General features: G+C 39.7%; 2 protein-coding genes, 1 long non-coding RNA gene and 1 pseudogene across 5 annotated transcripts; 1 reads left to right on the forward strand and 3 right to left on the reverse strand.

The window, feature by feature from the left end:
• Positions 1-19400: 19400 nt before the first annotated feature.
• Positions 19401-132939, reverse strand: ADRA1A (adrenoceptor alpha 1A). 3 transcript variants are annotated; one of them, XM_063709145.1, is made up of 4 exons: positions 132599-132915; positions 129766-131317; positions 35880-36265; positions 21980-22365 (listed from the first exon to the last, which is right to left on the reverse strand). In XM_063709145.1, the coding sequence occupies exons 2-4, from the start codon at positions 130646-130648 to the stop codon at positions 22111-22113; spliced, it is 1524 nt and encodes a 507-aa protein (XP_063565215.1). In that variant the 5' UTR covers positions 130649-131317; positions 132599-132915; the 3' UTR covers positions 21980-22110. The 3 variants fall into 3 exon arrangements, with proteins under 3 accessions (XP_063565214.1, XP_055204251.1, XP_063565215.1); XM_063709144.1 differs by having other exon boundaries at positions 19401-36265; positions 132599-132939; XM_055348276.2 differs by lacking the exon at positions 132599-132915 and having other exon boundaries at positions 19401-36265; positions 129766-131331.
• Positions 101608-102134, reverse strand: LOC129524259 (cytochrome c oxidase subunit 6B1-like; annotated as a pseudogene).
• Positions 120488-237677, forward strand: LOC129524049 (uncharacterized). The gene is made up of 4 exons (XR_008667695.2): positions 120488-120648; positions 124034-124115; positions 232019-232088; positions 235228-237677. It is a non-coding gene; the product is annotated as an uncharacterized lncRNA (long non-coding RNA).
• Positions 237678-277396: 39719 nt separating this feature from the next.
• Positions 277397-278860, reverse strand: LOC115935612 (putative UPF0607 protein ENSP00000382826). Its single transcript, XM_031014021.3, has 2 exons — positions 278848-278860; positions 277397-278736 (listed from the first exon to the last, which is right to left on the reverse strand). The coding sequence occupies exon 2, from the start codon at positions 278553-278555 to the stop codon at positions 277530-277532; it is 1026 nt and encodes a 341-aa protein (XP_030869881.2). The 5' UTR covers positions 278556-278736; positions 278848-278860; the 3' UTR covers positions 277397-277529.
• Positions 278861-288358: the final 9498 nt, after the last annotated feature.

Here is a 288358-nt window from a genome sequence, read left to right on the forward strand (position 1 = left end):
CCTTCCACAGCCCTTTAGTTTTGCAGAGGCAAAGATAGCCTCTGGTGATCTGCATGGAGAGGATTTAATTGCTTCCATTTTTCTTTTAAGAGCAAAGAGCTTTCTAGGAAAAATAGCAGTATTTCAAAGGTCAAGGCTGATGGCTTGTGGGAAGAGCAGGAGAGATTGATTTATGGGGACTGGAACAGAAAACATGGTGTCCGGATGGCAATGAGACAAATAAAATACCAGGGCTTGGCTGACTGTATTCAAAGTCTTGTCTGTGTGAGCTCTGGCTAGGGAGGGCTCCAAATAATGTTCAAGTCATTTCGTTGGAGACTGAGACTGGCATTTGCAAGAAGGATAGAAAAATTTAAAGCTAGAGTGGACAGGAAATAAAGGATACTTTGGTTAGGATTAAAACTGGGACTCTACTTAATTTATTCATGCAGTCAACAGATCTTTTTGAGCCCTTGCTACGTGCCAGGCATTGTACTGGACACAGGAGAAACAATAGGAATTCCAACTTATGTGGTCCTAGCCAGGCTGCACGGAGCTCACAGCCAAGTCAGGGAGACAGATGTTGGCCAAATAAACACAAATTAGTTATTTAATTACAATTTAGTAAGTGCTGCAAAGAAGTACAGGATGCTATAGGAATGCATATGAAGAGGCTGTGACCCAGTCTTGGGGTCAGGGAAGGGGTTGGTGATGCTTAGGCTGCTGTCTGAAGGATGTGTAAAAAAGGCTCAGCGTGTGTGCAGAGGGGGAGCTTTCCAGACAGAGAGGAAGGAGCAGCTAGGTTCAAGGAGTTGGAAGGCAGAGAGGGGTGGAGAGCAAAGAGGAGGGGATGAGAAGCTGGATCAACACGGGTCTTGTATGGATTTTGGATTGTATCCTGAGAGCAATGAGAAGTCATTGGGGGGTTTTAAGCAGGGACATGATTGATCTGGCAGGAGGCCAGGGAGGGATTTAGGCCAAATGCTCATTGGTAATGATGAGCTGTCACTTGCCAGGCCTTGGACTTTTTGCCTAAAATGGCTTGGATGCCAACAGGGATAGCTGTGGACAAAGTAGGATGTGGGGTTTCTGGGTCCTGCCCACCTGCTCAACAGAATTGTAACCAACCCTACCTTGTGGGTAGCAGAAGTATCTGCCCCGGGGCCTGGAGTTTGTGCAGCAGAGCTTCTCTAGTTCCTGCCAGGGAGTGATCTGGATATTCTGTCTGTGGCAAGTTCCCATTGGAAGAGACAGGCACTTGTAGTAGAAGTTCTCAGAGGAAGGTCTGGGATTGCTGGAGATGAGTGGCCAATTCTAGGGCCAGGGCAGAATTGGTCTGAGCAAATCACCTACCTGTAGGCAATTTTCCCAGTGAAGCAGGCAAGGGCTGGTCTTGAGTTGAACAGAGGTTTCCTTCAAAGGCCACAGTGGACTCAGCTCAAATAGACAGCCCTTCAGTGCACAGGCTACAGGGTGAGAGATGTTGTTTCATTTCCTTTTGTCCTGTTCCTTAACCCAGCTGGCAGATTGCCGTGGTGCTCCATAAGAAATAGATTTAGGGCCAGGCGCAGTGGCTCACACCTGTAATCCCAGCACTTTGGGAGGCTGAGGTGGGCAGATCACTAGGTCAAGAGATTGAGACCATCCTGGCTAACATGATGAAACTCCGTCTCTACTAAAAATACAAAAATTAGCTGGGCATGGTGGCACACGCCTGTAGTCCCAGCTACTCGGGAGGCTGAGGCAGGAGAATTGCTTGAACCCGGGAGGGGGAGGTTGCAGTGAGCTGAGATCGCACCACTGTACTCCAGCCTGGTAACAGAGTGAGACTCTGTCTCAAAAAAAAAAAAAAAAGAAAAAAAAGAAATAGATTATAGATTTAGATAGATTTAGGTGGAAACTACTGTAATAGGGAACAAAATGCTCATGTTTCTAATAAGCTTGTGATGTTTACCCAAGGACTTGAATCTAGACAGTGGCATGGCTTTCTGAGGAGGCATAATACAGACTACAGATGCTCGAGGCACAGGCTTGGTGGTACCTAGAGCAGCAGAGACACATAGTTTAGACAGATTTAGGGTTTGTTTTCTACTTAGAGACATAAGGGGAAAAACACTAACATGCATACAGTGCTTCTTATGTGTGTAAGCCCTTCTCACGTGTGGTCTCATTCACTCTTTCTTTTTCTTTTTTTTTTAAAGTCTGGGTTTCACTCTGTTACCCAGGCTGATGGCATGATCACAGCTCATGGCAGCCTCGACCTCCCGGGCTCAAGCGATTCTCCTGCCTCAGCCTCCTGAGAAGCTGGGACAACAGGCATGCACCACCATGCCTGGCTAATTTTTTATTTTTTGTAGAGATGGGTTTTCACTATATTGCCCAGGCTGGTCTCAAACTCCTGAGCTGAAGCAATCCTCCTGGCTTAGCCTCCCAAAGTGCTGGGATTACAGACATGAGCCATTGCACCTGGCCGTGTCATCTCCTTTAATCTCTACAACTACCCCGTAAGGTAGATGCTACCGTAGCATCCTCATTGTACAGATGAGGAAACCACAACAAAGAGTGGATACTTTACTGTGAGTGTCAGAACTGGGATCTGAACCCAGGGGTCTGATGCCAAAGGCCATGAGGTCACCACTCTCTAGAATAAAGAACAGGGCACTGGGCTTGGGGCCACCCATTCTGGAGAGTGCATCGTATAAATGGCAGAGGGACACTGTCGTTAGCCAGAGCACACACCCCGGCTTTGAGGTACCAGGGATTCAGGGATCAAGAGGAAGATGGAGATTGAAAATGTAATTTTAAAGCCTTTGTTATATTTAGAAGACACAGAATAAGAGATCCTCAGAAATGGCCCATGAACTAGAAGGGTCACTAAAAATTTTAAGTAATCACAATTATTTCAAATGCCCCTTTATAAGACAGGAGTTAATTGATAGAGCTTCTGCCACACGCACACAAAACCCAAGCTGGGTACAAATTAACCCTTTATTGTGTGGTATCTCTCAGATAAATTTTAGTTCACAACAGCAACCCTTTTAGATTTGCTGATAGCCTGGAAAGAGGGAAACCATGAATTATTTTCTTTTTTCTTCTCTCCATTTTCTGTCTACTTCCTTCTCTGAGAATCACCAATGGCCAGCTATGCTCTACACCCAAGACTAGATGTGTGCAGCCTGGGCCCCACTTATCTGTGGGATCTCCAGCCAAATAAGGGAGGGAGTGCTTGTTTTGGAAGCTGCTGCAGAGGTCACATCTGGTTCTGAAATTGCTTCTGTTTTCCAAATTCTGAGACTGGAAGGAAATGTGGAGCTTTGGAAATGCGTGACTCACGGGCTGCTAGGGCTGACTGGCCCCAGTTTTGGAGGTGCTGAGGGAGCTTCACTGGATCCAGGGCCCACCTCTCAAGACCCAGGCACCAGGCATCTTCCACTGGGGCCGAGCAGCTGCAGCAGCAGGACACGGGACTGGGAGCTGTTCTGATCCACGCTGTGCAACTTACATGACAAGGATAGAGGGAGATTCATTTTGTAAAGCCTTGATTTCTCTATGAATATAAGGCACTGAATTGATAGAGGAGTGAGTTTAAAATTTTATATGGTGATGAGCTATTTTATATCTGGAGTACATTGAATTAGTTTATCTGCTGCGTCTAGTGAAATGAGACAACTGTGTATAATTGGAAGTGAAAAATAAGTGAAGTGGCTTTTTGATTCAGTATTCATTGTGACATTGGGATAAATTTAATTAAAAGATTTCTGGGGACAACAGACAAGACATCTGTAAAAGTTCTAAAGACTGAACTCCTCCCTCATTCATTCCATGTGGATTTATAGAAGCAGTGGCAAGGATTGAAAGTCAGCCACCTGGATTTGCTGGAATAATTAGATATTAAAGAAATTTAGAACTCTAATCTTACATCTTCACCAAACTAAATTTCAGATTGAAGAAAAGCATTAAATATAACTCGTACACTTACAAGGATGAGACAAAAACACAAGTAAAAATCACATAACAACCCAGGACTCTAAACATAACCCAAATCAGAAATCAGAGAGGAAATATTCACAGATTTGATTTCCAAAGAATTCAAAATAAAGCAAAGCAAAACAAAAGCACATTATGTCAAAAGACAATATAAACAAAATTCAAGGATAAACAAAACCCTTGGAAAATATTTGCAGCCTATGCAATAAAGGGTTGAATTCTTTAATATATAAAAAGCTCTTACAATATGACAAGGAAAGGCAAACACACAGTGGAAAGAGAGACAAAGGGTGTAAAAAGAGCTGAAGATGTACCTATTGTCAATAAGTTTATGAAGTGACGGTCCATTTTGCTAGTAATCAAATATGCTTAAATGGCAAGGTGCCTGTTTAGTCTATCAGAAGACAAAGAAGAAAATAGAATGATAGTATGCAATGATATAAGGATATGGGGACATCTGTACTAATTTCAAACATTGTTATTGGAAAGTTAAATTGACATAGGTTCTTGGGGATGGGGAGAGATTTGTTAAAGGATACAAAATTACAGCTAAATAGAAAGGGTCTAGTGTTCTATAGCACTCTAGGATGACTATAGTTAACAATAATATTTATCTAGTTCAAGTAGCTAGAAGGAAGATATTGAATGTTCCCAACACAAAGATATGATAAATGTTTGCGATGATGGGTATGCTAATTACCCTGATCTGATCACTAAGCATTGTATGTTTGGAAACATCGCTATGTACCCCATAAGTATGTACAATTATTACATGTCAACAAAAAAATATTTATAGTAAAAAAAAAACCTAACGTGTATTCTTCTGGAGAGCAATGTGGCCATCTGTATCAAAGCTTACAATATGCGCATGCTAAGTTTTACTTTCATTTATTAATCTTAAGGAAGTAGGAGTGGATATGTGCGAAGATTTAGCCATGAAGTTATTTATGGAAGTGTTTTATAATAGGCAAACGTTGGAAATAACCTAAATAAGCAACGATGGGCATTGGTTAAGGAACTCATGGTATGAACATATAATAGAAAATTCTATAGCTATTAAGAATTATTTCTGTGTCGTTTTTGTTGATTTTACAATATGTGGATAATGATTAGGCATATAAGCTCTGAGGTCAGCCACCTGGTACTGAGCCTAGGCTCCAATTCTTGCTGGCTGTGTGCCCTTGAGCAAGTTAGTTAACCTGTCTGTGACTTGGTTTCTTCATCTGTAAATTAGAGGCATGTAGTAGTACCTACATCCTAGGTTGGTTATAAATATCAATTTAACTAAAGCACCTAGAATAATATTAAGCCTATAACATTAGCCTGAGGAACATTAGCTATTTTTAGACTATTGCTAAGTGAATAAAATAAGCTACATTTTTGTTAAATATACTTTGTGTATGCAGAAGAAATTATTTATTCAGGAGTCTAATTGTTAGAAGAATTTTAAAAATTGCATTGCTCTAAAAGATTTTTTTACATGTTTAACTATGTAATGGAACCATATAAAGTTACAGAGCTTGGGGAAAGAGTGATCCCATGGGCTGCAGATGACAATGGGATGCTGAAGAAATAGCTGTGCTGCAAGAAAAATGTGTGTGTGTGTTCTTAGAGATTACACACACGCACGCACACACAGACATACACACACTAAACATGGGCCAAAATATTCATCAAAATCACTGTATCTCTGTATTATTTTGGTATTTTGGAAATAAGATATCTAAACTCCAAAAAAACATAAATTTGGAACAATTGGGGTTTGGGTAAGTGCCATTCTTCTCTAATATGTCTATATCTACATCTATATCAAATGACAAAAATACAGAGTTCATATATCCGAAGATTAACAGTGATTATCTCTGCATGGTGCTTTTAGTTTGTGTTTTTCTACGTTTTCTATTTTAGCATTTGGTTTTGCAAAGAAAAGCTATCTGATATGGTTAGGCTTTGTGTGCCCACCCAAATCTCATCTTGAATTATAATCCCCAGGTGTTTAGGGAGCGACCTGGTGGGAAGTGATTGGATTGTGGGGGCAGTTTCCCCCATGCTGTTCTTGTGATAGTGAGTGGGCTGTCATGAGATCTGATGGTTTTACAAGCGTCTGGCATTTCCCCCGCTTGCACTCTTTTCTCTCTTGCTGCCTTGTGCGAAGGCCAAATCTTGCTTCCCCTTTGCCTTCCACCATGATTGTAAGTTTCCCGAGGCTTCCCCACCCATGCAGAACTGTGAGTCAATTAAACCTCTTTCCTTTAAAAATTACCCAGTCATATGGTTTGGCTGTGTCCCCACCCAAATCTCATCTTGTAGTTTCCATAATCACTGCGTGTCGTGGGAAGGACCAGGTGGAGATAATTAAATCATGGGGGTGGTTTCCCCATCATGTTCTCATGATAGTGAGCTAGTTCTCACAAGATCTGATGGTTTTATAAAAGGCTTCCTCTTTCATTAGTCACTCATTTTCTCCCGTGCCACCCTTTGAAGAGGTGTCTTCTACCGTGATTGTAAGTTTCCTGAGGCGTCCCCAGCCATGCAGAATTGTGAGTGAATTAAACTTTTTTCCTTTATAAATTACCCAGTCTCAGTTATTCCTTCATAGCAGCATAAGAATGAACTAATATGCCCAGTCTCGGGCGTTTCTTTATAGCAGTGTGAAAACGGACTAATACACTATCTTTGATAAAAGGGGAGTAACTTTGCAAAAGGTTCAGGTGGGTCTTTAGTGCACCTGTTGACATCTTCCCTCAGTGAAAACCACAGCTTCTATCCCTGTTCAATTGGTTGTTTACGGGGCTAGGAGATCCTATTCATGCCTCTCTAACCTTTTACCCCACTCATTCTCTCTCACTCCATCCCCAGCAGGGGAGGCTGTAGTTTGTTCCTAGACCATGTGCCACTGGGTTGGGGGTGGTGGCTCCTCTGGGAGGGGTGGAGGGACTGTGAGCAGAGCTGGGCTGGATGCACAGCTGTTCTGGCTCTGGGCTCTTGGCCCTGCCTGGGTTGCTCTGTGTGGCTTTTCTCTCCCTTCATGAGGCTGGGGTGGTTAAGCATTTGGAAGGATGTCCACTCCACAGATCCCCACTGAAAAAGATGTTCTACAAAGCCTGTGCAGTTCACTTCAGCCTGCCTCCGGTCCTGAGTAAAGAAGAGCTCATTGTTCATGATGCACAGGCTGGGTTACACGGAAGGAGGTGAGGTAGGAATAGGGACTGAGTCTTTTCTGTCCCTCAGAGCCCAGCAGAGACACCTGTGCCATGGCAGAGGGTGTCCTAAAGCATTCTATAGTCCTGGGTCTTTGTCAGAGACAGATCAAGGTAAGTGTGATGTTAAGGGGACTGGAATTTGGGAGATGGTTCTCTCCCAAATTCCTAAGTAACTGACTGCCTTCAGGAGTACTGTACTGAGCAGCACTAGCACCTAGGCAGTCACTGAGCAGACAGTACCATCCGCCTGCCTTTCAGGGTGTCTCATCACCCACTCATTCCAGAAGCTGGCAGGATGTAGCTCAGGTATCCACTGTGATGGACTTGGTGACCTTCTGGTCTTCTGGCCCCATGAACTTCCCTCCAGTTAAATCTTCCCTATCTCTCACCACTCTCTCACCTTCTGACACAGGGACCTAGGTCTTCTTTCTGACCCTCAAGACCTTGGTCAGAGCAGGTGTGGGCAACTAGAGTGACTTAAGAATGCTTGACTCTTGATGACACCATGGCCAGTTCTGGGATCTGCTGTCCTGGAAAGAGGTATGAATGGTGCTGTGAAGTCCACTCAGACTCCCAGACCACTTTGTCATGGAGTGAGGGAGAGGGTGGTGTCGATGCTGGCTCCAGGCCACATGCAGGTATGTAGTGTCCTCCCTGCAATGGCCCCTCGTCACCTGCATTCGTTGCCTGCATTCCTCTCCTCCTCTGGACTCTGACCCCTTTGACAGCTTGGACCTACTCTCTATTCCCATCCTTATATTCGGATTCAGATTTGTTTCTATAACCTCTTTGTCTTGATGTCTGAAGCTTTCCTTGCGGGCAGTGGTGGTAGATGTCCCTTGTATGGGGACCCACACATGGATGTGCCTCCTGTTCTTGAAACAGCCCCTCCACAACCTTGCCCAGCCCTGGCTCCACCCCCAGCCTTGTCCCCTTGCCCAGGAGGAGAGGCCCAGAGCACAGATACAAATTCCTCTAAATTAATGTATGAATCTGGCCAGGCATGGTGGCTCACACCTGTAATCCCAGCACTTTGGGAGGCTGAGGTGGATAGATCACCTGAGGTCAGGAGTTCGAGACCAGCGTGGCCAACATGGCAAAACCCTGCCTCTACTAAAAACATTAAAAATTAGTTGGCCAGGTGATGGGTGCCTGTAATCTCAGCTACTTGGGAGGCTGAGGCAGGAGAATCACTTGAACACGGGAGGTAGAAGTTGCAGTGAGCTAAGATTGTGCCCCTGCACTCCAGCCTGGGTGACAGAGCAAGGCTCTGTCTCAAAAAAAAAAAAAAAAAATTTATGAATCTAATGCAATTTGAATCAACATCCTAGTTATTTTTTTTTCTGGGAATATGGCAAGCTAATTCTAACTTACTAAAATTGATCTAGTAGATGAAGTGATTAAGACTAGTCAAAAGTTTTTCAAGACAAAAAAAGTAATATGAGAACTTGTACTGCAAAGTCAAAATATCCTAGGAAGCCATGGTTTCTTGCTCATAAAATGGAGAAAAAAATGCTTCCCTGCAGGATTTTTTGAAAAGATAATAAGGCATAGTGTGTAAAGTTCATGGGAACTGATAAATGACGGTGGAGATTATTTTATTCTTGATGTAGCTTAGATAAATGTGTGGGGTTGGGGGCACAGTGAAAACAGCACCTGCCTTCTCATGTCTGCTGGTGAACTAGGAAGGACTTCTGGATGGGAAAGGGGAAGCGGTTGGTGTGGGACGCAGATGAGAAAGAAAAAACTCTAAGCACCCTCAGCTGACTTAATGGACTCCCTCTTGGCCAAGAGGACCCCAGATAAACCTTGGAAATTACATTCCCAGCCATGACATTATGGGAGGTTGAACACATCTCGTTGTCCCCCATCCCTCGCTAACCACCATTAGGCTTTCTTCCCCAAGGGCTAAACAGAAACCAGCCCTTTCAAAAGACTGCACCACTGAGTTCAACCAACCACCTGGTGCTGCTCCTCCCTTTTGCAGTTTTGACAAAACAACCCCACATTCCCTCCTGATGAGAGACCACAGAAAACGGCGTGGTTCTGTCCAGTCTAGGGAGGAGTGCGGTGAGAGCTTTCGTGTCCTCTGCTTCACCTTTGACATCAGAGGTCCTAAAACTCGCATGACCCTTGCATCATGCTAAGGCTGCATTTTTTTTTGAACATAGTCTCACAGGGAAGCATGAAGCTGACTTGCACATGAGCATGCTTCTCCTCTCATAAATATTCATGACTCCTTCTGTAGCTTATTGAATATGTATATCTGGCCATCTAATTTAGCATGAATCCCTGTCTTATGCGTGTTTGTGGGGTTACGGGGGTTGGTACAGTAAAACACCCTTGAAGTTCCTGTTTCTGGCTTTTGGTTGTAAGCTATGGTTCTCAGCCTGCATGTTGCAATGTTTTATGAGAATCAAAGCTTTCCTTCCCAAATTTATGAATCTCATCATTCTTCCACTGACACAGAGCATGTCAAAGGTCTAGAATAGCAGCTGGAATTGTACTGCTGATCAAGGACACGTGTGGTTGAGGGCCTAAATCAGACAGGAACTCACTGATAGGTGTTGTATTACAGGGTGGATTCCCTAGCGGTTTGACCCTGAGCAAATCACTTAACCTCTTTAGACCTCTCTTCTCTAATATGGAAAATGTGAATTAATAACTACCACCTATAATATTGCTGCAAACAGCAAATGGTAGTGCATGGAAAGCATTTAGCATTCTGCTTTGGTTTGTTGTTGTTGGTCTTCCAATACTACCAAATTCTCCAAGTCTCTGGACACCATCTGGGTGCCCTATAATTTAACTCAATTCTGATGCTACCAGGAGTTAGTGTGGACCCCACAAGACTGCCCCCCATTTCAGATGCCAGTTGCAAGTGGTGGGTCCCCAGGTCACCTACAACTTCTGTCTGACTTGGCAACAAATTGGGAGTTTCCATAACCTCCTTCTTAGATTTGATAATTTGCTATAATGGCTCGTAGAACTCAGGGAAACATTTGCCTTATGTTTACCCGTTTGTTATAAAGGATACACCTCAGGAACAGCTGAACAGAAGGAATGCACAGGGAAGGTGTAGGCCAATGTACATAGAGCTTCCACAATCTCTCAGGTTACAGCACGCCCCTAGCACCTGGATGTGTTCACACATCCTATCTTGTTGTTTAAGAGTTTTCAACAGAGCTTAGTCTCCAGCACTCTCTCCTTTTTGGAGGTTGACTGGTGAGGCTGAATGTTTCCATCCTCTACCACTTAGTCTTCCTGGCAACCAGCCACATCCTGAGGCTCTCTAGGTGTCCCACCTTAAGTCACCTCGTTAACATGAACTCAGGTGTGACCGAAGACACTCCTCTCACTCTAGAAATTACAAAGGTTTTAGGGGCTCTGTGCTAGGAACCAGGAACAAATACCAAATATATTTCTTATTATCTCACAGAGTATTGCCTGGTACGTAGGGAGTACTCCACGAGTGGCAGCAATGGTTATTTTTGAGGCAGATCATTGGTTTTGCTGTGCTTTGCAGGGAAAGGGTGACTGAACCAGGAAACTGAGGGCTCTTGTGGTCCAGGTCTAAAGCAAGAGCTCCAGGCTGGGTGAGGAAAGAGGTAAGAACAAGATGGGAGATTCAGAACACACAGGCACCCAGGGAGATAGGGATGATTTTCTTAATATTTCCAAGTGTGCTAGTAGTCACCTACATGGCCTTCAGTCTATTCTGGAGGCAATCTCAGAACCATCTGGGCAGGAAATTTTGGGCCTAGAATACCTGGGACATGATCTTTAAGGGCAGCTGGGGTGGTTCTCTGGCCTCGTGAATTCCTTGCCATATCCAAGGTGAGGTTCCTGAATGTCAAGGTACCATGCAGGGCCTTTACTTGCCTGGGCTGAGGACTCTACTGCCTGTCTAGACAGCTTCTAACTGTACCAAACTAGAAAAGGATGCTTGTCCGTCAGAGTTGTTTTTCTTCATTTTCTGTAGAGTCTTTCTCATGTGATTGCAGTCCAAAGCAGTGCCTGGGCACCTCGTGCCTGAGGCATGAAGGTCTTGTCTTTCTGGCTTTGTCCTCATGTCCTCTTTAGGTTTACAGTGGCAGGCACACTGTGACGATGTGAGGATGTCTCTTCTAAAAATGGATGCGAATTCTTCTCAAACCTCAAAGTTCCCCACGGTCTGCACGGGACTGAGCTTGGAGAGGAGAGCCCCTTTCTTCCCTTAGGAAATCCTTATCATAGAGTGGCAGGATCCCCCCTGCCCTTCATGTGGATGGCAAGCAGCGATTAAATCAGCATCTCTCCAGTCACTGGCTAACAGGGAGCAAGGGGATTCACTGGTGCTCATTTTGCAGGTAATTAAAAAATGTGTTACCATGATGAACTCTGGGAAGAAATTTTCTGGAAGCAATATTTACTATTTGGAGAATTTCAACTCTTGAGTCCTAAAAGAGCCTTCCAAGCAGCAAGGCTGGAAGTAGCTGCAAAAGGAATAATAACTTTCAACACTGGTGTCCATGTTTTACTGGGGCTGGGTCTCTCATTGGCTTCCTCATCAGAAAGCAAAAACATCAGATTGTCTCAGCTGTCTTACGGTGTCACAGAATTAGGGGATACTTAATGTCGCTGAGCATAGGAGACTGACAGTGCTTGTTTTGGGAACTGGAGGCTGGTGTAGTGGCCAAAACTCTATGTTCAGGGATGCCCTTAGTCTAGACATTCTGTCATGTTTCTAAAACCGTGTACTTCGATTTCAGGATGTTAGAATATTATCAAAGGTGGGTAGTGAATGTGCTTTTGGAGAAAAATCATGTTAAACATTTTAGTAGGTGCTTTGTTATACAGGATGGAGAATTTGAAAAGCCATGCTCTAATTTAAGGCAGCATTTGAATGTTTCACATCGTAGCAAGTTTCTATTCTTTGCAAGAAGTGAGTTTGCTATATGGAGAGAAGAAATATGATGCTGGTCCTGGACAGCTGGAAACTGAGCAGGTGCTTAATTGTGCTATGCCTCAGTTTCCTCATCTGTAAAAGGAACATACTTTGGGCTGTAAAATCTGACTGTGAAGAATAGATCAGACATTGTGTGTAAAGTGCCTATCCTAAGGAGTAGTTTGAAGCCACCTAATGCATGCCCTGGTTGCTGACCCTTTACTCAGCTCTTGGGTCCACCTTTCATAGCTTCTTGAATCTCAGGATATCTGCTGGTTTAGACCATTTGCAGGGATCTAGTCTCTCCAGTTTGCTTTATTGCTGGCTCTTTGTCCTGTCCTGAATTTTGCTTCCTACCCAACTTTGGGTCACACCATTGCCCTGACCTTTCCTATCTCCCTTTGTGCTCCTTGTTAGGGTGAGTGTGTCCCGCCCACTCCTCAACTTTTCTTCCATCCATCTCATGATGAAGGAGTAGCTTAATTTGATTGGTGAATCTGGAATAAATAAACTGGCAGGCTCAGCTCTAAGACCCCTTTTGTCCTTTTGGGATGAGCTGCTTCCAGGGAGCAGTAGTTTCTTTTAGCTTTCCCAGGCTGTGTCACCTTTGGGCAGACTCCTCCACACCGCGCCTGGTATGGGTACCCTGGTTTTGCACTGCTTATAGGGCAGCCCCTCACAGAGCTCATTTGCCCACAGTTATCAGCTGTGTCCTTCAACTTGACTCTTTACTGGGAATAAAACTGAGAGTCTAGTGTTTAGGGAGGCATATTGGTTAAGAAATTGGTCTCTGGAGTTAAAGTACCTTGGTTCAAATCCAAGCTCTGCCACTCACTTGGAGTGAACATTTTTTTGTGTGTGTGAAAATTTTGCAAACCCCTAAACCCCACTGACCCTCAGTTTTCCTTCTGTAAGAGGAGGGAAACAATAGAAACTACTTCATAGTTCTGTTGGGAGCATTGTACGAGTTAGTATATGTACAATATTTGGAACAATGCCTGCCCCTGGTAACTATAACTGAGTGTTGGCTAACTGTACGTATCAGTGTATTCAGGGCTTGCCCAGGGAAGGTGGAGAAGAGCACCACTTAGGCACTTCAGAGACCCATTCCCAGGTCCTGTTCCTCTACTGGTACCCTCAAGGGTGGCTTCAGAGCCAAGGCCCTCCTGACCACACCCCAGCACCTGCCTTTGTCATGCTTCCCATGTAAGTCCACTTAATCCATGTGGGTTACTTCCCTAGGTTTCAAATCGATTATCTCTGCTGGAGGAGTAGGGAGCACAATGAAAATGGAGCATTTGTCTCCTCCTCTGTCATCAGTTACTATCACCCCATTCCCCTAGACCATGGGCTACCTCCTACTCATTCATGTTGTGAATTCAAAGAGTGCTAGGATGCCCCATCTGTTTTTTACCCCAGCCTTCAAAAACTTCTGTCTGCTCTGGATTTTAACCTTTAGGAAATCGTTCTTGCAGATACGAACCACTGTTTGGTAATGATCTTTGGTAGATCAAGACCAATGGGTCTTCCATTGCTCTTTAGTTGGTTCCTTTAAATGCTGAGCTCTTTTGAGAACCCCTCACCTTCTACCCTTTCAACAGCGATTTACTACTTGATCCACTTTCTCATTTGGAAAACCTTTATTAACCAATGGCTATGGGCTGGGTGTCTATGGGAAGGTAAGATAACTGCCACAGAAGAATGTGTAGTCCAGTGGTGCTTAAACCGTGCTCCATGGTGTACTATGTACCCTCTAGAGGCCCCTCACCAGTCACCGTGGAGAGAATGTGTGTGTGTGTTGGGGTGATGGTTCTGAGTGGTTGGGGTCTTACCCCACTCCCAACATCCATCCAGCCCTGCTGTTTTTCTTTCTTTTGCATATTGAGCTTCTGAGCAAGATTTCATCCACAGAAAGGATTGCACTGTTAAAAAAGATAAAAAAAAAAAGTTGGGCCGGGCACGGTGGCTCACGCCTGTAATCCCAGCACTTTGGGAGGCTGAGGCAGGCAGATCATGAGGTCAAGAGATTGAGATCATCCTGGCCAACATGGTGAAACCCCGTCTCTACTAAAAATACAAAAATTAGCTGGGCCTGGTGGCGTTGGCCTGGTGGCACGTCCCTGTAGTCCCAGCTGCTTGGGAGGCTGAGGCAGGAGAATCTCTTGAACCCGGGAGGCGGAGGTTGCAGTGAGCCAAGATAGTGCCACTGCACTCCAGCCTGGTGACAGAGCGAGACTCCGTCTAAAAAAAAAAAAAAAAAGTTGAAAAACCATTGACCTAATTTTTTCCACTGAATTTATTTAGTATGGCTTTTTATAGTGGTTTCACCCTCCCAGCTTGCATTTGGCCAACAGGATGACCTGGCCAATGTCTTGGCACCAGTCACCTATGGACTCAACCAGAGAGGACCTCTGAAGCTGTTCCCTCAGCAGGTGACGGTCACCTTTTGTATTGGAGAAAGATGTTTTGTGGTCAAGGTTAGTACTATTTGCAATAATAAGTAAATAAGGAATTTGTTAGGGGAGGTACCACACATAAATTGACTCTGAAGGCAGTCTCAAAGCAGTTTCAAAAATGTTTTAGGCAGTGACAACACTATTGAAATACACTCATGGCCCCTAAAAATACTAGAAGCTCTAAAATAAGCTCTCAAAGTTGTTTTGTAGGACTCATAATATCAAACTATAACTTTCTAAAGGACAGGAGACTGGACTTTTCTTTAACTTTGTGGTGTGTTTGTTATGGCAACAACCCAGGGATCTAAGATAATCAGGGGCTGATGGCTCAATCACTGATCTATAGAGATGCATCTAATATAACCAATCAATATCTGGCTCATTCTGTTTTTATAAAGATATTTATGCAATCCACATATTTGCATGTTCATAGAGCATTTCTGGAAGATGTTCTAGCATGTTAGCTTCACAGAGTAAGCCTTATGTTTTTCTGTTTTGTTCACTAGTGTGGTCAAAGATGATGCCTGGCATGTAATAAATTTTTAATAGCTATGCATTGAATGAGTAAACTCACAACGAAATGGTAAGGGTGGTTACCTTTAGGGATTAGGACTAGAGATTGGTGAAACTATTACTTTTCAATTTATATCCACATATGGCATTTATATGAAGAGGGCAGGAAGACTGTCTGCTTTTCTCTTTGTATTTGCTCCTTTACCCACAGAGAGGAAGAAATTTCTGCCTTTGCTTTCACTGCTATCTTTTGGCCTTAAGACTCCTCCATGGCCAGCCCAAACCAAAAAGGAATGCACAATCTGGCTGGTTGTTCTTGGACCATGTATTCTTAGTGGGCAAGATTCCACTCTTCCTCACTCATTTCCTATCTCCATTGCTTTATGATTGGGCCCCCCCTTCCAGAAGAAGGCCTGGTCATGATTCTACTCTCAATTTCAGCTTTTCCATTAGTGTTTGGTTCATGGGGCTAGAGGCACATGAGCATTGAAATTTGTCCTTGTCTTAGTTCATTTGGGCTGCTGTAACAAAATAACATAAATAGGTGGCTTATACACAACAGAAATTTATTTCTCTCAGCTCTGGAGGCTGGGAAGTTCAAAAGCAAGGCATTGGCAGATTTGGTATCTGGTAAAGGTCTGTTTTCTGGTTCATAGGTGGCCGTCTCCTCACTGGAACCTCAGATAGCAGAAGGGACAAGGAAGCTGTCTGGGCTGGGGTCTCTTCTTTTTCTTTTTTTTGAGACAGAATCTTGTTCTGTTGCCCAGGCTGGAGTGCAGTGGCATGATCTCTGCTCACTGCAGCCTCTGCTTCCTGGGTTCAAGCAATTCCCCTGCCTCAGTCTCCCAAGTAGCTGGGACTACAGACATGCGCCACCATGCCCAACTAATTTTTGTATTTTTAGTAGAGACAGGGTTTCACCATGTTGCCCAGGCTGGTCTCGAACTCCTGAGCTCAAGTGATCCACTGGCCTTGGCCTCCGAACGTGCTGGGATTACAGGCATGAGCCACCACACCCAACTGGGTCTCTTCCTGTAAGGACAAAAATCTCATTCATGAAGGCTTTGTCCTCACGACCTAATTACTTCCCAAAGGCCCCACCTCCAGATAGTTTTACAATGGAAAGATGTTTTAACATATGGATTTTGGAGGGACACAAACATTCCTTCTGTGGCATTCCTCAAACCTGGATATTTTAGATACAAGCAAGTTGGGTATAGGAAACCCTGAGTGAGACAGAGCAGCTCAGCAGAGATGCTTTAATTTTGGGAACACAGATCTCCTGGTGATTCATAAAAATTCTAAGTTGTAGGCTGGGTGCAGTGGCTCACGCCTGTAGCCCCAGCACTTTGGGAGGCCAAGGCGGGCAGATCACCTGAGGTCGGGAGTTCGAGACCAGCCTGACCAACATGGAGAAACCCCGTCTCTACTGAAAATACAAAATTAGCCAGGTGCGGTGGTGCATGCCTGTAGTCCCAGCTACTCAGGAGGATGAGGCAGGAGAATCACTTGAACCCAGGAGGCGGAGGTTGTGGAGAGCCGAGATTGAGCTATTGCACTTCAGCCTGGGCAACAAGAGCAAAACTCTGTCTCAAAAAAAAAAAAATTGTAAATTGTTTCCCATTTGGCTCTTGTCCTTCTAGGTACAGTTTCTGCAAATGAGGCCTGCAGTGTGGTATGTGATAGGATTCAGAAACCCAGAGCCCATCCCAACCTCATGATACTGCAGTGCTTTTACTTGTTTAGTTTACCATGTGCAGATGTAATTCTGAAATGAGTATATGGATCAGAACATAATAACATGTGAGGAGTGAGTATGAACAAAGTATTTTTTCCTCCACCTACACAACAGAATAAAAGAGTTGTTTTTCATAAATTCTGTTGAAGGCAATTTGTATTTATAAACAGGAGAATTAATAATAATAATAGGCTGGCAGGATGATTTGGCATTAAGAGGCCTTTTGTCTAAGAAAACTAGTTCATAGAATCATTAAATACTTTGGTTAAAATTGAAAAGTAAAGGAACAGAGTTAACCCCAAAGCTTTGGTGTCTGAAGCAGAGACTTAACAAATTCAGTATGGGTGAGTGTAAGGAGTAAGTGCTACGTAATGACCAAAAAAAGGATTGTAATACTGCCACACATATCTCAGAAAAGTTGATCTACTAGGGAATGTGTGTGGATGGACACTTTTGCTGTTCTGAGATGTCTGTGATCTGTGCCAATAGGCATAAGTATTGTGTTAACAATAACAGCAATTGCAACAACACCTAAGACTCATTGAATGTTTATTATGAACTACACAGACATTCTTTACATGTATCGGTCCAATGAGGAAGCTTCTATTATTATCTCGTTTTACAGATAAGGAAATGAACACTCAGGTTGGCTTAGGTCACATGCTGCTAAGGGGCATGGGTGGGATCAGTGGAGTGTTGAAGTTGGCTTGTACAGGCTCTTGAGAGCTGACTGTGCACACCTCTTCCCAACAGTGTGTTCAACAACATCATGTCGCTACCTTGAATTTGGCCATTGTGGGATAATTTACACCACAAAAATTGACAAAATGCCACACATCATATGTCAATTTTGTTTTTTTTTTCCAGAGAGCTCATTGGCAAACATTCTAACAAATCACTAGATAGGATTCAAACCCAGGCGGTTTGACTGGAGAGCATTTTGGTAAAGATGCATGTTTTCAGGCCAAAGTATTGATAATAGTATTAACAATTTTCTTATTGTGTGAGCCGCTTTTATTGGTTGGTTTTATAGATGAGCTTGAGGAGGTGGTGTCTCATTTACATGGGGCATAGTGGATTGGTTGGACCAGGTGTGCTATTTACATAGTACCAGAGGAGGCTGGCCATCCCACCCTAATCTTTTATTATGCAAATGAGGTCTTTACCTGGCCTGTGCCATGTTAGCTGCACATGTGGCAACAAAGAAAAGGGAAGGGGAAACCTCCATTTTGAATATAACTGGCTTCCAGGTATCCCTTTTTTATTGGTACAGCTGCCAGCATTTACCTAGGCAAACTTCAAGCTTGCTTATCTATGCCTGCAGCTTGATTTTTCAGGCTGCTTTTTGTTAGAAAAGAAATTATTTTGGGGCTGCTTTTTATTAAAAGGAAATTCCACTGAGAGCTCTTTTGCCCTAACTGCCTAAATAATTTCTTTTTAGCTCATGTATTACTATCAGTTGACTTAGATGCCAAGGACTTTGGGTGGAAAATAATGATCCCTCTTCACCAGGAAGCAGATGCTCACCTTTGTGGATAGTCAAAATGACAGCCACAAAAACCCCCTAGCAAGATCACTGAGAAAAAGAACAACCTGTAATTGCTGAGTGCTAACTATACGTCAGGCATTTCCTTAAATCTTTACCTTCATAGTTTTATTTCATTAGCCCAGAAGCCCTTTAATGATGTGCAGTAGTCATTGTTCTCATTTTTGAGAAGAGGAAATGAGGATTTGGAGATGTTGAAACATTGGCTTGAGATCTTCTAAGTGGCGAGTGGTTGAGGGAATTTGGAGCCTGTAACAGCTGCCAGACAATCTGACTCCAGAGTTCATGTCCCCAAGGAGGAAACCACATTGCTGAGGAGTCCCACTGAGGGAGTGGGGCCGAAAGGGTAGCCCTGAGGCTTCCAGGTTCTGAGCCCATGGCTAGAGAAGAACCTCCATCAAAGAACTCCATCAAAACACAGCTGTGTTGTCTGTGATCTTCTCTGACCTCGGCCCTCATAACCTATTGCCTTGGCTGTGGGTAACTTAATATGTCCTGTCTTGAACACATACAACATTACCATGTGCCTGACTTCTAATACCACCTTCCCCTGCTACCTGCCTCTAAACCTGATGATCCAGGTGTATTCTGGTCCTCGCCCGTATCTTGAATGCGGCCCCTGTACACCCTATGTCCAATCTACCCTATTTATTGTTGTTTTGCAGTATACTTTCTATTTTTTTAAGTGAGGATATAAAAATGAGATTCTTGAAGAAAATAATAAAGTGTTATCTTTGGAAGGTAAACTTAAAGGCACCTTATATTTTGCTCTTCCTATACTTATTTACTTATTTCCTACATTTTCTATAATGAATGAGTTATTTCTATCACAAAAAAAATGCTACTTACAAACGGATAAATGAAGACAGTCTTAAAATAAATCTTAATACCTATTCATCCAAAAAGCAAAAGACACTTTGCAAACTATTACAATCTACCTCATTTAGCCTGCTGAAGACACCAATTTTCTTTGCACTACCCACTCCATTTCTCAAGAGACATTAACAACACACCATGACTGAAAAACTAGGGTGTTATGTGTTTAAAGAAAGAGGTTTAAAATATTTTATTAGAGAACACATATCAATATTGAACAACACTTAAATAGATGGCATTCATATTAATAAGGACAATATAAATTCTTATAATTTGAACAGTCAGTTTGTTCAACAAATAAAATAAATTCATTTTTATCAGTGGGCATGATCCATGAAGTATATTTTTTCAATAATTTATTCATCTGCTTAGTACTATATACATTCATTTTCTTTGAAAAGAAACATAAAATCAACGTGATTGTTTATCACATCACATCATAAACAGATGGACCTGTAAAAATGGCGTGTAGAAAGTTCAGAAACACTTCAACAGCACATTCCAAGGATACTGAGTCCATTTAAGAGAAATTAAACTCTTTGAAGCCATTGTAGTCAGCCTGGGTGTCATATATATTCATTGATACAAGATGTTGCCACAAATTCAAGTATAATGATTCACACACATAAGTATATTATTCTGACATAGAAGAGAATGCTCCCTTGAATAGTATAGCGTGCATACCAAACTCTCAGCACGATTCAGATTAACTTTTTTTTTTTTTAAATGGAAGGAAAGGTAATGACATCGTCAACTTAGTCGACCAAATACCAAACCTGGAGAAGGTGGATGTGGTTCACAAACACTGCACAGTTAGAAATTGCACCTTACGTGGAATCTTATTTGTCACAACAATTGTTAAAGGTTACAGAAAAACCATAGCAGCTAAAACCAGCCAGTCAGCCCACATTTGCTTCTCTGGCAACGTGGAAATGCTGTGTTTGTATTTTAAACAAATGTAACAAGGAGACAAGCAGAAAAGCTGCAGCAAGCCAGGAAATGTCACCGGGTTCACGGTTAAATGGCGTCAGCTTTATTTACTAAAGTATAATTTTAATTTCACAGGCAAAATGAACCTCCAGATTTGTTTTCCTTAGCCCCAGCAAGTCAAGTCCTTCCTGTTAGTTGATTGCAAAAGTGCAGCTTCAAGTCTGTCCCTTTTGCTTTCATTTCCCCCCTGCCCCACCTCTGCTCCATCAGGTTTGTAACACAAGCAGACACTCTTTCATACGCTTCAATGTAGCGTGAGCTGTGACCCTTGGATGGTGTGAAAGCCAGCCTTTGTGGATATTATAGTGATTCAGTTATTTTCTGTTTTTTCTTTTTGTTGTTGTTGTTGTTGGAAAAACTTGTTTTTTAAAAACATGCTGCATAACATCTTCTTGCTAAAAACAATTTCTCAATTAGTAGGAACACTGAATTGCTTTGTATATGATTTGCTTGTTAAGACGTCCAAAGCATTTGGTTATTCTTAAGAATTAAGCACTTCCATTCTTGAGCAAATATTTATTTGTATGAAGAGAAAGAAATAGACCTCCTTTTTTTTTTTTTTTTTTTTTTTCTGTTTAGCCATCCCACTGTAATGCTGCACTAAGCCTTGAGAACAAAGAGAATCACACAACTGGGAAACCAAGGCTTTGTGATTTTCAGCCAAGCCAAACATGGTCACTCTGTCAGGAAAGCCTTGGACTCATCCCTGACTGGCTGTTTCAGTGAGTTCTTTCTTGGCTAAAAAAAAGAGTGAGAAGAAGAGCAGTTGTGTGGTTTGCCTGTGGGGACTTGGGCAATGGGGGTTTGTAGAGCCAAGTGGCCACCATGATAAGCGAGACTGACTTCCCTGTGCCCTGACATTTGGGAGGAGGCAGCACCCCCAGCACACGCCTGAGGTTCACCAGCCCCTGGGCCTTGGCACAGATTCCTCCCTTCTTTGCCTGGAACAACTGTTTCTGTTCCCCACCCCATTGTGTCCTCCAGGATTCACCGTAGAGATCACCACTTTTGATAAGCCTAACTCTGCAGCCGGCTGAGGCCCTTCACCAAGCTCCCATGGCACTGTATTACCATCACAGGTGCTTGGAGGGCAAGGACTATGTGTCTGCCCTTGTTATTCTCCACCCCCTGGACTTGGCGCTGGAGCACAGTAAGCCCACACTGAATATTATAGAGTGAATAAAGAAATGAGAGAGCAGAGACTGCAACAGCAGCTCTCTTTGAACGAAGGGGATTTTGTTTTGCAGCGTGATTTTCTTGTCTATGAATGTTCTAGAATTTGAGGGACACTAACTTTTACAAGTTAAATGTGCCTAACTTTTTTTTCTTTTAAAATATTTTATTCTGAAAAATTTCAAACATGCACAAACATGGAAGAACGGCATGTGGCCTTGCCTGCCATTCTTATTTCATCTGTCACACTTGCTTCCCCACTTTTGGCAATAAAACTTTAAAGCAAATTGCAAACATACTTCGATATGCACTTACCAGTTAAGGACAATGCCATTATCACATCCAACAAAATTTAAAGTAACGATCTAATTATCTAACATCTAATAGGACACAGCCTATGCTTAATTTTCTCCAATTACATGTCTTTTTACACTTTGTTTCAATAAAGATCTAAATGAACAAGGCTTGTACAGTATACTTGATGAGTACATCTCTTAAGAATATTTTAACCCATAAAAGTTCCCCTTTTTAAAATGCCATTTACTTATTGAAGAAACTGGGGTGCCTTATGGAATTCCTCACACCCTACACGTGGCTGATTCTCAATTAACTTTTAAGAATGAAATGGGGGAGGGAGGTTGTATGAAACTGATTTACAAAAAATCCAGCTATTTGCCCCTGAAGGCTCTTTTCCTCTTTCCCTTTGCATTCATGATCATTCCTTAAGTTACTGTTTTTCCTGTATCAGTAACAGTAACATGTTGGATTTTTGCCTTAGTCAGATGGATGCTTGATAAAGAAGTAAATCGAAGTGTCAGGCAAGGCTCCTGGGCTCCTGAGGTGGATTCCAAAGACAGTGGGTCGCAGGACCAGTGGTGGGTTTCATGCTCCCCTTCCTTGGGCAGTAAGGACAACAGTTGTGGACGGGAAGCTGGCTTCATGTCATGGGTGTGTGTCCCTTTAAAACACAAGGTAGACTAACATTTAATTAATCATGCATTTTTAATATCCTAGGCATCATGCATCAATGTGATCACAATTTTATCCTTTTGTAGAGTAAGAATTCTTACTCCAAACCCAATGTGTCCATTTTTCCAAGTTCAGACTTCAGTAGAGCGGGTTCTCAAGTTGAGGATCCCTCTGATTTCCTCATTAGCCAGGCTGGTCACATTCTGCTCCCTGTGAGATGATGCTTTTGGTCTTCTTTCTCCAAACACTGAAAGAACTGAACACTCTTCTTTTTAATTTGGGCCAACACCAATCCGTTCATCCTTGCAGCTGCTTCTCAAAATCCAGAAGACTGAAATAGCCATAGACTGTGTTTATATAAAGCAGAGTTGGGCCAAGAACCTCATCCCCGAAAGTGACTTTTTTCCTCTCTTTAAAACAAGTTTGAGATTCTGAGTCATGAGAGACCATTTGGCAGGGAGATGGCAGCAAGTCCCTGCCAAATTCAGCCTCCGAGCATGGCTGACTACCCCGTCAGCCTGAGTCGTGGTGAGCTGAGCTTGCAGTGTGGACTTCCCTGTGAAGCCACCTGCCTAGAAGGCTGCTGGAGACCACTTAAAGGGTGCCCCAGAAATGTCTAGACTCGACTGGCAGAACCTGAAATTAGAACTAAGATTGTGACCTGGAGCTTCCATGAGAGTCTGGAAGTACAGCTTCAAGTCTGTCCCTTTTGCTTCCATTTCCCCTACCCCCCACCTCTGCTCCATCAGGTTTGTAACACAAGCAGACACTCTTTCATATGCTTCAGTGTAGCATGAGATGTGACCTTTGGATGATGTGAAAGCCAGCCTTTGGGGGTATTATAGTGATCTTCAATTTGCAGTGAAGTCAAAACGACCTCTGTTCATGATTGGGAATTTGTGGTTTTGGCTTGTAAACATTTACTTCCAGTAGTTGCCCAAGCCAAGAGGTGTTCATCCCATATTTCCTTAGATGACGTTACATCTTAGTTTTGCTTCAAATGCTGTACTGTCTTCCAGTGGTCAAAACTACTTCTCTTTCCCATAACATCATTTATATAAGCAATGCACGCACACACACACAGGCAGACACTCACACCTTTTCTATAATGACTGCATTTTATGTAGCATCTTTCACAGGACAACTATGATAACTTAATATACTTTCTATTGCTAAGTAAGTAGCCAATGTGAGGAAGATGACAAATGCCAGCCTTGGATACTCTTGTTCTGGGCTGTCTGCAATTCAGAGAGCTTGGTGGAAATCTTCAAAGTAGTGTAGTTTGCCTGATTTTTAAAAGCTAAGACAAATTTTCCAGGTGGGGATATTTCCAACCCAAAGAAAATAGTGTGGTGTGGGGAATAACTGAGAGTTGGGATTTGGTGCCTAGCACCTTGAATGTAGGAATGACAGGACCCGAGCCGTGGTGCAGCAGGTGGTTTGTGACCTGCTTTCTAATTACAGAGAAATGAATGTCTTCAGGTGGGGATGACCAGCTCCTGGAAATGTAAACCTGAAGTGAGATAAAGAGCAAAGGAAAGTGAAGGACTTATTTTCTCTCTTCCTGCACATGGCACTTTCAGTGCTTGAAGATACTTTAAAGGTGATCTAATTTTTAGTTGTGTCTTATTTAGATGGCATTTGAGAGGGGAAATGAAGATGGGAATAGAGTGCTAGCATTTATAGGGGACCTATTATGATTTTATAGCTTTATCAGCTCGTAAGGCATTTCATGTACACAATTGTATCTGCTAATCCCATTTCACAGGTGAGGAAAATGGCTCAAGAGAGGTCACGTGATTTGTTCAGGGCCACTTAAATAGGTACAGAGATGGGAACTGCAATGAAGCCCAGGCCCGTGGCTCCCAGTCCATCATCGGTCTTCTCTCAACACCATTTTCCAAGTCCTTCCAGTGCCCTTCCTAGCATGGGCCTTGGGGTGGAGTTGGGAACGTCACGTTTAGCAAGCTAAGAGGTGAGCACAGGAGAACACCAGGAGAACACACAAGACAGCGCAGCTCTTTCCAGTACTTCTCTTTTTCAAAACTCCCTGCAGACTTGACTTACTTTCCTCTTCTCATACCCATAACGTTGTATTTATTCTCTGGGAAAATTTTTTTTTGTAATGTGACTATGAAATCTCATACCTTACCATGTCATGTGCAAAAAGCTTGGCATGTAGTGGATACTCTGAAAATACAATTTTTACTATTTAAACTTTATCTTTGTAAATCATCATGGATGCATTATAGGCAGCAAAATGATTTCGTTGTCAGGAATATTGGGTTAAGTTTCTGTGTTAATACTGGAGAGTGAATTGCTTGTGACTTGTTATACCCAGAGATAAAAATAGTTTGTTTTCCCTCACATCTGATGAAGAAAGCATGTGTTTTTGATTCAGCTTTAAATACTGAGGCAGAATTTCTGTTGCACAAATGTCAGCTCTCAGTTGTTGAAGTTTAGGTATCAGGGTTGCATATGGTATTCAGAAGAGGAAGATGGGGCCAGACAAGCTGCTGGGAATGGAGATGAAAGCAAGCAAGGGACCTCAGTTTTTATTCAATTACTTCCCAATAAAAGTATGACTCTTTTTTTTTAAAGTATGTAGAAAACTAGCAATGGATTGTTATTTAAATATTTGTAATGCTTGCTTTGATCTTCAAAATACTTCACAGAAGTACTTTTTAATAGCCTTCCTACTTGTCGGATTGAATTTGGGCATCCTTATTTGTAGATTCAAGCTGTCATTCAGCACCGCATTCATCAAGGTCTCCTCCTTCTCTGCTCTTTACAACCACTGTCACCTCTGTTATGACTCCAGGACTGACTCGGGGAGGCACTGTGGGGCACGAAGTACTCTGCCCGATGCTCAGCTTTTGATTAATGGGCCACAGCCCTCCCATCCCTTGAGACTTCAGTTAGCCAAACTCTTTTCCTTAAGAAAGATAAGGCTGCATTTAGCAACGGGGATGAAGACAAGGGAGGAGAAGAAACGCAATTTTTAAAGACAAATCAATAAGCCATTGCTACACTTATTCGAACTTGGTTTTGGATGGCTTTTGGGCTTGAAAAGACAGAATACTTTTGTAGGCTTTGCCTTTTGATGTGATTTTCCCCCTGTCATTTCTAGATTGGACTGAAGCTGGTGCATCACGTGACTCTAGATAGCAAGGGTGTTCTGATGTGATTGATATTGTGGAACCAGATATACTTGCAACCTGAGAGTCCCCAGGGAGGAAGGAGGTGGATAGGAGGCCACAGCGGCATGGTGTCTTGCCCAGAAAACACAACAGTAGGTGCTATGCAGTTAGAACAGTCCTGATTCTTCCAAATGAGGATAAATGCTCCTCGCTTCTCAGCAGGAACCAGGACAGAAGAGAATATATCACTCTGTGTCTGTCAGGGAACACTGTGAGGCAATACAAGGGTCTTGGGTTGGGTGATTAAGTGGAAATGGCATGGGATTTTTCAAGAGGCACAAGGTGTGCAGGCCAGGATGCCCTGAGACCAGGCAGAGTGGGTGGCAGGGCAGCAGGACCGTCTCATTGCGCTCATGAAGGCTTAGGCTTTAAGAGTGGGAGGTGGTCTTCAGAAGGTCAAAATTAAGAGAGCTTTTAGCAGGGCCTGGCTGTCTACATCCTCATATCAAATCCAAACAGTGCAGCTTCCTTTCCTCTTTTCTGTCTTTCTTAGACTATGAGAAGAGTAGAGGAAACCTACATGAGGCTCCTTGGCACCCACTTTTCAAGCCAGTCATGATACAGGGCAGACAGCACTGACATACCCTTAACCCACCTATCACTGGCACGGGCGCCCCAGGGTGATCACAGGGCTCTCATGTGGTCCTCAATGCCCCAGTTCCCAAGATTGGGCTCTGCTGTTGGTTCTTATCCCATCTTGTTCTGCCTCACCCTCCTCTCGGAGTCTAGGGTCTGTCCTATTTAATGATGGGGCTCTGCTTCCTCAGGTGCAAATGTCTCTGGGTAAGCATATGCCCACCTGACTCGAGATGGCTGTGATTCCCCACTGCTGACCTGGGGTTCCCCACTGCTGTGCTCTGCACCCCTAACTGGGATCTTACTGTCCCTTAGAATCTTTAGGGTCATCAACTTGAGCCTTTCTGGGTGGATCTTCTGATGTTTCCAGGTCCCTGGGGACTGGCCTCCCAACTGCTATCTGTAACTAGTGGTTGGATCTTATTACTTGTTCTGCTGTGCACCCCTCTCTCCATGCCTGCTTAGGGGCTGGAGTACTGTCATGGGCATGCTAAGTGACAGACCATTGCTGCCATCCAGGAGTTCTCCTCTAGTTGAGAAGACAGAACTTATATAAGTACAGTATATACAAGGTACCCTTTAAAATACTTTAAATAGATACTTTAAATAGATACAGACTTTTAAAAACAACAGAAAAATTACAACAGAGTACAGAATTAGTTGCCAAATACATTCTACAGACAATTGCTGTAAGAACTTGGAGAGAAATTGGGATGATCAGAAAGGGCCGAATTTAAACTTCTAATCTGGGAAAAGAATTATGGATAACGTTTTGTATGGGCAGAAATGAGAGAGTGAGGAGGGAGTCCTTGTGGGCTTAAATGAGTCTCCCACAGATTCCTATGTTGAAGTCCCCAGGACCCCAGAATGTGACTGTATTCGGCGATAGTGCCTTTTAAGGCATGGTGTGGTTAAATAAGGTGATGAGGGTGGACCCAAATCCAATAAAACAGGTGTCCTTATAAGAAGAAGAAATTGGGACAGAGAAATGCAGAGGAAAGACCATGTGAAGACACAGGGAGAAGATATCTATCTACAAGTCAAGGAGAGATGCCTCACAGGAAACAACCAGCCAACGCCTTAATCTTGGATTTTCCAACCTCCAGAATGGTGAGGCAATGCATTTCTGTTTTTGAAGCCACCCCATTTGTTATGATTGGCTAGGACACTAATATGGCAGGGCTACAAATGCATGGAGCTGTGCTGTATCTGCAAATGCAGGAGCATACTCGTTGGGAGAAGATCCTTTACTTAAAGCAGAAAAGTTCCTGGAACAAGAATATGATAAGTTGGCAGAAGGACTCTGTGAACAAGTTCCAGTAGCAGGTGGGCTGCTGGGGACAGGGATGAAGAGCACAGCGCCAGAAGAGAAAGAACACCCTTTGCCTGGTTGACAGTTTTGCTTAGGGTATACATTCCGATGGGTTAAGCATTGCTCAATGCTAACAAAAAACCAGGTTTACTTTATGGGATTAATCAAGGCCTTGAAGGCCCTCAGGCACTCCTAACGGGGAAAGTCAAAAAGAAAGGAACAATAAAGGAAAGAGACAGAAGATGCAGAAGAAGAGAAAGAGAAGGTTACTTTGCTGGGCTCAGTAGAGACTTTTGAACCATCAGAGAGTGGTAAGAGGTGCACACCAGGGAGGCTCATAGAAATCCTCAGCCACCCACTCTGACCACCAGCTATTTTCTAAAATGTGGCTGCACATTGTTTGTACCTTTCACTTGGAAGTAATTGTGTAAGAACAGGAAGGCAGCACTGCAAGCAGAGGGTAAAAGTCATTGGGGGCCTTCAGAATGTCCTCATCCTCCTGGCACTGTCTCCTGCCCTGGGCTCTCTGGAAGCTGTGGGCCTGGAGCTCACAGAATCAGGCTGACCTGGGAAGAGGATGGAGTTGCTGAGAGCAGCCCCATCTCGTCACTCAGAGCTATGCATGGAGCATGGATTCCATGGGAAATGGCACCCTCTGGAGCAAGGGCACCCACCCCAGCTTCTTTCACTGTTTGTAAGTTTAGCAAGAAGGGGAGAGTGGAATAATGGAGAGGATGGGATCAAGAAAGGAGATGGGAAAGATGAAAGGGCACAGGACCAAGACCAAACAGGGGACGAAGAAGGGAAGGGAGGGAAAGCTGCCACGAAGCATCAGCCGAAGGTCTCAGATTACTTAATGGCCTCAGTATTTCCAGGTTCTTCCATATCAGTTCTGCACCCACCACCATCCATGCCCCATCTCAGAGCTCTGCTGTGGAGCCTCCTCTCTCAGCACTGTGAACACCGTGCCCTCGGCTGCAGGAACTGCACCTTATTTCTGATCGGGAGAGTCTTTCTCTTCCTCGTTGCCCATCAGGACTGGAGAGAGGAAGGAACAAGAGGTCCCTCCAACAAGTATGTCAGCTCAGGGAAACATGAATCTGGTATTCCCAGGGAAGGGCTAAATATGCTTCCCCACAGTAATATCATTTCTATTCCAGTTAGTCAAAGGAAAAGGAAAAATAAGAAAAGTAGGAAGAAGTAGAGAAGGAGGAGGAGGAGGAAGAGAAAAAGGAGGAGAGAAATTCTGCATCCTATCTGTCATTTGGAAATGCCCCTCATACCCAGCATGCTTTCAGAACCCCATGGCTCTTCTTGGTGAGCTCCAGGCAGGCCCTCAAATGCCCTGGTGTGGGGTGCCATGTCCAGGAGGCCTTCCCAAGGAGCCAAGTGTGGCCCTGAAATTCTCTTGGGGTCCTCTGGGGACTTCCACTTGGGCAGGTCCCAAGGGTCTGGGAGAAATTTCAGGTTGGCCTTGGTCAGGAGGGGTGTATTTATTGTTGCTACTCTTAGGGTCAGCCAGATTGTGCTGTGGGGGTTTCCCTGATGAGGTGAGGAGCTGAATGATGTTGAGGCTACCTGGGCCCCAGTGGACCTTTCTGCTCTACAGACGACAGCAGTGGGGGTGGCGGACGCTCACCTCTTATCCTGATACCTGCTTGGAAGGTCACAACAATTCATGGAGTGGTGCCACTTTGAATATGGACTTGCCACTTTATCCAATGACTCATGCAGGTTGAGAACATGAATTTAGCCAAGTGGAGTTGTGTCAATGGCATATGAAAAAAAATTTGTATGTGGAACACCGAAACCCATTGTTTAGCATCATCTGTACTACACTGTTAGCTAGTAACGGCATAGATAATGACGGCATATTACGGCCCATGAGCTCACTCCGGCCTGCAGCCTCTTTTTTTGTTTGTTTTGTTTTGTTTGAGAGAAGAAGGGTTTTTACATTTTAGAGGGTTGTCCCCCTCCCTGAAAAAGTCAAAACAAATAAGAATGTGTGATAGAGACTGTATGACCCCACAATGCCTAAAATATTTACTATCTAGTCACATACAGAAAAGGTTTGCAAACTCCTAATATACATTAAATAGATTTTTATTTTTTGGTTAATCTGGGAACATCCTCCCCCTCCCCCATTTATAACAATGTCTCTTGGAAAAATGCATTCTTGACTTTGAAACAGATGAACTTGAACTCCATCCAGCTTGTAAGCTGGGGACTCTCTGTGCCTCTCTGTGTTTTTCATGCGAAGTGCAGGGCGGGGTGCAGGAGAGGTTGTTTGCTGCTGCTGATGACCAGTGGGTATTCAATGACCCACAGGCTGACCGGGAAAAGAATTATTTCCCAAACTCCCTTTGGGACTTCTACGTTCCTGAGGACATTAAGGTGGCAATCACTGCCTTACATGTCACCCTGTGGAGCAAACCAAGAGCCTGCTGCCCTGCCTATTTCCTTGACTCTGCTGCTGCCATCTAGGGAGAAAGAACAGAATCACATGTGCTTGTCTGTCAGTCAGTGACAGAAGCATAGACAAATATGCCCTCGGCCCCTAGAACAGTGGCATGCTGCCCAGCCATGGCAGAGATAAGGCGGGAGAGAAAGTGTCAATAGAGCTGGAATTATAGGTCAGGGACAAATGAGTGAGATATGAACGTCAAGAGTGTCGAGAAACACAGTGGACCTGGGAAACATTGAGGTGTCGTGGAAAAAGGAGTGAGAGGCTGGATTTGGGGATATTCAAAGAAACCCTTAAATCTCCCACCTCCTCTTTTCTTTATATGCTAAAGTGTAGGTAATAATCTCTTCCTTCTCCTTCTACTGCACAGGGATGACTTAAGATAGGCACAATTACTTTGACAAACATAAAGTGCTATATAAACGGACAGAAATATTAAACTCAAGTTGGGATTTTCTGTCTTAGCTTTCTCTCTACTGCATTTGAATGCACCTACAGGATCCGGCTTTTGAAGAAGCCAGTGCCGTCATTTTTTTCTCAAAATACAGTGTACGTTTGCTCTTAGATTTTCTGCCTAATTAAGTCTGTAGTTTTTATAGTTTAGTAATAATCATTTCCAGTTTATAACGTGGATCCACTGAATATGATACAGAGAAAGAGTAAAGTAATAACTCCTGAGCCACACGAAAAGGAAAGGCAATTATTTTGTCTTTTGAAATGAATAAGCCACAATCTTTAGGGCAGTTCCTGGCTTATCAGTTGCAGCAAGCCATGACTCAACCATCCTGCTTTGAGCGATGTCTATGGTAAATCTTCCTGCTCCTAAACCCCTCTAACCCCAAACCCCACAACCTTCCTTTTAGGTGGGAGAACCAGTAATCCATGTTGCAGCAGCAAAGCAGAAATGACAATTTCCTGCATAGAGCAGATAAGGCCCATTCTCAACCCCTCCTCCACATTTGGGTCTGGGGAGCGTGAATGAGCTAATGCTGATGGGAGCAGGGCTGGTGTCCTCCACTGAAATCCTAACTTGCTTTTGTCAGCCCAGCCCCACAATGATCATCTCCACTCATTCTGCTCCCAGGGGTTCTGGAGGGCCAGGAGGCCACAGCTGCCATTGCTTTCTGAAGATGGTTGGCACCACAGCAGCCTGGCTCATCCCAGCTCCCCAGCACAGTCTGCAGATACGGGGCAGGTGCAAACAGTGTTCCAACTGGGCTCCACTGGAGCTGTGCGCAGGTGGTTTCATAGTTAAAAGTCCTAGTAGTGTAAAAAAAATCAGAGTAACTGGTAAGCATACCTCTGATGTCTCCATATTTGCCTCCTCTGCTTTCTTTTCACTTGGTTTTTCCTTGGAGAGTTTACCTCCCATCTGCTTCAGTGCCCTTTGCTAATGAGCAGAGCTCTTTCTTTAATTAAGTCAACAAGTATTCATACACAGAAGCAGCATCTTTTTTGGCCAAAGGACCTGAGCAGACCAGCCCCAGAAGCAATTGAGAAAGTTTGTCAAGCTCTCATTAAGTAGCTGTGATCAGAGTGAAAAATTACCTGCCCAAGCAAATAGTTCCTAAAATTTTCTCACTCCCAGGTCTTAACCATGAAACCTACTGGGCCAGAAGGTTGGGATATCCAGTTTTCACTTGTGAAAAGAAATTAGGAACAAGCGATGTCACATAATACATAGCCATAGCTTCCAGCTGACTCCTCATTTGCAGACTGCCTAGGTCTCCAGCTACCTGGAGATCAGCATTCTGAACCCTTTCTCCACGGTGGCATCATAAAATTCACATGCTTGATATGCTCTCTGCAATTCTTGGTGAAATATCTACAATCCATTCCCCTCTGTCCAAACAAAAAAAAAGTTGGAATACAGGTGAGTGAGAGTGAGTTATGTTGTATTTGCTTTCATTTATTTTTAAAACGGATGTAGTTCCCAAAAGTGTTTCTATGAACTGTGGTTGGTCATCAATAACTTTCATACAACACCCGATATGTGTCCGTCAGCAACTGCATTTTACTGTTCTTGGCCAATGTGGCCCCTTCTGCATTCTCTTCTATGCCCATCTTCCCCCAGCGTGCCATAGTAAGTCCTCCTTGCAAGGCCTGAATCACATTCCAGGCCATTAACTCCTAAAAGTGTGATGCAGTCTGATAGAAGTGCAGACACCAAATTCTTCCACAGATGCCCTGCTCTTGGGTTTGACTAGGCTGGAGATTTGGCAGCATGTTTGCCATGGTTAATTTGGAGGCAAATCTCAAGGAAACAGAACATTAAAAAGTTTGGATATGGCTTGGCATCCTCAGCACACCCAATCCAAATGGGAAAACGTTTACCCCCATTCTCTTGAGGAGGGGGGCTATGGAAAATATGCAGGTTGAGAATAGGGAGACCCAGGTTTAAATCATGGTTCCCCCTTGGCCTTGGGCAAGTCCTTAACCTCTTACAATGATCAGATTTTTATCTGTAAAATAGGGGTAGCAGAGTTTCCAAGGAGTTTAGAGGCAATGGGTGCAAAATTCCCTGCAGATGCCTGGCACAGTGTAGGACCTAACAAAAATCTTAAGAGAATATTTATTTACCCAAACACTACTGTCTACCATGGAATATTTATTTTTGAATATTTTGGAGAGTGTTAGATATGCTATGTGACTACAAGCAGAAGCCCTCTTGGATAAGACATGGGAGAGGCAAAGGAAAGAAAACTGACGAGTAAAATGCTTTTCTGAAATCCTTGACATAGTCTGGGGAAATTTTTGAATAATGAGATTCAGGGTCTCTCTTAATGCATGCAGTTTGAGTTGCAGAATAAACTCAAATTTTCCCTATCCCATAATGTCAGAATAAACTCAAATTTTCCCTATCCCATAATGTCACGTTGATTTTTGTGATGTTTAGACAATCCCAAAGCAACTACTTTTTATAACACATTAGAGAAGACATCGTTACTCTGGGTAAATTCCTCAAACTCCAAATAGAAGCAGTAAACATGTGAGTATAAATATGACAATCATTTGCTAAACTGCAACAATTTTAGATATTTTTTGGCATGCTTAAAGGTACAGAGATTTAGGGGGAATGAGCGAAAAGTAATTCAACTCATATATTCTTTACCCCACTTTGACTAAGTTTTGGGTGACGTTATCAATTTCTTGTAAATTTGGTGTATCATGCTATGGGAAAGGAAAAAAATGTTAAAAGTTTACCTCCCTGGAGAGAGGGGGCTGGAGAAGAGTGTAGCAGAAAATTATTTACGGATAGTTTTACATGGATACAATTGTCATGGTTTTAATCTGTTGACCGAAAGATTCTCTAGTTGTTTATTTTGATTAGATGTGGCATTAGTGCCAGATTTCCTGTATTTCTAAGCTTTCCCGTATCTAAAATTTAATGTGTCTGTGAAGGTGTTTAAAGGATCGTCTCAAACATGGAACCATAATTTGTTGAAGAAAATGATAATCATTCTTCCTGTTGGGACACTCTTCCTGTAAGGGGGAGTGGGGCAAGTGATTTTCTTATTCAGATCCTGGACCAAGCTCTTGTCAACAATGCAACTGATCTTTCCTATCAAGGCCAAAGAGAAGCGAGGGTTTGCATATTCAAGTCCTTCCTAGATGCCTGCCTCTATAATAGGACATCCACATCTGGCAGAACTCTTATGGGACACAGAGAGAGAACAGAAGAGTGTAAAAATCCGGCCAACATCTCAGTGCCAGAATCCAAGTTCTGAACACAAGGCTGAATATGTATCTGGCCAGTAAGAAGACACTCTTCAGAAAAAGGCTGAAAAAACAGTCACACTCCAGGTCTAAATACAACCTATAACAAAACCCAAATCCACATGCAAACATACCCTCCATTGCAATGTGGAAAGAGATTTGGTTTTAAGAAGAATTTAAGGAAATTATCATTTTGCTGCAAGAGAAGAAGAAAAAGATGTTGAGGCCACTACTCTTGCTGTGAAGGTTACAGCTGCTTTGAATTTGTTAGAGGAAATTACCCTAATAGAGGAAAGAGGCCAGGCAAATGGTCTTTAGTTTTAGACCACTGATTGTTGTCGAGAATTATTCCAAAAACTTAAATTCTATTTTAAATCCTTATTGTGAAAAGACAGCCATATTTTAATTTTTACATATAGTTACCATCTTCATCCTCAGTAATCTATAGCTTGAGCAGCCCTAATCCGAAAATCTGAAATCCGAAATGCTCTAAGATCCGAGATTGTTTGAGCACCGACATGACGCCACAGGTGGGGAATTCCATACCTGACCTCATGTCTATGGGTTGTAGTCAAAAACGGTCAATTAAAAATATTGTATAAAATTACCCTCAGGCTATGCATATGAGGTGTATATGAAACATAAATGAATTTTGTGTTTAGACTTGGGTCCCATCCCAGAGATATTTGATTATGTATATGCAAGTATTTCAAAATTTGAAAAAATCTGTAATCTGAAACACTTCTGGTTCCAGGCATTTCAGAAAAGAGATACGCAAGTTCTGTACTGAGTTATTATGGTTTACCAAAATTTGGTATACATAAAGCAAAATATAGCATGTTCCCCAAGCTCTTGCAGAAAAGTAGGAATAGATGAAGTTGAGTTGACTACTGGATCTTTTTCCAGAACAAATGGGCTTCTATCAAAAAATGTTTGCGAACTCCTGCGTTAGACAGTTCTTTGGTGATCCATCAGTATTGTCTGAAACTAAGCATTAGTATTTTTCAAAGTTCGGAATAATGTACTTGGATCATAAGGCTCATTCCAACATGCCACAGGTGAAGCTCATTCATTATGCAATAGTGAAGCAGATAAGAAGTAATGGGAGACAATCTTTTGCCTTTCAAAATATTATAAGCTCTGGATTTTCATAACAGAGTTCTGGAACAGGTAAGTGATTTGTCAAGAAAGGCTTTTGTAAGCCATGTTGAAATGGCTGTTCAGTAAGTGAACAGCCTCTATCTTTGCAAGAAATTAACAGCCACACCAACCTCTTGATCTTTAAAGATATTAGAGAGAAAGCCTATCATCATCTGATCTTGGAACTGTTTAATGGATTTTCTCTCTAGTAGTTAAATTGAAAGAATGATGCTCAAGTCTACTGTCTTCTCTTGGGAAAAGCCATACCACCCTGGTTGGTTCTTTCAACCCTCTCCTGACCCAAGGATAGAGAACACTACATTCCAAGACATCATGAGTGCCCCTCACTCTCATCTTTGGGAAATGAGGAGCAGCATCCATTCAAAGTGCAGTCAAAGGTAAACCTCACTGCCAAGTTTCCCTCAAGCTGAGAAATTGGATGTATCAGAAAGGGTGGAGTTTCAGAACTTGCTCTAAAAATAATGTATCTGGATCTCAGCCACCATCTTAATGCTCTTCCTCTCTAGGACCTCTCCCCATAAATGTCAAATGTGGCTGTCAGTAGGTTGAGCCTGAAAATAAAATACCCTCACTTCCATCAAGAAATAGCTCCAAACTTAGAGTGTGTGCTCAAAATATTCATGATGAAATCATAATCCTATATTTATAGTCTTTTGGATGGTGCATGAAATTCTGTTTCCCATGGTGGTTTTCATTGAAGCAGGCACAGAGTGACCAAGAAAGCATTAGCTGCAGGGAAATGCTGTTCCGTATCGTTCTGAACTGGTTGGTTGTGAGACACCCTCCCTCTTCCCTGTGCCCTACCCGCTGCCTGATGAGTTGGGTCTACCCCCCACCCCATTCCCAGCAGGTCCCCTCTTTGATTGGCCCTGTCTTGTCCTCCAAGAAGAGCTGGCCTTCCGAGAAGGAAGTGGGGTGGGTACCTAAGATTATTCCCCTTTCCTCTGCATCTTTCCTGTCCTAGACTTCCTCCCCGTTCTCACTGAGGGAGATGGTGTGGACCTTAATGGTTGGAATTTGATGGTTCTTGTCAAGGCTGGGGGTTGAGGGCCCTACACAACAGCAGACCTGCAAAAAGCTTTTACTTCTCACCCGGGCTGTGGTACAGGAGGATTGGTCTTTGGACACTGTAATCCTGGCAGATCCACGGGGCATGGAAGAGAAAAATTTCCATTCACAAACGCCATCCGTCTTGGAGATCCTGTAGAAGGTCTCTCTTGATCCCACGGGGATGCGCACCATGTCCTTGTGCTGCCCTTCCACGGCCTGGCTGGGCGGGTGCAGGGTGTAGCCCAGGGCATGTTTGGAAGACTGCTTTCTGCGGAGACACTGGATTCTCAAGACATTCTGAAAGGCCTTTTTGAACTCTTGGCTGGAGCATGGGTATATGATGGGGTTGATGCAGCTGTTTAGATATCCGAGCCAAAATACTATTTTAAAAACTGTTTCAGAGGGCTTGAAATCAGGGAAGAAAGACCCTGGAAGAAAACACACAGATATATACATATTATTTGAAAGCCAGCAAGCCAATTGGCTAGGAAAACAATCAAACAAACATCTTTCTGTATTTTTAAAACGGTTAAAATGATCCCAAACACATATGAGTTTCTCACATTTGACTGACTAGCTCCTATGACTGTCACCCTTTTGCAATATCTTCAAAGACCGTTCCTACTTGGTCCGCGTGTGTCATTAATTACAGGAGCAGGCACAGTGGATAGGGTTGCACTGGCTCTCAGTGACCAACAGCTGCTGTGAAGTTTTACCAAACGAAAATGTGAAACTCAGACTGAGTCCACATATGTAAATTGTTTTGCCTAAATTGAAAAGTAAGTTGGAATCCATGCAAGTAATCCATATTAAAATTCGGTTATCTGAACATGTCCTTTATTCTATGATGCAGTGTTATGCAACAGACACAGCCTCAGTGTTTGTGAATTCCTCCCCTCCTGAATGTTAGAATTATGGATTTTGATGAGAATCTCAACTTTACACAATATTGGCCTTGCCAACGTTGGGCCAGTGATTCTCAATCACTTTTCCTAGATGATGTCTTTTGATGTCACCGTGAGCTCCCTTTGTCAATATCCCTCGATGTCTCCCAAATGTGTGTCTTTGCTTCACATTTGGAGTCCTCCACAGCCTCTGGTCTAACCAGCTTTCTAATATGACTAGTTGCTATTTTTTCTCTAGCCAGACTCACTACACTTTTTCTCCAGGTCATTGATCATTTTTTTTGTCCTCTCAAGTTGGGCCACTGTGTCCTTGATGCCCTTTTCCACCTTCTCTACCTACCCAAACCCTACCCGTTGATGTGCACGGCAGGAACCAGGCCTCAGGACCCGTCACATCCTGCGCAGAGACTGCCACAGGGCATTTGGCAGCAGAAGAACAAAACTGTGAAGTCTTAAAACGGAACAACCTTAAGGATTATCTCCTCCAATTACTCAATTTACAAATTTAAAAAATGCTTATTTAGCCTTTTCCCAGCTGCCGCCAAGATGCTCTGCCCTTCTGAGCTGAGGCTGCATTGGGGTCAGGCCCTCACTGCATCCAGCACTAGCACTACTCCGGGCAGCCCAGCCTTGCACTTGTCCACACCACGGACTCCATCTCAGAGCTCGCCTGCACCGACTCAGCCCTCATTCTGCATAACGCTGAGGGGATCATCACATAGGATAAGGTCAATGTCGTTTCTAAAGCAGCTGGGGTAAATGATGACGGCTTTTGGCCTGGCTTGTCTGCCAAGGCCCTGGCCATTGTCAACTTCGGGAGCCTCCTCTGCAGTGGAGGGGCGGGGTGGGAAGACCTGCTCAGCAGCTGGTGGTGTACCTGCGGGAGGTCCTGCCCCTCTGTCACTGTGGCCCAGGCCGAGAAGAAGAAGGTGGAAGCAAAGAAAGAAGAATCTGGAGTCTGATGATAATATGGGCTTTTTTTTTTTTTTGAGTAAACCTATTTTATAACATGTTCAATAAAAAGCTGAACTCTTAAAAATGCTTATTAAAGAGATTGTCACAAACCTCATAGCTACGATACTGATAAGAGTGATGGGTAAAGGGTATGCGACTCCCAGTCCAATGTTCTTTATTCTCTGATTCTCAGACTTCCAAGGGCTTTTACTAAAGGAGCTTTATGAATTATGAAATCCCAAACGTCCCTCTTCGCTCCTTTCAGAGAAATTGCAAAATAACATCTTGACTTTCCTTCCACCTCCTTTCTTTTCTTTCTTCGCTCCCAAGCTCCTTTTCCTTCTCCATGGGCTTTTAGTCACAGCTTCGTGTACAGTTGGTAGAATGGCTTTGGGAAACTCCTATGATGCCTTTGGGCCTCCAGTTTTCTTATCTGAAAAAGGAGTATGTTGAATGGATGATTCCTAATGGCCCTGAACAATTTTTTTGTTGCTGTTGTTTCAAACCTAAGGTCTTGATTTTATGTCTTTCTTTTCCTCTCTGCTCTGTGGACCTATCAGAGCTGTGACAAATTGCTGGTGCTCTTAAAATCCACTCTGGCAAACAGTGCTCTGAAATTAAGTCAAAAAGCTCATCAATATAAACAAAGAGTGAACTTAAATACTGAAGAACCCAAAGAAGACACAATAGTGTGGTTGTTGATGGGAGCATTTATTACCTCTGAAGCACACTCCCTGCTAAGTTCCATGTGTCTCAAATTCACACACACACACACACACGATGGGTGTTTATTTGGAAAACATGTAAAGTGAGAAAGTTTTATTCTTTAGCTCTAAAGCTTTTCATGTTGTCCTATAATTATAATAAAGTTTACAGTCTTTGAATGCCTGATTTGAAACAGGCAAGGCGCTGTGCTGAACACTTTCCATATGATTTAATCATCATTAGTAACATGAAGAGTTATGTGACTCTTCCCTATTTTACAAATGAAGAAACTGTGGCTTAATGAGTTTGAGTAGCTCAACCGAGGTCACTCACATAGTTACTGGTAGGTTTGAAATTATGCAGTGTGATTTCAGGGCCCATGCTCGTTTGTGGAATCTCCAAATATATTGCAATAATACATCTCTTAGGAGGATGGCTGATGGGGAGTGATAAAGTGTGCAGCTGGGGGAAGCTGAATTGGAAAAATGCTTTTTCGAACCTCATCTGTGATGGAAAAAATGGCTAATGCCAACATGACTGATGGTTTTGTGCAAATGCGGTCAGTTCCAGAAAAAAATTTGTCTTACGTTATGATACCTATATATTGTCCAATATTTCCTCCTAATAGTGACAGTGATGTGATTAAGGAAACCCATTTCACAAAGATCTGCCTGGGCCTGTGCTTAATGACTACAAGAATGTCTGAGCTGAGCACACTGAAACCCACCTTGTCTGGGAATGTCACTACTCTGTAAATCAGCGAGGGAGGGGAGGGTCGTTTCCTTATTTGAAGAATTTCAATTTTTAAAAAAGAAAAAAAAATATGCACTATGAATGTGAATGCTAATAAATATGGTTTGAAAGTCTTGGAACTTCCCATAATTCCTTCAATTACACTCATTCTGCTTACAGAGCCCAGTTTTGCACTCGTAAATCTCATTTCCTTTTAGTCACTTCCTTTCCATCCCTTCTTTCCTTGCGTGGCCCTGCTCTTAATTCCAGGTATGGCTGACCCAGAGCCAAGCTCTTGGGCCCTCTCTCTAGTCTCTTGCTGTGTTCCAGTCTTCACAGGTGAATCCTGGCCTCCCCATCTCTGTACCCCACTCAAAACACTCATTTCTTCAACATGGCTCAGGTATAGATACAGGGTGAGAAAGAGAGTTGATTAAAACTAATTTACACTAAGATCTGAATGTCAGATAATCTCTAGCCCTAACCCCAGGAATATTTTCTTTTTAATCCAAGCAAATCTCTAGGTTTTGGCTTATGCTTCCAGGCCAGAGACCTTCCTGTAAATGACAATGTTTGGTTTATCCTATTAAGTGTGTGACAGCAGCCAGATGTGTGTAAGCCTAGCACGGATTTGCATGCTCCCAAACTGATAGTTCCACCAGGGGTAGGTTGTAGGATCCATTCTCATGCTTGGAGTATTCTTCCCTTGTGATGGGGAACAGGTGCTGGGAGCCATGTGATTTTCTTTGAGCAGCTGCTGACTGGCTGGGGTTAGATGAGAGACTCATAGCTGTGCTTCCTTCAAGAACTTTCCAAAGAGTGAGAAAAGACAGCAAAAGGGCTAGGCATCGTGGCTCACGCCTGTAATCCCTGCACTTTGGGAGGCCAAGGTGGGCAGATCACTTGAGACCAGGAGTTTGAGACCAGCCTGGGCAACATGGTGAAACCCCATCTCTACTAAAAATACAAAAATCAGCTGGGTGTGGTGGCATGTGCCTGTAGTTCCAGTTACTCAGGAGGCTGAGGCAGGAGGATTGCTTGAGCCCGGGAGGTAGAAGTTGTAGTGAGCTAATGCACATCACTGCAGTCCAGCCTGGGCAACGGGAGTGAACCCCTGTCTAAAAAAAAAAAAAGGACAGCAAAAGAACTGCTCCTCTCCTTATTGACATTATTCCCATCCACGTATTTCTTCCTTCATTTTTCCTCTCCTAGAAAGGAGAGATGGGGCTGGAATTGGGCTTGGAAAGCAGCTGCATGGCCCCAAACCCTCCTCCTGCTCTCTCCTTCTCTGCCCAAACCTTCCCCGTCTGGTGCTATTTTCTCTGAACTCTGCATTAGTTCTATCCCCAGCCTCCATTCTTCCCAAATCTCTTTCTTCCTGAGGACTGGCAATGTTTTTAGGGTGGGAAGACAGCTGGAGAATGCTTGTTCCTGGCCTCCAGCCATCAGGACCTAGAGGGTCAGAGCGGAACCAGCCTGGGTCAGGGGTGGGTGCCTCTGACCCAGTCACTGTGTGGGGAAGTCCATTCGAGCAGCCATCCGGCCAACTTTGCTCACTCACGGAGCTCCAGAATCCAGTATAATGCTGGAGTCTTGAAGGCATTCTCCGAGTTTTTGCTGCATGAATGGCCGACCTTCTGACAGACGGATGGACTGACTGAATGAATGAATGAATGGCTGTGTCTCTGTGTTCTTGCCATGGTTCTTCTTCACAGTGTGGCTTGGTTTTCTTCTCTGCTTGATGGCTGTAGCCTCATATTATCTCCCAACCCTGCCTTCTTTCTGCTGTCTCATTCTTCTTTTTTTTGCCCACCATTTCAGTTCAGTCATTTGGTTTTTTTGTAATGTTATTTTACTACCATTTTTTCCTTGCTCTATCATCTGGCATCAGACCCTCTAGTTTTTCTCATCATGCTTCATAGGAAGAGCCAGACTTCCAAATCACCCACATGAGAATAGGGGCTCCTATTTCTTTGGTCACCGTAGCTATGGTTTTCTCCTCAACAATCTCTGCTTCAAGAAGAGCCAACAGCTCCTGACTTAATCCCCTGAACACCTTGCCCTGCAGCTCAAGCCATCCTTTGCATGTGAATTTGCCTGGTTTAATTCTTGGGCTTTGGAAAATCCCCACACCCTAAGGATTCTTCCTGTCACTGAGTTTCTTTCCACCATTTGGTCTGCTGCAGAATTTCTGCCTCTTTCCTGACCCTCCGGACACCCTGACCAACTTACGCCGGTCAGACTGAGGTGGATAGAACAGGAGTTTATGGCCAAACACCATCAACATTCTCATTCATGGAGATGCAGAATCCTCACTTCCACTGTAAAGGCCTCTAGATGCCAAGAAGAAATTGAAACGAATAATTTAAAATGTTGCCTCTATGTCTTTTCACTGAATGCTATATCCATTGGGAACATCTGACTTCATTTTTGAACTGGGGCTCATCTAATAGGCTTATGAGGGGGCACTAGGAGGCATCCCAGTAAAGGCTTGGCCACTAGAGTCACCTTTTACAGTTATAAAATTACAGCAACATTTGCCTCAATGGCTCCAGTACAAGATAAAACCATTTTTTCCTGCCCATTCTGGTCTCCTCCATGAATTTGATACACCGGTGAGTGCTATAGTTAGCTTCAAAAGTCGGTGAGAGTAGGAACTGAGTTCTCGAATTCCCATCCAGCACTGGTCATTAGGGTGTTCCTCCTTAGTTCAACTGTTTCTCTCAGAATGAGGGTGACTTGATATGGAAGCTGAAAGCTGTGAGTCAGTCTTCTTGGTTCCAGCCTCCAGCTTCTGTGCTTCATTTTACCTCCTGGAAAACTTGACATCTTAATGACAACTTTGAGAGACACTGGGCTATGGTAAACCCTACTTAGCTGGAGTTGCATAAGGCTAAAATGTGAAGACTGGCAGGCACTTAGAGATCAGCGCTGTCAACCTGTCCTTTATATGTGCAGACAGCAGGGCTGAAGACGGGAGTAGTTCCCCCAAATCACACAGCTGGACCCAAACTCGGCTCCACCTCACCCATTTCCACTCCTGATCTTTGTTTGCCATTTAGCAACCCTACAATGACATGGAAGTGTTAATGGCAGTATGTCCAGCTTTCACTGAATGACAACAGGTTTTGCAGAGATAAGGAGAAAGAAGAGAGGGGAGTAGTATCCTCAATAATTGCATTATTTTAAAAGTCAGAGTGTGCTGTTCAGAAGGGTTTGTCAGCAGGGCCTTACATTCTGAGAAATGGAGTTTGAATGATCTCAATTTAAAAAAATGTGGACTCCAAAGAAGAAGCTAATGTTACATGACCATGGGAGAAAATAACCTTTAATTGTTTCTCCTTGTTCAGTGAGTGGTCTCTCCGATGTGCCTGGTACATATCCAATGAGCAGAGGAGAGAGACAGGCTGCCACACCAACAGGCCAAGGAGCTCCAGTGCCAGTAACATTCAGGCCAGACCCAATGGCGCCTTCTTACCAGGAAGAAAACTGCCCCATCAAATTAAACCCCAGAGACAAGCTGTAGAGTCAAAGTTTAAGAGCAGACCAGAGTCTACCAGATGACTTTGTGCTGAACTACTTTGGCCTGAACCCTCCTGGGGTTTATGTGGGGCCACTTGGGCAGCTCTCAGTCAGCAAGAAGTTTTTAGATTATCTACCTTAGATGGTGACCAGGGCTCTCTAAGAAGGTGGTCAGAATAACCATGGACTGTAACCTTAGGCTTGCAACCTCAGGTTCACAGACAGACTTCCCATGACTTACATTAAATGTGTATGTCCAGAGATACATTTTCCTGGGAAGAGCCCTTAGCTTGTATTAGCTTCTCGCAGTGGTCTCTGGTGATGGTAAAGATGGTTCAGCCTGGATCCCAGGTAGAGAGGACAAGCTGTACCCTGGCTGGGGAACCTCACTTAGCCCGTATGTCCTAATGATAGAATCAAGCTTACCAACAGAGCAAGCAGATGAGATTTCGGTGCCTCTTTGGAAGGACTTCACTAGTCTTTTTTCCCCTATTTAACTGGGGCCTGAAATTGTACAGCTCTCCATTCATGTATCTGAGTAAAGTCATGTGTATGCTCACTTGAGAGTGTTGGCATGTGGAGTCTTTTCTGAACTTTCTGGCAGAAAGCTTGAGTGGTTGGTAAAGTGAGGAAGGTGGCACTGAGCAGGAATGGAATTAGCTCTCCTCCTGCATGGGGCAAAGCATGGGAGCACAGCATGGGAGGGTGCAGTGAGTAAGGGGAACCGGGCACACTGTGCTGGGCACACAGCCCCGAAGGAGACAGGCTTGGGGCACCCTGGGGGCCTGCCCAGTGTGGGATGGAAGTGCTGCCCACTTTTCCAGGGACTGAGGCACGTTGGTCTATGGTTACTGTGAAAAACCATTGCTCCTTCCAATCCAGGCAAGGAAAGAGGTCACTTGGGGAGATGTCTTCTCATCCCTCAAACTTCTGCAAGTGGCAGCTAAAGCTCTCTTGACAGGATCTGTCTGGCTGGCCAAGGAGAGCTCTGAGGAATCAGGAATTTCATCCTGGATGAGTCTGAGCTGCTGGAATTAAAACTTGTCAAATGGTTCGTCTCACCAGTTAACAAAGCCTAAGAAGCATTTCTCCTTTTAGGAAAAAGGAGCAGGTCCACCCACATGCATGATTTGGACCCCAGTGCCCCTAAGAACGCTGGAAAGAGTAATAGGGGACCCACATGTGAACATTTCTCCCTAGAAGACCTCCTTGTGTCGAATAAATAATTTGATTTAAAACACTCTCAGAAGATAGCAAGATTCTCTACCCCACTCCCTTTACTTAAAAGATTATTTGTTCAGGAAAAAGCTAGCAATAAGGAAGTCATCATGTGCTTTTATGGGCTGCTTCCTTAAAAGCAGATCTCCTTTCATAAGCCAGTGTATTTTCCAAGCCTTGTCAATTTTACTAAGGTCACCATTGTTTCATGAGTCTTCCATTTAAAACATTTTTATAATATAATAACCAAACCAAATGTCCAACAATGATAGACTGGATTGAGAAAATGTGGCACATATGCACCGTGGAATACTATGCAGCCATAAAAAAGGATGAGTTCATGTCCTTTGTAGGGACATGGATGAAGCTGGAAACCATCATTCTCAGCAAACTATCGCAAGGACAAAAAACCAAACACCGCATGTTCTCACTCATAAGTGGGAATTGAACAATGAGTGCACTTGGACACAGGAAGGGGAACATCACACACCAGGGCCTGTTGTGAGGTGGGGGGAGGGGGGAGGGATAGCATTAGGAGATATACCTAATGTAAATGACGAGTTAATGGGTGCAGCACACCAACATGGCACATGTATACATATGTAACAAACCTGCACATTCTGCACATGTACCCTAGAACTTAAAGTATAATAAAAATATATATATATATAAATTTTTTAAATTGTCTCTGCACAAAATCTCTCCCTGAGACCACCCAGCCTAAAGAAGAGTAATCTTCAAACTCACACCTGCTGATGGCTTATTTATTTCACGGTACATATCACGGTTTTTAAGTTTTCTTATTTACATGTTTTCTTTGATTGTCTCATCCTCCAGAGCACAGATGATATGCTTTCCAATGGTAGGAGACCAGGTTATCTCTCTCACTGTAGTGCAAGGTGGGGGCAGGAACCCAATTAACAGTTCCTGCCAGAAGAATATGTATCTAGTTCCTTCTCCCCTTTTTCTTGCCTCTTACATTCCAACTGGTCACCAAACCCCACAGGTGTCTTTCCTTGAAACACCTTCCAAATTTTCCTTCTCCATCACCTCCAACCCCAGCACTGCTGCAGGGTGAACTGGTTGTTTAAAGCTGGGTGAATCACTTTTCCCTCTTGGGCCTCAGTTTCCTCATCTGTAAAGTTAAAGACTTAGAACAGTAATTGATACTACCCCTTCCTATCTGTAAGAGCAGATGCTTCTAGGTAAATGGAAATAGTCAAAAGGGGAAAACAGGCCCATGACAAGCAGGATGATGAAGGAACGTGGTGGAGAGATGGCCAGAAGGGAAGAGGGCAGGCTTTGGAAGGAAGAGGGGAAACTGAGGTTTTGGGGAAGGCTTTGGGAGGACACCCTGATGTCTATCCTAGAGGTTTACTTTGCGATCACGGAAAGGAGGGGTGGGAGGAGAATTCAAAGGCTGCTGTCATGCAGTGCATCTGCATAGGGGCCCAGGCAACTCTGATTGCACAAAGCGGGAATGGAATTAGCTCTATTCCTGCTTGGAGCACAGCATGGTTTGGGCTGCTGGTCGGGTCAGAACTTGTGTGCTCCTTAATACGCGGGCCACACACCTCCACATCTGAGGCCTGGGAGGCTAAGGCTGTGCTCATCTGGTCCTTTCCAAGGAGATAGGATGGAAAGGGAAGAAACCATGGGGGAAAATTCCCAGAAATAACTAAAGGGAGGGGAGGCTTACCAAGGGGCTCAGTATTGTAGCTAAGGGAACCTCATAATGGGGTATCTGCCAAGACATGTGTTATGCATTATCTTTTTGTTGCTGATAAGATCAAGTTCAAGCTCCTCACTCTGTCATTCAAGGCCCTTTATTATTTGGTTCCACCAGCCCTACACAACCTTCTTCATTCCTCATTCACTTAACACATAATTTACTTAGCACCTGCTCAGGCCATGCACTTCCATAGATACTGGAGGTAGAATGGTCGGGAACATGCAAAGGTGTTTACCTTCTATGAGTGTCTCCAACAAATGCCTATGTTGGAGGCATTTGTTGTTCCAACAAATGAATTATGAGTTTCCAACACCAAGGCTTTCTTCCTGCCGCAGTAGACTTTTCACTCTAACTTTGTCAGTTCGCGAGGTGACCTCAGCTCCTGTGGCTGTTCTCTGCTGCACTCTTCTGCTCTTCACTCAGTGATCTATCTCTCTCCCCTGTATCTACTCAAACTTGAATTTGTCCAATTCTCTCTGTCTTCAAGGCTGTTTTCAAAATCCCACTCATCCACGAGCCCTTCTTTGTTACAGTATAGCTTGCTTTCTTGCCATTTCCCCTGTGGATTTAGCACCAGTTTCTTTTCTTTATAGCAGGGAAACCCCTGGGCCACAGACCAGTACCAGTCTGTGGCCTGTTAGAAACCAGGCTGTATGGCAGGAGGTGTGTGGTGGGCCAGCGAAGCTTCATCTGTATTTACAATTTACAGCCTCTCTCCATTGCTCACGTTACCTGTCAGATCAGCAGTGGCATTAGATTCTAATAGAAGCACCAACCCTATTGTGAACTGCACATGCCAGGGATCTGGGTTCTGTGCTCCTTATGAGAATCTAATGCCTGATGATCTGTTGCTGTCTCCATTACCCCCAGATGGGACTGCCTAGTTGCAGGAAAACAAGCTCAGGGCTCCCACTGATTCTACATTATGGTGAGTTGTATAATTATTTCATTATATATTACAATGTAATAAGAATGGAAATAAAGTGCACAATAAATGTAATGCGCTTGAATCATCCTGAAACCATCCTCCCATCTCCAGGCCCATGAAAAATTTGTCTGCCATGAAACCAGTCCCTTGTGCCAAAAAGATTGGAGACCACTGCTCTATAGCCCTTATCACCATTTTCTGTGCTTTACTTATTTCTATTTTTGGTTGCTTTTCTTGACTATAAACTCCCTTGAAGGAAGAGCTTCCTGTCTTTTTAATTTACTGCTGTATCCTCAACACCCATAACGGCGTACAGCATTTAGTAGGCTCCCAACAATATTGCTGAATGAATGACACATTCAATCCTCGTGGTTTCAGTCTCCTTAAAGATACACCCTCCTTCTTATCCTTCATTCGTGTCTCTCTAAGTGATCAACATGATTCTCAATGAATGCTTTTGAGCCAATAGATGACATTGGTTGATGGAAGAAAACAACATTTTGAACACAGCTCCTGCTTCAATTACTCACAGCTGGAGATAGATTCTCAAATGCAGAAACAGAGCCTGTCTTAACTCACATTCCAAGGAGATCTTTCAGATCTTCAAGACACTCACATTTACGTGAAAACAAGACCATTCTCCAAGTAATTTTATACAGCTAAGTTGCAGGCACTTCATAAAATGATTACTTCCAGTACTTATAAAAACATTTTATAGGGTCCTGGAAGAAGGGTTGAAGCCTATAATTCAGATGCGATAGTCATCATCTCCTCTCATATTTGTGGGATTCAAGTCCAAGGCCAAACACCATACATCTGAAGCAGTGACACAAGCAACCAAAACTGATCTCCCAAGGAGGATGTGTCAGGCTTTTTCAGGACTGTGTCCCTTCATGTTCAGCTTAAAGGCTAAAGCAGGTTTAGGTCCTGATCCTTGCCAGAAAGGACACAGGTGAGTTGGCTGATGCTTGAATCGTCACAGGTGAACAGGGGAGCAGGAAAATGGGTTTTTGCTTCCGGACTGCTGCAAAGATGCTTAATCTGAGTGCTCTGGACAGTTCTGGGTCCTCTCCCAGGCCACTGGCTCACCCAGAGGCATGGCCCTTGCGTCTTCCAACAGCATCTTCTAGCTTTGTGCAAAGCAGGAATATGAATAAATCCTTGCTCTTCACTCCCAGCTCCTGTGCAGCTCCCTCCCCTGCCTGGATTAAGCTAGGGATGAAGATTGGCTATAGGTCTCTGCTCTTTCTCCCCAGCCACTTGGGTAAACAGTCCTAGGCTCCATCTGGACTAGAACACCTGACCAGGGCCTGACCTCTATCAGTCATGGGTCCTATATTCAAATGGACATAATACATACATATAGGAATTTTAATAGCTCATTTAAAACCTGCAAGATGTCTTTTTGGAAGCTATAATATGGCTTCTAAGTATAGCTGGGCAGACCAATTTTAACACGCAGAAAGGGATTGGGGTAATTTCCTCCTTAATTTTAAAAGGCAATAGAGTATGGTACTGTTTTGATTATAGACATTTTTGAAAATAGGAATTGGCCATGCCTTCCTCTTTCATATAAATGTCACATTTAGAAAGCTCAGCTTTGCTTGCAAGAGACATCCTTGCTCTTTTCAAACTTAATGAAGCCTTCTGTATTCTCATCTGAGAACTGGCTGGTACTTTCAGGGGGAAGATCAAGGTCAGGGTAGCTCATTCATTTCATACCTTTAGTTTCTTTCTTTTCCCTATGACTTGTAAATCTCTATGCCTAGACCATCTCTGCCACCTGAGCTCCATCCTGCACACACAACTATTACCAGACATCCCTCCTGATGTTTCCAAACTATCTCATCCTTAACATCATCAAACTGAATTCACCATCTCTCACAAAACCGACTCTTGCTCCTCTGCTTCACTTTGGTCAGCCTTCCTCTCACTTGTCCAAGTCAGAAACCCACTGTCATCCTCAACCTTCCACTCTCCAACCTCTTCCACAACATCCAATCACCCAGCCCTGACTACGAAGCCTGTATTCACTTGTTATTGTCCATTCCAGTTCTGGCCACCACCACGTCTAGCTAGAACCTCATATCAGTTTTCTAACTGGGCTTCCTGCTTCTGGTCTTATCTGCTTCCAGCCCATTTCTCACACTCTTGCCAGAGAGATTCTGAGAAAGCAAACATGACACTATCCCTCCCTTGAGTAAGTCATTTCAATGGTTCTTTACTGAATTAAAGATGAAGTATGAGTTCTATATGAAAACTTACTAGACCCGGGAGACTGAAAATTCACTTGGCTGGATAAGTAGGTAGTAGAGCGTGGTAATCCAAGTGCCCACCCAGAGACTCTAGTCAGTGTCATAGAAGAGCAGAGAATTACATCTGCCAGGATGTGATCATTTGCATGACTGTTAACTCAGCTGAGCGATGTGGCATCTTTTGTTCACTAGGATGTAGGTTAGGGTTATAGTGGTTGAGATATCAGAATTTAATTTTAAGAAATAAATATACATCTCCTATAAGGCAGTGTGTCCACTAAAAAACTCTTCCGAAGGCCAAAGAATATTCAGAATGAATTTCCAACTGTTCCAGAGATAGTGGTGACAATGATTCAGAAAGTTTTGTAAAACCTGGAAGACCCAAGACAGGCATAAAAATACCTGAAGGATCAACATGGGAAGTGGTAAAAATACCATTTGACATAGCAATCCCATTACTGGGTATATATCCAAAGGAATATAAATCATTCTATTTCAAAGATACATGCATGTGTATGTTCACTGCAGCACTACTCACAATGTCAAAGACATGGAATCAACCCAAATGCCTATCAATGATAGACTGGATAAAGAAAATGTGGTACATATATACCATGGAATACTATGCAGCCATAAAAAGGAATGAGATCATGTCCTTTGCAGGGACATGGATGGAGTTGGAACCTGTTATCATCAGCAAACTAACGCAGGAACAGAAAACCAGACACATGTTCTCACCTATAAGTGGGAGCTGAATGAACACATGGACACATGGACACATGGAGGGAACAACATACACTGGGGCCTGTTTGGGGGGTGTGGTGAATGAGAGCATCAAGAAGAATAGCTAATGGATGCTGGGCTCAATACTTAAGTGATGGGTTGATCTGTGCAGCAAACCACCATGGCACAAGTTTACCTATGTAACAAATCTGCACATCCTGCAACATGTACCCCGGAACTTAAAATAAAAGTTGAAGAAAAATAGTCAAACAAAGAAACAAGTGCATTTGAGGCTGTCTCAGAAGGACTAATTCCTGGTACCCGTTGTGATTTTCTGTGACCTCACACCAGCCATGTTTCTAAGAAAAAGTCGTTTCCCGCTGTCGGATTCCCCTCTGAAATGCTCACCCAATATCTGCTCCAATTAGGTGATTAATTCAGAACATATCAGATCACCACCAATAATAGTTTCTGGATGTGCTGTTAGGGAACAATAGTGTTGGTCAGCAATCTCAGCACAGATGTACTAATTCCCCAGGTGGGTGTGGAAGCAGTAAAACTTTTACTCAACTGTAGTTATCAATTTCTCTCTCTCTCACTCACAGAAAAATGTTCATGAGAAGAAAAGAAAGCTGGCACAGTTCGTCAAAATGAAAATAATGAGACTCACTATTGTTGTTTATTCAGATTTGATTTTGGAGAGTTAGAAGAGTTTCTATTTCAAGATAGGAATTGGTGTTAGCAAGTGACTGCCTTCAGAATGTGTTAGAACCTGGGGATCTGGCATGACTCTATTTTCCTAAGTTTTTCATAAGGCTTATACTATCTAAGAATAACTAAAGAAGAAGGCTGCTAGGGAGACCAACCAGGAGGCTAGCATATTGGTTTGGGGTCAGAGCTCTAACCGATGGCTGAAAGCTATAGGAAGACTGATTTGGGCTGCCCTGGAACTTGGCTTTACCATCAATGATACATGAAAAGTATCTCAGAATAGGCGGGATACCCACTCACTGAGGCCAGAGACTGGGGAGTTAAGTACCACACAGCATCCTATTAAAATACTCTTTAGGGGACATTTAAATCCTGAAATTTTGGAACTTACTGAGAAAGCAAAAATTATTGGTGGAGAGAAAGTTGATTGTTTTTTGAATGTTGAATGAATGAATGTTGAATGAATGAAAAAATTGAATGTCTTGCTTCCCTTTTAATATTGCAATAAGGTGTACATTAGAAGCATTTTAAGGGGCATATATATATATAAGAATATGGATATATTATTGGACATGACAACTTATTTGGCATGATTTATCTGTTTCTGAGAATGAGACTAGTCTATATGTATTTCAATAATTCCTAAATTTTCTCCATTTAGCATTCATTACACACATTTTGATCTAATTTGTTGTTGAAGTCATTTATAATCACCTCATATAAACACTTAAGGCAACAAGAGCTGAGCTGATGTCTGGACTACAAATAGGCAAGGATGTCAACATTCAGAAAAGATCAGGAACTTGCTCAGGGTTACACAGCCAGTGAGCAAAACGACTAGGTTAAAAACTCTGTTCTTCAGATTTCCAGTTTAGAAATCTTTCTTTTAATTGATACATTGATTTTTTTTTTCAATTGCAAGAGTAGAAATATCCTCCAATTATTTGGGGGCTCTCAGAAACCCTACTCTAAAAAAACATGAATACATTCAAGCTGAGTATCTGCAGCTAGCATTCAGCCATCAAGCGAGTGACTTCAGTCCTTGCTTATTTCAGCTCATGATTCATACATGCCTCTTCATGTAAATGTCTCACAGAAACCTCAGGGTTAATGTGTTCAAAATGACATATGCTAGTCCGCTTGATTCTAGCATTTCCCATCTTTATAAATTATATTTGGTATTCACTCACTGTTAAGAAAAAGTGACAATCAGTCCTGATGTCTTCTTGACGTCTTCAGTAGATCAGAACTCCTAGTATTGCCCCAGTCTTTCCACGTCTCTCCATCTCCATTGTCAGGCCCTACTCAGCCACAACACCTGTCGCCTGTAAGCACCTTCTTGTTGATCTCCTGCATGCCTGGGTCACCTTCCCTTTTCCCTAGGATGACCTTTATGGAATACAACTCTAATTCGGTGACATTTCCACTTAAAGGCCTCAAACACTTTCCAGTACTCTTAGATGAAGCCCAACGTCCATAGCATGGGCCATAGGGCCATATGATCTGCTCTTGCCTTCCGCTCCTGGCCTGCCTTTCACTCTCTTCCCTATCCCCTGCTCTGGCCACCCCGATCTCTTTTTTATTTTTATTTTTTAATTTTTTTTTTGAGATAAGGTCTCACTTTCTCACCCAGACTGGAGTGTAGTGGCGCAATCTTGGCTCACTGCAACTTCTGCCTCCCAGGCTCAAGTGTTTCTCCTGCCTCAGCCTCCCGAGTAGCTGGGATTACAGGTGCACGCTACTATAGCCCAGTTAATTTTTGTATTTTTAGTAGAGACAGGGTTTCACCATGTTGAATAATGAGACTCACTATTGCAAGAGATGTACTCCATTGAGTACATCTCCTGACCTCAAATGATGCAGCTGCCTCAGCCTCAGCCTCCCAAAGTGCTGGGATTACACAACCTGATCTCTTGATCTATGGAATACTTCCCTGCACCAGGCCCTTCACTTCTGCTCTTCTCCTTGCATGGAGTGTCCTCTCAACCTCTGTCCCCTCCACTCACCATTTATATCTTAGCTTAAATCACCCTTCCTCAGGGGAAAGATCTTTGATCCTCTTCCACCCATCCATATACCTCAGACTCCATGCTGGGTTCTTGGGGTTCTCTCATTAAATGTTATCAAAGCATCCTAAACTTTTTCTTCATAGCTCAAGCAATTGTTCTTATTTGATTATGTGGGTGATGATTTGTTCAACGTATCTCCCTATGTAAATTTCATAAAGATAGGATTTGTGCCTGGTACATTGTAGTTGTTAAATAAGTATTTGTTCATGGATAAAATATTTATAGAGCACTCATTATGTGCCAGACATCATGCAAAATATTACACAAACATTATCCCATTTAATTCTCCCAAGAACATGATGTGACTGTATTACCAACCTCATCTTACAGATGAGGAAACTGAGGCTTAAGGAGTTTAATTTGCAACTAAGGAAAATAGCTGAGCTCAGATTCAAATTCAGGCTTCATGCCCAAACTCATGTTTTAAATTTCTAGATGATGCTATCTGTGAATCTGTCACTGCTTTGCTGGCTTTATAGTGAAAATAGTGCACAGAGTCATAGTACCTGAAGTTCAAAACAAAGACAATCATCAGAATAGCCAAGAAAATTAATCACACATTCCATGTCCTATTTTTTCAGAAAGCAGAGACATGTGTAATTCAAATTATTAATACAAAAATAAAATTCTCGAATGTTAATAATTAGGTTTGTTCAGAATAGACATGTTTGGACATGGAAAAAAAAACCCACACATACTATATTCTGTCCGAAAAGACTTTGACAAAATGCAACTAATAAAGTACGCCTAAAAAACAATCAGGTAAGATTGGTCAGAAAGTATGATCTGTTATGTATGACAAAATCTGGGTGAAAGTGTAGGAATAAAAGGAGAACTGTCATCTGTAGTTCTTGTATATGGAGAGAAGGGAAAAGTGAAGGAGAGATGATAACAGAAATAGTTATCATCTCGTGTGCTGCATAAAAATATCAATGCCTGACACAGACTTCTTAGGTCTTAGTACTTGTTCCCCAGGGAGGAAATCCCGACAGCTCACTTGGTAGTTCAGGGATGAGGGCAAGATTGTTCCCTTTTCTGTGCCTCAGTTTCCTGGCACACGTAAGTGCAGTGTCTGGCTGTAAGCATTTGCTCATTTGCTATCCCAGAGCTATGATCAGTTTCCTTCCTCTGCATGTAGCAGCTCTGCATCTACTTTCAGAGTATCTTCTCAGTCATTAGTGCTATCTTGTCTATTTTTTTTAACATTTGGGGATAATTTCCAAGGTCAGAAACCAGACATTGAGTACATCTTCCTGCAGAGATGCCCCTGGATGTGTGGTTCTGGTTTACACAATGGTTACCCAGATGCCACACCTGTCAGCTGCTCTGAGAATCCCCAAGTATTTCAAGAGAATATCTCTTATTCAGAGTGTTGGGGAAAAGACATATTCACAGAGAAATGTGCTCACATTTCTTGCATAGCCTGTTGTCCAATATTACCTAATTGTGGCTACAGAAAGATAAGGTATAATTTTATTTATTTGGGATTTTTTTCAAGATTAAGTTGAATCGAATCAGGTAAATAATAGGTGTGTTTCTACAAGTTGTGCTAAGTCTACTCTAGAGCTAAGGCCATATGTTTATTACATAGGATTTCTTGCTGGAATTTCTTCCATGGATACCTGGGCTTTCTATCACATCTGGCACTTTGTTTCTTCTTTTTGTCACTTTTAGAGAAAAAGCCTCTCAGAAATTAGACATAATTTTTGAAAAAGAGTTAGAAAAGTTTTAAAGTTTCATGATCTCATAACCCATGTGGAGAGTTCTTCCTAGCACCATGAGGGTGATGATGGTGGCACTAGTAATAGTAATTATAACAGTAGATGTAATTTATTAGTAATTTCAACTGTCCAGCAATGTGCTAAGTACTTTTCATGCACCACCTCATCTCCTCATATCAACCATGTAAGGTAGGCATTGTTTATCCCCATTTTACAAATGAGGAAAATGAGACTCGGGGAGTTTAATAATTTGCCAAAAAACAATCAGCCAATAAGAGTGAAGCTGGGTTCAAACCCATGCTTGCCTGGCTCCAGACCCTGTCCTGTACCTGCTAACACCGAATGCGCTACAACCCACTGCCTGGTTTCTCTACTGCTGTATAGTGCTGTGTGCTTATTGCCAAATTTTCACTGGCAAAATCAGATCCTGATTTAGACAACAAAACAAATAAATTTGAATCAATTATTAAGAATTTTTTTTGATGGTTAAAATATATATTTTTAAAATTTTACTTTAAGTTCTGGGATACATGTGCGGAACGTGCACATTTGTTACACAGACATACATGTGCCATGGTGGCCTGCTGCATGCACCAACACGTCATCCAGGTTCCAAGCCCCACATGCATTAGACCTATGTCTTAATGCCCCCCTTCCCCTTTTCCCCCACCCCTGACAGGCCCCCAGGTGTGATGTTCCCCTAAATTGTTTTTAAAAAGGGTAAAATTCATATGGAACCACAAAAGACCCCAAATAGCCAAAGCAATCCTGAGCAAAAAGAACAAAACTAGAGGCAACACACTACATGCCTTTGAAATATGTTGTGAAGCTACAGTAATCAAAACAGCATGGTACTGATGTAAAAATAGACACATAGACCAATGGAATAGAATAGAGAATCCAGAAATCAATCCATGCATTTGCAGCTAACTGATTTTCAACAAAGCTGCCAAGAACATACAGTGGGGCAAGGATAGTATTTTTGATAAATGGTGCTGGGAAAATTGGATATCCATATGCAGAAGACTGAAACTTCTAAACTCCTATCTCTCACCTTATATAAAAATTCACCAAAACAGTTTCAAAACTTAAACGTAAGACCAAAAACTGTAAATATACTAGAAGAAAATATAGGGGAAATGCTTCAGGACATTGGTCTGGGAAAAATTTAATAAACAAGACCTCAAAAGCACAGGCAACAAAAGCAAAAATAGACAAATGGGATTATATCAAACTAAAAACCTTCTGCACAGCAAAGGAAACAAGCTATGCATCTGACAAGAGATTAATATCCAGAATATAAATGGAACTTAAACTATTAAACAGTGAAGAATGTGATAATCCAATTAAAAAGGGAAAATAATCTGAACAGATATTTCTCAAAAGAAGACATACAAATGGCTAACAAATATATAAAAATATCACGAATCATCAGGTATATGCAAATCCAAACCACAATGAGATATCTTCTTACCCCAGTAAAAATGTCTGTCATCAAAAAGAAAAAACATAACAAATGCTGGTGAGGATGTGAAGAAAAGGGAACTATTGTTTGGTGGGAATGTAAACTAGTACAGCCATTATAAAGAACATTATGGTGCTTCCTCAAAAAACCAAATACAAGTAGAACTACCATGATCCAGCAATCCAGCTACTGGGTATATAGCCAAAGGAAAGGAAATCAGTATCTTTAAGGGATCTCTGCACTTCTGTGTTTATTGCAATGCTATTCACAATAGCCAATATATGGAATCAACCTAAGTATTTATCAAAAGATGAATGGATAACAGAAATGTGATATATATACACAATAGAATACTACTTAGCCCTAAAAAAAGAATGAAATTCTGTCATTTGTGGCAACATGGATGAGCCTGGAGGACACTGTGTTAGGTGAAATAAGCCAGGAACAGAAAGATAAATACCACATGTTCTCACTCATATGCAGAAGCTAAAAAAGTTGGTCTCGTAGAAGCAGAGATTAGAATAGTGGTTACTGAAGGCTGGGAAGAATCGTGGGGAGGGGGATAGCAAGAGATTGGGTAAAGGATACAAAATTACAGCTAGATAGGAGGAATAAGTTTTAGTGTTCTATAGCACTATAAGATGACTATAGTTAAAAAGTTGTTATATATTGTTGGATGGCTAGAAGAGTTTGAATGTTTCCAACACAAAGAAATGATCTTATAAATGTTTGAAGTGATGGATATGTTAATCACTCTAATTTGACCACTATACATTATATATATGAAAACATCACTATGTGCCCCATAAATATAATATGTATGGTTATTTTGTGTCAATTAAAGAAATAAAATAAAAATAAATTGTTAAAAACCTCCTAACATAGAAATTATAGTGACTTTCTCTTTGGAATAAGTTTGATCTATATTCAAGCACCAAAACAGTTTGAAGAAGGTCATAGCAACCATGTTTAAAAATTATTGTGTCTTTTAAGATACAAAATTAATATATGCTAAATTTTTACAATCTGTGGTATCCACAATTGGTATGCCTCCCATGCACATATAGGTGCATGTGTACACACACATACACACACTCACACACACACACACACAATACAAAAATCAACCATGATGCTACAATCTAGAAATAAGAACAGATTTTAAACAACTATGATTGTATTTAGAGCACATGCTTTTGACCAGCCTTTATGTAATATGTCATGAACATTTTGCTATTTTATTTTTATTATAGAACACAATTTTTCATGGCATCTTAGTATTTCATTGCATGAATATAACAAAATTTATCTACTTCTGCTAATTTGAATATTTTGGTTATTTCCAGTTTCCTCTATTATAAATAACTATGAAATGAATATTTGTGTGGATAGATTTGGAGTATTTTCTTAAGTTACATTTCTAGAGAAAGAATTCTGGGTCATATAATATAAATTTCATAAGGTTTTTGATCCGTATTGCCAAATTGCTCTCTGGAGAGGATATACCTACTTATACTTATCCAGCAGTGAAAAGTAATGACAGTATGGTGATGATGATGGCAGTAAATTATGAGTGCCCACTGGGTGCTAAACTCCTAGAGCTTCACATGCAGCAGCTGATCTAATTTTCCCATGTGTTCAGTGAGGTTGGGTGCCACGAAGCCTGTTTTATATACGCAGGTTTTATCTGCATAGGAACTAAGAAAGACATTCTTGCCAAAGACTACAAGGGTCTGCCTGACCTGGCCTCTGCCATTTGGTAAGAAAACATTTAACAGCCATGCCAAAGTGCTTTTTACTTCTTAAACTGCCCAGATTTTCCTAACAAAGCTTTTGTATTCATTTATGTTCCCTCTTCTTGAGATGTTCTTCCCTTGGGTTTGCAGGTCTAGACCTTTCTCTTTTATGCCTCAGCTCAGATGCTGTTCAGTGAGGCTGGGTGCCACAAAGATGCATTTTCTAAACATGTAATCTAAAGGATACTTCTGTCCCTACTTCCCAATATCCCTAACACCAGCCTCTCTATCATATCAGCCCACTGTATTTCTTTAATGGCTCTTGTCCTTTTCTGAAACATTTAAAAATTGTCTGTTTCACTTATGAAATGTAATTTCCCTAAGGACAAGGAGCACTAGAATGGAGGCTGGTAAACAGTAGGAATACAATACATGCTTGCTGGCTGATGAATAAATGGCCATATGAAAGGACAGCTACAAAGCAGCCATCAGGATTGGAACCCAAGTGCGCTTTTGAATCTTGCTTTAATCATTGCAATCTACAGAAGATGTCTCCTATCCCACCCTCAGCAGCAGTATGTATTTATTTGCTGTTTGCCAATTTGATAGGTAAAATATGATATATTTTAATATTTTATTAGTTATTTGTATTTCTGCTTTTGTTAATTACCTCTGCCCGTTTTTTCCATTGGTTAGTCATCTTTTCTCATTTTTTGTATTTATCAATATTTGTATTAGACCTCTAAATATATCCTTGCCAGGTAAGAAAACAGGTAGAAAAGAAGAATACATTATTAATTTGATAGATGTAGAAAGACATTAAGTAGAATTCATCACCAATTCTGGATAAAATCATTTTAATGCATATAGACTGGAAGGACATTCTCTTAGTAGCACAAAGAAGACCTGTAAGTTCCATCACAATATTTCACAAAGAACTACTAAAAACATAGACATTTAACTCAGTACTTTCTCACTCATGCTTTGCCTTAGGTTCTTTATGTAGTAAATGTTTACTTTGTAAGCATCAAATGAATTAATGTAGACAGGAATATATAGATCAGTGTTTGGCACATAGTAAGGTCATATATGTTGGTGATTATTGTTATTACCACTATATAACATAAACAAGTAAAATAATGAGTTTGTAACCATTCAATAATTATTGCTTATATTTTTAGTACATCCATGCTCACCCTTTCATGAGTAAAATTAAGTATGAACATGTTCAAATATGTGAATTACAAAAATAAATGTAAATGGATTAAAGTGCTGTGTTAAAAAATAAAGCCTCTCACACTGAATTAAGAAAAAAATTGAATATATACTGTTTATGAAAGACACAAAAGACATGGTTACAAAAATAATATGGTTTGGAAATATATACTAAGCCTAGGTAAAAAAAATAAACTGAGACGGTAATATTAGTATTAAACAAAGCAGACTCCATGACATAAAGCATTTCATGGAATAGACAGGATTATTTTAGGTTGATAAAAGTCATGCTTACCAATAAAGCCATATTTATTAAATTTTATGTACCAAGAGATAGCAAATACGTAGGTATATGTATGTATATTTTTAAAATGCTTAAAAATTGATAAAATTTTACTTGAAGTAGATGACTAAGATACAGACAACAAAATATGTATCAAGTTTTCAGTTCAAGAGTAAATCAACGACAACTTAGAAAATACTGAAAATGAGAGCTTCATGCAAGAAGCCAAAGTTATTCTCCTCTGTGAAGTCTTAGATGGTTATATTTAAACAAGAAAGACACAAATAGCTTAATTTGGGCATTAGAGTAAATAGGTTGGAAAAGAACTACAAATTAAAACAAAGGAAGCAAAAATTAATGAATTAAAAAGCAGAAAATCATTAGAATTAATTAGTACATTTAAGCTGATTCATTGAAAAGACTTTAAACTGGACATGCCTCTGACAAGCCTGACTAGAAAGTAAGACGAAGAGTGTAATTGTCCATCAGTAATGAGAAATAATATATTTTCAGATGCTGAAAAAAGTGAAAGCAATTTCAGGTAAAAAACTGTATGCAGATAACATGAAGAATTTTGATAAATTTGAAGATATTTGTCAAATTTTATTCAAGGAGAAATAATATATGAAAACTATAATGATTATAGAAGACACAAAAATTGACAAAATTTATCCTTAGAAACTGTTGGATCCAAATAATTTATATTCATGCTATATAAGTATTTTCAGAGTCTTTAAGTATGTAAAAATGCTTCCTAATTCACTTTCAAAGCTAGCATAATCTTGATCTCAAAACTGAGAAATAGAGCCAAATCAAAAGAAAACAAATAAAAAATAAATATGAACAACCCACTGTCACCACAAAACAAACAATCCCACGGACTTGTATCATTTACAAATGAAGTTGAAATACAATGAAAGTTGTCGATTATATCTACCAGTCTATTAAGTAAAAACAAACCATGATCAAGTAGGGCAGGAACTGGCAAACTTTTGAAGTTTTATTATTAAAAACATTAGGGAATAATGGAATAATTAACAGGAAGGGAACACTTTCATTTCAAGGATTGAAGTTGTTACCTGAGGTGGCTCTTTTTGTATTCAGTGATACACCATTAGATTCTGCATCATTTTCATGCAACTTTATCTGTCTCTTCATTGTTGTCAGAATAAATTAAGAGAAAAAGTGAAATTTAGGAGGAAAGAAGCCTGCTGTCTCTGGTAATAGATACTCTGTGTGGTTCTTCAGGCCTCAGAATTGTGGTTCATGAATCTTGCACGAATTTTGGGATACAGGGCCAGATAGTAAATATTTTAGGCTTTGCTAGCTGTATGGTCTCTGTTTCTATTACTCAGCTCTGCCATTGTAGCTTGAATGCAACCATAGTCATTAGGTAAATGAATGTGTGTGACTGTGTTTTAACAAAACTTTATTTGTGAACACTAAAATTTGAATTTCATATCATTTTCCTGTGTCACAAAATAAATTCTTTGTTTGATTGTTAAAAATTATTTAAAAATGAAAAAATTGTATTTAATTCATGTGGCCATACCAAAAAAAAGGAGGCAGGTTGGATTTGACCTATGAGCTCTAGTTAGGTAACATCTAAGGTAGGATTTATCCCTCACTTTAAAGGGAATTAAGAACAAAAGTGTTTCTTCTGTCCTTTGATTATTAAGAATATTATTATGAACAAGAAACAGATGTCTAAAATTACAATTAATGAACAATGTTCTAGAAGATTAAGTCAATTTAATGAGAGAAGAAAACAAAGCAGATATAAATAATGGAAAAGGCAACTTACTAAGACTTGTATCCTGTGTACTATAATAATTTGTTACCTGGAAAACAAACGGTGTATTTTTAAAAAAACCTTTTTTCCTAACTTTGAATTCTAAAAAAACTAAGAAGCAATGATCAGTGCAGTTGCAATGAATATTCCATTAGATTGTGTCCTTCAAACACCATCTCCTACTAAAAAGGACCAAGACTTCCTGGAGAAATGGCTGATTCCACATCTGGGCAGGAAACATACAAGAACAGACATATTGCTACTGGTCAGATGGCCACAAGAGACTGCAGTATCGTGTCAAAAGAACTCAGGAACTAACTTAAATGAACAACCATCGGCCAATGATGAGACAATGTGAGACTCGATAAGCATTCACAAAGGATTAAAAATCGCTGCAAGGATTAATAATGAGTTTCAATTAGTAAGATCTCAATGATGCTGGGGGAAAATAAACCTTCATTTATTACCTTTGAAGGAAACTAATAACTGCCTTATTATTTTGAAAATTGATAAGTAAAGAACCAGGCGTTTATCCCACCTTTCTTGTAAAATCTACACCTCAGTTAATCAAATGGTTGGTGAGCGGAAGTTGCTCCATCTATGTGTTTTCAAACTAATAAATGAAGGTGGAATGATAGAATATCGCCACTTTGCAACCCTAATAAATAAAATAAATTAATAAATTTAGGCAATTACTATAATTAGCAATATTTTGAAAAAACAATAAAACATTTTTTACCTCCCGATGGAAGTATATATACCATCTAAGCATTAGTTTTACCACAAACAAACAGACAAAGTGATACATCCTTCTAAGTCTAATAGCCAACTTGCAGGAACCATAAGGAGGAGAATATATTAAATGACACTACTGTGATGAAGTCAGCAAAATTCAGGCTATGGAAAATTGTTTATTCAAAGGAGAATTAAATAGAAATTCCAAGAAAAAGAAAGCATAAGGGAGAACTTGTACAGGAAACAAACTTAGACTTATAAACCATTCATAGTATATGGACCTGATTTGGATCTCAATTCAAATAAAAAAGTTCTAAAAGTGTCCTAAGAAAATTGAAGATATTTGATAATATAAAATTATCGTCAGCTTTTGTTTAGATATAATAGTATTATTGTTATACATTTCAAAAAAAGAGTAATGTTTAGAAGTAAACAGTAAAATATTTACAGATGAAATGACATGCTCTCTAGAATTTGCTTCCAAAGAACCTGAGTGGAGTGAGAAATCTGAATAAAATAAAACTGCCTACGAATTAGCTTACAATTATTAAAATTGGGTGATAGGTACATCAGCTTCATTACATGATTGTCTCTACTTTTGTATGCATTTGATAATATCCATAATAAATACTTAAAATATTAAAAAAGAATAAAAGCACATAACTAAAAAATAACTCACTGATTACCTACAACATTTCGTTACCTTCATCTGCATTTCCAAGTTTTTTTAAATAGCTTTCTTAAATAAGTTTGCTTTTTAATTCATCCTGCTTGAAAGCCAAATGCATTCAGGGCTGTGAAGGACACAAAGAGGTGGGATTTTGTTCCCGGCCTCCTGGATTCATTATGAATGAACAAAGACTGGTAGAAATCCTATGGGAATTCACAGCCTACAGTACCGTGAAGACACGGAGGAAAGATTCGAGGACAAATGTATCCTACACGTGGCCACAGAGAACAGACACCATGGGGACATATGAGACAGTGGAGTGGAGGGTATTTTAAATGAAGGGGAATGATGCTAAAGGATGGTCAGTGTAAAAGTGGATAGAGAGAAGATTAGTTTCGAAACGGGGGTACAAGATTTGGGACACCCCTGAAATCGGGCACAGGCACATAGATTTGATACCATGATTATCAGGCACCCTCTGTAATGTGTGACCACAGGAAGCTTTTGCATATGGCTTTGTTTTAAAGGCAGATATGTTCAGGACATATTGGAGAGGTTTATTCCCTCACTGAGCAAATTTTTATAGAGATGAGACTAGAATCGAGAGTGAAATGAAGGGAGTCGTATTAGAGCATGAGTTCTCTCAATGTTCTCCTCCAAAGGGTCTGCAAGGTGAACAATATGTTCACAACGATACTAAGGCAGTATTTGCCTTTGCCACTATCATTCTGTTGTGAGAGTGGAGTGAAATGTTTCAGAGATGAAATGATGTGTGTTATTGTAACAGATTAAATGAAGAGCAGATATGAGGATTTAGCTATCATTTATAGCCAGACATCAAAGACACTTGCAAAAATGTAGAACAATATCACCCCCTCACTGTTTTAAATTTGGAAAATACAGTTTGTTTTAACAAAAGTATGTTATTTATGTTAATATGTAATGGGTTTATTATTTTTATTTTATTTTATTTTATTTATATTTGAAACAGGATCTCACTCTGTCGCCCAGGCTGGACTGCAGTGGTGCGATCACAGTTCACGGCAGCCTTCAACTCCTGGGCTCAAGCAATACTCCTGACTTAGCCTCCTGAATAGCTGGGACTATAGGCATGAGCCACCATGCCTGGCTAATTTTTTGATTTTTTTGTGAAGATGGGGTCTCATTATGTTGCCTAGGCTGGGCACAAACTCCTGAACTCAAGTGATCCTCCAGCGTTGGCATCCCAAAGTGCTAAGATTACAGGTGTGAGCCATCATGCCTGACCTATTATCGTTATTTTAAAGAAATTAATAAATATTTTTTAAATTTCTCAGTTTTAATTTTGAATATTGTAAATATCAACAGAGTCTACATACACAAAAACTCTTTAATGTCCTACATAATTTTACGAGTGTAGAGGGGTCCTAAGACCAACAGGTCTGGGAATTCCTACATTTGAGTGTTTATTGAGGCTATGGAGAAGGGGGATTCAAGAGGAATTTCAAAGGAAAAGCGATCATGACATGGTGTTTACGTCAGTACATAATCGTTAAGCGCTCATAAAGTCCAAGGTCTTAAACATGAAGTAGAAGGACACAAGGTGTCTTCAGGTGGTCAAGGTGGAGGTCTGTTTGATTCAGATACAAATTGTTATCTGCATTGACAAGTAAGTTAGTCTTTTTTTTTTTTTTGAGATGGAATCTCACTTGTCACCCAGGCTGGAGTTCAGTGGCACCATCTCTGCTCACTGCAACCTCCGCCTCCCAGGCTCAAGTGATTCTCCTGCCTCAGCCTCCTGAGTAGCTGGGATTACAGGTGCTTGCCACCACACCTATCTACTTTTTGTATTTTTAGTAGAGACAGGGTTTTGCCATGTTGGCAAGGCTGGTCTTGAACTCCTGACCTCAAGTGATCCTCCCACCTCAGCCTGCCAAAGTGCTGGGATTACAAGTGTGAGCCACTGTACCTGGCTAGTCTTGAATAACTTCTAGTGATGTTCCAAGTGATTTGCTCTTTCAGAGAATTAGATGGGCGAGGTTCTAAATCTCACTCAGAAAAGCATGGTTTTTTTAACCCACAAAGAAAAAAGGCTTTCTCAAAAGGACTCAATATGTTAGGCAGATCCGAATATACTTATCCCTTTGCTTACACAAGTCATAAACTCTGTCAGCTCTCACCTACCTCCTGGTTATTCTCATTTGCTTTTGTTCAAAGGACATTTTTTTATTCCCAAATTATTTCCTCAGACAGAGATGATAATTCAGTATCTTGATGTTCATTTAATGCATGTGCATGGGAAGCCAAGTCATTTGACTATCAGGAGTCTAATGAAAAATAGAACTAGAATGGTATCTGCCTGTGAAAAAGACACAAAGTTTAGAGAATATACTAAAGTTTACAAAAAGAGGATTTTGGGGGTTATGTAGGTTACCATTATTAAATACCCAAATAAGATTATTTCTATAAGAAACAGTTTAAAACACCACTCACCTACGACCCCCATGCCAAAATTAAACACTCTCCTTGTGCTCCCACAAGTACTACAATTTTCCTCCTATAGTATTACCAACATCTCTGATGTATGACAGTTTGTTACATTTCTTTCTTTTTTCTCTCTCTGCCCAGGGATATCTTGCAGAGCAGGTATTTTGCTTTATTCCCATTTGATTTCCAACAATCCCTTACATGGTAAATTCTATCTAGCAAGTTTCAATAATGGATGTTGAATTTAATGAGCTAAAAAAGCCCCGGATATTGTCAAGATTGCATTTGTTTATTTAATGTATACAGTTGTTCAAAAGTTCATTAGTGGGGTCCAGTTATGACACAGTAATGGGTATGACATACTCTTCTGCTGTAAAAAAAGAGATGTAATAGATTACAATATATGAAGTCCTTGTTTTTAAGCATTTAGGATTTTGATCCTCTGGAGAAGTAAACACATGAGATGAGCTCAATGTTACTCTTTCCCCTTCAGGGCATTTTCTAAATTGTGGCACAGAGAAGTTGTGCCCTAATGAAACTGATCTCTGGGTGGAGAAAACAGAGGTTGTCACCCAGGGAAACTGAGATGGGTGAAATTTGCAAGGCAAGGTGCCACAGAGGAGAGAGCTGTGCAGTGACTTCCAGTGAATCTATATGCTGGTTCTCAGTTAAACTACAGCCAAATATTTGAATCTGTGGTCAAATATACCCAGTGCAAGCACAGGCTGCAAGAATACCAGTAGGTGGGTTCGTTTGATTCTTTGAGGCATGGCCTTAAGCTTTGCCATTACTTTTAAGGCTAGAGCAATGCTGATCTAAGATATACTTTTCTGGGGTCTCAGCTGGTCCCAGATTATGGAACAAGCTCTCTACTGTAGCTTGTTTCACCTTCAATGTGTCATGTATGACATCTGGAGTCTCTGTTGAGTTTGCAGCTCTCTGGGACAATAAGTGAATATTTTAGACTGTATGCCAGTAAATTAAACAAACTAAATGAATTGAACAAATTTCTTGAGGTACACCAATTTTCAAAAGTGATTTAAGAAGAAAGAACATTTGAATAAATCAATTTACATGGAAATGCATGTAATCTAGAATTGCCAATTCAATGTGGAAAAAAATAAAGTTGGAGGAGTTATGTTACTTGACTTCATGATGTATTAAAAAGATTATCATCTGCTGGGCATGGTAGCTCATGCCTGTAATCCCAGCACTGTGGGAGGCTGAGGAATGTGGATCACTTGAGGTCAGGAGTTCGAGACCAGCCTGGTCATCATGGTGAAACCCTGTCTCTACTAAAAATACAAAAATTAGCCGGGCATGGTGGCGCATGCCTGTAATTCCAGCTACTTGGGAGGCTGAGGCAAGAGAATTGCTTGAACCTAGGAGACAGAGGTTGCAGTGAGCTGAGATCATGCCACTGCACCCTAGCCTGGGTTACAGAGTGAGACTCGGTCTCAAAAAAAAAAAGAGAAAAAATGATCATCATCAAAACAATATTACATTCGCGTTAAGGACAGACTAATAGATGAACAGAAGAGAACAGAAACTCTAGGAACAGGCCAAGACGTGAAAAATGATTTTTCAAAAACAGTATAAAAGTAATTCAATGGAGGAAAGTAGCTCAATGGGGGAAAGTCTTTTCAACAAATGGTGTAAGAGTAATTGAATACCTATATGCCAAAATGACCATCCTTGAACCTAGAAGAAATGGACATATTCCCAGACACATACAACCTACCAAGACTGAATCAATAAGCAATCAAAAATCTGAATAGACCAATAACAAGTAATAATATTAAAGCCATAATAAAAAGTTTCCTAGCAAAGAAAATCCTGGAACCCAATCAATGGTTTTATTGCTGAATTCTACCAAATATTCAAAGAAGAACTAATACCAATCCTACTCAAACTATTTCAAAAAATAGAAGAAGAGGGAATGTTTCCAAATACTCATTATATGGGGCCAGTATTACCTTGCTACCAAAACACATGAAAAATCATCAAAAAGAGACATAAAAAACCCCAAAACAAAATACAGGATAATATCTCTGATGACCATTGATGCAAAAACCCTCAGCAAAACACTTGTAAACCAAATTCAACAACATATTAAAAAGATTATTCATCATGACCAACTGAGATTCATTCTAGGGATGCAAGGATGGTTCAACATATTCATATCAACCAGTATGATACAGCATATCAATAGAATGAAGGACAAAAACTGTATGATTATTTCAATTGTTGCTGAAAAAGCATTTGATAAAATTCAACATCCCCTCATGATAAAAAGCCTCAAAAAATTGGGTATAGAAAGAACATATTCCAACACAATAAAAGCCATATATGACAGACCCACAGCTAGTATTATACTGAATTGGAAGAAGTGAAAGCCTTTCCTCTAAGTTCTAGAACAAGACAAAGATGTTCACTTTCACTGCCATTATTTAACATGGTACTGGGAGTCCTAACTAGATCAATCAGACAAGAGAAAGAAAGTAAAGGCATCCAAATTGGAAGGGAAGAAGTCAAGTTATCCTTGTTTGCAGATGATATAATCTTATGTTTGAAAAAATCTAAAGACCACACTGAAAAGCTATTAGTACTGATTTAAAAATTCAGTAAAATTGCAGGATACAAAAATCAGCAGCATTTCTATACGCCAACAGCAAACAGTTTGAAAAAGATATTTAAAAAGTAATTCTATTTACAATAGCTACAAATAAAATAAAACACCTAGGAATAAACTTAACCAAAAAAGTGAAAGATTTCTACAATGAAAACTGTAGAACACTGATGAAAGAAATTGAAGAAGACACACAAAAAGTGGAGATATTCTATGTTCATGGATTGGAAGAATCAATACTATTAAAATGTTCATACAATACAAAGCAATCTACAGATTCAGTGCAATCCCTATCGAAATACCAATGAAATAAAATAAATAATCTTAAAATTTATATGGAACCACAAAAAAACCAGAATAGCCAAAGGTATCCAGAGCAAAAAGATCAAAACTGGAGGAATCACACTACCTGACTTCAAATTATACTACAGAGCTATGGTAACCATAACAACATGGTACTGGCATAAAAACAGACATACAGACAAACAAAACTGAACAAAGAACCCAGAAATAAATTCATACATCTACAGTGAACTCATTTTTGACAAAGGTGCCATGAATATACACTGGGGAACGAACACTCTCGTCAATGAATGGTGCTGGGGAAACCAGATATCCATATGCAGAAGAATCAAACCAGACCCTTATCACTTGCAATATACAAAAATCAAATCAAAGTTGGTTAAAGACTTAAATCTAAGACCTGAAACTATGAAACTACTAAAACAAAACATCAGAGAAACTCTTCAGGACGTTGGGCTGGCATACATTTATTGAGTAATATCCCAAAGCACAGGCAACCAAAGCAAAAACGGACAAATGGGATCACCTCAAGTTAACAAGCTTTTGCACAGTGAAGGAAACAATCTACAAAGTGAAGACACAATCCACAGAATGTGAGAAAATCTTTGCAAACTATCCATCTAAAAAGAAACTAATCACCAAAATTTATAAGGAGCTCAAACAACTCAATAAGAAAACATAAAATAATCTGATTAAAAATGGGTGAAAGATATGAATAGACATTTCTCAAAAGAAGACATACAAATGGCAAAGTGGCATATGAAAATGTGCTCAACATTATTTATCATCAGAGAAATGCAAATCAAAACTACAATGAGTTATCTCACCCCAATAAAAATGGCTTTTATTCAAAAGACAGGCGATGACAAATGCTGGTGAGGATGTGGAGAAAAGAGAACCCTCATACACTGTTGGTGGTAGTGTGAATTACTACAGCCACTATGGAGAACAGAATGGGGGCTCCTCAATAAACTAAAAATAGAGCTACCATATGATCCAGCAATCCTACTGCTAGGTATATACCTAAAAGAAAGGAAATCAATATATTGAGGAGACATCTGCGTTCCCATGTTTTTGGCAACACTATTCACAATAGCCAAGATTTGAAAGCAACCTAAGTATCCATCAACAGCTCAATGAATAATACAAATGTGGTACATATACACAATGGAATACTATTCAGCCATAAGAAAGAATGAGGTTCTGTCATTTGCAACAACATGGATGGAACTGGAGGACATTTTGCTAAGTGAAATAAGCCAGGCAAGGAAAGACAAACTTCTCAGGTTGTCATCTATTTTGGGGAGCTCAAAATTAAAACAATCTGACTCATGGAGACAGAGAGTAGAATGATGGTTACCAGTGACTGGGAAGGGTAGTGGGAGGGCGAAGGTGGGAAATGGGGATGGTTAATCTAAAAATATAGTTAGATATGAAGAATAATATCTAGTATTTGATAGCATAACAGAGTGACTACAGTCAGCAATAATTTGTTGTATATTGTAGAATAAATGAGGGAGTATGATTGGAATGTTTGTAAAACAAGAAATGATGAATGCTTGAGGTGATGAAAACCTCATTTATTCTGATATGATTATTACACAGTATATGACTGTATCAAAATATGTCATGTACTCCATAAATGTATCCTACTATGTATCCATAAAAATTAAAAATGAAAAAAGATGACTCTCAAACTATACTTATACTGTGCACAAAAATTAATTTGTATGGAGTCTGAACATAAACATAAAAGCTAAACCTATAAAGCTTTAAGAAGAAAACATCGAAAAATACCTTTGTGATCCTAGAGTAGTGAAATATTTCCTGGATAAGACTTGGAAAGTGATAATGTAAAAGTAGATAAATAAGCTTGATCAAAATGCAAACTTCTGATCATCAAAAGATGGCATTAACAAAATAGACAAAACACAGCCTACGAGACAATACAGACAATATAAATTTCGAACAAAGTACTTGTATCCAGAATATATGCAGAAATGCTACAACTCAATAATTTTAAAAGTCCAGTTAAAAACAGATGAAAGACTAGAATAGACACTTGACATAGGAAGATACACGAATAGCTGATGAGTACAGGAAAAGATGCTCAGCATCGCCAGTCATCAGGGACATGCAAATTAAAAGCATAAGGAGATACTACCACATACCTACTACAATCACTCTGCAAAAGAATATTTTAGAAGTTTCCTTTTTTTTTTTTTTGAGATGATTTCACTTTGTTGCTTAGGCTGGAGTGCAGTGGCAAGATCATAGCTCACTGCAACCTTGAATTCCTGGGCTCAAGAGATCCTTCCACCACAGCATCCCAAGTAGCTGAGGCTACAGGTGTGTACCACCACACTTGGTTAATTTTTAAATTTTTTGTAGAGTCGGGGTCTTGCTATGTTGTCCAGGCTGGTCTCAAACTCAAGGGTCAAGTGATCCTCCTGCCTTGGCCTCCCAAAGTGCTGGGGTTATGGGAATAAGCCATGAATTTCTTGAGAAGTTAAATGTGTATCTGTCTTAGGACCCATTACTCTCCTTAATGCTCACCCAGGAGACATGAAAACACATCCACATGCAGGCTTGTCTATGAGTGTTCAAAGAGGCTTTATTTGGAATAGCCCCAAAGTGGAAACAGTCCAAATTTCATCGATACGTGAAAGTATAAAAAATTATACCTATTACTCTACAATAAAAAAAATAGACTATTGATACATGTGACATGCATCTCAAAATCATTATCATGAATGAAAGAAAAGAGGCCCAAAAGATTTATACTGCATGATTTTCTTCATGTAGGAGTCTAGAAATTGCAAGGTAATCTACAGTGATGGTAAACAGATCAGTATTTGCCTGGGGACAGAATCCGTAACTCCATGGATTCCATGGGTGTCAGAGTTGTGCTCTGACTTATCTGACATATATCACTATTTGATGAACAAAGGATCATATAAAGTGAAAAATCAACCTCTAAACTAAGAGTTTGGGATCTAACTCCAGAATAACACCAGTAACCTCTGTGTGTCTCCTTGGGAGAACATATGATGCTTCGAGGGTGGTTATGTCAGAAAGCAAATGAGAAGGTGTGTGAAAAATAATAGTAATTATAAGATCTGATAGAAATTTAATTTATTCTTATTGTTTGTTATTAATAGCTAGAGGTAAGCCTGAAATTATAATTTCATAGCTCATCAGTGAGGGCAACGAAGGATTTGCATCAAAATAAGCTTCGGAGTCAGTCTCTCTCTCTCTCACATGCATACACACATACACACATGCTCATATGCATGCACACACACAAACATACACCACTCAGGTTTCATAGACATTATTTCTGGAGATAAAGAGTATGGCTCTGAATTTTGTTTCTAATGCTGTTGGTTGTTTGCATGCTAATTCTAGGCTAGGAATCAAATCCTAAAATGTCAGTTATATTGTGTCCCACTGTGACCACCAAAAATGGGGCTCTTACCTCTGCCTACCTGGCTCTTCACTCGAAGTCGCCTTCCTCATTTGTCCGCTCTCAATTTACACCTATTGCCTCAGTATGGTTATTAATTGTGCTTTCTTACATATTGAGTATTATGAGCTAGACAGTAAATTAACATTGAATTAATATTTCTGGTTTGGATCTACAAGGTGGGAATTATTCCCACTTTAAAGATGAAGCAAATCGCTTGTCTACTACGCTACAACATTGTCTTAGAGAAGGGAGACCAAGACTCTGGGTAATACAAGACTGAATACTTACTGCGTGTCCACTCTATGCCCAGTACTTTTGAAACACTTTCCATATATTAGCTCATTTAATTTTCCAAAAATGCTAGGAGGATACCAAGACATTAGTGTTATTACAGATTACGAAACAGGCATGAAAGGCTAAGTAACTTGCCCAAGGTCATGGAACAAGTGAGAGATGGAACTGGATTTGAACTCTGGTACCCCAGCTCCAGAGCTGGTGGGTAATAATTACTTGCTATGAAAAGTATTACAAGGCTTTCTTTTTTGTGTTGCTTCTACCTGGTACAAGAATCTTGATGAGCCAAGAGTTACTGGAACTTCAGTAAGCTCATTACTTGAACACATTTATTTTTAACCATTTCCCCCCCACACATAGATTTGGCATTATTAACAAAGCCAAAGCCAAGTGACGTTGGCCCTTGATAAAGACACAGCTTATCAGAGCCTGTGCCCCCTTCCCCCTAGGCATCTTCTATCACTGTTGCAGGTGCAGGCCCCCTCCACACCCACTCTGGAAAGCTGAGGGTTGTGGCTGGTTCTCCTTTTCTAGGACATTCCCTGAGGCCACTTCTGGCAGCCGCCAATGTGCTTGCTCTTCCTATTTTATCCTTCCAGGCATGTGGCAGCTTTACCTAATGACCGAACTCCCGAATGTTCCCGTTCTGTCCTGCCTCTCTTTTCCCCTTACTCCAAGAATGACCCATTATGGGGAATTAGCACTGCCCTGTTTTTAACTGGGTTGCAATTCATGCAGCCTCCTAACTGCAAAATCACTTCCCTACAGCCTTCCTTCAGACAAGGTGGAACTGGCCCCAGAAGCTGGGTGTTTACACCAAAGATTTTTTTTTTTTTTTTTTTTGAAAGCTGCCTTCTGTTTTGCTCTTCTCTTACTGTATAACAGATAGCAGGGTGCAAAAAGCCCTTTATCCTGTTAATAGTGGCCTTAGGTAAGAAAAAAAAAAGAGCATGATTCAAGTTTTCTGTGGCCTCTGGCTCAGTTGAAATGGAATGTAAGTGCAATGCCAGAGCCTGGTAAAAATAGAAACTCCAGTGTCCAGACTCCTCTCCAGATGGTGTGGGAATCCGGATAGCAACTCATCACTAAGGAGGGCCACCATTAATTAGTGGGAAGATGTCATGCCTCACACTGGGGAGTAAATGAAATGGCCTATAGCTTAGAATGGAACCTCTCATATCGCCAGAGAGTCCGAGGTTTCTCCCTAAGTCTCTTTACTCTGGCTTAACCAAGAGTTCGGTCATTACATAAAGCTGCCACATGCCTGGAAGGAGGAAATAGGAAGAGCAAGTGCAGTGGCTGCTGCTAGAAGTGGCCTCATGGAACATCCTAGAAAAGGAGAACCAGCCACACCCTCAGCTTCCCAGAGTGGGTGGGGAGGGGGCCGGCATCTGTGATAATGAGAGAAGATGCCTAGAGGGAGCTGGACCCAAACTCTGATAAGCTGTGTCTTTACCAACGGCCAAAGTAGCTTGGCTTTGGCTCTGTTAATAATGTCAAACTTATGTCGGGGGTAAAGTGCTATAAAAATAAACGTGTTCACTGAATGAGCTTACTAAAATTCCAGTAACTCTTGGCTTATCAAGTTTCTTGTATCAGGTAAAACGACACAAAAAGAAGCCTTGTAATACCTTTCACAGCAAGTAACTATTACCCTTCATAAGAATCACAAATCTAACCCCTTTCCATTAAGCATAGCCTCCTAAAAGGAATTAGCTTTTGGCCCTGGGCAAGCCACTGAGCTCTGCTAGTCTCCCCTTCTTTATCAATGTCATGAGGGTGATCATACTGATTTTCAGATTTTCACAGGGCTGCTTCTTTTGATAATTAAATAATAAGAAGGTACAAGAATCAAGAAGGGTGACAAGCACATGGGTGGCTAAAAATAGTAACTGAAGAAATCAAAGCAATACAAATGTTTGGCACCACTAAGTTAGAAAGAGTGTATGAGAACTGGAGGGAACCCCTCCGCTGGTCAATTTTTATTATTTGGAGTAAATGTCATCTCTCAGAGAAGCTGTTCTCAAAGATCATGTTGCATTGTTAATTTTGGTATCTGTCTCTCTTAATAGACAGTGAACCTTCAAAGTGGGGAGGACCATGGCATGTTCAGGTCTCATTATAGCATGTAGTGCATAAAGGTGCTTGGATGTTTATTGAATAAAAGAATGAGTGAAGATTTTGAATAATGGAAAACATTGGGAAGGGTGTTTCTTTTGGTGGGAATGTAGCATGATGCAAACTAGGAAGTTACTTAGAATATCCAGGAAAAGACAGGAGAGGGCGGCGTGGGTGGAAAACAGGAATTGAGGAGTACTGAGCAAGAGACACACCAAAGAGGCCAGGACCCATCCACCTTATCTCCTCACCTATAAATTCTGCTCCCCTCCTCCTTTGCAAGGTCCAAGCCTCACAATATGGCTCCCTCTCTCCACCATCACCTCCTGCTCCTCTTTGGAAAAGGAACCACAGTTCCCAAGCCTTTATACTAGACACAGGGCTATGCATTCTGCACTTATTTTTTCTAAGTTCATACTTTGAATAAGTAATACATTTACGTGGCTCAAAAATTAGAACACTATAACAAATTATACTCTAAGGTGTTATATCCTTGACTTTATTTCCCCTATCCCGCTTCAATCCCTAGACATAATCCTTTTAATTAGTTTCTTTTTTATTCTTCCAGTGTTTTATGCAAATATAAGAAGTATGTCTATATATTATTTACTTATGTTTCCTACACAAAAGATTGCATACTACATATACTTCTACATATTGCTTTTTCCACTTAATACAAACTGGTCCTCTTTTTCCTGTCAATGTGTAAAGATCTTCATCCTTTTTTATAGCTGTGTAGTATTCCATTGTATGTATTTAGCATAGTTTATTCAACTAATCTTCTAGTGCTGGATTTTTTTCATTATATACACTGTGGAAATGAATAACTAATAATTTTGAACAGTTTTTTGAACTTAGCCTTTTACCTGATTGTTGATGCCTTTTCTTCTTTGGTGATCTTGGCAATTCTTAGGACTCTATAGATCACTTCTATGCTGATGACAAAGCCCCATTGCGGTGTGCATCCCCTTTCCTGCTTCTAGCTGCCTTCCTGATCTATTACAATGTGTTATGTCACAAGCATCTCAACAGCAACTCTAAACTTGACCTCATTTTCTCCTCCCACCCTCCTTTGCTTAGGAGGTTTTCCTAATGAAAAGTATACACTGAGATGTCACATTCTCTCTCCTACTCACCAAGATAAGAAACTTCAGTTGCCTGTGATTTCTTCTTTGCCTTGAACTCTACATCCATTGGGTGTAACAAACACATTGTTTTCTTGCACAACATTTTGGACATATGTCCTTTCTTTTTATTCTTATTGTCATAAATAACTGATTTTTCCACTTTTCTCTTACATGTCCTCTGCAATAACCTAGACAGTTTTGGTAGGAAACATCTCACAACTTGGGTGGGATCATTTTTCTGCCATTAGAGGTATCCCAAGGCCTAATGAAGAAAGTGTACATTGCTGTTTGTAATGAGAACCTTGCTTTCTCTTTATTGATGAGTGAGCTCTTTAGGAGTAGACACCTGCCTTATTTACTACAATACCCTTGCCACCTGCCATGATGCTGGGCATAAGGTATGTGTTCAGTAAATAATTGTTGAATTTATCTCTGCAATACAATTTCAACGGGCATTTCCAATCTTATCTCCCGTTATTCCCCTAAACGAACTTTACTGCCAAAGCTAATTTGAACTATTGTCCAGATATACTATTTATCTTTCATGACTTGGATTATGCCATTCTCTCTGCCTAGAATATTCTTCCCTCTGTCTCTATGTGCTACTCTGTTCAGGTACTGAAAAGCCAACAGTTTCCAAGACCCAGCACCTCTGAGAAGTTTTATCTGATTACCCTGAAAACACCGAGGCCCAAAAGAAAGCAACTTCCTCAGTAGAGGAAATGGAACCAGAACCCTGATTTCTCAGCTCTCATGAGCCTAGAAAGAGTAGAGACTCTAAGATCCAGGACTGCACATTCTATTTCCCAGTAAGCCATGACATCCTGCCTTGGAGGCTAGAATGATACTTGTCTTACAACTTTATTGGATAATAAGGAGGATCCCATGGAATGATGGAATTAGTAATCATTTATAAAAGCAAAAAATCTTATAAACTGTAGTGAAGTATGTAGTGCATTTCTATTCAATTAAATAAACATGTATTAAACTCCTCCCTCTACTATACACTGAGCAATGTGCTACAAATGGAATGGTTTCTTTCCACAAAGCGCTGAGTAAGAGAAAGCTGTGGCATTATTGAATCTATTGATTTAGCCTCAATAAATGCAGAAGGATGTCATCTACTCACACGAAGATAAAAGGGTTACAATCATGGACATGGCTTACCTCTCTAAATAGCTCGCTATATAATTTTGGCAAAGTTCCTTGAACAATTTGGTCCTTAGACTTCGTAGGTTGTTCATGGAACTTTCTTCTTAGATTATTATACCCTGTTCTGTGTCTCAGTTTGCAATTTTTATCCCAGCAGAGGAACTCTAGTTCTAAGAGGGAGATCTGCCCTTGAAAGCTGGCTGCCCTTATTACTTCCTGCCTTTCTTTTAACTGAGCTCCACTGGCTCAGACACATAATTTTTGTTAACCATGAATGCTTTAATAAACTCAGAGGTCGAATCAATAAAGCCAAGATTTTTGACCAATTGTGGTCAACACAAGCACAAAAGTAAATTTTTACAAAAGGGTCACCATTCAGTCTCTAGTAATTCAGGGCAAATTCCACGTTGGGTTAATTTCATGCTGCATTTCTGAATTCCCAAAGCAGTTTCTACAGAATGTTATCATGACTATGCGTTTTTCCCCTTGATCCGTCCTAAGACTTGGTGACAGACAACAAGCCTAAAACAGCCATTCTGTTTCACTGGGGAGAGAGATTGCATGTGTACCTGGAATGAAACCATCTGCTAGAATCTTGCAGCAGTGTGATAATGGAGAATAAAATGGAGAATTGTTCAAGGATCTTAGTTGAAGGTAACAGTATTTACGGGATGACCTAAAACAATTCAAATAAGAAAGCCAGCTTTAAGTAACAATATCCCACTGCTATGTCACACTAGTGAGGCAGCTCTGGCATGGCCCAGCTTAAAATATGGCTAGTGATTTGATTGTAAAATATTAGCTAGTTCACTGGAGAGCTGGCACAGGACTTTAGAGGAGACCTGGACTCATTTTTTCAGGTCTCACTCTTCAACCTCAGCATGCCCGCTCCCATAGAATCATATATGACCAACACATTTTTGTTCCTTGGATGGCACGTTTGCAGTTATTCTTAATGAGCATGCTTCCTACTCAACTGACCCGAAATAGTTTGTAAGTAAAATAAAGAGAATTGCCCTAATTTCAACTATGATTAATCAATTAGTTGAAAAATCAATTACCTGAAAAAAAAAATCCAAGATTCACTTCGCATGACTTTTTAGTCTTTCATCATTTCCCACATTTGTGCTCCTGTGTTCAACCAGCTTTGGAAGTAAATTAATAGAAAAAGATGAAGGAACTGCTTTGAATCCATACAAGATATCGTTTATCAAACAGTTCACTAGCAAACATAGACGAACTTTGGGTGCATTTCTTCATCATCATTTTTGTGTGAGGCCCTAGGGTGAGAAATAGAAATGAAGGCTGGATTCTGTCCATTTGGGTCTCACCGTCTAGCTTTCTTTTTTTTTTTTTTTTTTTTTTTTGAGACGGAGTCTCGCTCTGTCGCACAGGCTGGAGTGCAGTGGCGCGATCTCGGCTGGCTGCAAGCTCCGCCTTCCAGGCTCACGCCATTCTCCTGCCTCAGCCTCCTGAGTAGTTGGGACTACAGGCGCCTGCCACAATCCTCGGAGAATTTTTTGTATTTTTAGTGGAGACCGGGTTTCACCGTCTTAGCCAGGATGGTCTCGGTCTTCTGACCTTGTGATCCACCCACCTCGGCCTCCCAAAGTGCTGGGATTACAGGCGTGAGCCACCGCGTCCGGCCCTCACTGTCTAGCTTTCTAAAGACAAACTGGTATTTACACCAATCTCTCCTTGTCACTGCCACTAAACTCCAGTCCACTAGAGCCCACTCAGAAAACCTTTCTCAACTGATGGGAGCATAAAGTTTGAGATTTTGCGATCACTCTTAAATTTCTTCTCCGTTTTAGATGGATATAACTTAAGATTTGTAAAGTTCCAAATCTTCAGATATAGAACATTTCCAGCACTTCAGAAGCTCCCTCATGCTCCCTCCCTATAAAGGTAACAACTATTCCAATCTCTAACACTACAGCTTAGTTCGATCTGCTTTTGAACTTGACGTAAATGAGGTCACGTGGAACGTACTATTTGTGCCTGACTTTGTTTACTCAACGTTACCTCTGCGTGATTCATTCATATTGTTATATGCATCAGTGTTTTGTTCCTTTTTATTTACAGTAGGAATATAACACAATTTATTTACCTATTCCACAGGTGATGGGCACTGGAATAGGTAAATATTACAAATAAAGCAGCCAAAAACATTCTTACAAATATCTTTGGGCTGATATGTCTTTTCTAAAGAAATCAAAATTTCTAATTTAATAAATTATATGTTTTCTAGCTAGGAAGACGAAGACAATGAGATCTAATGAAATGAGAGGCTGAGAAAACTGGACCTGATTAGATGCATCCAGACGTAACCTGTGCAAAAACCATGTTTTTTCCATCTTCGACATTCTCATGCCTGCTTCTTCCTCCTCCTCTGCTCCCACTCTTAGCAGTGGCAACTCCTGCTGACCCATTTTTCTTCTGAGGCTTTTCTCATACTATCTCCATATTCTGTCAACTCATAACCACTCAGAAAATTTAATATCGAATAACTGATACTTAGGTTAAAATAATGGTTACACCACTCTCCTGAATGATCAAATAACTAATAGGTTTAAATAATAATGACACTACTTTCTTAAGGATATATGCTTATTTACAGGAAACAGGGATCTATCTCTGTGGAGAAATTTTAGAAGTCAGTAAAGTTCAGGAGATAGTTTTTGAGTGGGTAAAACTGATTTTCAGTACCAGAAAATCGTAAAATGAACATCTTTTTTGTGAAGCCAGTTCTTAATACATCCAAAAAAGGGAGTTGCCTTTTTATTTTTATTTATTTATTTATTTTCTTTATTATTATTATTTTTTTGAGACGGGGTCTCACTCTGTCACCCAGGCTGGAGTGCAGTGGCGCGGTCTCGGCTCACTGCAAGCTCCGCCTCCCAGGTTCACGCCATTCTCCTGCCTCAGCCTCCCGAGTAGCTGGGATTACAGGCGCCCGCCACCACGCCAGGCTAATTTTTCTGTATTTTTAGTAGAGACGGGAGTTTCACCGTGTTAGCCAGGATGGTCTCGATCTCCTGACCTTGTGATCCGCCCACCTCGGCCTCCCAAAATGCTGGGATTACAGGCTTGAGCTACCGCGCCCGGCCTGCCTTTTTATAATACATTTAATTTTTTAAAAATGCTGATAAAGACCTCTAGTTTGATATATAATTCTCAGAGTTGCGCTATCGTCTAACTACAATTTTCCACTGTGAATTTTAGTCATACCCTTCCTGTCAATTGAAAGCTAAGGGACAGGTAATAAAAGACTACAGTTGCATTAATAGTAAAACATACTAGGGAAAAGTTTTTCAGTTACAGTTTCAGAAAGTTCTTCAGTTACTATGTGGAAACTAAATATTTGCTTCCTTCTATTACAAACACAGCAGGCCAACCTAACCTAAGTCACCAAAGGAGCAGTTAAAATTATTTTCAGTGACATCGTGGGGCTAGGCTTTTTAAAGCAGGATTGAGAAGAAGGCAAAACAACTATAAGGTATCCTTTTGTTTTTTCTTTCTTAACCCACTCATCTAACTTTCTGCCTCATTGAGCTTCCTTCTTACAAATAAGTGAATTAATTAAGCCCCTACTTGCAAGAAAACCTGTGGTTAAAAGGGATCTTAATTCCTCTTGCATCTATCCATCCATCCATCCATTCATCCATCCATCCATCCATCCACCTATTAATCCAGTCAACCATCCCTCAGATGCTTGGCTTGGATCCCAGGCTGGTGGGTTACACTGCGGACATCCATCCTATGCTTGAGTGTTTCCAGTGATATGGAATTCATACAAGCCAAGCAGCCAGCTCAGTTCTGACAAGGTAACAAAGTTGCCTAATTAGAAGGTAATCAATAGCTAATTTTGATAAGGTGGGATTTTTTCTCATTATTTTATTTCCCATTTTTTTAAACTTTTTTTTCCAAACACTGGGAAAATAGGATATTAAAAACAAAAAGCAATTTCATATGTAAATGTCTTTTTAGACTAGGCTCAAAAACCTGGACACAGTGAAGGATGATGTTGACAGCTAACATTTTTCTATCTGACTTGGAGCAGGTGAAAGATTTCTCTACAAGTGACATGGACCTGCCAAGCCAAACCAGTGATCCTCAGGTCAGGCCAAGCTTTGTAACTTGGGGCCCACAGATGTGGTTTGTATAGCTAGCACAATATTTTTAAAATAATGAGTTAGTTGCCAAGTTTTAAAATTAGACTGTTTCACATAAAATTTGAGTCTGGCTGATCCTAACAAAAAGAGGGTGCTTATTTATTTTTATAAAGTTTTTTTCTTAGCTTTAAAGGAGTGGTTTTAGTGATTACTATCTCCTATGGTGAAAAAAAAACACACGTCCTAGAATTAAATGATTCATTTTTAAAATTTTTTATTTATTTATGCTTCTAGAGACAGGGTCTTGCTCTGTCGCCCAGGCTGGAGTGCAGTGATATGATCATAGATTACTCCAGCTTGAAACTCCTAGGTTTAAGCAATCTTCCCACCTCAGCCTCCTGAGTAGTTGGGACTGCAGAATAGCTGAGACTTCAGGTGTGAGCCACCACACCTGCCTAATTTTAAAAATTATTTGTAGAGATGGGGTCTTGCTGTGTTGCCCAGGCTGGTCTTAAACTCCTGGCCTCAAGGAATCCTATCACCTTGGCCTCCCAAAGGCCAAGGATTACAGCTATGTGCCACTGTGCTTGGCCAAGTGATTCCTTTCATTTAGCTTTAATTTTACTTCTGTTAAATAATTTAAATTTAACACTTCTTTAAAATAAAGAAATATATATCATCTGTTTTATAATTTTCTTTCTCTCCATCTATTTACTCATCCATCTACCCTTCCATCTAGAGAGATGTCTAGATTTGTGTTGGCCAAATGATAATGGTGGTTACTTTAGGATGGTGGAATTTTAGATGACCTTTAACTTTCTATTTTGTATTTTGCTGTGCTGAATTTTTAGTACTTAACATATTTCATTTTTATATAACATTAGTCCTTGTCATTTAAGAAGTCCTTTAAAATTAAAATATGTCTCTCTTCTTTTATCTCTTGAACTGAACCTTTAATGGATGTGATTAAGTGAGATCTAAATTAATGGTGAATGCCCTTTTACAGGTAACAAGAAAAATGTGAAAATTTGAGCTTCCTTATTAGACAGGCTTCTCCCCTGATATCAATCCTTATGTATTTAACTCACTGTAGTAATTTAGAAAAACATGTTTTATTTCTTTTATTGGTCAATATAATTTAGATGCATGGGCCAAAGTATCAAAAATTTCCACTACCAAATCCTCACCAAGACTTACTGGGTTAAATCTTGTGGTAAAATATAATAGGATAATAGTCTTAAATAGATACTTGAAATCGCATGCAGATTTCCTTTTCTGGAAATAGGGCATTCTAGAATACTGAAAAATATTTTGCCAGAGAACACCTAGACAGAGTGGAAAAATTTGATAAGCTTTCTTTTACATGCATGGTTAGGTTTGCAAGATAGTAAAATTTTTCCAAGGGAGCAAAAAATTATCCAAAGCACTAAAACAAGAGGTAGCGAAAACCTAAGTATTAATGTAACATTGATTTCAAGCTACCTTATGGGATTTGTTGGTCTTGACAATCAAGTGATGTGGGTTGCATAAACCACATCAGGACAGAAGACGAGGCCTTGGGCTTACATAAAATTGGAAGGAATATAAACAGAGATCCCTACATGCAAGCTTGAACTCTCACAGAGCTAGGCCTTTAGTGAAAGGTAGATGACTAGGAACCTGATCAGTCTCAGCCTGGATACTGTTTGTGGGGAGAAAGGTCTCTCCCACAACGGAACAAGGTTCCGTTGAGTACTGAACAAGAATAAAAATAAAGCATACCAAAACTTGTAGAATGCAGCCAAAGCAATAATTGGAAATGTGCAGCCTCAAATATTTCTATCAGAGAAGAAGAAGGCTGAAAATTAATGAGCAAAGTAGCTGTCTGTGTTCCCTATAAAACCAAGAGTAAGGCAGTGAGTGATTAAGTGCTAATGCTTCACTGGAGAGGTTCCAGGGCAGAAGGAATGAGAGAAAAGGGAAATGAGACAGGGCAGGATGAGAAGTGAGGGAGGGGGCGTGTCCAGGTGCTGCTGGTTGCTTTATCATGAGCCTTGAAAAGTCGCTGGTTCCATGGCAGCTGTACCCATTTGGTCACTCTTTGGGATCTCCAGAAAGGCAAGACACAGAAACAGTGCCTCACAGCAGCATCCCGAGGAGGTGTCCCTCTTAGTGCAGGCCTGAGGGGGTGGGGAGGAGCAGCCCTACAGGATAGATGTAAAATCCCACCTGGATCTGTCTTTCCTATATTTCCTTTGGAACAAAAGCCTTAAATTGGTGTGGGAAGGACACAAAACCTGTCACCTTCAAGGAATTGGAGAAAATCCACTGAAACTGGGGAAGGGCATGAGAAAAACCGTATTCCATGAAGGTGGGATAAACTTGCTGGGTTCAGACCTCTTGATTGGGATCAAGGCAAATCACTGAGGGACTCCTCTCCTGAGACCCAAGGATGCAGTGCCTGCCAAGGACAGAGACTTAACCAGAGCATCAGAGCACACCCATGTGCTGCCTCCGGAACCAGTGTAGCATACATTGAGTAACAAGTAACAGTGGTCTACGGCTGGGAGAAGGGCAAAAACAACAAGAGAGGTGCTCATGGTGTATGTGTGTGTGTGTGTGTGTGTGTGTGCATCCACATTGTGTGCACACGCTCATGTGCACACGCCTAACACACTGAGGCAGCCTGCATGGCACCCAGACCAGAGCACCTGTGCAGTCACACAAACACTCGAGTGGACACTGGCTCACTCACGCCTCCATGTGGCACCTCAGCGCCCACCAGCTGCTCAGTACCTTGTCCACACGCACTTCTTGTAGCACAATGGGAAGACCTAAAGCGGAAGATGGAGAAGACCCTATGAAAGCCCCTGGCGTGCCAGCCCCCATCCTGCAGGAGTTTGAACCTCCCTCTCACTCTTTGCAACAAACTAACTCAAACATGTCATAGACTCAAATGTAAAACTCCAAACTGTAAAACATCTAGAAGAAAATGTAGTAGAAAAATCTTTGTCATCTGGAGTTAGTCAAGGATTCTGGGGTTAAAGATTTCTTAAGTATGACTCCAAAAGCATGACCCATAAAAGAAAGAAGATAAATTGGGCTTCATCAAAATGAAAAACTGTTATTTAAGAAGTCTGTGCTGAGAGAATGAAAGGCAAGCCATATACTAGGATAAAAATATTTACAAATCATATATCTGATAAATGACTTGTATTCAGAATATACAAAACCATCAAACGAAGTAATAAGAAAACAGACAATTCAATAAAAATAGAATTGAAATATTGGGACACATACTTCACCAAAAAAGATAAGCAAATGTCAAATAAGCAAATGAAAACATGTTCAACATCATTAGTCTTTAGGAAAATGAAAACTAAAGCAACAATGAGATACCATTTTACATGTATTAGGATGGCTAAAACCAAAATGAAAACAAGAACATCCGGACAATTTTGTGTACTGGATTGTTCATATATTGCTTAAAAGAATGCAAAATGACACGACCACTTTGGAAAACAGCTTGATGATTTCCTATAAAGTTAAACATACGAGCCGGGCACGGTGGCCCATACCTGTAATCCCAGCACTTTGGGAGGCCAAGGCAGGTGGATCCTTTGAGTTCAGGAGTTTGAGACCAGCCTGGGAAACATGCAAAATGCTGCCTCTACAAAAAATACAAAAATTAGCTGGGCATGGTGGCCGATGCCTGTAGACCCAACCACTAGGGAGGCTGACATTGGAGGATTGATTGAGCCTGGGAGGTTGAGGCTGCAGTGAGCTGTGATTTTGTCCTTGTACTCCAGCCTGGGTGACAGAGCGAGACCTTATCTCAGGTAAACAAAAACAAAATAGGCTTATCCTACCACGCAGAAATTCATTTGTTGATGTTAACCCAAGTTAAATAAAAACTTGTTCATTTAAAATCTGTATGTGAATGTTTACAGTGGCTTTAGTTACAACAGCCAAAATCTGGAATCAACACAGACATACATCCTTCAGCTGGGGATTGATGAATACACTGTGGTGTATACACATAGTGGAATGTTACTCAGCAACAGGAAGGAACATCCCAACACATGGATGAATCTCAAACACATTACGCTGAGTAAAAGATGCCTGACTCCAAAGGCTACAAACTGTATGACTCCATTTATATGACATTTTTACAAAGACAGCACTATAGAGAAAGAAAACTCATTGGTTGCCAAGGATGGGGATGGACAGACAGTTTGACTATAAACAGACATGAGAAAATTTCTGTGGGTAATAGAACTTTTCTGTCTTTTTTATGGTCATGGCATGTGACTGCAGAAATTTGACTCACAGAACTGGACACTACAAAGATAAATTTTAGTCTATATAAATGAAATCTTAATGTTAAAAATGAAATAATATTAAGTCAAAAAGAATTCCATGGTATCTCACTATCCAAAGACAACCTTATTAACATTTTTTTGTTTGTAAAATTTTCTGAAATCATTTTTAAAAAACTGCACTTGCTGCTTCCTACACATGAACAATAGATCCAGAAAACTTTACAGATGAGTTTTACCAAACATTCAAGGAATTGATGGCTTAACTATCTCAAAGTATAATACATAGGAAAAGGGGCAAAATTTTTCTAGTTCATTTTATATGACTATAAATAAAAAGAACCAAAGAGAAATTCTGGAGCTGAATAATACATTAAAAAAGAACCAAAGAGAGATTCTGGAGCTGGATAATACATTAATACCTCTGGAAATGAGGTAAAGAGCGTCAACAGCAGACTTGATCAAGGAGAAGAAAGAATCTGTGAATAAAAAGGCCAGTAATTTGAAGTTATCCAGAGAAGAAAAAGTAAAAAAATTAAAATAAAAAAAGTGAAGAAAGACTCCAGGATTTATGAAAAGTTATCAGGTAAAATAATACATGCATAATGAAGAATTTAAGAGGAAAAGAGAGAGAGAGAGAAAGGGGCAGAAAGCTTGTTTCAAGAAAGAATGGTTGAAAACTTTCCAAAACTTAGAAAGGATGTGGACATCCAGACTTTAATGTTCAGACTTCCACCAAAAGATCAACTCAAAGATGATTACACAGAGACACATTATAATCAAATTATTAAAAGTCAAAGACAAAGAGGATTCCAAAAGCAGCAAGAGAAAAGCAGGAAAATTCCATGAGGCTATCAGTGGATTTCACAGGAGAAACCTTGCTGGCCAGGAGGGGAGTGATATATTAAAAATGCTGAAAGAAAAAGACTGCCAACAAAGCTGTCCTCCAGAATTGAAGGAGACAGAAAGACTTTCCCAGAGAAACAAAAGCTGTGGGAATTCTTCACCATGAAACTGACTTATAAGAAATGATAAAGGGAGTTATTCAAGTTAAAATAAAGGGATACTAATAAGTAATTTAAAATCATATGAAAATATAAAACTCACTTTTACTCTAGTATAAAAGTTAAAATACAAAAGTATTAAAATATAGCTACGATAATTTATTAATAAATAAACAATATAAAAAGATGTAAATTGCGATATCAATAAATCAAACGTGTGTTGGGGGAGAGAAATTAGAGGGTAAGTTTTTGCATGTAGTTGAATTTAAATTGCTATTAGCTTAAAATAGATTGTTACAAATATAAGATGTTTGATGTAAGCTTCATGGTAATCACAAAGCAAAAACCTTTAGTAGATACACAGAAGATAAAGAAAGGAATCAAAGCACACCACTACAAAATATCATAAAGAAAGTTTGTAATATAGGAAAAAAGGAACTACAAAACAGTCATAAAAATTAATAAATTGGCAACAGTAAGTAGCTATCTATCAATAATTACTTTAAATATAAATGGATTAAATTCTTCAATAAAAAGACACAGAGCACCTGAATGGGTTTAAAAAACAAGATCCAAAAACATGCTGCCTAGAAAAGACTAACTTTAGATTTAAAGACACATCTGAAAGGGAAGTGATGGAAAAAAGATATTGCATGTAAGTGGTAACCAAAAGAGAGCAGGGGTAGCTATACTAACACCAGACAAAATGGACTTGAAGTAAAAATCTGTCACAACAGACAAAAAAGGTCATTATATAATGATAAAGGGGTCAATTAACCATGAAGATATAACTGTAAGTGCACCCAACACTAGAGCACCCAAATATATGAAGCAAATATTACCAAAACTGAAAAGAGAAATAGACAGCAATACAATAATAGTAGTGAACTTCAGTACCCGACTGTCAAGAATGGATAGATCATACAGATGAAAAATCAATAAAGAAATACCAGATTTGAATTATACTACATACCAAATGCTAACAGACGTACAGAATATTTCATCCAACAGCAGCATAATACATGTTTTTCTCAATTGTAGGTGAATCATTCTCCAGGATAGATCATATACTGGACCACAAACAAGTCTTAACAAATTTAAGAAAATTGAAATCATATCAAGTCATTTTTTGACCACAATTATTGTCAATTATTACCTCAATAGTGCTGGAAAAAAAGTGTACATCTATATCTCAGCCCCAGGGATACTTTCTTGACTAAACATCATTGATCACCACAGGTTTACTTTGTCTCTCTTTGGCTGGATAGTACAGCCATTCTCTTCTCAGTGTAGACTTTTCATCACCTTCCCCATGACATAGACTGAGCATTTTCTGGCTCTTTGCACCTTACACTTTCTCACCTTACAAATCCATGCGTTTGTGGGCACATGCACCATATGCCCATATGCCTATGCCAATATGCGAGCATTGTTAGACAGAATCGGCTTGATGACACTGAGATTCTGGGAAAATGCAGCTTCCATAGGTAATGAGCATGTATATCTAGTCACACTAAAAAAATAGAATTTATTTTGAGTTAATTGTAGATTCATATATGGTTGTAAGAAATAATACAGACAGATTTAGTGTAACTTTTACCAGATGCATTAGGCCATTTTGTTGTTGTTGCTGTTGTTGAGACAGAGTCTCACTCTGTCGCCCAGGCTGGAGTGCAGTGGTGCCATCTTAGCTCACTGCAACTTCCACCTCCTGGGTTCAAGCGATTCTCCTGCCTCAGCCTCCTAGAGTAGCTAGGATTACAGGCAGGTGCCACCACGCCTGGCTAATTTTTGTATTTTTAGTAGAGATGGGGTTTTGCCATGTTAGCCAGGTGGTCTCAAACTCCTGACCTCAGGTGATCCACCCACCTTGGCCTCACAAAGTGCTGGGATTACAGGCATGAGCCACCACGCCTGGCCACATTAGGCCATTTTAGTGTTGCTATGAAGAAATACCCGAGGCTGGATGAGTTATAAAGAAAGAGGTTTAATTGGCTTGTGTTGCTGCAGGCTGTACAAACATGGCTCTAGCATTTGCTTCTGGTGAGGGCCTCAGGAAGCATACAGTCATGGTGGAAGGCTAAGGGAGAGCAGGCAATATCACATGGTGAGAGTGGGAGCAAGACAGAGCAAGGGAGTGGGGAGGCCTCAGACTTTTAAACAAGCAGACCTCGAGTGAACTGAGAACTCACTTTTCACCACGGAGATGGTGTTAAGCCATTCATGAGGAAGCCAACCCCCTGATCCAATCACCTCCCACCAGGCCCCACCTCCAACATTGGGAATCACATTTCAACCCGAGATTTGGAGGGGGCAAACATTCAAACCACATTACCAGGTTTCATCCAATGGCAACATCTTGCAAAACTACAGTACAATATCACAACCAGGATATTGACAACGATACAGTCAAAATACAAAATAGTTCCATCCTGGCAAGGAGCTCTCAAATAGTCCTTTTATAGCCATACCCACTTCCCTTCTGCCCCACCCCGATCTTCACTCCTGGAAATCACTAATCTGTTCTCTATTTCTATAATTTTGTCATTTCAAGAATGTTATGTAAATAGAGTCATACAGTATGCAATCATTTTGGGATTGGCTTTTTCCACTTAGCATTATTCTCTGGTACTTCATCTAGAGAATGTTGCATGTATCAATAGCTCGCTCTTTTTTATTGCTAAGTAGGGGTGTATTACCATTTGCTTAACCCTTCATTCACTGATGAATATCTGGATTGTTTCCAGTCTGGGGCTATTACAAATAAAACTGCTGTAAAAACTCCCGTACAAGTTTTTTGTGTGACCATAACTTTTCATCTCTCTAGAATATGTGGCCAGAAGAACAACTACTGGGTTGAATGGTAATTGCATGTTCATATTTTTAAGAATTTGTGAAAGTCTTTCCAAAGTATGGTATCGTGGTTGAGAGAGAAAACTGTGCAGCCGAACCAAGAGATATCCACCACTTTTGAGTTGTATGTGTCTTGATATGAGAGCAAATCTCTCCAAGACTCAGCTTCTTTGTCTATAAAGCTACGCCTACTTCATAAAATGTTTTGTTAAATTGTCTGAGGGCTAAAAGGGATTATACAAACAAGTTCTTAGCATGCAACTACTCAGAACTTGAAATGTGGCCAGGATCATTGAGGAAGTGAAGCTTTTCATTTACTCAATTTTAAATCACTTAAATTAAAATAGCCATACATGGCTAGTGGCTACTATATCAGACAGCACAGATTTACATTGTTATAAAATGAAGATTACAATAATCCTCACAAGGTTGATGCAGAATGAAGAAAAATGCAAAAGAAAACTGCATGAAAGACATTGTAGTATACAACCTAAGGTGCTATTTATAGACAATAACTAACTCAAGGATGGTTTAGATACAGGCTGTATTAGTCTGTTCTCACATTGCTACAAAGGAATGCCTGAGACGGGGTAATTTATAAAGAAAAGAAGTTTAATTGGCTCATGGTTCTGCAGGCCATGCAGGAAGCATGGTGACTTCTGCTTCTGGGGAGATCTCAGGAAACTTACAATCATGGTGGAAGGTGAAGGGGAAGGAGGCACATAGCTGGAGCAGAAGCAAGAAAGTGGTGGGAGGAGGTGCCACACACTTTTAATAAACAAATCTCATGACAACTCACTATCATGATGACAGCACCAAGGGAAGATGGTGTTAAACTATGAGAAACCACCCTTTGAGTCAGTCACCTCCCACCAGGCCCCACTTCCAGCATTAGGGATTACAATTTGACATGAGATTTGGGTGGGGACACAGATCCAAACCATATCACAGGCCAAGAAAGTTTTTCTCTCCTTTCCAACTGTGAACTGTAATTTTTTGTTATACGCATTAACAGAAGAACAAACACCAGCAAGAAATGAACAAAAAATGGGGGAGGGCAGTGTCATGAAGCAAAATATGTGGCTAGCCTTTCTGCAAAGTGTGGTCTTGTCTGTGACACATGCTCCTTTGGCCACATGGTATAGTGTCTGCCTTCCACAGTCTGTCACATGCTGGGGGCTGGGCATGGGCGGTTACTTCCATCTGCTTCCTCATGGAGCACAGCCTCACAGAATTCATCATCAAGATAGGTCATGAATGGGAATGCACACCAGTGTAATATCTTTGTCCCTGGTGAGCCGTATCTCTGATACCTTCTAAAACGTTAGCTAGAGAAAGCGGAGGTGTTTCATTGACACGTAATTATTGTTCTCTCATAAAAACTGAATTCTATGAAGAACAAAACCTTTCCTCCATCTTGGAAGTTGGGACAGCTACACTGGTTCGGGGATCGCTGGGCTAGGGATCAGGCTGCTTGGGCTATCAACATATTTGTGTCACCACCTATCTAAGTGGCACCAGGAAGCCCACCTCCCTTTTTCCTATAAGACAGAGGATCAGGACTAGTTGGCCTAGGACCCCTACCAGGACCATCATTTCATCACTCATACTTGACACCTCATATTTTTGCAACTTCAAGGGCACAACCACTCTCTGATGTGTGTTATAATTATAGTTGTCAAGGTGAAGAACCCGAGGTACCCTAAGACTATGGCTTGGTCAAAACCCCACAATATAGTAAGACAGCGGCAGAATTGGAAATGAAATCTTCATACTCCAAGCCTTTCTTTGGGTCTTTGTTCCATGCTATGTTACTCTGGGCTCATTTAGAAGAAAGTATTGCCCTGGGCTGGAAAATGGAGTGCCCAATGAATGGAGCTGCTTCTTTCTCCTCCCCCTGCCTCTTCTTGCTCAGCCCCCACACCTGCTATACTGGCCATTGTCTGGATGTAGTAGGAGAGAGAAGAAAAGCAGAACAAAATAGGTAGGGGGCAAGGAAAGAGAAAGGTATTAGAAAGGTAATAGAAAGGATGTATAATATTTTTCCATCTGTTCAGAAAGAAAGGCACTTAGAGCTTCAGAAGAGCCAGCATTTTTACAGAATCACGAACGGTTTAAGCAAGCAAGGACAGAGAGGTGAAGTGACTCATCCTGGGTAACAGGGGTCTATTTAGTAAGTAAAAACTAATAAAGGATGGCAAAGCATAGGAATTAAGGCCAACTAGAGTCTCCATGTCAGCCCTGTTGCATGCCCGCCGGGAAGCCACGGTCAAGGCAGCCTCCTTCAAACTTCGTTTTTCTCATCTCTGAAAGGAGGCCATGATACCAACATTGTAAGGTTATTGTGAGGATCAAACAAGGTAATGCCTGTAACACAGCTGACCAACATTTAAGAGCTTAATAGAAGAGAAAATTGATGAGTTTGGGCTAGAACCCAGATATTCCTGTTCAATCGAGTGCTCTTCCCAGTAGAACACGCTGCCCCTCCCCCTTCCTCCCTTTTTGCTCAATGCCAGCATGCTCCCTTAAGCTCTCTAATTAGCTAAATAAAGAGTGCAGACAGGGCCTATGTTAAAAAATGCTTTCTGAGCCAAGTGAAATCCCTAGGGAAGTGAAAAGAAAAGAAAAAACACACACATGGCCAATTACCATAGCATCATTTCATTTCCTCAGAGTGACTAATACCCAGAGACAGTCACTTAAACACTAATTGCAGGAGAACAGGTAGAAATCATGTTAAATGAGCCCATCTTTATTCCTGGAGGAAAAGACAGCAAGGCTCTCCAATGCATGAGTATGTCTGCCTCTTAAAAAACTGCAGAGAGAGAAGGCAGCTTCCTTCTCTGATTGAACATTGGATTTTGATGGCATCGTAGTTCTTCTTGAACTAGCCGGCAGATCTGCAGTGTGGAATTGAGTTACCAGTGGAGCAACATGCCAGCTTCCTTCTGACAGCGTTTGGTTGTTCAGAATTCAAGCATGGCATAAAACAATGCCTGCATGCTCCAGAGAGACCCCCCAGCCCCCACATGTCCCACCCTGAGCTTGCCAGGCCTTCCAGGGCCTCGGTGCCCACATCTGTGTTGGGAGAGAGGAGACAGTTCCTTCTTTAGGGAATGGGGGTCATAGAGATATCTTCACTCTCTAGCTTGTTTTCTTCTTTCTGACTGTAGCTCAGCTCCTTTTCTTTTCTTCTGTCTTCTTCCTGCCTTTAACCATTCTTCCATGAAACACTCAAGTGGGAGAGTTTGGTTGTTTGACAAAAAATGGGGAGGGTGGGTAGGGAGGAAGATGGAGTTTCTTTGTTTTCTAATTCCGCCCTACTTCATTTCCTATAAGGGGACCATGAACACTTTTCACTGGTCATCCTGGGGCTTCTCATCCCCTAGAGGCCATATTACCCCAACTCCCAGTTGTCAGCTACCCTTGTCAAAATTTCCTAATTTTGATACTTATATCCCACTTATTCACTAATCCCAGGTCAAGCTTCACTTCCTCCAAAAAGTCTTTTTTAACTATGTCAGCCTTCACAGAGCAACTGTCATTCTTTAGGAAAAGTCAAAATTTAGCTTGTAATGATATATAAATTGCACATGCACACTAATTTATACTCTCCCTCCTGATTTAACAATCCTCAAGGAACAGTCTCTCTTGTATCCTGCGGGCATTCTGGTTCGATACTAGGCACAGGGTTGATTGCCTGTTTGATACCTGCTTAAAACAGAAAATCCACTTCCAAGTTCTGTGCACTGGTGTTTGCATGAGGACATGAGCCCCATTCCTTGAATTCCTACAACGTCCCTAGTGCTGAGCTGGGCACTGGCCATGCCAAAAACACATTCTGTCCAGAGAGTGCTTACCTCTTCTTCCTGAGAAGATGGCCAGCTCACTTACACACTGAGTTCATTTTCGTCATGGAGATCATGAACAGAGGGTGCATTCCAGCTGAGCTAGTACTTCCTGCCCCTCAAAGCTCAGCTCAAAGTGAGTTTCCTTCTGTGGCCTTCCTCAGGCCATGGAATCTTAAGTTTCTTCATTTTTTCCCTAAGACAATGAAAGGAAGAATGCTACAGTAATTAATGAAAGTCTCATGAGTGATCTCTTGCATCTATTTCCAGTGGATAGTTGGGTGTTTCTGACTGGCAAGCAGTTCTCCTGCAGAACAAATTCAGGGACCCAGGCTCCTTCCACTTGTGGCTCTGCCACCCGCAAAGGCCTTGGAGTGACCTGCATCCAGAGGGCAATGGCAGGGTCACATTATGACTTTTATGGCTCCAGTGACTCTTGCCTTCATGGGCTCCTTCTTCCATGCAAAAAATTAAAATTATATTTTATAACTCTATTGGTATAAAGATGACTATATTGTATATAAATATATTTTTTTGGCCAAAAAGTCTATTTTGTTATCTTGATTTTAAAGAAATAGAAACGTTTCCATGAGGCCTTAAAAGTCTTGCGGACCTGTGCTCATCTTTGTCTGTGCTTACCTCCCAGTCTGACCCCTGCGGTGCTCATTGATCCTATGCCCTTGGATCCAGCATGCGCCACCTTGCTTTGCCTTCTTGGTATGTTCCTGTCAGCCTCCCCAGACAGACAGCAAGATCTTGGGTCTTTTGCTAGCTCCCTAGCACATTACACCAAGCCTTGCCTAGGGCGAGGGTCTCCCAGTCTGATCCCTGAATATGACCAGTAGGAGAGCTATCTACCAACCAGAAACACCCAGTTCCCAACTGGAAATAGATTCAAGAGATCATCTCACAAGACCTCAGTCAATTACTATAGCATTCTTCATTTCACTATCTTAGGAAAAATGAAAAAACTTACAGTTACACAGTCTGAGGGAGGACACAGCTATGTACGATTGTGCCCGTTCTGCAAATCACTAACCCTCAGTTTCCTCATCTGTAAAATGGAGGGCAAGAACTGAATCTCCCTCATGGTACTGCGTGAAGAAGAAATTAGATGATTCATGCAATGAGCTTAAAATAGCATCTGGCACGTTGTAAGCACTAAATAAAGGTTAACCTTTTTATTATTATGACTTAATACAACAATGATTCATATTTATGAAATACTTGCGTTTTTCTAAAAACTGCCACAGGATGATAACATAGCTATAATCATAATGTCTCATTGCAGCCAAAACTTGTTTATGGGAAATGTTGAGGTTGAATGGAAATGTTAAAGACAGATGTGGATTTAAATCTCAGCTTTGCCACTTGCCAGCTTAGTGACATGTGATATTTACTTAATTTCTCTGAGTGTCTTAGTCTGTTTGGGCTGCTATAACAAGATGTCCTAAACTAGCTGGCATATAAAAAACAGAAACATATTTCTGATAGTTCTAGATGCCAAGAAGTCCAAGATCCAGGTGCCAGCAGTTGCGGTGTCTGGTGAGGTCCACTTTATGGTTCATAGAAGGCTCCTTCTATCCGTGTCCTCACAAGGTGGAAGGGACAAGACAGCTCTCTGGGGTTTTTCTTTCTTTTCTTTCTTTCTTTTTTTTTTTTTTTTTTTTTTAGCAACAAGAATGCTCAATTTATTTATTTTTTCTTAGCAACAGGAATGCCCAGTCTTGGGCTTTTTCCATAAGGACACGAATCCCAAACATCAGTGCTCTGCCCTTGTGACCTACTCACTTCCCAAAGGTCTCACTTCCTAGGACTATTACATTGGTGATTAGGTTTCAACATACAAATTTGGGGAGGGGTGGACACAAACATTCAGATCATAGCACTGAGACTCTGTCTTCTTACTTGTTTTTATTTTACTTTATTTTATTATTATTTTTTTGAGACAGGGTCTCACTCTTTCACCCAGGCTGGGGTGCAGTGGCATGATCATGGCTTACTGCCCCCTCAACTTCCTGGTCTCCAGCAACCCTCCCACCTCAACCTCCTGAGTAGCTGGGACCACAGGCGTGTGCCACCATGCCCGGATAATTTTAATGTTTTTGGTAGAGAGAGGGTTTCACCATGCTGCCCAGGCTGGTCTCAAACTCCTGAGCTCAAGCGATCTACCTACCTGGGCCTCCCAGGGTGCTAAGATTACAGGTATGAGCCACTGCACCTGGCCTTTCTTATTTGTAAAATCAGATAATAATACCACTTACTTCACAAGTATTAAGAAACTGTTCTTGGAGTGCTTGACACCAGGCTGCCTTTTCTTTTTTTTCTTTTGTCGAGAATAAAGATGACTGTCTAAACAAATACCTCCTACTCATCCATGGTTACGAAAGCTTCAAGTCCTCATTAGAGACAAACTTTGGTGTTAGGCTCAAGAATGCTAGCTCCCTTCCCTTTTCCCTATCCCTGTTAAAATAAAAAACACTACACACCTAGAAGGATAACACATGAGTCCTTCCTCAGTCATTAACACCTTAACCTAAATGTGCTTCTTGTCTCCAGAGAGCAAGCTCTATCAGCTGGGGAAAGAAGGGAGGGTTTAAGAATGTAGGGCAGGGGCACAGGTCTGTGACGGCGAGGACTGATTTTGTTTCTGTTAATTTTATTTTTCTGTGATACTGGCATTCGCATAATATGACAACATTTTCTGGATTTTAGAGGATCACATTCTCTGTCGAACTCTCCTTGATTAAATGAAGTCACAGGGTGAATATTTCAATTATTTCAAGCCTTTGTGGTCAGTGATCTAGTATTCAATTGACCTGAACACTGAAAACAATCATCATGCCTATGGCTATTTGCTAGGGACATGTGATAACCACATGCAGGAATTCTGGGTAAGAGCCCAGGACCTCATTCCAACCCTGCCTTTCCCAAATACCTGCTCTGTGAGCCAAATCGCTTAATCTTAGGATTCTTTTGTTTCTTCTTTATAATTTTAAAAAGCACAGTACCTGCTTTATAAGGTTTTATGCATAAGATGGTGCCCATCAAGTGTATAGTGGCTGGTGTGTGATAATTTTGTAAAAGTGTCACATCCCAGTACAACAGAGCCACATGACATACATGACTGCTGGGATCTGGGAAACACACTAGGAGCAGTGGTGCCTTCCAATTGTCACCAGAGCAGGCACTGAACCTCCACTCACAATGCTTGGGAGACTCACCTAATGCCAAAGCCAGGGTCTAGATAAATCCTGCTTGACACAAGACCATATAAAGAGAGAGAGAAATATAGGCTGACAAAAAGTGGCTACAAAGCAAGGCAAATTCAAGTGGCTACCGGTGGCGTGTATAAAACAGAACTGCCCTGGGAAAGGAACAATCAAAAAACAAGATGGTGCCTGGGGAACTTTCTCAAAAGTGAGGAAACAATAAGCTATGTGTGCTCCTTAAAGCAAAGATATGGCAAAGATCCCAATCCATCTCATATTTTAAATAAATATGTCATTCTAATAGAATTTCCCTTGGTACTTAAAATTAGATTATAAATTTTACCCTTAGGAAAAAATATAGTTAGGAAAAAGAAGGATGATTGAATGAATGACGAAAGGAAAAATAACAAGTGAACAGTCGGTAATATGATAATATGATAACATGCTTAATCACCTCTCAAAGAAATACAGCTACAAGTTACATAATCCTGGATTCCACATCTAGAAACAAGGAGCACTCCCTGTATTTGGAGTTTATTATAAATATAGGCAGAAAGGCTGCAATGGAATTCAGAAGGACAACCCAGTAGGAAATTGAAACCTGGAAAAAAAAATCAGCAATTCCATAACACATCACTTATAGACAGCCCCACGCTGCCCCTGGTAAGTTTTTGCAGAAGAACATGAAAATCCTTAGCTAAGGTACAAACAAGCCAAGTAGAGGTCAACGCATTTGGGAAATAGTGGCTCCACACTCCTAAATGTCAAGGGTGTGTGTCTGGGGGGTGGGGGTGGGTGGGGAAGGTTTGTGGTATTTCAGGGAGAAGGAAAGTCAGATGTTTGAAGACAGCACTAAGTGTATATTAGAGTGAGCACTGTCCTGGGCCTCTAATGGACTCCATTCTGAGATCTGTGTCAGAACTGTCAATAACCCAGCCTAGCCCAAAGCTGTTAATTTATCACCTCCCACCCAGAGCTGACCCTGCTTCTCAGATTGCTTCCAGGCAGGTCCCCTGCAGAGAAAGCTGAAGGATGGGTAGACACACAGGACTGGTATTAGAAGAGATGCTTCATGGTTTATTTCTTCTGCACCTGCCCTCAAAGCTTGAAGGCAGCTCTTGAAACCCTTATTTCCAAGAAAGGGGAGGAACTTGGCTGTGGTATTATGATGCTCCCTAAGATCTTGCAGTCTGAAAGCTGGCTTGGAGCCTTGTTTTCTTCTGCCATCTCCAGAATCCCAAATGTACTAATCAAGACTCCCTTGTTCGTGCTAGGATAACACATGACTGGACCACAGGGAAATAAATGGCCATGAAAAGATGACACCCTGAAGCCAGACAATATTCTCCTAACAAAGAAAGGGGAAGAGTTAACAGAGGGTTAAACCAAAGATGGTTTGGCTAGAGAGACAGCATAGTTGAACCTTCTCATCAGTTGTGGCTGTAACAAGAATTTGCAAAGATGAAGGTTTATTTAAGGAATTAACCAAGAAATAAGCTGTTCTGCCCACAGTCATCACAGCTGCCAAAACTCAAATTATTTTCTTACCCTGAGATGATCCTAGGGGAAAGCATGATTCAAGTTCTACCAGAGTGTCAACTACTCCCTCTGGGCTTGTGTTAACTCTCTTGGAATATTAAAATCGTTTCTGTAGCCTGCCAGAACAAAGCTGGGTTGTTGCAGTAGCCTCCCAGATGAGGTTAGGGTCATTGCGGGTGGGAGGGAGTCTTTCTCACCCTTTTTCTTTTTATCTTATATACACAAAGTTAAATGACTGGATGAAAGCCCCAGATACTGGTCTGTAGAAGTGTCTTTGTTCTCATGGATGCACTGTTACTTCCTGGACTTTGGGGGACTGAGGTCTTTTATAGTTAAAGAAATATACTCAGGAGATTGGCCTGGTTGGGGCTCTGCCATCACAGTCTCTGGAGCTGTAACCTAATCACATATCCTTGGCAGCAAAGGCAAGATCCCCTGCTGACTTGTCAAACTCTCATATGGATGTTAAGAAGATTAAGATAATAGCATGCCTAACATAGCTAATAAGAGAGATTTAAAACAATTGGCAGAAACAGATTGAGTTATGAAATGCTTATTATGGATAATGATTCTGTGTCACAAAAACAGCATATAGGGTCAGCTTAATTTCACACACAAGTAAGGGGAGAAGAGATGCCAATGATGACGAGGCAGAGAGAGAGAAGGAGAGAGAGAAAGAGAGAGAGCCTGCTATGCCATGCCCAGTGCTCAAGTGGGCAGGCTGATACTGAGCTCTGCTGGGATTGCCCAGTACCAAACCCCTGCCCACACCCCACCACTGATCATGGCCAGTTTGGAAATGGTGTAGAGGTTATGGGAGTGTCAGGTCACACCCAATGTCCTAGACACTGGAGGAGGTACATCTGTGTCCAAATATCCTAAATAGATTTTCCTAAATTTGAGAATAGTCACTTTAATCTTTCTTCTTTCCAGCCTGGGTAGATCAGCCACATGCCAATTGTCTTCTTGTTTTCTTTCCAGGACAAGAAGAACATAGTTTCACTCGCAGGGAATGAAGGACCCTTTTGGGCCTTGGGGGGAACACGCTGCATGCAGCTTCCTTTCCATCCTTGCATCTTCTTTGCTGTCTAGTGCTCCTTGTCATGGTCTCTGGGGCTGTCAGCAGCCACCGCCCCTGCGCTGTGGGCTCCCTGCCCTGTGGAGTCCTGTGCTCCAGGCTGGCTCCCACCTCTCCCTAAGAGACACCTGGGCCTGGCCGTGTGGTTTGTAGGCTGGAGTGGGGACAGAGGCCTGCTGGTCTCACCCCACATTTCTCATCCATTTAGAGGAAGGAGCCACCTGAGAATCCAGGGACGCTCCTCTGGCCCACCAGCCTTCTCTTCCCCCTCCCAATCTCCGCTTCCTTTCACAAGGGAAGGGAGGAGATTCGGTTTGCAGCGAGAAATGTTGAAGTTGTGAACGAAGTCTTTGGAGTGGATTAGCCCTTTGATCTTCAGGTGGGATCTCCAGGTGGGATGCTCATGGTGAGAACAAGCAGCAGGCTGCTCTCCTGCCTTGCTGGTGAAACATGTCCCAGACGCCTGAGAAAGTGACCTGGCAACATCGTTAAAATTGCAAGCACGCCTTCCCTTTAAACCAGAAATCCCCCTCTTAGGAATCTCTCCCATAGAAGTAAAAGCATCTAGGTATAAAGGGACCTCTGTAAACAATGTGCGCTCTTTGCGGCGGCAAAAGTCTGGAAACTAGATAAGTATCCTTGATAGAGCAAAGGAGGAATACAATAGACTACAGACACCGTTCAGAGAAAACTTAATGAAAACACTGGCAGACACAAATCAGGTTGTGGACATGTGTTTTCTTGGGAGAAATTAAGGAAGCTGAAGTTGGTGTATGGCACAAGAGATGAAGAGGGGTTAGTTGCTCCCAACAAACAAAAAAGAAAAAAAAAACCGAGAAAAATGATGACACTTTAACAATTCAAGCAGATTGTCTAGGGCAGGGAAGTAGACTGAGAAACAGGCTTTGCGAAGTAGACTCTGAGACGGAGGTTTGCCTGCAGGAGGATGTGCCCTCCATGTCACACCTGTGGGGGAGGGAGGCAAGCAGGATGGGGTGGAAGGAGAAGCCGTGCTGCCATGCAGTCAGGACAAAAGCCTCAGCCCATCCCGGGGAAGGCAGCATTGCTCTGGACAGCTGCCCAGTCATTGGATGTTGGCTTCCCGCAGGAAGAAGGAGACTCTCATTTGCAGTGGGCAGCCACCAGGAGTGAGACACAGCTGGGAGCTGCCAGGCATTGGCCCTCCCAGCGCCATAGGGAAGGGACACAGAAGGCACACTGCAGCGCCCATTGCACGGGTGCACGATCACATGTATGTATATTAGTAAAGTTATAGATACACGTGTGTGTGGAAATCGATAAAGGATGAGAGTAGGCAGAAGAAAAGAGGGCCTCTGATTCTCAGAGTATAAAATTTATTTCTAACACTGGTGAGTCTGAAGCCTCACTGGACCCCATTCCAGTGGGAAACAGACAAGACTCTCAGCCTGGGCAGTTACAGCAGTGACACTGGCCGGGTGATTTCCCTTGACCTCGCCACATGGAAGCCATGCAACCCAGCCCCCCGTCTTAGCTCCTGAGAACTCTGACTGCCTTCTATTTTTGAATGGGTTGGGAATAGAACCAAGGGATAAATTTTGTCTCCCTTTTGCTTGTCAGGGTTGGGTACCTTGAATATGGGTTCAAATTGGAACCAAAAATAAAATTCAAAGTAAACACCTCAGAAGGACACCCAGCTATCTCCATGGCAGAACTTTGCATAGGGTGCTGGAAAATTCAGGCAACTGCTCTGACCCAGCCCAAACTAAGAAGCTCAGCAATGACTCAGTCACTCCTCTTGAGAGCAATTAAGCTGCTATAAAACATGTAGGAACCTGATAAGTAGACATACCACCAGTCCCTAAATCCCACCTTCTCCTAGCACCATATTGCTAAGGCAAAGCAGAGACAATTCATTCGGCTTGCATATTTTCCTCAAGACTGTCTTTCATACTTCTCTGAATGAGATTTTGTTTCTATCAGCAAGTGTTTAAGAAACTATGGAGAGGAAGAGGAGGCTGGCATATGGCTTCAAAATAACTTATTTCTGTTGATATGAAAAGAAAGCCTGTTATATTTCAATAGGATATCTTCATGTATTTAGCATTGTTCTGGAAATAATAGTTAATGCAATGAGCCAAGGAAAAGGTGAGTTATATGTATTGAGAAGGAGGAGGAGCAGAGTTAGTAAATATTGATAATTTTTGTATGTCTGGATAACTCAAAAGTTATTAGCTGGAAAAAGTTATTAGTAGTATGTAATAAGAAAGCAGGAAGGTAGCTGGGTAAAGGTTAAATATATTAAAATCTATAGCTTTCTTATATGCCAGCATTAATTGTAATTAGAATGTAAATATTCTACTCACAGTAGCAACAAAACTATAAAATACCAAGGGATACATTTAATAAGCAATGTATACAATAAACAATAGAGAAAGCTACAAAGACGAACTGACTTGAAAGAAGTAATACATTCTGGGATCGAAGTCTTTAGGTTGTGAAGATATCAGTTTTATCTCAGTTTTATCCATTCTGATTTATAAATTAACAGCATTTCAACAGAGTTTACTTAGAACTAGACAAAATAATTCTAAATTTTACCTGGAAGAATAATTACAGGTGAAAAACTAAAATGAGATGGGTGGAAAGGGGGAGCTTTTCCTATTTGATATTAGGATGTGTTTTTAAGTTGCATTCATCTACAGATAGGAAGACCAAAATACAAATCAGGACATCTGCTGATTATTCAGCCATTTCTGATGTTTCCAGACATAGAAATTAACATTCTCTCTTTCCTCAGTTGACCATAGATTCTCATGAGTGTTATTTAGCCTTGTAGAGCACAGCAATCTCCACCTAGATCCCACCAGCCCAGAAGAGCCATCAGCCCCTGCAGTCAGATAGTTCTTCACTTTGGACCTGTATTTGTCTGACAATACTGAGTGCATCTCCAAGGGCAGAGTATCAAAGCATGTCCTCTGGCTGGGTCTACAGGACACCAACATCTGGCAGAGAACTGACCCATCCAGTTGGAACTCTGGACTTTTTCCACTTCCACCTTTTGCTGGATAGGTAAAATGTGCAGACTTCTATTTTAATTCTTCACTTGTTTCCTGGGATTTTTGATGCCACATATACCAAGCTCTCAAATCATTGTGTAAAGGGCCAGTTTTTCTCAAATCCATTGTGCACCATGATGTTTTTTAAGTGTATGAAAAATAAATCATAAACAATGAAATTAAAAAGAAAGCCAATGTCAAGCAAATACAAGCCCCCATTTTTATTACCACATTTCATAGAAATCAAGTTACTCTATCATGTTGCCGTATATGTCCTTAAACACTTATTTTCTTTGGTGGCCTGACCCTTATCAACTGACTGCACCATTATATAACTCATCACAAGGGAACTGGCTACTACTTTAGCTAGCAATTCTTTATGCCTTGTGATCCAAGTAACAAGACAATCTTACATTTTTATAACACTTAACTTTTTGTAGAGTGCAAATTCTTTTCCTCTCCAAACAACAACACTATTTTGAGGTGATTGGGGCAGTTTTTACAAACCCAATTTCTCAGATAGTGTGTTAGTCTGTTCTCAAACTGCTAGAAGGACATACCCAAGACTGGGTAATTTATAAAGGAAAGAGGTTTAATTGACTCATAGTTCTGTAGAGCTGGGGAGGCCTCAGGAAACTTACAGTTATGCTGAAAGGGGAAGCAAACACATCCTTCTTCACAGGGCAGCAGGAGAGAGAAGAATGAGGGCCAAGTGAAGGGAGAAGCCCATTATAAAACCATCAGATCTTGTGAGAACTTACTATCACGAGAATAGCATGGGGGAAACTGCCCCCATGATTCAATTACCTTCCACTTGTCCCTCCCACGACACATGGGAATTATGGGAACTACAATTCAAGGTGAGATTTGGGTGGGGATATACTCAAACTATGTCAGGTAGGAAATGCAATTCCTCATAGAGATATTCAGTGACATGGTCAAAGGGGTTACTGACAAAGTTGGAGTGCACCCTGGAATGCCCTCCCTGATTCATTATTTTTTGTTATTTCCACTTCTTCCCCCCTGCTTTTCCAATGCATTTTTATTCATAGTTAAGTCATGATTCAGGGCTCCAGGGTGAGGATCACCATGTACCCAGGTTTCCCTTTGCCTGGGAGAAGGATGAAGGACTTAGGAGGGGTAAGATGCAGCCAGTTCAGATCTTTCCAGGAAATGTGCCTTTAGCCCAGCTGTCATCCTAGACTGAAACCCAGGAGCAGGGCAGAAGAACTTGTACACACACTGGTATCATTCACACATAGAGACATCACACCCTTCAGCGGTTGTTGCCTTCTCACAGAGGTGGAAGTCCAGGAAGTTCTGCCAGCAGTTCCTAGTCTGGTTGGGGAAGCATCTGTCAAAAGGGGCAGTCTCATAGTTCTTGATTTTGGTCTTCATGTCTTTTGCCAAGGTGCTGACTTCTAAAGATGCTCATGATGCAGCTGGTAGCTCAGTGTGACCCTCAGCAAAGACATCAACTTTGGACCTCATTCCACTCTTTAATGAATCTGTTTATGTCTCACTTAATGGAGCTACTGATGACTGACTCAGTGAGTCTAATCCCATGACCCTGACTGACAAAGCAGTGTTAATGCTAATCCTGCAAAAGTCCCTTCTACCGTTATCTACACCTTGAAGAGAAAACCCACCAAACTGAACAATGATGATGTTCTTACACAGCATCGCTGCATTAGGAAGAAAATTTCAAATAATCCATCACCTAGCGTGAATATTTCCACAAAACATAGCAAATTTCACTAAAAACTCTCATTAAACACTTTAAGAAGAGAAGTGTAGCGAGTTATTTAGGCTACATAAACCAAAACCAAAGTGATATTGTTGGTCTGGTAGCTCTTTCTTAAAACTGCAGATAACACATATAAGAGCAAATAAGTAGCATCTTATAGGCCAAGTTTGCAAAAATAAACTACAAAGAGATGTGAGAAATTTTAAACAAAATCTCTGCTCATTGTTCAGAAGGAGATTCTCTTCTCTGTGCTCTTCAGGAGGGGCCAGCAGTGGTATTTGGGCTGGGTGGCAAGTGAAGGGGAGTGCTTAGGTCCCTTCAGACTGTGTGCCAGTGAATGCAGTTCCAAAGAGCTGAGAGAAGGGCAAACGACCAGCCCAGGAAGTCAGCATAGTACAGGGGAAAGCCCTTGGTTCCGGAATCCAAGGGTTTTGGTTTGAATCTCAGCTTTGCCACTTCCTGACTGGGTAATGGGCCCTCACCTCACTGTGCCTAATAGAACTGTGATTACTAAACAAAGGTAGATATACAATGGCTAGTATATAAGTGCTGAGAGATATTTGTCCTTGTCAATAGAAAAAAAAAAGCATATAGAATTCACCTTCCTCTACCAGGCATGTGCCTGGACCTCTTCAGGCTTTTTTAAAAAGTTTTTAAATTTATTTTTGTCTGACATTGATTATGTGGAATAAAATATCTCCAGGTGCGGTGCAGAGTCTATATGAAGAAGCACAGATAAGAAGAGAAGTAGTCACATTAAAGTCAAATTAAGAGTCCTATTAAAGTCTACAATAGCCAGGCTGGGCATGGCAGCTCACACCTGTAATCCCAGCACTTTGGGAGGCTGAGGAGGGCAGATCACTTGAGGCCAGGAGTTTGAGACCAGCCCAGCCAACATGGTGAAACCCCATCTCTATAAAAAACACAAAAATTAGCCAGGTATGCTGGTGCATGCCTATAATCCTAGCTGCTTGGGAGGCTGAGGCACAAGAATTGCTTGAGCCTGGGAGGTGGAAGTTGCAGTGAGCCAAGATGGCACCATTGCACTCCAGCCTGGCTAACAGAGAGAGACTCTGTCTCAAAAAAAAAAAAAAAAGTGTACAGTAGCCATTGGGCTAGATAGCCTGAGGCCTAACCAGTGCCCACAGTGGGGATGTGTTATAGCACAGGGAAAAAAGCTTTGCTTTATGAGACAATTTTGCAAGGGCTATTCTGACACACACCTGAGTGAGCTGACATGTTTGGAGAAGGCTCAATGAGTAGAAGCTCAGTACCTCCCATGTATGCTCAGAATGTTCCCACTTTTACTGCCTTTGATTCTTATCTCAATACGTTACTTTAGTCTCTACCAAAGTAATACGGAAGACAGAAGTGGAATTGTCTTTCAGTGATTGTATGCAGTACAATGTACAACCAGGACAATTCTGTTGTTTTTCCAGCTTGAGTTGCTCCAGTTGGCTGTCTATACCAATCACAAGACTTCTATTTCTCAGGACTGTGCAAAGTTAAGCCAAGTAGTTGAGTACAAACCAGGACAGGCGTTTAATGATACAGATGTTCTACAACGTGTTTTCTTTTTTTCAGGCACCAGAAAGCTACGTGGTTACTTTCTTTAGTTTATAATATAGACCACATGTAAGTACTTTGGACAATTGATGTATTTTTCCTTTTTACATTCAGATATTTAACAAAGCAAGGCACAGGTCTAGGCTCTGTATGAATCTATATCTGAAGAAGCCAAGTTGGAGCAGCTTACAAGCAGATCCAAGTCACTGACACCACCTTCCGAGGCTTAGTGATGAGTAGAAAATCCAGACCCTTCACCCCGCTGCTCATCTGAAATAGAGGACAATAACTGGAATCTCTATGCTCTCCAATAATGTAGGACTTGACTTTGGGTCTCTTTAATTTAATTGAACAAATATTTATTCAGGACTTACTACTGTGCTTAGGCCCTGAGGATTCCAAGCTGATAAAGACTGATTCAGGTTAGGCCTATGGAATACAATTTAGAGCTTACAAGATGATCACCTAAGCCACTTTCATCGTTCAGCTGGTGAAGAACTGAGGCCTGGAGAGAAGGAAGCTTCCCAACGGCACAAAGCAAGGGAGAACCAGGGTCATTCAAAAATTTCAAATGGTAAAAATGTAGATGCCATTACTATCAAAGAAGTGGTAGAAGATAAAGGTACTGTGTGCAAGTCCCTATTCTGTGGCTTTGGGCTTAGATGCGGATCCATTCCTTACCTGGACACAGAGGAAAGGCCTCCCTCTTTAATGTCTGCATAGGGCCACCCCCTCAGGTAAACCACCAGTGTGTCCTCTAATGTGTCCCCTCTGCTCTGGAACCAGAGTTAAGGCCACCTGACCCTCACCATGTGACTAGCTCTATCCTGGACAAGTCAGATATTAAACCCAGTATAATGAAAACCAGGTCTTTACATTAGAGATTTTTGTTATTTCAATAGATATCAAGATAGACTTGCAAGCAAATTTGTGTATTTAAAGCATATGATATAATGATGGACTATGCATGCTAATTATATTAGAAAGTAATAAGGGTGCTAGTTAAGTGGTGCTTCACTTCTCTGTGAAGAATTTTTTTTTTTTTTTTTTTTTGAGATGGAGCCTCGATCTGCGCCCAGGCTGGAGTGCAGTGGCGCAATCTTGGCTCACTGCAACCTCCGCCTCCCGGGTTCAAGTGATTCTCCTGCCTCAGCCTCCTAAGTACCTGGGACTACAGGCTCCTGCCACCACGCCCAGCTCATTTTTTGTGTTTTTAGTAGAGATGGGGTTTCACTGTGTTAGCCAGGATGGTCTCGATCTCCTGACCTTGTGATCCACCTGCCTCGGCCCCCCAAAGTGCTGGGATTACAGGCGTGAGCCACCATGCCCGGCCTGAAGAAGTTTTTTGACTTCCTAAACTTCAAACTGGAAAACCAGCCTCCTCTGACTGTACCTGTACAACGATTTTGGTCCTTTATTGGGCTTAATTACATGCTAGTCTCCACCTTGAAGTCAGGGTCTGCTCCTGTCTGGCGCCTGGTAGACTCTCAATGTTTCTTGAATAAAGTAAATAAAAGATATTTTGAGATCTTAGTCCACTCTGGGGTAGCTTCCCAGAAGAGAAAAGCTGGGATTTATTTTAAGAAATGGAAGTAATTTGGCGGAAGGAGGCATATTTCTTCCTTAGTGCCCTCACCAAGCCTAGAGAATAGGAGCAGGTCTTGGGGTGGGATGGTGGGAAGGGTGTGCGGGGAGGAAAGGCACAAACTATGTGATTCCCCTATGGCTAGAGAGAAGCTCTCGGAGGCAGGCTAACTCTGCCAAGGTCAAGGAGCAAACAGGAATGGAAGCCTTGACCCTCGGTCCAGCCTCACACCACATGTTCTCTATAGGAGACACCTTTGTATGGAGCTTTGCACTGACCTTGAGAAATAATTTCCATCTGGAATTCTGGGTGAATCACAGGAAGGCAATCTGCAATTTCTCAAGTTTGCACTTGGCTGGGGTTGTTGAATCTATGTTGTAACCCTTATGAAACACTATTGCTCAAGAACATTCGAATGGATGCAACATTTGTAAATTAAAAGCCTGCTGCTTTAATTCCCTTCCAATGGACACAGTTAGACATATACAGAAGTCACAACTGGATGCAGCTGGAGGTTTGACTTTGAGAGGATGGGAGACTGGAAATCCCTGGGCATTTGGTCAGCACAGTAGCAGAGTGCTAGGGTTTGGGAAAGTAGCGGTTGGGTAGGAGAAGGTGTTGCATGCAATATTTTTCTTTCTGGTATTTGTCCCGGGAGATCCATATTGACACCTGAACTTTGTGACACAGTCGAGCCCTGCTCCACTGGCTTCTATACAAACAACATGATGCAAACCAGCTGGGGCCAAAGCAGTTACCATGGAAACCCTAGACTTTGGTTTGGAAAGTAAAAGTAAAAGACATTTATGATGACCACAGCAATGGTTTGTACCAATGCACTTCTTGGGAAGTTTCTTTTTTATCCTGAACTTTAGCGTTCTTTTTTTTTTTTTTCTTGCCCTGTGGAATTTGGCAAAAGAAAAATTTAAAATCAGATTGGAAATATTACCTTCCCCATTAAATAGCTAAAACAGGAAGTCTTGATTTATTCAAACCATATTTGCTAAAGACAAATTTAACTCTAAATGGAGAAACCGCTTAAAGGTCAAGTTTTGTCTTGGATACTTTGAAAGAGTTGCTAAGCATTTTTGTCCCCTATGGAGGCTGGGTTGACACCAGGAGGTGTTATTTGTGTTATTTCCCCTCAACCATTTTTCCACCTCTCAGTAATGACAGGAGAATTATGGCTATAGAGAGCAAACACAGCCTTATGTGGGCATGATCACAGTTGTAGCAAGCCAGTCATGATAGCAGGAATAGGCTGGTTGCATGAGTGCACTGGCTGAAGAATACAGAGGACATTAAGGGCACCAGAGAGAACAGGTTCAATTTCTACTCTGTCACTTACTTGCTGCATGATCCTGGGCCAGTTACTTAACCACCCTCTACCACAGTTTCCTCAGGTTGGAAATGAGAATCAAAATGCCCAACTGCCCCCAAATGTTCACATGGATTCAATGAAATAAAGCACATAAAGCATAAACTGAAATCCAAATGGAAAGCAATCACAAAAAGAATCCAGTGGAAGGGAAGTGGGAAGTAGCAGGCAGATCAGGCTGACAGGTTGGCTTTAAGTGACTGTTCCAATCTCAGAGGACCACAGTCTCAAGGCCACCTACAGTTTCCTTTACCACCCACTGTCTGAGCCACCAAAGCCTACCCCACTCTTGCACCTCCTTTCTTACTCCCTTCCAACTGTGAAGGCATCGGGCTTTCCCAGATATCCTTTGCATTCAAATCCTCTCAACCACTGCCTGCAGATTCCCCTCCTTCTGTACTCATTTTTCTTTTCTTGGAAAAAAACAAAAACAAAATTGGACCCTTGGTGGAGCCCTTGATGGTGACAGCACAATCTTTCATCCCTTTGCTTTGTCCTCTCAGATCCTGGCTCTGTTCCTCACCTCCATTTTTATTTCCACATCCTCCATGACAAGCCTCCTGTCCCTAACATTCAGCTGAAACTGTTCCTAGATCCCAAATTCCTACCCTAGCACAAGAGAAAGCTGGTGGCATTCCTATTTAGTGACATCTCTTCCCAACTCTGCATCAGCTTTGATAGGTCACAAATGACCTCAGATTACTAAACACTATTTTTTTTCTCGTTTTCTTTCCCCTTGACTTCTCTGCTGCATTTGACATTGGCGCCACTTTCTCTTCACTAAAATTCTCTCTTCTTTTTGTTGCCAGGATTTTATGCTGTGGTGAGTCTCCCACTTTTCCAAAACGTTGTGCAATTTCTGCTTGTTTTTCTTCTGCCTACTCATGCCAACATATTCTAACATTCAGCCCTCCTTAGGAGATGACCCATTTCCTTAGCTTTGCTATTTTCTATTCCCATGACTTTCATCTCAAGAGCTCTTCTTCACCAAATGCCAATTATTTCTGCTGATCTCTAGGTCAACCCTGTCCAACAGAACATTCTGAGAGGATGGAAATGTTCTATGCCTGGGCTGTTGAATGCAGTGGACATTAGCCATATGAAGCTATGGAGTACGTGAAATGCAGTTAGCCTGACTGCAAAACTGAATTTTTAATTTTATCTAATTTCAATTTCAATTTAATTTATTACATGTGGCTAGAGGCTACCATATTGGACAGCATAGTTCCAGATAGTTTCACTTAAACACCATCATTTCAGGCAAAATATGATCAATACTAAAGGTTTTCTGGAACCAACTCCTCTCTCAGCCTCTCTGTCTATGGACAACTACTCCCTACTGCATGCAAATCTCAAAAGCCTCTTTTATTAATTCCACTCTGATTCCTCAGATGCAGTCTCTGATTCCCATTGACCTGCCTTGAAATATCCCTGTTCTCTCCCCGACCTTCTGTATTTTACTGCCACACCCCTGAGCAGGTCCTCATTCAAACCTAAACAGCCAGCCTTAATCTCTCACTTTAACACACCTTGCCATCACTGCAGACCAGATCTTATTCTAACACTGCTCTGCAATGTTGCTTCCCTGCCTCAAACCCCCAGTAGCTCCCCACTTCCTCTGATTTCATGGCCAAAACCTTTGTCTGGTTTTCAAAAAGACACCCAGAATAATATCATCCCTGGTCTGGGTCAATAATATTGTCCCACCAAGTCTGGACAATAATATTGTCCCACCAAGTCTGGTTTTCCATGACTCTCTCTCTCCCTCTCTCTCTCTCTACACACACACACACACACACACACACACACACACACACACACACACACACACGCACACACACACACACGCACACACACACACACACACCACTCAAGGATTATCTCACAAGCTCATGAATGTGCTGTGTTCACTCCTGTCTTGGAGCTTCTATTGACTTTTCAAATCCTCTACTGGCTTTTCAAATTCTACCTTTCAAGACCCAGTTGAAGACTCCTTCCCTCTATGGAAACTTCCCTAATTAAGACCTGCCTGGCATATCTCCCCTCTGGATTCCTAGACCATTTATAATGAGTGTTATCTTGTCCTGATGACTATTGTTTCAAGTGTGCTATCCTTTTCCCCAGATTAGACTTGAAGAAAGTGGCTCTTCTTCTTCCTGACCTCCAGAAGACTTAGCTCAGAACCGAGCCCGCAGCAGATGCTCAGTGCTTTGTGAACATGTCTTGATTCATCAGCAAGTGCAGGATAAGAACTGGATGTGACAACATCTGAGAGCTCAGTGAACGTTAGACTCGCCTTGTTAATAATTTACTCCCTTTGTCCCCTAGTTTCCTGCTCATCCCTCTATTTCTCCTGGCCCTTTCAGCTTCAATTCCTCTCATTTGTCCACTTCTTCCCTTTGTCCAGTAAACCACATGGGCTAATCAGGGTTGGAGTAGAGAGTGTAGGATTGTCTATTTTCTCTTGGAACTGATGGCCGTGGTGAACACCTTGTTTGCCATATGATCAACATGGCTCTATGCGGCAGTTAAAACTATATAGACAAATTTCTTTTTTGTCAGATAAAATGAGGATAAAAATACCTCCTCATCAAAATATAGAGGAACTATGGAATTAAATGAATAATGAGTAATGGGCTAAGAATATAGGACTGGATGTACCAGAATCACAGTGCAACTGCCTCATAGAAATGCTGGGCATTTTCATCTTAAGGGATGATCCAGAAGGGCAAAGTTTAAAACAAAGGAACTGATTCAAGTGCAATATTTTACATTGTGTAAATATCTGAAGGAATTCACAAACGGACAACAATGGCTGCAGAGACACAGTGGTAAAGTGCTTAATAAATTGGCGAACACGTGTTGTGCCATAAATGTTAGTGCATAAAGCAAGTTATGATTATTTGTTTCCCTTTGTGTTTTTCTAATCAAAGATTTAAAAATCATGGGAGTTTTGAGCATCATGAGATAACCAGTATTGTGATACAGGTCCACCATTCCTTTTCCAAAACCTTTGGTATTAGATGTGTTTTGGAAATCAGGATTTTCCAGATTTTATAAAGGTCATCTGGATCATGTGTTGTATATTGTATACTACTACCAGTGGGATATGGGTCAGCACCCTACAATCAAACACACAAATATTTCTGCAACACAACGTGTAAAATATAAAATCTACAAATGGACTCACCTGAGTTCAGATTGAGTTCACTGCCAAATGAGTTCTGATAAGGTCAGATTTTGGCCCCAAATTATTAATCGAGAACTTGCAATTTTCAGAGCTTTTGAACTTAGGGATACAGACATTTTGTACCTGTCCTATTCTACATCATTTTCTTTAAAAAGAGGTAGTCTTTTTGAAAGTTTCTATTAAACTTTTAGAGATGTAAAAAATAGTGGGTAGTAATTACAGAACTTACTACAAAGCTACAGTAATCAAAACAGTGTGGTACTGTCATAAGGATAAAGGACATATGAAATGTGGAATACAATTCCATTTGATGGAATAGAATTTAGACTCCAGAAATGAACTCATTTATCTATGATCAGTTGAATTTCGACAAGGGTGCCAAGACCACTCAGTGGGAGAAAGAATAGTTTCTTTAATAGATGATGCTTGGACAATTGGATTTCTACAAGCAAAAGAATGAAATTGGAAGCTTACCTCCTATCATGTATAAAAATTAACTCAAAATGGATCAAGGACCTAAGTGTAACTATAACTCTTAGGAGAAACTATAACTCTTAGGAGAAAACATAAGGATACATTTTTGCAACTTTGTCAGGGGTGTCCAATCTTTTGGCTTCCCTGGACCACAGTGGAAGAAGAAAAGTTGTCTTGGGACACGTATAAAATACACTAAAACTAACAATAGCTGATGAGCTTTAAAAAATTGGAAAAAATCATAATGTTTTAAGAAAGTTTATGAATTTTTATTGGGCTGCATTCAAAGCTGTCCTGGCCATGTGTTGGACAAGCTTGAATTAGACAATGTTTCCTTAGATATATGACACCAAGAACACATGCAACAAAAGAAAAAGTAGATAAATTGGATGTCATAAAAATTAAAGACAGCTGTCCACCAAAGGATACTATCAAGAATGTGAAAGGGCAACCCACGAATGAAAATATTTGCAGATCAAATATCTGACCAGGGTCTGGCATCCAGAATATATTAATAACCCCTGCAACTCAACAATAAAAAGACAAATAACCCAATTAAAAAATGGGCAAAGGATGTGAATAGATATAACTCCAAAGAAGTTATATAAATGGCCAAACATGCACATGAAAAGACACTCAGCATTATTAGTCATTAGGGAAATGCAAAGCAACATCACTAGAGATACTATTTCACACCCACTAGGATGGACATCATTTTAAAAAATGACAAGTAATGGTGAGGATGTAGAGAAACTAGAGCCCTCAAACATTGCTGGTGGGTATGTAAACTGGGGCATTTGCTGTGAAAAACAATTTGGCAGTTCCTTAATTAGCTAAACGTAGAAGTTCCATATGACTGAGCAATTCAACTCCTAGGGGTATACCTGAAAGAACTGAAAACTGGTACTCAAACAAAAACTTGTACATAGATGTTCATAGCAATGCTATTCATAGTGGTCACAAGGCAGAAATAACTTAAGTGTCCCTCAATGGAGCAATGGATAAATAAAATATGGTACATTCCTACAAATAAATAGTATTCAGTCATACAAAAGGAATGAAGTCCTGAAACATACCATAACATGGATGAAGCTTGACAACATTATGCAAAATGAAGAGGTATATACAAAAGGTCACATATATGATCCCATTCATATGCAGTATCAGGAATCAGCACATCCATACAGATTGATGGCTGCCAGGCACTTGGGGAGTGGGGAATGCTGAGTGATTGCTAATGGGACCCAGATTTCATTCTGGGGTCATGAAGTGCTTTGGAACTAGATAGTGGTGATAGTTGGATAACATTGCCAATGTATTGAATGCTACAGAATTTTACAATTTAAGATGGTTAAAATTGTGAATTTTACATTATGTGAATTTAATTACAATTAAAACAAAGTGAGTAGACAAATATTGCCTCTTTGGGGACCTCAAGGCATCTGAAGACCTCAGGGTTTGTTTGGTTCATGTGTTTTGTTTTGTTTTGAATCACTAACTAAGATGTTGGCAACACAGTAAACAAAATCTGAACAATAATAATAATTGATGTCTGCTTTAAATGTGCTGTTTCTAATGTATTTTTGTAAATTTCAGGAATTCCTGTAGCATAAACCAGAGTTTGTTAATCTTGGCACTATTGCCATTCTGGGCTGGTTAATTCTCTGTTGTGGGGGCTGTCCTGTGGTTGTGGAACATTCGGCAGCACCCCTGGTCTAACCCACACAATGCCAGCAGCATCTCCCACCCCAATTGTGACACTATGACAGAAAGAGATCTTGGGCCAGGTGCAGCGGCTCATGCCTGTAATCCTAGCACTTTGGGAGGCCAAGGTGGGTGGATCACTTGAGGTCAGGAGTTCGAGACCAGCCTGGCCAACATGGAGAAACCCTGTCTCTACTAAAAACATACAAAAACTTAGCCAGGCGTGGTGGCAGGCACCTGTAATCCCACCCACTTAAGAGGCTGAGGCAGGGCAATCGCTTGAACCCAGGAGGCAGAGGTTGCAGTGAGCCGCAATCACGCCATTGCACTCCAGCCTGGGTAACAGTGAGACATCGTCTCAAAAAATGAAACAAAAATTCACAATAGCAAAGACTTGGAACCAACCCAGATGTCCAACAATGATAGACTGGATTAAGAAAATGTGGCACATATACACCATGGAATACTATGCAGTCATAAAAAATGATGAGTTCATGTCCTTTGTAGGGACATGGATGAAATTGGAAATCATCATTCTCAGTAAACTATCACAAGAACAAAAAACCAAACACCGCATATTCTCACTCATAGCTGGGAACTGAACACTGAGAACACATGGACACAGGAAGGGGAACATCACACTCTGGGGACTGTGGTGGGGTGGGGGAGGGGGGAGGGATAGCATTGGGAGATATGCCTAATGCTAGATGACGAGTTAGTGGGTACAGCGCACCAGCATGGCACATGTATACATATGTAACTAACCTGCACATTGTGCACACGTACCCTAAAACTTAAAGTATAATAATAATAAATTAAAAAAAAGAAACAAAACAAAAGAAAAACACTAACAAAAACAAAAGCAAACAAAAAGAAAAACGTCTCCAGACCTTGCCAAGTGCCTCCTGGAGGTCAACATCATCCCCTATTGAGAACTACTAATGTGGCCTCTTTAGGAAAAGTTTATTATCCTGGGATTTTATCCTCTCCTAAAGTTTCTTTTTAAAAACCCATTTCTGAGATTGTTCTTTAGTAATTTCCAAATGACAGCAAACTCATGAAACAAAACAACATGAAAATTCCAGGTAAATGTCCAAAACCTTTTTCATTAAGAGGAACTAAACTACGCAGTCCACTTGTAGACAGTAGGTTTCTCACTGGCAACGAATGCCCTGGCAATAAGCTAAATGTGGATAGCACATAAAAAAAGTGAATGTGCAATGTTCCCTTTTCAAACCCTTTTTGGGCAAAGACGATTGCTCTGCCTGCATTCCAGTATAATGACAGCTCATGTGCCCTTTGTCAACCTTGCCTCCTTCTCCTTTGAAAATACAAACCACACTTCTTCCCAAACTTCTTCTGATACCATTTAATGAGTCTGGGATCAGACACTGTTAGCACAGAGAGCAACCTGTGCTCCAGATCCCCCTCAGCAGCCGCTGCCAGCAGGAAGGGAGGGCTGAGTGTTCAGGACGCAGGGTTCCCTGGCTGCTTCACCAGCGCAGTGCTGCCTTTATCCATTTTATGTCTTGGATTTCTGAGTGGGATTTATTTTGCACAAAGAGTTCTGAAGCTGAGAAGTTTGAAAGCCACTGGCTCAACCCAAGCCCCTCTCCTACAGATGAGGACACCAGAGTGCAGAGCAAAGGGCAGGACCACGTGTGATTCCAGGGCTTTTAACTGTAGACAGGCCCCTTTCCTCTGTTCCAGGGAAGGCAGCCAGGCAGCTCCTGCAAGATGTCACTAATCCCTTGCGTGCCTCAGTTTCCTTATCTCTACATGAGCATAGCAACCTCCATCTTCCTGGCTACTTCTGGGATTTAAATTAGACACAGTAAGTGCCATGCAAGTACCACTAATATGGATGGAAAGTTTGTGTCCTCCCCAAATCCACATGTTGAAACCCTAACCACCAGTGTGATGGTGTTAGGAGATGGGGCCTTTGGGAGGTGATTAGGACTAGATGATGTCATGAGGGTGAACCCTCATAATGAGATTCATGCCCTTATACAAAGAGGAAGGTACCAGAGAGTTCTCTCTCTCTCTCTCTCTTCATCAGGTGAGAATGCAGGGAGAAGGCAACCATCTGTGACCCAGGAGGAGAACCCTCACCAAGAGCCTGACAATGCTAGAACCCTGATCTCAGACTTCCAGCCTCCAGAGCTCTGAGAAATCAATGTCAGCTGCCTAAGCTGCCCAGTCTATACCTGCCCAGGTATTCCATTATGGCAGCCTGAGCTGACAAGTCTACCGCTTGACATCACACACATCCTCAGGTGTGTGAATGGTTTCACTTCTTTTTTCCTAGGAAAAGAGTCATTAAACTCTACACGTTTCACACAATCCTCTTGTGATCACAGCCACAAGGGAAAGCTCAGCTTACTGAACTGTGTAGGGATTCTGTTACTGTCTGACCGCACAGTTGTCTTCCTCTAACTGTTGAGAATCAAAGGCTATAGGAGGATGGGTCTGCTTTGTCTTGAACCACAAACTTCTGAAGGACTGAAGGAGAGAATCGCACTGTGGGTGACTCACTTCTGCTTCACACTCTGATATCCCCATGAAAAGGAGCCTGCACACAGGCAGCGAATTCCAGACGGAGCTGAACTCTCAGGTCCTCTTTCTAAATTCTCAATCTATCTAAAAGAATACACATACAGGTGAAATTTTACCTCCCTGCTAAAAACCTTAGGGAAAGCCAAAGTTCATAAGCCAGAATCTCTGAGAAGTTTCTTGAAACTATAGTTTGGTTAGGACCAGCCTGAATAAAAAACTGATGAATCCTCGGTTCACATCAACAAAAGACAGGGAAGATGGAATGGCTCCAGTTGCTTCTCAGGAATAGCCCCGAGGGCTTGAGAGAACAGAAACTGCGACACACACACAGGATCAGGGCCAGCTTGTCAAAGTCAAATCTCAATGCTCACATCCAGGCAGGATGGAAAGGACCCTGAGCTTTCCCAGGCAAGGTCAGCAGACGAAGGAGGTTCTCTACAACAGGTGCCCAGGCGGTCAGTCATGCCACCCGGAGGAGAGGGCACTACACACCCTGCACCAAACAGACAAGAGAAACAGACTTTGCTGTGCAAAATCAAAATGTGTTACTTCCATCTCCTGAAGGATAAAGAGATCTGTACTCTGGCAGATTCGAATCACAACAAAGACAATCCATTTCCTTCTCTCCTTAATCTGGATCTGAAAGATTTGAAGAGGAACCTACCCAGTTTCAAACAAAGCCCATTTCAAATTTTAATACCAGGTCACCCTCTGTGAGGTTGAAGAAAAACAGAAAAAGTACTGTTCCTATGAAAAGCTTCAGCTATTCAATAGAGGAGATTGATCCGAGGAATCAGAGCAAGTGTACACCTTCAAAATGGTGATGCGGAAGATGATCTCTAAATTGTATTCAAACAAGACTTAAGCAGCTATTAGGCTCACAAAACAAGTGTAGGGGGTGACGAAGACGGACAGTGTGCCCACCATACGGAGTGGGATGGAGGGAATACGGAGATTGTATATTACAAAAACCAAATAAGTAAAGTGGAACATGAACTTGAGAAATTCAAATGGAAATTTAAAAAAAATAGTAAAAAAGTGACTAATGAGAGAGAAATGCAAAAACAAAAAACAAAAACAAAAAAAAAACAGGGCAGGTATAGGAATTGAAATTCCAAGAGGAAGATCAGAGCAGAGGACATCATCATTAAAGGAGGCTGCCTTTGGCTTCAGAGCAAAAGGTGCACTGGATCTCAAGAAATAGCAATGAAAAGTTACCCCAAACAGAAGTCCCCAGTATATATACTTTTTAATTTAATAGAGAAAAAAATTTTATAAACATCTTAGTTGAAAACTAAATACACAAAGAGAGTACTTGACAAAAAAACAATAACCAAGGGGACGTCACGTCATTTATGAAGCATTAAATGCCAAGAAACAAAGAAGCAACAAGAGTATTTTGAAATGCAAAACAAACAAACAAACAAAAAAGAAAAACAAAATCCTCACTTGAATTCTATGTCACATAAGTTGTCTTTCATGTGTTAAGGTTCAGGCCTGGAAGGGCTGAGAAAATGTGTTTTGCTTATACCTTTTTTGTTGTTGTTGTCAGAGACAAAGTGTTGCTCTGTTGCCCAGGATGCAGTGCAGTGTGGAAATCTCGGTTCACTGCAACATCTGCCTCCTGAGTTCAAGTGATTCTTGTGCCTCAGGCTCCTGAATAGCTAGAATTACAGGTGTGTGCCACCACGCCTAATTTTTGTACTTTTAATAGAGATGGGGTTTTGCCTTGTTGGCTAGGCTTGTCTCAAACTCCTGGCCTCAAGTGATCCGCCCACCTCGGCCTCCCAAATTGCTGGGATTACAGGTGTGAGTCACTGCACATGGCCCTTGCTTATATCTTTATAGGTAAAATTTTGTTTGGTGCTATAGTCTTCTCTAATATAATAATAAATATTGTAAACTTTGTGGGCCATACAGTCTCTGTAGCATCTACCCAAGTCCACCACTGTCGCATGGAAGCACCACAGACAATATGTCAATTACAGGGCATGGCCAACCTAGCTGGTAGAACTTTACTCACAAAAGCAGGCCATGATTTGCCGACCTCTGTTCCATCTGGAGATTAAGAAAAATCCAGAGCACAGGAGTGAGTAAGTCATAATATATAATAGGAGGACAATTGGTAAACTAAATTATAGAGAGATACAAAAGACAGGAGAGGCAATACAAAATTTAATGAAAATAATCTAGATTTAAAATGCACTATTTTATTAACTAAAAGATAGAGGTTTTAAAGAGAAGGGAAAAGAAGAGTGTGCTAAACTTCTCACCTTCCATGGGCAAAGGTGGGTGGTGGAGTAACAGAGAGAACTGAAGGTTTAAACATGCTTTTGAAAAACTTGAAAGTTATGCCTAGTAAAATTAAAAACAGGAGACAAGCTTTCCAAACCACCACAGAATTAAAAAGCAAAGAAAAAAGTTACCTGTTTTACGAAAGACTGAAAATAGTGAAAACGAAGGAAGCATAGAGCCAGAAAGCATATGATAAGTTGACAAAAATCACACCAAATAATCTGTCACAATAAATGAAAATTAGTTAAATCCTTATTAAGGACAAATACCCATATTAGAAACATGGATTATGAGAAATCCATTTGATGTGAAATACACAAGCTGCTATATAAAATGGTGAACAAATGTGAATAAAAATAGATTAGAGATTGAAATATTATTTTTTTAAATGTGCATATCGAGGAAAAATAATTAAATAGAACAAAAAGTCTATCTTTAAATGAAGATATTATTGATTTGATCTTTTATGCATGAAGCAAAAACATAAACATATATAAAGCAAAACTTGTTAAAAATGTAAGAAATAGTGGGAAGAAACCTGGTAGCAAAGGGAAACTTTATCATACCTCTCTCAATATTTGGCAAGTAAAGTATATAATAGATAATGGTAAGATAAATAAAGATTAATGGATAAAGAAGATCTGGAAAATACCACTATTAATGTTTAGTTAATATATACACTAAAGATTAAATCTATTGTGTGTTAATTATTGATTACATATTAAGTCATTAAGAAAATCTCAATAAGTCCCATAAGCTAAAAATTATTGAGCTCACACTCTCTGACCACAATGCATTAAATTAGAAATTACATTTGAGAAAGTGGGAGATAAAATTACCAATGATTTTCAAATGAACAAACAACAACAACAACAACACAATGAATCCTTTCCTGTCTACACAGGACAAGGGAAATATTAAAAGCAGGAAGACAGACTGATTGGATGACAGCACTGCCTACCCAAACATAAGGGAAGAAACTAAACTTTGCGTAGAAGCAAATGTACAGCTTGGATTGTTTTTAATCTTAGACAAGAAAGAATTAAAATATATGAACTAAATATTCTGGGTAAGCTAATATTGAAAAGCAAAATATAACCAGAAAATAAAAGAGAGAAATCTCTAGAGATTACATTAATGTACTGGAAAAGAGATTAAAATGACTAATAAATTCAGGACTTGGATTCTTTGAAAAAAACTAATAAAATATACAGGCTTTCAGAAAGTCTGAGCGACGACAAAAAGAAAGAAGAAAGATAGCAAAGAAATAAAAAGTTACAGAATTTCATGTAGAAGTCTATGCTAAAAACTTGAACCTCAGTGAGAAGGCAAATGGAAAATACGAAAATAAAGATTATCAAATCTGACGATCAGAACAGACCGCTATCCATGGAAGAAATAGAAACCAGTCTCAAAGAATTGCATCCATAAATGGAGCTGGGCCCGAATGTTTTATAGGCAAGTTTTTCAAACCTTCAAGGAACACATAATTCTTACGGTATTTAAGCTGTTACAGTTTATAGAAAAAAAATGAAAAGTGTCACAATTCGCTTTATGAAATTAACATAAACGTGCTACCAAAATGTAACAAAGACAGTGCATTAAAGTAAAACAATAGACTCATTTCACACAGAAACACAGATGCAAATAAGAAGTGAAATATTTCCTGTGATACAGCAACATGAATAAGGGTGATGTCACCTGATCGAGTAGAATTTAATCCAAGAATACATGGAAAGGTTAATAATATGAAATAAAATTTTATCAAATCAATGTCAGTGAAAAAAGATTATATTGATGGATATCAATAAAGCAAATGTTTAACAAAATTAAAAATTCATTTTTATTGAATAATATTAAAAATGCAAACAAATTAAAATACATTTTAAATCTAGATCTGTATAGTTTTGTAAACTCTAGAAAGATATTTCTTTGATATGATGGAGTATATCAATCTAAAACCAATGGACAGTGTCACATCTGTCAAAATATCAAAGCAGCATTTCCCAACTTCATTGTTTAATCAATTCTCCAGGAGATGTTAGCAGATGTGCTTAAAAGTAAAGTGTAAACAACAGTTCAAAAGTAGTTTGGGAAGTAAATGGAGTGACAAAATGAATCCAGAGTTTTCTTGGCAGAATGAATGTACAAGAATAGACAAAATAATTTTGAAAAAGAATATTCATCCAGGCCTTAAACTAGAGAATATTAAAATGTATTATGCAACCACAGCCATTAAAGTAACGTGACGGCAATACTACAGCAGAGAGACAGACAAATGGAAAAGAAGGGAGTGTATTCCAAAATAGATCCAAAATTCTTTTTAATATAACAAATGTGGTTTTCCAAATAAGAAAGGGAATGATGGATTATTTGATAAGTCTTTTGAGACTATCTGGCTAACCATTTCAAAATAAATACTGTGAGGCATAATCTACCAAAATACAAACACGAATTCCAGGTAGATTACAAATGATGCTCTAAAAGAATGAGGAGGAAACAGACTTACATTGTGGAAGGTCTCTCTGAGCATCCCTGAGAAGGCACATTCCACGAAAAAACATGAAAATATTTGACTTTATAAATATTTTAAATGTCTAAACATTTGTAAAAACCATAAAACAACAAAATGCAAATAACCAAGTGGAAAAGATACTTTTAAATATGTATAAGGATTATAATATTTTAAAATATTCCTCATCTTTATTCTTTTCTTAGTAAACCTCTCTCTCTCTCTGTCTCTCTCTCTCTCTCTCTCTGCTGTCCACTTGGCTTTGCTATTCCATAGAAGGTGGATGCCACTCTGGAAAGGAGGAGGAGTGTCCCCTTTAGCCAGAACAAGGAAGAGGAAAGACTTCCCTGTCTTCCCTGAGGGACTGTGAGAAAGGTGGGGAAGAAAGTAGTGGAAAGAGGCAGTTGGCATTTGTTCTGAGCCCTCTCTCTCAACAAGAGTGGTAGGAATGCCTGAAGATTGGCTGGGCACGGTGGCGCATGTCTGTAGTTCCAACTACTCAGGAGGCTGAGAAGAGAGGATCACTTGAACCCAGGGTTCTAGGCTGCAGTGAGCCATGATTGTGCCACTTCACTCCAGCCTGGGTGACACAGCAAGACCATGTCTGGAACAAAATAATGCCTGAAGTTAAAGCGGCAGGGGGCGGGCAGAGGTGCTTTCTCCCATTCTCCATTCTGGGTGTAGTCAGTCCTTTCCATGAGAGCCACCATACCTGTTAATGTGGCAGCCAGTGTGGTGGGGTAGAGAGTGTGGTGTGGAAGGAACCCGCCGGGCTCTCTGTGCCCTGAGACTGGGATGGAAACATTGTTGAGAATTTGGTGCAGGAGGTTGTCAAAGTTGTTCACAGGGCTGCAGGGACAAAGTGACTCCCTGGCCAACAGCAACAGAGCCAGTGTCACTGGAGCCAGGAAACAATGGAGTCATAGTCAAACCCTCTCTGACTACTATGACATTTGTAAGGCCCTAGGCATGGTCAGTATCTTAGAGGGCAGATCTGAAAGGCCCTGTGCTGTGGTCTGAATGTTTGTGCCCCATCCCTGAAATTCCTATGTTGGAATCCTGGCCCCCAGTGTGATGATATTAGGAGATGGGGCCTTTGGGAGGTGATGCAGAAAGAGGCCCCAGGGAGCTGCCTCACTCCTTCCACCAAGTGAGCACACAGCCAGAAGGTACCATCCATAAAGATGAAGGTAGGTCCTCTTCAGACACTAAATCTGTTGGTACATTGAACTCAGACTTCCAGCCTCGAGGATTGTGAGAAATAAATTCCTGTTGTTTACAAGCCACCCAGTCTATGGCATTTTATTATAGCAGCCTGAATGGACTAAGACACCAAGCCATCCAAAAGAGACTGAATATGCAAAGATGATGCATAAATTATTGGATTTGAATGAGTTTATTAAATTTAACTAAAAGTGTGTGTGCATGCATGTGTGTGTGTGTGTGCATGTGAGTGCATGCGTGTGTGTATTTCCATGGAAGTTTATAGAAAAGATCACATCCGTTTTTGGAAAATAAGCTACATCTTCTTGGCACATTTGCATATAGTGTGAGAAGACTGGCAACCCAGGATTTGTGATAAATAAGTAATTATTTATCTTCAATGTATAAAATGAGCTTACCAATAAAAAAAAAAAGACAGAAAAACTGCTGTATAAAAAGCGGCCAAAAAGCACAGATAGGAAATTTCACAAGAGGAGAAATATAAGTGATGGATAAAAATATAAAAAGAAATGTTCAAATAAGAACACATGACACGGGGAGGGGAACATCACACACCGGAGCCTGTTGGGGGTTGGGGGGCAAGAGGAGAGAGAGCATTAGGACAAATACCTAATGCGTGCCAGGCTTAAAACCTAGATAATGGGTTGATAGGTACAGCAAACCACGATGGCACATGTACACCTATGTAACAAACCTGCACATTCTGCACTTGTATCCCGGAACTTAAAGAAGAAAATAAAAGAAAAGAAGAAAAGAAAAGAAACATTCAAATAGCGAAGAAATAGAAAACGTAAAAATGAAAAGCCACTAGGCAAGTGTCAAACTGGCAAACCAAATAGCAGGGCTAAAATACAGTAAACTTGTTAGACAAAGAAAATGCCTCAGAAAACTGTCCTCACATCCACCATGAAACCATGAGGTGACAGAACACAGCAATGACTTCGTTACTAAGTGACTAAGGATTATTACTCCATCCAAGTAATAACTCACCTGTCTATAGCCTGACTTGAAAGAGTCAGCTATTGTTCAAAGCATTGTTAGAGCTCATTGTTGATGTCTTCTGAGCCTGCAGCACGTTCTTTTGAAAATGATGGTAAATCTTCATTGACAGATTTGTCTTGTGGAAAAAGCCAAAATTAATTTAAAGCCAAGTCTGATTATACTATTTCTGATCACGAGAAAGCTTTTCTCATAAATCTAAGCTCTGAAGGCAGTGACAAAAGAGGCATTCCAGAACGATGTGGCAGCTCACGGAAATAAGTTTTTTAAATGGCACGGTAGAAGGATTGCACTTGGCAGGATACAGCTCCGCTTGTCTTGCATAAAGGTCTCCCAACTGGTCTATCCACAATCTTGTTTTCACTAAGCCTTTGATATCTTGAAATGCTGTATAAACTCTATCATGTCATTCCTGCTCATCTTTGGATAAAAACACAAACTTGTATAACGGCTATAAAGCCTTGTTTAGTCTGGTTCTTCTCTTTCCAGCTTCACTGGACACCAGTTATCTCTTGGCCTCTTGTTTCTGGCCACAGTGGCCTTCTAGAAAGTCATTATGGACATTAAGCCAGCCCCACTAGAGTCTTCGCACGTTCTCTTCCCTCCCTCCCCATTTTTGCCATTAAACACCTACTCATTCAATAGATCTGGACTTAATAGTCAAGCCCTCCTTCCCAGAAAGACCTTTCTACCCTCCCAGTCCAGGACCACCCTTAGCCACAGGACATATTTTCAAGGCACCATTTATGTTCCCTTCATTGCTCTGTACACGGTTTTCGATAACTTAGCGTGGCTATCTGATTAATGTCTATCTCTTTCTGGAGATTAGAAGCCTGCAGGGAGGCAAAGACCCCAGTTGGTTTTACTCAGTGCATTGCATGAAGCCTGGCATATGGGAAGTTCTCAATATAACTGATGGATTAAAGAGAAATGTAATTTGGCACACTTGTGAGGTCGGTGATCTGCAAGAGGACTACAATGATCTGCCCCTCCGTGTATACACCTGCTGCTCTCCCATCAAGAGACGAGTCTGTCTCGCTTCTCCTTGAACCTAGGCTGGTCTCCTGACTTGCTGTGACTACAGAATGAAACAGCAGTGATGCTGGACCAGGTGTGAGCCTAGCTCTTCAAAGGCCTCACAGTTTCTGCCTTGGCTTTCTTGGGGGAGAGCTGCCATGCTACAAGAAGGTGGTTTAGAAGGGAACAGAGGCCACCAAGACTCACAGCCAGCTTCAATTGCCAGGCAAGCTGGGTGCTGACGTACTTTTGACCATAGAATCATGAGACATAGATGGCTGTTGCTTTAAGCCACTACCTTTTGGGATGGTCTGTGGTGTAGTAAGAGTACCTGAAACACTGGCTTCTTATCTTAAAATAAATTCTAGCCAGGTGTGGTGACTCATGCCTCTAATCTCAATGTTTTGGGAGGCTAAAGAAAAAGGATTGCTTCAGGTCAGGAGCTCAAGACCAGCCTGGACAACACAGCAAGATCCCATTTCTATAAAAATAAAATATAAAAATTAGCCAGGCATGGTGGTGCATGCCTGTAGTCCCAGCTACTCAGAAGGCTGAGGTGGGAGAATCACTTGAGTTCGAGGCTGCAGTGAGCTATGATTACCACTGAACTCCAGTCTGGGTGAAAGAACGAGATCCTGTCATTAAATAAATAAATAAAATAAAATAAATCCTAATGGCACTAGTTTCTCTTCACACCATTATCTCTAAGAGGTGAACCTTTTCCATGAGAACCAGGAAACTGCTCCCTTTCTACCTGCAGTGAAGCAACCCTCAACCCCTGGTTATCTTGGGCATCCGCAGAGGGTTTGGGATTATCATATATCATTGTATGTACTTGTCCTTTTTCCTCGTCATTTTTCATATACCTTTGCTAGGTATCTAATTGTTCAGATGTTCTGCTCCATTAGGGCAGGGATTTATTTGTCTTTATCTCCAGTGATTCTATAGCTTCCTGGCAAACAGTATATGTTCAGTGAAACTGCTGAATGAATGAATGAATCATTCTCTGCCTCATTGCCTCCACCTGATAAATCCGCTGCCAGCTGTGCCCTCCTCAAACATCCAATCTTAAAACACATTCTCCTGCTCTATCAATGTGCTGCCTTCTGTTCTTTTATAAACATAATCCTCAAATATTCTATGTCTATGTAAGCCACATCTCAGCCCAATACTGCCTCCTTTGATTCAGTGGCAACAGCAATCAATGGCTTAGGTCCTATAATAACGCTGGGTTTTGTGTTTAAATCAGATAACATATCCAGAACTCAGACACGTAACTATGTTTTCAGTGAATGTTGCCTTTTCATCTTCTTTCCAATGCTTTCTATTTCTTAGAATGCCAAGGACATCCACTCCTCATGGCAACATCTGCATGTTGACATACATCAGTAATGGTCTGTGAATCATTTGAATTCTGGTAAGATGAACATTTATTACCATTTACTCTGCGTTAGGCACTGTGCTGGGCAGCTGACATATATAACATCCCCTGTCATATGAAAAAGAAAGCCTAGGTTTAAATCTCAGGCCAACAGTTTCTCCATTCAGCAGCATACTGCCTCTGGAACTAGTGGGCTCTAGACAATGAGATGAAATCAACAAAGATGATTCATAGGCTTTAGATGCTGGAGCTTTCTGAGAAGCAGAGTCCTTATCCTTCCTTCTCTTTCGTAGGTTGAAGGCTAACACCGTCATAGTCTCTCTACTCATCTCCATGACCAAAATTTGCTTTTGAAAGCATTTGCTCCAAAGTATAAATGACTGTTAACAACCGCACATGGCACACCCCGCCCTTGAAGGCATTCTGAATTTCAACCAAACATTTAGGATGCAAAAATGGAACAAGATTAGCAAGAGTTAGACTTGGAAGCAGGCAAGTCAGATTCCTCCCAACAGTCATGCTATTCAATGCAGCAAGCAACCCAGCCTTAGTGGAGAGAAGCTTGGGAAAAGGGAAAGTGAGACTTCTCACAATATACAGGAAGGACCTTTGCAGTCAAATAGCCTACTCACCTGATTTTCCTGGGTCAGTCCCTATTAAACATGGGTGTTTCACTTCTCAGCTGTGGATAGCACACTCATCCCTGCCCTGGTTTCAGTTTTTAATCTCTTTCCTCTCCCGCAGCCTAGTGCAGACCAACAGCCCTTTTCTCCAAAACAGCACACGTCATATTTAAGAATGTATGTCCCTTGAATATAATAATATGATAGTATATTTATTCTTCTGCTCACATTTTGCATGAAAAACATACTTAAGACAGTTAATAAAAAAACATACAACATCTCGTTGACGACCCAGCAGAAGTAGTGCCATCTTCTTTAAGTCTGTGCTCTGTCAATGGTCATGCATGTAGAAGCTTCTCAGTGATCTCTCAGCACAATTAACTGCTATATTCCTTAGCACTGTGTAATAATATCATTCTGAGCACCATCCTGAGCACCATGTAATAATATCACTCTGAGCACCTATGTCACAGACTTGCAATAATTGTTGACAATTTGTCTCCTTAACTAGACTGTGAGGCCCTTGAGGGCACTGTGTTTTATTCATCTTTTTTATTCTGTGTAGCTGAGAGGCTGGTGCTTATTACACAGCCAGTACATTCTTGGAGGAAATCATCTCTTACTCAGTTGGTGTCAGGAAGAAATTGGGAGCCACAGACTGGCAGGTTCAGGAATCCTTTGCGCTACTGAGCAGCTACTCAGACCCTGTGAACTGTATGTTCCCTACTTCCCTCCTGTCATATCACTTTTTTTTTTTTTTAGACAGAATCTCGCTCTGTCACCCAGGCTGGAGTGCAGTGGTGTGACTCAGCTCACTGCAACCTCTGTCTCCTGGGTTCAAGTGATTCCCCAGCCTCAGCCTACCAGGTACCTTGGATTACAGGCGTGCACCACCATGCCCAGCTAATTTTTGTGTTTTTAGTAAAAACAGAGTCTCACCATGTTGGCCAGGCTGGTCTCGAACTCCTGACCTCAAGTGATCCGCCTGCTCGGCCTCCCAAAATGCTGGGATTAGAGGCATGAGCCTCACGCCTGGCACCTTACTAGGATTTAAAAGAAGCCCAGTGATTCCGAGGGCTCCTGTCTACCACTACTTCTCTCCACCACAACGTCTTCTCCTCCACACTGCTGACTCCCTGGGAGAGCAAATCCAAGAGCGGGCTATGACTAGACAGAGTGTCCACCTCCCCTAGATGACTCCAGGACCCAGGCCATTGTTTCTCATCTCTATGCATAGCTCAGCCACCTCCGCAAGCTCCAAACTCTCAGGCCACCCATTGTCACCTGGGCTCCTTCTACAACCTGGCTGTGGATGCTCCCTAAACTGACCAAGTCTGTGTCTCTTCACACACACACTCTCTGGGACTCACAGTAGGTCCTCAGCATTGCCTCCTGTATCCCTCAGCTGCTTAGCTCTTAGAGAAAAACACACAACCCTCCTTCCTGCTGTACTTTAATGTTATGACCGTAAATCTCAGATAGGCCTTCAGGACTTCCCAGTGACTCTACCAAACTTCCATAAAATGTTTACTGTCCCACTCTCAAAGATGAATCTTTCACACCTTCTCTGAGGCTCAAACTGTCATCGTTCCCCATTCCTGACTCTCTTAGCTGATGATCTTGCTTCATATTTCACTGAGGACATAAACATATCCTAAAGAGATCACTATCTCTCTCCATCTGTCTCTACTTGCCTCAGGGCTCACACACTTTGCTCTCCTTGTCACTTCCCAATGCTCCCCTTGGGCACTGAATTCCATTGCCTCTTTTGCCTATCCCATCAGTGCCTCTCTCTATCCCATCGTTCCCATCAGAATATAAATATCATGTCATATCCCCACCTCCCACCATTGAAAGCTCTCTCTATACCCCTCCAGCTACACCGCATCTCCTAGCTCCACTGTATAGCAAAACCTTTCAGAAGAGTTGTCTATTTTCCCTGTTCCCACTTTTTCCATCCTTTGTTCTTTCTAGAAAGTACACAATCAGGCTTTTGGTTCCATCACTCCTCTGGACCTGTGAGCCTCACGTGCCTTCCTCCTATCACTAAAAACCTGCTTACTGCCAAATCTAGTGTTGGCTCCCAGTCCTCCTCTAACCTGACCTCTCAGCTGCATGTGACACAGCTGATTACTCCTGCCTTCTTGAAACATTTTCACTAGGCTTCCAGGACATCACATTCTCCTGATTTTTCTTCTCCCTGGCTACTCCTTTGCAATCTTGTTTGCTGGCTGTTTCTCCTGTTTTTCCTGACCTGACCCCCAGAGGCTCTGTTTTTTTTTTTTTTTTTTTTTTTTTTTTTAGATGGAGCCTTGCTCTGCACCCAGGCTGGAGTGCAGGCATGATCTCGGCTCACTGCAACCTCTGCCTCCTGGGTTCAAGCGATTCTTCTGCCTCAGCCTCCCAAATAGCTGGGACTAAAGGTGCAGAGGCTCTGTTCTTATCTCTCTTTACTCTCTTTATCTTTTCTCTTGTCAACCTCTCCATTCTTGTAGCTTTAAAGATGTTGATATATCCCAAGTTTATATCTGTAGCCCACCTCCTCTCTAAGCTCCAAATCTATATACAGTATATAACTCCCTACTTGCCATCTCTACTTCCATGTCTAATGAATGTTTCTCAACACAGTGATACAAAAGAAAGGCTCATGCTTCTCACTCCCTGCAGCCCCTTGCAACCACATAACTCTTTGGTTTTGCCAGTTTTAGTAAAGTGCATTACTATTTACTCAGCTATTCAGGCCCTAAACCTACCTATTTCTCACACCCTTGTCCACACTCATCAACTTTACCTGTAAAATAAGTGCTGAATGTGATCATGTCTTACCACCTCTACCTGTCTCACCTGAATCCAAGATGTCATGACCTCTCTCCTCTCGACTTCTAATAGCCTTTTAACTAGTCTCTGCTTCTGCTCTTGCCCCCAAACAGCCAATTTTCCCCCCAACAACCAGAATGATCCTTCAAAAATATAAATGAGACTGGCCACTCACCTGCTAAACACCCTTGAATGACTTCCCACCACAATTAGAATAATATGCAAACTTTACTTTGGCCTAAAAGACCCCACATGACTTTGGTGTTGTCTATCTCTCCAATCTCTTCTTGAACTTGACTGCCCCCTCCGTGTCTGTAGTTGAGCCATACTGGCCTCTGTGATCTTCATTGAACAGGTCAGGCTCTTTCCCATCTCTGTACTCGCTGCTCCCTCTGCCCAGGAAGCTCTTCTTCCCAGATCTTGCAAGCTTTGCTCTTCAGTCCAGTCAGGACTCTGCTCAAATATCACCTCTTTAGACAGAATTTTCCCCACTACCCACTAAAGCAGGCCCTCATTGTCTTTGTCACTTTCTAGCCTCTCATCCTGTTGATTTTTTGATAGTGCATGTTAATCTTGACATTTTAGGATACAATCATTTGCTTATGTCTACCCTTTCCAAATGCAATCATCTCATCGGCAAGGACTTTTCTGCCCTGTTCATCCAAAGTGCCTAGAACAGATGGTCCATAAATACTTGTTGAGCGAGCAGACGCATGAATACGTGTGCAAAGGGGCTCACGTAAAGAGTGTAATTTCTATAATTTCAAAGCTGTGATGTACTACCAGGAGCAGAGTAAGTAATAATGATGGGCAGGCACAATGGAAGGCCAGGTATTGGATTAAGGAGGGCCTCTCTGGCAGCCCTATAGGACAGACATTTCTGCAATGATAGAAATGACCTATTATCTCTGCTGTCTAAAACAGTAGTCACTGGCCACGTGTGACTATGGAGCACTTGAGATGTGGTCAGTGGGACTGAGGAATTGAGGAACTGAAATAATTTTATTTAATTTCAATTAACATTTAAATAGCTATCCATGGCTGGTGGCTATGGTATTAGAACCTGAAGAATCCCTTCCCATGGCTTGTGATTGCAGGATAATTGTGTATAACTCACTGAGTTGTCGAGGGGACTAATGAAATAAAAAGCTTAGGAAAATGTCTGGAACATAAATGGCACAAAAAATAATAGTTGCTATTATTCCACAGAGTTGCAAATTAAAGTACTTTAAGTACATGCCATTTAAATTAGGCTGTAAAACACTTGAAATGGACTTTTATTAATGTTAGCCATAATGTTTTGTTTTTTAGAGTTGGTGGATAATCGATGTTTGGGTCTGTATTTGAGCTTACAAACTAAAAATAGCACACAACCGTTTTGGGATCTCATTGAAGGAGATAGATGACTATTCCAAGTGGATCTTGCTGATACTTATAATGAGCTAATTAATTTTGACAACAGCTAATTGAGCATTCTGCAAAAATTGGATTTGTAACATTATGTGTACTGTATTATTTTCAAACATTGTTATCTGCAACTTCCTGGATGATTTTGGATAAGAGAAGTGTTTGTTTTAATACTTATTATTAAAATAAAAAATAAGTATTTACTTATTGGAAATACTATGATTAATTATTTAAGGCTTAAATTGGTTTGGACATAAAATCATTTTTTTTTTCTTAGTGGCTCACCATAATTCCTTCCATACTGAATCCAGAAAATAAAATTAGCACAGATATAGAACATAAACAGACCATTATAACAAACCCTTATGAATAACCTAATGCAATAATAAAATCACACATTTGTCTGGAATAAGCATGGTACTTATTTTCAGGCCAAGAGAATTTGCATTCTGTAGCAGAGTGAAAATGGCATTCCACAGTCAGCCTAAGCACTTGGTGGAGACTCTGAGACTAGAGAGAGCAGATGCATTTAAATTGAACACGCGCTTATAGGCATTAAGAAAAGTTGACATTCTTATTAAACAGACCAATTAATCTGCATCAGTTAGAAGCCACTTTACAGTCGAAAAAGTGCTCTAGGACCTAATATAAATGCGACTGGAGTAGAAAGACAATGAAAATTCACTTTTCTACACGGGAGCCTTTTCTAATTGCCCTAGAGCTGTGCTGTTTGAAATGCTAATCCTTCCTCTTCCATCCCGGACTGGGAGTCTGGGGTAACAGAAGCCGAGGAGGGTGAAGACCCCCAGATGGTAAAGTGAGGGGTGTTCAAGACTTACCAATGGGCATGACTAAGAAGAAAGGCAGCCAGCAGAGGACGAAGCAGCCGACCACGATGCCCAGCGTTTTGGCCGCTTTCTTCTCCCGGGAGAACTTGAGGAGCCTCACTGAGAAGTGCGTCTTGGTCTTGGCGCTGGCCATCCCGCTGCCTCCTGCCGGGGCGTTTTTCCGATGGATGCGGAGCGTCACTTGCTCCGAGTCCGACTTGTCGGTCTTGAGGCCAGACTTGAGGCCCCGGCTCTCCCTCTTGGCCACCACGTAGACGCGGCAGTACATGACCAGGATGATGGCCAGCGGCAGGTAGAAGGAGCCCAGCGCTGAGAAGAGCACGTAGCCCGGCTCCTCGTTGATCTGGCAGATGGTCTCGTCCTCGGGGGCCGGCTGCCTCCAGCCGAACAGGGGTCCAATGGATATGACCAGGGAGAGTGCCCAGACGCAGAGCAGAGCCATGAGACCCCTCCTCTGGGTGACGATGGTTGGGTAGCGCAGGGGGTAGCTCACGCCGATGTAGCGGTCGATGGAGATGATGCAGAGGCCCATGATGGACGCGGTGCAACACAGCACATCCACTGCCGCCCAGATGTTGCAGAAGACCCTGCCGAAGGCCCAGTAGCCTAGGACCTCGAAGATGGCGGAGAAGGGCAGCACCGTGGAGGTGAGCAGGAGGTCGGCCACCGCCAGGTTGACGATGTAGTAGTGCGTGACTGAGTGCAGGTGTCGGTGACAGGCTACGGAGAGGATCACTAGGATGTTCCCCAGCACCCCGAAAAGAATGAGGCCCCCCAAGATCACCCCGAGCAGAATGGCCTTGGAAATGTTCACCGGTGCCGGCGGTTGGGTGCAGTTGGAGCTGTCGGAAGCATTTCCGGAGAGAAACACCATGGTCCCAGCCGGGGACGGGCGAGGTCCGGCTCTCCAGGGCCACCCCCCGGGCTGGCGCGGAGGCGGGAGCGCGGGAGCAGGTAATCAAAAGGTCTCGGCTGGAGGGAGCCCTGCCAGGTGGGTTTGGCTGGGGGTGAGAGCGCGCGCGCGGGTGGGAAACAACCCTGGCCAGCCCTGGGAATCCTCAGAAGGCCACACGAAGGGGCAGGGCATTAAAGGAGACATGGCCAGGGGCGCGCGGGGCTGCCGGGGACCCTCTCCACCTGCTGGGCTGCCTTACCCGGGACCCCGACTCCCTCCCTACCCGAAGCTGGGTGAGAAGATCCAGGAGACTCCTTGCAACATGCAATTCCAGAATTACGAGAATCTGCTTTTCCGCGCTGTCTTATTCGTCCTGGCTGGGGGAAGATTCAGCATTCTGCACATGATTCGGAATTCAAAACTCCAGCGCCAGTCTCTCACTCAAACCAAAGGATCAGCCGTCGACGCTCAAAGGCAGGGACCGATGGCATCTGGGCGCTGCTCCTGGCCCGCAGTTACCTACATTTTGAGCTGCCTCACCGAAGGCTCCTGCTCTCTCCAGCTTCTAGGAGCACAGGCCAGGGGACGTGGGTGTGGAATATGTGCTGAGACCCAGGCGGCTGCGGGGCATCGTTTGACCGCGTCCACCTAAAAGAGCGCAAAGAGAAAGGCGGCTTTGAGCTAGGCGCCGCAGGGAAAGAGGCTGTGCTGAGCTCGACGGGTTGGGGGACACCAATTGGGAGCCGGGTTGGTTCTGCGGTCCAGAAGCTGCTTCGCCCGGCTGCGGTGGAGGCGACTTCGGAGCTCATCTCGCGCCGCCACCACTGGGAACCTGCCTAGCGCGCTCTACTGAGTCACCTCTGCCCGAGTTCAGGATCCGAAGCGAAAAACAAACAAAAAAACAAATCCCCAAAACCTCAGGCTCCAGCGCTCGAAGTCTGGATTTCGAGCGCAGGTACCACGAAATTAAAATCCTCGAAGCCCCGGAGGGGCGACTGCGGCTGGCGAGTGTGTCGCACCGATCCTAGCCCGGGAATTCTGGAGGATATACTCGGTTTCCGTTAGAACAGGTTGCCTCGCAGTCACCTGGAGGGGGCGGCCTGGGAGAGGGAACAGCTGCGACCCAGGGACCTCAGGGCCAGGACCACGAGCACGCTCACTCTCACGCCGGTGGAATTCGCACTCGGGTGTGCAGAGCGCACCGGTCTGTCCACCAGCCAAGCTGGCTTGAGAGCCAGGTCCCGAGCGAAGCAGGGAGGGACCCGAAGACAGAAAGCGACCCAGGTCTCTCCACGACGCCTTTCCAAGCCTCACTGTTGGCCACCCGAGGGGCTCCAGCTGCCAGCCGTAGCGGGACTGGCGGGGGACGGGGCGGGGAGGACGTCCCTCTGCAGAGGGAGCTTTGCAAGTGACAGTCACTGCGGATTTTGCAGGCGTAAACATTAAGCCGGCATGCCAGCGGGCAGGGGCCGCCTTCGATTTTCTGGGCTGGGGGCCACCATCTGCGTAAGAAACCTGGGTTTCCACAACTGCGAACCGACCGCAGGGACTCGGCAGGACAGCGCGGCGTGAGGAAGTGCCCACCTTGCCTTCTGGGGTTGGGCCCTGAGGTGGGACCTCGGGCAAAGACTCTTGTTAAAATCGCAAGTTGGAGACCTCACAGGTGGTATTAAAAACGTGTCACTGCAGAAACCCTTTTCCTCCTACCTCGAGGGTGATAAACACAGGGTTAAAAAGACACTTGTTAAGTAGAAGGCAACTTCGCAGAAGATGTAAGGGAATCCGGGGGTGGGGTAGAGGGGCCGGTATAAAACCTGGTGGAAAAAGCGGGAGGCGCTGGGAAAAGTGGGAGTTCGGTCTCACCAGACGGCGGGGGAGGTCTGCCCTCACCCACTCGACCCTGCGGGACGCCGGCCCCGGCGCACTCACCTGAAGCGCCGCTGCTGAGCCACCAGCTCGCGCGCGGGGGATGCGGACCCGGCTTCCGTCCCGGGAGCTGCCTGCCTGCTCTTCTCTGGAGGCGGAGAGGGGACCGTGTCTCCGAGGCACCAAATCCTTGTCCTTTTGCACCCGCTGACTCACCCCTCCACCACTGATGTCTTTAAGCTCCTGAACCGCTGTCACCTTACCTGCATTTTTTAAAAAGAGTCAAAATAAGAAAAGAAAAAAAAATGCAGATAACCGGTAACTCCACAATCACCCTTTTAATATTCAGCTCCCCGACACCAGAAAAGAATAGCAAGGAACTTTGCAGCTCTCGCTGACGTAACACAGGCAGTAGCCCAGCTAGTACCGTAATCTCCTGCTGCTACCGTATTACTCTACGGCAACAGGCACAAGTGCGTATACAGCTGTAATGCTTTCCTCTGGCCTAGAGGGGGTTGGGTTCTAGCGTTTCTTTAAAAAGGTTTGTGTGTGTGTGTGTGTGTGTGTGCGCGCGCGCGCGCGTGTGTGTGTGTGTAGAGTCATTTGTAGTAAATAACTTCTTTAAATTATCTGATTTTAAAAATAACGAAAAATTGACACCCTTGCTAGATATTGCTGTGTGTATGGTGTGTTCATAGGAATGTGCTATAAGGTAACTTTGAACAGCTTGATTTGATTAACATTTGGCCTAGGTTTTGTTAAGATCAAGAAGTATATTAAGAATATTGTAATTCTAAATATGCAAGTAAATTATAAGGTGTTTTAAATAGCAAGTAAAATCAGATAAAATTTGATAAATCTGATTGTAATGAAATTATATTTTCAGGAAGATAAAGTGGACATATCTAAACCTTATTTAATATGATTCACTTCTAATTTCTTTAGAAAGATGAATTTTAAGAGCATTATGGCCACAGAGTTTGGTATTTTTTAAACGCCACACAATCTTTTCCAGTTTTCTTGAGAAAATGGTATCCTTTCAGGAGTGTTACTCTCTTTAATTCATTAATAGCTGGAGTATGAAAACCTAGCACCACCAGTCTTATTACTTTTTTCTGGTAAATTACATAATCTGTTTACCTTGTGATTGAATAAAGTCATATGTGTTTCAGAATATTGGGAACATAGAAAAATGTTTCCCACTCCAATTCCTACCTCCTAAGTCATCTTTCATCTCTATTGATGCAGACAAAGTGGAATGTTCTTATTTACTAGGTCTCCTTAAACCTAAGAACAAGGAGATAACTTTAAGCAGTGGTGTGCACTTAAATTCTCTCCTGTGAACAAAATCATATTAATATGATTACCTTTTCTAAGTGAGATAAGGTTTGGGAGGCTCTTTTATAGCAATAAATCTCAAAATGCCTCGGAGGAGTGCCCATGAGAGGGTCAGTAAATCCTATGTCATGGAAGACCTAATATTTGTATTTATTTCTCTATTGTATACAAAGTCCTCCACGTCTGCCTCATACCTATAGGGATAGAACTCACACCTAACACATTTGATTTGAATTTAATATATTTTTAAAACTGAATTTTGTGCCATAGGAGGAGCATCCTTGTTGAACAGACAGCTCCCCTTCTCATTACTAAGTCACCTGCTCTCTCTGGGATTCAGTCCCCTTAGGAGGAAGCTTGACCTCAATTCCCTGCACTTCTAGTACTTTATCATCAAATATGTGTATAATGTCTGTGCTTCCGAAATCCCATCCATCAGAGGGATATACACTGTTTTGTTTTGTATTCATTAACCTGATTCTGTGAATGCAAATTCTTCATTAAGATGTGTTCCATGGTAGATAAGGGAAGCAGTGCTATCAGCAAGTAAAGCAACTGAAAATTGCTCAGCTCTGCAAGGTCGAAAATTACAAAGGTCTTTGTAACTCCCAGTCCCCACTCTACAACAATTAAGAATACACATAATCCACCCCTGCACCCACCTCCAATAATTAACTAGTTAATACTAAGATAAGGAAGAGCAGCTCTTCATGCTGCTAGCAGGTAGGTCTTTCAAATCTGCTTCTCAGCCTGTGACCATCAATCCTTGCAAAACAACCTCTCAGAACCAGTTTTTCAGTCACCTACCATTGATTCACAAACAGAAAACTATCCATCTGTTGGTTACTCTTTAAAGAATAGTTGACGTGGACATCCCAGAAAGTGTCTGAGTTGGACACATGGGTAGGTGGAGTGGAGAGGAGATGCTCTGGGGTCATAAAGATGCTATTCTGACCCTCCTATGTGACCAAGGCAAAGCCTTGGTTTCCTAATTTTTAAAGGGAGACAATGAACCCCCACAAGGTTATTAGTGTTGAAAGAAATTATGTTTCTCAAAAACTCAGCTCATAATGTTCACTAACTCTATTATTAATCTTATTAACTCCCTTTCTGCTCATTTTGTATGCTACTTTATAGTGAAATATATTTCTAACCCAGGTAGTCCATGAACACTGGTAAATTCAACTGGAGAATGTGCTAAGTGTCTTGAGCACTACACTTGAGCTAAGTGGTTTAATCAGAATGACCCAACATGGCTGAGTTGCAAGAGCTGGCCCTGATCACCGGCTACTTCTTTTCTTCTTACTTTCCCCCTTGTTCTTTGTCTTCAGGGGCCATGCAAATGTGTGTGAACACCTCAGCCCCTACAGCCAGAAAGCTGCCTTCTTGGCCTCAGGCCTTGGGGTACACACATTTGTGATGTTGTCTGCCCAGAGAGAATGGACCTGAAAGTGATTGTGTGGCCATCTAGGGCAAGGGATTCTGAGTCCCAGGGCATGGTCTAGAAAGGAGGGCACAGGCTCCAGGTGGGCATATCACATTAGTCCTATGGCCAAAAGGAGTCAGAGCTGGACTCTCTAAAGCCTGAAACCCTAGCCGGGGTCCCTCTTGCCTGGCTCTGAGGGTGATACTCTGAAGACTTCCGGTGTGATGGAAATTGAAGAATCCCCTGAAGGGGTGGTTGTGGAAAGACTCATAAAATGATATTGCTTGATGTAGGATTTGTGGAATCAGCAGGATTGAGATTTGTAGACAAAAGTGAGGAAGGTGAACCATCAGCAGCCGCATTTTAGAGTGGTGTGTCAGGGATGCTGGGGGAATGAGTCTGATTGGAGAAGAGCTGAGCAATGGACATAAACCCATGCGTTGATTGGCAGGACTTTCTTAGTGACTAGTGAGGAACTCAGCAAGTGTAGTAGGCTTAGAGGTTTAAAAAAATAAAGAATCTGTCTATCATTCCCTTAGAAAACAATACACAGTGGAATTAGGAGCTGTGTTCTGGAATTTATGATTGCAAATGACAGAGTAGAAGACTTAATGTTAGTATCTACCCCAAAGACTTGGCTTTTCAACTAATTCTCCTAAGGCTTAAGAAGTTAAAGAGGCAAGAAAATGAAAAACAATTCTCAGAAAGGTATTGATGCAGTATCAAGTCACAGCTCTCCAAAGAAGCATTGTGTTCTAATCCTTTATCGAACTGAGAACACTGCACAGCCCACAGATACTGCTGAGGGATGTCTTTGATGAGATAGTAATTCTGTCTTTGCCATCATTTGTCCAAATCTTCATTGCCCTGAGAAAATAACATACTCCAAGTCTTGGGAGTCATACCACCCCATCCCTACACTGTGGGACTATCATGGTAGGAATATGAGGTCAAGTCAGCCTATAGCTGATCAGCAAATAATTCCTTTAAAACAATAAGACTTTGCTCTTGCATAGCAAATCTAAGCTGAGGCATATCAATCAAATTTTTTCAATATCTTTGTCAATATCATCTGGAAATGGAAGTAAAAGAAAGTCAATATGTGTACCAAGTGCAGACACATTTTTATCTAATCTCTTCACTTGCTGATGGGCTGTTATAGGCACATTAAAATGCTTATTGACTTGTATTTAATTATAAAATTTATGCTCATAATAGCACATTTGGAAAAGTCAGACAGAAATGTATGAAAATAAAAATTATCTGTAATCCTGCCACTGGAGAAATAGCTACTGTTAAATATTTGTCATATTTTCTCATTTTTTGTTAATGTGTATAAATTATATACATGGAAAAATATATATACACATGTACATACCAGGAAATATTTTATGTACATGTATTTATTATGCATACATATATATTTCACATATTATACATTGTATACATTATATAAAAGAGTGTAATCATACTGTACCTATAATTATATATCTTACTTTTTCACTTACATTATTTCATGAACTCATTCTATTATTACATTTATACCAAAACATGATTTATAAGAGCTCCACAGTGATTCTATTCTATGTATATGCTATTGTCTGAATGTTTGTGTTCTCCCCAAAATTCATATGTTGTAGCCTAAATTCCGAGGTGATGGTATTAAGAGGTGGGGTCTTTGTAAGATGATTAGGTCATGAGGGTTCCATCCTCAGGAATGGACTTAGTGCTGTTATAATAGAGGGAGCCTCTTTGCCCTTCTGCCATGTGAGAACACACAGAAGGCGACATCTATGAGGAATGGGCGCTTGCCTAGCATCAAATCTTCTGGCACCTTGATCTTGGACTTTGCAACCTCCAGAGCAATGTATTTCTTTTGCTTATAAATTATCTAGTCTAAGGTATTTTGTTATAGCAGCCTGAACAGACTAAGACACTGTATGTCATGACAAATTAAATATTTAAATATTCAGGCTTTAAAAAAAATTCTGATCTATAACTTGAACTGTGGTAAATCCTCTTATTTATTTATTATTTTACTTTAAGTTCTGGGATACATGTGCAGAATGTGCAGGTTTGTTACATAGGTGTACATGTGCCATGGTGGTTTGCTGCACCTATCAACCCCATCATCTAGGTTTTAAGTCCCACATGCATTAGGTATCTGTCCTAATGCTTTCCCTCCCCTTGCCCCCCATCCCCTGACAGGCCCCAGTTTGTGTTGTTCCCCTCCCTGTGTCCATGTATTCTCACTGTTCAACTCCCACTTATGAGTGAGAACATGCAGTGTTTGATTTTCTGTTCCTATGTTAGTTTGCTGAGCATGATGGCTTCCAGCTTCATCCACGTCCCTGCAAAGGACATGAACTCAATTCTTTTTTATGTCTGCATCGTATTCCACGGTGTATATGTGCCACATTGATAAATACTCTTACATATAACATTGTACTCCAAATTTTCCTTAAGATTAATTTCTGTAACTAAAATTAGAATAACAAAGGTTATGAACATTTAAGAGGTTATAACAGATATTGACCTCTAGAAAGGTTTTACAAATGTAGATGTAAAATGTAAACTCCCAATAGGAGTGCATAACAGAACCTGTTTTTTGTTTTTTTACTTATTTATTTTTTGTCTCTTGCCAACTTTGACTGTTTATAATAAACTAGACAAGTACATAATATATGTAAATAAAATAAACCTTAGGCAATTTTATAAGTAAAAAATAATATCTCATTTTTTAAAATTTGTATTCTTTAGTTATGATTTTATTTCTTTACATTTATTTGGCATTTCTATGTATTCGTTTGTGATTTGCTTGTCCATATTTCTGCTAGCCAGGTGATATGGTTTGGCTCTGTGTCCCCACACAAATCTCATCTCGAATTCTAATCCCCATGTGTCAGGGGAGAGATCTGGTGGGAGGTGATTGGATCATGAGGGTGGGTTCCCCCATGCTGTTCTTGTGATAGCGAGGGACTTCTCATGATATCCGATAGCTTTAAAAATGACAGTTTCTCCTGCACTCCCTCTCTCTCCTGCCGCTCTGTGAAGAAGGTGCCTTGCTTTCCCTTCACCTTCCACCTTATTGTAAGTTTACTGAGGCCTCTCCAGCCATGCAGAACTGTGAATCAATTAAACGTCTTTTGTTTATAAATTACCCAGTCTCAGTGTGAAAACAAACTAATACACCAGGATTTGGTCAGAAACTGCTGTAGTTGTTTCACGTAGGAAGGATTTAATACAGGGAATCAGAGGCTTATAATATTGCTGGGAAATATTGGGAAACAGATTAGAGAAAGCTACTGTTAACTTCTGGGAATTCTGAAGTGCAGGTGTATCAGGAAACCGTGCTGGTGATTTCAGCTGCCTAAAGCACCAATGATGTGCAGGTCACCCAGGAGATCCTGGCAGAACCTCACCTCTACTGTTGGCTGAAGTCTTCATCCTTGCACAACAGTGTTACAGGGTGAGAAATGGCTTCTGCTTCTCTTCCACTTTCCAAAATCTCACAAAATTCCTCTCATTGGTGAATTGTGACCCAGAGTCCTGATGGCATGGATTATTCTAGCCTTTGCAATGCAGAGAAGAGCATAGAAAGGAAAAAAAAATGACCCTGAGTGGACAACAGACAATTTGGTATAATGTCCATTACCCATTTTGATATTGGTATTTTCCTCTTTTATCTTATTGATTTGTGAGAACTTCTTATGTATTATGGTGGCCTTGAAAACATGCCATTTGATCTATAGCAAGGAGCATAATTGACTTAGATTCTCTTAGATTTTGCTCTTCTGGGTCCATTCCTGCATTCATGCCACACTTTCTATAGGCTGTTCTCAACCAATGGCAAAGCAGGGCAAAGGTTCTAATGCAGGCTCATTACTGTAATATATGGGATTTCTTGAATTGGTGAATTTGTCTCAGGTCAGCTAAAACTTCCTTGTAACTGTGCAACAGTCTGACGCTTTTCCTTCCCTTCTTCTTCAGAAGGTGTCAACTTGGACCATAGTCTGGAGGCTCTCCTTACCTTCCGAATTAGTCTGTTCTCATGCTGCTAATAAAGACATACTTGAGATTGGGTAATTTATAAAGGAAAGAGGTTTATTCGACTCACAGTTCCACATGGCTGGGGAGGCCTCACAATCATGGTTGAAAGCAAATAAGAAGCAAGGTCAACATCTTACACGGTGGTAAGCAAGAGAGCTTGTGTAGAGGAACTCTCCTTTATAAACCATCAGATATCATGAGTCTCATTCACCACCATGAGAACAGCATGGGAAGGACCTTCCCCCATGATTCAATTTTCTCCCACTGGGTCCCTTCCATGACATGTGGGAATTATCAGAGATACAATTCAAGATGAGATTTGGGTGGGGACATAGCCAAACCATATAACCTTTCCCAGCTCCCTCCCTCCTTGCCTTTACAAGCACTTCCTAGTAAATCTCTTGTATGATGAAATCTTATCTTGGTGTATGCTTTTTGGAGGGCCAAAGGTGACACATATATTAAAGATTTTTTGGAGGGCCAAAGGTAACACATATATTAAAGATATTAGAACTTTGTGATATTCGTTGCCATTTCTTCTTATCACAGACATTTAAAAAGAAAAACTTCATGAATTTATATAAAGAGAGAGGCTCTTCCCACATAAGTTCTTCCATAATCAGTATATAAAGTATCATATTATTTATACCTGGGTAACCTGTAAGCTTCATATATTTTGTGCAGATTTTATAAAATTTTACTTATTAGTGATTTTTCTCTATGATCAGGATGGTTGACCTCATGAAAAAACCCACAGGGGCTTCCTTACTTCTCTGTACTCAGGGAATTTTCCTAAAATTAACCTACATGAAGAAGATAAGAATTTGTACTAACTTTAAAGTCTTTCCTTCTGAAATGAAAAGAGTGAGTATTGATAACGAGCAGTCCCTCAATTTCTTCTGGCTGAGGAGCAGCAGATAATAACACTATTACTTTAAAAGCTTAAAATCAGAGTGTTTTGTCTCTTTTATTGATGGATAAGCTTGAGTTCTGAATCAATATTCAGAGTTTCTCTAGTCGTGTTAATTTAACGGCCAGTTTATTTACTTTCTGAACAAAGATGTGGGACATTATTGATAAAATGGTTTTGTTCCTCTGTCCAGCATCAGAAAAAGCAAAACAGAATAATTTTTTCAGTTCTTTTTTTTCTTACTTACTGAAACCACCTTTATTACCTTTCCTACTCCCTTGTAGCAGTCAAATGAATCCAATTATGAGGAATTAAGCCTATAAGAAAAGACACGCATCAGAAGTCAGGCCAGTCTGATTTTATCAGAAGTACCAATTGTACCTGGGGAATCCTTGGAAAGAATGGTTGAATTATCAGCTGAGAAAATCTTGGGGAAAATAAACCTTGAAAGCCGGGGATCTAGTAATCTATTTTATATTTTCAATGACAAATGAGTTTATAAATATGAAGACAGAAAGTTGTTTAATGGTATAAACACTAGCTTAAACTAACATAGGGAGATTCATCTCCATTAGCCAAATTTCCAAGTATTCCTGTTATTGATTTCTAGTTTTATACTATTGTGATCAGAAAAGATACTTAATGTCATTTCAATCTTTTTACATTTGTTCAGATTTGTTTTGTGATAACATACGCCTATTTTGAAGAATATTCTATGTACACTTGAGAAGAATGTGTATACTATTGCTATTAGATAGAATATTCTACATATGTCTGTTAGATCCATTTAGTCTAAAGTGTAGTTCTAGTCCAATGTTTCATTATTTATTTTCTGTCTGAAAAGTCTGTCCTTTGTTGAAAGTGGGCTATTGAAGTCACCTAGTATTACTGTATTACAATGTGTTTTTCCCTTCAGGCACTTTAATATTTTCTTTATATATTTAGTTGCCCCAATGTCAGGTGTGTATATATTTACAATTATTATATTCTCTTGTTAAGTTAATCCCTTTATCATTATATAATGTCTTTCTTTTTACATTATATAATGTAAATTACATCATTTATATAATTATATATGTAAATGACATCAATTATATATGTAAATTACATCATTATATAATGTCCTATTTTTTACATTTTTAACTTAAACTTTATTTTGTCTGAAGTAAAGTATGAGTATCAGATTACCCCTGTTCTCTTTTGGCTTCCATTTGCCTAGAATAATCTCTCCTATTTATTCACTTTCAGTCTATGTGTGTCCTTAAAAGTGAGGTGAATCTCTTGTATGCAACATATATTTGGGTCTTAAAAAATCAATTTAGCCACTCTACGTATTTTTATTGGAGACCTTAATCTATTTACATTCAAAGTAATTATTGATAAGTAAGGACTTAGCCACTGTCATTTTGTAAATCATTTTCTGTTTTGTATTTAATAGATATTTAGTTTCTTTCTTCTTCTTTTTCTGTCTTTGTGGTCTGATGGTTTTCTGTAGTGGGATGTTTTGAATCCTTTCTATTTATATTTTGTGCATCTACTATAGATTTTTATTTTGTGGTTACCATGAAACTTACATAAAACATTTTAGACTTAAAACAGGCTATTTAAAGCTAATAACAACTTAACTTTGGTTGCATACAACAACTTTGCGCTTTTACTTTCTCCTACCCACATTTTATATTTTCAGTGTCAAAATCAATATCACTTTGTAATTTGCTTCTCTTTATAGCTTATTTCTGCTATAGTTGTTTTTAATAGTTTTGCCTTTTAATCCTTGTACTACAAATAAATTTCCTTTAAAAACTACCATCACAATCCCAGAATATTCTGAATATGACTCTCTATTACTTATCCCACTGAGTTTTGTGCTTTTGTATGTTTTATGTCGTTTATTAGCAGATTTTTGTTTTAGCTTAAAGAACTCCATTTAGCGATACCAGTAAGGCAGGCCTAGTGGTCATGAACTCCCTTAGCTTTGTCTGGGAAAGCTTTTTTTTTTCCTTATTTCTGAAGTACAGATTTTTCAGGTAAAACTATTCTTGGTTGTCAGGTTTTTGTTTTGTTTTGTTTCTGTTTTTTGTTTGTTTGTTTTTAACTTCAGCCTTCTGCATATATCATAGCACTCTCTTCTGGCCTGTAGGGTTTCTGTGGAGAAATCTACTGATAGCCATTTTAGGACTCCCTTATATGTGATATGTTTCTTATCTCTTGCCACTCTTAGAATTTTTCTTTGTCTTTGATTTTTGATAATTTGGTTGTTATGTGTCTTAGTGAACTCCTCTTTGGGTTGAATTTTACTGAAGACTAAGCTTACTAAACTTGGATTTTTTGCATTTTTCTAATATTTGGGAAGTTTTCAGCCATTATTTCTTCAGTTATTTTTACTGGTTTTTTATCTGTCTCTTATCCTTTTGAACTCCTGTTATGAAAATGTTAGTTCTAATGAGAATACGTGGACACAGGGAGGGGAACATCACACAATGGGGCCTGTTGGGGAATGGGGGAAAAATGGGAGGGAGAGCATTAGGAAAAATACCTAATGCATGTGGGGCTTAAAACCTAGATGATGGGTTGATAGGTGCAGCAAACCACCACGGCACATAGGTACCTATGTAACAAACCTGCACATTCAGCACATGTATCAAGTAAAAATAAATAAATAAAATAAAATGAAATAAAATAAAACTTCCAAAAAAAAGAAGAACATGTTAGTTCTTTTAATGGTGTACAATAATTCCTTCAGACTTTCTTCATTATTTTTAATTCTTTTTATTTTGGCTTCTCTGACTGAATAATTTCAAATATTCTGCCTTCAAGCTCACTGATTCTTTTCTTTCTTTCTTTCTTTCTTTCTTTTTTTTTTAATGAGACAGGGTCTCACTTTGTCACCTAGGCTGGAGTGCAGTGGTGTGATCTTGGCTCACTGTATTCTTGACTTTCTGGGCTAAAGCAATCCTCCCACCTCAGCCTCCTGAGTAGCTGGGACTACAGGCATGTGCAACCACACCCAGGTAATTTTTTGTATTTTTTTTTTTTTGTAGCGATGGGGTTTTGCCATGTTTCCCAGGCTGGTCTTGAACTCCTGAGCTCAAGCCTTGGCCTCCCAAAGTGCTAGAATTATAGGTGTGAGGCACCACACCTGGCCTGATTCTTTTTTGTTTTTTTTTTTTTGCTTGATTGAATCAGCTATTGAAGCTTGTTATTGAAGCTTTCCATTGAAATTTTTAGTTCAGTCATTGTATTCATTTTTAGAATTTCTACTGTTTAAAACAATTTTGTTTCTATTTATTTGTCAAACTTTAAATTTGTTTGCATATATTTTCCAGATTTTATGTAATTTTCTATTAGTATATTCTTGTGATTCATTGAACTTCAAGAGGATTTTTCTAAATTATTTGTTAGCCATTTCTTAGATCTTCATTTATTTAGTGTTCATTGTTAGAGCTTTATTAGTTTCTTTTGGTGGTGTCACGATTCTCTGATTTTTTAATAATTCTTCTGTCCTTGCATTGATGTCTACACATTTAAGGAGACAGCCACCTGCGCTGGCCTTTGCAGGTGTTATCGGCAGGGATAGAACTTCATTATTTAGTCTAGCTCTGATCCTGGATGGGCCAGCTTGTACCAACCCTGAGCAGGCAGAGATTCCTGTCAGGTTCTTTAGTTGGGTGGTCTGCTGTCTTTGCTCTGAGGTCTAAAGAGACTACTGGCTGGGCTCCACCATTTGGCAAGGTACTATTGGCTGGTCTCTGCAAACAGGCCCAGCTGCTGGCTGGGCACTGCAATAACCATCCATTGGGCAGATTTGCAGTGTGTATTCCCTGGCCAGGTTGAACTAATGTTTGCATTTTGCAGCTGGGTAGGGCTGAAGGCTGGGCTTTGAGGTCAGGTGGAGTTATGGCTTAGGACGAATGGGTCCAGAGGCTTTGCTCCACAGAACTGTCTTTCTTTGCTCCACAGAACTGTCTTTCTTTGCTCCATAGAACTGTCTTTCCTTGCTCCATAGAACTGTATTTCCTTGCTCCATACAACTGCCTTTCTTTGTTCCATGAGACTGTCTTTCTTTGTTCCATAAAACTGTCTTTCTTTGCTCCACAGAAATGTCTGATTGAGACTTGTCTTTCAGCCTGGGTGGGGCTTTGGATTGAATTCCGAGGCTTGCCTTACTTTTTTGGACTCCCAAGTGGAGAAAGACCAGCCCCTGTTCTCTGCTGAAATGTGCTGTGGCAGGTGTTTCCCTCCCTGAGTGGAGCCTTGGTTTAGGCTCTAAGGCTGGGTCAACCTGCTGTTTGAAATATGTGGTTTGCAAATAATTTCTCCAAGTTTTTACTTAGTATTTTCATCCTCTTAACAAAGGCAAATGTTTTTAATATCAATGAGAACAGTTCATCAATTTTTTTATTTTATGGATCATGCTTTTGGTGTCAAGTCTAAGAATTCTGTCTAGCCTTAGATCCCATTTTTTTCCTATTTTCTCTAAAGTTCCATAGTTTTAACAATTAACTTTTTAGTATTGTTCCTTTTGGTTTCCATTAGTATTGGTTTTATTTCTTTAAACTAATGTATATTTTAATTTTGATTTCAAATTTAATTGCATTGGGATCATAATGTGTTACTCTGCCTTCTCTTCCATTAACTTTTGCTGTTGTTAAATTACTTTTCCCTTTTTTTAAAAAAATTCTTTTTAATCTTATATGAACACATTTTTTGGGCACTTTAGACTTTAGCAGTTGAATGTTTTATAATTTATCTTTAAATTTTCTTTGCAAATCAAATGCTGTTATAGCAATAAAATAACTGAATTCCTACAGAAATAACTGAATTTCTACAGAAATTCAGAAATTAATTAATACCCCACAATGTTTGATTCGATATCTAGTGTTTTCATAGCCATTCAGTTCCAAATATTTCACACATTCCAATATGGTTTTCTTTTTTATCTAGGAATTAATTAGCAATGCTATTTTCTTAGTATCAAACTTTAAACTATTATTTTAATGTTGATATGTAATTTAATTACATAGATATGTGGGAAAATCATCTATGTGATATGTACTCTATAAAATTTTTGAGACTCATTTTGTAATCTAGCATGTGGCCAATTTTTGAAATGTTTCCTATGTGCTTGGAAAACATGTATATTCTCTGTTTGTTGGATCTGGGGATACCTGTACCACTATTAGATCAAACACATTAATTTCGTTATGAGGATTTTATTTGTTCTCTCAAATTTTAGGTCGGCTTGACCCACTAGTCTCTGATCAAAGTGACCTAATGTATTTCAATCTGATGGCAGATTTACCATTTTCTCCTTATAATTCTTTTTTAATGTATGTTTTATTCCTGTAAAAATAGCAAACTTTAACAGTTATTTCACAGATGTTTTTTAAGTTTCATAAAATTTTCTTAATGTGTGTATATTTGAAAACATCCTTATTTCATGTTTTCTCTTGAAAGATAGTTTCATTGGTGATAAAATTCTAATATATTTCTCTTCACCATTTAAATGATTAATCATTTGTATGATGTTATTCATTTTTGCTGATGTTAACTTTGCTATTGCTGTAGTTATTATTTTTTGTAATAATCTTTTATCTCTAGTAGCTCTTAGGGTCTTGTTTTTATCTTTTATGTCCTAAAGTTTCATAAAATGTAAATCTGTTTTTATTCTGTTGGATACTTCTTGTGTCACTTCAAAATGAAGACTCATGTAATTCTTTAATTCCTGAACATTCTCATTGATTATCTTTTGTCTAAACTTCTGAAATTGAAGCAAAATACACAGTGCACCAACTGTAAATGTACAACTTGATAGATTATCACAATTGCCCAAGTATGAACCAGAACATTGCCAAAGCCCTAGAAGCCTCCTTCATAGCCAATCATCCTCTTCCCCATAGGTAAACACTATCTTGATGTCTAATTTTATACCTCTGCCTATTTTTGAGCTTTATGTAAATCATACAGTATATATTTGATCATATTTAGCTTCTTTAATTCAAGATTATATTTGTGAGACTTAATCATGCTGTTTTACATGGATCATGCTGTTTCTTGTAAATCGTGTAGATCATTTACTGACACTGTTTATTCATTTATTTCTGTGTATGAATATACCAATTTTATGTATTCTTTATATTCTTAGTGGGCATTTAGATTATGTCCAGTGTTTAACTATTATGAATAATGTTGATATGAACATACTGTAAAAGTCTTTTGATGCGTATGTACCTGAATTTTTATTTCTACGTCTATTTCTAGAAAATGAAATTGCTGGATCATAGGACAAGTATAAATTCTATATGTTCTTCTTTAGTAAATATTGGCATATCCTTTTCCAAAGCAGTGGTAGCAATTACATCCCTATCAATAGTACAAGATTCTCTGTTATGAGTCTTCTTAGTTTTAGCCATTTTGGTGTGTAGAAATAGCTCATTGTAGCTTTAGTTTGCATTTTCCTTATTACTAATGAGGTTGAGCAACTTTTCATATGTTTATTGGGTATTTGACTATCTTTTTGTGTGATTTGTCTGGTTAGTTCTTTTTCTGAAATTTCTACTGTATTCTCACTACTCATTCAGCAGACTTGCTCTCCCCTCCAGTATACTCATATCTAAATCATAAACACATTTCAAAACTCATCCAAAGGTCACATTTTCTCTGATATTTTCCCTAATACACCCAGCCAAAATAGATCTATTTATCTAGCAGACTTTCCAAAATGTTTATATAAGTGTTGGTAATTATCACTTTGTACTTAAGTTCATAGTTGTTTGTATTTGTTTGGTCTCCTGCAATATAGCCAATGTGCCAGGGGGCATGAACTGTTGGTATTATGTATGATTTCTAGCATAGTATTAGCTTGCTGCAAAAGTAATTGCAGCTCTCCCCACCAAAAGTAATGGCAATAACCGCAATTACTTTTGCACTAACTTTACTCTTGGCTAAGGTGACTGTATGTTCCATTTTCTCAGGACAGCCCAGGTTGATGCTACATCCTGCTGGTCCTGATGGCCTGTCTAGTTAGCACTTCTTTCTGCTCTCAACATTACCCTGGTTTATATGTGGTGTTATATGGTCACCGTATTCATATTAGAATAAAAAAAAAAAGACTTGACAGCAATGATAACTTAGCAATTAAATCGATGTTTAGTGAGGGGAAAAGAGATACTTCTAAGTGACTTAAAAATCGTGGCGCCATTGGTATAGCGAAGTCAGGAAGAGATTTGTAATGCAGCTACTAAATGTGATAAGTGTGGCTTGGATATGTTGAGTTTGAGGTCACTGGTGAGCAATGGGGTAGAACACAGAGTTATGCACAGAGTGTTAGATAGACGGGGGTGACGGAAGCCCTGGGAGTGATGTTGTGAGCCGGCTTTCATATTCCTTACATAGGGATTTAGCAGGGAATGAGACAAAGTCCCTGCTCTCGCAGAGCTTATGAGAATTAGAATAGGCACATTAGATAACTATTTATGAGTGATTTTATCATCTGAGGGATGGAACTGAGGAGAGAGTTTGGGAACAATAAAAACAAAATTGGGAAATGCTCATGTTTTCAGGGGAGCATGAGGATGAGGGCCCAGAGAATAAAAGAGCTGGCAGAGTTAAATGTTAAGCATTTCAAGGTTTTTAAAACAAAGATGTGGTCTGATATTGAATGCTGAAGATTAAAATAAACTGGAAAATTGGAGATAGTGTTTTATATTTTTGTATGCTTTTCATATTTTTAATGTTTGCACAAACAAAATACAACAAAATTTGTAATACATATTTTTGAAATAGGTATGCTTCATTATTGCATTGACCACAATTTGTTGAAGCTCTTATTTAACTTTTTTGGGAGACATACCTTAAGAGTCTATTGCCATACTGCCAGGAATATACCTGCTTTCATCCGAGAAATACCTTAAAAGTCTCAGGGAAAGAATAAAAAATTATTTTTTGTCTTGACCGTTGACCAAGTTTGGTGACAATTAGTAGGTGTTCAATTCCTAAATGTATTAAGCAAGAAAGCATTGTGGCCACAACCAGCCAGTAGCATTTAGTTAAATATGCATTTCCTCCTTACCAAAGTATATTATTTTAATTTTTAGCAAAATGTCAATTTCTCTTTTTTCAAATAAATGAGTCATCACTTATTTTAATTTTAAGAGGACAAAATCTTTGGCATTTGAAAATTGACCTCTACAAATATGTTTTATAAAAATATATTTTTTTCTTTTGTGGTTTTTAGCCTTGAATATGGAAAGTTAGGAAACCGCAACATTTTTTTCCTTAAAAGTAGTTTCCCACACAAACAAAATAATAGCTTCTAAGAAAAGTTAGAAGCTTTCTAATAATTTATAATTCAAACCAATTTTTTTTGGAGATTTTCCCACACTCTGTCTATCACTGGAACTGTGTATATACAAACTAAACCATAATGTCATCAGAGTAATTATGTTTCCTGAGAATTCAGTAGCATTAACAATAATAACAGCTAACATTTAAATAGAACTTATGGTTTACAAAGAACTTTCACATACATTATCTCATTGGATTCTTTGAGCAACCCTGTAAGACGCTTATCTATGACCCATGTTTTCATGATGAAACAACTGAAGATTAGAGAAGACCAATGAGCAGGCCCAAGTCACACAGTGACTTGGAGGGAGAAAAGTGGGTTTTCTGAACCTACATCATTAACTCTTCAATATGAAAACCTTCCATAAAATGAACTTACTATTGTGTTGGTAGTACCACCAAAGTAAAAGAATATTGCTAACCTTTCTCGTGGGTTGCTAAACTGGATCTTGTGGGCCAAATCCAGTTTTGCAGCCTGAATTTTTGTAGTAGAGTCCTCCAGTGCAGAATGCTTTTGTAATGCTTCTAATGCTTGTAAAAAACAGAAAGCAAGCAAGCAACAGAAAACCAAACACCGCATGTTCTCACTCATACATGGGTGTTGAACAATGAGAACATATGGACACAGGGAGGGGAATATCACACACTGGGGCTTGTCGGAGGGTGGGGGTAGCTAGGGGAGGGTTAGCATTAGGAGAAATACCTAATGTAGATGATGGGTTGATGGGTGCAGAAAACCACCATGGCACATGCATACCTGTGTAACAAACCTGCACGTTCTGCACATGTATCTCAGAACTTAAAGTATTAAAAAAAAAAAGCAAGCAAACAAAGAAAAATATGCAATTGACATGTAGGTGACACACAAAGTATTCTATACTTACAATTTTGTTCTCTACAGGCAAGTTTTGCTGAACCCTGTTTATAGCAGTGTAGGTATTGGGCACAGCAGGAGGCTTTGCTGGCAAATGCTCCCTCAGGGAGCTCCCCCGCTTTAGGGGGAGGGTTGTCTAGGCTGTTTTCAGTGCACTCTTGAAAGTGGTATACATAGCAGAATGAAACACCTCACAGAAAGTCTCTAGGAACTGACCTATGTAGTTTCTGAAGCTAGGGAGCTGAACCTGAGCAGAAAAGGGTAATTGGTTTGAATCCTGGCTTCCACTGGGCAGCTTCTGCCTACAGGGTCAGGTTTGCTGTGCATTTAGGATTCTACACTTGATATTGGGCATCCTTCAGCATTGCGTGTAGGAGAACAATTATGGAGCCTCTCTGTATTTCAAAATTCTCCAAGAATTTTCTGGAATATTTGGTGTAGACCCCTATATCAAAGTAGCTTAAGGAGTATTTTTCACTAGTGAGCACAAAACCAGGTAGGTTTTCCCATTCTCACTTTCTAATTCACTGCAGTTGTGTGAGAGGAGGTAAAGGGCATTAGGGAGTTGAATAGGTTTCCTTCCACTTGACATATGGCTTTAGTCTCTTATCTTTACCATTTAAAAGATTTAATGTAGGATGATGATTGCTAAAGATGGTATTTTAACAGTCTTTTATTAAATACCAACTCTGTAAAGACATTGTGTCAAGTGCTAGGAACCATGAAGATGAATGAGACACTCTACTTGTCCTGAAGGATTTCAAGGACTGACAAGGGTGGTGAGCATGTAAATAATCGCATGAACACATTATAGTAAGTATTAAAGAGAAATGTAATGGGAGTATATGCATGTATTTTTGGCACTGAGTATGTCTGTGTCTTGACAGCATGTAGCTCTTTTACTGCTAACGTGAATATTAGAGGTAGCTCTTTATCAATGACTGATCAGTAGAGGTCTAGTAAATTCTATACATTATATTTATTAGGAACAAAATATCTACCAGGCAGGCTTCTTCTCCTCCAGTTAAGAAGTTCTACAAATAAATGGCAAGTGGCACCAATACCAAAAACCATGTAAACCTCCAATTAGGTGTTGAACTAGGAATCCCACCACTGACTAGTGGCAACTCAGACAGGTACAACCAGAAATTATATCCGTTTGCTGTGTCTGCCTGAGAAAGTTACAAGGAACCCAGTGACAGTCCAGCTCCAGCAATCAAAGCAGCTATGGGAAATGGGTGTAATAATTGTTGCAGGGAAGTTCCTGGGGCACTGCTACATTGACAGGTATTGCTACATGACAGCTACTTGGGGTGGCTCTCTCCTCAGCATTTTGAATCGCATGCAAATGTGACCTTCATTCACTGCCATTACGAGCTGCCTCTGCTTTTTTCACATGCCAGTGTTCTCTACCCACTTTCAGATGTCACAGCTTCTACTTTATCCTGGAGTAAAATAAGCTTCCACACCAAAAACAAGTCTCCCCCCAGCAACATATTTCCCTCTATACTCCAAGATTCCAAAAGGAGAATTTGCTACACTGGCCTCCAATCCCTGGGTATTGCTGCCTGGAGCTCACAGAATTACTCTCTCACGCTCTGGAGTTACTTTGGCTATCAGGACAGTTTGAGTTGTCCCAGGCTTCCAGATGAATTATGAGAAATTGGCAGTGGGAGAAGTGGTATCAAAACTAGAGAAAGCAAGAAGTGTTGATGCCAGGCCAAATTCAAATGGAAATAGTCATTCTCCTTTTAGGCCCATGAAAACTTAGATTCATGCAAAGCATTCAGGGGAAGCCTTCTTTGACTGTATCACCCAACAATTATTTACTGGGTGCTTATCCTGGCTCATTGCAGCATATACCCACTTAGAATACCCTCCCTTGCAGAAAGACTACCTGGAGCTAAATCAGCTAGAAAAGTAAGAGGCATGTGTTTCAAAGGCAAAAGCAAAATTGATCTAAGACCCTTCAGAATTTTCATGTTTGTAGGAAGAAATGCAAATAGGTTCGAGTTCCAGTTTGTGAGGGAGCTTATCCCATGCTGTGTTGCAAACAGCATGTACTGCAGGGAGATACAGTGATGGCTGTTGACAGATGGACCATGACTTTAGGTGTGGGGGCATCTGGAATGGAATGTTCTCTGAAGCAGGAGAAATTCAGAGGTACCAAGTAAAAAAAAATCTCCTTTACTTTTAGATTGTATCCGACTCCAGTCAATGTATTCCAATTCATTTTTATGGCAGGTTGTTAACGGAAGGCTGGGCTTACATTACATGCATTTGGGGTGAGTCTGGAGAAGGGAAGAACTGACCGCCAGAAACCATTGAGGAAAGCAGGCTGTATTCTGCATTTCTTCGGACTTATCTTTGTGGAGTTTGATAGGAACCATGGTTGTCTTTCCTGAGGCTTTCAACTTCCTTGTGTCTGAGACACTCCACAGTTACCCAAAACCAGAGGGATCTGAAGGTTAATCCAAAGAAGACAAGCTCCTCCGTTGTCACTTTGTGTGAATTTGGGCAATTCACTCCATAACTCTTCATCTCTGCAGGCACAGATGACACCATATTTCTTTATTTTTTTGGTTAACACTTGCTCAAGCCCCCACTTGCCAGTCTTTATTCTCTGATCCAAATCTTCCCAAACCCAAGCTTTAGAAGTGGATGTTGATGTCCATTTAATGTCCTCACACTGTGCCCACCCAATGGAGAGTAGTGAATTAAAGCACAGACTCTGATCAGAGTTCCTGGGATTGGGTGCTGACCCCACTATTTACTACCTATCTGATCTTAGACAAGTTTCTTAATTTCTCTGTGCCTCATTTTTCTCAGTGATGGGGTATAGATAATAAGAACAGGTCTTCATGATGATTAAACTAGTTTGTATACATGTCTTAGTCTGCTCTGGCTTCTATAACAAAATACTGCAGACTGGATGGCTTAAACAACATACATTTGTTTCTTAAAGTTCTGAAGGCTAGGAAGTCAAGATCAGGGTACCAGCAGATTCATTCCTGTTAAGGACCTTCTTTCTGGCTTGTAGACATCTTCCTTCTTACTAAGTTTTCACATAGCAGAAAGAAAGAGAACTCCTGTCTGATTAGTGTCTGACAAGGACACTAATCCCACACAAGGGGCTCTGACCTCATCTACATCTAATTATCTCCCAAGTTCCCCATCTTTTAATAGTATCACATTGGAGGTTAGAATTTCAACATGCGAATTTGGTGGGAGGACACAAACATTCAGTCCATGAAAACATGTAAATTGGTTAGATTAATGTTTGCATAGAAAAATGTTCAATAAATAGCGTTTCTTATTGTTGCCATTCCCCTTACTTCTCCCAGCCACACAGTGTCATGATGTCACTGTTGAGGGTCTGTTCTCTGCAGTCAGAAGGTGCCGACCTCTCTGTAGTGAGACCTTATTTGTCCATCCCTGTGGTGGGAAGCCTCTAAGAAAGCCTACAAGGTTTCCTGCCTCCTAGCATTCATCCCCTTGTGTAGTCCCCTTTTCTTTAGTGTGGGATGGACCTAGTGACTCACTTCTAATAACCAGAATATGGTAAGTGATAGCATGACACTTCTGAGATTAGGTTACCAAAAGATAGTGGCTTGCATGCTGCTGTGCCGCAGCAAGGCCCATGAAGCAACGTACTGAGTGAGGCCTTCAGTCAACAGTCAACAAATAATTGAGGCCTACTGAGATCCATGTGAACGAGCTTTGGAGTAGAGCTCCCTACCCCTCAATGGCACTTTAAGATGAGACCACAGCCCCAGCTGACATCTTGACTACAACCTCATCAGAGACTTTCAGCCAGGAGTACCCAGCTGACCCACAAATACCAACATATAACAAATGTCTCCAGCCACTAATTTTGGGGGTAATTTGCTAACCAGCAATAAATCACTAATATATAGGTTGTCAAGGTTGTATAAGGGCAGATGAGTGCCAAACTCAGCCAGAATGCTCCTACGTGGACTTTTTTCGAGTTGATGCTCTCATGTTCAGCTACTTTCCAACGATACAAACAAGGTAACAGGGGGTTTGGTCTGGAGGAGCTTCCAGCATCAGCATCACTGAAGAAACCAATCCTTTTACATGAAACCTTAGGTCTTTATCTTGAATACTACTCTTCAGCTTGACTCCCACTTTTTTCAATGCAATTTATTTTAGGGACTTCAATGTACTTCACTGTCTTTAGGTCTTGGTTGGAGGTACCTTGATCTAATAAATCAGGACAACCTAAGTTCAATTCTTGAGAAATTCTGAGTGGTTTTTGTTATTTCCCTCCCACAAGGGCCAGTAATTTCAGGGAATGGCAACCAAAACTTAGTCACAAAAATTTTTCTTATACTGAAATTCCAGAGCTTAAAAGAGCTACTCAGGTCTATACTAGTTCAAAAGACAGTGAAGTCCAACTTCTATTAACAAAAATCAAACCCATCCCACACAAACACACAATAAATTATACCTAATACATATGAGGGGAAATACTCATCTTTAGTGGGAAATAAGGAAGAATATTAAGAAAAGGCACAGCTGCTTTGGCCACATGGCCACAGTTCAGATCATGTGAGGTCCCCATGTGTGTGGTTGTGAGAATCACTGCTTTGTGGAAATCTAGAGGAATTCTTGAAGGGACTCTGTTGCTCTTGTTTTGAACCAGTCTGACAATCTTCAACTTTGAGAAGAAATATTTTGTACACTTATGTTTAATGTACTTACTAGTGTAGATTTAAATTTCTTATCTTAGCATGTGCTACTGCTACTGTTTGTTTTTTGATTTTGCTTTCTTTAAAATTTATTGAAAATTTTTTATTCCACTTATTTCCTCTGTTAGTTTGGAATGTATGCACTGTTTTACTATTATTTCAGTAGTTACTTTAAAAATTCAACATATATATTTGACCTATCAAAGTTTCTGATAATTGATCCTTTTACTCTCCTCTGAAACAACAAAAGGACCCTAGAACGTTTTGCCTTCCTTTAATTCTTTCTTTGATTTTATGTTATTATTGCCATTTATTTCAGTTGCATATATAACATCCACATTAGATTATTAATATTATTATTATTGTGGTACCATCTATGTTTATTTAAGTTTATCCTTATACCTATCCCTTTTGTCATTTTTCTTTTCTTTCTATATCTCCAACCTTTATTTGAGATTACTTTATTTCTGCCTAAAGAACATCCTTCAGATTTCTTTTAGCATAGGTTTGCTGGGAGCAAATACTCTCATTTTTGTGTATCTGAAAATGTTTTTAGTTCATCTTCATCCTCAAAGGATATTTTCAGCTGAGTATCAAATTTTACCTTGAGAATTATTTTGTTTGAGTATTTTGAAGGTCATATTCTGCTGTGTTCTAATTTCTGATATTGCTGCTGAGAGGTAGGCTTTGGTCTGTCACTCCTTTGAACATAATCTGTCCTTTTACCTGTGGCTGCTTTTAAGATTTTCTGTTTATCTTAAGTTTTCTGCAATTATGCATTATGCACTATGATATACCTAGGTGTGAATTTCTTTTTTGTTTATCCCACTTGGGATTTACTGGACTTCTTAAATCTATAGATTGACGTCTTTTATTGGTTTTGAAAAATTCTCAGTCATTATCTCTTCAATTATTGTCTGTATTATTTTCTCTTTTACCTTCTGGGATTTTAATCAACTATATGTTAGATCTTGCCACTGAATTCCCCACATCTCTTCTCTCTTCTTTGTTTTGTCACTCTATGCATTTTTCTTGATAAAATTTTCTGACCCATGTGCTAGTTTACTAATTTTCTCTTTAGCTGTGTTTACTCTGCTATTAAATATGTTAACATAAATGAGTAAATCTCTAGGATAACCACAAAACCGATAGTAAAACAGTGTGCACATTTCAAACTAATTAAATCTTAATTTTGATTTTTTTTTTTAGTTCTAGAATTTTTGGGGGGAGGGGGTGGCAGTTATTTTCAACCATAAACTGTTATTTTATGTTGGAATACAAGAAGCAATGGAACAGTTGTTTGGAAGGTTTAGGACTAGGAAAAGTCTGGGAGATGGGAGGGAGTTTGAAAGCTGTTGCAGTTCTGACAGCTGAGGAGTGAAGTCCCAGGAGGCAGCCGGGGCAGGAAAGTGCAGGAAGGTGAGGTTGAGATTCACCACTGCAGAGAGCAGAGCAGGATGCAGGAGCACCGTGGAGGGACTCCCAGTCTGGAGTTATCTACTCTTTCCTATATTCCCTGCTACCTGTTGGGCCTCACAGGTCTGGGATAGGCACTAAATAGAACTAAGGTAGCAAAAATCCCACAGCTGAAATTAATTTCTAATCCCCAAGTAAGACAAGGAAGCTAAAATTCTTTGCCAGAAGACAACATAGACTTATGAAAGTTTTGTGGTAAAGCAAAATCATAATAAATAAAAGTAATATTTTAATGTTACTCTCTCTCTCTCTGCATTCAGTATTTTGTATAATCCTTCAACTGTTCTACCTTCAGCAACTCTCACTATAAAAGTACAACGGGGAGATGGAGGCCAATGACTACCGAGTTTCAGTTTTGCAGGATAGATAAGCCTATACCTCTAATGTACAGCATGAGGACTAGAGTTTATAATATTTTATTGTACACCAGAAATGTTCATAGTTACCACACACAAAAAAGTAACTATGTGAAATGATAGTTATGTTAATTTGTTTGACTGTAGTGATCATTTCAGTTTGTATATGTGTATCAAAACATCATGTTGCTCAATAAATATATAGAATAAATGAATTAAAAATACAATAGATATATCTTCCTGGAATTAAATTTTTATAAAAGAAGAAAGGAAGATTATATTTAAACCTAGAATGATAAATGAGAATTAAATTCACAACTTTTAAGTTTTCTTTATCAATATGAACTGTGTAACTAATCTTGTTTTTGCGATTTTAGGCACTTTGTAATTTTATAACCTGCCTAAATGTTTGCAGGGCCTTCCTGCTGAGAAAACAACAGGCATTTAATCCACGTGATTTCTTTCTCCTGTTCACTGCTAACGTATTTCAAAAATTCATATCCTAAAAAAAGATCATTACATTAAAGAAATGCAAATATGGCTCAATTAATATATCTTCTAGGACTAAAGCATTTTTGGAGGTATTTGCTTTGTTAAAAATGACAATGAATCTTCTTTTTACTCTGGTAGAACCCAAGAGGTCAAAGATGGAAGCAGTTCCAGTGTTGGAAGGATGTGGGGACTGTATTGGTTTTTTCATTGCCAAATTGAGGGTGGGGGCAGTATCTGAGGTGGGATTGGCATAAAGGTGGAGTGACTGAAGCTCCTGTCAGTCCATAGTGGTGGCAGCGACAACTGTGGTGATGGTGTCCAAGGCCCAACAGATGGCCCAGAGGAGGTGGGATTGGTGGCTGTTGAGTGGCAGCAGTATTGGCTTAGCTGCAGACCACCTGTGGGCAGGACAGAATTTAGGAATCAGAATGTGGTTGCAGAGTTGTACCTAGGAATCAGGAAACCTTGTCTCTCCTTTAAATTCTGTCACTGTATTAGTCAGTTCTCACACTGCTATGTAGAATTACCTGAGACTGTGTAATTTATAAAGAAGAGATTTAATTGACTCACAGTTCCACATGGCTGGTGAGTCCTCAGGAAATTTACAATCATGGCGGAAGGCACCTCTTCACAGGGTGGCAGACGAGAGATCGAGTGTAGCAGGGGAAATGCCAGATGCTTATAAAACCATCAGATCTCGTGAGAACTCACTCACTCTCAGGAGAACAGTAAGGGGGAAATTGCCCCCATGACTCAATTATCTCCCACCAGGACATATGAGGACTATGGGGATTACAACTCAAGATAAGATTTGGGTGGGGACACAGCCAAACCATATCAGTCACCAACCAGTTATGTAGCCTCAGGTAACTTTCCAGTCACTTGAGGCAGCAACTTCCACATCTCTTCAGTGAGGGTGTTGGAATCAATGTTCTCTGATACCCTTCGCAGCTCGAAAAGTCTCTATTATCATTGTATTCTCATACCTTATATTGTTTCTACTGTTGGAAAATTAAAAATTTTTATAATGAAAAGATTTAAGAATTAAAAATTATTTTAAAAATTTTAAGTAATGTTAAATACTTAATTTTGAATAAAATATTCAAATTTTAATTTTAGTAAAATCTTTTATGAAAAATTGTAAGCATAGAGACAAGTAGACAAAATCTTATAATCCTCTGAATAATCCTCTGTATTCAATAACTATTAGCATTTTGCTACATTTGCTTTATTTTTTTGCTTAATTTTTAAAAATTATGTATATCTTGACATTCTTCATGCCTAATACTTCAGAATATCTTTCTAAAAATAAGGACTTTAGCCTGCATAACCATAATATTATTATTACAGCTGACAAAAATAATAATTCTTTGACATTTCTAATACCCAGCCTGTAGCCAAATTTCCCCAGTTGTATACCAAATATTTTCTACCTTTGGTTTGTTTGAACTTATTAAGGTCCACGCATTTTATGTGGTCATTATGAATTAAAATTCTCTTTTAATAAATATCAATCTCCTCCACCTTTTTAATGTGACATTAACTTATTGAAGAAAATAAAATTTTGATGCCAAATAAACTATTAGCCCGCATCTTCTTTAGCAGAAGTACAATATTATGCTGCATTGGATTGGTTTATAAGCACCATTTAACTTAAAACCCCTTTCCAATAACCCTGTTCCCAGTAAGAAACAAAACACAGCAAAAAGGACATCTTTGGCTCAGACAACTGTGGCTCAAAGCAGCAAGCTCCTGTCCCCAAACTCTGGGGTCACAATTTATCAGGGAGTCAGGCCAGGGTGCTGGGTCAGTGGTTGATAACTGCACATGGAGACTGAAGGAAAATGCTTTCCTTGCTGAATGGGGAGAAATTTAATGGAGGACATGAAATCTGCAATATCATTCATAAGGAGTTTCTATTTTATTAGATACACGCTTCGAGTTTCTTCAGTCCCAGGGGAATTTTTAAAAACAGCCAGCCACCTTTTTCCATTACAAAAGCTATAATTTTTAATATGCTTCTCGAGGCTATTTTAACCAAAGATTATGATGTTTTTTATTTTATTGGACACAAGTAAGATGAGCTTTTGGGGGGGACTTAAAACTTTGATCAAACAATTTGGGATGAGGCTGCTTATTATACAGGATTCTCACTAGTGGTATCTTTTTAAAAAAAATAATTTCAAGTTTTATTTTAGATTCAGGGGTACATTTGCAGGTTTGGTACATGGGTACATTGTGCGATGTTGAGGTCTGGGATAAGAATGATCCCATTCTTAAGCCCAGGAGTTTGAGGCTATAGTGAGCTATGATCATGCCACTGCACTCCCTTTTCTCCATGTCCCATGTCCTCACCGGCATTTGTTATTTTTTTTTATTTTTTAAATTTATTTTTTATTTCAATATGTTTTTGGGGAACAGGTGGTGTTTGGTTACATGAATAAGTTCTTTAGTGGTGATTTCTGAGATTTTGGTGCATCCATCACACAAGTGATATACATTGTACTCTGTGTGTAGTCTTTTATCCCTCACCCCTCTCCCAACCTTCCCCCCAAGTTCCCAAAGTCCATTGTATCATTCTTATGCCTTTGTGTCCTGATAGCTTAGCTCCCAATTATGACTGAGAACATACAATGTTTGGTTTTTCCATTCCTGAGTTACTTCACTTAGAATAATAGTCTCTGATTCCATCCAGGTTTCTGCAAATGCCATTTTTTTTTTCCTTTTTATGGTTGAGTAGTATTCCATGGTGTCTGTCTGTCTATCTATCTATCTATCATATTTTCTTTTTTTTCTTTTTTTTTAATTATACTTTAAGTTTTAGGGTACATGTGCACATTGTGCAGGTTAGTTACATATATATACATGTGCCATGCTGGTGCACTGCACCCACTAACTCGTCATCTAGCATTAGGTATATCTCCCAAACCAGCATTTGTTATTTTTTTGTCTTTATGATAATAGCCAGTCTAACTGCGATGAGATAATATCTCATTCTATCTTTGATTACATTTTCCTGATGACTAGTGATGTTGAGATTTAAAAAATACATTTGTTAGCCATTTGTGTATCTTCTTTTGAGAAATCTCTGTTCAGATCATTTGCCCATTTTAAAATCAGATTGTTTATGTTTTTGCTGTTGAGATGTTTGAGTTCCTTGTACATTCTGGTTTTTAATCCCCATATTGGATGAATTAGTTTGCAGATATTTTCTCCCATTCTGTAGGTTGTCTTTCACTTTGTCGATTGCTTCCTTTGCTGTGCAGAAGCTTTTTAGTTTTATATAATTCCATTTGTTTATTGCAGCCCTATTCACAATAGCCAAGATATGGAATTAACCTAATTGTCCATCAACAGATGAATGGACTAAGAAAATGTGGTATATATACACAGTGGAATACTATTCAGCCATGAAAAATAATAAATAATGTCATTTTATAAAAATAAGTATAAAAACATTATAAAAATAATAAATATTGTCATTTTCTGCAACATGGATGAGCATGGAGGACATTTTGTTAAGTGAAATAAGTCACCAAAAGAAATTTAAACACCACGTTATTACTCATATATGGAAGCCAAAAAGTGGATCTAATAGAACTAAAGAGTAAAACAGATTACTAGAGGATGGGAAGGGTAGGGAGAAGGGAAGAATAGGGAGAGATTTATCAAAGCATGTGTCCCCAATCCCTGGGCCATGAATCAGTACTGATCTGTGGCCTCTTAGGAACCAGGCTGCACCAGAAGGTGAGTGGCAAGTGAGCAAGTGATGGCTTCATCTGTATTTATAGCTGCTCCTCCTCACTCCCATTACCTCCTGAGCTCCACCTCCTGTCAGATCACTGGCAACACTAGATTCTCAAGGGAGTGCAAACCCTATTGTGAACTGCACATGCGAGGGATCTAGGTTGCATGCTCCTGATGAGAATCTAATTCCTGATGATCTGTCACTGTCTCCCATCACCCCCAGATGGGACTATCTAGTTGTGGGAAAACAAGCTCAAAGGTTTCACTGATTCTACATTATGGTAAGTTGTGTAATTATTTCATTATGTATCACAATATAATAGTAGAAATAAAGTGCACAACAAATGTAATGTGCTTGAATCATCCTAAAACCATCCTTCTCCATGGTCCTTGGAAAAATCGTCTTCCATGAAACTGGCCCCTGGTGCCAAAAAGTTTGGAGACTGCTGTATTAAAGGATACAAAATTACAGCTAGAGAGGAGGAATAAGTTTTAGTGTTCTACAGCACTCTAGGATCACTACAGTTAACAATGTATTATATATTTTCAAATAGCTAGGAGGATATTGAATGTTCCCAACACGAAGAACTGATAAATGTTTGAGATGATGGATATGCTAATTACCGTGATCTTATCACTTACATTGTATGTATAGCACATCACTATGTACTCCATAAATATATACAACTATAGTGTATCAATTTAAAAATTAACAGTTTATAAAAAAATGAATTTGAAAGTAATCCAATGGTTTAGCGGCTTCAGCAAATTTAAGTCTCTAGCTTGGCTTGTTATTTCAGCAGCCTATTCTGTCACTTAGTTCTAGACATTATGCTAACTCAAAGGGACGGGGTTGATCTTCAGCAGAGTCCTTCAGAGTCTCATATTATACATTTCATTGTGCCAAGTCATGTCTAACAATAATATTGAACTGCTTTTCATAAAGAAAACAATAAGATTTAGTGAAGGTAAGGATCTATTCTATTCTGAATCATTGTTGAAACGAAGTCCTGTGGCACCTGATTCCTGTAAATAGAAGAGAAGAACCCCAGGAGGCGCATGTGTGTAACACTCTACTTAGATGAAGTTTTTATTGATGAAAGATTTCTTCTGTATTCTGTATAAATAAAAAGGGTTACTACTCATATGAGCTGAGCCACAGTGGAAAGTTTCCTGCAAAGTCAGTGAAAGGTAACACGTGGATTACTGGGAGGATGTAAAAATGCAAGCAAAGTCCCCTGTGATGGGAGGAGGAAGCATTAGGTGCTAAAGTTGGACACATAGAACAAAAATAAAACATAGGCTACACTAAACTGTGAGAATTCCTTAAAGTGCTGATAAAAATAAGCACATACACCTTGTTTGGGGCTTTTAACCCAGTACAGTAATACATACTGTATGTATTAATGTAGTGTATATATAAAATCTATAAAATGTAATTTTATGGTATTATAAATTATACCATTTAAAACTGTTATTTTCCTATCTCTTTAAAAAGTGCCAAGCATATCTCAATACATTTATATATGTGTGATATTGGTGGCTAGTTTGAGATAGTCTTTATTATGCTAATTAATTAGATGCTTCTTTATTTAAAGTTTGCAAGGACAGATGTTGAATATTGACTAATATCTTTTCTTGGCTTCTAATGAGACCACCATATGACTTTTCTCTTTTGCTTTATTAATGTGATTTGTGACAGTTGATCTCTTAATATTAAGTCAACCTTCTTTTCTTCAGATGAGGCTTCCTTGATACAATCTATTATTGTTTTGGATAATTGCTGAATTTTATTGTATTTTCTGCAGTCTTTCTAGTGCTATTATTTTCAGGTGTGGATATCAGAGTAAAACAAATTGGGAGGGTTTCTATCCTTTGTTATGCTCTGGAGCAGTTTAGACCATATGGGAATAATTTATTCTTTGAAATTTTGGAAGAACACATTTAATAGCTTTAGTAGTATCCCACAAATGTTAATATATATAGTGTTTTCATTGTCATAATCTGAATAGCTCTTTAACAATGGTATTGATCTCCTCTTTGATCTCAGAATTATTCAGAACATTGTCCAGGAGTTTGAGAATATATTTGTTTGTGTTTTTTGTTTTTATAAGTTTAATTTTATTGCATTGCAACCAATACTGTGGTCTGTACAATTTCTACTTTCTATATTTAAATTGTTTTGTTTTTGTTATGGCTATTAAGACAAATTTTGTAAGCTTGAAAAGGAAGATACTTTTATGCTTAAATGGTAAAGTGTTATCTATCTAATAACTCTCATTAAGGATATTGTTCAAATGTTCTGTATTTTGGATGTTAATCTGCCTTAGACTGAGGATGTATATTTGAAGTTATTCCACTACTATTTAATTTCTGTTGGTTTCTATTTATATTTCTAGCAGGTTTTGCTTTATGTATTTTGGGTCAATATTATGTGGCAGAGAAAAGTTTGTGATAGCTGTATTTTAGTTTTTATTATATATTTTGACAATATTAAATGACTTTTTCCTATATAAAATTTTCAGTTTTGTGTTTCTTTTCATCTAGTTTGTTTACTAATATTACTGTTTTTGTGTGTTTTTCATTTTTTCTTTGACTTTTCCTGTACAAATTTGAGTTATTCTTATATTTTATTTATTCTGCAATAATTTAGAAGTTATATAACATTTAATTCTACTGTTGCTTACCTGTAAGTTTTAAAAATCGTATTTGAATCTATTTTTCCTAAACTCAAAGGAAACTTAAAACAATATTATTGTTTTCACAACACATAAACCATGAGATAAGACATTTTCATATTTTATTTTTGCCACTACTGCCTCTACTCTTCTCCATTCTACTTCCTAAATTGCATTTATGGATGGTTAGACCCATATTATTACCTTTGTGTATGAATCACCTCTCTTAAAATGTTTTGTATTTCTACTGATATCATTTAACTCAATCTGTATAAGATAGAATTTCCTGCCTTACTGTAGCTTTTTATACTACTTTATTCCCATTTATGAATTTAATGTAGTCTAGTTCCTGCCGGATAATTCTGAATAATTTTTTCTGGTTTAGTCTGTGGATGATATACTTTCTAATCTCTTGTAGATCTGAAAGTGTCTTTCTGTTATTCTTATGCACACATTTAAATGGAGTGCAGGATTCTGGAGCCACAATATTTTACCTCAAAACTAGATGTTGCTCCGTTGTCTTACAGTGTTTAATGCTGCAAGGAAGTTCGATGTCCTCTTGATTTTCATTCTTTTGGAGGTGATTGTTTTTCCATCCAGATGCCTTTCCTTTTCTTTTTTCTTTTTCTTTTTCTTTTTAGACAGAGTCTCACTGGAGGCCCAGGTTGGAGTGCAATGGCGCCATCTCGGCTCACTGCAGCCTCCGTCTCCCAGGTCCAAGCGATTCTCCTGCCTCAGCCTCCCAAGTGGCTGGGATTACAGGTGCCCACCACCACACCCAGCTAATTTTTTGGATTTTTACTAGAGACAGGGTCTCACTCTGTTGTCCAGGCTAGTCTCGGACTCCTGACCTCAAATGATCCGCCCACGTCGGCCTCCCAAAGTTCTGGGATTACAGGCATGAGCCACAGCGTCCGGCCATCATCCAGATGCCTTTTGGGCATTTTATTTGGCCTCGCATTTTTTAAACATTTGCTACGATATCTTTGACGCTGACCTTGTAGATTGTAGACCCTTTTCATCTGTAGACTTAGGTTTACACTGCTTTGAAAAATTTTATTCTATGGTTTTAAAAAAACATTAGTACTATTGTTCTATTCTGTTCTTTACCCTTGGGACTACAATTAAATATATTTTGTATATCCTTGTATTTCTTGCCACAGATTATATCATGGTCATTTTTCTTATTTCTTCTGTTTACTTAGAGAAGTAGCTTGTCTTCTACTTCACTGATTAGATCTGTAGTATCTAATCAATATTCAACATCACATTGCACCTTTTAATTCAAAAATTGTAGTTTTCATCACAATTTTTCTTTCCTGGTCTCAAATAGTTTATTTTTCAATGAATACGTGCTCTAATCTCATACCTGCAGTGCCCTTTTGAAACTGAGAACAAAGACTATGCAATTTCTTTAAAATGCCAGTTTCTGATAACAACTGTAGATTTCAGAAGATGACATTTGTTCCCCTTGATATGAAATACGGTGGTTTCAATGGCTTTCTGCTTAGTCCTCCCAAGGGAGGGAGGTCCAGGTTTACCCAGTGCTGGCTTATAGAGTTAGGATTTGATGAGTTTTGTGTGTGCGTTCTTTATTTCAGAATGGGTAGCTCTTGTCTCTTTTAGAGACTTTCAGTCTAGCTGGAGGAAGACAGGGCAGCTGGGCTTTTCTGTGGTTTACTTTACTACAGTCCTGGGTGGCCTCTCCTTCTAGCCCCACTTCAATACTGGTCATTGTGCCGCCTCTGGGAGCCTGAACCAGGGATGGGGATCTCAGCAGGGAGCGAATCCCCAAGGAGGCAGCTCCCTGCTGTGCTTCTTCTGGGTGGCTGCAGCCTGGGAGAACATCCAGCAGATGCTGGTAGCGTGGAAATGTCACTGCCCATGCCCAGCTCCCTGCAGGTGACACCAGGGCCTTCAGCACTCAACCTTTCTCCTCTGCATTACAGGATCTGAATGCAGTTTTGCTGGATTCTCTTCCACTTGTTTTCTGGGCAAATAGTACGGTGGTAGATCATTCTTTCCATTAAATCCCGTCTCACTTCACTATTTCTAAATGACATCGTGAATATTCTAGTGCTTCTGGAACATTTGTGTGTGTATAATCTTTCCCTGAACTCCAGCACTGGCTGCTGACTTTTTTCCTCTTTGTGTAGTCTTTATAGCCATTTAAGCAGGAACTGGGGAAGAGCAATTTGATGTTTGTACACATATCATCCTCTTGGCTGGTCTTCACATTGTTTCTGAATGCTTTCTGTGACTCTCATGCGTATTTCTAAGTAGACAGCACAGAGCTGGCATAAGTTTTATTTTGTTTTCTGCTGTCTGCAAGAGGCTTACTTTTTTTCAACTTTTATTTTAGATTCAAGGGGTACAAGTGCAAGTTTGTTACCTGGGTTTATTGAGTGATGCTGAGGTTTGGGGTACAAATAATCCTGTCACCCAGATAGTGACATAGTACCCAATAGGTAGTTTTTAACCTTGCTCCTCTCCCATCTTCTCACCTCTAGTAGTCCCTAGTGTCCATTGTTTCTGTCTTTAGGTCCACGTGTACCTTTCCACGTGTACCTAATGTTTAGCTTCCACTTATTAGTGAGAACATGTGGTATTTGGTTTTCTGTTTCCGTGTTAATTTGCTTAGGATAATGGCTTTCAGCTGCATCCATGTTTCTGCAAAGAATATAATTTCATTATTTTTTATGGCCACATAGTCTTCCATGGTGTATCTGTACCGTATCATCTTTATACAATCCACCATTAATGGGCATCTAGGTCTTTGCTATTGTGAATAGTGTTGCACAAAATATGAGTGCATGTGTCTTTTTGATAGAACAATTTATTTTCCTTTGGGTATATACCCAGTAATGGGATTGCTAGATCAATTAGAAGTTCTCTTCCTAGTTCTTTGAGAAATCTCCAAACAGCCTTCCACTCTGGCTGAACTAATTTACATTGCCACCAACAGTGTATATGTTCCTTTTTCTCTGCAGTCTTGCCAACATGTTATTTTTTGACTTTTTAGTAACAGTCATTCTAACTGGTGTGAGACGGTATCTCGATGTGGTTTTGATTTGCATTCCTCTGATGATTAGTGATGCTGAGCATTTTTTCATATGTTTCACGGCCGCTTGTATGTCTTCTTTTGAGAAATGTCTGTTCATGTTCTTTGTTCACTTCACTATTTCTAAATGGTATTGTGAATGCTTGAATGCTTCTGGAACATGTGAGTGTGAGTGTGTGTGTGTGTTTCTGCGTGTGTGAATGTGACCTTTCCTTGAACTGCAGCATTGATAGTGATATTTTTCTCCTTTTCATAGTCTTTATAGGCATTGAAGTAGAAACTGGGGAGGAGTGATTTGATGTTTGTACACACATCATCCTCTTGGCTGGTCTTCACATTGCTTCTGAATGCTTTCTGAGTTTCATGTATGTCTCTAAGTAGACAGCAGAGAGCTGGCCTTAGGTTTTCTTATATTTTCCACAGCCCAGTCAATGCTCTGCATATCATTTACGTTTTATAAACACTGGAGGAATTGAATTCTAATGAAATCTCCCCCACTTCCCTACCCCTAAATCCAGGCTTTAAATATCAGTATTTTTGCGGCTGGGATTCTTCTAAAATAAGAACTGAGTCTCTAGTTCTCTTTTTCAGTTTCAGGAATAAAAAGGTAATATTAGAGCACCAGATAAGAGAAATTTTCTGTAATTCATTTAATAAAATAATTGGGTTAATATGCCTGGGTCTGTAGTACTACAAGTGAAATCCATGCTTCATTGCTTTCACACTGAGTGAATTACCCAGGGAAGCCGATAAACTGAAAATGAGAATAACAGTCTCTCTTTCCCTAGCTTCTCGTGCTGTCCCTGCCTTCATATTCAGTTTGTGCCCAAAGAACAAGGCAACAGGAGAATACTGTTTAAATCTCTTCTGAAATGTTCACACAGATATGGTCCTGATAGCTGTCATAAAAGTCAAAACTAAGCCACTGAATTAGTTGAAGAAGTCATCTGTGAAGGCCATGTCTGAGAATGTTGGCCTACTAAAGATGGCTAGCCACAGGAAAGACATCAATTATAGCCAATAAAACTGGAAAATTATACAATTTTCCAGTTTTGTTTCTTATTTCCCTCCTAGTGATGGATACACCCACCTGATCACGGAGGTGAGCAGTTTGACTCTCGTTTTGTCAAGAGTCAGTGCTGTGGGAGTCAGCTTGGGCTGCCGTAACAACACACCACAGCCTGAATGGCTTCTGCAACATTTATCTATCACAGTCCTGAAGGCTGGGAAGTCCAAGATCAAAGTTACAGTAAGATTTGGTTGTTACTGAGGCCTCTTTCCCTGGCTTGTAGATTATACCATCTCACTGTGTTCTTACATGGCAGAGAGAGAGAGAGAGAGAGAGAGAGAGAGAGAGAGAATGCATACTCTCTGGTTTTCTTCTTATTAAATACGACGTAGTTTTATCGTTGCATCATGGTCGCACCCTTCAACCTCATCTAAACTTAACTACCTCTGTGTAGGCCCCATTTCCAAATACAGTCACATTGTGGGTTAGGGCTGCAACATACAAATTTTGGGAGGACACTATTCAATCCTAGCAGGTGGACTGGAGAATGCACATGTATGTGGTGAGATTTGGACCAGGAATTAGAAAGCTTCTTTTCTTCCCTGGTTGCTATATGAATTCAACCAGTCATTTCACATTTTGAGTCTTGTTGATCTCATATGGAGGACATGCATGTGACAATTGCAAGGCTCCTGCCAGCTGGGCCCTCCAGGGTCCTATGGTTCACGCTAACATTGCACACAGTCCAGTCTGTCCAGTGAGTTCAGCGGCCTAGCCTCCCTTAGGCATGCTATACTTGGCCAGACAATATTCCTTTGTCTATAACATCACAGTGCCCAGAGAGCCCTTCTCTCGCCAGATTGCCAAATGCAGGAGGCCTTTCAGAATATCTCCATTCATCCATCCACCCATCTACTCTATAGTTTTCTCTTTTGCTTTGTTCCAGGTGCTGCTTTAGGTGCTGGGGATATCTGTGCTCTGATGAATTCCATGTTTTAGTGGATTTGCATGGATAGAAGGGACAATAACAAACAAACAAATATATAGTATGTCAGATGGTCATGAGTGCTTTGGAGAAAAATAAAGTAGGGTGAGAGTGAAATGTCCTGGACTGGATGGAAAGGTGGGAGGCTGTTATTTTATATCTGATGGTCAGAAAAAGTCTCCGTGCACATATGCAGAGGATGTGAGCTAGCCCAGCATGTATGGGGTGCAGAGGGCCTAGGTGGGCAGGGCAGCAAGCACCTGCAGTATGCGTGGTGTGGCTGAGGAGAGTGAGCAAGGAGAGCAGTGAAAGGAAATAAGAAGAGAAAGTCAGGGTCCCTGAGCTGGCCAGGCTTTGTTGAGACTCCAGAGACTTGGGTTGCCTTTTCTATTTTGACCAGAATTTATACTGTTCTTTGTGGGAGGATGGTTTGTTAGGACCTCACTCCTCTATACCAGAAACAAAACTCTCTAGATTGATATTTTTAAAATGTAAATTGAATCATGTTAGTCACTTGCTTAAACCACTTCACTATTTCTTTTTCATTTTATTATATAACAAAATCAAAACCTTTCACCAGGACTCCCCACGGGTCCTTTCTTATCATCCTGACTTCATTTTGGCCCTGTTTCCCATCCCTGCATGGCTTCCTAAGCTCCAGTCACCGGGTCTCCTAGTTTCAAGAATGCTGCAAATTCACCTTCCCTCGGGGCTACTGATGCTGAAGGTTTCCCTGGCTGCTCCTTGCTTCTTACTCTATGGGTCTCAGCTTAAATGTCCTCCTCTCAGGCAGACTGAAAGCATCTCTTTACTAGTACATATAATAATTTGTAATTACTTCTTTAATTTTTTTCCCTTTCAAATTTACACTTCTTGAGGGCAGGGACCACCTGCTGGCATTGAATCTGAGGGTCTGGAATGTGGTAGGTACTCAAAATATTTGTTGAGTGAATAATCAGTGGCTAGGGGAATTGAGTGTTTGATAGCATTGCCTGAAGTAGACGGGAATTTTCTGTGACTTTCCAGAAAAATCCAGAGAAGTGGATGGGTTCTCAGCCTTCATCTTCCTTCATCTCTCAGCAGCATGTTACTCAGCTGATAACAGCCTCTTCTAGATATGTAAAGCTCTCTTAAATTATAATTTTAGGCCAGGCATCATGGCTCATGCCTGTAATCCCAGAGCTTTGGGAAGCCAAGGCAGGTGGATCACTTGAGGTCAGGAGTTCAAGACCAGCCTGGCCAACACAGTGAAACCTCATCTCTACTCAAAATACAAAACTTAGCCAGGTGTGGTGGTGGACACCTGTAGACCCAGCTACTCAGGAGGCTGAGGCAGGAGAATTGCTTGAACTCAGGAGGCAGAGGCTGCAGTGAGTTGAGATTGTGCCACTGCAATCCAGCCTAGGTGACAAAGTTAGACTCTGTCTCAAAAAAAAAAAATATATATATATACACACACACACACACATACACACACATATATATAATATATATTTAATAGTTCTATTAAAACCAAAATATTTTTCCTCATTAACAATAATTTGCACAATTTGATTTATTTTATATTAACTGTGTAAAGAAAGTATAGTTTGCTGACAAATAAATTAGAAACGACTGGGTTGTTTTGGTTTCAGAATGGAACGTATGTTAATATGTAGGTTGAAATGCAATTACTTATTACTGCACTAAAAATTGACAAAAACTGTCATGGCTTAAAAATCAATGGTTTTATTTTTATGGTTCTACATGATAAAACAAAAGATGATTTTTGGCTGCTGTGTTTAACCTTTCTCTTTAAATAACATAGTGTGTTATTCTTTACATCCAATAAATGAATAGTCAATTTAGATATATTCATTACTATATTTCGTATTTTCAATTTTTTGAAAAGAAATTCATATATATTAATTTGCTGCATAAGAATTTATATACAAGTTACAGATACAGTGAATATCAACTTGAGATAAGGTTACAGAATTGTTATCATTTTGTTTCTTCTCATAAGTTACATTTTGACATTATTTTCTTTATGCTTTCTTTAGCGAGTGATCCATTAAGGATACAAAAGGAAGACTCTAAGATTATAAGTAAAAGCAATTCAAAACTATCATGGCTAGTGGGGTTTATTTGAGTAACAAATAAATGAGACATAGGCTTATTTACTTTGAAATTCACTGGCCACAGCATACCTGTTCACTAGATACAAACTGAGATGTTAGCAAAATGTTCCTTTTTAAAAGGGAAAATACTTAAAATCATTGCTTTATTTATTGATTCATTAAACTTTGTTTCTGTTCTATTAACTCATTGATAAAAGTCGAAAGGAATAGACACTATTGTGGTTGTGAATGACATGAACCTTCTGGAACCTTTTGGAAGTCTTCCATTAAATCCCTGTCAAATCCTCTAACAACCAACTAGGCAGAGCCAGTCAAAAGACTAATAAAGGGATTTAAGAAGGGGATACACTCATCAGATTTTCCTTTTAGACAAGTCACTCTGGATTGGACAATGAAGCCACTGAAGGCAGGAAAACACTTGGGAGGCAACGGCAACAGCCACTCAGGTAAAAGTGAGCAGGAATTTGAAGGGATGAGGTCAAGAGATTTTGAGGAGGCAGAGTCAACAGGACAAGGTGATTAAGATGGAGGAGAGCAGGAAGAGGGATTAAGGTGTTGGGATAGACACTGGAATGTAAATTAGAGAAAGAATTCAGACGTGGGAGCAGGTTTGGAGGGAGGGAAGATGAGTTTCCTTGGAATATGTTAAGTTTCAGTTGTTCATGGGCTTTACACATGGAATGGTACATGGCACATGCACTATAATGACTTAAAAGCATAACCGAAGGGTAGCTTTTACGTTATGTATTTTTTATCCACATAAAAATAATTTGGATCTGCATGGGATGTTTTGGGTTATCAAAATAACTGGAAGGGGTGCTACTGACATTTAAAGTCAAGGGGGAGGGAGAGAAGGATGCTGAACTATCCTGTGAAATGAAAGTGACAGGCTTGCTGCACCCGTTTACCACTCAGCACCCTCTTGAAAAACAGTGAAGGTGCTGGTAGAAACCATAAGCCTCTGTAGACTTGGTAGAAAAGCACAGAATCCATCAGAATCTGTGTACATATGTATGTATGTATGTATCTCTATCTATCTACCTACCTACCAATTTATCTGTCATTATCTATCTGTGCTTTAAGCAAGGGAAGCTGCTATTTAAGATTCTGCAGCTATGCCTGTGTCTACAGGTGATGACAGCAGGTCATCTTGGAGCATATTCTCTAGTATGATAAAGATTTGTTTTTTGTAGGTATATAAATACAAGACAAGAAGGCATTTTCTGTCTGAGAAAAGGTGTAAGAAGACAATGTGCACTTGCTTTTCTCTTTGTGACGTGGTAAATTCTGTCCCTCTCAAAACTGCTTGAGATCTACAAGGCTGTGGGAGGGGGTGTGGGGTCATCAAAGATTTTTGCATAAGAAACTCAGAGGGAGGAAATGGATTAAGATCCTCCTAACCTCTTCTGCTCAGGTTAAAAGTTAGAGAAATCTCTTTGCATATTCATGGTTTATAATAGTTTTAGAGACTCCTGGATAGGGTTTTCCCTGCAGGTAATATTACAATTATTATTCTTTCCTGCCAGGTCATCATTACTTAAACAAACAGGTGATTTTATAGCTAAAGGGGGAAAAAGGATATGTGTTAAGAAGTTAAATTTCATTTTTAAGTGATTGAGACATTTTCTTAAACTAATACAAAATGCTTCACATTTGTCACCTTTTTAGTGAAAGCACATTAGCCTAAGTTCACTACTGTGTGGCTACCTAGTGGAAGGAGTAAATCTCTGAATGCCACCGAGAGTACAAATTCACTTTGGAGTGGTGCAATATCTCAAGGTTAATGGGTAGAAAAGTTATAATTTAATGCTAAACCATCTAGTTTCTTGTGTTGTATGGGATAAAGGATTTTGGAATAAACATTCTCATAACATTGCTAAAAAAAGTTACAGAAATCTGTTTGTGTGAACCTGGCCCTAATCAAAGCTCTGGGGACAGCCAAGGGTAACAAAATTCACAAATAAAATGACTGTGGGCCTGGAAATAGTCATTACCAGTGTGCTGGCCCTTGCTCTGGAGTCTTAAGTGGTTGGTTCTGGGCCCCCAAGATGGCAGATATCCTAACTCTGTAGGTCTCTATTTGTCCACTACACATTGAAAACTTATGAGTGGACCCAGCCAACAGATCAAATAAATGCGTATCTCTGAAAGGTAGGCATCAGGCATTATTAGTATTACTGGAAAGCTCTCCAACCCAAATAATGTCAGAAAATACTTGAAAATCACATACGTGATAAGGGACTTATAACTAGAATATATAAACAACTCTTACAATTCAATAAAAAAGCAAGAAATCCAATTAAAAAATGGGAAAAGTATCTGAATAGACATTTCTCCAGAGAAGATAAACAAATGGTCAAAAAGCACATGAAACAATACACAACATCATTAGCCATCATATGGGTTTTGTCTTTCATTCTATTACTGTGTTGTATCATATTTACAGATTTGCATATGTTGAACCATCCTTGAATCCCTAGGATAAATTGCACTTGATCATGAGGAGTGATTCTTTTAATATGTGCTATTGAATTCACTTTGATAGTGTTTTGTTGAGTACTTTTGCATTTTTGTTCATCAGGGATATTGGCCTATAATTTTCTTTTCTTGTAATGTCCTTATCTGGCTTTGGTATCAGGATAATGCTAGCCTTGTAAAAAGAGTTTGGAAATATTCCCTCCTGTGATTGTTTGGAAGAGTTCGGGAAGGAGTGATATTAGTTTTTCTTTAAATGTTTTGTAGATTTCAGCAGTGAAGCCATCATGTCCTGGGCTTTCTTTGATGGGAAACTTTTTAATGACTGATTCAAACTCTTGTTATTGGTCTTTTTCAGATTTTCTGTTTTTTCAAGATTCAGTCTTCCTAGGATATACATGTCTAAGAATTTATCTATTTCATCTAGGTTATCAAATTTATTGGTGTATAATTATTCAGAATAATTTCTTATGATCTTTGTATTTCTGTAGTGTCAATTATAATTGTTTCTCTTTCATTTCTGATTTTATTTATTTCCCTTTTTTCCTAGTAAGCCTAGTTAAGGGTTTGCTGATTTTGTTTAGCTTTTCAAAAAAACCAACTCTTAGTTTCATTGACTTTTTTTCCTGTTGTTTTTCTAGGCTCTATTTTATTTTTTTCTGCCCTGATCTTTGTTATTTCCTTCCCTCTATTAATTTTGGGTTTAGTTGTTCTTTTTTTTTTTTCCAGTTCCTTGATGTGTAAGACTAGGTTATTTCCGATCTTTCTTCTTTTTTTGATCTAGACATTTATTGCAGAAAGGCAATGTAGTAGATTTCATCCCAGCACCCCCCTCCCCCACCATGGTCTCTTGTGGTGGGCTTTGAGGCCACAATGAGCCCTGTTTAAACTCACAGGTGTGCCATAATTAGCCGCTGCTTTTTGCTGGAATGTGCTGTGATGAGCATCTCTCTCCCTAGAGGGGTCTTGGGGCAGGTCTGCGGCTAGGCCTGGATCTAGGGATTCAAGCCAGGTAGAACTGTCCACCACTTCTAGGAGTGACCAGCTGGGCTTTTGCAGGTGGGCTTTGTTGTTGGCTGGTACCTCTCATTGGCACCATGGCTGGCAGGAGCACAGTTGCCATCAAGATCCTCATGCTGGTTGTTGTGAACTCTGTTTCACTTCTATTCTGTGTTTCTACCTGACTCCGAGTTGTCTAGTGGTGCCATTACCCTTAGTGTTCTCCATGAGGTGAAACTGGAGGGGGCTTCCCAGGAAACATCTCAGAGTGCTAGAGAAGATGAATGTCCCCTTCTGGTTCTCTTTTCTCAAAATAGAAACCATAAACCCTAGGGAATTCTCTCTTCATGGCACTGTGCCAATTTGGGAGAGAAGAAGCAAGGGGGGTGATGTGGTCAAAGTGAGACTTTTTCTCTTACTCTCTCTTGTGTTTTTTCTTAAGTTCCATGGCCCACAAAGGTGTCTTGGTCTTGTTCCCATGTTTCAGGGTTTTCACAAGGTGTTCTTGTCTGTGGCTAGTTTCTAATTGGACTTTCTGTGGGGATCATGCTACCTGGGACCACCTATCCTGGAATCTTGCTGATGTCACTGTTAGGGAAATGCAAATCAAAACCACGGTAAGAAACTTCACACTCACTAGGATAACTAGAATGAAAAAGTCAGATGGTAAGTTTGGTGAGGATGTGGAGAAAGCAGAACCCTCATACACCACTGGTAGTAATATAAACTTGTACAGCCACTTGGTAGTTTCTCAAAAATTAAACATAAGGTTACCATGTGATCCAACAATTCCATTCACAGGTATATATCAAGAGAAATAAAAGCATATGTCTATACAAAACTTGGACAAGAATGTTCATAAAAGCATTATTTATAAAAACCAAAAAGATGAAAATGACCCAAATGTCAACCAACTGATGAATGGTAAAGCAAAACGTGGTATGTCCATACAATGGAATATTAGTTAGCCATAAAAAATGAAGTGCAGATACATGCCACAACTTAGATAAACCTTGGAAAATTATGCTGAATGAAAGAAGCCAGCCACAAAGGACTACACATATATCATTCCATGTGTATAAAATATCCAGAATAGACAAATCTATAGAGTCAAAAAGTAGATTAGTTGTTGCTTAGGGCTGGGAGGTTGGGGTGATAGGGAAGGTGGTGGATGACCGCTAAAGGATACTGGGTTGCTTTTTGAAATTATGAAAATATTCTAAAACTGATAGTGGTGATAATTACACGATTCTGTGAATGTACTAAATCCATGGAATTGGATATTTTAAATGGAGGAAATGTGTTGTATGTGAATAAAACTCGGTAAAACCATTACTTAAAAAATAAAAAAGAAAGCTCCTGAAGTGATTCCAATGTTTCATGAGATTTGAGAACCTCCACCCTAATCTATTCTAACTCAGCCTGGTTCGGCAGTGAGTAGGGTGAGGTGGGGTGCGGGCAGGGACAGATTTAAGTTCTTAAGTATTTGTGAGCTGTCACCTTGAGAAACCCAGTTATTTTGGGCATGAAATATCCTTAGCTGACTGCAATCCTGGGGTAGAGGACATGGTTCTTCCCTCCCTTCCAGAATCCTGGCAGCTCTGGCAGACTGCTACACCAGCAGGAGCAGAAGGTTCAGTCTACTGTGTTACCTTAGACTTGGGGAGAAAACACGGCCAAGTAGCACTAGTTCTTTACATACTGGTTAATACTGAATGACATAAAGGGTACTTATTAAGATAGGAATAGCTTAGACTACTTGCCAATAGTCCCTAATAGTCTATCAATCACACCTCAGCTGAAATCCTGACATGTCACTTATACATGTATACATGGATAATATCACTCAGGTAAATGCACAATCAGCAGACTTTGTTTAGTTAAATTTAATGATGCTGACATGGTGCTAAATCAATGGGCCAAAGTCCATCTGTTGAGTAGAATAAAAATCAGAGTTACAGAACTTTAAAGATGAATTATTCTTCAAGGAGCACTAAATCCAACTTATGTTTTTCTGACGATTAAACAGGGGCAGAAAAAGGTCGGCTGACTACCCCGGCACATTGCAAACATTTAAAGAGCTACTTTGAGGGCTCCTTCCATCTTGAGATGGTAAATGTAGCAGTGTTTGAGCACAGACTATATTGCTGTCTTAATCTGGACCCTGCAAAGAAACAGAACCAATAGGATGGAAATGTGTGTGTGTGTTTGCGGTGTGTGTGTGTTTATGATTTATCATAAGGAATTGGCTCATGTGGTTGTAGAGGTTGACATGCCTCAAGATCTGTAGTAGGCAAGCTGGAGACCCAGGAGAGCTGATGGCATCATTTCAGACTGCGTCCAAAGGCCTGAGAACCAAGAGAACTGAAGGGAGAAGTTACAGCGTAAGACTGAGTTTGAAGGCAGGAGAACACTGATGTCCCAGCTCAACAACAGTTAGGCAGGAGAAGTTTCTTCTCAATTATCTTTGGATGAGGCCCACCCACATCAGGGAGGAACATTTGCTTTACTAGTCTACTGATTGAAATGTTAATCTCATCCATAAGCACCCTCACAGACACACCCAAAATAATGTTTGGCCAAATGTCTGGGCACCCCATAGCTCAGTCAAGTTGATGCATAAAATTAACCATCAACACTGCCTTTAGGTTCTGATGGATCCTGTGTTTACACAGGAAGTAGGATGTCAGTTCTCTATGCTATAGGGTTTGGTCTGTCAACGTTGGGCATCTGTGTGCACTCTCCTTGGCACCTCAGAGCAAGGGTTAGCATGGAGTAGAAAATTACAGAAGGGCCAGGAGGACATGCAGCCATTGTGGTCCTGTGAGAGAAGTGGAGCCTTAGAGAATGGCAAGATCACTGTGGTCCAGAGTAGTTAGAAGTTTCATGGAGGGGATGTGACCTGAATGGTGCCTTGAGGAATGATTGTACTTTTTCTGGGGAGAGAGGAGACAGAGAGGATCCAGTGGAAAAAGCAGCATGAACAGACACAGCATGAAGGAGTGGGTGGGGCAACAGGCAGGAAGCAGCCTGACTGCAACAGAGTGCATGCCGGGAAACAGGAAGAAGCCAAATGGGTAGACGTGGTCTAAGAAATTAGAGTGAAAGAATTAGACTTCACACCATAATAACAGGAAGCCACATTCTCAAGCCGGGCATTCATCTGATGGCAATGACATTCTAGAAAGAGTTGTCTGCTCTTCCAGTTAAATCCTTAAAGATGAATGGTTGTGACATAATGGTCTCCAACAGCCCCCTTATTATCAGTCACCTAAAAAAAAAATTAAATTTATTTTACTTAAAATATGGTAATGGAAACTAATTCAGTAATAACAAAATTTGATTTTATTCTGTTCTTTAGATACTGAGAAAATTAAGAGCAAACTTTCCAGGCTTGTGTGAATTTCAGAAGAATATTCTCATTTTACATATGGCAAACTGAGGCAATGGTCTCACCATATAATATAACAATGTAATCTTATATTCTTAAGAACTGCTGTTAAGAACCACCATTTAAAATAAATTTTTATATTATGATTTTTTCAACAATTTTGCTACTAGTCTTGTAATATACTTGTATTCTGGGACTACTTCTACTTACTTTTATACGTAGCCCAACTTTGCAAGGAAAATACTCTCTTAATAGTTGAAAAATGGCAGTGTGCTACTGGCTTATATTTTACCAACACTGCTTCTCCCCAGTGCATGTTTAGGTGCAGAGCCATTTCATTATCACAGCAGAAATAATGGCCATTTTCAAAGCCAGCCCTCAGAGCCAAGCAGTGAAATTGTAAAAATTCTTTTACAACTAGCAGTTGTGAGATCTTACATACGTAGGGTGCACTTCTAGGACAAGCATTTAAGATACTTGGGGTCTTCCTCAAACCATTCTAACATTATCTCTAGCTACTAAAAATAAAACAGGTAAGTCAACTTTTAGGACCACATTTGTAATTCTTTTAGAAAGAATAAGAAGATGATATCCATGTAATATTTGAAGGTGAATTTGAATATGAATACCATATGATATGTGAAAAACTATGAAACAGGCTTAAATGTTTTAATACTTCCCATCAATCACACTGCACACTTTTTGACATCTTTTATGTTCCAGTTGATATAGATGTAGAAATTTCCATCAGAGGCTTGGGGGAAAATTATATATCTAAACTTATTGCTATTGTTCCTTCATGCTTTTTCTTCCTTATAAGGAAGTTTTGCAAGAAACTTCGTCCCAAGAGGTCATCTTCCCTGTAAAATGCGGCAAACACCCTTTTTAAAGATGAGAAAAGAGGGGGTTGAATTTGGGAGACGATGGTGTTCCAGAAAGGATGGAGCAATGCATGGCTGTCAAACACAGCTGCACACTAAATTACCTGGAGCATTTTCAAAACTATTGATGCCTTGGTCTCATCCACCAGAGCTTCTGATTTAATTGATGTGTGGTGCAGCCTGGCATCAAGATTTTTCAAAGCTCCCCAGGTGATTCCAATGTGCACCCAAGGTTAAGGACACTGGGGTGGTGGCCATGGGCTTGAGTAACAGCTGGAGGGAGTCAGGTGTGTCATACAGACTCCATGATCCTCCTTCCTGTATGTGAAAAGTGGAAAAATACCAGCATTTTACAGGGCTATTTTAAGGATCAAATAAAAGGAAGAATATGAAATTTTACTGAAAACTATAAAGGGCTCAACAAGTGTTGACCTTCTCAGAGATATATTCAGACCCTTTTACTCCAAAAAATAACAATCTAATTTGCACAAAAAGTCATGCTTCAATCATCTTTACAGAAAACAAAAGTCCTGCCAATTTTTGAAATAGTTACTCATCACCCTGGTAGATTTTGGAAACTCACTGACCATTTTGTATAATAAGTAGATTTTATACTAACAGAGGAATATGTAAATGCTATTACGAAAACAGATATATTTAGCTGTTTGCATATATATACACACACACACACACACACACACAGCTGTACATCTGTACATATACACACAAACAGCTAAATATATCTGTTTTAGTAATAGCATTTACATATTCCTCTGTTAGTATATTTCCCTTGGGGTAACTGATTTTATATATATATATATATATATATATATATATATGCACACATATGGGAAAAACTGAACTGGGTGGGTAGACTAGCAGACTAGCAGTAGAATTTTATCTCTGCATAATTTGGATGCATTGAGAAAAAAAGGACGTCACTGATAGAATAAGGAAAATAGAGCTCACACTAATGTGCAGAAATCTGCAAAGGAGAGGGAAATTGTTAAAATAAAAGTTAAGGAAGATGAGAACATGGAGGTGATTGATGAAATTGACAACATGAGGGGGTTTTGAGACTTACACGTGGGTAGTATCCAATGAGTTGTGGGAAATGAAATTCAAGGAAGATGAACTGAAAAATGAACAAAAATTCCCAAAAAGAGGAGTGGAGAAAAAGGCATCAAGGGGACTAAGACCCCAAGGGAGAATTTATTCATAAGATGCTGGAGTTAGTAGAGTATCCTTGGATACTGGTGGAAGTGACCCATGGAGGAAAGGCTGATGATGGAGAGAAGGGCTAATTGCAGGAGTGAGATCCTTCAGAAAGGGTGATGAGATGCTATCCTAAAGGAGTCTGACAGGAAAATGAATCATACATTTTTAACAAGATAGAACACTGAGATTATAGATATGGATGTCAGCTTATTATAAATTTGAGGATGGGAGATTTTCAGCTTTATCAGTGAAGTGTGATGCAAGATCATCAGCTAAGAATGTTGGGAATTGGACCCTCTGGGCCAGAGGAGAAGGTAGGAAATTTTGTCCTACAGTGTGGAAAACAGACTTATTAGGCAGATGAGGTAGAATTGCTGATGCGTGTTTAATGTCAATTTGTTGTCACTGGTCATGAATTTAATTTGAAGTCAGTCAGTCCTTTGGTCCATTCTTAGGCACAAGTGCAGGAAAGGTGGAGGTTTGGGTTTTAACAGGATGGTGGTTTTTCTCAGGGAGAAGAATGAGTGGAGTTGTTGTGTTAGCAAGTTTGGCTTCATGAAACACTGAGCACTTACCAGTTGGGTTTTGGTGGGGGAGTGTACAGAATTCTTTTATAGAACCTGTTCTTTCAAACGTCTCTTAATTCAGTGCATGACTTCCTCTCCCTAGCCAATAGCCAGATTTGGGATGCAGCCAACTGGGAAGCTTCAAACAGTCAGTCATCTCTAAGGGGCTTTAAATTATTAAAATATATCAGAAATACAGGAACAAACATCCTGTTTTTACATTTCTGGCATAGTGGACTGAATGGTAGCCCACCAAAATATATGTCCACCAGAACCTATAAATGTGATCTGATTTGGAAAAGTGGTCTTTACAAATGAAATTGAGGATCTTAAGATGAGATCATCTCTAAATCCAATGACAAGTGACCCTTGTAAGACAAGAGAAGGAGAGAAAACACAGAGGAAAAGGCTATGCCAAAAAGAAAGAAGAAAGAAAAAGAAAGAAAGAAAGAAGGAAGGAAGGAAAGAAAGAAAGACAGACAGACAGAAAGAAAGAAAGAAAGAGAGAGAGAGAGAAAAGAAAGAGAGAGAGAGAGAGAAAGAAAGAAAGAAGTTGACCAGAATAGGCAAAATTACACATACTTAAAGTAAACTAATGGTTGCCTCAGGCTAGGGACTGGGATGGACAGTGACACCTAATGGGTATGGGGTTTCTTTCGGGAGGAATAAAAATATTCCAAAATTAGATAGTGGTGATGTAAAGCTTTGAAAATATACTAACATCATTGAGTTGTATACTTTAAAAGAGTGAATGTATAGCATGTGAATTATTTCTCAATAAAGCTGTGAACAAAAGAGAAACAAATAAACAAACAAAAAAGAAAACAGAGGCAGAAGTTGGAGTTATGCAGCTGTTCCAAAGAACAGCTGGAGCTACCAGAAGTTGGAAGAGGCCAGGAAGGATTCTTCCCCTAGAGCCTTCAGAGGGAGTGTGGCCTGCCAGCACCTTGACCTTGGACTTCTGGCTCCCAGGACTGTGAGAAAATACATTTCAGTTGTTTTAAGCCACCACGTTTGTGGTAACTTGTTACAGCAGCCCCAGGAAGCAAACATAACTGTCAACATGGAAATAGTTCGTGCTCCCATTAAAAGGAATGGTACCCCTAAGTAAACAGAAAAAAATAATAAAACTAGTAAACCTTGCCAGTGCTGACCTAGGTCTGTTGAGTGTATTTGTGGCATGCATATGACAACTTATAGGGCCCATCATCCGGCCAGTCACTGATCTTCAACTGTATTAGTCTATTTTCACGCTGCTGATAAAGGCACACCCGAGACTGGGCAATTTACAAAAGAAAGAGGTTTAACTGGACTTACGGTTCCACATGGCTGAGGAGGGTTCACAATCATGGTGGAAGGCAAGGAGGAGCAAGTCACGTCTTACATGGATGGCAGCAGGCAAAGAGAATGTACCAGCAGGGGAAATGCCAGATGCTTATAAAACCATCAGATCTCTTGAGAACTCACTCACTATCACAAGAACAGTATGGGGGAAACTGCCCCCATGATGCAATTATCTCCACCTGGCTCCGGCCTTGACATGTGAGAATTATTACAGTTCAAGGTGAGATTTGGGCAGGGACACAGCCAAACCATATCATCGACCAATCTGTTGACAGTTGCCTGAAAAAGTCAGCAGAGCAGTCTGGAATTCTGAAATGAATAGTGAATGGCATGGGGGTGGGACTCATTTTCTTATCTAAAATTAAAAAGCACTAATATCTCATCTGAGAACCTAGTTTTTTTGAAAATTGAAAGAGAAAACTCGATGGAGAACGATTATGAAAGAAAAGGGAATGTTGTGTTAATTAGTTTTTTTTTCCAGTGGAAGTAAATTAGTAAGTGACTCTGTTCTTCCTCGAGTTTCGAGTAAACATTCTTTGCACAGGATCTGATTCCTATCTCAGTTTGAAATAGAAATCAAAATGGAATAATATTTGACTTTTTGCTGTTTCAGATAATTAATGTCAAGAAACAATAACTGAAAATTGGTGGGATTAGGGTAGGGCTCTTTTCCATGTGAAAATGGAAACCTGGGATTTCATTGCTGCTGCTGACATCAGTCATGAAGCTCCCGCTCCATGGCCTGGTGCCCCTGACTGAACAAATGGTGAACACATTGTGCCATGAGAGCAGGAGTCCCAGCTGATCACTACTTTCTCTCTCTGGCTTCCAATGTGTACAGAAGAAACTCAAAACGGCAAACGGGGGTCAAGCCCCAGTTTTGCTGTTGACAATATCATCATGGAGAATAGGGCTTGAACCTGAGCCTAAATCGGGCATTTTCTCCTGCCTCTGTGTTTGAGATAACTGGCCATCACCGAAGAGCAAAGGGCTGACTGCAGTTATCCACCCAGAGGCTAGAACAGAAGGATCAGAGGCTTGGCTGAGCTGTCAGAGGAGTGAGGGCCAGGGAATGTGCTGGTCAGCTCACCAAAGGTAAATTCATTGGGCTGGCCCGGAGGTAATAACTGAACCGGATAAGTGAGCTGGATAAAGGGAGCCCTGGCTATTTCTTTGAATGTGGCTGTAGAGAATATACTCAGCCTGTACCTACCTGCCCCCACTCCCACCACCAAGCCCACTAACCAAACTCACTGACTGAGGAGCCGGCTGGGGATAAAGGATCCCCCAACATGAGGCATAGGTGGAAAAACAGTCCATTTATTTTAAGGTTTCCAACAACTGCTGCTTCTCTGATTCAATATACTATAGGAAAATTGCTCATGGGAAAAAGTTATAAATGTGATGACTTAATAAACTTAAAATGATCAAGCCATATTTATAATCATCAATATCAAATGAGCGTTTATATTCTCTATGGGAACATGCCACTTGACAATGTTTCTGTTGTCGAAGAGAATGTGTCAGAAAATCAAAACATTTTGTGAAAGCAAAAAAGAAAAAAAGAACCCAAAACAATAAAACAGATTTATTTTATCCTTAGTTGAGTAATGCTATCTGGTTATGTGATGAACTGTGAAATGATAAGCAATTCTAAATGAGTTTTAAATTCAGCACAAGTAATAAAGCCCTTAATATGGACCTAATGAAAGAGATATACAATTCCATTAATCACTGAAAGCAGTTTCTGGAAGTCACATATCTTGGGCTGTCCCTGCCTGGTCTGATATGAGGCTAGGCCATTTCAGAGCCTGTAATCCAGGGAAATCCTAGGAAGGGAAAGGAGATGTGAAAACAGGAGTTGAGTATTTATTATTCTCTGATACTATGTAGTTAAAAAACACCCCACCCCCCATTCCTTCAGCATTTTAGGGGCTCAAAATGGTAATGAAAAGATTCATTATGGGGCTGGGTGTGGTGGTTCATGCCTGTAATCCCAGCTCTTTGGGAGGCCAAGGCAGGCGGATCACTTGAGGTCAGGAGTTCAAGAGCAGCCTGGCCAACATGGTGAAACCTGTCTCTATTAAAATTACAAAATTTAGCCATGCATAATCCTGAGTAGCTGGGATTACAGGCGGGCATGGTTGCAGTCACCTATAATCCCAGCTTCTCAGGAGGCTGAGGCAGGAAAATTGCTTGAACCTCAGAGGAGGAGTTTACAGTGAGCCGAGATTGTGCCACTGCAATCCAGCCAGGGCAAAGAGGCAGACTCTGTCTCAAAAAAATAAAAAAAGATTCATCATGATTGGGCATGTGAAGTAACTATTCTCTTGCAACCCATTTTCTTAACAGTATGTGCCACTTTTATCAGTTCTTTTCTAGAGATGCTCATCTCCATTTATGTTATTAAAATCTATCCATATAAAAGGAATTGATTTTTATAAACTTCAAGGTAATAATTTAATGACTTTAATAAAACATTAGTGATTACCCTTCTCATCTGAAGGACAGACCACAGACAATACATTTGCAAGAACAAAAGGAAACTGGAACTGGAAGTCACTTTGGTTGTATTGTCAGCCAACTGATGTTTCTACAACCTTTTCTTTACTGTTCCCATTAGCTCATTTTGAAACACATTTAAAAATTATTATTTTTTATTAATACTCCAGATTTTTACATATATATGGGGTACATGTGATATTTTGATTCATGCATACAATGTGTAATGATTGCAGTATTTAAGATATCCCTTACATAGAACATTTATTATTTCTTTGTGTTAGGAACATTTCAGTTAACAACAATATGTTGCATATTTCAAAACAGCTACAAGAGAAAATTAGAAAATTGAAGCATATTTTGATGACATACTTTTCTAGTTTCTTCAAAGGGTATGGATGGGGGATCTTTTCTGTTATCCTCACTGAAACAATGACATCCCTTTCCGTGAGAATTAATGCTTATTACTTATTACCATGATCCAGACACTGGTCTTAGTGCTTTACATTTGTTAATTTATTCAATCATTATGATAAACTACACAAAGAAAGTGTATTAGGTCATTCTTGCATTGCTATAAAGAAATATCTGAGGGTGGGTAATCTATTTTAAAAAAGAGGTTTGACTGGCTCACAGTTCTGCAGACTGTATAGGAAGCATAGTGCTGGCATCTGCTTCTAAGGAGGCCTCTGGAAGCTTCCAATCATGGCAGAAGGCAAAGAGGGAGCAGGCTCACCACATGGCGAAAGCAAGAGCAAGATGGAGAAAGGTGCTACACACCTTTAAACAACCAGATCTCATGTGAACTCACTGAGAGTTGTGAGGACGTCACCAATCCATGAGGGACCTGCTCTCATGATCCAAACACCTCCCACCAGGCCCCGCCTTCAACATTGGAGATCACATTTCAACATGAGATTTGCAGAAACAAACATGCAAAGGGTACTATTTTTTATCCCATTTTATGATGACAAAGGAGGGGCACAATGATAGATGCCCAGGTAGTCAGACTCAAGCACACGCTCCCACCCATCAGGCTACCCTTCCACTCTCCATCTTTATCTTCAAAGGCTGTTTTGTTCACGGGAATTCCTGAACTGTCTCTTCCCTTGAGTCCTCTTCCCATAAATGTTGTTGAGAATTCTCAGAAGGTTAAAGGACTTGCTAAAATTTGCACGGTGAGTGGAGGTGAATTTAAAACCAGGCCTTCTGATCTCAAATCCTATTAGCTTTAATAACATCACACTACTGGATATAGCTGAAGTTTTCAACTTGGGAGAAACTGGCTCTGAAACAAAATAGTTGGCACTATTCCACTTCTTTCACAAATAAAATCCAGATGGATTTCAGAATTAAATCTTGCAAATGAAACCATAAAAGTACTGCAGGAAAATTTTGGTGAATATTTATATAATCTTGGGGTGGCAAGGCCCATTCTAAAAATGCCCCAAAAGTAGGAAAGATAGATACATTAGATTTCATAAAAATAAAAAAGTATGTAAAAACATTGCATACAAAAAAAGGAAAGGCAGGCCGGGCGTGGTGGCTCATGCCTGTAATCCCAGCACTTTGGGAGGTCGAGGTGGGTGGATCACCTGATGTCAGGAGTTCGAGAACAGCCTGGCCAACATGGTGAAACCCTGTCACTACTAAAAATACAAAAATTAGCTGGGCGAGGTGGTGCACACCTGTAATCCCAGCTACTTGGGAGGCTGAGGCAGAAGAATCGCTTGAATCCGGGTGGCGGAGGTTGCAGTGAGCTGAGATCGTGCCACTACTGTACTTCAGCCTGGGCAACAGAGTGAAACTCCGTCTCAAAATAAAATAAAATAAAATAAAAAGTAAAAAAAAAAATAGGAAGGGCAAACACCTGTGCAAAAAAGAAATCCTCTCTTTTTATTGATTCATTCAAAAAAGATTAGCACTGGGGTAAAATGGAGAGGAAAGGCAACGTCCCTGACTTCATGGAGTTTATAATCCAAAGACAAAGTCAGACACTGATGAATATGCAATTACATGAAACAAAGGACCCCAGGGGACCCCGGAGATACTTTTTACATGCTCTCCAGGTGGGTTTTTTTCTCCTCACATGACTCTCAAGTAGGTGGACTTTTCCTTCAATCTATCCACTTATTTCTTGCGGAAATCTATTAATGTTTTTGACACCTGGATGCTACACTTCTCTAGTTTTTAGTACCAATATTTCAACTGCGCTGCAGTTCTGGGGACATTGCAGTTGGGTATAACAAAGGAGAGGTAGGTAAGCAAATAGTTTCTATCTGGAACCAGATTCTGCGTAACTTTAGCAAATGTATTCTGCAGGAACACTGCAAAGGGAAACTACGTACTGTCCAGCATAGCCCATGGCATTTTGGGGAAGATTGGGACACTTCTGCTCTGACTCCAAGTTATTTCATTAGAGCCAGAGGCAATCTGGCCAGGAAAGACTCTGACAGTGTTTCCACTAGGAAATATTCAGGCCTTCTTTCCTCTCTTGCCAGAAAGTACCCTCAAAGCCAAAGGGAAGAAAACAATGAGCAGTAGTAAAGACCAGTTACTAGCAGGGAGAGTGCTTCCCTTGTTCTGCCCGTGCCCAGGATGACTTGGCCATCAGAAGCACTAAGTTCTCAGGGTCTGAGCAGAGATACAAGGGTCTTTATGTGAGAGGAGCCCATAGCTGGTGAGCCTCTCCAGGCCAACTCTATTGTCCCTCTCCTCTAAGATAATGGATTTTAAAAATTGGCAGAAGGAGTGTGCAAATTCTTTTCTTGCTTCTAACTTGCTTAGCATCAGGCTTTTTCTGTAATCTTTGAGTGAAATAAGACACAGCCTAAATCGTGGTCCTCAACTGTGAGTGGATATCCCCCCCCCAAGGACTTTGACAATGTCTGGAGACATTTTTGATTGTCATGACTGTGTGGGAGCTGTTGCTACTGGCATCTAGCAGGTAGAGGCCAAGCATCTGGCAATGCTCAGGACAGCCCTCAAGACAAGGAATTATCTAGTCCAAGTGTCAGTGTGCCTAGATGGAGAAATACTGACCTAGGGATACAAATACTCCTTCAAACAATCTCTCAGAGCAAAAACAAAACAAAATAAAAAGGCACCAGGCTGGGTTGGTGAATATTTTGGAAAGAGAGAGGGCTTTGGTTTTATTTCTCATTTATTTTGCACAGAATTCTCAGACTTTTCACAAATAAAAGGGGAGTTATAGGCATGACCGGTGTGAAGTCAAAGTAACAGCTTTCACCGTGACACACTGTCAAGTATATTTCTTGGACTCTCTCTCTCTTTTTTTTTTTTTTTTTTTTTTGTAATTCCCACTTCAAAACCCAAAATCAAAACTTATCTAAATATCTTTGGTAAAAATACACATCCAAGTTTTGCATTATTTGGACACTTACTCCCTCTAACTCTACAACGTTACGTATTTTCCTACTGCATTTTTAACTTTCCAGCTAGCTTTAATGGGCATTTTATATTAACTCCTTCTGAAGTTTTTGTCCCAGAGTAAAAATATATTGACCTAATGTAATAGTGTATTTTACTATCATTTTTAAATTGTTTTAATTTGTGTGTCTTTTATCTTTATGGCCCACTGGTTTCACTTGTTTCTACGTTTTATATGGTTTGGCTTAATTTCACAGATGCGTATAAATTTCCCTTTACTTGCTGTAAAAGTAACTGTGAATTATGAGCATGTGCTCTAGTAAATGTTCACAGCTTCTCTATTAGGAACACTCAGATGACTGGGAAGTTATTAAAACTGGAGTTCCAAGAAAAAACAGTGGATAAATGTTTAACTCCTTTAGCGTTGACTCCTTTCTGAAAGGCAAATTTTTAAGACCTCGGATTCTTTATATGTTAAATGTGGTTTATCATTAGGAATTTCATCTGGTTATGTGACAGGAAAGATCACTGACTTGAGCAGGATAGGATTTTATGGATTCACTTTTGTAAAATAGGTCTGGAGACAGGCAGTCTAGGACTGACATGGTCTGGTGGCACCATCCGGTCATCTCAAATTGAAGCTCCTTACTTTGAGTTGCTTCATGCTCAGTCATGGCTTCTGCCTTCAAGGTCCCCTGTAGTTCACATTGACTGGAACTCTAGCCATTGCCTGCACATTCCAGCACAGAGAAAATAAGAGAAACAGGACAAAAGGGTGGCCATGCCTTTTAAGGAGCTGTCCTAGCAGTCCCATGTCATACTTCTGCTAACATCTCATTGCTGGAATTTAATCTCTGTCAGGGAGGCTGGGAAATGCAGTCCTCGAACTGAGTACATTGCCATCTCCAATAAGATTGGGATTCTGTTACCAATGAGAAATGACAGACTAGGAGTTATACAGTGAGCAGTCTCTGCGACAAGTATTTCCAAACTTTTAAAGTTAAGGAACCATGTTTTTCCCAAAAAAAATTGTATTTGGGTGTCCACTAATTTTCACTGCTTTCTTCTGACACTGATTTCTCTCTCAGCACTCCCAAGGTTCTGGAAGATTTCTATGGAATCTTAAGGGCACCATGGGTTTGAAAATCATTAGCTAAGATAATTTCCAAAGGTGTATTCTTTTTAAAAAATTCCGATCCTTTGATTTTGTTGATGTGTAGGATAAGTAATAGCTAAAGAATCACATTTCTCAGTGATTATGACAAACTTTGAAAATTATTTTTTATTTCTTTATTTTTGAGACAGGGTCTTGCTCTGTCACTTAGGCTGGACTGCAGTGGCATGATCACAGCTCATTGCAGTCTCGACCTTCTGGGATCAAGCGATTCTTTCACCCCAGGCTCCTGAGTAGATAAGACCATAGGTGCATACCACCATGACTGGCTAATTTTTTAATTATGTTGCCCAGGCTGATCTCAAATTCCTGGGCTCAAGTGATCCTCCTGCCTAGGTCTCCCAAAGTGCTGGGATTATAGGTGTGAAACACCACACTCAGCCGTAACAAACTTTTAAAAATTGTGGTTGTTAAATTATAGGTGTCAAAAATAATGTTTTAATTCAGTTTTCTTAATCTGAGCATTCCATTCATGGAACAATGCCCCTTTTTCTTCCAGTCCTCACCAAGTTAAAAACGGATAAAGTTGAATTGGGATTGGGTTAAATATATTTGAAGAAATCTTTGTATTTATTTATTTTTCTTTCCTGTTTTCCTCTTAGTAGTGTTGGTGTAAGTTAATCATTCTGAATATGTTCAGTAGTGTTTGCATCTGTTGTGTTTCCTGAGATCATTTGTAAGGCACATATTGTTCTCCCTATATCTTAAAACTATTTCCACTTTCACCACTAAACTAAGACACTGTAGAAAGTATATGGTTGTTAACAGCACACATCCTTATACTCAAATATCATTTCTCTCACCTAATAGCTGTGAGATTTTGAGCAAATTAATTTTCTTAAAATATGTCTTCATTTATAAAAGTAATGATATCTATCTTGTTGATTTTTTAGGGTTAAACAAAAATAATGCATTGTAGGCACTTTATAAATGTTAGTTTCCTTTTATGAAGAGTATAAGTTACTCATATCATAAAAAAGCTGTAGGCCCTTCTCTGAAAATGAAGAACCAGAGGAAGATGGGCATAGGGAAGGAATCAGAACTGTTAAGATGGTGATGGCTTGGTCTGGGAATTCATGTCAAGGAATGAAGGAGCCTTGATTATAGGATGCAGGTTAGTATATTTAACCTCACTCTTACATATAATACCATCATTGTGTAAACACACACACACACACACACACACACACACACCACACTATATGAATACAAATCATGAAACATCAACAGAAATGTAACAGCAAAAGATAATGTATGTTTTTTAGAATTGTACCCTGGTTGTGATTCTAAAATTTCTTGGCTTCAGAAAGTGGCATTGGTCTGATTCAGGTTTATTCTTGGCTCTCACATGAAAACAGCAGGCCCGGCCAAAGGCTAAATTATGAATCTTTCAAGTTTGACTTTGGCAAGCCTCCTCCTTTCAGCACCTTCCTTAACTCCAGGACAAAGTGGGGGTTGGGGGAAGAATGGGGAGGTGTTGACCAAAAAAAGAGAAGGGTGTGTGAAGACATTTTTTTCCAGCTATAGGGATGTGAGGAAATGATGCAGGACACATCATTTCTTGGGGTGCAAATTTCCTACTTTGAGAAACACTGCCTTAAGAGATAGCTGCAAAACATGTTCCCTTTTCCTGTAAAACTATAGCTGGTGAAAGCATTTCACCCAGACCCGGATCAGTGAGAGGGAGTTCCAAAAATAGTAAAAGTATGTTAAGAGCACGTCTGTTGAGAAAATCACAAGATATTAGTCTCTGCAGCAGCTTTTCATCTCTCTTCATGTATCCTCTTCCTTCATTTATGAATATTTCTTGACTCAGCCTATTTCCAAAGGATTGATTTCACAATACCTGCAATCTCCAACCTTGCCAGCTATAGGCATTTAACCTCCAAGAGGTTCAGCTGGCTCGAGTTCCTGCACCAATATCAGAGACCAGAGTCTCCTGAGGTCTTGCCTCCTCATTCCAGGTATTTGGGCCCTGGGTTGATTTACTTTATATAAGTGAGTATCTGCCTTGGTTTCCTGCAGTGCAGATCCTCTTAAGCCTGGTCTTGAACTTCATTCAGTAAGCTGTGCTGGGGCCTCAACATGGTTGACCAAGATTAGATTTCTTTCACTAGGGAAAATCTCATCCTTGCCCCACCCAGGCAATCTAGGTGAAGTGTATCTCAAATGCTTCCTCCTACTGGAGGCTTGTGAATTTTTATTGTCTGGCCAACACTTGTATCAAGTTCTCTTCTATATTGCTATTGCTCCAACCATAAATAGGTTTGCTGAGCCATTTTGGGCACAGTGATAGGCATGGTTGGTGCTATGCTTTGAATGTATGTGTCCCTTCAAAATTCATGTGTTGAAACTTAAACCCCAAGGAGATGGTTTAAGAGGTGGGGACCCTTGGAATGTGATTAAGTCATGAAAGATTCACCCTCATGAGTAGTGATCTTAGAAAAGAGTTTGAAGCAAGTAACCTAGTGTCTCTTGCCCTTTGATCTCTTCTGCCGTGTGAGGACACAGCATTTGTCTCCTCTAGAGGATAAAGTAATAAGGCACCACCTTGGAAGCTGAGAGCAGCCCTCACCAGCCATGAAGTCTTCTGGCACCATGATCTTGGACTTCACAGCTGCCAGAATTGTGAAAAACAGATTTCTGTTGTGTATAAATTACCTAGTAGGTGGTATTTTGTTATAGTAGCAGGAACAGACTACGACAGTTGGTCACTCCCTTTGAATGAGTTAGATGTTCTAGTAACAGCCACACAAGTCTGTATGACCACAGCCAGAATATCTCATGGCAAAGCTCCTAAACAACAGTGCTCGTTATAGCAGTAACTGCATTTGGACAATATAATTGTGTGGGTGAAAGATTGGCATACGAGATTAGGATCAGAAAGAACGTTAGAGGAGGCTGATTTTAAATGCCATTTTCATACTGTGTTAAACTCCAATATATTTTTAGGTCGGTTTCTGGACTTTGCCTTTTACTCACTTGAGCTTTCAGTTGCTCCCTGCATCTTTACTACATTATCATAATTGTTTGAATTAAATACAGTCTCAGTGTATTATAAAAACACTTTATACAGTATTTTTTCAAAATTTTCTTATGTGGATTTACTTGAGCTTAATTATTTGGGGAAATGTTTTCCTCTTCCGATCTCTTTCGTATTTTTGGCATTTTCCTCTGCATTACTGAGAAAATTTCTCAAGGTTTTATCATTTATTCTATTTGATGCAGTATTGATTCTGTTACTCTCTGGGTCTAAAGTCATTAAAAAAGTTATCATTCAGGATGTCACCACATCCAGGGTAGAATAAATAATACTACAAAATAATCTATTGTACTACAAACATATGAAACAACTTCAATGAGAGTGGTGGGGGGAAAAAAAGCATTGACCTTACTACATGTGAAAATGAGTTGAGACTGTAAGACTAAAGGCAAAGGGAGCTGCACATAAACACTGTGCTCTAATTGATACAGTTGTTTCATATAGGGGTACAAATGAACAATTCTGATACCGCTACACATGTATACTGGAATTGAACAATTACGTAAACGGATGGCAAATGGTGGAAGTCAGGTTTTTCACTGTTGGAGTAGGAGGTTATAGATAAGCAAGGGAAGGAGAAGAAAAGGATCCATGTAGTAACTGATTAGATTTGTCAGCATCTGTATGAACTTATGTTTAGCTTAATACAGATAGGTACATATGGAATAGTTATAGATATGGGTATATACTTGAGTTACTGTATACACATATATTTTCTTGTTCTGTTAGCTGAGAGGAGGGCCTAGAAGCAATGGCACTCCATTAGCAATGAGCATTCCTGGCACCCAGATCTTGGTTTCTAATACCTTTCTCCAATAAAAGGAACCAGGGCTCTTTGGAGAAATAGCTGATTTTTGAACTTGATAGGGAAGGAAATATACAAGATGAGCTTGGAGCATTGTATAGTGCCAGAAAGTAAGAAAGTGCTAAAACAAAAAATCCGCAATGATGGGGGTATGCCAAAGGGATACATGAGTCAACTGAAAGAGCTTCCAATGGCCAAAGCCAGAACAATTTGAGCAATAAAATAAAGTATTATTGGATTATAACCAGAAGAACAAGACAAGATAAATATTTATGAGTCTATGTAAGAAAATGATTGAATAAATCATTTTCATAAGTCATTTCTTACATAAGACAATAAGTCTTATGTAAGAAAATGATTGAATAAATAAATATATATGAAAGAATAAACAAATTGCCCACACAGAAGAATTTCAAATAATTTATGTGGATACTCTGCCCTCAAAAAGGTGGAACATAACTCCTCACTCCTTAAGTGTGAGCTCTTCATAGTGACTTTTTTTTTCAAAGAATACAGTATGGATGGGGGGAAAGTAACTTTGCAGTGTAGAAATCCCACAAACACTACCTCAGCCAGCTGAACAGGTTCTATATCAACAATTCTAAATAATGTTGGTCATATATTCTCCCTATATAAAGTGATAAAAATGATATTTTACCTCTGTGGTCTTCCTTCCCAAAGCAAATAATCCCAGCTTAATCATGAGAAAAATAATCAACTAAATCCCAGTTGAGGTACATACTATAAAACACCTGACTAGTACTCTTCAAAACTGTCAAGGTTATCAAAACAAGGAAAGCCTTAGAAACTGTCAAAGAGCCTGGGGAGATATGATAAAACTATTGTGGTATCCTGGACAGGATTCTGGAATAGAAAATAAATATTAGGTAAATCTCCAGAGAATTTGAAAAAATTATGAGCTTTAGTTAATACAAAGTGCGTTGATATATAATACAAATGCATTAATTGTGACAAAAGCACTATACTAATGTTAAGTGTAAATAATAAGGGAAACTGGGTGGGGGGGTATATGGTAGCTTTTCATACTATCTTTTTTGAAATGGAGTCTCGCTCTGTCACCCAGGCTGGAGTGCAGTGGCGCGATCTCGGCTCACTGCAAGCTCTGCCTCCTGGGTTAATGCCATTCTCCTGCCTGAGCCTCCCGAGTAGCTGGGACAACAAGTGCCCGCCACCACGCCTGGCTAATTTTTTTGTATTTTTAGTAGACACGGGTTTCACTGTGTTAGCCGGGAAGGTCTCGATCTCCTGACCTCATAATCCGCCCACCTCGGCCTCTCAAAGTGCTGGGATTACAGGCGTGAGCCACCGTGCCTAGCCATGGCATTTTTTAATGTTGTCAGCTCTCTTACATCTGTCTCATCTTTCATTTTTAAATAGAATTTTGCCTTATTTAATTTTCTTGTGAAAGACACCAGATCTTATTTAAAATTTCGTTCCATTTCCTGTAAGTTTTAAAAGTATGTTCTCCAGACTTTCACATCTAATAAAAATAAAACAGGGACTGGGTTTACCTTATACTTGAAACATCCAAAATAAAAATAAGTAAATAAAACAGACAATATACATAAAACAATAGTTTTTAAGACACTATATCAAACAGTGAAGAACAGTGAACCTCAACAGATAGGAAACAAATGAAGTAAGCCCTGTAATTGTCCAAGCTTACTGCCTTGAGAGAGCATCAGAAAAAGGAGGGAGAACCCAGGGGAAGCATGATAGGCTCCTTGAATTAAGGAAACATAGCTGAAAGTCCAGGTGGAATCTGACTGCTAGAGTTTGTAAGACAGAGTACTAGAGAGGAGAAAACTACACAGAAACAGAGCACTGAAGCTCTCCAGAGGGTCCACTTTGAGTGTTCAGCATTGCATAGAGCAGCATATGAGAAAGAACATACTTGGGAGAAGAAAATTTAAAATAATTACAGGGAATAGTGCCTGATGCTTATCTGGGCCTGAAAAAGTGCCTGCCTCCAACAGAGTGGGAAACTTTATGATTAATGGGGTCATTGGATAGAGTACCAAGAAGGGTTTTGACTCAATAGTGGGAAACTATGATTACTATAGATAAAATGTTTCTTTGGTCCTGTCTAGCAAATCTTCATAGCAAGATCTGAAAGGATCAAACTATTTCCAAAATACTTAATTACATACCAGAACAAAGCTTGAGAATATAGAAATACAAAAAATATCCAGCATCCAACAAGGCAAAATTAACAATATCTGGTATCCAATTAAAGATTGCTAGATACACAAAGAAGCAGGGAAATATGACCCATTATGAGAAGAAAAATAGTCAATGAAAATCAACCTAAAACTAACACGGATATGGAGACTCAGCAGACAATGACATTAAAAGAGTTAATATAACTGAGTTCGGCATGGTAACAATGATAGAGAAATGTAAGTTATTTTAACAATCTAAATGAAACCTCTAAAGATGAGAACTAAACAATGTAAGATGAAAAGTGAAGGGATGTGATTAATGGCAGAATAGACATTGCAGAAAAAATATTATTAAACTTGGAGACAAAGCATCAGAAACTTTCAAAATAAAACAGAAAAAAAGTTTAATGAAAAGAACATCAGTAAGCTGTGAGACATCATTAAACAGCCTATATATGCAATTAAGTCTCTGAAAGAGAAGAGAGATAAGGGAACAGAACAAAATATTTGAAGAAATTATGGCTGAATGTTTTCCAATTTTGATGAAAAGTATAAACCCATAGCTTCAAGAATCTAAACAAATTCCAAATAAAATAAGCGTAAAGAAAACTATAGTAAGGCATGCCATAATCAAATTTCTCAAAGCCATTGATAAAAAAAGAAAGCTTAAAATCAGGCAGAGAAAAAGTATAAATTATGCATAAGAGAACAAAGATAAACACGAAAGATTTCTTTTCAGGAATAAATTAAGCAAGAAAGTGAAGTAACATCTTGAAAATATTGAATGAAAAAACTGTCAATTTAGAATTCTCTACCCAGAAAAAAAACTTTAAAAAATGAAGAGAAAATGGAGACTTTTTCAGATAAAAAAGAAAAAAAATTCATCATCATCCCTACAAGATATGATAAATTCTTTCAGGCAGAAGAAAAATGATAGAAGATGAAAACCTGAATATACATGGAAGAATGACAGGAAATAGAAATACTAACTACATTGGTGATTATACATAACTTTCTTACCATTTAAACATTGTTAAAAGATAATCAACTTTGTAAATAAAAATAATACCACCATATTTTGAGGTATACAACATAGGTATAAGTAAAATGTATGACAAAATAGTGTAAAGATCAGAAGGGGAAAAATTGTATATTTTTATGAGGTCATTTATATGCATTTCATATTTTTATGAGGTCATTTATGAGTATATTATTATGAGGTCATTTTACTATATGTGAAGTGGTATAATACTGCTTTAATGTGGATTTTATTAAGTTAAAGACGTATATTATAAAACATGAAACAAACAGTAAAATAACAAAATAAATAAATATAGCTTATATGCCAAAAAGGGAGTTGAAATATTTGATTTATACAAATTAAAATATATTATTAATCCAAAAAAGTAGGAAAGAGGAACAAAGAGTAGATGGGCCAAATAAAAACCACATAGGAAGATAGTAGCATTAAACCTAACCATATCACTACTTACATTAAATGTAAATGGTTCAGACAGTCTAATTAAGTGGCAGAGATTGTCAGACTGGATTAAAGTACCTCTGAAAAGAAACATATTTTAAATATAAAGACACAAAGGGGTTAAAGGTGAAAGAATGGAAAAGATACACTAAGCTAACACTAAACAAAAGAAAGTTGAAATGACTATAGTAAAATCAGATATAGTAGATTTCAAAGAAAATAATATTATTGGGGATAAAGAAGGTTACCTCATAATGATAAAGTGTTCAATTTATTAAAAGGGCATAACAATCCTAAATATTTATGGACCTAATAATAAAGCTTCAAAATACATGAAGCAAATTCTGATAGAGCTATAAGGAAAAATAGACAAATCCACGATTATCGTTGGAGATTTCTATACCTGTCCTTCAATGATTGATAGAACAGGTATATAGAAAATCAGTAAGCATATAGAAGACTTAAACAACACCATCAAGCAACTTGAAATTTATAGGATACTTTACCCAGCAACAACAACAAAAACACGTATTAGTTTCGAGTGTACATAAAACATTTATCAAGATAAAATATATTCAGGGCCACATGACAAGCCTAATAAATTTTAAAGGATTCAAGTTATATGAAGTGTGTTCCCTCAATTAGAATGAATTAAATAAAAAATCAATAATAAAAAGAAGGATCTTTTAACTATTTAAAAATATTTGGAAAATAAACTGTTAAATAATTAAAGGATTGAAGGGAAATCAAAAGAAATATAGAAAGTGTTTTTAGCTCATAAAATAAAAACACAGCATATAAAAATGTGTGTGATTCTACTAAAGCAGTATTTAGGGTGGAATTTGTGGTATAAAAACTGTATTATAAATATAACATAGCAAACTGTATAGTATATTGTGAATAGAGTACAGCAAACTATATTATAAGAGAAGAAAATTCTCAAATCAATGATCACTGCTCCAACTTGAAAACTGGAAACTAGAAAAAGAAGAGAAAACAAAACCCAAAGTGGGCAAAAATGTAATAATATCAAAGCAAAAATAAATAATATAGAAAACAGTTAAACATTATATAAAATAATTAAAACCAAAAGATGGTTCTTTGAGAAAAATAGATACAATTGATAATCCTCTAGAGAGACTAGAAGAAAAGGAGAGAACACATAAATTGCCAATATCAGAAATTTAGAGAGGTGATATCACAATAGTACCTACAAATATTAAATGGATAATGGAAGAATATTATGAACAACCATATATCAATAACTTCATCAGTTTAGATCGAATGAATAAATTCTTTGAAAGATGTAATCACCAAATGTCTCTCAAGAAGAAATACAGGACAACTTTTGGGAGGATGCCATGAGAATCTTCCTCTGATGGAAGCTCCACTCTGTACAGTTGTGGTCAAGAAGGCTTTCTTTTCTCCAAGTCGAGGGTTATGGCATCTCCCTGGAAGGAGAAGGTTGCCACCGTGTTATCCCTTTAGATCTTTGTTGTGGAGGTGAAATTCCAGACTTGGGCAGCCAAGAGTTTGAAGATCCCTTCTTCCACCCGATTCTCACTCATGGGGTAGAAGCTCTATTCCAAGAAAAAAGGTGAAGAATATGGGGGCTCTGATTATACTCACCCTAGCTTGCTCATGGGGCAGAATTTCCACACTAAATTAGGCGAGGTGAAATGACCAGAGACCACTGTCCCCACCCAGTACTCTACTCATAAATTCCATTGTCAGTCAGAGAGAAGTGGGCCACCATTCCTGCTCCTGACTCCTGAACAGGGGCTCAGAGATTTTTCCCAGGAGAGAGACAGACCATAAGAAGAGAGAGCTCCAAAGCTCTCCTCAAAGGCAGAGTTTTAATTTAGAATAAAGTGTTGAAAAGTTAAAGTTAAAGGGCACTTTTGAAAGCAATAGAAATTTTGGTAGCAGGCAATTAAGAGGAAATTTGTAGCTTAATGAGAGCAACGAGGTAAACTGTAGGCCAGCTAGTTTATTGGAGAGAATGAGCATTTCTGTGATTAGAAAAAAACTCAAAGACTAGCCTCAAAAATTGCTCCTGTGAAGATGCCTAAATGTAATTAATCAGACTGTGGAGCAATTTATGCTCCATGGCATCATCAAAACCGATAGAATAATCAGCTGGCAATTAGTGGAGCTAACAGCTGGCTGTGATACCAACAGAGACAGACAGCCTAATGGGGAAAGAAATAGTCAAACTGCTGTTATCTCAGGATAACTGTGTTTTTCCTGGAGGCTGTGCCCTCTCAGTAAGGACATCAGAGGCTTCATACTTTGGGGGAAATATAATTAACTAAAATAATTCATTCAAATTATTAAACAAATAAAAATTCTGGAGAGTGGGGGAAGGTGTGATAGGGTTCAGCATTCAGAGTTGCTGCAATATGTACTAAAAAAAGTACCATTTAAAAATATATAAGACATGAAAAAGCAGGAAAGTGTGACATATACTCAGCAAAAATTTGGAGCAACATCACTGTATTTCAATGGGATTAAGTATAAATCTGAAGTAGTTTATTTCAAGTTAAGATGTATATGGTAAACTCAAACACTTACTAAAGAAATAACTGAAAAAAAGTTAAAGGATACTTGAAGAAACTAAAATGTTGCATCACAAAATATTCACTTAGTGTAAAAAAAAGCAGTAGCAAAGAAGTAGAAGAACAAAAAAGACATGAGACATAGAGAAAATAGAAAGTAAAATGGCAGAAATAAACCCAACTTTATCAACAATAGGATTAAGTGTTAATGAATTAAATAATTCAAAAAAGGCAGAGAATGTCAAACTAGATTGGAAAACTAGGTTTAATTATATGCCATTTCTAGGAGATAAACTTTGGATTCAAAGATACAAATAGATTGGAAATAAAGGGAAGAAAAAGTATATAGCATGCAAACAGCAACCAAAAGAAAGCTGAAGTGGCTATACCAATATCAGAGAAAATATGTTTTCAAAATGAACTTTAAAACAAAAATATTTTAAAGAGAAATATTTTTAATGATAAAGAATCAATACATTAGGAAGATATAACAATTACATATATAGATATATGCACCTAACAACAGAATCCTCAACACCAGATAACTAAAGAGAGAAACAGACAATTTTCACAATATAGTTGGAGACTTTAACACTACTTTCAACAATAGATAGAACAAGTAGGCAGAAAAGCAACAAGGAAGTAAAATACCTGAACAACACTATAAACCACTAGACCTAATAGACATGTATGAAACACTCCATCCCCAATTACATCAGTATACAGATTCTTGTCAAGCACACATGGAGAATTATCCAATAAATAAAATGGTAAGGCATAAAACAAGCTTCAATAAGTATAAAGAAATGGAAGTAATACAAAATATGTTCTCTAACCACAATTGAATGAAATTAGAAATCAATAGTGGAAAGAAATTAGGGAAACAACACATTTGTAAATAACAAGTGGATCAAAAAAGAATTATCAAAAAAGAGGAATTAGAAAATCACTTGAGATGAATGACTTTGAAGACAAAACATACCATAATATATGAGATGCAGCTAGAAAAAATCAGTGCTTAGAGGTCACTTATTGTTGTAAATGTCTATATTAAAAAAGGAGAAAGAATTAATATTAACCACCTAAACTTCCACTTAAAGACACTGGAAAAAAATCACAGCAAACCAAATTTAAAGTAAGCAGAACAAAGAAAATAATGGTGGTTACAGTGGAAATTAGTAAAATACAGAATAGGAAAGCAATACAGAAAATAAATGATTTTCAATACAGAACATAATAATTTTTATCATTTCATATATTTTAAATGATCAAAAAATTGAAAAATATTTAGCTAGATTAATCAAGAAAAAAGAAGAGTCAAATTACTAGAATCAGGGATGAAACAGAAGATATCACTACAGATCTAACAGAAATAAAAAAGTATTATAATGGAATAATATAAACAATTGTATGCCAAAAATTTAAGTAATTAGATAAAATGTACAAATTCTTAGAAAGACACTAACTATAGAAAATGACTCAAAAAGAAACAGAAAACTTGAATAAATCTATAACAAGTTATAACAAGTGAAGAAGTTGAATTAATAATCACAAACCTACCCACAAGGAAAAGCCCAGGCCTAGATGGTTTTGCCAATGAATTCTAGCAAACCTTTAAAAAATAATTAACACCAATCCTTCACAAAGCCTTCCAAAAAAATAGGCAAGAAAGGACTACTTTTCAGCTTATTTTAGAAGTTAGCATTATCCCAATACTAAATTCAAAATATCACAAGAAAATAAAACTGCAAACCAACATCTCTTATGAATATGAATGCAAAATCCTCAACAAAATACTAGCAAACTGAATCCAGCAACATATGAAAAAATTATACACTGTGAACAAGATGGATTTATCCCAGTGATGCAAGGTCGGTTTAATATCTGAAAATCAATTACAATAGAATATAAAACAAAAAACACATGATAATTTTAATAGATGCAGAAAAAAATGTTTAATAAAATCCAACACTCTGTCAGGATAAAAACAGTCAACAAATTAGGAGTATATGGAAACTTCCTCAATTTGCAAAATGGCATCTATAAAAAAGCCACAGCTAACCTTAGAATTAATGGAGAAAGACTAGAAATGTTACCCTAGGATTGGTAACAATACAAGGATGTCTGGCCTTGCAACTTCTGTTTAACATTGTACTGGAGGTTTTGGCCAAGACAATTAGGCAAGAAAAAGAAATAAAAGGCACCGGAATTGGAAATGAAGTAAAACTATCTGTATTCACTAATGACATAATCTTTTATATAGAAAGTCCTAAGAAATCTACTTAAAAATGATCAGAACTAGTCAACAACTTCAGGAATATTGCAAAATATATTAATATACAAAAATAAATTGTATGATGGATATTCCAATTACCTTGATTTGACTACATGAATGTATCAGGTTATCACATGTACCTTGAAAATATGTACATCTATTATGTATGTATCAATAAAAAATGAAAAAATTAACTGTATTTTCATACACTTGCAATGGAAAATCCAAAATGAAATTTAAAAAACAATTTCATGTGCAATAGCATCGAAAGAATAAAATATATATGTGTAAATTTATCAAAGAAGTGCAAAACTTTTACTCTGAAAATTACAAAACATTGTTCAAAGAAATTTTTAAAAGCCTTAATGATGAAACAGTCCATGTGCATGCATTAGAAGACAAGTATTGTTAAAATGGCTATATGCATCAAAGTGATCCAACTGATTCACAGATTCAATAAAATCCCGTGAGAATCCCTCCAGACTTGTTTATAAAAGCTGACTAGCTGATTGTAATATTTATATGGAATTGCAAGGAACCAGGATAGTCAAAACAATCTTGAAAATGAACAGCAAAGTAGGAGGACACAAACTTACTGATTTCAAAACTTTTATTATTATTATTATTATACATTAAGTTTTAGGGTACATGTGCACAACATGCAGGTTTGTTACATATGTATACATGTGCCATGTTGGTGTGCTGCACCCATTAACTCGTCATTTAGCATTAGTTATCTCTCCTAATGCTATCCCTCCCCCCTCCCCCCACCCCACAACAGTCCCCAGTGTGTGATGTTCCCCTTCCTTTGTCCATGTGTTCTCATTGTTCAGTTCCCACCTATGAGTGAGAACATGCAGTGTTTGTTTTTTTGTCCTTGCAATAGTTTGCTGAGAATGATGATTTCCAGCTTCATCCATGTCCCTACAAAGGACATGAACTCATCCTTTTTTATGGCTGCATAGTATTCCATGGTGCATATGTGCCACATTTTCTTAATCCAGTCTATCATTGTTGGACATTTGGGTTCGTTCCAAGTCTTTGCTATTGTGAATAGTGCCACAATAAACATACGTGTGCATGTGTCTTTATAGCAGCATGATTTATAATCCTTTGGGTACATACCCAATAATGGGATGGCTGGGTCAAATGGAATTTCTAGTTCTAGATCCCTGAGGAATCGCCAAAGTGACTTCCACAATGGTTGAACTAGTTTACTGTCCCACCAACAGTGTAAAAGTGTTCCTATTTCTCCACATCCTCTCCAGCACCTGTTGTTTCCTGACATTTTAATGATCGCCATTCTAACTGGTGTGAGATGGTATCTCATAGTGGTTTTGATTTGCATTTCTCTGATGGCCAGTGATGATGAGCATTTTTTCATGTGTTTTTTGGCTGCATAAATGTCTTCTTTTGAGAAGTGTCTGTTCATATCCTTTGCCCACTTTCTGATGGAGTTGTTTGTTTTTTTCTTGTAAATTTGTTTGAGTTCATTGTAGATTCTGGGTATTAGCCCTTTGTCGGATGAGTAGGTTGCAAAAATTTTCTCCCATTCTGTAGGTTGTCTGTTCACTCTGATGGTAGTTTCTTTTGCTGTGCAGAAGCTTTTTAGTTTAATTAGATCCCATTTGTCAATTTTGGCTTTTGTTGCCATTGCTTTGGGTGTTTTAGACATGAAGTCCTTGCCCTTGCCTATGTCCTGAATGGTATTGCCTAGGTTTTCTTCTAGGGTTTTTATGATTTTAGGTCTAACATTTAAGTCTTTAATCCATCTTGAATTAATTTTTGTATAAGGTGTGAGGAAGGGATCCAGTTTCAGCTTTCTACATATGGCTAGCCAGTTTTCCCAGCACCATTTATTAAATAGGGAATCCTTTCCCCATTGCTTGTTTTTCTCAGGTTTGTCAAAGATCAGATAGTTGTAGATATGCAGCATTGTTTCCGAGGGCTCTGTTCTGTTCCATTGATCTATATCTCTGTTTTGGTACCAGTACCATGCCGTTTTGGTTACTGTAGCCTTGTAGTATAGTTTGAAGTCAGGTAGCATGATGCCTCCAGCTTTGTTCTTTTGGCTTAGGATTGACTTGGTAATGCGGGCTCTTTTTTGGCTCCATATGAACTTTAAAGTAGTTTTTTCCAATTCTGTGAAGAAAGTCATTGGTAGCTTGATGGGGATGGCATTGAATCTATAAATTACCTTGGGCAGTATGGCCATTTTCATGACAGTGATTCTTCCTACCCATAAACATGGAATGTTCTTCCAGTTGTTTGTATCCTCTTTTGTTTCATTGAGCAGTGATTTGTAGTTCCCCTTGAAGAGGTCCTTCACATCCCTTGTAAGTTGGATTCCTAGGTATTTTATACTCTTTGAAGCAATTGTGAATGGGAGTTCACTCATGATTTGGCTCTGTGTTTGTCTGTTATTGGTGTATAAGAATGCTTGTGATTTTTGTACATTGATTTTGTATCCTGAGACTTTGCTGAAGTTGCTTATCAGCTTAAGGAGATTTTGGGCTGAGACGATGGGGTTTTCTAGATATACAATCAAGTCATCTGCAAACAGGGACAATTTGACTTCCTCTTTTCCTACTTTAATGCCTTTTATTTCCTTCTCCTGCCTGATTGCCCTGGCCAGAACTTCCAACACTATGTTGAATAGGGGTGGTGAGGGAGGGCATGCCTGTCTTGTGCCAGTTTTCAGAGGGAATGCTTCCAGTTTTTGTCCACTCAGTATGATATTGGCTGTGGGTTTGTCACAGATAGCTCTTATTATTATGAGATACGTCCCATCAATACCTAATTTATTGAGAGTTTTTAGCATGAAAGATTGTTGAATTTTATCAAAGGCCTTTTCTGCATCTATTGAGATAATCAGGTGGTTTTTGTCTTTGGTTCTGTATATATGCTGGATTGCATTTATTGATTTTCATATGTTGAACCAGCCTTGCATCCCAGGGATGAAGCCCACTTGATCATGGTGGATAAGCTTTTTGATGTGCTGCTGAATTCAGTTTGCCACTATTTTATTGAGGATTTTTGCATCGATATTCGTCAAGGATATTGGTGTAAAATTCTCTTTTTTTGTTGTGTCTCTGCCGGGCTTTGGTATCAGGATGATGCTGGCCTCATAAAATGAATTAGGGAGGATTCCCTCTTTTTCTATTGATTGGAATAGTTTCAGAAGGAATGGTACCAGCTCCTCCTTGTACCTCTGGTAGAATTTGGCTGTGAATCCATCTGGTCCTAGCCTTTTTTTGTTGGCTATTAATTATTGCCTCAATTTCAGAGCCTGCTATTGGTCAATTCAGAGATTCAACTTCTTCCTGGTTTAGTCTTGGGAGGGTGTAGATGTCGAGGAATTTATCTATTTCTTCTAGATTTTCTAGTTTATTTGCATAGAGGTGTTTATAGTATTCTCTGATGGTAGTTTGTATTTCTGTGGGATTGGTGGTGATATCCCCTTTCGTCATTTTTTATTGCGTCTATTTGATTCTTCTCTCTTTTCTTCTTTATTAGTCTTGCTAATGGTCTATCAATTTTGTTGATCTTTTCAAAAAACCAGCTCCTGGATTTATTGATTTTTTGAAGGGTTTTTTGTGCCTCTATTTCCTTCAGTTCTGCTCTGATCTTAGTTCTTTCTTGCCTTCTGCTAGCTTTTGAATGTGTTTGCTCTTGCTTCTCTAGTTCTTTTCATTGTGATAGCGTGTCAATTTTAGATATTTCCTGCTTTCTCTTGTGGGTATTTAGTGCTACAAATTTCCCTCTACAAACTGCTTTGAATGTGTTGCAGAGATTCTGGTATGTTGTGTCTTTGTTCTCGTTGGTTTCAAAGAACATCTTTATTTCTGCCTTCATTTCGTTATGTACCCAGTAGTCATTCAGGAGCAGGCTGTTCAGTTTCCATGTAGTTGAGCAGTTTTGAGTGAGTTTCTTAATCCTGAGTTCTAGTTTGATTGCACTGTGGTCTGAGAGACAGTTTGTTATAATTTCTGTTCTTTCACATTTGCATAGGAGTGCTTTACTTCCAACTATGTGGTCAAGTTTGGAATAGGTGTGGTGTGGTGCTGAAAAGAATGTATATTCTGTTGATTTGGGGTGGAGAGTTCTGTAGATGTCTATTAGGTCCGCTTGGTGCAGAGCTGAGTTCAATTCCTGGATATCCTTGTTAACTTTCTGTCTCTTTGATCTGTCCAATGTTGACAGTGGTGTATTAAAGTCTCCCATTATTATTGTGTGGGAGTCTAAGTCTCTTTGTAGGTCACTAAGGACTTGCTTTATGTATCTGGGTGCTCCTGTATTGGGTGCATATATATTTAGGATAGTTAGCTCTTCTTGTTGAATTGATCCCTTTACCATTATGTAATGGCCTTCTTTGTCTCTTTTGATCTTTGTTGGTTTAAAGTCTGTTTTATCAGAGACTAGGATTGTGACCCCTGACTTTTTTTGTGTTCCATTTGCTTGTTAGATCTTCCTCCATCCCTTTATTTTGAGCCTATGTGTGTCTCTGCAGGTGAGATGGATTTCCTGAATACAGCACACTGATGGTTCTTGATTCTTTATCCAATTTGCCAGTCTGTGTCTTTTAATTGGAGCATTTAGCCCATTTACATTTAAGGTTAATATTGTTATGTGTGAATTTGATCCTGTCATTATGATGTTAGCTGGTTATTTTGCTCGTTAGTTGATGCAGTTTCTTCCTAGGCTTGATGGTCTTTACAATTTGGCATGTTTTTGCAGTGGCTGGTACCGGTTGTTCCTTTCCATGTTTAGTGCTTCCTTCAGGAGCTCTTTTAGGGCAGGACTGGTGGTGACAAAATCTGTCAGCATTTGCTTGTCTGTAAGGGATTTTATTTCTCCTTCACTTATGAAGCTTAGTTTGGCTGGATATGAAATTCTGGGTTGAAAATTCTTTTCTTTAAGAATGTTGAATATTGGCCCCCCACTCTCTTCTGGCTTGTGGAGTTTCTGCTGAGAGATCAGCTGTTAGTCTGATGGGCTTCCCTTTGTGGGTAACTCGACCTTTCTCTCTGGCTGCCCTTAACATTTTTTCCTTCATTTCAACCTTGGTGCATCTGACAATTATGTGTCTTGGAGTTGCTCTTCTCAAGGAGTATCTTTGTGGCATTCTCTGTGTTTTCTGAATTTGAATGTTGACCTGCCTTGCTAGATTGGGGAAGTTCTCCTGGATAATATCCTGCAGAGTGTTTTCCAACTTGGTTCCATTCTGTCCATCACTTTCAGGTACACCAATCAGATGTAGATTTGGTCTTTTCACACAGTCCCATATTTCTTGGAGGCTTTGTTCATTTCTTTTTATTCTTTTTGCTCTAAACTTCTCTTCATGCTTCATTTCATTCATGTTGTCTTCCATCGCTGATACCCTTTCTTCCAGTTGATCACATCGGCTACTGAGGCTTGTACATTCATCATGTGGTTCTCATGCCATGGTTTTCAGCTCCATCAGGTCCTTTAAGGACTTCTCTGCATTGGTTATTCTAGTTAGCCATTCGTCTAATTTTTTTTCAAGGTTTTTAACTTCTTTGCCATTGGTTCGAACTTCCTCCTTTAGCTCAGAGTAGTTCAATCTTCTGAAGCCTTCTTCTCTCAACTGGTCAAAGTCATTCTCCGTCCAGCTTTGTTCCATTGCTGGTGAGGAGCTGCGTTCCTTTGGAGGAGGAGAGGTGCTCTGATTTTTAGAGTTTCCAGTTTTTTTGCTCTGTTTTTTCCCCATCTTTGTGGTTTTATCTACCTTTGGTCTTTGATGATGGTGATGTACAGATGGGTTTTTGGTATGGATGTCCTTTCTCTTTGTTAGTTTTCCTTCTAACAGTCAGGACCCTCAGCTGCAGGTCTGTTGGAGTTTGCTGGAGGTCCACTCCAGACCCTGTTTTCCTGGGTATCAGCAGCAGTGGCTCCAGAACAGCGGATATTGGTGAACCGCAAATGCCGCTGCCTGATTGTTCCTCTGGAAGTTTAGTCTCAGAGGAGTACCCGGCCATGTGAAGTGTCGTCTGCCCCTACTTGGGGGGTGCTTCCCAGTTAGGCTACTTGGGGATCAGGGACCCACTTGAGGAAGGAGTCTGCCCATTCTCAGATCTCAAGCTGTGTGCTGGGAGAAACACTACTCTCTTCAAAGCTGTCAGACAGGGACATTTAAGTCTGCAGAGGTTACTGCTGCCTTTTGTTTATCTGTGCCCTGCCCCCAGAGGTGGAGCCTACAGAGGCAGGCAGGCCTCCTTGAGCTGTGGTGGGTTCCACCCAGTTCGAGCTTCCTGGCCACTTTGTTTACCTACTCAAGCCTCGGCAATGGCAGGCGCCCCTCCCCCATTCTCACTGCTGCCTTGCAGTCTGATCTCAGACTGCTGTGCTAGCAATGAGCGAGGCTCTGTGGGCGTAGGACCCTCCAAGCCATGTGTGGGATATAATCTCCTGGTGTGCCGTTTGTTAAGCCCATTGGAGAAGCACAGTATTAGGGTGGGAGTGACCCGATTTTCCAGGTGCCATCTGTCACCCCTTTCTTTGACTAGGAAAGGGAATTCCCTTACCCCTTGTGCTTTCTGGGTGAGGCAATGCCTCATCCTGCTTCGGCTCATGCACGGTGTGCTGCACCCACTGTCCTGCACCCACTGCCTGGCACTCCCCAGTGGGATGAAGCCAGTACCTCAGTTGGAAATGCAGAAATCACCCATCTTCTGCATCACTCACACTGGGAGCTGTAGACTGGAGCTGCTCCTATTCAGCCATCTTGGCTCCACCCTGATTTCAAAACTTTCTACCAAGCCGTACTCTCAAATCAGTATTATACTGACATAAGGATAGACACATAGATCAATGAACCATAATTGAGAGTCCAGAAAAAAAGTATGTGTCTATGGTCAACTGACTTTTGACAAGAGTGCCAAGACTTCACTGGGGGAAGGAATAGTCTTTTCATCAAATGATGCTAGGGCAACTGAATGAATAACCAAATGCAAGGGAATGAAGTGGAGCCCCTTTCATATATGATATAGCAAAATTAATTCAAAATGCATTAAAGATCTAAATGTAAGAGCTAAAACTATAAAATTCTTAGAAGCAAACACAGGGATAAGTGTTCGCAATCTCATATTAGGCAATGGATTCTTAGGTATAACACCCAAACCACAAGCAACAGAAGAAATAATAGATAAATTGCACTTCATATATATTAAAACCTTTTGTACATCAAAAGAAACTGTCAAAGGGTAAAAAAGCCACCCACAGTTTGGGGAAAAATGTCTGCAAACCATATACCTGACAAATGATTTGTATCTAGAATATGTGAATATGTTTTACAACTAAAATTTTAAAAAATGAAATAAACCAATATACAAACAGAAAAGGATGTGATTTAATATTTTTAAAAATATATGCAAGCAGTTAAAAAGCACATAAAAAGATGCTCAACATCATTAGACATTAGAGAAATGCAAAACAAAACTACAATGATATACCACTTTGCACCCAAGAACATGGCTATACTAAAAAAGACACAACAAGTGTTGGTGAGGGTGTAGACAAATCAGAACTTTCTATACTGTTGGTGAGATATGACCCAGGAATTCTACGCCTAGACATATACCCAAGAGAAATGAAAATATATGTCTACACAAAAAGTTGTATCTGAATGTCCATAGCAACATTTGTACTCCAAAAATTGGCAATGATCCAAATGTCCATTAGTTAATGAATGGATAAATAAAATGTGGTATATTCATACAATAAAATATTTTTCAGGAATAAAAAGAAGGAAATACCGATAACTGTTTATCTTAGTAAATTTGGGCTACTATAAAAAATTATGTAGACTGAATGGCTTAAACAATAAACATTTATTTCTCATAGTTCAGAGGCTGGGAAATCCAAGATCAAGGTGCCCAACAGATTGGTGTCTGGTGAGGACCCACTTCCTGGGTTGCAAATGGCTGTCCTCTCCTTGTATCCTCACACGGTGGGAAGAAAAAGAGGAAGCAGACTTTCTTATGATTTTTATAAAGGCACTAATCCCATTCATGTGGGTTCCACCCTCATCTAATCATATTAATAATTACCTCTCAAAGGCCCGGCCTCTAATACCATCACATTAAGGGGTACAGTTTCAACATATGAATTTAAGGGTGGACATAAATGTTCAGTCCATAACACTGCTACACCATGAATGCAATTTGAAAGTGTTATGCTACGTGAAATAATCTCTTTACAAAAGACCACACATTGTATGACTCCATTTACATGAAATGTCCTAAATAGGAAAATCTATATAGAGAAAGCAAATCAGTGGTTGTTTAGGGTTGAACAGGTGGAGGTAATTGGGGACTGAGTGGCAATGAGTATGAGGTTTCTTTCTGAAGCAATAAAATGTTCTGAAATTGGTTGTGATGATAGCTGCACAACTTTATGAATAAATTTAAAACAATGAACTTGTATACATTAAAGAGGTGAATTACATGGTATATGGATTACATCTTTAGAAAATGGGTGGGGTGTGTGTGTGTGTGTGTGTGTATCAATAGCTAGCTAGCTAGGTAGATAAGTAGGTAGGTAGGTAGTTAGATAGATATAGCTAGATAGATGTAGATATAATCTGAATAGCTCAACATTTATTTTAAAAATTTACTTTGTACTTAAACACCTATCTACAAATAAAAGTCCTGGTCCAGAAGGCTTCAATGGCAAATTCATCCAAACATTTAAGGGAGAAATAATACCAAACCTACCCAAATTCCTCCAGAAAATTGAAGAGGAGGAATCACTTCCCAAGCCATTCTGTGAGGCCAATATTGCTCTCATATGAAAACCAAAGGCATTATAACAAAACAAAACCACAGATCAATATTTGACGTGAAACCTAGTGCAAAATCTAAAACAAAATTATGGCAAATTGTATTCAACATATACAGAAAAAGTAATATATCCTGGCTAAGTGGGTTTTATTCCAGGAATTAAAGGATGATTTAACACTTAGAAATCAATTAATGTAATTTACCATGTATGCATGTGCATGCATATGCACGCACACATGCACACACACACACAACTATACAATCATCATAGTAGATGCAGCAAATGCATTTGACACAGTCTAAGTTTGTGTAAGTACACTCTGTGGTTTCACACAATGGCAAAATCGCATAATTTCTCAGAACCTATCCCCATTGTTGAGCAACACATGACTGTATATCTTTGCCCATTCTTTTAATTTTAGGCTTTTCAACTTACTCTGCTTTGAGTATATCTCTTGTACATACCGTGGTATTGAGTTTTGCTTGATAAACCAGTTGAAAATCTCTTTTTTCTTTTTTTAAAATTTTCCATAAGTTATTGGAATACAGGTGGTATTTGGTTACATGAGTAAGTTTTTTAGTGATGATATGTGAGATTTTGGTGCACTCGTCATGCGAGCAGTATACACTGCATCATATTTTTAGTTTTTTATCCCTTGCCCGACTCCCACTCTTCCCACCCCAAGTCCCCAAAGTCCATTGTATCATCATTATGCTTTTGCGTCCTCATAGCTTAGCTCCCACACATCAGTGAGAACATACGATGTTTGGTTTTCTATTCCTGAGTTACTTCCCTTAGAATAATAGTCTCCATTCTCATTCAGGTCACTGAAAATGCTGTTAATTCATGCCTTTTTATGGCTGAGTAGTATTCCATCATATGTACCACAGTTTCTTTATCCACTCGTTGACTGATGGACATTTGGGTTGGTTTAATGATTTCACAATTGTGAATTGTGTTGTTTTAAACATGGGTGTCCAAGTATCTATTTCGATTAATGACTTCTTTTCCTCTGGATAGATACCCAGTAGCAGGATTGCTGGATCTAATGGTAGTTCTACTTTTAGTTTTTAAGGAATCTCCACAGTGTTTTCCATAGTGACTGTACTAGTTTATATTCCCACCAGCAGTGTAGAAGTGTTCCCTGTTCACTGGATCCACACCAACATCTATTGATTTTTGATTTTTTGATTATGGCCATTCTTGTAGGAGTTAGGTGGTATTGCAGGAGTAAGATGGTGTCACATTCTTGCAGGAGTAAGGTGGCATTAGTGATGTTGAACATTTTTTCATATGTTTGTTGGCCTTTGTATGTCTTCTTTTGAGAATTGTCTATTCATGTCCTTAGCCCACTTTTTGATGGGATTTTTTTTTTTACCAATTTATTTGAGTTCACTGTAGATTCTAGATATTAGTCCTTTGTCAGATGTACACATTGTGAAGATTTTCTCTGTTCTCTGTTTACTCTGCTGACTGTTCCTTTTGCTGTGCAAAAGCTCTTTAATTTAATTAGGTACCAGCTATTTACCTTTGTTTTTATTGCATTTGCTTTTGGGTCATGAAATCCTTGCCTAAGCCAATGTCTAGAAGGGTTTTTCCAATGTTATCTTCTATAATTTTTATAGTTTCAGGTCTTAAGTTTAAGTCCTTAATCCCATCTTGAGTTGATTTTTGTGCAAGGTGAGAGTTGAGGATCTAGTTTCATCCTCCAACGTGTGGCTACCCAATTATCCCAGCACCATTTGTTGAAAAGGGCATCCTTTCCCCACTTTATGTTTTTGTTTGCTTTGTCTAAGATCAGTTGGCTATTTGGGTTTATTTTCTGGTTTCTCTATTCTGTTCCACTGGTCTATGTGTCATTTTTATGCCAGTACCACACTGTTTTGGTGACTATGGCCTCTTAGTGTAGTTTGAAATCAGGTAGTGTGATGCCTCTAGATTTATTATTTTTGTTTAGTCTTGTTTCGGCTAGGTGGGCTCTTTTTTGGTTTCATATGGATTTTAGAATTGTTTTTTCTAATTCTGTCAAGAATGTTGGTGGTGTTTTGATGGGGATTGCATTGAATTTGTAGATTGCTTTTGGCAGTATGGTCATTTTCACAAGGTTAATTCTACCCATCCATGAGCATAGGATGTGTTTCCATTTATTTGTGTCATCTATGATTTCTTTCAGCAGTGTTTTGTAGTTTTCCTTGTAAAGGTCTTTCAACTCCTTGGTTAGGTACATTCATAAGTTTTTTTTTTTTTCTTCAGCTATTGTAAAAGGGATTGAGTTCTTGATTTGAGTCTCTCCTTGGTTGCTGTTGGTGTAGAGAAGAGCTACTGATTTGTGTACATTAATCTTGTATTCAGAAACTTTGCTGAATTCTTTTATCAGTTCTAGGAGCTTTCTGGAGGAAAGCTAGGGTTTTCAAGGTAAACGATCATATCATCAGCAAACAGTGATAGTTTGACTTCCTCTTACCAATCTGTATACCATTTATTTCTTTCTCTTGTCTGATTGCTCTGGCTAGGACTTCCAGTACTATGTTGAAGAGGAGTGGTGAAAGTGGGCATCCTTGTCTTGTTCCAGTTCTCAGAGAGTATGCTTTTAACTTTTCCCCTTTCAGTGTTATGTTGGCTGCGGGTTTGTCATAGATGGTTTTTATCACCCTATGGTATGTCCCTTGTAGGCCAATTTTGCTGAGAGTTTTAATCAGAAAGGGACACTGAATTCTGTTGAATGCTTTTTTTCCATCTATTGAGATTATCATGTGATTTTTGTTTTTAATTCTGTTTATGCAGTGTTTCACATTTATTGACTTGCATATGTTAAACCATCCCTGCATCCCTTGTATGAAACCCACTTGATCATGGTGGATTTTTTTTTGATATGTTGGATTTTGTTAGTATTTTGTTAAGGATTTTAGCATCTATGTTCATCAAGGATATTGGTCTGTAGTTTTGTTTTTTGATTATGTCCTTCCCTGGTTTTGGTATTAGGGTGATGCTGGCTCCATAGAATGAATTAGGGAGGGTTCCTTCTTTCTCTGTCTTATGGAATAGCATCATTATATAATGTCCCTCTTTGTCTCTTAACTGCTATTGCTTAAAGTTTGTTTTGTCTGATATAAAAATTACTACCCCTGCTTGATTTTGGCATACATTTGCATGAAATGCCTTTTTCCCCCTCTTTACTTTAAGTTTATGTGAGTCCTTATGTGTTAGGTGAGTCTCCTGAAGGCAGCAGATAGTTGGTTGGTGAGTTCTTATCCATTCCGTGGTTCTGTATCTTTTTTTTTTTGTTTTTTTGTTTTTTTGAGATGGAGTCTGGCTCTATCACCCAGACTGGAGTGCCATGGCATGATTTCTGCTCACTGCAAACTCCACCTCCCAGATTCAAACGATTCTCCTGCCTCAGCCTCTTGAGTAGTCGGGATTACAGGGGCCAACCCCCATGCCTGGCTAATTTTTGTATTTTTAGTAGAGACGGGTTTTGCCATGTTGGTCAGGCTGGTCTCGAACTCCTGACCTCAGGTGATCTGCCTGCCTCAGCCTCCCAAAGTGCTGGGATTACAGGGATGAGCCACCATGCCTGGCCTGTGGTTCTGTATCTTTTAAGTGGAGCATTAAGGCCATTTACATTTAATGTTAGTATTGAAATATGAGGTACAGTTGCATTCATCATCCTCTTTGTTGCCTGTGTACTTTGGTTTTTTTGTTTGTTTTTTGTTTTTAACTTATATTTTTGTTTTATAGGTCCTGTGGATTTATGCTTTAAAGAGGTTCTGTTTCAATGTGTTTCCAGGATTTGTTTTAAGATTTAGAGCTCCTTTTAGCAGTTCTTTTTTTTTTTTTTTTTTTTTTTTTTGAGACGGAGTCTCACTCTGTCACCCAGGCTGGAGTGCAGTGGCGCGATCTCGGCTCACTGCAAGCTCCGCCTCCTGGGTTCACGCCATTCTCCTGCCTCAGCCTCCCTAGTAGCTGGGACTACAGGCGCCCGCCACCACGCCCGGCTAATTTTTAGTATTTTTAGTAGAGACGGGGTTTCACCGTGTTAGCCAGGATGGTCTCGATCTCCTGACCTCGTGATCCACCCGCCTCGGCCTCCCAAAGTGCTGGGATTACAGGCGTGAGCCACCGCCCGGCCTTAGCAGTTCTTATAGTGGTGGCTTGGTAATGGTGAATTCTGTCAGCATTTGTTTGTCTGAAAAAGACTGTATCTTTCCTTTACATATGATGCTTGGTTTCACTGGATACCAAATTCTTAGCTGATAATTGTTTTGTTTGAGGCGGCTGAAGATAGGGCCCCAATTCCTTCTAGCTTGTAGGGTTTCTGCTGAAAAACCTGGTGTTAATCTGATAGCTTTTCCTTTATAGGTTACCTGATGCTTCAGTCTCACAGCTCTTAAGTTTCTTTCCTTCATCTTAACTTTGGATAACCTGAAGACAATGTGTCTAGGCAATGATCTTTTTATGATGAATTTCCCAGGTGTTCTTTGGGCTGCTTGTATTTGGATGTCTAAGTCTGTAGCAAGGCTGGGGAAGTTTTCCTCAATTATTTCCCCAGATATGTTTTCCAAGCTTTTAGAATTATCTTCTTCTTCAGGAATACCGACTATTCTTAGGTTTGGTCATTTAACATAATCCCAGATTTCTTTGAGGGTTTGTTCATATTTTCTTATTCTATTTTCTTTGTTGGATTGGGTTAATTCAAAGACCTTGTCTTTGAGCTCTGAATTTCTTTCTTCTACTTGTTAATTCTATTGCTGAGACTTTCCAGAACATTTCGCATTTGTAAAAGTGTGTCCAAAGTTTCCTGAATTTTTGGTTGTTTTTTTTTTTTTAAGCTATCTACTTCCTTGAATATTTCTTCCTTCACTTCTTGTATCATTTTTTTGGATTTCCTTGTACTGGGCTTCGCCTTTCTCTGGTGACTTCATGATTAGCTTAATAACTAACCTCCTGAATTCTTTTTCAGCTAAGTCAGGGATTCCTTCTTGATTTGAATCCATTGCTGGTGAACTAGTGTGATTTTTTTTGTTTTGTCATATTACCAGGATTGGTGTTCTAGTTCCTTCTCATTTGGGTAGTCTCTGTCAGAGGAAAGGTCTAGGGCTGAAGGCTGTTGTTCAGATTCTTTTGTCCCATGGAGTGTTCCCTTGATGTAGTACTCTCGCCCTTTTCTATGGATGTGGCTTCCTGTGAGCTAAAATTTTGTGATTATTGTCTCTCTTCTGGGTCTAGCCACCCAGTGAGTCTACCTGGCTCTGGGCTTGTACTGGGGGTTGTCTGCACAGAGTCCTGTGATGTGAACCATCTATGGGTCTCTCAGCCATCGATACCAGCACCTGTTCCGGTGGAGGTGGCAAGGGTGATGCAATGGACTCCATGAAAGTTCTTAGCTTTGGTGGTTTAATGCTCTATTTTTGTGCATGTTGGCCTCCTGCTGGCAGGTGGTGCTTTCCAGAGAGCATCAGCTGTGGTGGTATGGAGAGGAGCTGGTGGTGGGTGGGGCTCTAGAATTCCCAAGATTATATGCCCTTTGTTGTCAGCTACCAGGGTGGGTAGGGAAGGACCATCAGGTGGGGGCAGGGCTAGGTGTGTCTGAGCTCAGACTTTCCTTGGGTGGGTCTTGCTGTAGCTGCTGTGGGGGATGGGGGTGGGATTCCCAGGTCACTGGAGTCGTGTACCTGGGAGTATTATAGCTTCTTCTGCTGAGTCATGCAGGTTGTCAGGGAAGTGGGGGAAAGCCAGTAATCACAGGCCTCACCCAGCTCCCCAACAAACCAAAGGGCCAGTTTCATTCCCACTGTGCTCCCACCAACAACCCCGAGTCTGTTCCAGGCGGTGGGCGAGATGGGCTTGAAATCTTGCCCCAGGCTACCCACCTCCCAGCTGTGAAAGAAAAGGGCTCGGTTCTTCCCCTGGCTGTGGCGTCTACACACCAGATTTGTGCCCTCCCCTGAGTTCTGGCCAGGAGGCTTCTTGCCCAGTTGGAATTGTTACAAAGTTCATCTAGAGATTTCCTTCTCCCTGTGGAGTTTTAACCCCTGCCCCTCTGGCCACCCTCCCTACGGATTCCTGTGGTGCCAGGAAGGAATGGGCTGTTTGGGGACCCAGTGAGCTCCCAGCACCTTCCTGCTACTTCCTCAACCCCTGTATTTTGCTCAGCTCTCTAAACTGAGTCAGCTCCAGGTAAGGTCAGAAACTTCTCCCACAAATAGACCTTCAGTTTCTCCAGTGGGTGTGTGTGTTCGGGAGAGAAGGGTCTCCTTTCCCACTTCTGCAGCTGGGACACTCACAGTATTTGGGATGTCTCTGGTGTCGTGCGGAAGCAGTCCACTTCCTTCAGAGGGTCTGAGGGTCCTCTTGGGACTGCTGATTTGTTCTTGCAGTCAATCTTGAGCTTAAATTCACAGTGCGAGCCTCCACACACTGCTCTGTCTGGAGCTGCAATCTAGTCCTGCCTCCTGTCTGCCATGATGATCCCTGAACCTGAAAATCTTATTTAAATGACTGATGTATGTGGGCTCAACTCTTTCTTATTATCTTAAGTTACAGTTTGGCATTAAATATTTCAGTTTAGGTTATAATTCCTGTGTGTACTATGTTATATTTACTATGTTTGTTTATGTGTTGTGTCTTCTTTGCTACTTTTTAGAATTTACTTTGGTAGTTAGGAAGCCTTTTATTTAAATACAAGGGGTTATCTTTGTACTGGTATCTTTTTACAGTTTTCTCTTGTTTATTTTCTGGTGTGTCAGTTCTATTAGTTTTCAATTGCTGCCATAACAAAGGACAACAATCTTAGTGACTTAAAATGAAACAATTTTATTATCTTAACAGGCTAAGATCACAGCCTAATCAGGGATGCAACCCTTTCTGGAGGCTCCAGGAGAGAATCTGTTTCCTTGCTAATGCAGATTTCTGGCAGAATTCATTCCTTGTGGTTGTAGAATTAAGGTTGCCTTATCCTTGCAAGTTGTCAGCTGAGGGTCATTCCAGCTTCCAGATGCTGCCCACATTGCTTGACATATAGCTTCCTTCCATCATCTTCACGGCCAGTGGCGCATGGAGTCCCTCTTATGCTTCAAATCTCTCCTATCTCTTCTTCCATTGTCACATCTCTCTGACTGACTGTCTGCCCTCTTATTTCACTTTTAAGAGCCCATGTAATTACATTGGTCCCATCTGAATCATCAAGGATAATCTGTCTCTTTTAAGGCTTGTGGCATTAACCTTATCTATAACACTCCGTTCACTGTGTAATTGACATTGTCAGAAGTCTCAGGACTTAAGCATGGACATCTTTGTAAGTTATTATTCTGCCTTTCACACCAGTTTTAAATAGTATTCCTTAACTCTCATTTATTACCTATACATCCATTAATGATCTTATTTTATTTTTAAAAATTCCTTTTCCTGACATTTATTTTAATCACATACTTTCTCAGAACACACAATGTTCGCATATTATTCTTCCATTCATGTCCTCACCCATACTGACCTCACTTTTAGATTTAGATATACAAATAAACATATTACATCTTCATTTTTATCCTTTGCCAAAGATTTCTCTGTCATTACTTGGCAGAATGGAGCTTCCGCTCTAGAAAATTTCACCATAAGCGTATGTGAGTAGAAAGTATTCCCTAAGAACTTGCAAGTTAAAACTATTTCCATAGCACTGATACTTCAAGATCACTTAGCTTGTTAAAGTAAATAAGCAGGAGATCATCAGCCTGAGGCTATTTCTGTACTTTGAGTTTCTACATAACAAACCACAATCTAACTTAGCAAACAAACCCAAACCTAACAGGAGAGTATATTTTTTTTGTAACAAATAGCCAGGTTTCAGGCAATGACAAACAGCCAAACTTCCACCAATCACAGGCTGCCAATTGATTAGACCACATCTAAATAAGGCAAATGCCTAGCTCTAGCCAACTATGTGATTTCTCTGCTTTCATGTTCAGCTTACAAAGGTTTACCGTTCATGCTACTGGTGTGAGCTCTCTGTGCCCCTTCTGGTGCTAAGTGCTGCCTGTTTAATGAATTGTTCTTTGCTCAGATAAATGCTACTAAATTTAATTGGTCTGAAGTTTTTCTTCTAACAAGCTGTTTTAATCTGTTTTGTGCTGCTATAACAGAATACCTAAGACTAGGTCATTTGTAATAAACAAAAATTCATTGGTGTATGGTTCTGGAGGCTGAGAAGTCCAGGATTGAGGGCTGGCATCTGGAAAGAGTCTTCTTGCTATGTTGTCTGATAGTGGAAGGTAGAAGGGCAAGAGAGGGTGAGTGAGAGAGAGAAAAAAGGGGGCTGAGCTTGTACTGTTATCCAGAACCCAATCCCATGACAATGGCATTAATTCATTCATGAGGGCAGAACCCTCATAGCCTAATTGCCTCTCAATAGGTTCCACTTCCCAACACTGTTGCACTGGGGGTTAAGTTTCCTACACATGCTTTCTGGAGGACACCTTCAGACTTCTATAATTCACTCTTTTGTCAGACACATTTCTTATTTTTGTGGTGGAATACTAGACATTAGGATGGGCATTGAGATATGTCATATGCATAGAGCTAATTTCAGGGGTAGAACATTTTTTCACAGAAGATGTATGAGTTGATCATACTGGAATAGTGGGTATGATGCCTGGATTCATGGAACTACAGTGGTTAGTAGAAGTATTTTAATAGCAAAGTTAATTGCACATATTTCTGATAAAATACAATCCTTGGCTTCTTTCTTTATTTCTCTTTCTCTCTCCTTCCTTCTCTTCCTTCTTTCCTACCTTCCTTCCTTCCTTCCTTCTTTCCTCCCTTCTCTCTCTCTGTCTTTGTGTTTATTGAAAATGCTGCTCTGCTGCTTCTGTGCTTTGTGCATTTCTTTTGAGAAGTCACATGCCAGCCTCATTTTCTTCTTACTGCTTGCTTGTTCTTTTTGTCTGGAGGCCAGATAATTTTTTTATTGCCTTTAAGATCTAATTGTTTTTCTAGGCTATGTCTCAGAGTTGATTATGCAGAATAATTTTTCTGAGGTATATCGTGTACCCATTCAATATGTAGATTTAACTTTTCTCTATTTCTAAAACATTTTCTTGAATTATAGTTTCAAATATTAGTTCTGTTTCATTGCTTCATGTTTCTTCTTCAAGGACTCCAATTACATATATATTGAATATTCTTTTTATTCTGATTTTCAAGTGCTTCCTGTCTACCCCCTTTTTACCTCTTTATTCATTTTTAATCTTAGTTGTTTGCCTGCCTTTCTTCATTATTCTTTATTATTATATTTTACTCTATTCCGCTGGAGACTTTGTAATTCATTCTTCATTTCTGAGTTGATTTTTTTTGCCTTTCCTTTTATTTTTGCCTTGATCTTGATTAGCTTTTGTTCCATTTCTTTCTGTGTTTTGCACATTTGTAATCTTAGTTTTTGAATTTCGAATTCTAAGAATTTAAAAAGTATTTCTAAGATGCTCATTTGAAGATATTTAATTCAGTTTGAAGTATCGTGTTAGCGCTCTCTTCTGCTTCTTGACTGATGTTTTGTGGGGGAATTTTTATTTTCTATTTTCTTTTTCTGGAACATTGTGTACAGTTGGTGTGTTTTTTTTCCTATTCCTTGGCATTTTATGGCCTGTGCAGTAAAATGTATTTTATTCCATGGATGATGTTGGGGAAGGAAAGTGCAAGGTTGGCATGCCTTGCCTTATAGTTCTTCATTTCTACAGGATCTTTAATTTCCTCTGTTGATTTTTTCTTTCCCTTCATTGCTGCATCCCTTAAGGGGACCACGTTATTTCTATCTCCTTCTCCCCTGTGAGCATGCTTCTATGAGGCTGCTACTACCAGTCTCATTCACTTTCAAGCTACTTCCCTGTGGCTGATGCTGTGAAATACGAAACCTCCAGCCTGTGCTGGGTATTTTAGCACTTAGTATTATTTTTCTTTCTTAGGGAGATGGGGAGGGAGGTTTTGTCTAGTTTATCTCTCTCTTCCATGCCCCTCTTTTCAGAGTCTCTTAATCCTCTGTCCCCTGATCCTTCTCTGCTTGGAGTAGCAGCTGGAGCTCAAGCTCTTTTGAAATTTGGTGTCTATTTCTCTGCTTACAGGTAATCAGAAATTGGTAATAGCGGCCAGGTGCGGTGGCTCAAGCCTGTAATCCCAGCACTTTGGGAGGCCGAGGCGGGCTGATCACAAGGTCAGGAGATCAAGACCATCCTGGCTAACACGGTGAAACCCCGTCTCTACTAAAAATACAAAAAATTAGCTGGGTGTGGTGGCGGGCACCTGTGGTCCCAGCTCCTTGGGAGGCTGAGGCAGGAGAATGGCATGAACCTGGGAGGCGGAGCTTGCAGTGAGCCTAGATCGCGCCACTGCACTCCAGCCTGGGCGACAGAGCAAGACTCCGTCTCAAAAAAAAAAAAAAAAAAAAGAAAGAAAAGAAAAGAAATTGGTAATAGCCTCTAAGTAATGCTGAAGGCGTGAGTTGTATATGGCATTATTTGCACTTCATGGTGATCTTAAGTGTTTGGGGGATGATGTGTGGATTTAGATTTAGCCGACTGCTATCCTTCTAAGGTCAAGCAGCACTCACCTGGCACAAGTCTTTTGACCTGTGTTAGAAAAGTGAGTTCCCAGTGCCCTGATTCCTTTTCTCTTAAGGCCCAGTCATGCCTCCATTTCCTGTTCCTTTGTGTTAGCAGCTGTGAAAGGGCTTCTATTGGGATCTGCTTTTATTTTCAGCTGCATCTAGCCATTTTCTCAATATGAGGATCTATGATGTAGTTATCAGCTCTTTCCTTTCATCAGGTTCAATTGACATCAAATCCAAAAAGAATGCCTCAGAAGTGGAAGTCCCTTTTGCCTAGGATCCAGCCCCCAGGCAGATTCCCCTAATTGTTCCATGCCACTTGTCCTGCAGCACTGGCAGGGAGAACTTGGAAGGAGTTCCATGCTGACTCTGCAGTCTTTCCCAAATGCAAATAAGATACTTGTTTTGTGGGAAAGAGTTAACTGCCTGCCAGGTTGCCAGGCACTTATGTAGGCATTTTGAATATCAGCTTATTTAATCCATAAACCAACTCTGAAACTGTTCAAGGGCACACAGTTGAGAAAGGCACACAACCAAATTCAAGCCCTGGTATGTTTATTCCAAATGCTCTTCCCTACCTCTGTTTTATATCGAATAATCATTTCAGCAAAAGGAAAGGTGTCTTCTCCAGGCATAAACACTGGCTGATCCTTTCTGTAAGGCACGTCCAAATATTCAACAATGTGGCCAGGCATGGTTGCTCACATTTGTAATCCCAGCACTTTAGAAGGCTGAGGCAGGTGGATCACGAGGTCAGGAGTTTGAGACCAGCCTTGCCAACATGGCGAAACCCCGTCTCTACTAAAAATAGAAAAATTAGCTGGGTGTGGTGGTGCATGCCTGTAGTCCCAGCTACTCGGGAGGCTGAGGCAGGAGAATCGCTTGAACCTGGGAGGCAAAGCTTGCAGTGAGCCGAGATAGCGCCATTGCACTACAGGCTGAATGACAGAATGAGAACAAAAAACAAACAAACAAGCAAAAAACAAATATTCAGCAATGCTCATGCATCTATCTATCTATATCTATCTATCTATCTATCTATCTATCTATCTATCTATCTATCTATGTATATTCTTAAATCAGTCACAATTTGGCTGCAACCTCCACCCTGCTCTTCTTCTGGCTTCTATGGGGATGAACTCTCTGATGTGTTTCTTTTTCATAATGAACAAAAACCACTCCTCCAAAAAACCAAAAAGAGAAAATACTATGTCTTTTGTGGTATGCTCAGAGTCAGTTTAACTGGGAAAACGCTGACTGTGGAGGGAGAAGACAGCATCAATCTTCTGGGTGAAGGGCGAGGAAATTCACTTTCCTGGCCCTGAGATTAGCCTGTTAAAAGGAAGTATCAAGTTGGGCGACTTCTAAATGTCTTCTAGTCTCTACTACTTATGAATCCCAGTCATCTATGGCTCTCCTGCAATTTGCACAGTCATCATCCAAATGCAGATGATAGTTCACCCCTGTGCTCCACTTTATGAGAGACCAGGATTAGCTGTGGCTTAAGCTCTATTTGGTAGAATACTTGGAATGAAGGTGAATCTAAACCATTATAAGATTTAGATTTCTGAAGACACTGAAGGGAACTTCCTGAGGTTCTTTTAGTATTCGTAAGTATGAAAATGTTAATTAATTTATTGGCATGATTTGCTGCCTAATGAGATGACAGCACTCTGATGCTCTGAGCCTGTGAGAACTTGCTAACCTCAGGGTTCTTATAATTTAGTTTTACCTCCTGCTGAATCATTTTTCTAGTGGCATGAATCAGGTCTCATTGGAACTCCTCTCTATTTTTTTTTCTAATTTCCCTGCTGAAACATATCCTGCCTGCATCTTAAAGACTAAAGATTAGGAATTTTAACTAGAGAACTGGAGAATTACTGAATGAGTAGGCAATTAGTTGCTGAAGGATGTGCCAATTGTCGTTGGAAATATAATTTCCCCCAGATTTGCAGGAAGGGATTTGGTTACAGAGTGTTCTCCACATTGGTGATTTGAGCTATTGTGCTTGCCAGGTCTTTAAATAGGCACCTGAACTTTATATTCTTGGCTCAAAACCTAAGAGACTGCATTTTATTGTGTTAAGCCTGCCTTCAATTTTGGTCTCAAGTTTTATTGATTTATTGCCTGATAAGAAATACTTTAAAATGGCCATTTCTTCTTTACTATTTTGTAAAAATCATGTTAGTGATTCCTATAGACAGATAAATATGCCCTAAATGTTATTGTACTTTTATATTTCAGAAATTGATCATCTATCCTCTTTTAGGAATAGAAATTGTCAAAATAGAAGGCCAATGTTCCCTATGAAAGTAAACAATTTCAGAGATAAAAAAAGCATCTTAGAGATGTTAGCCATCTCATTTTTGCAGATGATGAAACCATGATGCTGGAGAGTTGAATGTCATGTTCAGGGTAACAAAGCCGGCTATTGCATAGAACCACATCTAGTGCCTCTTCAGTATAGTGATTGTCTCCCCAAACTACATGGCCTGTCCAGCGTTACTAAAGTTAATCACCTTATTTTAATTTCTTTCATTGGTCTAGTGAATCAAACATTTTTGGATGGAATTTTAAAGCCTGGCTCTGAGCCCTGCCTGACTTTTCAACTTGCTAATTGTGTGATACTAAGCCTCAATCTTGGAGCCATTTATTTTTCATCTGTAAGGCAAGGATAAGAATATTAACATTGCAGAACTGGTAGAGCAATGAAATGAGGCAATATTTGAGAAAGCATAAGCCGAAAAATTGTGTACAAATACCAGTGAAGGGTATTTATGGTTGCCTATATTATAGATTATTTTGGTTGCCTATCTATAGAATTATTTTACAGATGATTTTATTGACATCAATAGTTTCAGTGAAATAAGCCAGGAACAGAAGGACAAATAACTCATGATATCACATACACAGATGACCCCCAACTTACAATGGTTCGACTTAGGATTTTTTTGATTTCACAATGGTGCAAAAGCAATACACATTCACTAGAAACTATACTTTAGTACAGTATTTAATGAATTACATTTAGATATTTGGCACCTCATTATAAAATAGGCTTTGTGTTAGATGATTTTGCCCCAGTGTACGTAGGCTGATGTAAATGTTCTGAGCACGTTTAAGTTAGACAAGGCTGGCCGGGCATGGTGGCTCACGCCTGTAATCCCAGCACTTTGGGAGGCCGAGACGGACCTCCTGACGGAGGTCAGGAGATCGAGACCATCCGGGCTAACACGGTGAAATGCCGTCTCTACTAAAAACACAAAAAATTAGCCGGGCGTGGTGGTGGGCACCTGTAGTCCCAGCTACTCGGGAGGCTGAGGCAAGAGAATGGCGTGACCCCGGGAGGCGGAGCTTGCAGTGAGCCGAGATCGCGCCACAGCTTGGGCGACGGAGCGAGACTCCATCTCAAAAAAAGAAGGAAAAAAAAAAAAGTTAGGCAAGGCTAAGCTATGGTGTTTGGTAGGTTAGGTGTATTCAGTGCATTTTCAGCTTATGATACTTTCAACTTATAATGGTTTTATCAGGACATAACCCCACCATAAGTCAAGAAGCCTCTGTACGTGGAATCTACAGAAGTTAAACTCATAGAAACAGAGAGTAAAATGGTGGTTACCAGAAATGGGGGTTGAGGGGTTTGAAAGGATGTTAGTCAAAATATACAAAATTTTAGATAAAAAATACCTGAAGGAATAAATTCAAGAGAAGTAAGTTCAAGAGCTCTACTGTTCATCACAGAGTTAATAACAATATATTATATACTTGAAATTGCTAAGAGAGTAGATTTTAAATGTTCTCACCACAAAATAATGATAAGTATGTGACGTAATGCATGTGTTAAAAAGCTCGATTTAGCCACTCTTCAATGGATACATATATCAAAACATCGTAGTTGTACACCTGACGTATATGCAATTTTTACTTGTTAATTAAAGAGAGAGGGAGAGAGATTTTACATCGAACTGCCTCTGTAGCTTAGATAATGATTCTAAAAGAGAGTTACTGCTTCTCCCCTTGTTGCCCAAGGAATAGCTGTCAAGAGAGAAAATCATGTATATGAAGAGCTTAGTCATATCAGCTGGCAGTTTTAATAATCATACTTTTTCAATCACCGTGATTGTTTGGCTTACTCAGGATCAGATCTTTCCTGACATTGGTTATTCCTTGAAAGCTGCAATCTGTGTCTTATTCAGTGTTCGCTCTAAACATAATAAATGCTCTGTAATTTACGTTACATGTAAAGTATGGAGGTTGTCTTTTCAACAGGCCATTGCCAACAAAGTCTGGGATGGCGCTTTCTTAAGTGTGAAAGGAATTTGAAACAACCAAGCTGATCAATGAGTCTGGGCATCAAAATAGTCAAATCAGTAGGTCCCATCATTTCATCACACTTGTGTTTATGGAACCATCACCACAATCAAGATACAAAAGGATTCTATCACTACACGATTCCCTCATGTCCCCCTTTCTAGTTCATTACATCCACCTCTCTTTCACCAACCATCCCTGAACCTAGGCAATCACTAATTTGGTTTCCATCTCTGTAATGTTGTCATTTTGAGAATGTGACATAAATGGAATCATACAGTTTGTGATCTTTTGAGACTGGCTTTTTTCACTAAGCATGATTCCTTTGAGATTCATCAAAGTTGTTATATGCAATAGTTCATTCCTTTTTATTGCTAATCAGTATTCCAAGGAAGACATGTATTAGAATCTGTCTAACTATTCACCTGTTGAAGGATATTTTGTTTGTTTCTAGCTTTGGCTATTATAAATAACTTTGTTTTGTTTGTTTTTAAAGAGACAGGGTCTCACTCTGTCACCCAGGCTGGAGTGCAGTGGTGCAACCATAGTTCACTGTAACTTCAAACTCCTAGGCTTAAGTGATCCTCCCACTTCAGTTTCTTAAGTAACCAGGACTACAGGTGTATGCCACTATGCACTACTAATGTTTTTATTTTTGGTAGAGATGAAATCTCACTATGTTGTCCAGGCCAATCTTAAACCCCTGGCCTCAAGTGATCCTCCTGCCCTGGCCTCCCAAAGCACTGAGAACATTATTTTAAAATAAATTTTATTGTGTATATTTGAGGTTTACAACATGATGTTCATTTCTATGGGATAAGTGCCCAAGAGCACAATGCTGGACCCTATAGTAGGAGCATGTTGAGTTTTTATAACTACACTGCCACACTGTTTTCCAGAGTGACTGTACCATTTTACATTTCCACCAGCAGTATATGAATGATTCAATTTCTCTGCATACTCACCAGCATTTGGTGTTATATTATTTTTCATTTTAGACATTTTGATAGCTGTGTCATGATATTTCATCACAGTCTTACTTTACATTTCCCTAATGGCTGGTGATGTTAAACTCTTCATGAGTTCACTTCCATCCATATATTCTTTTTGCCAAAATGTCTGCTTTTATCTTTTGTCCATTTTCTCATTGGATTTTTTTAACTTTGAGGTTTGATCATTTTTTATATATTCTAGATATGAGTCCTTTGTCAAATATGTGGCTTTCAAATATTTTTATCTCCTTAACTGATCAGAAGTTTTTAATTTTGATGAAGTCCAGTTTATTGATTTTTAAGGAATTGTGCTTTGGGTAGAAGTCTAAGATTGCTTTCCAGAAATATTGTTCAAATTTACATTCCAACTAGAAATAATTATTTTTCTAATCCTCATTATTCATTGATTAAAATATACCAATTTAATGGACAAAATAATAACTTTTAAGATAAATGGTTTTTAATAATGTATTTAATTTTTGTGTTTATTGTTTATGAATTCCCTGGTCATCTCCTTTTTTCATTTTTCTAAAGGTAACTTTCTTCTTCTAATGTATTTCTGATATATTAAGGTACAATTTATCAATCATAAATATTACAAATATATTTTGTACATTTACCTTTTATCTATTATATTTGGATGTACAGATTGCTTTAACTAGTATGAAGCCAAATCTATCAGATTTTTACTATATGCCTTCTATGTTTACATGTATAATTGATTTAGGCTTTATTATGTGGCTAGTTGAGAAAGATTCTTTTTCCCTAAATGATTCATTAATTATAACATCAAAGTATATTGAATAATCTATCCCTTTCAGGAGTTGAAATTTCAGGTTAATCAAATGCAAATATTTCTTGGCTATTTTTTACCATTTTTCATACAAAGAAATTTTAGAGTTATTTTTCTAAGTTACAAAAATATAACTGAAATTTTTTCTTAGAATTTTATTAAATGATTGACTTGGGGAGAGTTTATATCTTTACACTATTATCTTCCTGTTAAAAGAATGTGATTATTTTCCAGTTATTTGTCTTTGTTTATATCCATAGTAAAGTTTTTTAGTGTTTAATACACCCTTTGAGTTTACTTCATGTATTTTATATTTCACAAAGCTATTGATAATGACTCTTTTTTCTTTATACTTTCCAATTGGTTACTGTTGATGAATAAAATATTTCTTTTATAACTGGCTGAAATGTCTATTTTCCCATTCCAGTCAATTTTCTGTTTTTCCTAGTTATTGCAGTTTGATACTCACATAATCTAGAATAGTGATAATTTTGTCTTCCCAATTGTCACCTTTGTTAAGTTGCATGAAATTAATATTTCAGAATAATGTTATATATTACAGTGGTTGCTTTGTCTTATTCTTAACTTTTATTAGAAAATCTCTTGTGGCTCAATATTAATAAAATATCGGTTGTTAATTTGAAACAGACTCTTCAATATGTTAAAGAAGAAAATGTATCCTAGTTTGCTAAGAGATTACTGGTAGGTTTCACACTTGCTTGGAACCTGTGGTCCCATTTCTCTTTCCTATTTCTCCCTTGTGGAATGGGAATATCTATCCTATGCCTGTCTTACCATTGTATTTTGAAAGCAGACAACTTGTTTGGTTTCATAGATTCACAACTGGGAGGAATTTTGCCTCAGGATGAATCATTTATTTTTGCCTTATCATAACTGATTTAGATCACGTTTAGATGAGATTTTGGAGTTAGAATTTATTCTGTATTATGGTAAGACTTTTGAGTCTACTGGGATGGGATGAATGCATTTTGCATATGAGAAGGTCATGAATTTTGAGAGTCAGATAATGGAGTATTATGGGCTGACTTACATTCTCCCAAAATTCATATATTTAAGTCCTAACCCTAGCACCTCAGAATGAGACTATATTTGGACTTCAGCCCTTTCAAGAAGTAATAAAGGTAAAATGATGTCATTTGGGTGGGCCCTAATACAATATGACTGATGTCTTTATAAGAAGAGGAAATTAGGTCACACACATGTACAGAGGAAAGGCTAAGCTGGATTGAGTCCTTCAAGGAGAAGGTGGCTTTTGATACTCTAAGGACAGAGGTCTCAGAAGAAATCATCCCTGCCAACACCTTCCAGACTCCAGAACCATGAGGAAATAAATTTCCGTTTATGGTACTTTGCTACAGCAGCTCAAACAGACCGATACCTTGGTCCCCAACCTCTGGGCCATGGACTAGTACCATTCTGTGGCCTGTTAGGAATCAGGCTGTACAGCAGGTGAGTGGCATGCGAGACAGCATTACTGCCAGAGCTCTGTCTCCTATCAGATCAGCAACAGCATTCGGTTCTCATAGGGGCACAAACCCTACTGTGAACTGCACATGCAAGGAATCTAGGAATGCTCCTTATGAGAATCTAACTAAAGCCTGATGATCACAGTTTCTTCTCAAAACCATCATCCCCCACGCCGGCCCCATCCACAGAAAAATGATCTTCCCTAAAACCAGTCCCTGGTGCCAAAAAGATTGGGAACCACTAGACTAACACAATACCCTTTGTTCAATTGTTCAAGGCACAGGGGTATGTCTGGATGGTCATGTTATTCTGCACCAATTTCCTTTCACAGGTTATTTACAAGGTCCTTGCTCCTCATCCTTACAGATTAAAGATGTGGCTAAAATGTCAGAGGATGTGGGTGGAGGACTGGCGACAGAATAACAAACTTGAATTCCACATTCCCACATTATTTGTAAAATTAAACCTTCTCTCTTATTTTTTTAGAAAAAGTAAAAGCAAGAAGCTGTGCAGCATTGCTTCTGTGACTGGCAATTGGGTTCAACTGGCAGTATTCATTTACCAAAGAAATAGTGATCTCATGTTGAAGATATAGCATCACCACCTAGAACTAAAAGAACCAAATCTTTCCCCCCAGCATGTCTTATCTTAAAGCCTGTGTTAGAAGCCACAACTGTCTGTCTAGTACCCAATCCTTTAGATATTGGTTTAAATGTTTTACATAAAAGAAGAATAAATGGAAGTCCTTCTTTTTCTGCTTATGTGCAGCATTTTGGGTTTTATTAAGTCTACTTTGAAGCAGACCAAGAATATTTTTTCTACCTTTCATTGATCCTCCTATTTCACCTTATAATTCTTTTCATTGATTAAGCCATGCCCCCTGAGGATCTGATTGGAAAGAAAGGAATCAGAGACTCAGAATGTTCACTTCAGCTGGAAAACAACTGCAGGATAAATTTCCCTGTAGGAGCCTAGAGGGACCTGTGCATTAGGGCTATGCTGTCAGCCAGGAGTTAACTACAAGATAGAGAGCCCCTATTAGTTAATTTTTTAATTAATCTGCCTTTTGCAATTCAGCAGTAAAGTCCTACTTAAATGAAAATGATTTTTCAGGAAGGAAAATCAAGAGCGAGTAGGGATTTCCAGAGAGGAGCCAGTGGCTTAGAGAGCAGGATCTGAAGTCAGTCCAACTCCCGCCCTGCCACTACCACCGTTCGAGTTATTACATGCAACAGGGGAAGCTTATTCCTCTGTTGCCACAGGCAAAATTTTGAAGGAAGCATTTTTCTTCTCCTCTATTAAATACACTCTTATCCATTAAGCAGCCTCCTGTGCTGGCATCTGGCTCTCTTCCTGCAGCTAGGGGTTCTCCCCACTTGTGTTAGGTCCTACCCAAGCCTCACTACCCCTGCCTCATCGAGATTCAGGCCTCTGTTGGGAGAAAGGAGCTAATCTTTCAGAGCCAAAGTGGTCATACTGGCAGAGGGCTTCTAGTTCTCCAAGTGCCTCACTGACCTCCTGCTATGACTTTGAAAAATTCTACATTCTGGGGAGGTACATGGCTTGTGCCAGACACTGTGGGAAGCCTGGTACCTGCATTGTCTTATTCAACTCTGACAGCAAATAAGGGGGAATTACTGTAGTAGCTCCTCAACATCATCTAATACCTAGACCACAATTTTTTTCAACTTTTCTTTTAGGTTCAGGGGACACATGAGCAGGTTTTTTACATTGGTAAATTTCATGATGCTGAGGTTTGCTTTACAAATGATCCCATCACTCAGGTAGTGAGCATAGTATACAATTGGTAGTTTTTCAATCCATGCCCCTTCCCACCCTCTCCCATCAGGTAGGCCTCAGTGTCTATTGTTCCCCTCTTTATGTCCATGTGTACTCAATGTTTAACTTCCACTTATAAGTGAGAGTACATGGTATTTGGTTTTCTGTTCCTACACTAATTCTCTTAGGATAATGGCCTCCAGCTGCATCCATGTTGCGGCAAAGGGCATGATTTTGTTACTTTTTCATGGCTATGTAGTATTCCATGATGTATATGTACCACATTTTCTTTATCCAGTCCATGATAGATGGACATCTAGGCTGATTCCATCAGCCTACTATTTGCTATAGTAGTTCCCAATGTTTTAGTGGCTGTATAAATCACCTGTATAAATGGCTAATTCAAATTAAATCATACAGACATACCATGATTTATTTAATGAATTCAAAATGGCTAGATATTTAATTTGTTTCTAATTTAGGGCCATCATAAGCAAAATTGTTCTTTTGTCTTTGTAACTAAATCTTAGCACATTTCCTTAGTATTTTCTCATGGTAAATGTCTAGAAGTAAAACTGCTATTGCACAGGTGATGCCAATTTTAAGATTTGTGATACAAAACTGGGAGACTCTTTTCCATAAAGACTCAATCAATTTCCCAGCCATCAAAACTATTTAATAGCTCTTTCTCCATGTCTTCACCAAAACAGAGTATTTCCCTTTCTGGCTACCTTTTTGGCTATTATCATAGGTGAACATGGAATTGCATTGAGCTTGCTTTTCTTTGCTAACTTTAGTGTGTTTACTGGCCATCTGCATTTCTTCTTGGGCAAATTGCCCACTGTCTTAGTCCATTTATGCTGCTATAACAAAATACGGGAGACTGGGTAATGTTTAAATAACAGAAATGTATTTCTCACAGTTCTGGAGGTTGGAAAGTCCAAGATCAAGTTGCTGGCACCTGGTAAGGGCCTTCTTGCAGCATTCTCACATGGCACCCTGCAGAAGGGCAAGACAGCAAGCTAGCTGAACACTGTGTGAAGCCTCTTTTATAAAGGCCTTCATCCTATTAATGTGGAAAGATTTCAGGACATAATCACCTTGGAGAGGCCCCACTTCTTAATATTAGCACATTGGCAACATCTGAATTTTGGAGAGGACACATTCAAACCATAGCACCTGCTTATATATTTTCTTTTGAAAGAGGTACTCATCTTTTTCATGAATTTTAAAAGCTTTTTTATATTAAAATGTTAATCCTTTGTTGATTATGGTATATGTGTAGTACACTGCAAATACTTTCTCCATTTATTTGTTTCTAAAATTTTGCTTTTCTTTTTGTTTCAAGACATTCATAACTACCAATCTTTTCCTTTATGCTTGCTCTGGGATCATTTTTATAAAGACCTTCCCAGCTCAACACCTAAGAAGATTATATAGTCATATATCATATATATTTTATCTGAATATTTTGTTTAACATGATCAGATTTAATTTATATGGAACTTACTAATATAAAGTGTAACTAACCTATGCCTTTATTATTTTTCATATATTTATTCAGTTTATCCAAGATCATATACAGAGAGACTGAGAGATAGATGTAGATTTTTATATGTGTATATATATCAAATAATATTATCCAATTTTTCCAAGATCATATATAGAAAGACTATATATATATATCTGATATATGTTTGTGTATATATACATCTGATGTACGTATGTATATACATATATATATCTCCTTTAATATATACCTCTATATATCTGTCTCCATATGTGTGATCTTGGAAGAACTGCATAGATTTCTGTCTATCATCTATCTCCTTTCTCATGTTTATTATTAAACACATGTTTTTTTCTTCTATAGTATTTATCTAATCAACTGTAATTATAGAGTTCCTATTATATTCTATACACAGTAATTAATAGGTGCAGAGGATATCTTTGTGAACAAGACAGAAAAAGTCTCTTTCATTTTGGAGATGACAGTGCAAAAATAGGGGGCTTGATGAAAAAGTCACAAATAGCTATACAATGGAATTTTAACTCTGAAGAAAATAAAGCAAGGGAAAGGAATAAGTGAGTGATGAAGATAGGCAGAAAAAATTCAGAAAATTCAAAAAGTTTTGTCTGAGGATGTGACATTTGACCAGAGACTATGATTAGCCTCGCTATTTGTGTTTTATTAGTCTCTTCAAAGAATGAGCCATTGGATTTATTTATCAGGTCTACTGGCTTTCTATTTTCTGTTTCATTAATTTCTATTTGTATATTTATTTAGTTCTTTTATAGCTTCTTGAGAGGCAGTGAGGCATTCTGGACAGCACCTGAGAATAAGAAAATGCTCACGTTTCTATCTCTTGGTCTGACTGGAAGGGATTATTACTTCCTTGCCTTGGAGAGGTCTGCCCTCCAAGTTTAATGAAAAGATTCACAGGTCATTTTTAAATGGCTACTCTTTATTCTAGAATTTCCTTTTCCTTGGAAAGAAGAGAAAAGATTTCTTTTCCATGATACTTTTAGGAGCACCCAGCAGTCAGATGATTGCAAGGAAAAAAGGAACATTCTTTGACCCTGAGGGTGGTACTTTTATTCAGTTGGCACTCACTGAACCAAAGCTTCTGCAGCATTAATGCAGCCTGAAGCAGGAATCTATCCACAAGAAAGTGCTTTTTCATGCTAATTTTAAATTCAGGATTCATACTACCAAAACGGAACGGAGAAGAATAACTTGCTATGAAATAGCATTAGTTCTATTTGAAGCTGGAAAATTCACTGAAGTTCTAGTTCCAGACTAGGCTAGTCCATTTACCCAATTTGCCTTTCATGCTCACAGAAAACTCATTTTGTCCATTTCACTATTCAGGATGATTTTTAAATTGCATCGCACCTGTTCAAAAGCTGAGAGGAAGCATGGAGACCACATACTGGAGATGGTAAGTATCATACTTCACAGTGAAATAATAATGAAGAGCCCCTAGAAAATCACCCATCAGACAGCCACAATAATCCCAGATACGAACGAGTCTAAAGACCAGGAGTGCACAATTACAGTGCTTGGGTTATTTTCATCAATAGCAGACAGGCTGCTTCTTTGCACATGGATAAATAGCTTATTCATTTGTGTAGGAGTATATATATATATATTTGTTACCTTGAAATGTAGATGAAAAGCTCAAGTCCACAACTCCATGGCAAGTGAAATAAACTCAGGCAGAGTATTATCAAACATTTGGACACATAGAAGCAATTTTAAGAAGGATGGAATTAATTGGTTCTCATTTTCCTCAATCCTCTATGCTGAGACTTCTAAAAGTATATTCTTTAAACACAAATCTAGAGAAAAAGAGAGAGACAGATTCTGGAAACAGTTTATTGTCATCTCCTTCTTAGAGATCCACCATGTATATCTTCATAATAAAGACATTAGAAAATCCAACAGTAAAGAAATCCATCTATTTTTATTCCAAGCGTTTCACACAATATCTTAAGAAATCAGCATTTGATAAAATACATATTAGAAAATATTGTCCTCTGCCAACCTTTATTTGCTGAATAGAAAATTTCAATAATGTATGGCACATTCTTTGACAGTTACTCTGCTAATTTGGGGTCAAGCTCACCATTAATCTTTTAAACTATCATAGAAAATAATTCTGTTTCAATCACTTTTCCTATTTTATACTTACTGTGCAAAGGTATTACTGTCATAATTCTTAAACTCCTTCCACACACCTGATACCCCTTCACCTACTTAATGGGTTTTCTAACTCTGACTTTCTTGTTTTGAGACAAGAATATTTTGGAATTTACAAAAATAAATTTGGGGCACAGTACTTCAGTCAATTCATAATATGAAATCTGGTTTCAGGAGATGATAAAAATACCTTCAGACCTCATGTTATGTGGTAGGTTCATAGGATTTGGGACCAGTAGTTATCTTTGCATTCCTACTGTTACTACAGTGTTTGTACATTTTAGATAATTACAAAGGATTGTGAACCAATGAGAGATTTAATAGTAAATTATGCTTTTAGGAAGAAACTGTAGAATAATTGATATTGCCATTGGAATTGGAGACAGGAGATCTAGTTTCTGGACCTGCCCATTGCTACTAATGAGTTCTAAGCTATCTAAAAATCCATAAACCTAAGCTCTCTGCTTCAGATTCTCCATCTGTTAAATTGGAATCATACAATCCAATCACCATATTTTTCAGAGTAAAATAAGGTAACTAGTGTATAACCATGTTGAAGAAGTTAAGAATACTCTATGTTTGGAAAATAATTTCATTGGCATTATATATGCACCCCCTGTGTTACTTTAGCTTTCATGTGAACTGGAAGCTATCATTGCATCAAAGCTTGGGCCAGGGAGAGGATGATCTGGCACCATACTGAAACTGCAGATACAGCCAGCTCTAGGCAAAGTTGTGAAGGAAGAAATCTTGGTCACCTCCGTGCATTGATTCTCCTCTTATATTGCATTCCTCCCTCCAAGCCAGTCAGTGAGTGCGTTCCTGAAAAATTTATTTAAAGGAAATTTCTAGAAACCTGGTAGATTTTGCTTACTTTATGAAGAAAGCAATAGTTAATTTGAAAAATCCTAATCATTACATGTGGAATTTCAGCAATTAACAAGGCATTGAAGAGGGCTGGGGAAACTTTACTAGCCCTTTTTCCCAGTATCTCTTCTATTATACCCAAATATTTTGAGATATGAATTAACACCCCCATTTTACAGATAGGAAGATAGACTCATTGAAGTTGACTTGTCCTGGCTTCAAAGACCGTAAGTCAGAAGAACCAGGATTTGTCACCTGCCTGACTCAAAACTTATTCTTTTTCTTTACATCCTATGACATCAGTGGGTGAGACCAAATAACCCCAGAGCTTCAGATATAAAGAGAAGCAAATGAATTATTAGATTCTTCATTCTTTATTTGGATGTTATTTGTCAAGAAGGCAGGCCGTGGAAAGTATTGTCCAATACCAATGAAATATAAGTTCTAATAAAGACTATTAGAAGATACAGTGATCTAGCATAGTGGTTACAAGCCAGAGATGTGGAAGAGATTGCCTGTGCTGTTATCTGGTCTCTGTTAATTATTAAAAGTATATATTGAGCAAGTTAGTTCAACTTTCTATATACCTTAATCTCCTCATCTATAAAATGGAGATAAATACAGTACCAACATTTTTGGCTTTGAATCAGGATTATAAGTTTAAAAATTTAACTGACTGTCAGTTCTGCTATAACACTTGTTTTGAAAATGGGAATTTGGCCCCATATAATTCATATATTAGGGAAGAATTCGAGCATTCACTTGAATTTTGCATTGTTGTGTGCATAATTTTATTCATGAGAAATGCTAGATGAGCACAGAAACCTGCATTTGGCTGAGTGGGGCTAATGTAGAAATATACCAAATGTTTGCATGCACACACCTGTACACACATACAGCACCCACACACACACACACCTCAAGCAGCTACCCTCTCCCTTAGTTCACTGCATGTATCATGAGCCACATCTAGTGTTTCCATTTTTCTTTCCATTTCAGATACTCCTCCTTCCGTCACTTCAAAATAACACAGGCCAGTAGCCCTTCCGAAGCCCAATTCCACAAGAAAACTTCAGACCTTCTTAAAATTCCACATTTATTCCAGTAATTTATGTGTTTCTTAATCATCCAATATATGTAAAAGCTTGCCACATTTTTATTGGTTTTCTAACTTTTTTAATGTGTCACTGATGGCAGTTTTTGAGTGTTGTATCTCAACTCCATTTTTTCCATAGGTTTTTTTTAATCACACGATTTTGCATAACATGGTGATTTTTTTTGCAATGCAAATATCTCATTATAAAAGAACTGACTATATTTAGAACAGTGCCTGGTATACAATAAAACATTCAACAAATTGTTATTATTATGCTAAACAGATAGAATTCTTTTGACCAAATGTTAAATCTGTTTCATTATGAAAGAAGAAAGAATGCTAATATATTTTAAATCATGGATAGAATTCAGTCACTTAATATTCACTCAACAAATAATTATTGGTTGCCTCCTAGGTGCCTGGTGCTGGGCTGGCTGAATACAAAACCAGGGGGAAAAGATGCGGTCACTGTCCTCACAGAACTGAAGGTCTAGCCAAGGAGACAAACAACTGAACAAGCAAACTAAGTGTCCAGGCAAAGTGTACAGGGGTGCTTTGCTAGTGAGTACATTGCAGCAATAATTAATCTAGCATAAGAAGGCTCAGAAAGAAAATGACTTTAAAGCCAAGTTCAAAAAGATGTGTAGGACTTTCCCAGAGATAGAGCTGCTGGGAGTGGAGAGTATGAGGTGTTCTAAGTACAGTTAAAGCAAAGGCCTGGAGGAAGGAAACGTCCCACTGAATGAAGTTCCTAGTCTTGTGTAGTGAGAGGCAAGGAGGGATTAAGGAAGGAGGCTGAAGAGGAAGACAGACACAAGTAAAGAAGTGCCTGCTAAAACCTACCAAGAACCCTGAGTTTTATTCCAACAGTGATGGGAGATGATTGAAAGGCTTTGAGAAGGGGATTCAGATTTTCACTTTAGAAGATCCCTCTGGCTATAAGTGAACAATGGACTGAGGAAGGACAAGATGGGGTGGATCAACTCATTCCAGGAAGTTATTGCACAAATATGGACAAAATGCACAATTGCATAGGCTGGCTGCTTTGGCACTGACAAGGGTGAACTCCACTCACTGGGACCTCCTGCACTGGGATAAGGAGCATGCAGGAGCTGGAATGAGTGCTTTTGGGCACCAGCAGGAGTGAACTTTGTACTGGCCCTGTGGCAGCATCTGGGGCTAGGGGGTGCCTGTGATCTCCAAAGACCCAGAGGAAGTGTCACAGTACTCTTTTAGCTCTGCCATTTGCAGGAATAAATTGAAGGTGGTAAATGTGGGGGATTTTATTGCCCATGAAAGTGGCTGTCAGCCGGAAGGGGAACTGAAAAGGGGATAGAGCAGGAAGGTCATCTTGTCCAGCCATCTCTGGCCAGATTCTTCTCGGAAGTTACACCATCAAGCTGTCCCTCTGAAGTCAAGCTGCTTCTCTCTGACCAACTGTAGTCTCCAACGTCCAGTTTCTTCTCCCCTTTCTGCCAGCTGAGCCTGAGGTTTTTATGGACACAGGATGTGGGGCAGGGTGGGCATGGGTGGTTTTGGAAAAGGCAATATTTAAGCAGGAAAACAGGGATGTAAGTCCTCACTTTGGGCCACAGTTTCAGGCTTGAGGGTGGGGCCCTTGCCAGGGACCCACCCTCTTCTGCCCATAATTTCCCTGCCTCCTGTCCCTGTCACTTGGAGGTGGAATGAACTAAATTCAGTGGAGTGTGGTGAGGAGAGGGGAGTGAGTGAGAAGCAAGGATCTAGGATGACTCTCAGGTTCTGGGTGAACCATTTTCTGAGAAAATAAGCTTGAAGAGAAAGACAGATTTGAAGGGAAGATATGGGTTTTCAGCAGACTGGGCTGTTCAGACAGGAATAATACAGGGTGGTCACAGCAGTTTCACATGACTAGACGCTATGGGCTGATAAGACCCTGAAAAACAGGGTGTGGGCCAAGCTGGCTAAGACTGACTGGAACCAACATGGGCTGGATTTGACCTAGGTTTCACCTAGAACCTCATTATATGCTCATTTACATAATTACCCACCCACCAGTGCCATGACAGTTCCAGGAACACCCATATTTGGTGTAAAAATGGGCGACTCCACAATTCCAAGAAATCTCCACTTTTTCCAGGAATTTTCATGAATATCCCATCCCTTGGTTAAAGAAATTCATAAAGAAAGATACCCTAAACCCCATTGGGTGACTCTGTCTTGAGTACATCTACACTCTCCTTGCTTGAGTGTGTACTTTTCCCATTACAATAAATCTCTGTACTTTCACTATTTTCAGATTCATCCTTGAATTCTTTCTTACAATGGTGTTAAGAGCCTGGAAACTGGTTGGAGTCAAGGTCTCACCAGCATTTGGACTCCCCCAGCCCACCAGTATCACTTTCACCATAGAATTATCATGGGATGAAAAACCATGCAGGATGGAAGGGTTTAGTCCCAGTAGATACCCAGGACTTGAATGGCCCAGTGAATTTCAGATGGAGTGAAAACCCAGTGGATTTTTAAACTCAATTATATTTGGTAAAACATGACTGTATGGGTTCTAAGAGAAAAGTGTTTGGTGGGCTCTACAGTGAGATTCTAGAATTCAGGTCTCGTATAAATAAGAGAGCTTGGTTTTATTTTAGCCTATCCAAAATCATGCTGTGAAAAGTTTTGATGAGGTAAGTGTAAATAAATCAGAAAACATTGTAAATGTTTACATGATCACTTGAAAATGAAAAGAAAGAATGTTTAGGACAAAGTACATTCTTAGTTCTTCTGAACCAAAAATATTTTCACAAAGTATATAAAATGTACAAAAACAGCCAAACTGAGGCCCATCTGTCCTTAATTATAACAGAATAACATGAAAAGAAACCAAAAGACATGACCCAACCTGCTTCCTTGAATGGTAATGAAAACCCAGTGAAACATTCTTATTTTCTGCTTTCTACCGCAGTGGGCATCACATTCTAAAGGGATGAGAAATACAGCAATGTCGTTTATTTCTTAAAGCATGATTATTTTTGTAACGTGATTTGTAACTGGGCTAAACTTGTAGAATAAACTGGTACACTCTGACTCCACTTAGCTTCAATTTTTAACTAAGCCTAGAAAATAAGAGAGTGAAGCATCGCATTGCTATAATTAGGGTCTCTAAATATGTGAGGTTTCAGATATACTATATCATTATACAGTATGCACAAAGCTGGGATAAATACTAGGCTTTCTGAGCACAATGCTTATAAAACAACTAATTGCAATTTACCTTTCTTCTACTTGTGGGCTTTGTCTTAGTATCTGCCAACTGATTTCTTATTTATATAAATATCCTTTAAAAGTAAGATTTACTTTTGTCACATCTGAAAAAATTGCAGTGGCCAAATAAAGGTATATTTTAGCTAACTGCATTTAATTTGTCACTGTGAGAACATGATCTGAAAATGGAGATTTAATGTTTTAAAAATTTTTGTAGGTACATAGTAGGTATATATATTTATGGGTTGCATGAGATGTTTTGACACAGGCATGCAACACATAATAATCACATCATGGAAAATGGGATATCTATCCCCTCAAGCATTTATCCATGATGTTACACACAATCCAATTATGTTATTTTACTTATTTAAAGTGTACAATTAAATTACTGTTGAATAGTCACCCTGTTGCGCTATCAAATACTAGGCCTTATTCATTCTTTCTAACTATATTTTTGTGACACCATGCGATGTTCGTCTTTCTGTTCCTGGCTTATTTCACTTAACAAAATGATCTCCAGTTCCATACATGTTGCTGCAAATAACTGAATTTCATTCTTTTTTAACAGCTAACTAGTACTCCATTGTGTATAAGTACGATATTTTTCTTAACCATTCATCTGTTGATGAACACTTGGGTTGGATATTTTATTTTTTTCCAACTATTGCTGCCTGGTGAACTGATAGGGACCAGAAATTTACAAATATGCAGAATGTTTTTTTCCTGTCCTTGGAACTTGTTCTTATTTGTGGATGTTAAGTGAAGGAAAAACAAACTATTCTTGATTTGGTTTTAAATAATTCATGGGTAAATGAAGCCACAAACTATAAATTACAAAGGCTTTCAGAAGGGCAGAATGAGACACACAGGGACATTGGTGGCAGAGAATGCAGAGGTGAGCTTCATGAGATCACACATGGCTGTAGGAAGGTGGGCATGGAGAGGACTTGAGATGGCACAAGGATCCATCTTAGGGATGTGTGTGCCCATGAAGCATGGAAATAAAGGAAAATCTTGAGTTCCTTCAAGGTAAATTCCAGGCATCTAGCTAGCCATGAAAAGTAAATGACTACCTTAATAAGTAAGGAGATAATAGTAACTTAAAAATAATGGCAGAGGAAGTTAGAGTCAGGAGATGTTTTGTTTCCTATGGAAATTAAAGTAACGTCTTAACCTACTCTGAGTTGTTTTTCAGGAACCTGGACCCCTACCACATGAATCCACTGGCTGGCACATAGACCTCAGATAAGGATGTACTAAAGACTGAACACTGATGGCTGTTTTCGTTCTAAACTTCTTCCCAAAGGGCCTCAAGGAGGTCATGCCCACGAGCCAGAGCTAACATTCTTTTCTGCTGACCCCAAAATTTTAAACAAAGCTTCTCTTCCTTGATCAATTGCAAATCAGAAAATCTTTGAATTTACCTATGACCTGTAAGCCACCCCTGCACCCCCACTACCCATGGGCCCCACTTTAAGATATCCCACCCTTTTCGGCCAAAACTAATCTGTAACCTCCAGGTATTGGTTTGCAATTTTGCCTGCAGTTTCTGCTTTCCTGAAATTAAACCCTGCCTTTAAAAATCCTTACCTGCAAACCACTAGGGAGGTCAGAGTTTGAGCATTAGCTACCTGGTGCTCCTTGCTTGGCACCCGGCAAATAAATGCCTTCCTTTTCCCCACTGCAAACTCGGTGTGGTTATCTGGTCTTACTGTGCTGGGTGAGTGGACCCTAGTTCAGTTCTATAACAGGCTGGGCTGGGTAAACCTTCCCATATTTGAATGGTAGGAGAATACTTATTCATCAACCGTTAAAGATCCAACATAGGAAGAAAAAATTAGTCCTTATTTTGTCTGTCTTGTCAGATTGTGGAGAGGGTCAAGCAAGTGTCAGGTGAGTTGTGTGTGTGTATGTGTGTGCATGTGCACACTCGCTAGGGTTGGGGGTGTGGTGAGGGTAGGTTAGAAGAAATGACTTAATTCAAATACCACAGGATATGCAGGTAGAAACAGTATGTGAGAATCAGTAAGGTGTTCTCTGAAATTTGACCAGTGGTATCCTGGATGATGTAGACCGTAGACTGCGCAGTGTCCAGTTCTTTTATTAAGTACATGGGGTCTGTAGTCACACTTCCTGGGGAAAAATCCTGCCTCTTATGTTTTTGACCTTCAGCAAGTTACCTCACCTCGCAAAACCTGTTTCCTCACTGGTAAAATGGGAATAATCACAGTACGTATGTCATAAGATTGAAATGAGAATTCAATGACAGTCTGGATTAAACACTTAGTATGTGGCTTGGCATGGAGAAAATGCTTCATAAATGGTAGTTCCTATAATGACATTTTTATTAGTGTTATTTATATTCTGCATTTGTCAGAAAAAGTGTTCTGCTTTTGTATTAGTCTGAGTTCTCTACAGAAACTATATATATATACACACATATAACTATATATACACGTGTATATACACATATATATATACATAACTAAATTGCATTGGTCATGCAGTTCCTTGGAGGCTAAGAACTCCAAGATCAGCAGTTCATGCTGGAGGGTCAGGAGAGCTGGTGATATAGTTCAGCCCCAGGTTCAATGACCTGAGAACTAAGACAGTCAATAGTATAAGCTCTAGATCTAGCCCAAGTCCAAGTCTGAAGGCAAAGACCGGTGTTCCAGTTCCAAGACAGTCAGGCAGGGAAAAAGAATTCTTTCTTACTCAGATTTTTATTTTATTCAGGCATTCAACAGATTGGATGAATGTTTTACTGCTTTACTCAATGTAATGTTTCCAATGACAATCTCATCCAGAAATACCCCCAGAGACACACTCAGAGATAATATCTAACCAAATATCTGGGCACTCTGTGGTCCAGTCAAGTCAATCCATAAAATTGACCACCACAATCATTATCACTTTCTTCATCCTGCCTTCTTAGTGTTACTTTGCTGCTTTTTCTAGCTTCTTGTACTACTTTATTTGCTTACTTATTTTAATATTCTTTGGTTAAAATAGCACTTAAAAGCCATACTTGGGAGGCTGAGGCAGGAGAATCACTTGAAGCTGGGACGTGGAGGTTGCAGTGAGCTGAGGTCATACCATTGCACTCCAACCTGGGCAACAAGAGCAAAACTCCATCTAAAAAAAAAAAAAGCTATATATTTTATCTAATAACTATTTTGTGACTACACCCATAAGATTTAATGTCATGATTTTTCTTTTATTTTCTAACAGTCTGTAACCAGTTTTTTTCATATTGGTTATTAAGGTAATTTTATTTTTATTTACTTATTTTGCATATATTTTTGCACCCCAGAGAAAGTGGCTTGTACAAGTTCTAGTTTTGGGAATTTCTTGAGGCTGTCGCTTAGTGTATAATAATAATTGCATTTATTTTTAAAAGTACTATTTAGATATATTTTTAAAAGTTTTTCATGTGTGAATTTTATTTAATTCTTACAACAATCCTATAATGTAGATATGATTATTATCCTAATTATACAAATGAGGACATTGAAGTTCAGAGAGGTTGACTAACTTACTCAAGAGTGCACAGTTTTAAGAGTGAATAGTAAGCCCAAGTTAAGAGCCAGATTAAAGATCAGACAAATAGACAATGACCCAGGGCACCAAACTATGAAGTGTGATGTATTAGTTAGCTAAGATTGCCATAGCAAAGTGCTGCAAACCGGGTGGCTTAAACAACAGAAATGCATCATCTCACAGTTCTGGAGGCTGGAAATCCAAGATCAATGTATTAACCAGTTTGGTTTCTTCTGAGCCTGCAAGGGAAGGATCTTTTCCATGTCTGTGTCCCATCTGCTGATTGCTTCCCACCAGTCTTTGGTATCACTTGGCTTGGAGAAGGATTATCTTTGCCTTCATCTTCACATGGCATTCCCCCTGTGTGTGCCTGTTCAAATTCCGCCCCCCTCCCTTTTTAAAATAAAGCCACCAGTCATATCAGATCAGCACCCACCCCAGTGACTTCATTTTAACTAATTGAATTTGCAAAAATCCAACTTCCAAGTAAGGTCATTTTCTGAGGTTCTGTGAGCTAGAACTTTTAACATATACAATTCAACCCATAACAAGTGATAAGTCCCCATAGGAATAAATTGAAAATCAGTTTGCAGGTAATTTTTGTTTCCACTCAGAACTTCCTAAGAAACTGATGAGCTAGCTGCAACCTGGTACTGTTCTGACAGAAGAGATAGAACTTTGAGACAGCATTAAAAACAAACAAACGAGCAAACAAAACTCCTTTCCAGTGCCAGTCTGTCTCTTCTACTTTTTTTCTTTGTGGCAGGCATATGCAAGTTATTGGATCTAACTATGGACAATGCCACTATCTCCCAGAGTAACTAGTTGGTTTGTGTCTGAGACTGAAGGCAACATCAGCTAACATTTTGAAACTAAATAAGGTGTTGTGCTATTTATTAATAACAATCCTTGTACTTTGTAAAATAAATTTGCACATTTCAATATTTTTTGTGAGAAACTATCTGGTCATAATATCAGATTTAAAAATGAAAGCCGAATAGCAAAGACATAGAATTAACCTAGGTGTCCATCAGTGGTGGATTGGATAAAGAAAGTTTGGTACATATACACCATGGAATACAACCCAGCCATAAACAAGGTTGAAATCATGTCCTTTGCAACAAAATGAATGCAGCTGGAGGCCATTATATTAAGTGAATTAACACAAGAACCAAAAACCAATTACCACATGTTCTTACTGATAAGTGGGAGCTAACCAGTGGGACATGAACACAAAGATGGCAACAATACACACTGGGGATTACTGGAAAGGGGAGGGAGGAAGCGGAGCAAGGGTTTAAAACCTAACTGTTGCATATTATGCTCATTCCCTCAGTGACAGGATCATTTGCATCCCAAACCTCAGCATCACACAATATCCCCAGGGGACACATGTGCCCCCTGAATCTAAAATGAAAGTTGAAAGAAAAATGAAAATGAAAGTCACGTATACCCAATAGAAATGAACATCTGTGTTCACCAAAATGTGTGCTCTGAAATGTTCATAATTGCACCATTCTAAACTGGAAATAACCCAAATTCTATCAACAGAAAATGGATAAACAACACAACGACTATCACGACCATAATGATGAGCAAAAGAACTCACATGCACAATGTATGGGTTTTACCCATCTAAGTATCAAAAGTATGATTTCACTCATCTAAACATCAAAACAGGGACAATGACTTGATGGACCTCAGAGGAGCATTTATCCTCAGAGGATGCTATGACTGTGAGGGACATGAGCAGTGGCTCTGGGGTATTGGTAATTTTCTGGTTTTTGTTCTGGTTGCTCACTATATGGTATATTCAGTTTGTGAAAATTCATTGGTTTGCACCCTTATGACAATGGATACTTTTATTTAAATATACTATGCTTCAATAGAAAGTTAAAAGTAAATGCAAATATTAAATCTTTAATTGTTTTGTTTTCATAAAAGCATGGAGTTGCATTTTTATTCCCGCATATGAAAACTTTTAAAAATAGCAAATCTCTCCACCCTCACAATGAAGAAACAGAAAAATATATTCAAAAGGAAAGAATCAAGCATTTATCTTGACTTCTCCATGTGAGCAGCATGACTGGGTAACCAAATAGGAGAAGAGGGGAAGCATCTCTTTATATGTGTTTTATCTAATAAACGAAAAAGAAATGATGGAATTGGAAATCACCGTTTGGCAACCACCAATGAATGAATGGATCTAAGCACTGGGCACCAACAGCTGCTAAGATCACAGAAGGAGAGACAACCAGATGGATGCTGGTGAAAGTGTACAACATCACATGGTCTTGCCAAAGGACTTGAACCTGAGTCTGGATCCAGCCTCTGGACTCAGCTGCCAATCTGCAGGAAATCCAGAGGGCAGAGGAACTGCACTATGAGTATGCAATTAACAGAATGAAACTGTGGAATATTCCAAATGCCCCGGATTTCTCAAAAAGTAAATTGTGGCCAGCGGCAGTGGCTCACACCTGTAATCCCAACACTTTTGGAGGCGGAGGTGGGCAGATCACTTGAGGTCAGGAGTTTGAAACAAGCCTGGCCAACATAGTGAAACCGTGTCTCTACTAAAAACACACATGTAAAAATTAGCTGGGCGTGGTGGCGGGCACCTGTAATCCCAGCTACTTGGGAGGCTGAGTCAGGAGAATCACTTGAATCCGGGAGGTGGAGGTTGCAGTGAGCCAAGATGGTGCCATTGTAGTCCAGCCTGGGCGACAAGAGAGAGACTCCGTCTCAAAAACAACGACAACAACAACAACAAAAGTAAATTGTAGGAAAAAAAAGAGATGGAGGAGAAATTTGTGGATTAAAATGGGATAAAATGTTAGCTTTTAAAAAAATGAGCAAGATTAAACATAGTCTCTAGGAATGGACATTGGGGTGATCTGTATAAAAGGAGAGTAGTTACTTTTAGGGGAAGCGAGGGGATCGTGAGAGACACAGGCCACATGTCCTTACCTGGGTGTTGGTAAGAAAAGTACCTTGTAACTCATTAGGGTTTGCATTTGTTTGGTAGGGCCTTCTGTATTTGTGTTTGTTTTACAATAAAATATTTTAAAGTCAATAAAATTATTTTTAAAAATATTTAGCTCCCCTATTGTTCTTTGAAAATAAGACTGCTGACTATTTACCTAAATGTGTCCTTTTTTGCTGTTCTTTACATATACAGAATGTGCCTTTCCAGTTTGTTTTCAAAAGCAATTTTTAAAATGATACCACGGTTAGTAAGAAAGCTTCCTGAGCTGCACATTAATTTTGTTGTTTAGTAAATGGTAATTGACCTAAAATTCTTTCAGGCATTAAATGCCACTTAATTCAGCAATATTTGGAATCTTTTTCTGTATTAATGTTTATTATTAATCGCATTTAAAGCATGCAAATATAAATCATTCTGGCTGTACAGGAAGGAGGTAGTTGCAAAGAAAAACAAAGGACTTTGAGCAGTTACTTCTATGACAATTTGTGCTTTGAGCTCTGGAATGGCTGAAGGTGTTCCATATCCCCTACCATTAGATTTCTAGAGAATTCCCTGAATTTTTGTTTTGTTTGTTTTGTTTTTCTGAGATAGAGTCTTCCTCCGTCGCCCAGGCTGGACTGCAGTGGCACATTCTTGGCTTACTGCAACCTCTGCCTCCTGGGCTCAAGCGATTCTCCTGCCTCAGCCTCCCAAGTAGCTGGGATTACAGCTGTGTGTCACTATGCCTGGCTAAGTTTTGTATTTTTAGTAGAGACGGGGTTTCACCATGTTGGCCAGGTTGTTCTCGAACTCCTGACCTCAAGGGATCCGCTTGCCTCGGCCTCTCAAAGTGCTGGGATTACAGGTGTGAGCCACCATACCCAGCCCCATAAGCACTAATTTAAAATTCAAATGACAAATTCTTCCTTCTGGATTTATCTCACACACACACACACACACACACACACACACACACATATATTTAAACTACACTTTCATTGAGATGTAATTTCTATACCATAAAGTTTACCCTCTCAAGGTGTATGATTCAGTGGTTTTTAGTATATCCACAAAATTGCAAACCCATCATCACTAATTCCTGAATATTTCCATCACCCCAAAAGGAAACCCTATATCCATCCTTAGCATTCACTTCCCATTCCTCCTTTTCCCCAGACTCTGGCAAATACTAACCAACTTTCTAGTCTATGGATTTGTTTATTCTGGACATTTCATGTAAATACAATCATACAACATGTGGCCTTTTGAGTCTGGCTTCTTTCACTTCACTTAAGCTTTTATCGTTTATCCATGTTCTAGCATGTATTGGTACTTTATTTCCTTTCATTGTTGAATAACTTTCCATTTTATTTATCTATTTATCTATTGATGAACATTTGGATTGTTTTCACCTTTTGGCTATTGTTAATAATACTGCTATGGACATTTGTGTACAGGTTTTTGCAAGGACATGTTTTCAAACCTTTTGGATATATACCTAGGAGTGGAATTGCTGGGTCATATGGTAATTCTACCTTTAACTTTTTTAGGAACTGGCAAAATATTTTCCATGTGACTGTGCCATTTTATATTCCCACCAAAAATGTATGAGGGTTCTAATTTCTACATATCTCAGCCAGCATTTGTTATTATTTATCTTTTGATTACAACTATGCTATTAACTATGAAGTGGTATCTCATTGTGGCTATTTTTAAGAAAACACGAAAACACATCCTGAAAAATCCTATAACAAAATCAACATTCATGGTAATGATACAGGAGTTAAGAAGAAATTACTTAGGCAGATAGAGAAGGTATGGAAGTCCTTGGTAAAGTTTTTCTTTTAGTGAAAAGCAGCCCCAAATTATTTTCCTTTCTAACAAAGAGCAACCTGTAAAATGGAGCTGCAGACACACGTACAGGCAGTTACAGCCAATCATGTTCAAGATGGCAGCTCCACCTTCCCTTCTCTTTGTCAGCCACGTGTACAGTAAGGAGGAGACAAGATGGTGCCCGGCCAAAGGGAAAGTTCATTTGCATAATAAAATTAGGGTGAAGAAGCTAGCCTTCCCAGCACTATGTAAATGTCATACATAATGGAACCCATCTTTGAGCCCCATGTAAATCAGACACCACCTCCTCAAATCTGACTACAAAATCCAGGGCATTCACTGTTGGCCTGTCTTTTCCTCTTGAAGTCCCCTCACACTAGAGAGAGAGCTGTTTCCCTTTCTCTTTCTTTTGCCTATTAAACCCCGCTCCTAAAATCCTCGTGTGTGTCTGTGTCCTAAATTTTCCTGGTGCGGGATGACATACCCAGGGTATTTACCTCAGACAATGTAGAGGTAGCCCCTTCAGTAACATCACATGTAGGCAAGCCAGAATGCACAGAGAAGCAAACCTGTCATCAGATCCTCAATCCCATGGGATGGTCACATAACCCAAGATAGGGCACCTAACTGACAGTCTCCTGGGGTCCTCTGAAGGGAACATCTGTTTGCTTTGGCATCTTGGGTTAATTATGGGTATTATGGGTCTCCTGAGTTACTAGAGACAGCCATGCTTAAAGTCAGTTTTACCCACGGGTAATTTAATTACATGAGACAACAAATTCTCCTTTGTTGTTGTTTATATCAAATAGTTTTTGTTTGTTTGTTTGTTTAAACTAGTTTAAATTTGGCTTCTCTCACTTTTAACTAAAAGTCCTGAGCAATACAGCCTTCTTTTAAAAGCTTAAAGGTGGAATTTCTCATATAGTTTCTACTGCATGAGAAGAAATGGCTTCTAATTTTTATGCATGTAAATTAAATAATATTTTCCTTTTAAATAATAAAGGGTAATTAACAAACACTATGTATTTCCTTCTCAATTTGGCATTCACCTAGCAGTACACCAAACTCCAACAAACTTCTCAACAAATTCCCTAAAAGACAACACAAAAGACAAAAATTTACACTCTCACTAAAACTTAAAGTTCACAGACAACTGTCAAAATCTGGAGAAATTTCCAGATAAATTATAAGGCAATTCGGAAAAATTCTCCAAGGCTAATCGTACCCTCCCATGTTGCTTTAATAAAATAAACTACACACAAAAAGTAGGGAAATTGTCTGTACATCTTCAACAACATGTTCCTTCAATTAAAGGCCTGGAATCTGTACTATTGACAATGGAAGCTGCTTTCTCCTCTGCTCCATGAGTTGTACCATGAGGCAGGCAGAATGCTGCATACTAACATCGTTCCCTTAATACTTCATTTGTAAACTCATCAGAAGAATTCACCTGCACGCACACACAAGAAAAATTCCTGAAAGCCTCCAGACAGAAAAAGTAGGCAATTTACAAAGGCCAAAAAATTGTTCATTTTCAATCTTCTCCTGATGTAACATAAAATGCCAGAAGCAATAAAATACAACCAAACACCGTCTGTTCTCACTCATAAGTGGGAGTTGAACAATTAGAACACATGGACACAGGGAGGGGAACATTACACACTGGGACCTGTCGGGGTTGGGCGGGGGGTGGCTAGGAGAGGGATAGCTTTAGGAGAAATATCTAACGTAGATGACGGGTTGATAGGTGCAGCAAACCACCATGGCACGTGTATACATATGTAACAAACCTGGACATTCTGCACATGTACCACAGAACTTAACGTATAATAATAATAATAATAATAATAATAATAATAATAATTAAAAAACTAAAGAAAAAAAAAGAAGGAGCCCTGAGATAGCCAAGTATAAATGGGTCCCTGGAGAATCTCCAACCAACTTCCGCACCGGGAGGATGGGGCAGGGCCTCAGGAAGTTGGTGCAGTTTGCACCGAGGAGGAGCCTTACCACTCCTGTTCTTGTGTGGTAAACTGAGATTCAATCTGTGAGATGGGGGCCTGTTAACAGGAGCCCCTATCATTTTGCTGAGAGTCTTTTTCCTTTTCACCCAATAAGTTCCAGTTTTCTCACCCTTCTGTGTGTCCATGAGCCTAATCTTTCCTGGTCATGTGTCAAGAACCCGGATTTTAGCGGAACTGAGTAGAAAGTCCTACAACAGCCCCTTAATCTTTGCAATTCAAAGTATTTTTCCATGGACTCAAGAATTGAACACTTGGAGCATGTTAGAAATGCAGAATCTGAGGCCCCACCCGAGACTCCTTGTATCTTAACAAGATCCTGAACAACTTGTATGCACAATGCAATATGTGAAATACCAGTCTAAAAACCACACAGAAAACATGTGCTTCACATCAAGGCATATAGTCGTTCTGTTCATTTCAGCAGAAAACTCCTGTCACTAAGGTATGACACGTCCTCAAGGCATGACAGACTTAGGGGAGAATTAGTTCTAAATTAATATATTGAAGTGAGAGTACTCAAGGGGATATACAGATTCAATGCAATCCCCATCAAAATTCCGATGGCGTTATTTTCAGAAATAGAAAAAACGATCTTAAAATTCATATAGAACTACAGAAGACCCCCAACAGCCAAAGCAATCTTGAGAAAGACGAACTAAGCGGGTGTTAACACACTTTCTGATTTCAAAATATGTTACAAATTTTCAGTAATTAAAACATCATGGGGCCGGGATAAAGACAGACACATAGACCAAGGGAACAGAATAGAGAGCTCAGAAATAAACTAACCTATGTATAGTCAACTGATCAACAATGGTGTCAAAAACACACACTGGGGAAAGACAGTCTAACAACGTTGGGAAAACTGGACATACACATGCAAAAGAATGAAACTGGACCTTTATCTTAGACCCTACACAAAAATCAACTCAAAAATGGAGTAAAGACTTAAATATAAGATCTAAAATGGTAAAACTCCTTAATGAAAATATTTGTCAGTTGTTCTTGGCATTGTTCTTGGTAATGATTTCTTGGATTTAACACCAAAAGCACAGGCAACAAAGCCAATGTAGATAAATGGGGCTATATCAAACTAAAAACTTCTGCACAGCAAAGGATGTAATCAACAGAGCAAAAAGGCAACCTGTGGAATGGAAGAAAATATTTACAAATCATGTATCTGATAAAGGGTTAATATCTAAAATACATAAGAATCTCCTACAATTCAATGATTTTTAAAAAATGAAAACTGCTCTGTAAACCAAAAAATATCTGAGACAGCTCTCAGTCAATTTAGAAGTTTATTTTGCCAAGGTTAAGGACATGCCTGGAAAAAGGAACACAAATCCAGAGGAGCAATATGTGGGCTGTGCCTGTTTCCAAAGATTTTGAGGGTTTAATATTTAAAGGAGAAAATCAGGCTGGAGGGAAAAAGGGGAAGCTATGGTCACATTACTGAATCCACACGTTGCAAGAGAAAGGAGCAGATAGGGGAATAATTAATTATGTATTTGTCTTGTGCTCAGTGAATCAGCACATCACGTAAGACAAGGCAACCAGAAAGTTGCTACCTGTGGAGATATTTAACATTTTATCTGTAGCTATCTGCTTAGGAACAAAAGGAAAGGCAGTTTCTTGTATGACTCAGCTTTGGATTTATTTTCGTTTCTCAACTTGAATAGACATTTCTCCGAAGAACACATACAAATAGCCAACAAGTATATAAAAAGGTGCTCAACATCATTAACCATCACCAAAATCCAAATCAAAGCCACAATGAGATATAACCTCATACCTGTTAGAATGGCTACTACGAAAAACAATAGCAAAAAGTAACAAATGGAGAAACGGGAACCCTTGTACACTATTGGAAATGTGGATTGGTTGAGCTACTGTGGAAAAACAGCATGGAGTTTCCTCAAAGAATAAAAAATAGTAATACTATATGATCCAACAATCCTACTGCTGGGTTTATTTCCAAAGAAAATTGAAATTAAGATCTCAGAAGATATCTGCATCCCTACATTTATTGCAACATTATTCACAAATGTCAAAATATGTAAACAACCCAAAAATTGATCAACAGATGAATGGATAAAGAAAATATGGTATATACATACGGTGGAATACTATTCAGCTATGAAAAACAAGCAAATCCTTCCATTAGGGACAATATGGATAAACCTAAAGAACATGATGCTAAGTGAAATAGGACAGACATGAAAAGGACAAGTCCTGCATGATTGCTTTTACATGAGGTATCTAAAATAGTCAAATTCACAGAAGCAGAGACTAGAACAATCGGTTGCCAAGGGATGGGGGAGAGGGAAATGGGAAACTATTGTTCAATGGGTATGAAGTTTCAGGTACACAAGATGAATACGTTCTAGAGATCTGTAGTACAACATAGTACCATATTTAACAATGCGACATTGTGCTGTTTAAAATATGTTAAGAAGAAAAATCTCAGGTTAAGTGCCGGTACTACAAAAAACAAAATAAAACAAAATAAATAAACAAACAAAAGTCCACAAAAAAGCACAAGGAAATCTTTGTCAGAGACAGATCTGTTTAGTACCTTGACTATGGTAATGGTATCATGAGTGTATGCATATGCCCCAAAACATCAATATGTATACATTAAATAGTGCAATTAAACAAAAAAGACACTGGGCACTGCAGCACTTCATAACCCCCTCCTTTCTAAAATAGTCTTCGTGAAAAATGAATAATTATAAATGAAAAAAGAGAAAGAAATGAGTGATAGATCCTATGCATTATAAACTACTGTTAAAAAGGGGAAGCATGAATTAAAATCGAAAGGCAAGTAATTAACACAAAGCAGAAGACAAATGTGGCCTCAAAATAGAAGAAAGTTTTAAAAACATTGGAGATTTGAGAGAAATTAAAGAAACATGGCTTCACTTAAAGTAGAGTTATAAGGAGAGGTATAGCAGATCAAGAGAGAGATGCTAAGTCCACAAAAGGCAATGAAAAAGAGAGCTGGCAGAGTTAAAAAAGGAAATGAAAAAGAAAGAGAAAACATTATGTAAATTAAAGCCACATTTTAAGGAGTATTGAATTAAATTAAAATGTGAAGCTCAAAACACAGTAAGATGAAAAGATTAAAAATTGTCTTAACTAAAATTTACTCAAGTCTTAATACTGAAGAAGTACATGATGTTCTAGAACACTGTAAACAGAATGATACCCACTGATCCACATCTTTGTCATGTTTCTGGACCTCAAGAATGAAGGAAGAATTTCACAAACATTCAGGATAAGTCATGTTTAAGAAATGAAAAGATCAACTTGGCCTCAGACTAACAGAAGACACTCAATGACAGAAGATACTGGAACAACTGAAAAATTCGGAGGGAGAGAGACTATGCCCCTAGAATTTTATACTGAGCTAAGCTGTCCTTCAACAGACTAGCCTTCTGGCATGCAGGAATCTAAGAAATGGAGCACACATAAATATTTCTTTAAGAAAAGATCACAGGAAGACAAAATCCAACAAACCAATAAATAATTTAAAATTAAGAACTCAGAAACATAAAGGCTATGGTGGTCACTTTAGGGTTCACTCTTGGGCTTCTACAGTCTGAGGGTTTGGACAAATTTATAATGGTATATTTTTACCATTACAGTATCATACCCATCCACGGATTTTTAAAATTTAATAACAACATTTTATTAGGCCATTCTCACACCACTATAAAGAAATATCTGAGACTGGGTAATTTATTTAAAAAAACAGTGGTTTAATTGGCTCACGGTTCTGCAGGCTGTACAGGAAGCATAGTGCTGGCATCTGCTCATCTTCTGGGGAGGCCTCAGGAAACTTGCAATTATGGCAGAAGGCGAAGGGGAAACAGACATGTCTTACATGATCAGAGCAGGAGCAAGGGAGAGAGGGAGGGCAGGTGCTACATACATTTAACCACATCTCGCGACAACTCACTCACTATCAGGAGAACAGCACCAAGGGGGAAATCGACCCTCATGATCCAATCACCTCCCAGCAGGCCCCACGTCCCACATTGGAGATTACAATTCGACATGACATTTGGGTGGGGACACAGATCCAAATCATATCTAACATTTTAACTTACAGATTTCTAACTGGTTCTGTTTTATATTCACTGCTTCTTATTTTATTTCTGCTACTTTAAAAAATATTGTCTTTTTCTTACTGATGTTAGTCTTACATTTTTTTTTTCAAGAAACTAAATTTACCTATTTCAAACTATCCACCGGGTGCTACATTACTCAGATTTATCTAAAAGGATTTAATCTTTGCTTTTGAAAATTTCTTGGTCATTTTTCTTATTGTATTTCTTTACTTTTCATTCACAAGCTCATTTTGAGCAAGGTTCTCTCTTTATCCCTCCCTTTCTCTTCCTCCTTGTCCCCTCTTTTCCTCCTCCTCTTTCTTTCATCCTTCTCACTGTTTCTCTTCCCCCATCTCCCTCTCTCTCTTTCTCTCCATCCCCATATGTTTGTTTCCATCTAACCTCTCAGAAGCCCATCTCTAAAGCTTCCAGATTGTGTACTGGGAAGTGGTTTAGAACCCCTCCCCATAGTGATACCGGGGTTGCTGAAGATGTCGCCACTAAGCTCAGCCGTTGCTGATGGGGAGATGCATCTGTGTCCCCCCACTTCCCTGGTTAGGTCCCTTCACTCCACTCCAAGCCCAAGCAGGGATGGGCAGCAGCTTTTGTAATCATCTTTCATGAGTGCAGGAGACTTCTTGAGGCCCTCTTTTCAATCAGGGCCTGCTGACTCTGCACTCCTCCTCTTGTAAAGTCTTTTTATGATCTTGACATTGTAATAGAGGAATTCTGGGCCACTTTGGTTTTTTGGGGACCTAAAGTCTGTGAAGCCCACAGATTCAGCCCTGACTAGTCCTTTGAGTTTCTGACCCCCCTCTGGAGCCACAAGCTGTTGATTTTTGTGCTTGGGTCTGTCCTTTAATTTTCTATCTCTCAACATTATCTTTCAATGATATATGTGCAAAGTGGAGTGTAGTTCAAAGCACGAATTTACAACTCTTTCTCTAAAAGAAGCATCCCTCATAAGAGAGTTTTAACTCTGTGTCTACTAAGAGGTGTGATAGCCACCATTCTTGTGAATTCAAATAATTCAATTGAAACTGAGTTCAACAGACTGAAACTTGTTCCATTAGCCAGAAAAGCTCAAGTGGTTTTTTCCCTTATTATATGATGGTTATGCATTTCAGCTCTAAGACCAATTATCTTCCTATTGGAGCAACGAGTTTTCCAGACTAGAAAAAATATGCTTTAAATTTATAAATATTGAAGGTTTTTTTTAAAGGAAATCTTTGTTCATCACATAATTTTTATGTGATAATTGGCATTCCATAAAAATATAAGTAGCTCTAAAATAAAGATAATGAACTGTACTGCTTTAGCAATGCCAGGGCAAACTTGGTACATTTTGTTCCATCCAGCTATTGCATCCTTTTCATATTAGTCTTCTTTTAAATATTAGATAAAAATGGTACTGTGAGAACATGCATAAAACCACTACAGAAGAAATAAAATACAGCATCTGATCATTTTGTTATGATCTTGTTCTTTGGTCAATTAGACAGTTGTCTCATTGATGGCCAGGTCTTCCTTATACAGGCATTTTTATCACAGGTCAATTTCTTGTAAATATCATCATCACCTCCCTGAACTACTTGCATTATTAGTGCTTTAGTCACAGTGTGCTAAAATCTCCAAAATAAGAAAATATATTGAAAGAAGCTGGAATAGCTTCCAAATCATGCACTAACATTAAAATCCCAAGAGTTGGAATAATTTCTAATTTTGCCCAAATTTTGAAAACTCATCCTTAAATTGAGATTGTAGTAGCAAAATAAAATAAAATAAAATAAAGGTAGCAATGCCTTAAGAGAATGAACAAAATTTTTAAACAAAAAGAAAACATATAGTTAATTAATGGGCAAAAATGTTAAGCAAAAATTCCTTCTTTTCCTGCAGCATTGTGAAAAAAATTCTTGATTTGGCTGAAGAAAATAAAGCAAGAAAAGAAAGAAAATTCTATCTTTAGAAATTGACGATGGAATGCTGGCTAAAGGCTGCATAATGAATTTGAATTTTTATTTCTGCATCTTCCAAAAACAGAAAATGAAAGAAAGGGGACTTTATTTACAACAAAAGTTATAAACCCACATGATGAGCGTAGGTGAGACAGTTAGGACAAAGGTGGCTCATGTGTTGCACTCCAGCCTGGGCGACGAGAGTGAAATTCCGTCTCAAAAAAAAAAAAAAAGGTTTTGGAAAATAGAAAGCAGAAGGAAAAATGGTGATTGACTAATTAGACCTGATAGAGTTGAAACCAGGTTGGCAGGAGAAAAGTGGAGGGTCACTTTTCCTCAGGCTTCTGGGGAAAGACTGTAAGAAGAATGTTAGAGATGAAAACAAATCAGCAGGAAAAAAAAACAACTTGGAAGGATTGAGATTATTGAAGGGGATTAAAACTTCGAAACAATTACTAATATCTTCCAAGAGGTAAGAAATGAGAAATTATGCTGCATCTATGAAACAAGTACAGGATGCCATAGATGACTGATAGAGGGACAGATGGATGGATGGATGGATGGATGGATGGATGGATGGACAGACAGACAGATAGAAAGATGGATAGACACACAAACAGGGAGATATTCCAAAAATGAAAAGAGTTCTTGGAAAATTAAAAGAAACATGACAGCAGAAAAGAACCTCAAAAAAGGAGATTTGGAAATAAATTTGAAGAAATATACCAGCAAATAGAAGGAAAAGGCAGAGATAGGAAACAGAGAAAACATTAAAATAAAAGATAATTAGGGGATTCCTATACCCAACCCTGACCCTAACGCTAACCAAATATCTGAATAATAGGAGTTCCAGAAAGAGAGAATAGACAAAATAAAATGGGAGATGTGATCAAAGAAATACTTCAAAAAAATCCTAGAATGGAAGTATGAATTTTCAGATTGAAAGGATACCCTGAGTGTCCAGAATAATGGGTAAAAATAGACCCATGTTAAGGCACATCATTGTGAAATTTCAAAACAATGGCAACAAAAAGTGAGATCCATAAAACAGGGGTAAAGGGAGGTAAATAAAGTTCCTGGTTTGAGGACTCTTCAAATCCTCTTCAGAACCATCAGTCAGGTCCTCTGTGGCTCCAACCGTGTCTCATCAAAAGACAGATTGCCTTTTCACCCTGCAAAACTGGAGGCAGGTTATAATTTGCAGTTTTTCTGCTTCTCATATGTAAAAGGGGATTTGCTTATGGACAACTTGGTGCAAGATGCAATGGAGATCATAGTGTTCTTAACTCCAATATCCAGATGTGGCTTTGACCTTGATTCAAAGAAATGTGACAGCAGAAAGAGAGAAGCTCAAAAAAAAGGAGACTTGGAAACAGATTTGAAGAAGTCTACAAGGAAATAGAAGGAAAAGGCAGAGATAGGAAACAGAGAAAACATGAAAATAGAGGATAATTAGAGGACTCCCATACCTAACCCTAACCCTAACCCAACATCTGAATAATAGGAGTTCCAGAAAGAGAGAATAGATAAAACAAAATGGGAAACATGACCAAAGAAATACTTTAAAAAACAAATCCTAGAACGTAAGTATGTAAATTTCCAAATTGAGAGGATGCAGTGACTGTATCCACCTGACATGACCAGCAAAAGCAGAAATGTCCACCTGTGCCGGGGCACCTGTTCCTCTGGCCAGTCCTCCTTCAGAACACAGGGCTTACCTACAACACTTTTCAGACCTTGCACCCTTCACCTTCTGCTCCAGATGACCCCTCATCATCACCCCTTCTGCACCCACAGCTGCATCTGGACAGCAGCAGTGTTAGCTGAGACAGCTCCCCAAAGCCCACTGTTTACCAAGGATCTGAGGAGGCCCATGTGGGAAAGGGAGCTACCAAGGTTCAGCAACCTCTTACTGCCTGTTTGAAACAACCTCTCCTCCTCATTCCCCTGTCACGCACTCCCCACATTCCCTCTCTTAATATCTCCCCTCCCACAATCTTGCTCAGCATCTGTTCATCAATAACACAATCATTAGAGGCCCTTCGTTTTGTAATCTAATTTTACATTGATAATTCTTAGATCATCATATTTTTTTTCCTCAAAACACTGAAGACCTGGCTTCACTGTCCTGGAATTAAATGTTGTTGACAAGTTATCCAACTATGACTTGGGTACACATGAGTTTTCAAAAAATTTTAATTTAATTAGTTTACTGATTGAAGTAGAAATTTGTCTGCGTGGATTCTTTCTGCAGTCAATTATCCTCTCTACCATCTCTCTCAAAAAAGAGTTTGTTTTTGTTTTTCCCTCAGGAACATGATTTCACTGGCCTTGTAAGGAAGAAACAAAAATACTACACTTCAAAATAAAACATGCTCACATTCACTGGGGTAGATGATAACTTGCCTAAAATCAATTATTACTCCTGCTTATGGGTAAGGCTAGGAAAATTGATATGTGACCAAGAGTTCTTTTAAAATTTTTCATGAAAATGCACACACACACAACACATACACACACATAGTGTACACACGCACACATTCTACTAGCTGCCATTTTTAATTGATCAATATGGGGCAGCAAGGTATACATGAATCCATCATGTTAGGCTCTTATCTGAAAAGTGGCCAGATGGTAACATGATATCATTGTAAATTTCAATAGAGAAGAATTCAGGATTATTTTTGCACTGTGATCACCTGTGGTCAGCTGTGTAAATTTCAGAAAATTAAACCTGTTCTCTCATCCAGGGAAACTGAAGGGAGTCTGTTATTCTTTCTCTTCATCTTTTGACAGTTAGAGCAGAAAGTGACCTAAGGGTGACAAACAGATATTCTTGAAGGAGCAACAAAAATCAGAGAGTCAGCAAGGAATTATTTCTGGCGGTTGCAGCTCAGTCCAGAGCCTACTGCCTTGGGCAACACTCATTGGCCATTCCTCGGCCAGGAACTTGACCCATCCCCTCCCTTTAGTCTTGCTCAAGCTTGTTTCTCCAACTTTCTGATCCCTCCCAACAGACTACCTTCTTGCTAAGTTTCAGATTCAGTTTCAGTAGTTTGTAACCAAGGAATCATGATCAATTCTGAAGAAGCTGGTGACTTTATGGCTGTTGACCAAACTTCTTTGGGGAATATTGAAAGAGTTTGGCATGTCTGTGCATGATGAAGATGTGTAGAGCATCCTTTTTCCGTGAAGTAGCAAAAACCAGATGTCTCACATGCATCAGAAGGGCTCCATCTGTGCAGAGTAGGAAGTCGTTACTTTCAGTGAAAGTGGTTTGGCAAAAAAAACTATTTACCATTTCCAAAACATTGGCAATGTTTGTTATTTCAAAAGGAGCTTGCATAATAAGATTTTTTTGATGGCATTAGCATGTAAATAGTGAATATAAAAAAGGAGGTGATTACATAAAAAGATGTCTGTAGTTTCAACCAGTTGCATACTGAAGGGGAATAAGGACGCTGTCAACTGCTTGATGACTTGCCTCAAAATCTTAAAAGCAATGTCAACTATTCCAGAACGTGTCATTAGACAAGAAAATCACTTCCAGTTTTCCCTCTATTCTACTCCACAAACCAGCTTGACTATTTGCAACACATGACTTTACTTAAGCCTTTCCAATAGAGTGAAGCTTCCTGAGTTTGACAACTTTCTACGATGTGTTGAGAAAAGGTTTTTGTGAAACAGTAAATTAAATGTTTAGGAAGGTCCCAGCTTCTTCAAGTTAAAATTTCCTCACTTTACCACTTCCTCACCTAAAATATTTTGTTTAAATCTGTTTTTAGAATGGGCAGATGTGAAGTGCTTTATCGGTTTCCTGGATTAATACTTTAATTGACAAGACTTTTTGGCCCAGAAAACACTATGGCTTTTGTGTTCTACCATCACATCACATCAAAAATGCAAGTGAAAGCATGATTACCAGAGTCATCATCCTTCCATTTTTTTGGCACTGCAACTTAAATGAATCTGTAACAATAAATAATAAATCATTCCTCAGTAATGCTGATTCAACTGACTTTTGCAACTCATTTATTTTGCATTTTAATTAGTTTAATCTGCAAAGATCGAAGTAATTTTTATGTTAACTAAGTAGAGTGTAGGATAGTCAAGAAATTTATATAACAAACAAAAGACAGCAGATTTTACAATTTATCCAAAATTTTAATGAGTTTTAATCCTTATGTATACATGCGGATTATAACAACAGTTTAGAATGCATGTCATTCCTGACATTCAGCAACAGTCAAGGAGAGAGTTGCTTGGTGTTGTTTTGTCTTGTTTGCCTTTGTAATATGGCAATTTCTGAATGCTTTCACAGTTGTCTTGCGGAGATTTTTGAGATATATAGAACTTTCACGAAATAATAATATATGAATATGGTTTGTATCACATAGTGCATGTGCATGCCATTACTTTGTATATCCAGAAAGTATACAAAAAAAAAAAAAGAATACAGAAAGAAAGCAAATTTGAAAAGACTCTACCGTTCTCATAATACACTACACTGGGAATGGCCTATGTCCATTGAGGAATCAAATCATTTAAAATAACACACTTCAACATTTATCTCAATCATGAGATATTTAAACTTGCTTGGTTTACATACCCTTGGACCTAGTTACCTATTGGTTAACAAATAATTATAAATAGGAAAAAATGAAAATCAACATAGATGAGCTGAGTCTCCAATATAGAAACAAGTCATTTTACCATTTCATGGCAGAAAGGCCAGTAGACATAGAGTCTCTTCAGAATTTTTCAACCTGTCATACAAGTTTCTGTAGAGGGGTGAACTGTGGACATGTGTGACCTACGAGCAGGCCTAATGACTACTGTAATTTTGAGATAGTGATGAGCATAGATAGTATTTCAAGGTACACACAGAACTGTAATGTGATAGGAAAATATTTATGATCTCTATGGGTAACAAAGTTCACTGTCTTTTAGGAGGGCAAGTATTAAAGTGCTTGATAAAACTAAAGGTAGAAGTTTTATATTTACCAAAAGAAAAAAAAAAAACTCTTGAAACACTTTGAGATAAAGGATTTTATCCCTAGGTCAATTTACATGGCAAGCATATTTAATTATATGAATAAGTCTTTTAATTCAAGGCTCCGAAGTCACCGTCAGAGATACAACTGAAAAAATTACAAACTTTCTCGGCTAGGCTGCTAACATGGAAGAAGAGAGTAAGGCCAATACCACTGCAAGCTTTCAGATATGGAATAAAGTGCTTTCCCTGCATGAAGATGAAGTAGGGACTTCTCTAACATGTTTGAATAGAGAAGTAATGAACACCCGGAAACACTTTAGAACCTTTTCAAATGTTTCTTCCCCTTATCTTGATGGCATCAAAATTAATCATAGATCCACAATTATTTTCTTTCTGGTATGAGTTGTTGGATGACTTTGACCTAGCAAAAATTAATTCAATTAATCTTAGGACAAAAATAATCTATTGTAATTGAAGTAATTAAAACTTTGGAGAATTCTAGTTTCTCCTGAAAGAATCCTATCCCTGCTTTTTTAAGAAAGCTCTGAAATTTTAATTCCATTTGCAACAATATGTCTTTACAAATTGAGGTTTTTAACACTTATAATTATTAAAACAAATGGTCAAGATGAGTTGCTTGTCAACATGTCCCTTACTTTCCCATTTTCCCTTCCTTTCCTTTCTTTCCTTTCTTTCTTTAATATTTCTTTCCTTCTTTTCTCTCTTTCACCCAGGCTGGAGTGTAGCACATTGTAACCTCATTCAACATGAAATGCATGCTCTCTCATCAAAGGCCACTCCACAGTGGCATTCTTATTCAAACTCAGCAACAATAATCTTCATTTTAACATATCTTTAAAAATAAAAATAAATTTAATTTACCGGTATTTCAAATGTCTTTTCTTTGTATTATAATGCAGGTATTGCTATAACCTACATTTATTTAATATAGGTATTAATATAATACAGATATTGCTATAACATACATTTATGTTTAAATATTTTAATAACTGTATTTCAATATACTTGGTTTCCTTTATAATCCTAGATTTTTTTATTTATTTAAAACAATTCTGAACCTCAAACATTAAATGTAAAATTACCACATGATCCAGCAATTCCATTTCTGGGTATATACTCAAAAGAATTGAAAGCAGGGACTCAACAGATATTTGTATTCCATGTTTACTGCAGCATAATTCACAATGGCCAAAAGGTGGAAACAATCCAGGTTTCCATTGACAGATGGATAAATAAAGTATGGTATATACATGCAATGAATATTATTCACTCTTAAGAAGGAAGGAAATCCTGACACATTATGACATGGATGAATTTTGAGAACATTACACTAGTGAAATAAGCCAGTCACACAAGGACAAATACTGTATGTTTCATTTATGAGGCACTTAGAATAGTGAAATTAATAGAGACAGAAGGTAGAATGGTGGTTACCAAGGGCTGCAGGGAAGGATGAAATGGGGAGTTAGTGTTTAATGGGTGCAGAGTTTCAGCTGGGAAGATTAAGAGTTCTGTGAGTGCATGGTGGGGATGGTTACATAACAATGTGAATGAATTTAAGGCTCTGAATGTAAACTTAATAACAATTATGATGGTAAATTTTATGCTATGTATATTTTACCACAATAAAAAATTATTAAAAAGATTATTTTTATCAGACTGCTAAAAGCATTGTTGTCACAAAAGAGTTTCAGAACTGGTTCTAGGACTTGAGGACTTTTACCACTGTTTCTGAAACCTCACTGTCTTTTTTTTTTTTTAATCGCACTCCATCACCCAGACTGAAGTGCAGTAGTGTGATCTCAGCTCACCGCAGCCTTGACCTCCTGGGTTCAGGTGATCCTCCCATTTCAGCCTCCCAAGTAGCTGGAACTACAGGTGCACACCACCACACCTGGCTAATTTTTGTATTTTTTGTAGAGACGGGGTTTTGCCATGTTGCCCAGTCCAGTCTTGAACTCCTGGCCTCAAGCAATGTGTCCACCTCGTCTCCAAGTGCTGGAATTACAGGCGTTGGCCACCACATGTGGCCTGTCTTTTTAGTAGAGTGTATTCTGTGTAGCACATTGCTCTTCTCTTCATTAACTTTTTACTTCTTTCTATTTTTTGGTTTTTAACATATTATTTTATACCACAAAATTTACCAATATTAAGAATACAATTTGGCCTAGCACAGTGGCTCACACCTGTAATCCTAGCACTTTGGGAGGCCGAGGTAGGTGGATCACCTGAGGTCAGGAATTTGAAACCAGCCTGGCCAACATGGTGAAACCCTGTCTTTACTAAAAATACGAAAAAAAAAAAAAAATTAGCTGGGCAAAGTGGTGCGCGCCTGTAATCCAAGCTACCCAGGAGGCTGAGGCAGGAGAATTGCTTGAACCTAGGAGGTGGAGATTGCAGTGGGCTGAGATCGTGCCACTACACTCCAGCTGGGACAATGGAGCAAGACCCTGTCTCAAAAAAAAGAGTACAATTTAATGAATTTTGGTAGATATATATAATTGTGTAAATAATGTGCAACTAAGATACAGAACAGTTCACGCATCCTAAAATAGTTCCTTGTTTATGCTTAATCAACCCTATATTCACCCCCACACACTAGACAATCACTGATCCCCTCTGTCACTACAGAATCTCACTAGTTTCACATAAATGAGGTCATAGCGTATGTAGATTTTGTGTTGGACTTCTTTCATTTACCGTAATGTTTCTGAGATTCTTCCATATTGAATACATTAATATTTTATTCCTTTTTAATGCTAAATACTATTCCATTGTAGGGATATACAAAAGTTTGTTCATTCACCAGTTGATGAACATTTGGGTTGCTTCCAGTTTGGAGCTCTTATGAATAATGCTTCTATGAACATTTGTGTTTATACTTTGTATAGACATTTGTTTTTATTTCTCATACTACTATGCTGGATCATATGATATATATATATATATAATATATAACTTTATAAGTTATCTGCCACACAGTTTTTTAAAGTAGCCGTACTATTTTCCATTTCCATCAGCAATATATGACAGTTCCAGTTACTCCCTAACCTCACCAATTGCTATTGTCTGTCTTTTTAACTTTAGCCATTGTAGTGGATGTGTAGTTGTAACTTACTGTGTTTTACTTGCTTTCTGATGACCATTAATGTTGAACATTTTTCTTTGTGCTTATTAGTGACTCCTACATCTTCTTTAAAAAGTGTGTCATCAAATCTTTTGTCCATTTTTTGTCTTACATTATTAAGTTGTAAGAATCCTTTATTCTGGATCCAAGTCCTTTGCTGAGCATATATTTTGCAAAAATTTCTTCCAGTCTATAACTTGCTTTAAATATGCCTTTCAAAGAGCAAACATTTTTAATCTTTCTTTTTTTTTTTTTTTTTTTTTTTTTTTTTTTTTTTGAGACCGTCTTGTTGCCCAGGCTGGAGTGCAATGGTGCGATCTCGGCTCACTGCAACCTCTGCCTCCTGGATTCAAGCAATTCTCCTGTCTCAGCCTCCCAAGTAGCTGAAATTACAGGTGCCCACCCCCATGCCTGGCTAATTTTTTGTATTTTTAGTAGAGACGGGGTTTCACCATGTTGGCCAGGCTGGTCTCGAACTCCTGGACCTCAGATGATTCACCTGCCTCAGCCTCCCAAAGTGTTGGGATTACAGGCATGAGCCACTGCACCTGGCCACATTTTTAATCTTAATGAAGCACATCTTATCAGGTTTTTTATTTTATAGTTTGTATTTTTTAAGGTCCTGATTATAAAATCTTTCATTAAGCCAATGTCACTAAGATCTTCTCCTGTATTTTGTTCTAGGAATTTAGGTCTATGATTCATTTTGAGTTGTTTTGTTGATTGTATGAGAGAAGGGCCAAAGTTTATTTTTTTCATACAAATATCCAGTTATAGCAGCACTGTGAAAAAACTAGCATTTCTCTATTAAATCACTGTGACACTTATATCAACAATCAATTGGCTTTAGAAATGTGGGTCTATTTCTGGACTACATGTTCTGTTCCACTGAACTGTAAAGTTTAGCCTTTCTCTAATACCATACTGTTCTTAATTACTGTAGCCTTATAGTAAGTCTTGAAATCAGCATAAGCCTTTCTACTTTCTGTCCCTTTTACTAAATTGTTCTAGCTATTCTAGGTCCTTTGCTTTTTTGTATTAATTGTAAAACCAGTTTGTCAATTTTTTTTAAAGTTTGTTATGATTTTGGTTGAAATTGCATTGAATCTATAGAGATAAGATTGCCATTTTAACAATATTAAGTCTTCTAATCCATGAACATATTATATATCTTTATTTACTTAGGTTGCTTAATTTCCCTTTACATTGTCTTATAGTTTATAGGGTATAGGATTTGAATATCTTTTGTTAAGTTTATTTCTAAGTGTTTGGTGATGCTTTATGTCATATTAAATAGAGTAGTTCTAAAATTTCAGGTTTTAATTGTTTATTGCTAGTATAAAAAATGCAATTGAGCTTTGCATTTTGACCATAAATAATACAAATTATTTTTTTCGTATTGCATATTTTTGCATTTATTTATTAGTTCTATTAACTTTTGGGGGTAGTTCTTAGGGTTTTTATACTTATGTGAGTATATCATTTTCAAATAAAGACAGTCTTAATTATTCTTTTATAATCTCTAAAGGTTTTATCTGTTTTTATTGCTTTATTGCACTGGATAGGACCTCCAGTACAATGTGAAATGATAGTGGTGAAAGTGGATTTCTTTGCCTTGTTCTTATTCTTAGATAAAAAGCACTGATCATTTCACCATTGAATATGATGCTAGCTATAGGCTTTTTACAGATGTTCTTAATCTGATTGAGGAAATTCCCTTCTATTCCTAGTTTGCTCAGTATCTTTTATTAATCATGAAAGGGTATTTAATTTGTCAAATCCTTTTTTCTGATCTATTAAAATGATTTTTCTGTTTTATTCTGTTAATATGTTGAATTATTTCTGATTTTCTGATGTTAAATCAACCTTGCATTCCTGGGATAAACTCACTTGGTCATGATTTATTATTTATTATATATGTTCTTAGATTTCATTTGCTAATACTTTGTTAGGGATATTTGTGTCTATGTTCATGAAATATATTGGTTCTTGGTTCTTATTTTGATATTTTGGCTGGTATTGTAATTAGGATAATACTGACCTCATAAAATAAGTAAGGAAGTGTTCCTTCCATTTCCATTTTCTGAATGAATTTGTGTATAATTTAGATTGTTTTTTTCTTTAATGGAATTTACCAGTGAAGCCATCTAGGCCTGGGGTTTTCTTCCGGAAAGTTCTCAAATTATAAATTCAATTTCTATAATTGATATAGGACAGTTGAGCTTTTCTTTTTTTAGTCAATTTTGATAATTTGTGTTATTTAAGAAATTTGTCCATTTTATCTGGTTGTTGAATTTATTGGTATCAAGTTGTTAATAGTATTCCCTCATTATCTCTTAATGTCTGAAGAGTTAACAGTAATACCTCCTCTTCCATTTCCTATACTGGTGATTTGTGTTTTCTTTTTTTCTTGATATTTCTGCTAGATCACTATCAACTTTATTGATATTTTGAAAAGCAGATTTTAATTTGTTTTCTCTATTGTTTTTCTGTCTCCTAGTTTGCTGATTTCTGCTCTCTTCTTTACTATTTCCTTACCCTTGTTTTCTCCGGGTTTAATTTGGGTCTTTTTCTAATTTCTTAGGGTAGAGACTTAGACCATTACTTGAGAACTTTCTTTTCTAATGTTGGCACTAAACATAAATTTATCTCTCGGCACTACTTTAACTGCATACCACAAATTCAAGAAATTAAACATATTTTCTATTTTTTCTTATTTCTTACTTGACTCAATGGTTGTTTAAAAATAAGTGTGTAATTGCAAATATTCAGTGCTTCCTAGGTTACTTAATTTTGCTTTTTTTTTAAAGATAATGCCATTGTAGCCATTCTCTGTATGATTTTTTGCACTGAAACGACCTTTGCAAAAAAGATAACAGTTGGGGAGATCTGATCTAGCCAATCCTCTTGCCTTTAGCCTTCAAGCTTCCTTTAATTATTTCTGGGCTTAAGCCAAGCTAACTTTGGGAAACATTTAATATATTGTTCAAATGATAATAGCCCTTCCCCCAAACTCAACCATCTTAATAAAGCTAATGAGAGTGCACCAAGCTAGGAGGATAGAAGAGCCTGAATTCTGCTAAGGTGTAGATATAAAGGCTTGCCAGCCATTATTCCAGAATTCACAAGATATGCAACTTTCTCTATTACTCCTGCAGCCTAAGATTGGCCCTTTGAGACACCTTTTCAGATTTTCTGCATGTCTGACCCTGATGGCTCCACCTGGACTCACCAACTGCTCATGTGGTCCCACCCACACTCTTGTGGTCTACTCAGCGCAAGAGGACAATTTCAACTCCTAATGATTTCATCTCCCATCAACACTCCTCATACCCTAGCCCCCTGCCCACCAAACTACCTTTGAAAAACCCCTAACTTATGAGCTTTTGATGATATTGATTTGAGTAATGACTCTGCCACGTGGGGTGGCTGGCCTTGCATCAATTAAACTCTTTCTTTACTGCAATGCCATGATCTATTTTGTTTGTGCAGGGGGATGGAAGAACCTTTTAGGCTGTTACAGTATGGCTTAGAATATTGGTAAGCATACCATGTGCACATAAAACAAATTTGCATTCTGTTATTGTTGGGTGTAGTTTTCAACTAAGTAAAGGTAGATAATATTTTTGTCTTATTTTTTCTAATAGTTTTATTATGTACTCAGGAAGTATTAAAAATCCATTATTAGAATTGTGATTGACTGTTTCTCTTTTTAGTCCTGTCAATTTCGGCATTATGTATTTTTATTTGCTTCATGTATATTTTATTGTTATATCTTCCTCTTGAATTTAACCTTTTATTATTATGAAGCATACCTTTTTATTTCCATTTTTGCAAGCTATTTTTAAGTTTGTTTGACCTAATATTAATATAGTCGGTTCAGCTTTTTTACATTTTATCATCCATTAACTTTTAACGTATCTGCATTTTTATTTAAACGTGTATCCTGTAGAGAGCATATAGTGGTGTCTCGTTTCTTTATCCATCTGGACAATCTCTGTCTTTTAATCGAATGTTAAGTTCATTAATATTTAATATTATTATCAGTATGGTCTGGTTTGAGTCTAGCTTTTAAAAAATTTGTTTTGTCCTTGCTTGTTTTTGCTGTTATTACTTTGTACCCCCTTTCCTGCCTCTTTTTGGATAATTTGAATATTTGTATAAATACCATCTTAATTTTCCTAATGGCATACCTATTATTTTTTGCATTATTTTTATAGTGGTTCCCTAGGGAATATAATATATATTCAGAACTTTCAATGAGCCAACTTATAGTTAATAATGCACTATTTATTGTGAAATACAGAAATCTTACAATCTTACAAACCCATGCTTTCTCCTATCCTTTATAGTCTAGTTGTTATTTATGTTAGACAAACTTAGAAATTTGTTTTAAAGAGAAGCAAAATGTATAAGAAAATTAACAGGAAGCATGCAAAAATATAGTATTTTGCATTTATCTACAGGTTTATCATGTTTGGTGCTCTTCACTCTTTTCTGAGGATCTAAGTTTCCATCTGGTATCATTTTCCTTCAGCTTGGAGAGTTTCCTTTAGCATTTCTTATAATACACATTTGCTGGAGGTAAATTCTTAGTTTCCCTTTATATGAAAGCATCTTATTTCACTTTCATTCTTGATGATATTTTCACTGGATATAGAATTCTGGGTTGCCGGTTTTTAACTTTTTTCTTCTGCACTTTAAAAGTGTTGATCCACTGTCTTCTAGCCTAGTGATTTTTGCTAAGTCAGCCACTAATTGGATCATTGGTCCCTTGCTTGTAACATGCCAAGATTTACTCCTTTGTCTTTCAACAATCTGATTATATGGTGTTCTTTAACATGGACTTCTTTGTATTTGTTCTGCTTAGTATTTGTTTAGCATCTTATGTCTATACATTTCTGTCTTTCATAAATTCAGGAAATCTTCAGACCTTCCTCAGCTGGGCTTCTTTGCATCTCTTCCACACATTCATGCTTCAGGAGTTAGTCAGAGATTTGGCAGAAAGAGATTGAGGATCCCCTGTCTGACTCTTTCCCCTACAGGATTCTTCCACTCTCTTCAGCCTCCACAATTTTATACCTTCTCTTTTCTGGTTGACAGGACAGAAAGAATATAGTTTTTTTCCACATGAGCTCCTGTCTGTGTTGTGTGCCTTGCGTATACTAAACTTAGTCTTGGGGTAAAAGCCTGAGGAATGGAAATTTACTCATATATCTCTCCCCCACTTCAATCAAGTATTTCGTCCCCATCATAGCCTCTTTGCTTCTGTTCATTCTTCAATAACTTCAAGAAAGCAGTTTAAGTTTTAGTTCACACCTTTGTTTTCAACTGGGATGTTTAGAGTCTGTTTCATACATGTAACATTACTCACTTTTAAATAGAAGTTTCACATGGGTGCATCTGATTTGAGGAAATTTGTCTAATGCTTGAGTCTTAGCTTCAAAGGAGACTAGAAAAGAAAATTTCAGGTTTCCATTTTACAGAGATAGAGCTAAAGATAGGACATTTCCAAAACATAAGAGCATGAAAACTATTGTTCATTTTCACAATTTTAATAACATTTGAACAACAGTTTACTTATTGGTTGCCCAGTATTACGAACCAGATTTAAATTTCCAAACAACAACCAAAAACTTTGAAATGGTTACTTCATTTAGTACAATTATATTTTATGCAAATGAAAACATATGGGCCTGGCAAGGTGGCTCATGCCTGTAATCCCAGCACTTTGGGAGGCTGAGGTGGGTGGATCACGAGGTCAGGAGTTCGAGACCAGCCAGGCCAACAGGGTGAAACCCTGTCTCTACTAAAAGTAAAAAAATTAACCGGGCATGGTGGTGGGCACCTGTAATCCCAGCTACTCGGGAGGTTGAGGCAGGGAACTGCTTGAACCCGGGAGACGGAGGTTGCAGTGAGCTGAGATCACGCCATTGCACTCCAGCCCAGGCAATAGAGTGATACTCCATCTAAAATAAATAAATAAATAAATAAACGAAAAAGAAAACATATGTCATCTCTCCCTAAAAGAGAAACCCAAATCTCTTTAGGTTAAAACTTTTCAAGACTGTAGTGACAATTACTTCCTTCCTCTGCTGCCCATTCCACATGCACAGTCATGGGCTGCATAACAACATTCTGGTCAACCACAGACTGCATATATGATGTGGTTTCATAAGATTATAATGGAGCCAAAAATGTTCTAGCATCCAGTGACATCGTAGCCATCTTTACATCATCACCATCATAACGTCATAGCACAATACATTATTCCCATGTTTGTGGTGATGCTGTTGTAAACTAACTTACTTTTAAAGTCATATAAAAGTATAGCACATACAATTATGTATAGTACCTAATGCACGAGGTTGATCATAAACCACTATCTTACTGGTTTGTGTGTTGAGTATACTTTTTATTGTTATTTTAGAGTGTACTTCTTTTACTTATTAAAAAAATACTTTAAAACAGCCTCAGGCAGGTCCTTCAGGAAATATCCCAGAAGAAGACATTGTCGTCGACAGCTGCATGCCTGTTATTGCCCCTGAAAGCCTTCCAGTGGGGCAAAATGTGGACGTGGAAGACAGTGATATTGATGATCCTGACCCTGTATAGGCCTAGGCTATATGTGTGTTTGTGTCTTCATTTTTAACAAAAATCTAAAAAGTAAAAAAAAAAAAATATATATATATATATATATATAAAAGCTTAGAGAATAAAGATATAAAGAAAGCAAATATTTTTGTACAGCTGCACAATGTGTTCATGGTTTTGTGTGCCTTTTTTGTTTTTTGTTTTGTTTTTTGTTTTTTTGAGACACAGTCTTGCTCAGTTGCCCAGGCTGGAGTGCAGTGGTGTGGTCTTGGCTCACTGCAACTCCGCCTCCTGGGTTCACGCCATTCTCCTGCCTCAGCCTCCCGAGTAGCTGGGACTACAGGTGCCCACCACCATGCCTGGCTAACTTTTTTGTGTGTTTTTAGTAGAGATGGGGTTTCACCATGTTAGCAAGAATGGTCTCGATCTCCTGACCTGGTGATCCGCCCGCCAAGGCCTCCCAAAGTGCTGGGATTACAGGCGTAAGCCACCGCACCCAGCCAAGCAGTCTTAAATGACCAGTTTAACCTCTCATTGAATGGAAATACAGTGTGGCCCCTAAAGAAGCATTCTTCTCTTGGAGACAAAGACTCTTAGGGGAGGAGGAGAAAATATTTTGCAAGTGATCTATTGGTATAATAACAAGGGATGCCATTTTATCTTTCATCATTGGTTCACTAGATCCAAGTATTTTGGCTGTCAGAAAAAGAATATCTAGAGGTTTCTTGTTCAAAATATATACTGTGTGCCATAGAAAACCATGTCTCAGCAGTACAATGTATTACCTGTATTACACAAGTCAAGTATTATATGAGACCATTCAACTCTACTCTAGAGTAAGCTGATTTTGGTAAATGGAAAGACCAGGAAATCTCATGAATGTAAGGCTATTGTGTTACTTACTTGCTATAAAATATCTCACTTTTTCAAAGCAGTGTTGTGTAAAATGCCATGATGGTGATCAACGTATTCAGCAAATCCTTATGTTATTAGTGGCAGAAGCATTGTGTACAGTGAAGGCAAATATGCATCCATGATATATGTCTATTCCAATAAGGGCAAATCACAGTCCCCTCCATCATAGAAGGGGTATAATATACCTAACCTGCCACCAAGTGGAGGGTTACTCTCCCAAATGGATGATGTGCCAATCAGGATTGGCTACTGGTGCTGACAAGTTGGGCCCTCAGCAATGGTGTTCAGGACAGCCTTGGAAAAGGGGGAACACATTGTTACACATGTCGTTTATAATGTGCCCTTAACCACTGGACACACTGCAAGATGTCACTGCATGGAAGAGAAAACCAAATTTTGCACATTCTCACTTATAAGTGGGAGTTAAACACTGCGTACTCATGGACGTAAAGATGAGAACAATAGACAACGGAGACTACTAGAGGGGGGAGAGAGGGAGAGGAGAATGGGTTTTAAAACTACCTGTTGGGTACTGTGCTCACTACCTGGGTGATGAGATCATCTGTATCCTAAACCTCAGCATCACGTGATATACATGTAACAAACCTGCCCATGTACCTCTGTATCTAAAATAAAAGTGAAAATTGTTTTTAAAAAAGACTTCACCAGTGCGAGAGTGCACCTCAAAAAACAAACAACAAACAAACCAACAAAAGACTCCACCGCACTGCAAAGCCACAGTACTGCGTTTTTCATCCTCAGCTATACATGTCTTAAACAGGCATGCTAGTACCTGCTACTTTCTGCTCTCCAGGTTCTGTCTTCATGACATCCCTGTTACAGAAGGCCAGGGTGATGTTCTGGCATGATGGTGAGATGATCAAGGCTCCTAGAATCTCTATTGTGATACAGAACTGAAAATTGCGATAACAGACATCAAAGAGTAACAGTGGATTCCTGATTTTTTTTTTTCGTGTGAGAGCAAGTTTTTTTCTGGGTTCTCTGCATATTAGTATTGAAAAAACAAAGACAAAAATTATAAAGCTTATGAGTAGCTGCACACGGTTGCTAGGAGCTACAGTTGTTGTCACTTGATTTACCTTGCCATAATCTGTCATCTTCTAAGATGCTTCCATATTCTTCACAGATCAGTTGGTGAGTTGAGATGAAAATGTGACAAAAAAGCACCATCCTTGCAACTTTCAAGTCTTTGATGGTAACAATGACCTTGACAATTTCACCCATTTGCAAAGAAACTTTAGATTTACTATTCTGGAGGAAAATAACAGTTCCACGGGTTCTTATTTGGCTATTTCTAACGTAATAGGCCTTCCTCCTGGATCAGGAGCCAGGCATTTCTTTCTAGCCATGCACACAGTTAACTGGGAAGGATAGCCTTGGAGTTCTATTCTCCTCATAAGGTAGACTCCAGGAAAAACAACATTTCTCAGATAGCCTCCGTAGCAAAGCTGGTAGACTGTAGTGATGCCATGCGTTCCCAGACTTGTTGCACCAGTGTTCAATAATCTCTAAAATATCTAGGTGTTTTCCTCTGTTATAGTATATGGGTTCCCTAGTAAAAGGGCTCAGGTCTCTTTGGGAGAAGGGTGGGAAGAACAGTGATCACATGTACGTGTGATGTTGTCAAGACTCCAGCCTCCTCTTCATTCAAAGGGCTGTGAGTTTTTGAGCTGATTCAAATGCAGGAATTGGGTAAGAGGCTGTTACTCTCTATTTGAGGCTCAAACCAGACCTTTCTTTATCCATCCTGAAGTTTTCTGTTACACAGACCTAATAGGACATTTGTAAACTATCCATGAATTTTGTGTCAGAGACTTTACTATCCCTTAGCAAGTAGCAAAGATCCCTGTGGGTTGAAGCATGTACTTCCCACTGTGGCCCAGCTGCCTAATATTTGGTCCACACCCATTTTATCTCTGATGGTTGGATGCTGCTATTTGACATCCAGAAAGACCATGTCAGTGGTAGCATCTTCCACTCACGTTATTGCCTAAAGAGAGCCAGCTAACAAGCTTTTTAGAGGTGTTGATACTCCCCCCCGACATGCAGTTATCTACATCCTGGTGGGCGCCATGTCTTCCATGCTCACTCAGATATGAGGTTAAGGGATAGATTAGTGGACAGTCCAATCTTCTACATTCCTATCTCTCTAGGACTTTGGTATCTTTCTTGCTCATTACACTGAGGAATTTCTGGCGTATCAATTTCTCTTAAGAAGGCCACCACTGAATTCAATTTCATTCTGCCAAGAGCAAGTTGCTAGAGGCACTTCAGGGTGGTCAAGCTAATTAATTTAACCTAGACTATCTTTACAGAGTATGCCTAATGAAATATTTAGCCTAATCCAAAACTACGTCCAGCCCTCTCTAGCCTATATCCCTCAGAATCTGTGAATCGCTACTCGAGGGCTTGTGCTGGGCCCTGTTGGCCAGTGAAGGCTCTCAGGTCTAATCCGGTAAGACAAGACACTGGCACAAGTGAGGCAAAGTGACTTTGTTACTCACATGTAGTCACAAGGATAAACACAAGCCTAGGGTCCACGGCAAGCCAGCCTTTCAGTGAGAAGGAAAGTGGTGCAGTGCAGATGGAATCTCATTGGTATGTGTTCCACATTCCACTGCAGCTGAGGGACCCTGGAAGTACTTCGTTCTGGGTTTTATACCCTGGGTGCAGCTTGGATTGCTGAGCATAAGTACTGCAGAACATCCTAGTCTGGGAGGAAGGAAGATATAGCCTGGGAGGTTCTGGACATTTCCTTCTTATCTTAGGATGTTGCATTGCAAGCAAGAGAGGGAAGAGCTGGGCCGGCCAAGGCTATCCAGGGACCTGTCCTGCAGGCAGTACTAAAGTTTTCTCAGTTACATAGACTTAATGGGACCTTAGAGAACCATCCATCATTTTTTTTTTTTTTGCCTAGAGACTTTACTCTCCTTTAAAAGTATATGTGAAACATACTTTTAAAAAGTTTCTGTTAATGGGCAGTTCTTACAAATCATTGGTGTGTAAACCTTTTCCTAGGTATGATTTGTTTTTAGCATCCCAGGGCCCACAGGGTTCTGCACCTAGTTATAGGTTAGAGACAATGTCCGGGAGGGGTGGGGAGGAGGCCTGGAGGACATTTTAAGAGGTTAATGCTATGAATGAAGCCATTAGGAGGTCTTTAAGCAAGGCAGGAAGAGGATCATCAGATTGGGAAGGAGGGGTGTTTTCCATTATACAGGTCTTTGGGGGTTAGGAGTATAAGGCCCCCAAATCCTCTTCTTTGGTCCAGTTCCCATATTCAAGATTATAGTCATTCCTCTTTGATGCCTTAATATCCACCAATGAAATCAGGCAATACAGTGAATTCCTCTGACTCTGAGTGTTGGCAACCCTCAGACTCAACCCTTGACTTTGATTTTTGGCTACAGAAGCCCTCTGTCTGCAGTAAAGATAAGTGATTCTTTCAGCACAGCCATAGAAATCAAAGAAAGTCCCTGGTTTTCTGACCATGCCTTGGGCTAACAAATACTTTGGAAATTGTTTTCTTTCTTTAAGCTCTTCAGCTCAGAAGCAGCCAGCTTACCTTATCATCCTTGCATTCCATTTATTTGAAGGCTTCTTGACAGCAGACACTTCTAGAATCAATTACTACACCCACCAGAGTTCTAAGTTGCAAAGAGCAAGGCTCACTGGAGCTAGTTCAATCAGGACTGCAATTTATTAATCATATGAGAGGCTCCTGGAGACTGCAGATGGGCCAGGGAGCAGCTTGAACAATGGCATGGACAGCTTGCTCCAGGGGAAATCTGACAGGTGTCCTGCACATTGTGTCACAGCCTGCTCCATGATGCTAGATTGGGGGGTGCCACCACTGGGACCTCTTCCTGTTATGTCTCAGCCAAGACCCACTAGCCTTCCTGAAATGCTTTAAGGGCATCACCCCTTTCACATCACTCTTTTCTGAGCTGGAATCTCCAGTGAATGCATGGGACTGGCAGAGCTCATGCCACATGCCTGCACTCTGCTCTCAAGGTGCTAGGAAAGCAAGGTGTTCCTTTAACTTTGGGTGAGAGCACAAGGTGAGAAATCCTGCAGACTTTACATAGGGATTCAAAAGGTATTATGAATACTTTACAAATATGAAGGTAGCTGTGGACTTTAACCAATGCCCACTGCCAGCCCCAAATATCACCTACCCCAAATGCCACCTCCTATCACCCAATCTAAAATGGCCCTCACCCAGGATACTCTTTGTGCATAGTCACATCTTTTAAGGCATATATCATATTTTGCAACTATCTTGCTGATTATTTGCTATTTTTCTGTCTCTCACCTAATTAAAATGTAAAGCTTTAGAAGAGCTTAGCACAGTTCCTGGTAGATGGTTGGTACTCTGTAAATATTTGTTGAATTAATGTAGCTGTAAAATGAGATGTTTCTGAATAATGATCTTGATGATGGTTTTCAAATTGTCTAACACTTTTTTCTCAAGGTGCTGCTGGATGGCCACCTAGGTGGGGAATCCCCATCTGGGACGGAGCTCTCATCTATCTCTGCCCCTGCATCAGCCCAAGGAGTTTAATCTCTTCATTGTTAGCTAAACAGTAAACAATAGAGTTTTTAAAATTACCTATTTAACAGTGAGTTTTTTGACACCTCAAATTGTAAACTATTTCCTCCCTGGGTTAAGTCATTTATACAGGAATTGTTGGTTGCTGCAATAAAGTGAGACAGGTGACCTTAATCAATAATTTTGTATTTTTGAAATCCTTACCCTGAATTGGAAACCTACTAAGTTGTTCATCTGTTCAGAACCCTACAAGAGCTTGCCAATCCCTAGAATACTAACTCCTCCCCCAGCAGCACTCAGAGCCCCTGACAACTTACTGTCCCCCTTTCTTTCTATCTTTGTTTCCTTCTGTCCTGCACAATGAGCTCACATTTCAATCCATGTGTGATGAACACACTCTCAGAATGTCAGAACTGAAAAGGACTCAAAAAGCAATCTTGTTAAACCTCTTGTTTTAATACAGGAAAATGCTAAATCCCAATGAGGTTAACTGATAGAAACATAGTACACACTACTTAATATTCATTGACTGAGTAAATTTCCCAAGATCATACTCCTATTTAGTGGAATAGTTCAACTTTGAAAGCAGCCTCTGAGCATTTTTATCCAGTGTTTAAATTTTTGTTTCAGTCCTAGTAATGAATAACATTTACTGAGCACTCACTAAGTGCCAGGTATATACAGGAACACATTTAATCCTTGCAGCACCCTTATGGAGAAGGTTACTATTGTTATCCTACCTCAAAGCTGAGAAAACTGAGGCACAGTAAAGCTTATGTAATTTAATCATAGCTGCACGGTTAATAAGTGCCAGAGTGGGGATTTGAACTCCAGAGCCTGTGTGCATGATGACTGTGTGATTCTGCCTACTGTGGGCTGAACTGTTTCTCCTCAAAATTCATGCATTAACTTCCTAACCCCAGGAACTCATAATGTGATTGTATTTGGAGATAAGGTCTTTAGAGAGCTAATGACAGTAAAATGAGGTCACCGGGATGGGCCCTAATCCAACAGGACTTGTGTCCTTATGAGGAGAAGAGATTAGGACACAGGCACGCACAAAGGGAAGACCATGTGGGACGCAGGGAGAAGGTGGCCATCCACAAGCCAAGGAGAGAGGCTCAGGAGAAACCAATCCTGCTGACGCTTTGATCTCAGACTTCCAGCCTCCAGTACAGTGAGAACATAAATTTCTGTTGTTTAAACCACGGGGTTGTCCCTAACCTCCAGACCGTGGACCTGTATTGTTCAGTGGCCTGTTGGGAACCAGGCTGTACAGCAGGAGGTGAGTGGCTGCGGGTCAGTGAGCATTATGGCCTGAGTTCCGCCTGCTGTCAGATCAGCGGCAGCATTAGATTCTCACAGGAGCGCAAACCCTGTTGTGAACTGCGCATGCGAGGCATCTAGATTGTACGCTCCTTATGAGAATCTAACTAATGCCTGACGATCTGAGGTGAAACAGTTTCATCTTGAGACCATCATCCCTCCTACACCGCCCCCAGCCCCCGCCATCTGTGGAAAAATTGTCTTCCATGAAACCCGTCCCTGGTGCCAAAAATGCTGGGGACTGCTGGTTTAAACCACTCAGCAGGCCGCGGCGTGGTGGCTCACGCCTGTAATCCCAGCACTTTGGGAGGCCTCGGCGGGCAGATCACGAGGTTAAGAGATCGAGATAATCCTGGCCAACATGGTGAAACCCCGTCTCTACTAAAAATACAAAAATTAGCTGGGCATGGTGGCGCATGAATGTAGTCCCAGCTACTCGGGAGGCTGAGGCAGGATAATCTCTTGAACCCTGGAGGCGGAGGTTGCAGTGAGCCGAGATCGTGCCACTGCACTCCAGCCCGAGCAACAGAGTGAGACTCAGTCTCAGAAAAACCAAAACAAACAAACAAAAAACAACAACAACAAAACCCTCTCAGCCTATGACACTTTGTTACAGCAGCCTGAGCAAACTAAGACACTGCCTACACGTGCATACCGACTCCCATATCTCCCAAAGCCTCGGTATCTTCTTTCATAGCATTCCCTCCATCTCCAGTGTTCTTTGTCCCACTTTTTACCTCCCTTCTTTCATCCTTCCATCATGTCCCTATTCTTCCTGGACCACCTTAGTTACTATCTCCTCCATGAAGCTTTTTAAAATTAACCGCTAGCCTTCCGGAAGGAAGCAGCTAACTATGGCGACTGCCACGGAGCAGTGGGTTCTGGTGGAGATGGTACAGGTGCTTTACGAGGCTCCTGCTTACCATCTTATTTTGGAAGGGATTCTGATACTCTGGATAATCAGACTTCTTTTCTCTAAGACTTACAAATTACAAGAACGATCTGATCTTACAGTCAAGGAAAAAGAAGAACTGATTGAAGAGTGGCAACCAGAACCTCTTGTTCCTCCTGTCCCAAAAGACCATCCTGCTCTCAACCGCAACATTGTTTCAGGACGGAGTCTTGCTCTGTCACCAGTCTGGAGTGCAGTGGTGCAATCTCGGCTCACTGCAACCTCCACCTCCCAGGTTCAAGCCATTCTCCTGCCTCAGCCTCCCGAGTAGCTGGGACTACAGGCACAAGCCACCATGCCGGCCTAATTTTTGTATTTTCAGTAGAGACGGAGTTTCACCATGTTGGCCAGAATGATCTCGATCTCCTTTTTTTTAATTAAAAAGTAAACTTTAATGTCGAAAATGCAAACTTGGGGAGGGCAGAAAGATCACACACAAGGCTGTCACTTCACACTTGGAAGGTTGCGCCGCCGTCCTGTCTGCAAAGTGAGTAGTGCCAAGTGTGATCCGCCCGCCTGGGCCTCCCAAAGTGCTGGATTACAGGCGTGAGCCACCACGCCTGCCCTGCCGTGTCTTCTTTCTCCTCCTAAGCAGCTGTTTTCGTCTCCTGAATTTTGATGTTCTACTTAACACCCTCATGTTCTTACGCATGTTGCCCTGCTGGAGGCGTCCTTCTCTTTGGGAAGCCTGACCCACCAACAGTGCCTCAGGAGATAGACATGGAAGCTTAGCCGGTGGGGGCCCCTCATCTCTATCCCACCTCAGTTGCAGGGGAGGGGTCAGTTGCAGCTGCAGTGGTGGCCCCGACAGTTTTCTTTTGCGGGACCTGTGGCCGGCAGCTCTGGGTGGAGAAGACCTACTTGATCCAAGAACTGCAGGATCCTTGGGCTGCATGTCCTCCCCCACCATCAGCAAGCCTGGAGAGCTGGGCAGGTGGTCTTTACCCAGCACCTTCAAGGCTGCCTTCTCTGGCCACAGGGAGCAGCCCGGAACTGGGGCAGGGAGCACTGTTGGAAGTGGGTCAGGCTTCCCAAAGGGAAGGATGCCTCCAGCAGGGCTGTGTGAACTGGCGACTCCATGGCCCTTGGAGTAGAAACTCACTGCATGCACCTGGGCCTTGTCAGTCTGGTTCTTTTCTGTCAAGATCTTGAGGTGGACATTTCCCTCCAAGGGCCTGGGATTGTACCAGGAGGAAGTGAGGTTTCCCTGAGTCTCCAGGGGCCTAGAGGTGGAGGCTGCTTCCCCATTACTACAGGGGCCCATTTTATTGTCCTCCTGCCCCTGGATCTCTACCTGGTCTTTCACCTCCGTTGCTTCTTTGGGCTCTTCTGCCCTCACCTCCATCTTCAGGAGCCTGGCTGGGATCACCTGCTCATCTAATGAAGGAAGTTGAAGGTTAAACTTGCCTCTGAGACGAGGGATCCTCACGGGGCTGAGGTGTCCAAACATCATGGAGTTGCGAGCAGACAGCACGGGTTTCTTCCTCGAGGGGGGGCTCCAGACCACAGGAGGCAGGACCCTCTGTGGGGTGCCCGTGTTCCGAGGGATAAGACACAGCCTCATAGGGGCGTCGTCCCACCTGGCTGGAAAAGAAGGCCCAAGATGTCGCTGATGGTTGAAGAGGAGTGGGAAACAGCCCCAGATTCCTGGGGCAGGCACAGGTGTAGGAGCCGCGGGGTGAGCCCGGCCAGCTGGGAAGGCCTCACGGACAAGACGAGCAGGTTGCTGATGGCATGGCCAGGACCTGTGGCGGAACCAGGAACAAAATACGCTTAGTGAGTTGCCCATTTTGAGTGAGTTGTGCACAGACAAAACTAAGGGTCAGAAGTGGAGAGGATACTCCTAAGTCACCCACTTCTCTGTGGCCGGGTGCACACTGGGCATCTGGGAGTTTATGACATCACCATGGGGCTGGTGACAGAGCCAGGGTGTGGAGGAGTGCTTAGGAGCCCAGCAAGGGTGCCTACAAGAGGACTCAAAGGGCAAAGGGTGAGACCCTTCCACCGGTCCAGCTGGACTCTAGCCTCAGGGACGTCCTGCTCCTGGGGGCAGGTGTGTGGCCCTGGATGGGCCCCCCTGTGGGGCTGTTGGGCGTGCGGGGCTGATCCACCAGAGCCCTTCCGCCTGGCACCTGGCCCAGGTGCTGGCTGGCATCCAGTGGCCCTGTCTTGGCCGGCCCTATCCCCCAGGTTACAGGGCCAGAACCTGGAAGCAGAGCACAGGACCAGCCAGATCCTGCCAGGCTCCCCCGGGGCCTCTCCAGTGCCTCTGTGCCGCCTGGAGCCAGGCCCACCTTCTCCATGGCTGCCGTGGCCTCAAGGGCCACCAGTCTCGCTCCGCAGGCTTCCAAAGAGAGGACACGGTGCCCTGACCTGACTGGATGCGCCTCTTACCGCATGCCTCCCTGGCAGGCAGGGTCTCCACTTTTTACAAATTTGCCTGAGACCATTCCTCAGGTCATTCAGGTGGTCATGGCCCAGCCAGGCTTTGAACCCGGGCTGTGCGATTCCACAGCGGGCGCTCTGGCCTGTGTGCCTCATGATCATGGATACAGCATCTATTCTTATTTTTTTCCTGTAGTCCTGGGGTACTTAGCACCGTGGCATATCTGTAATAAGCACATGCACACCTCGAAGGAGGTCTTCACTTCAACATACAAGTTGACCATGGCATGCTCTGGGCTCCAGTCCTCTACAAAGATGTAGGGCAGGAACTACCAGTTGTCAGCACAGCACCATCCCACATTGCTCTTCTAATGGAGCCTTTCACCCCAGATGTTCTTTCTCGTCTGATGGGAAGGATCCAAGTATGTAAAGATTATGTTCTAGATCAGCTTTGGTCTGTCCTAAAAGAAATTTGCCAGTGGACTATTCCATACGGATAAAAGTCAGTTTCTCCGGTCTTCCTGGAATGTGTCTAGAAAGCAAATACATTATTTACAAGTTCATAGTAGATCAATGTATTGGATTAAAATATGACAAACATAATTTGGTCATTGTGAGCATGCCAGCTCAGTCAACTATTCACCACACATGATGCCCTAAATATAACTCTAGGTTTTCTATGCCCAAGAGAGAGACGTACTCTTGGGTGTCTGGACTAGGGAAACATGTATGAAAAACCATTTGGCCACTCTACATCTTATTATTGGAGAATTGAAATCATCTATATTCAAAGATATTATTAAAAGGCAAGAAGTTAAAAATAAATAAATAAATAAATGAAATTAACCCCTAAAATATGCAATTGCTCTATTGTTGTCCTTCCTACACCTTGTTTACCTCTGCATGGTGGGCTTAATACATTCTGCCTTGATTTGTGATTAATCTGTGCAACTGTTTTATACCCCCCTACTAGATAATGAGTTATCTAAAGACAATGGCTGAGACGAATTCATCTTTGTTCAGTTCAAGTTATATTTACGAGGCCCCTGCTGTATGCACCCAGCACTATGCCAGGAGGTCAAAGTACAAGGCTAAGGCATGATCTCTGTCCTGAGGCACTTACAGTCTAGTAAAGGAAACTTTATGTTCTTGGCAATACCCATAACACTACTTCACATTTCTTATTATCTAATATGACTTGGTTGAATTTAATTGAAAATTGATCTACTCCAGAGAAGATAAATTAAAGATGTAAATGAGAGCAGGTTGTTTTACAAAATAGCACCAGCCTCTGAGGCAAGAGATCTTTATTCCTGGTTGAGTGGGCTGGGTATGGCCATGCAGGGAAGGTGGCCACAGCCAGCCCAGGTAACTCCTTGGCAAGTGCATCTGAAGCCTGGGACATCACAGTCAGACAAACATAAAATCCAGATGTCTCCTGTGAAATGACTGTGTAGCAGAGGCTTTCATTAGACAAACTTGAGTCTGTAAATTTACATAACAACCATGCAAGCTGGAGACTTGTATATCAGAGTGTGAAGCCCCTACCTTGTGGCAGGAGGCTGAGGCTGGACCAATGCATGCATCTGATCATCTCAGACTCTGTAAGACCCGATCTTGCTCTTTGATGCCACCTCAAGATGAATGCTGATGGCAAACAGCCTTCTGAGGCAATTACAAAAGACTGATTTCGTTATATCTACTCAGAAGTCGCCCATCTCTGGTACCCAGGTAAATCAATTTTCAATTAAATTCAACAAAGCTGTATTAAATAATAAGAAATGTGAAGTAGAGTTATGGGTATTGCCAGGAACATAAAGTTTCCTTTACTGGACTGTGAGTGCCTGAGGACAGAGACCATGCCTTAGCCTTGTACTTTGGTACCCAAGTATAGGGTGGGGTAGGACAGGCGGAGGAATGAAAAGGGCTCCTCTGTGTTTCATATTTGACCTTGCTTGTGGTTTTGTTACAAAAGCCTGGACATTATGAGTCAATAATGAAATCTATTCCATCTTGCTAGGGAGAATATTATATTCTCAATTATTTCATGATAGCTATATAATGTTTTATTAATGACTCCAATATAGCCTAACATCATTCCAAAACAGGTTAAAAGCACTCTTGAAATTGCTGCAAACTAAAAATGCAAGGTGGGCAACGGCCATCATAGGTCCAAATATTCTACATGCTTGGACCTTGAAGTGATAGTAGTGGGAAGGAAGGAGAAAGGGAAGTGGAGGAAGAGGAGGTAGGGAAGAGGGAAGGGGAAGTAGAAGAGGAGGCCTGACTGGGTGTGGTGGTGTCATGCCTTTAATCCCAGCGTTTGGGAGGCTGGGGTAGGAGAATTGCTTGAGCTCAGGAGTTTGAGACCAGCCTGGGCAATGTAAGAAGACCCTATCTCTACAAAAAATAAATTAGCCAGATGTGGTGGCACACACCTGTGGTCCCAGCTACTTAGGAGGCTGAGGCCAGAGGATCCCTTGAGCCCAGGAGGTCAAGGTTGCAATCAGCCATGATTGCACCACTGTATTCCAGCCTGGGAAACAGAGTGAGATCCTTTCTTAAAAAAAAAAAAGAGAGGCTGGATCATTCACTTTTGTTTCACTTTTGTGATCCATTTTCTCACTTAAGGAGATTCTCCTGTCCCTCCTCAGAATCCTCACACTAAAGGTTAGATCTCTGTCTTCTACTTATAATCTCTCTGTAACTGGACCCTTCTCACCAGCTTTTGAAGATGCTGCTTCACTTACATCCATTCCATGGGGTCCTGACTCTATTTCTTAGATCCCTAGTAGGGAAGCTGACGAAAATCTTGGAATAAACTCCAGAAAGGGAGGAGGGCTGCCTATCTGCTGAGGAGAAACAGAAGGGGTGGACGAGCGGGTGGTGGAGGGAATGTCAACTTTATTCTGACAAGATTGTTTGTGTAATAACACCCTGTAGGGAACACAGAATTTGGGTGATGTATTTTTAAAGCACATTAACCATTACACATACAAAGGATCGAACAGGTAGAGGCAAACAGTAATCTCAAGATGAATTAATCCAGTTGTGGCCTCAGAAACCTGAAACTTTCCGTGGTTTTCTTGAAAGCAACCAATAATTGGGAACTCTCGATACAAGAAGTGCTCACTAAAAAAGAGGCAGAATGAAATCATTGTTAAACCTTACATTTTAAAGGTATATTGATGCTGTTTTCTTTACAGAGAAGCTGATGAAAGTGGTACTCCCCACTCCACCCTAAACCAGTATTTTTCTTGTCCCCTTTGGGTGGCCTGTGTCCTTAGTCTAACACCATCGGGATCTTTGTAGTCTTTGAGCTCGTTAACCTTTCACTCTCACTCAGAATCCCGTGAGTGATCCTCAGGAGGCACATGGTGTTTGCCTCAGGCAAGCTCAGAGCTTCTGCAGACACTTTGTAAGACAACCTGTCAGGCTTTTCCCATTAGCAGCAGGGCCTGGGTTCACACCTGCCACCCCCGCGACTGATTGTGTATCCTCTTTCCCACGTGTTCTGTCTTTTCTTCAGAGAACTGGAATCTCGCATGATCTTGGATTTTCTAGTGAGGTTATTCCATAAGCAGGCATCCCTGAGTTGATTATGAACATGTACCTCTGGTTACCTACGCATTGCCATCATTTCTGTAGATTTACTACCTGTGAAAGAATGGAAAGAGACAGGAGAAATAATCCAGTCCCATGATTCTCAGTGTCTTAGTCAGTTCCAGCTACTATAACAAAATACTTCAGACTGAGTGGTTTAAACAGCAAACTTATTTTTCATAGTTCTCAAGACTGGGAAGTCCAAGGTCAAGGTGTCTAGGGATTCAGTGTCTGGTGAGGGCTCTCTTCCTGGTTTGCAAATGGCCACCTTCTGGCTGAACTTTCTCATGGCAGAGAGAAAGGAAAAGAACTCTCCCGTGTTTCTTTTTAGGAGAACACTGATGACAGGCTCTATCCCTGTGACTTAATTGTCTCCCAAAGGCCCCACCTCCAGATACTATCGCATTGGGGATTAGGGCTTCGACATATGAATTTGGGGGGAAGTGTGGAGCACAAACATCAAACATTCAGTCTATAGCACTCAATAAAGAAAAACTGTCCCCCTCCCCAGAAAGTGTGTTGGAAATTTATGGAGACATTTTTGGTTGTCATAGAAATTGGGGGTAGCACCAGCACTTAGTGGGGACACTTGACATGCTGCAATATACAACCTGATGAAGGTTTCCCCCACATGCTACATAACTTTTTAAAATGCTCTACCGGACATTTTTAGGACTGTTTATAATTATCCAAGACTTGATTCTAGTTTACCTAAAAAGATAAAATATATTTTATATATACATTTGAATGAATTTGTCAGATTATAGAAACTGAGAGAGGAAAGTACTGAGCTTTCTTCTCAACTTCATTGGACCCAACAGTATGCATTGATCTGCATTTGTGCCTGCTATATTCACAGAGGTTCTATGGATAGGTGCCTGGACTATGTTATTATATCATCTATCACATAAGGGTCTGAACACTTACACGTGGAAATAACATTTTATAATTTATTATTATTATATTTTTATATTATAGTTGGGACACTTAATTTTTTTAAAATTGTCTGGAGATCAATTACATGATTTGTAAATTTCATTACAAAGGGGCATTGCAAAATATGTGTTAATAAAGGATACAACAGTTCTGATTCCATTCATGAATGTTTCAGCATTTATTTAACTAGTCTTTGATTGATGCACGCTTGGGCTATTTCTAACGTTTTACTTTTACAAATAATGTTGCAGTGAAGAACTTTATAGATATCATTTCCTATGTTCACAGTGTTGGAATTTTTATTAGTTAATAACATTAAAAATCCTGGAAATTTTTCACTTCGAGATCTGTGCTTCTGCTTTCTGATAATGACATTCCAACAATCTTGGGGCTTTTGTTTCTTCCCAGCGATGTCTGGGACTGAGAAGTAGCTGCCCACTTTTGACAAGCTATGTTAGTCTGCTCAGGCTGCCATAACAAAACATCACACACTGGGTGGCTTAAATAAGAGAAATTTATTTCTCACAGTTCTAGAGGCTAGAAAGTCCAAGTCAAGGTGCTGGAAAGATAGGTTTTATTCTGAAGCCTCTTATCCTGGCTTGTAGGTGGCCCTCACCTTGCTGTGTTCTCATATGACCTCTCCTTTGTGCACACTCAAAGACAGAAAGGGAGAGAGAGTTTCCTAGTGTCTCATTTTATAAGGTCACCCATCTTATCAGAGTAAGGCCTCACCTTTATGAACTCATTTAATCTATCTCCAAATACAGTCACACTGGGAGTTAGGGCTTCAATATATGGATTTGGAAAGGGGGGAACACAATTTATTCTATAGCACAAGGCACGTACCCTCCAGTTGCCAATAGCGTCCATCACTCCTCACTGTCTTCTTAACGCTGACTACAATCAGTTCCCACTCATTGTCACACGTGGGCTGCTGTATTTCTTATAACAAAAACAAGAGGAAGGCCAAGGGTGGTGGCTCAAGTCTGTAATCCCAACACTTTGGGAGGCCAAGGTGGGAGAATTGCTTGAATCCAGGAGTTCGAGACCAGCCTGGGCAACATAGCGAGACCCCATCTCACAAAAATTAAAAAACAAATAAAAAGAGGAAATTATATCACTATTATGTCTATGTCTCTATCAAAAGTTAGAAAATTCAAGAGAACCTGTAAGGGCCATGAGTTTCAAACAAAATGGGGGATACATATTTAGTGGAAGTAAATAATATTCCTATGTGTATATGCAAACAGAATGTGATTTTTGTTGAAGAATCAGACTTAAGGTGCCATTGTGAAACAAAACCACCAGAAAAGCACACACTTAGTCTGAATCACATAATTGGGTCATCTGCTTGGCCCTGTATACATCTGAGTTTGGGATCCTTGTGTGATTCTATTTTGACTCCTAAAATATCTGCCTCCACTGATGTTGCATTGCCTTTCCTCACATATCATGCAAATTGCAAATATTTAGAAAAAAACAACAGATATCCCCCAGCCTCAGACACTAGCAGCAAAATCCAAGCATGGATTCTTTTTTTTTTTTTTTTTTTTTGAGACAGAGTCTCACTCTATTGCTCAGGCTGGAGTGCAGTGTTGCGATCTCGGATCACTGCAACCTCCGCCTCCCAGATTCAAGGGATTCTCTTGCCTCAGCCTCCCAAGTAGCTGGGGTTACAGGTGTGCACCACCACACTGGGCTAATTTTTGTATTTTTAGTAGAGATGGGGTTTCACCATGTTGGCCAGGCTGGTCTCGAACTCCTGACCTCAAGTGATCCACCCGTCTCAGCCTCCCAAATTGTCGGATTACAGGCGTGAGCCACCACGCTCGACCTTTTTAAATTTATTTTTATTTTAATGCTCTTAGAAATTTCTTTAGGTCTGTGAAACTGCCACTCTTTGAGAAATGGATTGTTATGTTCTCTTTCCCTATGAATAGCAGACATCATTTAATCGGTTTTCCAGTCTCATAAATACACTGCCATGTGATGGATGGAAGCCGAGTCCCTGTGCTGCTTGCAGACTCAAGCTGAGCTGGCTGAGCTGCTTGCCTTGTTCAACTCTTCAGCTCAGAAGGAAGCCAGGATATTTGTGTTTGTTCATTTCCTCTCCCAAACATGGGCTTGCTGCTTGCTGCAGTGCAACAGGCTATGAATTCAAAATAGGATAGAGCTGTCCAGTGGGTTACACTTCAAATGAATATTCAGTTTTGACCATGGCCTCAGATTATCTAAGCCACAAAATGGGGGAAGGGAGCAGCACACAGAGGAAAACAAGTTCCTGTAGAATTTCCAGATTTTCTTGAGCTTAATGGGGTCAGACATTCTAGGGCAAATAATCTTTCTAGAGGCAAATCAACCCTCTTTTCAAGGTAAATAAAAGCGATGCTGGTTGCAGTCTATGCAAATGCCATAAGCAACAGTTTCAAAGCAAAAACAATGTGAACTATCATATTTCCTATATTCCAACTCCTAGATTTCTTTTTTTATTCTCTGCATGTGGCACACAACAAATAACCTTCCTTTGTTGGAGTTGATCTGTAACTCCAACTTCAGTGAGGCTCATCTTTTGTTCTGGCAGAAAAAGTTTTCCCTTTATTGGTGTCATTTTGGTGTTGTAACAATCACAGTGCCATACTCATAGAGTGTGAGAACTTTTGCCACAAGTCTAAAAGAAAAAGGCACCAGTCACGGAAGAAATTATTGCATCTTGGCTGACATTGCAAGGCAGAGTGACTATTTCTTCTTGCAGTGTTTATAGAGCTTGAAGGAACTAGGACCATCATCTCAATGCGAGGCAATTATTGAACCCTAATATATAGTTTACCAAGTGCTTTATACACCTTTATCTCATTTAATCCTCCAACAGTTTAATAAAAATGGAAGCCATGAGAGATAAGTAATTATCCTACCACTCCAGAGCTGCAGGTGGCAGAACTGAAATTCCGAGTCCAGTCTCTTTGTTCATTCATTCATTCATTCCATTGCATTCAACAAAAATTGAGTTCATAATGTTTGTCTAACCCCAAAGCCTATGCTCTTTACCCTGAGGTATTACAATTCCTTTAAAAAGTCAAACTATGTCAAAAATAATGTTTTAGAAGGCTGTTCTGGTGTCATAAAAGTGAGAGCTAGTGGAGTCTTCGGGGCCAAAAGTCATCAACTATGAAGCAATCTTGACAGGTCAGGCTAGGAAAATCCTTTAACCCAGACTCTCAGCGCATCTGTGGGGAGTGGTAGGTCATCTGTATAAATACAGATCACTCTTATACATACCACAGTGTAATGCCTGTTTGTCCTATAGGGTCATTTGGCCCACTTACAGATTATGAGAGAGAAGGTAAGGCTAGCAAAAAGAAAGATGTTAATAAACTTGATACAGGTTGCTGCTGGACCTTGTTTGGATCTATTTTGGTTTTATTTAAGCTGTCATCTACTTCAGTGGGCCGAAACAGTGAAGAGAAATTCAACATAAAATAAGAAATGGGTGAAAACTTGTGGTTCTTAACCTAATAAGAACAAAAAGGACATTTTTAAACTAATAAGAGCTTACATTGGGCTCAAACCTGTTTACTTTCTTTAGCAACAAGAAAACTGAGAAACTTAGGGTACAAAAAATTCTTTCTTTATTCTTGTGTTGCCATCTGAGTACTACATACACATAGATATTTCTTTGCATTTTTTTGTGAATGACTTTTAATATCCCCTTCAAGAAGATTAGGCTAAAATTAATCCTCTGTAGATAAGTGAAAGCAGATGATCTTACAGAAGAAAATCTATCTGATGGAATAATATCAGGCTGACAGGCACACTTGAATATTACAACTACAATTAAGATAAAGTCTTTTCCTCGCTTGGCATGGAAACAATGGAGGCCATAAAGTATCAGGATTCTTTTTGCATTATGGGAATAATGAGAAAAGGGACAAAAACCAATCTCTCCTCTGTGGCAGTACAGCCTGGATTCTGAACATCAGGCATGTACACACCATGCGGAAAGCACAGGAGACTGGACTTCACTTCTGAGATCATTCATTTTTTATTTCAGGCAAGTCTTATGTTTAAACATAAGGCCCACAACCACACTGTTTCAGACAACATACCAAATGGCATGTCCAATATTTTGATTTAAGAAGAAGAAGAAGAAAAAAAGCACTTCTCAGTTATCATTGCCTGTTTTTTTTTTTTGTTTGTTTTTTGAGACAGGTTCTCACTGTGCCACCGAGGCTGGAGTGCCATCTCAAACTCCTGGGCTCAAGTGATCCTCTCACCTCAGCCTCCTGAGTAGCTGGGACTACAGGCACCTGCCACCATACCTGGCTAATTTTTTTTTTAATTTTTTGATTTGCTATGTTGCTCAGGCTGGTCTTGAACTCCTGGACTTTAGTGATCCTTGCACCTTGGCCTCCCAAAATACTGGGATTATAGCCATTAGACACTGTG

This window comes from Gorilla gorilla, chromosome 7 (genome assembly GCF_029281585.2).
Source record: "Gorilla gorilla gorilla isolate KB3781 chromosome 7, NHGRI_mGorGor1-v2.1_pri, whole genome shotgun sequence".
Classification (NCBI taxonomy): domain Eukaryota; kingdom Metazoa; phylum Chordata; class Mammalia; order Primates; family Hominidae; genus Gorilla; species Gorilla gorilla.

Bases quoted from the DNA above. Each gene is read 5' to 3' on its own strand.
- LOC115935612 (XM_031014021.3), bottom strand. From the start codon at position 278,555: ATGAGGCTGTGTCTTATCCCTCGGAACACGGGCACCCCACAGAGGGTC.
- ADRA1A (XM_063709145.1), bottom strand. From the start codon at position 130,648: ATGGTGTTTCTCTCCGGAAATGCTTCCGACAGCTCCAACTGCACCCAA. The intron at 36,266-129,765 runs GTAAGTCTTGAA...GTTTTCTTCCAG, and splicing joins CTTCTTAGTCATGCCCATTG to GGTCTTTCTTCCCTGATTTC. The intron at 22,366-35,879 runs GTGAGAAGTAAA...ATTAAATGTTAG, and splicing joins CCTCCTGTACCACAGCCCGG to TCTACCTTGTGTTTTAAAGG.